Source organism: Tamandua tetradactyla, chromosome 19, assembly GCF_023851605.1.
Source record: "Tamandua tetradactyla isolate mTamTet1 chromosome 19, mTamTet1.pri, whole genome shotgun sequence".
Taxonomy (NCBI): domain Eukaryota; kingdom Metazoa; phylum Chordata; class Mammalia; order Pilosa; family Myrmecophagidae; genus Tamandua; species Tamandua tetradactyla.
This window is the reverse complement of record NC_135345.1, coordinates 44,883,320-45,171,677: the sequence shown is the minus strand read 5'-3', so window position 1 is coordinate 45,171,677 and position 288,358 is coordinate 44,883,320. Positions and strand designations below refer to the sequence as shown.

The window sequence follows — 288,358 nt, the reverse complement described above, 5'->3', positions numbered from 1 at the left end:
CAAGAACCTTCACGGCGTCAACCCCTGGTCAAGGTCTCAACTTCGCCGAGAATTCTGGGACTCTCTGGCATGGAACTTATTAAACTGTTGGGCTGTATACACTGACTAGTCCCTGAATTCTTTCCTGTGACTGAGTCAAGAAGCCTCATGGTACCAGCTCTTGGTTGAGGTCTTGATTTCTCTGAGAACTCCTGTCTGGCATCAAGAAGAACAATAAAAGAAAACTTAGGCAATAATATGAAACTATCAAGGGGTGATCTGGAAATCTATTATCTAGGAATACTGCAATGGACATTGGCCAGAACTTTTAAGATGGGACAAATTACACGTTGATTTTCATCTTTCTTCATTTAACTTCCATACAGTGTGTCCAAGTAATGCTAAAATCAGACCATCTGAAAGTATATTTTGAGTTACATATTCCAAAGAATTCAATAACAGAGTCGCACAAAGTGTTTTAAGTGGGGAGTGTGTGTGTGAGTGTGTGTACATGTGCACATGTGTGCATGGGTTTTGGATGTTTTTGCTCTCAGATCTACCCTTCTCTACCCTTCCCCCTACTTGTCTCTACTTTATATAGTGAGGGGTTGACCCCTCAGGCTGCTGTTTCCTAGGCTTGCTGTCAACTGGCTGCCAGCTGGTGTCAATCAGTGATAGGACTAGAAAGACAGTGGTTGGCTGGGGAAGGAGAAGCCTGGGTATTTCTTCCCCTCCCTCTGTGTCAGGTGATATTTCTACATCTCCAGCTCCTTAGAGCTTGCACCATACTTCCAGATTCTGCTGGGTGACTACTGACCCGGGGTTCAGGTGTCCCCACTTCCCCAGTCATAAAAGCCTAACCCTAATCTTATTAGAAAGGGAAAGAAGTGGATATAGATAAATTAATACAATGTTGTATTAGAACACCAGCTTGCAAGAGCCTATTGCTAAGTTTTCAGGAATTTTTTTTTTAACATTTGTTCTCCCTATTATTTACTTTTATTCCATATGTTCTACTCATCTGTTGACAAGGTAGATAAAAGGAGCATCAGACTCAAGGTTTTCACAATCACACAGTCACATAATTTTCAGGAATTTTAAGAGTGGTTGTTAAACATAGTCATTATTAAAATCTAAATGATATAAACTTAACTGTGCTGGTTTGAATCTGTGTGTACCCCAGAAAAGTCACGTCCTTTAATCCTCATTCAATATTGCTGGGTGGGAGCTTTTTGATTATCCATGGAGATGTGACCCACCCAATTGTGGGTGGCAAATTTGATTGGATGGTTTCCACAGTGATGTGTCTCTACCCATTCAAGGTGGGTTTGCTTGCTAGAGCCCTTTAAGAGGGAACCATTTTAGAAAAGCTTTAGAGCCCACACAGCCAGAGACCTTTGGAGATGAAGAAGGAAAATGCCCCTGGTGGGGGGAGGGGCTTCACGAAACAAGTGGCCTGGAGAGAAAGCTAGCAAATGTGGCCATGTTGGCCATGTGCCTTTCCAGTTGAGAGAGAAATCCTATACATCATCGGCCTTCCTGAACTAAGGTATCTTTCCATGAATTCCTTAGATTGGACATTTCTATAACCTTACTTTAATTTGAACATTTTCAGAACCTTAGAACATATAGTCCTGCAACCATAAATTCCCCTTTTTAAAAGCCATTCCATTTCTGGCTTATCACATTCTGGCAGCTTGCAAACTAGAAATTTACAATTAAATAACTCACATTAAATCAAAGATGATAAATAAAACTCATTACTTCTTAATTATTATATTTTACTATTCTCTATGCTCACATTTATTTACATTTACTGTATCTATACGGTGAAAATACAATATAATGATGTTCTGCTGTGCATTGCTTCCTAACTCTGCCTTCCATGATATCATGGTATTGAAAATGGACACGGTGGGAGTATTTATGCTATGGAAATTGACAAGTATTTCAAATTAGAGCACTTTTTTCCCCAAAGAGTTGATTTTTTAAACATTTACCAGCACATCATTAAACAGAGAGTTAGATAGAGATAGATAGCAATAAATAATTGATAGATGGATAATAGATATTATTATTTAGATGATAGATAATAAAACAGAGAGAGAAAGAGAGAGAGAGAGAGAGATAGGACAGAGATAAAGTTGTGAGTTGAACTGTGTTTCCCAAAAGATAGGTTCAAACCCAAACTCCTGAAACCTGTGACTAGGATGTCATTACAGATATAATAAAGCAAGAGGTCATTCAGGATTAGGGTAGGTCCTAAATCCGAAGACTGGTGTCCTTATAGTAAAGAAAGATTTGGAAATAGTGGAGATGCACAAAAGGCCATGTGAAGACAGAGGCAGAAATTGGGATTATGGTGCCATAACCCAAGAAAGAACAAGGATTGCTGGCAACCACCAGAGGTGGAGAAAAGACAAAGGTGAATACTTCCCTAGAGCCTTCAGAGGTGACACTTTGACTTCAAACTTTTAGCTTCGAGAACTGTGAAAGAATGAATTTCTGTTGTTTTAAGTCACCCAGTTGGAGGCACTTTATTGCAGTAGCCTAAGAAACTAATGTAGATAGATGTTAGATAGATAGATTAGGTGGGATAGATGAGAGATCACTGATGAACGGAAAGAAAGAGATACTGTTGTTGTATTAGAAATACTTCCGTATTTTTGTATTTCTTTAGCAAAAATTCTAATAAATTTAGTAAAACACTATTGCATATTGTATATATATATATATATATACACATATGTATGTATATATATATATGTATATATATATATATATATCCATTAGACTATAGAGCACATGGTTTCATATAAGAGCATGAAAAGTGACACTGAAGACTCTGAACCTCCTTTCACATAAACAGGCAACAAAATGGGCATGGAAATAGCAATACAAATCATATGGAACTGACACAAAATCCCTTTGAAGAGCTGGGGAAGAAATGCTGAGACTGCACAATTCCCCGGGAGCACATTTGCATATTCTAAATTGTAGACAGTCAGCATAATATTCTCCACTAGATGGACACCCTCAGAACCCTCTTCTCTAAACAAGAAAAATGACACTTTAAATTGCAATAGAGGGTAACTGATATCTACATAAAAGAGCAAGACAAGTAAATTTGAAAAATTTGTAAACTAGAAAGTTTATATAATAAAAATATGGGGATTAAAATGTAGTGACACTACAGATCAAAGGTTTTATGTGGTAACAGCTTCAGCTCAAGACCCAAAGAGCAGAGACAGCTTTGTTTTGTGTTATATTCCAGGCGGTCCATATCTTCTACAGGCATATTTAAAAATGCAAAATATGCTTTTATACAAAAGTTTAAAATATCATGTTTATAAGCATCAAAATAAATATAAGGAAGAGGAAATTTTATTCATACATTTAGAATGTTAAAATTACTATATTTATCACTAGGGATATATAACGATTATTACACAGGGCTCAGACTTGGAAATACTTGTAGTATTTTGGGGAGACACCTACCTAACCAGTTTGGAGTACAAATATGATCACAACTTTTAAGAATCCAATTGCCCCATCTTTAATTACCTAAATGCTTTCCCAATAATGAGTTGGGGACAGAGTTGCTTACTTAACTCAAGGAGAATATTCTAGTTTGCTAAAGCTGCCAGAATGCAATATACCAGAAACAGGCTGGCCTTTACAATGGGGATATATTAGCTTACAAATGTACAGTGCTAGGTCCATGAAAATGTCCAAATTAAGGCAGGAAAATAACTTCTCTGAAGAAAGTCTGCTGGCATCTGGGACATCTCTGTCATATGGGAAGGCACATGGCCACATCTGCTGGTCCTTCTCTCTTGGGTTTCATTGTTTTCACCTTCTAGTTTCAGTGGCTCCCTCTCTTTGTTTCTGTAGGTGTGTTCTCGTCTCTCAGCTTCTCTGAGCTCTCCGGGTTTCATTTCTTTACTTCTATATGTGTTTTATCCTCATAAAGGACCTTAGTAAAAGGATTAAGACCCACCTTGAATGGGTTGATTCACACCTCAATTGAAATAACCTAACCAAAAGTTCCCACCCACAGTAGCTTCACACTCACAGGAATGGACTAAAAGAAAATGCCTTTATCTAGGGTACATAACAGCCTCAAACCAACACAGAGAAGCATTTGTAGAGCACACGACAAAAGTGGAGAGTTTAATGAGGGTACTGTGAACCTCTGTTTATAATTACCGCTGCTTCATTTGCTATATCTTAGTGTCACTGTTGAAAACCAGTCCTGGCCCGTGGCTGCTGTCATGCTACTTGGACCAGATCCTCATAGAGGCTGCAATAATCCCTCATATTTAGAATTCCAAAATTTTATCTCATTTAGTTTGCACCCACAAGTCCACCTATCATTCCAGGGTGCCTGAAAGTTTCTGACCCAGACCCAAGCTATGTCAGAACCAATCAAACCCCACAAACACAACCCGCAGTGCTAGGTCACTAGTCATATTTGCCATTCTTCACTGTGACATCTCGTTCAGTGTCTCCATGAGTTTTTTCACTGGGGACCACATCAGGGCCATCTCAATCCATCAGAAAAGTAATCCCATTAAGTCTCCAAAGGAAAGAGGATGGAGTCTCACTATGTCCCTCTGGAATATTCCTTGGACTTCTCTGCAAACTTACTCTTCCCAAGAGATTCGTTCTGCATATTGAGGGGCTCTAAACGAGTGGGGGAAAGATTGTCAGGGCTGTGGGTGCAAATTCACCCTGTAATTGTACTACCAAGAAGGAATATTTAAGTTATTCTCCCAGAACTAAGAGAATCTACTGCAATGTGACATTTTTTTATCAACAAAGATAGATGGCCACATTGGTCCCCTTAAAACATCCTGTCTCATCAGATATAGTGCAACTTAAATAATTTAGAAAGTAATCCAGGCTATGATAAATGCATGCACTAATTCAATGAGAACATAGAGTATGAGTCAATTAAGTTTGACTGAATAAAAGGAGAGGATTTCCAGAGCCAAAGAATGTATGATCTGGGACTTAAAATGATTGTGAAGACAAAAGAGAGAGTGAGTTATAGGCGAAAAAGCCCAAGGATAAGGATGTGAAATATTTTAAAGTAAAGATGAGCCATTTACCTTGGTGTCAGAAACACAGGGTTCCTGGGTAACCAGGAATGATAGGAGTAGAGAAAAGAAAATGAGACGGTGAGTCATCCTCTGTTCAGCTTTGAATATCATGTTAACGAAATTGAACTCTAGTTTAGAGGCCTTAGGAAGTCACCCAAAAAGATTAGGAGAAGGAGTAATGAGTTTGAATCCGTAATTTAGAGAGATAACAGAGGATGGACACATAGAGGGTTGGAGGCAAGAACCAAAAGCTGTTCTCACTGTCCGAGGATGAGACGTCCCAGTCATAACTAGAAGCAGAGGCAGTGGCAGCTGAAGGGAGAGAACAGAGTCTAGCAACATGACAACAAAGAATTGCAAGCACAAGGGAAGATGTATATGCAGGGTGTAAATCAGAGAAAGTCGGAAATAATGCTGAGGTTTGTAGCTAGGGGACTGGATGGATGCCATTAAGGGTACTAGAAAACAACAAAGGAGGAGAATAGTAATGGGGCTAGAGATAATGGGTTTCTCTGGATTTACTGAGTTTGAAGTGCCTGCAGGATATTTGTATGGAGAGGCATTTTCCAAATTCACATTTAAAAAAAAAGAAAGAAAATGCTTTTATTTGTCTCCAGGCTCAAAATGGTGCTGTGCTATAAGAAGATCCAACTACTCCTGAAAACAAAATTTCTTATCACATACAAATATTCTGCTACAAAAAAACATTTCTGGCACCCAGAAAACAGAATAGATAGTGTGTTAGTTAGATTCAGTTGTCAACTTGGCCAGGTGAGCATACCTAGTCTTGTTGCTGCGGACATAAGCCAATGGTACCTGAACCTCATTTGTTGCTAATTACATCTGCAGTCGGCTAGGAGGCGTGTCTGCTGCAATGAGTGACGTTTAACTTAATTGGCTGGTGCTTAAATGAGAGAACGCAACGTAGCACAGCCTAAGCAGCTCGGCATTCCTCATCTCAGCACTTGCAGCTCAGCCCAGGCCTTTGGAGATGGAGAAAGAAATCACCCCAGGGAAAGTTGCTGGAACCCAAGGGCCTGGAGAGAAGACCATCAGAGACCATCCTGTGCCTTCCACGTAAGAAAGAGCCTCAGTGGAAAGTTAGTTGTCTTTCCTCTGAAGAGCTAACAAAATAAATCCCCTTTTATTAAAAGCCAGTCTGTCTCTGGTGTGTTGCATTCCGGCAGCTCGCAAACTAGAACAGATAGGTTGAAAATATTTATTACTTTTTAATTTGTGTGTTTATATAATAAGTGAAACAGAACAAAATGATGCATAAGTAAGAGATTAATAAATCACAAGAACTCACATTTGACTATTTGGAAAAAAATATGGATTAGAACCTTACCTCATACCTTAAACTGAATTAAATTCAAGTGGATTAAAGTAAAAAAATAAAAAAGAAGAAAATGAAGGTGAATATGTAACCAATCTTTGAATCTCAGGATGAGGGATATTTTCTACACTTAAAAACCATGGAAAAAATCACAAAGTTTATGATGAATACATTTGACCATGCAAGCACTTTATGTCTGTACTTCAATGAGCAATATTAACTGAATTAAAAAGACTCACAACAGTGGTTCAGTGGTAGAATCTTCGCCTTCCATGCAGAAAACTGAACCTGGGTTCAGTTCCCAGACCACACACACACACACACACACACACAAAGACTCACAACAAATGGAAATTTTTAAGAAACAAGTAAAACAAAAGAGTAGTATCATTTTATACATAAATATTTCATAATTCCTTAAGAAAATCAATATGCTCAAAGGAAAATGGCAAAAGCGAAGGAGAGAAAATAAATATTCACCCTCATTTTATTTTCCTTTCCTACAAAGTTGAAAAGTATTTTTTATTGTGGATAGTTTCATAAACAATGTTAGTGGAATCAATTTCCCTCACCTCCCATGATGAAGTCCCATTCTTACCTTATGAAAAAACTGTGTAACACCCTAAACATTTTGATATTACTCTCGTTTTAGTACCTGTGGATTTGTTTTGGCTAGATTTTCTATTTTAACCCATGTTTCTTCCCGTTCTTTCATTTTTAGCTTCTCTTTCATTTTCTCTGCTTGGACTGCTGCACGCAGTCATCACACAGTTTTTGATTCATCTCTATGAAGAGTTTCAGTGCACTACACATCAAGCCCTGGAGTGTTTTGTTCCAGTGGGTCTTTGAGTTGCGGTACAGGGAAGGAAACATGATAGGGAGAATCTTTGCTGTGTGGTCATTGATTAATCTCATAATATCCTCATTGTTCTAGTAGTACAGGGCTTGCTTGGCCACCTGGAAACGTAGACTGAAAACGCAATTGCCAACTGCCTGAAAAGAGGCTCCATGATCTTCACAAATTTCAACGGTTCAATAACATCTAAAATTTCTTCTAATTCACTTAAGAACATAAGTTCTTTTGGACTGTGAGTCTTTGGCCAGTATTTGAGAAGTGTCATTGCCACTGGCTCAGTAAGGGTGCTGTCCTTTCCTAAAAACTGCATCACCCAGGACACCAGCTGTGGGTGGTAGACACTCAGGGATTTCACTTTGTGCAGTGGTTATAAGACCTTCAATAAGAAAACTTTGTGCTTGTCTTTTACTGTAAGGCAAATCCATTAATTATACTTCCCAATATTTCCAGTAATTCTTCTATGCCATTGTGTTGTTCTTTTCATGAATAAACCTATAAAGAACATTATTTATCTGTTTTCTGATGTAAGCTCTTAAGGCTAAGAAATTTTCCATGGATTCTGTGAAGGGTAGTTTCCTTCAGAGAGGAAAATCTCTCTCTGAAGGATCTTCACTGTGAAAGAGTTCTGAAAGCTGCAATACAAACTTCTGATCAATATATTTGATTGGAATATATGAGGTTGGAAATCTGGAGACTACAAAGATCTTAAGAAAAATTCATAGACAAGCTGTAGGTGTGGCCAGGCTGCTTCTAAGGTCGGATTGTCTTCCTCCGGGTCAAACTCTGTTCCGTAGGATTGGAGGAAGGTGGTAATATTCGGAACATGTTAACTGCGAAGGTAAGGACTACTTCCAGGTAAATGGGCTCTGTGATCACATTCCAGTTGTGTGTGACATATTCTACCATTTCACTTAAAGCAGCTGTTTTTCCTCCTTCCACTTTAGGTCACTTAGCAGATCAGAAACAAAGTCAAAGTGGACATGACACTAATGTAACACCTGAATAAAAAGCATCTCTTAATCAACAGGAGGAACATCTTTTAAGGGTGGTAGTTTTTGAAGTTTTCTATGATTGCTGGCACTAACCCTGCACTAATTTCTGGTGTTTGTCTTTCCTCATGAAGGGCTGAGAGACGGGGACTTTTACTTTACTAGACACTACAGACTAGGGAAAAACAATTCTGTTTTTCCTGCTGAGAATCTGATTCTACTGTGTCTCATCCTCCTCTCTAACTTTTTCCACTTTTCCCTGCTTTTGTTCTTCTTGCTTTTATTTGGCATGGCTGGTGCGAGCTGCCCCAGCCCCTGCTGCCCCCACCTCCCGTGGTGCCCCCTCCACAGCCCCCCCCACCCACTTTTGGGCACTGCCGCAGCCACCGGATCGCTCACTCTAGCTCCCCTTTCCCAGCTCCCACAGTTCTTTATTTAAATAAAGAAAAGGTTATATATTTTTAAGCACATTATAAGAAAACCCAATGCTAGTAAGTTTGCAATAAATAGGCACTTTCACACATAACTGATAAGAATATACATTTTTTTAATTTTAAAAAAGTAATTAATATTTATCAAATCTGTTTGTCCCAATTCTGAGAACACAAACTTGAAAAAATCATTCAAAGGACAAACAGTAATTGATCAAATGCTTATATATTGTATTATCTTTAAATACATTTCATGATTTTAAATATTTCAGAATGTATATGCTGCTGTTTATAAGCATGAAAAATAACAAATAATATGAAAGTCTAATAATTAGGGATGGCTCTACAAAAAATGATACACCTGTGTAATATGCACAATTTCCAAATCCTACCAGTAGAGGGAAAGAATGTCCCTCTCTACTCCTCTCCTCCCTTTCCCACTGGGTAGAATGTTGACCTGATGGAGGATGAAGCCCCATGTTAATCATAACAGATCCAAAAGATACAGCCTGGATCCCCAACACCAAGAGTCCCCCATATCAAGCTACAACCTCATCTCATGTAGGGTGTATTCTTTCTCTCTCCCTATCTATCCATCTCTCTCTCAACATCTACCTAACATCTATCAACATCTAACAATCTATCTATCAACATCTATCTATCTATCTATCTATCTATCTATCTATCTATCCATCCATCCATCCATCCATCCATCCATCCATCCATCCATCCATCCATCCATCCATCCACCCACCCACCCACCCATCCATCCATCTGTTTTCTAGGACTACCATAACATAGTAGCACCAGTTAAGTAACTTCAAACAACAGCAAGGTATTCTCTCCCAGTATGAGGTCTAGAAATCTGAGATGAAAGTGTCACAGGTCAGGCCCTTCCTGAAGGTTGTAAGAGAAGATGCTTCCTTGCATTTTCCTACCTCTGCTGGTAGCCAGCAATTCTTAGTGTTCCTTGGTTTGAGGCAGCATAACTCAAATGTTTGCCTCTGTCTTCACGTGGTCATCATCTTCCCTCTGTGTCTCTTCTTAGAAGAGCACCAGTCATATTGGACTAAGCCCCCCCCCCCCTCACTGCAGTATGGCCTCACTTAATGTAATCTATCTACAGTGACTCTATTTCCAAATAAGGAGATATTCTGAGCTACTGGGAAGTAGGACTTTAACATATCTTTTGGGAGCACATAATTCAACCCATAAAATATATCCAAAAATCTTTGCTTATTAATCAAAATGTGGCAGCATACTTGCGAAGATTTGTGATTTATCTGTGTGCCAGGGCAGAGGGATGAGAAACATCAGCTTCTAGATTTGTGTCCCATTCTTTCTATACCGTGTAAGAAAGAAACCAGAGGCTACCTTTCTTTAAAATAGTGTCATTAGCAAAATTCACTGATCCATTCCAGGAAACAGATCAAGTTTTTAAGAATTTTGTCAATGGCTGAAAAAGTGTACAAGCTGACAATTGCCTCATGTAGTTATTGATAACAATTGTAACAGACATCACTAATTGTTCCAAATATTGATCTTCCCCTACTTCTTTGGTAATATAACCACCAGTTATTAGCTGAGTATACCATTGTCCAGAATAAAAATTTTATTTCCCGGTCTTCCTTACCGCTAGATATGGCCATGTAACTAAATTCTGCCCAATAGGCTATGGGCTCCAGTAAGTATTCTTCCTTCCTGCTGGCTGAGTGCAGATGTGAAGTTTGTATCTGGAGCAGCCATCTCGGACCCTGAGTTGGAGACAGGTGTTATGCAGACAGAACTGACAGAAAGTGTCTGAGTCCCTCACAATAGAGGGGCCTCTTTATTAGTTATAATTTATTTCTGCTTCCTGTTTATGTGAAAGAGAAATAAATTTCTACCTTTTATAAGTCCCTTCAAACCACTGTTACTATGGGCTTTCTGTCACTTGCACTCCAATCCCAAATGTTACGATTAAAAATACATAACTGTTCTACATTCCCAATAGTATCAAAAAGGGAATTTATTTTATTTTTATATTAAAATACTTTACTCTGGAAAAGTAAAATAACTAAAGGACTTTGAAATGAGAGTCAATATCACAGGTCAGCAACACTCATAAGACCTCAAAAACTTCAGTTAGTTATTTCTTTCTCTCTTTTTTTAATTTCTCCAAATTGTAAATCCTGTGATCCAAGAAAGTTCTTCAGTCGCCTCTCTGCTGACTCAATGAGAAAGCCATCTTTGTCATCTTATAAGGTACTTTGGAGAATTAACTTAGACTCCTGGATCACATAAGAAAAATTAAAAATATAGCACTTTCAAAAATCAGTTGTTAAGTTTTATAGTGACATAACAAATCTGGCAATTGGCTCAGATTACTGTGCACAGGATATTTCTTTGTAACCACAAAAGCAGGCCCCAACTGGAGGGTATGGAAAAAGAAGAAACTATTACATAAATTTCCTAGTCTCTCTAGGCCTGAGTTCTAGAAATAAATTACTAGAAAAAAAAAACAACAAACCAATTTTAAAAAGGTTAAGTTCAGTTACTCTAACAATTGTCTCAGGTGTATGATCTACCATATAAATATATCTATCTAGATATATAACTCTCTCTCTCTCTCTCTCTCTCTCTCTATATATATATATATATATATATATATATATTCTAAATTCCTTTTTAGATAATTCTGGGAACACAGAACAATTATGTTTTTGATCTTTGTAACATATATATATTAGATCAACAGACATGTTTGAAAAAAGGAAAAAGATAGAAGGGTTATGTTCAGTAAATCACCGCCATTTCCCAGAACAATTTTACCCTTAAGGGATATAAAGACAATTAACTTCAGTGCAAAATTAGAGATTGCTAAACACAGCAGCAGTTATCCTGAGAGAACAGTACTTATAATAGAAATTTATATAAAAACTCCTCAGGTAATGGTTAAAATATTGAAGTCTGATAAGGAAACAGCCTATTTAACTGTTGTTTTGACTTAGTTCCTTCCAACGGGACTAATTTTCAAAAGTTCCCAGAAAAAAAATTAAAAAACAACTGTGGGAATCAGCCACATTTATAATAAACAGCCAGCAATGAAATGAGAACAAGAAAGGAGCAATGAATGTCTCTTTTAAGAAATACATTTTTGGTTCCTCAAAAGCCACTTACTTTTCCTAACATGATTTTAGAGAGTAAAAACAGAGAACAAAAAAAATGTTTTAAATAGATGAAAACCTACCATAAATGACATTTTTAAAAGCCTTGCTTTTGAAATTCCACTATCTTTGGAGCAAAAACTAAGATTTCATTAATAATGTATTATTCATTTTGACCCCTAGAAATATTTCTTTAAACATAGACACTATTTTCATCACAAAGGAATTTGAAAGATCAGTTTCCTATTCTGGAGGGATCAGGGAAGATAAAGAATAGTAATCAATGCTTGTGCTTTTAATAAAGGAACATAGCCCTTAGACCACCACCTGTTCCTTCCCATCTCTATTCCTAATAGAGTCATGTGGGAACAGCACTTAAAGGAAAATATCTTCAGTGTGCAACGTTGTAGTTTTGGCCAGGGTTGAAGCTGGTCCACATGCGTCTTTCAGGCAAATTACAAAAAGGCACTCTTTCCTCTTGACTGTAGCCTCTTAATCCTTGTCAGGGCTCATAGCCTGACAATCAAAGTGTGATCCCCAGTTTCATCTTGGCCAGGAGTCCTAGTGCTGGGCACAACCTGGTCAATCATCTGTAGCAGATCTGGTTACACCTGAAAGCTCCAGCTGGGTTATCTCAAATTCCATTGAAGAAAAAACTGAGAAATTTCCTCCCACTAAGTGAACTGTACCAGGCAAGCCATTCTGCACGTATACAAGCTTTAATGGAAGAATCCGAGAGACAGTTAAAGAAAAAAAACAAATCCTGGGAGCCTTATTTAAACCAACAGATTTGATTTGAAGTTTTACAAATGAACTTTCAGTATCCCCCCACTTACCCAGTCACTGTTCAGAGCTTTTTTCTGAGCTTTCTAAGCATTGAGAGGATACAATTTTTAGGAGAAGCAGAAACAGCGCAACTAAAAAATCTTTATGTTCAGTTTCTTTAATTCTTCTAAATCTCCATTTTCTAGATAATCTTATATTTCCCAGTTTTTTCTTTTCCAATACATACTTTCAAAATTATACATAATATTAATTCACAAGACAGTCTAAATAATCATAAGCTGACTTTTTTAATAATTTAACTTTAAAATGGAATTTTTGCCTAATTTTAAATAATGGTTTTGAGTCCTTTTAGTATAAAGACTATAATTTATTACCCTTAATCCCAATTCATTCATTCATTCATTCATTCTACAGCGAATCAAAATCATTATTTTCTCAAAATTCATTAGGTTTTATTTCTCATGTTTTTTTTTTTTTTTACATGGGCAGGCACTGGGAACCGAACCCGGGTCCTCTGGCATGGCAGGCAAGCATTCTTGCCTGCTGAGCCACCATGGCCTGCCCTCTCATGTATTTTTAAAGTTCAGTCTCTAGTCATTGTGATCTTTTTTATTGACTTTATTCAAGAAATGAAGCAGAATTTATGAATCTTGTTATTTTATTACCCCTTCGCAATATTGAAACCTAATGGTGACTCAACTACCAGAGAAAATATGGGGATCCTTTTCACATAAAAAAATTAAGCATGTGGTTATATAAAGCATATTTCTAATGCAATGTATATACTTAGTCATGAATATATTTTTCATAGAGTTGTAAAAATCCACTAGAGATCAAGTCTATAACCCAAATTCTAAGCAGTTTTTTTCAAGAGCAGGCTACAATTACTGTAATCTGCAAAATATTCAAAACTTCTCTTCCCAGAGTACCTCAAAGAAGTTCTAAGGAGTGGTAGACTAAAAAAATAAAGAGCTGAGACATTTATCTAATCTCTTCTATTTTTTTCTGTCTGGGTGTGAGTAGTGACCATATATTTAGCAGCATTTATCACAATTTAAGATGTATTTCTGGGCAGGCCACAGTGGCTCAGCAGGCAAGAATGCTTGCCTGCCATGCCAGAGGACCCGGGTTCGATTCCCGGTGCCTGCCCATGTAAAAAAAAAAAGAAAAGAAAAGAAAAGGTGTATTTCTGCTTCAAAAAAGCAATAATAGGTTTCTTAACTTGAGCTATTTGATAAAGAGAAAATGTTAAGAAAATTTAATCAGAGTACATAATGATAATGCACACAGCAATTACATACATAATACATACATTAAACAAAATAAAAGAATGAAAAAAACCAATGGAGGAGAGGTCTTCTTTACAGAAGAATGTGAGCTAATAAATATAGAATTATTAGAATTAGAAAAATCACCACTTTGCGACTTCCATGTGATAATTGATTCAGACAGGGATCCTTAATGGATGCTAAAATCATTGAGCAAAAGATAGTTGCAAAGATCTAGCAATGTCACCTAACTAAAATGATCATCAAAATAATGGGACAAACAGACATCATGTGCCTACTAATGTGATGGAACAGGATGTACACGAATGGGAAATGAGGCATTCTACTACACAGCTAGCCTGGACTCTGAAAATGTCAGTGACATGAAAGAAGACAAAAAAGACAAAAGGACCTCTTTGGGTAAAGGACAGCAAAATGCATTTCATGACTTGTTTGGATCTTGAATTTTACAAAAAACTATATGGGACTCTTTTTGAATAACTGGGGAAATTTGAATGTTTTACTATATATTTAGTTATATTATTGAACCAAAGTTAAACTTGCCAGGTGTACTAATAGTATTGTGGTTATATAAGAGAAAGTGATTGCTCTTAAAGACACATGCTGAATTATATATAGGTAAACTGTTAAAATAACTGCAACTCATTTTCAAATGATCCATAAAAATGTGTGCATGTGTGTGTACACATACTATATACACACATACTCAATACGCACATAAACACAGGCATATATACACACAGAAAGAGGTGGAAAGAAAATAAGACAAAACATTAATAACTGGTAATTCTAGGTGAAGAATCTGGTAGTGCTTATTGGCCTATTCTTTCAACTTTTAGAACTTTAACTTTTTCATGTAAAAAGTAGAAGATAAAGAGGTAAAAAGGAAAGGAGGGAAAACTGATTGGTGTGGAAGCTCTTCCAGACAATTCAATGTAGAAGGTGGGCCTATTTTATCATTTAAATGCCACATAAGGGCAAAATAAATATATGATATGACACAATATAACATTATGATACAATAATAAATAAATTAAATAATATAGTCAACTCTGGAGAAAATGTCCAAAAATTTCAATTTAATTCATTTAATTGTTATAACTGTCTGGAAGCAGAATGGTGTGGAGACTCTGAAACAATAAAACAATGAATTTTAATCTCAATATTGCCATTTACTAGTTGTATGATCTTGGGCATAATACTTAACATTAGCTCCACATTTCTTGGATTTCTATTCTGTAAAACAAGCAAATAGTACTTAACTAATAAGGCTGAGCTGACAAATACTATAATGCTACCTAGTTCTTGAACTTTAGTTTTATCACAGTCACCTGTGATACAGGTTCTACTCCACACTCAGAGTTTCCAACTCAGTAAGTCTGAGTGGGCCCAAAAAAGTGCATTTCCAAACAACTACCCAGATGTGCTTCTGATGCTGTTGGTCTGGGGACAATATTTTGAGAACTACTGCTGTAGCTATTAAAGTTGAAAAATGTGTGTTCTTTGTGTGCAATAGAGAAAGAAAGCTGGTGTGCTACCTCACAGGGTGACATTTATTATCTTTAGAGTGCTTCCTCACGGACTAGGTTTTACCTGTACTTTTTTCTCTTCCCACTCCATCCCTGCCTGAGCCTAAACACATATAAACATTTCCTTACCCAGGAGCCAAACAAACCTGAAGCTCCACTGATTTAATTCCACCACTGTTCCTTTTTTGGAAATAGGTAAAAAAAAAAAAAAAAACAAAAACTTGAATGCCAAAGATAAAGAGAGAATTCTGAAAGCCACAAGAGAAGCATGCCACATGGATGCTTGAACATGTCACATACAAGGAAGCCTCAATGAAATTAAGTACTGATTTCTTATTGGAAACCATGGAGGCAAAGCAACAAGGGATGACATATCTAAAGTGCTAAAAGCAAAAAAATCAAAATTGCCAACCAAGAATTCCATATCTGACAGAACTGCCTTTCAAAAATGAGGGAGAAATTAAGACATTCCCAGATAAACAAAATCTAAGCAAGTTCATCACTACTAGACCTACAGAAATGCAAAAGAGTTAAGTAGGTTGAAAGCACAGGACAATAGACCATAGACTGTCATCGCATGAAGTAATACAGCTCTCCAGTGAAAAAGGTACCGACATGGGTAAATATTAATGCCAGTACTATTTTGTATTTTGGGTTTGTTAATGCCACTTTTTAAACTTCCCATAGGATGTAAAAGGCAACTACATAAAATGTAGTGATAAGCTAGTAGTTTTGAATTCATAATATATAAAGATGCAATTTGTGATGAGAATTACATAAAGACTGCAGGGATATAGGGGTATAGGAGCATAACTTATGTATACCATTGAATTTAACTTGGTGACTAAGCAAACGACAGTGTTATAGATTTAGGATATTAAATTTAAGCCTTATGGTAATGGCAAGGAAATTTCAGAAAATATGCAAGTTTATAGAGACTGAAATTAGGGTACAGTTTCCAGGGGCAGGGAGGGAACAAGGGAAATAGGGAATTTATGCATAATGGGGTGTACGGTTTCTGTGTGGGAGGTGGAAATTTTTCAGTAATGGAAGACGGTGAGGACAGCACAGTGGTGTAAATGAGCACTCCCACTGAACGGTATGTTTGGGAGTGGTTGAGATGAGAAAGTTCATGCTGTATGTATACTCCCACAGTTAAAAAAAAAAAAAACAGACAGAAAAAGAGCAATTATGAAGACAATGACATTTAAATGCAACATATAATTCTGGATGGGATCTAGCAAGGGAGAAGAAAAGACTCAAAGGGGTATTATTTGGACATATAGAAAAGTGGAATATAGACTAAGCTTATTTTCGATGTTAATTGGCTTGAACTTGATAACTGCACTAGAATGGTTATATAAGTGAAATCCTTATTCTTAGAAAATATGCAGGCACTATTAAGTGTTCAATAAGTATTATATATACAACCTGCACTCAACTATTCAGAAAATGGATAGATAGATGTATAGATGGAATGATACTGCAAATATAGCAAAATGTTAAAATTGGTAGATCTGGTTATTGAGTTGGAGATAAGAGTATATTAGAGTTCTCTGTACGGGGTTTATATTATTTTTGTCACTGTCTTGTAAGTTTGAAAGTATTTAAAAAATAAGAAGTTTTTTTAAAAAGAATAGAGAACAGAAGAATATAATACTGTATTAAAATGAGTATTTTGGAAAGTAGTATAAAATCTCATGGAAATATGCTTATGTATGGACATATCTGTAGCTCTACTTATGCCCTAAAGAACAAAAAGAAATGCTTTTAAATTTTTAAAAATACTATAATCAATTAGGTAACAAGACAGGTCACACAGCCTGATTTGAATTTTTAAAGAACATTTACAGAGTTGTGCACACTAAGCTAATAATGGTTTTTATCTCTCAGTGGTAGATTATGGATTTTCTTATATTTTGTTTTCTTTGGTTATCAATATTTTCCAATTTCTACATGTGCTTGCATGGCTTTTCTAATAGTCAACAAAACACAATATTCTGAATTCAGTTTCCCTCACTGTCTTGCATTATTTACAATTTCTCTGCCTGAAAAATAATTCATATACTATGCTCCTAATAATTTTTATAGGCAACCAGGAGAAAAACCATTCATAGTTTATTAGTTTGTCCTCCAAGAAGAACATTTGTCTTCTTCCCATTAAACACTACCCCATTCTTTTAAAAGTGCCCTATTGAGATGTTCTTAGGTTACTGTCCTTAATTGTGACTATTTCTTATAAAGAAGCAGCATGTGTTCACCCTGCCATGAAACAGTGTTGCCAGTTTCAGAGCCCAGATTCACTGTAGAGAATGACAGTAGAGCGCCTGAAAATGGATTCAAATTGTACTCTAGGTTGACTCATGACTCTGCCATTCCCAAGCTGTGCAACCTTCAGTCCTGTGGTAGTTAGGTTCAGGTGTCAGCTTGGCCAGGTGATGGTGCCTAGTTCTGTTTCTGTAGACTGAAACCATTAGCATGTGAAACTCATCTATGGCTGATTACATCTTCAGTCCTCTAAGGGGAGTGCCTTCGGCAATGAGTGAGGTTTAATTTAATTAGCTGGAGGCTTAAAAGAAGAGCTCAGTGCAGCACAGCCCCAGAAGTATACCTTATTGCAGCGATTGTAGCTCAGGCCAAACATTTGGAGATGCAGAAAGGAATCGCCCTGGGTAAAGCTGTTGGAATCCAGAAACCTGGAGACAAGAATAGCAGACATCATTCTGGGCCTTCCCATGTAAGAGAGAACCTCAGATGAAAGTTAGCTGCCTTTCATTTGAAGAACTAGACGTTTTTAACTAAATAAGTCCCCTTTTATTAATAGCCAATCCATCGCTGGTGTGTTGCATTCTGGAAGCTTTGGCAGCCTAAAACAAGCCCTTTATTCAATCTCTCATATGCTCAGCTCCTCGTGTGCAAAACTGATATATTAATACCTATCTCACAATGTTTTTTTTATTATTGCATGAGATTATATTTGTAGGGTGTGTAATTCAGTGCCTGGAAAATAATTACTATTCGGTGGAGCTTTTAAAGATTCAGTAAAATTTAACATTAATTTATTCTTTAGAAATATCCCTGTGCAATATTAATAAATAAGTTAAGCCTTTTCCAAATAACTCCAGAAACGTAGCTTTGTTCAATCCAGTTCAAAATCCAATCCTATTCCCATTCGCTTTCTTCTATTTCTGACAGCAAATAATATTTGCCATTTATTCATTTCAGCCAATTTTTCTGTTTTGATTTTATTATATCAAAATTATACATACACAATTTCTACATACACAATTGTCCAAATGAGCAATTTCTATTTCTTAGTAAAAATATTATTTCTCAGAAGGATAGTTAGAATCAAATTGTACAAACATGCAGAATTTTTTGAGCTGGGAGGATATTTAGAAGTAGTCATGTCTTTTCTATTGCGGTAGCTCCTTAAATTTATGTTTACATATTCAAAAAGCTAGTTTTTTAGTTACTAACACTGAAACAAAAAGAAACATATTGTCAATTTTAATATTCAAAAGGATGGTACAAGACCTCTTAGTGCAATTAGCTTGGTCCTCCTTAAGTTAATTAGAAAACTCCAGAGGTAGCAACTCAGTGGAGAGGTCCACTATAAAATGAGAGAAAGAATGTCAAAAGGAAAATCACAATTACCTTTAATATTCCACTTATTTACTTCTTAATTTGCTATTCTCATAAATTATTCCAATGGTGAGCATTGCTAGAAATATGCTAGCTCTGCTACTTAACAATGATGTGAATAGGCAATATTTAGCTTCTCTCTAGATGTGGTTTATGATAATATGTACACCATAGAGTTGTTGTGAGGACTAGGTGAGAAAACACACAAAGCATTTAGCAGAACCTGAATGTAGATGCTTTTTAAATGTTATATATTATCATTATTTTTATTACTGAAAAAAATATGAATGTTGACATTTACTTCTGAAGATTTATTTAAAGCAGACTTTACCAGAATAGATTAAATTCACATGAGAAGAGCAATTTATCCTGGTTCATTCTCTAAGTTTATTGATTATCAAATTAATTCCTAGCTACTGCCTTGGCTAGCTAAGGATACAACCTCTATCATCTTTGACTTCAGTTTTAATCACCATGGAAGTTACAGTCACCTGGTTGAACCCAATCCTTCCCAGAGTGTGCAATTAAGAAATGTTTTTTTTTTTCATCTTAACTAAAGAACAACTAAAATATAAAAAGAATACAGAAGACAATATGAAAGGCACTTATATTTCCATTACCAAGATGAAATGAATGTTAACATTTTGCTTCATTTATTTCAATTCTCTCTACCTGGTTTTAAAAAAATCAAAATGCTCTGCATATCTCTATATCCTCACCTGCCCATCTTTCTCCCCAGAGGTAGCCAGTGTCCTGAAGCTGTTATATATTACTTTCATGTATGTTTTTTAACTTTTATTATAGATATAGCCTCCATAAACAGTACCATTTTTAGATTTTACATAAATGGATTATACTGAAATACTCTTCACAACTTGTTTTTACTCAATTTTGTATTTTTGGGATTAGCTATGTTTATATATGTAGCTTTAGACCATTCACATTATAAATCTTGCATAGTAATTTTTGACTAAACCATGCTTTATATATCAGTTTATATATCCACTGTTAAAGTAGATTATTTCTCTGTTACAAACTTGCTCAAAGAATCTCCCTATGCACAAGTGCCTGTGTTTCTCTTGGGTAGAGAATCACAGGACTATAAATTATGTGCATCTTCAGATTTACAAGGTAGTCCCAAATTGCTATTCAAAGGGGGTGAATCAGTTCACACTCCAGTCAGTGGTCATATGATTTACATTTATCCCCCACATCCTCACTAATGCTTGGTAGGATTATACATACATTATATATATTATTATGTATACATTACTATGTATATTGAATATATTGTTGCATATATTGAATTCTGCCAATTTATTATTGCTCTATATTTTCACACCTACCTAAGCCAACCATATGCCAGGAATTTCATTAATATAATTTTCTGGAAAAAGTCTTTGTAAATATTAGGAGAAAGAATGAGTGAACACTTGATTCTAAGAATTCAGTAATTCATTGGGGATAGTTTATTAAATAAAAAGACAAGTTCAGACGGCTGAATCAACATCTGAAAATGTAAACATAAATAAAAATCATGCTCTTAAGAGGTTCTCAAAGGTAAACCAACACTAAAGAAATCTTAAAATTTGACTCCTACTCTAATGTTGAGGTTCAATTGGATTGTATTCATTTTTTTAATAGACCACAAGAACTGTATTTCCCTCTTTATATCTTTCAGAGGCAGAACAGAAGGTTGCTAAGCCCTCATAGAAATTAATAAATATTGTCTGTTGAGATATTGTTTTATATTCCATTTACCTAGCATACCAAGATTAGCTCATAATTAGTATATAAATTGAAAGTAAATTAATGAGCTCTGTGTACCAAGATGCTTTTATGTAAAGGGAATTGAGTTCAGTTCTTTCATATTGCAAATGTATTTGCTATCGAGTTTTCATAAAAATAAAAACCACAATGTCCCTCTGAATCTGAGTGTCAATATTGTTTTATATTATTGATTACTGCACACAATAATAACTATTTCATATTCTTCCCTACCAATATTGTACCCCTTGTAGCTAAAATTATTTGAAAAGTCTTTCCTTGATAAATTAAATGTAATCTGAAGATTTAAAATTTGCTTTGCTTTTGTTGTTGATCCTGTCATTTTGTCTGTTTGTGTTATTCTATTCTTATTTATCCTTTCTACCATGGAAAATTGATAATATTCACCTGTGTACCCTGTACCTTTGTCTGATCTAATCATTGTGATGCATTCTAGGTGAGCTTAACACAAAGAGCATGGAACGTCAAGAAATAATGTCTGTACAGATATGTAGAAAAATAAAGCTGATGACTGGTACTGGAATATTATTATATAAGCCAGTCATGAAGCTGCTTTTTTTTTTATCTTTGGAAGAATTGGTAGAATATTAAAAATAATCTCCTAGAGATTTATTAATTTCATATTTGAATTAAACATACTGCAATTCCTTTCATTTTCATAATTTGTTTCAAAGGGAGATTAGAAAAAAAAGTCTGCTCTGATTTATGGGCCTTTAAAAACTGATTGTGTTTGAGCACTTGGTCTTCAAGAGAGACAGTGTTTCAATTAGAGTTATATTTGCAAGTATAAAAATTATTAAGAAATGATTAAAAAGTAAAAATATGCACATCATTGATAAAGTAATGCAGTGATTTTAGGCATTCATTTTGAAAACAATATTGTAACTATGTTTCTTTTATAAATGCTATATATGAAAAAATTCATATACAAGATTGCTATGTTTTTCTTAGATGAAGTTAAATAACTGATCAAAGAAAATAGATCCAACACTATATACAATTATATTCCTGGGCCTATGCAATTCACAAGATCACAGCATAGTGCACTTTACAGCACCAGTGAGCACATTCTGTGTTACAAAAGAAAATTAGTATATGCAAAAATTTCCCAGTCATATTTTATTCTGAAGTTATTTTATGCTCAAATCTTTTACAAAATAAAACCATTCATTGGACTTCTAAATTCCTAATTATGTTTCTCATTGAGTTAGTATTCCCAATGGCTGTGAGATAGAACTGACATCAAACATATTTTGTCTAGAAAACTGATGCCTTTCATTCAACCGTCACTCACTATTGAATGATTTGTGTTCACATTCCTGGATATGCTTCACATGTCTTGTAGCTCTGTTGTTGGGCCCATGTACATTTAGTGCTTATATATCTTTTTGGTGGATTGCATTTTATCATTATATGTCCCTTGTTTCTGTTATGTTTCTTTGATTTGCTCTGAAATATACTTTATATAATATTAATATAGGCACTTGTTTTAGTTTCTGAGGCCGCTTAAGTAAAATCATGAAATGGGTCTGTTTATTTACTCATGGTTTTTGCTGAGAAAAAGTCTAAATCAAGGCATTATCAATGCTATGCTTTCTCCCCAATACTGTGGTGCTCTGGAGCTGGCTGCCAATGATTCTTGGTTCCTAGCTTGTCACCTGGCAAGTCACAAATTGACATCTCTTGGTCTTTCCCTTAACATGTTTCCCAGAACATTTCTGGGTTCCATTGATGTTCAGCTTCTTACTTCCTCTTCAGAGAAGTTTTCTCTCTGTCTGTCTGAATTTCATTCCATTTATAAAGGACTGCAGTAACAGCATTAAGACCACCTTAATTGGGCTAGGCCATACCTTAACTGAAGTAACCTCATCAAATGGTCCTACTTACAATGGGTTCACACGCATGGGAATGGATTAGATTTAAGAATATGTTTTTGTGGGACACATATAGTTTCAAACCACCACTCATTGCTCTGGACCCCCAAAAGAGATGTGTTATTTCTATATGAAAAATAATTAATTCCATCACAACACCCCCAAAACCTCAAGTTCATCCAAAAATAATGCTAACTACAAAGTCTCATCAAAATGAGTGTTCCTTAAAAAAAAAAGTGTTCCTATTTCTCCACATCTTCCCAACATTTGTTATTTTCCATTTTTGTCATGGTAGTCTTTTTTATGGATGTGAAATGGTATCGTATCTCATTATGGTTTTGATTTACACTTAATAGCTAGTGATGATGATCATCTTTTCATGTGCTTTAGCCCTTTAGTATAATTTTTTTGCAGAAATGGCTACTCAAGACTTTTGCCCATTTTTTAATTAGGCTGTTTGTCTTTTTGTTCTTGAATTGTTTTTTTATATATTATGAATATTACCTTATTGAATATGTAATTTCCATACAAATATAAATTCTCCCATTCTGTAGGCTGTAATTTTATTTTCATTATAAAGTTCTGTGATGCGCAAAGATTTCAATTTTGATGAGGTCCCATTTATCTCTTTTTTCTTTTTTTTCTTGTGCTTTGGTTATAAAGCCTAAGAAACCATTGCCCAACACACCCTGAAGATGCTTCCCTTTGTTTTCTTATAGGAGTTTTATAGTTCTGACTCTTAATATTTATGTTTTTGATTCATTTGAGTTAATTTTCATGTAGGGTATGAGGTAGAGGCCCATGTTCATTCTTTTACATGCAGACATCCAGTTTTCCCAGTACCATTTGTTCAGTCTGTTCTTTCCCAATTGAGTGGACTTGGTGCCCTTACCAAAAATCAGTCGGCCATATATGTGAAGGTTGATTTCTTCTCTCACAGTTTCATTCCATTGGTCTATATGCCTGTCCTTGTGCCAGTACCATGCTGCTTTGATTACTGTGGCTTTGTGATAAGTTACAAGATTGGGAAGTGTGATTAGTCCGACTTCAACCTTCTTTATCAAAATGGTTGTGGCTACAGAGGCTCCCATCCTTCCAAATAAGTTTGATGATTGATTTCCCATTTCTGCAAAGAAGGCTCTTGGAAATTTGATTGGAATGCCATCGACTGTAAATTCCTTTGAGTAGAATTGACATCTTAATATTTAGTCTTCTAACCCATGAACATGGAATGCCCTGCCTGTTATTTAGGTTTTCTTTGATTTCTTTTAGCAATGTTTTTCATTTTCTGTGTTCAAGTCCATTATGTCCTTGTAATTTATTCCTGGATATTTGATTCTTTTAGTTGCTCTTATGAATGTATTTTTTTCTTGATTTCTTCTTCCACTTATTCATTATGGATTAATTCAGTATGTAAACATCACTGACTTTTGTGTGTTGATCTTGTGTTCTGCCACTTTGCTGAATGTATTTATTAGCTCTAGTATATTTGTTTTGGATTTTTCAGGATTTTCTATATATGGGATCATGACATCTGAAAATAAGGAAAGTTTCACTTTTCCCTTTACAATTTGGATGTCTTTTATTTCTTTTTTTTTGCCTAATTTTTATGGCTAGCACTTTCAGTGTGATGGTGAATAACAGTGGTGACAATAGGCATCCTTGTCTTATTCCTGTTATTATAGGGAAGGTTTTCAGTCTTTCAGCATTAAGTAGGATGTTAGCAATGGATTTTTCATATAAGCTTGTTATCATGCTAAGGAAGTTTCCTTCCATTCCTCATTTTCTGAGTATTTTGATCAAGAAAGGGTGGTATATTTTGTAAATGTCTTTTCTGTATCAATTCTGATGATCATGTTTTTTTCCTTCATTCTGTGAATGTGGTATATTACATGAATTGATTTTAAGCCATCATTCCATGTCTGGGATAAATCTCATTTGCTTATGGTATATAAACTTTTTTTGTATACTGTATGGCAGGGTCATATTTCATTCATTTTCTATGTGTGTATCCCGTTATTGCGGCACCATTTATTTTTTGTTCGGTTGGTTTATTTGTTTGTTTTTGGGGGGGAAGTGCATGGGCTGGAAATCAAACCCGGGTATCCCACATGGCAGGTGAGAATTCTACCACTGAACTACCCTCACACCCTCTGGTATATAAACTTTTAAATGTGCTTTTGGATTTTATTTGTAAGTATTCTGTTCAGAATTTTTTCATCCGTTTTCATGAGAGATTAATCTGTCAGTTTCTTTTCTTGAATCATATTAATTGGTTTTGATATGAGGAGGATGTTGTCTTCATAGAATGAGTTTGTGTTCCCTCCTCTTTGATTTCATTGCTTTCCTAATATGCTTTAGTTATTTCTCTGAATTTCCCTTCATCTCTTTGAGCATATTTAAAATCATTTTTAAAAATTCTTTGTCCTATTTGTCCACAATCTTGTCTTCTCTGTTAATATGGTTTTTTTTTTGCGTTTTTATCCTATTCCTTTGGATGGGTCATCATTTCCTGTTTCCTTGTTTTATAAACTTTTGTCATATGCTGTAAATTTTAATATTTTTAAATGTTAACTCTTTGAATTAGTCCCTGTTTTTGTCTGTTTATGGGTATTCATTCAGCTAGTGTTATGACAGATTTTCTGAAGTTCCTGGAGCTAGCAAAACCAAATAAACAAACTAATGCAAAAACACTATTCACAGTCTTTATATATTGGCACTGATTTGTCCTGTGCTCTGCTTCAGAGTTCAGCTCTCCTATCAAGAAGTTTTCCCCAAGACAAATGCAAAGTACTAGGTCTTCCCTCTTTTCTGAGCCTATTTCTTGTCCTGTACTTATGCTTATTAGTGGCTTAAGGAGTTCCCCTGATTATAGAAGTTTGAATGCTTCTTTTACTCCCTAGTAAGCAGACCCTCTCCCTCTCCCAGGTGCTCCCAGTTGAAGCACCTGGGAGAGGGAGAACAGGTAAGCCGTTGCCCCACGCCACTAGACTCGATTGTTTCTTACACCATTTAGCCATCCCAATCTGCTTTTGTCAGGAGGGCAACTTCTAGGAGGGGGGAGGGGGAATGAGTTGGAGAGTTTTTCCCTAGGTCCTCTTTCTTACTGGAAGGAGGCCAGTGATTCACCGAAAGAGTGCCTGCTGGCTCCATGCTAACTAGGGAGCAGGTGAGGGAGGAGGGGCTATTAAGAGTGATGAAACTGCCACTTACCAACCCACCTTTCCACTGAAGTACCCCCTCCCCTACTGAAGTTTTCATTTCTTTTGTTTGAGCTCCGGCCTCTTCATATGTATTCAGAAGAAGCTTGCTTCATTGCAAGAAAAGTTACTGTTTCCTCTCCCTTTGCAGCACCTGCTAAGGCCAGTTCTAGCCAATTCAAGCAACTGGACCATGTGCAGTTAGGAGAAGCCTTGAACTAAAGTCACCTTTCCCTAATAATAATAGTAAAATTCACTCCAACTGATCCTGCTAAGATGCCATTTTTAAACATGTGATGCATGAATTAGAATGATTTGGAACTGAGAATGCTCCACTTTAGTCTACCTCCTACCCCATATCATCTCGCCCAATCCTGAGCCACTCCCTTAATCTTGCCTTCCTCAGATGTTTTAAAACCCCAGATCCCATTTTGCTCGTGAGACTGACCTGAGGCTTGCTTCTGGTTTCTTTCAGGTTGACTATGCAGTAAATGCTTTCTCTTCTTGAAATCCTGGTGTCACAGCATTAACTGTTTTTCACATTGAGCAATGAGCCCTCTTGGGGTGGCAATAGTGAGGCAATACTAAGGAAAACAATTAACTGTTTTCCTTAGCTTTGAAGAAAGGTACTGTCTTTAGGACTTTTGCTTTTGCCCGAGGTGGCTTGGCACATTGGATACCCTCAGAGCCTGGCAGCAATCTGAAGTAGCTAACCAACAGTAGTAATCAGCCATGAGACTGTACATCCTTGGATCTTGGATAACTAAGTCTTTATATCCCACCCTGGCACCAGTAAGATGCAGTAGGAACTGAGGTTGAGGACCATACTGCCATTTGCCCCAAGGCTGGGGGATGAGCAATGGCAGCCACTACAAGGAGAGTGAAATTCATGGGTGTTTGCCACGATTTCCCAACCTCTTCCTCCCAATCATCCCCCCTATGCACAATGTTCTACTAGACTTCTGAGTTTCAAAATTGTTGATTGAGACAGGTTCTGCCTGTTTAATCATTGTTCTTGTGGAAAGATTGATTCGTGAAGCTTCCTACTCTGGCATTCAATCCTCTTGAGGCTAAATATCATACGTCAGTTCACACAGGTAGTAAGTGGCAGACCTTGACTTTGAGCCCAAGGTTTAGCTTTTTGAAAAAATAAACTTAGGGTTAGAAATGAATTATGATACCCTGACCTTAAGTTGCCAGAAGGCAAGAGGCCCAAATGGAAGGTTGGAAGTAAAACTGGATACTCAAAGTAACTGGGGCTCTGAATGGAGCAAAAAAAAGGGCCTCTTCTTGTCCAAATACTCTGATTAAATCAAGTTATATTTGTTTTTCAGTGTTTTGGATTAAGATATTAGGCTCAGATTTAAAATTTCTTTTAAAACGTATAAAATGTGAAGGGCTAAATATGTAAATAGCCCTTTCAGAGTTGTGTTGATCTACAGTATTAAATTATTTTGTTATTACCTTGCCATCTAATAAGAGCTGAATGGTTTAAAAATAAAAATTTGTGAAAAAAGCAGAACTTTCCTCAGTTCCATAAGTAGATTCTAGTGGAAAAAGGCACATCTTATACTAAACATGGTGATATAGATATTTAAGGAAGTTATGTAGATGGCCACTGTGTTAGTTTGCAAGCTGCTGGAATGCCATATATCAGAAATGGAATGGCTTTTAAGGGGAATTTATTAAATTGCAAGTTTGCAGTTCTAAGGCTGTGAAAATGTCCAAATTAAGGCACCAATAAGAGTTACCTTCACTTAAGAAAGGCTGACGAACTTCAGGGTTTCTCTCTCAGTTGGTGGAGCACAGGGCAACATCTGCTAGCTTTCTCTCCTGGCTTCTTGTTTCATGAAACTCTTTCCGGGAACATTTTCCTTCTTCATCTCCAAAGGTTTTCTGGCTATGTGGGCTATATCAGCACTAAAGCTTTTTCTAAAATGATTCCTTCTTAAAGGGCTCCAGTAAGCAACCACACCTTGAATGGGTGGAGACCCATCTCTATGGAAACCATCTAATCAAAAGTTACCACCCACAATTGGATGGGTCACATCTCCATAGAAACAATCAAATTCCACCCAGCAATACTGAATGAGGATTAAAGAGCATGACTTTTCTGGTGTACACAGCAAACTCCGACAGGCACAGCCATCATGAACCACTAACACTGAAAAAAATTAATCTCTCTGTAAGACAAAAATTATTTTTAATTTTTCCTTGTGTGATAACTGGACTCACCATGCCCATTCATTCAAGTTGATGACTCCAAAATAAATATTCATAGCTTATTCTTGTCCATTTTGTAATTTTGCTCAGATAGGCACATCAGATTTATTCATTTTATACTTATCTGGTTCTATTTTTAAAAAATTATCTTCTAATCATTAAACTCTAGCATCCCTTTTGTTCATTCAAACATGGCTCTCATGGTTCTGAAGTTGCAAGTCTCTTCAGCCATCATTACAAATCACTGAAGCTTATGAGCTCCTGCTGGAAACAAATCTGAAGATTGAGGTAAGAATGCTCAGAGGCTCAGCCAAGCCTAATTAAGAATCATCTCAAACCTTCACCTCAAAAATAAACAATAGCAGGTGGACGACAGTAGCTCAGTGGCAGAATTCTTGCCTGCGGTGTGGGAGACCCGGGCTCGATTGCCAGAGCCTGCCCAAGCCAAAAAAAAGCTAGGAAATCATTTCATCTCAATTTCTTCTCATTCTTTGCAGCCTCTCATTTTCCTGATGCTTTTATTAATGTACCTGCCATAGAATAGCATTATTCTCCAAAAAGCTGAGGTTATTCAAGAGGCAAAGTGAAAAAAAGTCTTCTATAAGGGCTGCTTTGTAGCACATCTTAAATAATTACATTTAAAACAACAAACCTTTTCTAACCGTACCTTTATCTCTCTTATGTTAGAGTTCATGGTCCTTCACGAGACTATAAGGTTATATGACAACATTCATTTTCCAGTTAAATTAACTTGTTCAACTAAAAACTAGCTTTGTTTCTCATGGTTAGATTACTATAATATCCAGTATCACTCTAAGGACCACTTTCTTCCAAATGATCCAAGAATCCATTCAAGTGACTCAGACCAAAGATGCCAATCCTCCTTCTGTGGTAGACACTGTCGGTTTCTAACCCAACAGCCATTACTCATCTCCTCCTTTCATTCTTCAACTGATCCTTGATTTTGTTAACTGCCCTACAAATAGCCATTTCACTCAGGAAAGACAGGGCCCCTCTCCAGCCCCAGCAGGCAGCTCAATGGGGCAGAGCCAATCATGTTAGTTTTATTCCTCCTTGGCAAATGTTTGGTTTGGCATGAATATGTGACTTGATTTCTGGCCAGTGAGATATGAAGAGAAGTTTCCTGAGGAACTTTAGGAAATGTTTTCCTTCTCTTACAAAGAGAACAAAGACAGAGTTTTTTTTTTCCCTTCCTTTTGACATTGATAGGGAAGGATATGATGCTTGGAGCTGTTGCAGTCATTTAGAGGCCATGAGGTAATCTGCTATCATGCTGGGAATGGACACGAGAGAGATAACTACATCCTTGGTTTCTGATGCATTTGTTGGGCCACTGAATTAATAAACTCTGGAATAGCCCTACCTTCCAGAATTCTGATTATGTGAGAGAAACAACTAAGTTATGTATTCAATTCCAATAGAAAACTCAACTTTACAAGGATTTAAACAATTTTTTTCTCTTGCAACACAAAGTCCAAAGATAGACACAGAGTGGGCTAGGAAGATGACTGTCATAGAGTAATTTAGAAGGGGCTTAAGTTAAAGCATTTAGCAATATAGAAAGGAAAATATGGGTTTAAAATCGGAAACAAATTATGAGGGAACATGAATTAATCAGACCACAAAGTTTAGTCCTGTTTGAAAACTGGCTAGAATTTATGACTTGGGTCATGTTTAATATTGTGTTCATCTAAGTTTACTACTGAGCAGCCAAAAAAAAAGTGATGCAAATGATAAACATGAGATGAGGCAAACAAACAATTCAATATGGCTTTCCATTTCAATGCTAATTTCTCACAGAAGTTCACCCCAAATTATCTACAATTTGGTAGAGTGAGGAATCCATCATATCAGAGGAGGCCAAAATTATGAGCTTCCTGCCCTTATACCGGCAGTTTAGAAATGAGCAGCTGATACCATATTTTTTTAAATCTTGGTAGTCCTAATTTTGTGGCCTTTCCATGATTTACACAGGATTTTAGAAGTATATTTGTTATAAATAAAACAAAACAAAAGAAAAACAGAGCCAAAGTTGAAGGAATAGTTACAAAACAAGAAGGGAGATTACAAAAATGTCAGGTCCTTGGAACTAGATCTTGAGTGAAACAGGCTAAAAAGCTAGATCATAATGGCCTGCTGGATTTCTATTACACAACAATCTTTGGTGGAGTAAAGCCCTCTACATGGGAAAGGAGAGAAACGTGACATGTAAAAGAGATTTTGAATTCATTAAGCTTAGTTACTCAATGTTTTTTCTACATCAGAATGAAAAGAAACAATATGCAAGAAAATAAGTTAAATTTCTAACAGAATTGATGAAACAAATGCATCAGAGAACTGAATAGGAAGTGAAAAGAGCCTCTAAACTTTGCTTCCTCAAAGTCCATGTACTTAACACCAGAGGAAATGGACTACAGAGGATTTTAAAACAGTGGATGTGTATATACTGATTCCCAACTTCTGGCTGCACCCTGTGGCTTTTCCCCTATCTGACTTTGCCTCTGCTTATAAAGGACTCCAGCAATCCAAATTAAAGCCAACTTGATTCAATTGACCGTCAGTGATAGCACCAAGAATTGGCAAATGATGGCGGAGAGACAATAATAAACAATTGGTATTAAAAAGTCTGGAGTCATTTAGTGTAGGATAGAGTTATCAAGGTATGATCCCTGGATGAGCAGTGTCAGTATCACAGAGCAACTTAGAATGCAAGTTCTCAGGCTCCACTCCAGAGCTACTGAATCCAAACCTCTGAAGACAGAGGACAGCAGTGTGTGTTCTAACAAGCCTTCCAGGTGATGCACACTCAAGTTTGAAAACCACTGACACTGGGACAAGGAGTTCTAGCACCAGGCAATGTGGTGAAATGGCCAACAGCACCAGCCCTTGTATCTTCAAATCTTCTACTCCTAGCTGTATGAAGTTGGAAAAGAACATAAATTCGTTAATACTATTTACAACTGTACCTATCTTAGAGGTTGATTGTAGACATTAACCAGTAGTAGTTATGAGAAGAGCTTAATAAATAATATTAGCTATTGTTTCTCCATTGAGGTAGATTGAATTGTGTCCCCCAGTTTGGACATGTTTTGGTCTTAGCCCATGTTCTGGCGGGTGTGAACCTATTGTAATAAGATCTCTTCAAGATGTTACTTCAGTTAAGGTGTGGCCCTGCTGAATCAGGCTGGCTTTACTCTGGATTACTGGAGTCCTTTAAAAGAAGAGTGAAAGAGAGGGAGGAAAAGCCATGGGGAGCAGCTAGAAGCTGTTAATCAGTGGAACAGAGAAGAGAAAGAAGTTGCTGCCATGTGCATTGCCATGTAACAGTAAAGCCAAGGAACAAGGATTACCACAGGCAACCCCATAAAACCATGATTTTTGGGGAGAAAGCATTGCCTTGCTGATACCTTGATTTTGAACTTTGCCTAGTCTCAAAACCATGAGCCAATAAATTCCCGTTTAAGTCAATCCATTGTACCATATTTATTTTAGTAGCTGAGAAAACAAAACAACCATAACATCACTATAGCACTTCCTGATAATATGACTATATTATTTCTGTGTATACTAAGTCACTGAGTACGCAATGTCCAATATACTCTATAAAAGAAAACAAGAAGGTAGGTATCATTTTATAGTATGATTTGTATTCAACTCATTGAATTAATAATAATTTTTCTATTTCACTTTATGTATTTGGCATTGTTCTAAATACTTTATATTAGCTCATTGAATCCTGTTTAATCCTCATATTAACCATATAAGGCAGAGTCTACTATTAACACTCCCCAATAGATGAGGAAATTGAGATAAGAGCTGTTAAGTAAAGTACCCAAAGGTACAAAATGGTGAAGTCAGGATTCGCAACAAATCTTCCTCAGAGTTCACATGCTTAACTTTTATACTATACTATTTTTCAAAGTTAAAAATAAATTTTGACATTTGAGGAAGAGGTTCACCACTTGTATGGAATATCTCTTTCTCCAAGATATTGGAAAAATGAAACATCTCTATCCTTATTTCTGCTACCTGCTCCATAAGCATCTCTTCTGTTTGTATTATATAGACATTCAACTGATTCCAGGGACAAGCTGGTAGCCTGAAAAATGGGATGTTGTTCCCTCTAAAATGGGAAGAAGATATAGAAGCAGAAGAGGTAGTGAGAGATGCTCACAATGAGAAAATTCATTGTTTCCTGGCTTCAATTTTCTCAGTGCAAGGGCATTCCAGGATAACAGAACAAATTATTACCCCGTGGTAGCAACAGTATCTCTGCTATGTCTGAGTCATATGCTCAAACAGTTGAATGTTCTATGAGGAAATAAGAGAACAGAACTCAAGGGGAACAGACTGCATTGCTTCAAGTTGCACTCTGTGGCTGCAAGTGGCTTGGTTGTCTACATATGAATGAGGGGAAGCGGGATCCTTGACTTTGCTTGATAGATTTTACTGGACATTTGTCAGGACTTTCAAAACTTCTGAGTGTTCTAAACAAGACCATTCAAACTCCAAATTTGCTACAAAAGGAGACAGTATTTTGGACAGCAAGCTGCAGGACAGATCAATTGTACCCTTAGCTCGTTCAATCTCCAGTTTTTGAATGTCTGCCAAATTCTTTAGGCTTCTACAGGGTGACCAACCCAAATAATTCACTCACTGCTTCAACATTCTCAATTGTCAGTAGTTCTAAGAAATTCCATGTTACAATAGAAAGAAAAAAGCCCTCCTTTTATTTCCCAATACTAGAAAACAATCTAAAATAAAATTGAGAAAATGTGAGACTAGCTTTTCCTCTTAGTATTTCATGTTTTTTTTTTGTTTTGGGGGGGCAGAATGGGTTTATCAGTAAGTGTGCTACTCTACTTTATAAATTCTTCCACTCTCTAATCTATTTCCAAGGAAAAACCAGAGGAAACAAGATTTCTTTTAGGTCAGAGTAAAGTGTTACTTTTACCTATTACTGTTTATATATGCCAATATAAAGATTTTTCTAGAATAAGAAAACTCTCCCTAGCTTTCCATCAAACCTATTTGCAAAGACCACTAAAAGTAAAGCACCTTGAACTTTTACATGATCTGTAATAATATTAAGGGATTAATGTTTATTTTAAAATATGGTGATAGTATTTTTTGTTGTTTCTTGACTTTGACCTCATGCAGAAACCAAGCTTCCCAAGTATCAGAAGAGGAGTATATAAGGCCTACAAAAAAAAAAAAGTTTCATTATCTTCTGAAGCCAAGGTCTTAAGTAAATTACTCAGAAGAAAAAGTTTTTTATGTCATAAATTTTAAAACAAGCATTCTCTTTTTTTTCTGTTTCATATAATTACTCTTGGTAACCTGTGAAACCCTCACTGAAGTACATTTCATGTAGTTTTTACAGAGGTATTCTGGGAATTGAGGAGATAGGGAAGTAATGGGAATTGTGGGCTTTCCCTTATCATACTAAGGCCAGTGTGGACATGGGTGCAGACCTTCCGGACCAACAAAGACGGAGGGAATCAATGGCAGAGCTGAGAGTAGTTAAGTAGACACCACGGAGTAGATTCCGAAAAAAAAAAGAAGCAAGAACAATGAAACCTTTACTCTAAATATACAAAGTGAAATTGCAATGTAAGACGTATTAAAAATGTAGGGTGGTGCAATGGTGGCTCAGTGGCAGAATTCTTGCCTGCCATGCTGGGGACCCAGGTTCGATTCCCGAAGCCTGACCATGCAAAAAATGTAAAGTAAACACACCATCAAATACCCTGGTGGTTTTGAGCTATATGTCCCTCGGAAAACACCTTTTAAACTTACTCCATTCTAGTAGGTGTGACCCATTGTAAGTAGGACCTTTTGATGAGGCTGTTTCAGTTAAGGTATGGCTCACCACAATCAGAACGGGTCTCAATCCTATAACTGGAGTCATTTATAAGCAATATGAAATGCAGACAGAGAGAAAGAGCCACGGGAAGCAAGAAGCTGAAGGTCGTTGGAAGCTGGAGAAGGAAGAGGCCAGGAGAGGCTGCCAGATGTATTAACATGTGTTATAGTTTGCTAGCTGCCGGAATGCAATATACCAGAAATGGAATGGCTTTTAACAAGGGAAATTTAATAAGTTGCTAGTTTACAGTTCTAAGGCCAAGAAAATGTCCCTATTAAAACAAGTCTATAGAAATGTCCAATTTAAGGCATCCAGAAAAAGATACCTTGGTTCAAGAATGCTGATGACGTTCAACATTTCTCTCTCAGCTGGAAGGGCACATGGACAACATGGCAGCATCTGCTGGCTTTCACATGGCTCTACCTAAAAGGGATGCTCTCCAAAATGTTTCCTCTTTTAAAGGATTCCAGCAAGCAACTCCACCTTCAGTGCGGTGGAGACACACCTGCATGGAAATCATCTAATCAAAAGTTACCACCCACAATTGGGTGGGTCACATCTTCATGGAAACAATCCAAATACTCCCACCCAGCAATATTGAATGAGGATCAAAGGGCATGGCTTTTCTGGGGTCCACCACAGATTTAGACCGGCACACCATGTGACAGAGGAGACCAGGACCAAGGACCACCAGCGGCCAGTCCCAAAACACCACAGTCTTCAGGGGAAAGCATTGCCTTGGCGATACCTTGATTTGGGCTTTTTCCTGGCCTCAAAAGTGTGAGCATTCCCATTGTTTAAGCCACCTCTTTACATGGTATTTGTGCAGCCTAGGAAAATAAAACAGATACTATTAATCACAAGATAATAAATAGTAACCGTATAGCGGAGAAACCTAGTAATCACTACCTTAACCAAGTAACCTAATTTAATCTCCTTTAATCTGGAACGGTTTGTTCCAGATTAAAGGAGATTTAATCTGTTCCAGATTAAAGGAGATTATATAACATGACAACTGAATACAGCACATGATCTGGAGTTTTATTTTGCTATAAAGATCATTACTGGGATAAATGACAAAATCTGAATAAGGTCTGTAGGTTAGATAATAGTACTACTACTAATTTCCTGATTTTCATCATTGTCCTGTGGTTGTGGGAGAGAATGCCCTGTGTTTAGGAAGTACGTACTGAAGCATCCAGAAGAGGCATCGTGTCAGCAATTTACTCTTAAACAGTTCAGAAAAAAACAACAGGAGAAAGTGAGAGAGTAGGATAAGACAAATGTAGCAAATATAGTGAAATATTATTTGTATTGTTCTTGCAACTTTTCTCTAAGACTGAAATTATGTCAAAATAGAAAAATTCAAATGTAAAACTTTGAGATAAATATGATAGTTTAATTGTCCAAGGATAAAGCAAAAATAGGCCAGTCCTTTCATAGGGAGTCTCCTTGAGGCCATACTTCAGTTTCTAGGCTTATTTCCCTGTCCTGATGTCCGTTCCTCTTTTTGCCCACAAATGCTCAAAACCTTCTCAGCCCCAATTTCCATTCCACTTAAGGAAACTGTTACTCTTTCCTGACTAGTGGAATGCATCGATTCAATAACCTATTTCCCCAAAGACTGAATAAATTAAATGGAGGAAGGGTTATACAGTAGGTGGTGATGGCACTTTAAGAACCCACCTGCTCTGTTGTCCTTTCATCAGTGTGAGACAATGGTATGCTTCCTCATCCTTCCTTCTCAATTCAAAAATAATTATTGTATCAAACTTACCCCTTTCTCTTCTCTCTCTCTTTCACACCCAGACACACATAACAAGGAGTAATTTTCAGAGATAGTACAGAATAGATTCATATTGAGGAGGAGATGGCTCCCTAAAAATTGAAGATTCTTTGTACAGTCCCTTTTCCAGCAAGGTGACAGCACTTTTCCTTATTAATGTCCATCCCTACTTCTACCCTCAGATTTGTCCTCCAGTTTCCTAACCACACCAAGGGGCTTGGTGAAAAAGAAAAACCTGTCTTCAAAAGGAGCTATCTGCCCTTACTTGTCAACTTCTGGCCAACAAAAGACCCAAGAGAAGCTCAAAAATTACGGCTCCTCCTTTCCTTAGTCTAGATAAATATTTTTAGGCAGGCTATTCCCATAGGGGCACAGTAAGAGAACATACCATGCTCTGCCTACAAGAACCTGCCCAGGATTTGGAGTAGGGGAAGAGCATGGAGGGAGGCTTTCTAACTGTCATCCTCTGTTTCCCTTCTGGGGTCTTTGTTCAATGTAGTTTCCTCTTCCTGGAATCCATCCCCCACTTAAACCTCCACTGTCTTGGTTCTGTGAGCATGGTAGGGGCCCTCAGGCCTGGGACTCCTGTGCAAATTCCCTGGTGCAATCAGATGAACTTAAATGATGATGACATACCATGGCAGCATTAACAAGAAGATAGGAGAAATCTTGCTGCACTGAGAAGGGGCCTGAGCTTGGGGTTTCAAGGTCTATGGTCGCCATCTTGAAATTATTTTTAATAAGATTATCTTTGAATTTATGCCTTATAAGAGAAGTCCAATGGGACAGTGGAGAATGTGCAGGGACTTGGAGCCTCCACTAATGTGTAGTCTTGACTCTTGCTGCCTTCTTGCCTCCCCAGGATGGTTCTGTGCTGCTTGCACTCTCCCAAGTGCTGCTCTCAGCCTGGGACAGCAACTGGGTCACATGGGGTTGATACCTGCACTCAGTCATTGCCCTTTACCCTGGCAGGGGTTTAGATTGGCCATGGGTGGGGGAATGGTTAGATCCACACCACAGTATCTCAGTGTAGGAAAGGTGCAGGAAAAGGTAATAGCTATCTCCACCTGAAGTTGAAAGCTCCCTGGCACATATAGTGGGGGGCCTCCTGCACTCTCCCAATTCAGGTTCTGGACTCACCCTGATGTAAAGGTTCATCTGATCCCTTGGGGATCACCTATCTGCAGTAGGTTGGGGCAGTTTGTCTATGGGGAGGAAAGATCGACTTCTTTGTCCCCAGTTGAGGCCCCCATTTTCAATTTGCACTGGGCCCTACAAATTATGTAGTTAGTCCTAAGTACTACCACTTTCTGAGAGACCCCTATGAACTAAATGCAAAGCCAATGAATTTTTGCGTGTGTGAGATTTGTATGAATGGAACACTGCCTATCTGGACTGAAAGAGACAGAGAAGGGACAAATTAAAGGAAGAGTAACTTCAGGCGCAGAACCATGGTGATGGAATGAATGTATTTTCTGTGTAGAAACAGCATGGCTTTTGGGGGCCCAGGGGGTGGAGTGTGATGGTTTGGAGCAGTATGTACCACAGAAAAATATGTTCTTAAACCTAATCCCTTTCTATGGGTGTGAACCCATTATAAATAGGACCTTTTGATGAGATCACTGCAGTTAAGATGTGGCTCAACTCACCTATTACTGAAGTCCTTTATAAAAAGAATGAAATTCAAACAAACAGAGAGATAGAAAATTACAGAGGGAGCAACCAGAAGGTAAAACCAGTGGAACCCAGAGGCCAGTAGAGTCTGCTATGTGCCTTGCCATGTGACAAGCTAAGGACAAAGGATCTCCAGCTGCCAGCCCCAGAAGAACAGAGTCTTCGGGAAAAAGCATTGCCTTGATGGTACCTTGATTTGGACTTGCCTTAACCTCAAAACTATGAGCTAATAAATTCCCATTGGTTAACAATTTTACTTGCTCTGTGATGTGTATGATATGTAATTGAATGATATTTGCTTGAGCAGCCAAGGATACTAAAATAACCCCCAGGATTCTATTTTGTGTTGTCGTTGTTATTGTTGTTTCTTTGTCATCATTTTGCTTCATTCTTTCTCATTTTTATTAGGGCATTTGTAGGTTTACGGAAAAATTATGTTGAGAGTAGAGGTCTACTATGTCCCCTCACCCTAACTATAATTTTCTCTATCATAATCATTTTGATTAGTGTGCTGGTTTGAAAGTATTATGTACCCCAGAAATGCCATGTTTTAATCCTGAATCAATCTTGTGGGGGGTAGCTGTTTCTTTTAATCCTGATTCAATATCATAGTGTGGAAACGTTTGATTAGATTATCTCCACAGAGATGTGGCACGTCCAATTGTGGGTGTGACCTTTTGATTAGATGGAGACATGACTCCACCCATTCAAGGTGGGTCTTGATTAGTTTACCAGAGTCCTATACAAGGGGAAACATTTTTGGAGAAACATCAGAGATGACACTGATGCAGATGCTTTGAGAACAGTTGCTTCAGAGCTGACAGAGCCACACAAAACCCAGATGTTTGTAGATCAGGTACCAGCAGACATAAACATGTGCCTGCCCATGAGATGCTAAGCAAGCCAGAACCCAGAGTTGTGTCTAGGAGGAGCTAAGTGAAGACCGCAGAAGCCAAGTGCAGAAACTCCACAGGAATCAGAGGCTGAAAGGAATGGCATCCAGGAGGAAGGGACCAGCAGATGCCAGCCACATGCCTTCCCAGCTGACAGAGGTGTTCTGGACAGCATCAGCCTTTCTTGAGTGAAGAGAACCTCTTGTTGGTGCCTTAATTTGGATATTTTCTTGGCCCTCGAACTGTAAACTTGTAACTTTTCAAATTCCCTTTTTAAAAGCGATTTCATTTCTGGCATATTGCATTTGGACAGCTTAACAAACTAATATACCCCCTTTCAAAACTTTTTACCTAATTATTACCACTCCTTCCTTCTGAAATAGCATCTAAAGTGACATGACAAGAAAAATGAAGTAAGATTTTCTTGGGGCTTTCTTTCTTTTTTATTTCCAATATTGGCTTTCTGGCCAACATCAAGCAAATAAATTATAATAATATTATTTTATTCATAGGTTATCTTAACCACATATGAAACATTACATTGCTTTCAAGATAAAAACCACAGTATCCAGTAAAAATATGTTTAGTATATGTTTTTGGATATATTACAAAAGCTCCTATAGGCAACTCAAGTTCCAGAGATAAACTTGAAAGCCCAGAAATATTTTGGGGTATAATCAATATATACAGGTTAGACTACTTTTCCTGTAGCGTACTATATACAGTTGTGATTTTATATTTATTTATAATTATTTGATGAATGTCTGCCTTTCTGTCAAGACATAAGTTCTGTGAGTGTCCCGTCTGTTTTAGCTGACCACTCAACTTCTAGTACACAGCATAATGTCTAGAAAATGGTGAGCACTCAATATGTTGAATATATGATGAAAAATGTCTCCATTGACAGATAAGAACCATACCAAGGGACAAGAAGAAACTTTTGGAAAAGTGATGGATATATTTATTGCCTTGAGTGTAGTGATGGCTTCACAGGTGTCAGGATTCATCTAATTCTACACTACAAACATGTGTGGTTTATAACTATTGTATTTCAATAAAGCTACTTTTTAAAAATGTCAAAATCCATGACAAAACAGGCAAATTATATTATAAATTAGTTCATGAACTAATTACAACAATGCGTAAAAGAGGAACCAGCACACTGGAATGTTGTTCAGCAAATTTTGGAAAATAAACAGTACTTCTCAATTAAGTCTTAATTTTTACCTTCTGGTCTAGTAGGTAGGAAATTTTAAATGAAAAAGTCATACCATTTAACTGAACCCTTACCATCAGTTTTAAAATAATGCTATTGAATTTTAAATCTCAGCACTATCGAGATTATGATAGAGTATACTGTTTTCTCTTTTTTACCTTTTGAGTAAAAAACCCAATATATGTTTTTCCTATAGGATGGTGTGTGAACTGAATACTTATTTTAAATATATTGGAGGAATTTTTTCTTTTAAAAATATTATCAAGGGTCCTTTCATATAATACAAATCCAAATTTTAAAACTCTAGGCTCATTCAAACAGGAGCAAACTATTTTCAATTATAGTGAAGAAAAACATCATTGTACCTTTTGTTGGAAATTTCAAGTGCATGTAAAGGATAATCACGTTTAAAGACGTTATAACTTTGAATTATGATCTTGCTAAGATGTTTGAAAAGAGACTGATAATAGTCACGAAAAATGAATCACAAGCCTGAGAAAAAAGGATCATTATGAGAAAGGATTAGTGACTGGATTATTCAGTGGCAGCAGATTTAGAGCCTCGGTTTAGTCAGCTTGTTACTAAAATTTGATCACTTAATTTTTAAAAAGCCAGTATGGTACTCACATGATGTTTCTGATATCAAATCTTGAAAGAAAATTTGCTCTAAATGATTTCATGTAAATAATTCTGACAAAATTACATACCCCGATATATATGCTTATGAAGGCCATAACTTATTTCTTCAAATGGAATGCCACCTATCCTCCAACCTATTTCCATTCTCCAATATGAGGTTCCCAGAGCATTCATAGTACACACACTCTTCAGTTCATTCATTCATTCATGAGCATTTATTGATCAGGTGCTACATGACAGACAATGTTCGGTGAGGGAATTAGGGCAAAATTAGCTAGGGTGGCCTGGCTTCATTTCAGATCCACCTCAGAGGAGGTCTGAGAGGCAGGCAAGGACCAGATCACATAGAACTTTGTTTAGGACGCTAAGGAACTTGGGTTTCCTTCCAAGTGCTGTGGGAAGCCTCTGAGGGGTTTTCAGAAATGACATGAACCGACTTGTGGCTTAAAACAATAATATCTGTGGCAGCTGTGGGGTGAATGGTAGACGAAAATCTAAGCAGGGGGACCATGTAGGAGGCTATTGCAGGTGAGAGGTGATGGTGGCTTGTGCAGGTGTGGTAAAGGCGGACGTGAAGAGAAGTGGCTAGAATTGAGAACTGTTTTGGAAATAGAGCCTAAAGAACACGTTGGAAAGCTGTGTATGAGGAGGATGGTGACAGAAAGAGAGGAATTATGATGTAGAAGCCTGAGGGAAAGGACCTTATAAGTTTAATGTTTCATACTATCTTAGATACACACTATTCATGGAGTCACCAAAGCAACTACATGCTAAAGGTAATAAGCATCTACTTTTACAATAAGCAGGTAGATTTACAATTTGATATCTCAACTTCTATTTTAAGCTAAAAGTTGTAGTTATATAAAATTTCAACTTAATTTACCTGTTTATTTTGTGCTTCTGTGAAAGAACTTAACATACAGTGGCGCCCCACTGTTCGGTGCCTATATTTTATGGCAGTGCAGTAATCAACTTTCCACGCCTCTGTCTTACTCAGAAGCAGGATTTTCTGGTGTGTCTTCAATTACGTTCAGACCACAAGTGCCAAAGGATTTTTGGCTGTATTGTAAATTGGCAAGTTAGTGATCACGCCTCTTCCACCTATTTGAGGACAAGCTCTTCCTAGAAAGGACCAATTCTTATTTCTTGGGGGCCCCAAACTCAGGCAGTATCAACTATTTAGTAAGTGAAAATCTACCAGTATAGGAATTTTCCTTAATTTAGCTTTTTTTGTTAAACTTTTGGGATTGATAATTTTGCCTTAGCTGACAATATTGGAAACTTAATTTTTAAAAAATAGCTTTATTGAGATAAAATTCACTTCTAGACTGTCAAAATGCATATGTTAGAAATGGGTTGGCTTTTTTTTTTTTTTGTATGCTGTGTGGTGGGGTCACATTTCATTCTTTTTCCATGTGAGTACCCTGTCATTGTAGCACTATTTATTGAATTTTTTTGTTTGTTTGTTTTTGTTGGTTTCTTTGTTTGTTTTGGGAAGTGCATGGGCCGGGAATCGAACCAGGGTTTCCCACATGGTAGAATTCTAGCACTGAACTTACCCTCACACTCCCAAGGGTTGGCTTTTAACAATGGGGATTCATTAGTTTACAAGCTTACAGTTCTGAGGCTGTGAAAATGTCCAAATTAAGATGTTGTCAAGACAATACCTTTTTCCTAATGCTATCAGGGATCATGGACTCTTCTGTTACATGGCAGGGTACATGGTGGTGTCTGCTGGTCTCTCCCTTCTCTCCCGGGCTTTATTGCTTTCAGCGTCTCACTTCTATGGCTTTCTCTCTGTTCTGTGTCTTTTTCTCTGTGCCTGGATTTCATTCTATTATAAAGGATTCCAGTAAGAGGATTAAAACCCACCCTGAATAAGGTGGATCACATTTTAAGATACTACTCACCAAAAGATCCTACTTGGGTCCACACCCACGGAATGGGTTAGCTTTATGAACATGATTTTTGGGGGTTCATAACAGCTTCAAACCATCACATTCATATACTATAGAATACATCCATTTAAAGCGTACAATTTGCTGCCTTTACTATAGTCACAGAGCCATACATTCATTACAAAAATCAGTTTTAGAACATTTATTACCCCCCAAAGAAACCTTGTACCCATCAGCTATCATCTTTCCATCCATAGACAAACACTTTGTCTCTAAAGATTTGTCTATTCTGAAGTCACACAACATGTGGTCCTTTGTGACTGACTTTATTTCCTTAGCATAATGTTTTCAAGGTTCATCCATACTGCAGCATACATATGCTTCATTTCTTTTTATTGCTGAATGATATTCCATTATATGAATATATCATATTCTATTTACCATTCATCAATTGGTGGATATTTGGGTTGTTACTACTGTTTGGTTATTATGATTAATAGTGCAATGAACATTTATGTACAAGTTTTTGTGTGGACATCGATTTTCATTTCTCTTGGGTATATACCTAAGAGTAGAGTTGCTGGATTAAATGGTAACTCTATATTTTTGTTTTTTTTTTTAACATGAGCAGGCACCGGGAAGTGAACCCGGGTCCTCGGGCATGGCAGGCAAGCATTCTTACCTGCTGAGCCACCGTGGCCCGCCCGGTAACTCTATGTTTAACTGTTTTAGGAATTGCCAGACTATTTCCCCAAAGAGACTGCACCATTTTACATCTCTACCAGCAGTATATGAAGATTACAATCTCTCTATATGCTGATTTGAAATTATTATCCACCCCAGAAAAGCCATGTTTTAATCCTGATCCAATCTTGTGGGAGTAGCCATTTCTTTTAATCTTAATTCAATACCGTAGGGCAAAATCTTTTGATTAGATTATCTCCATGGAGATGTGACATGCCCAATTGTGGCTATAACTTTTTGATTAATGGAGATGTGGCTCCACCCATTCCAGGTGGGTCTTGATTTGTTTGCTAGAGTCTTTAAAAAGGGAAACTGAAGCCTCAAAGCTGACAGAGAGAGCAGATGTAGATGCTTAGAGAACAGTTGTTTCAGAAAATAGAAACACGGATGTTTGGAGATGCCTGGAGCCCCACAGATATCACCATGAGATGTTAAGCAAGCCAGAACCTGGAGAGAGCCAAGGGAAGCCAAGAGATGAAAGCCAGCCCCAGAGAGGCAAAGTGAGGAACCCCTACAGGAACAGAGGCTGAAGGCAATGTAATCAGGAGCAAGGATCAAGCAGATGCCAGCCACATGACTTCCCAGCTGACAGAGGTATTTCCAACCCATCGGCCTTCCTTAAATTAAGGTATATTTCCCTGGATGCCTTAGTTTTAGACATTTCTTATCGGCTTAGAACTACAAACTTGTAACTTATTAAATTCCCCTTTTAAAGCCATTCTAATTCTGGTATATCACATTCCAGCATCTTACTAACTAATACATTCTACATACTCACCAACAATTGTTATTATCTCTCTTTTTTTTTTTTTGACAGTCATCCTAGTGGCTAAGAAATAGTATCTTGTGGTTTTGATTTACATTTCCCTGATGGTTAATGATCTTGAACACCTTTTTGTGTTCTTATGGCCATTTGTATATCTTCGAAGAAATGTCTAATCAGATTTTGTCCATTTTTAAATTGGATTGTCTTTTTGTTGAGTCTTAATAGTTTCATTTTGAGTTCATTTTTGTTATGGTATGAGGTTGTAGTTCACCTTCATTATTTTGCAGGTGGCAATTCACTTTTCCAAGTACCGTCTGTTGAAAGACTATTCTTTTTCACTCTTAATGATCTTGGAATGGAGACTTGATTTCTAACTTGCTTAGCAATAATGGTGATATCGTCTCGGTCCTTTTGTTTTCTTCCTATGCAATTTAAACTACCATTCAACTGACTCGGGATACCACAGTCACCTCTGACCTGTTCGAATTTTAAATCTGGGTCTTTCTGGACAATCAAGTTCTACTGACACGTGCATCTTACCAGGACAATAGAAGAGACTGGCTGTGTTTACATGTACTTTTACTTTATTCAATTATTCAACAATACAAGCCATCCTAATTCAAAGGGAAAGCAAAGAACATATTTTCCATTAATTCCTGCATAGTGCAGGTAGATACCAAGAAAATCATGAAATACTCATTATTGCAGAGCATAATTTGGTAGAGTTGAGGGAAATTATGTAGGAAAATTTAAGGGGAAATGTATAACTATTCTTGGAAGGGGACATTCTGGGACTCTGTTCTTTTGGATGACTCATTAGAAAAATTAAAGGAAAGTACCCTCGGTACGACATTTAAGACTTCCCCAAATCTGGTACCTCTAGTCTCCATCCACAGGTTTCCAATGAAAAGCTTTGTTGTCGTCAAATTGGATTCGTTTCCCTCAAACATATGTGCAATTTTCAACATTCATTAAACCATCGTTATTGAGTGCTTACTTCATACCAGGCATTCCTCCCTGGAATGGTATCTCCTTTACACAGATTGAAGCCCTAGATCTAGCTCAACTATGTTGATCCCTCACCTCTTGGAACCTCCCTTTCTCTCAGCGTCTGTAGTTGTTACTGCTTGTCTAATTGGCGTTTAGTGACAGCCATCTCGTTGCACTGTTGGTTAACTTTCACCTCTGCGTTAGCCAGCACTCTGGCTCAGCACCTTACCCATATTATGGATTCAATGTATGATTTGTTCAGGATGATAAAACCTGGTCCTTGGAGAAACTGGTCTTGAATAGCTCTCTTCCTTCCAAGTCCATCAACAGTGTACTCATAAGACCTGAAAGTTTTAAAATGACCTTGCTGATATTGAAATTGTACTACAGATTCTGTGACAAGGTCATGTTGCTGGAACCAGAGTTCTTTGCCAGGGCTGGCACACTGGGCTTCTTAGATAATGGAAGATTTGAAAGGGCATTGAAATTGAGCAGATGCAGCATAGTGCAATACTCAACTTTAATCAGGTTTCTGAACCAATAAAAACGTGTGATTTCTAGCAACAGGCATGAGTCGTTTTTTGAAATGAGGTAGTTGGGATACTCTTGCCATCATGGATAAAATGATTGCATAATCTGGGAAAAGACACAGTAAAATGGAATATATCATGCAAAGTACTCAGTATAAAAGGCTGTTTGTGTGTGTAAAAAACACCGGGAAGGATAACAGATGTCAACTTTGCCAATGGTTGTTAACAGTAAATATATATATACATACATGCACAAGATTTCTCCATAGAAAATAGGAGGTGATCTTTGAAACTCCTTGTTAATTATTTGTAAATAAGCAGAATTGAACCTCATTTGAGGAATGATCAGGAATAACACGCTATTGCTTAATAAATCAAATACCGTCATGTGGCTGTGCATTGAGTTTGAATGAAAACTAGTGCTGGTTTTATATAAAGTTACACCTGAAATGTTAGTAGTAACAGCACTGCATTCATTTTCTCTGGTTTCTTCTAAGGTTTTTTTTTTTTTTTTTTCTTTTTTGGCATGGGCAGGCTCAGGGAATCGAACCCGGTCTCTGGCATGGCAGGCAAGAATTCTGCCACTGAGCCACCATTGCACCACCCACCCACTTCTTACTAAGTTTTTTTTTTTTCATGGGCAGGCATCAAATTTCTTTAATTTTATTTCAGATTTCTATTCATCAAGCCAGAGGAAACCTAATTTATGGAATAAAAGTGGCCAGTGATGACGGTCCTATAAAAGCTGTTTGCTCATTTTTTACTTTTAGAAGACCTTAGTTTAAATCATGCCCATCACTAAAACAGGCACACTATCTTTGAGTCCTGCTCTGTCCTGTGATGTTTTATGAACACTGGGGATACATTTTCTTTGTTCCAACCTCAGCATCTGAATCAGAGCCAAGTAGAAGAGTTCCTCATAAATATGCATTGCCCCCCTGACTGAGTATTAATGTAGGGCAGGGCTACGATTAGGAAACACTACCTGCAGGAAGCTGAGGAAATAATAGGAACTGAGATAAGACTTTTAGCAGACTTTTTTTTCCCTGAGGCTTGAGAGTAATCATTTCTCTCTCGTGTCTAACCTCTCTTGACCTTTGCCTTCAGGATGTGAAAAGATTTCACTTAAAAGGCCTCCGGCTGAGGCTCTCTTCCATTGGGTACTGGAGGAAGAGAGGAAGCAAATTGCTTCTAATTTAGTTTAGTCCTTTCTTGCCATTTTAGCAGGATTCACTAGAATCCGCAAAAAACCTTACATCCTAACTCCAAGATGAAATCAGAAATAAGAATAATAAATAATACTCTACTCGTTTTGGTAACTTGTTAGCAGAAACCTCCTTATACAAAATAAAAAGGTAATGAGGCTCTAATGGTCTCTAGGATGTGGGGCAAATTAAAGTTTAATATATTTATGGACTTGTTTCTAAAACCCCCTCTTCTTTTCAGGAAAAACGACTGCACTCAACTTTCTGCACTCTTGACCATAAAGACCCCAAACCAAGAAAAGTCCTATTTGAACCACCTGGAATAGCTAGTTGATTTTACTGCAACTCCAGGGCTTTGCCAAGCTGCAGAGCACACAGAGCCGGGATGCACCCGGCTCGCTCGCAGGCCGGCCCCAGATGCACCCAAGCTCCGCAGGCAGGGACAGGAGCACTCCGAGCCCCGAGTCTCATAGCCTGTTGCTCGTGGAAAGCAAGTGAGGCTCAAGCCACGAAGACGCATGGGCTAGAATTCCACCCGAGTAGCAGGGACGTCGTCTCTTTCCACTGCTCCCCCTGAACTTAACCCTCGGTGTCCCTGTCTCTTTCGCTTCTCTCCTGCCCACTCATACCCAACACCCCTTTCCAGGCGACGGGCCGTTCCATTGTTATTAAAGACCGAGAGGATAGCGAAAGGGGAGGACCTACGCGGGATGCAGGAACCAAAACATCCCTTCCCCTCTGGCCAAGACTTGGCCAAGTGAATTTATGGTTAGGAGAAACAGAGAGCGCCAATGCCGAGGGGCGAAGCAAGGGCGCCCTAGGAACGGGAGGCTGACACCCCACCCCCAGGAGTGGTACCGCCCCGGACGGGGAGGGGCGTCGGAAGCTTTCCGTGTCTCCCCACCCCTGTCCCGCCTTCCTCGCGGCGCCGCCGCGGGAGCTAGTGAGCGCGCGCTCGGGAGACCCTCCCCCGGCTCCAGCGCCCGAGCTCCGCCCCTCAGCAAGCAGCCCCCTTGGTGGCTGCGGGGAAATCTTGCTCAGCTCTGCGACACCGCCGCCGCCTCCCCTCCTTCCTCTTCCTCCTTGCGGGCGTGCGGGTGCAGCGCCCGGCGGCGGCGCTACCCTGGGTGGGCTACGGGGCCTGCGCGGCGGCTGAGCGCTCAGCAGTGTGCCGCGACAGGTGCAGCTCCCGGCCGAGGACCCACCTGCGGCCGTTGCAGTGATGCCTACCATGCGGAGGACGGTGTCCGAGATCCGCTCCCGCGCGGAGGGTGAGTGGCCGCCGCAGCGTGGGCTGTGCGTGGAGCGCTCGGGGACAGCTGAGGTCCGGCGGTGAGCTTGCGTGTGTGCGTGTTTCTGTTTGTATGGTGGGGGAGAGGCGCTCAGCACCACTTCACCCCACCCGCTCAGTGTGGCTGTCGCGCCCGGTCCCTGGCGAATCCCTCTTGCGTCTGCTTCCAGCGTACTCGCAGAGTCTTTCCCGGCTCCAAAGCCGCCGAATTGACGTCCTCCGCGGATACCGTAAGGCTAGCTCTTTACCGCAGCGCGTCCGTTCGGAACCTGTCACTGAGTGCTGTACTCCTGTCCACCTCTCACCAGTAGCACGCAGACCCCCATTTCCATTCAGCTTCCCCTTCCTTATGCACAGTTCTCCAGCCCCGCCGCCCACCTTTTTGCAGCTCCCACATCACAGATCCCCAGAAGGGGTTTGCTTTCCCCAGACTGCAGGCTCCTGAGCCACAGCCCCTTGCCTCTCAGAGCGCCAGGAGCCTTAATTGGGGTTGGGTGCTCAGTGGGGACCGTGCATTACAGTCTCTGCAATTCTGATTCCTGCAGCGGGGTCTTACCCACATCACACTTGAGATTTTATTTTTGTTTTTCCTTTTGGCCGAAACCGCACTTTGGCCAGCTGAGCTGAATTTCTAACAAGGTGGAACCTGTTTTCTTTGCTCCACCCAGGCCAGCTGTTGAATGGCTGGCTGTACTTGTCAGCACTGAGCAACAGATGCCCGCGGGCACAAGCTTGTAAGCTTCTGGAGACGGAGGCACTCACTCCTGTCTGAGGTGCACCCAGCACCCTACCTGTCCTATGGCAGATACTTAATAAATGTTCCTTGATTTTGTTCAGGGCAGAGCTCAGATTATACATATTTCGAGTTATTAATTTAATTTTCTATTTTTTTCACTCTCCCATAAACCCATATTTGAATCCTGTAAATGTGGAATAGCATGCCTTTGAGAACTTGTCTATCTTGCCATTTTTACTGATTCTCAACATACCTTCCAACCTTTGTTGAGGCAGGTGGTAAAGTGGTTCTAGAAAAAAGATATGGAAGTTTGGGAAATGGGATTACACAGGTTTGGGGCAGGCCATTTTATTATTTTTTCCACTCATATTCCCTATGTGAGAAATGGGGATGCTGGGCTTCAATAATATGATTTTCTGATTCCAGCTTTTAGGAAATATTAAATGAAACTTCCCTGGGGAGAAGCCCACCACATAGAAGTCAAAACTAACCTGTGTCCTACATAGGAATTTAGCACATGTTTATTGTCATTTGTAATATACCAAAAAAATTTGGACATTACAATTTTAATATAGGACATTGCAATTTAATAATATAGCACATTACAATTTTAGTGGCAAGTTGAATAAATAACAGTGTTATAAAAATCACTTGTAGCACAGTAAAAAAAAATGTATTCATACATTTTTTCACTCTGAGTGATATGAATTAATTTCCCTTATCACCATTTGGCCATACAGGTAATGAAAATATAGGAGTAATAGTTGAGCTTGTCTTTCAAATAATAGCAATCGATAAATTATATACTGTAGGAAGAAGGGAAGAAAAAAAAAAGACCAGAAAGCAATGCAAAATCTGTAATCATTGAAAGGCTGCATTGTTTTTTTTGTTTTTATTGGGGGAGGGTGCATGGTTGGAGAATCCAACCAGGGTCTCCCGCATGAAAGGCGAGCATTCTACCACTGAACCACCTGTGCACCTTTGCATTATTGTTTTTGGTTGGCATATATATTTCAAAGCACTTTGACAAGATTACTATGTGGAACTTTCCAGCACTCAAGGAAGTAGCTGAAGGTGGTTTCCCATCTGACAGATGAGGAAACTGTGGCCCAGAATGATTTAATAACTTGTCCAAAGTTGAATAGCTAGATCAGCTAGATCCACATTTGGATTAAGAGCTCCTGGAAAACTAGAACTGTTTCTTATATATCCTCAGTGCATCCAGCACAGTGTTGGGGCACAGTGCTGCTTAATGAATTACCGCTCCCTTCCATATTGGATGGTTTTAGTTTATTTTGTGCTCGGCATCTTGCTCGGAACTGTCATGGTGAAGACAGAATAATTACTCTGGACTAGTAATGTTGCTCACTGCCTGTTCTGCACAGACCGTTCTTTCCTAAGGAGTATTCTTTCATAACTCCTGCTGCGTAAAGAGCTTTGTACTGTATTACAGCCCCTTGCCCTCAGCTGATTGGATCAGGATGGTCCCCTGATCCAAGAACAGGCAATGTAGATGGCTCAGACACTTGTAACCTTGTGGTTTGGCTCAAAAGGATTCTCTGTGCTGATCTTATCTCTCCTGGGGAACATTAAGCTTAGAGAATTAGAGTGAAAATCGAAGCAGAGAAGAGCAGAGGTGAACAGGGGAAAGAATGGCTGGCTGTAATGGGTCATGTGATTGCTGATATGAGGAAGCAGAAACTAGCAGTGAGCAGACAAAGATAAGAGAGAGAATGGAATAGATGGGGAGAGAGACACAGATACTAAGAGAGGGTGGACAAACCTTGGAGCATCTTCCTTTCTTGCGTTTCTAATTCTTAGCAATAAAATAAAATATTTTCTTCCCTTGAAGTGATTGAATAGGTTTCTTTCTCCTGCATCCACATTGGCCAGATGCATCTTCCTGCCTCCGAGGTGATTACAACCAAATTGGGTCATAAGGACTTACATAAAATTGAGAATAAATAGTCTGAGTGGATCTTATTAAATGATCATTATACTTTCTCTGGGTGACACAGGTCTTGTGGAAGATCATGGTATGAGAGCACGAGGCCTGCCAAGGAACTGCTGTGTTGAGGAATGATTTGAGATGAGCACTCAAGCCGTGCTTCTCAGACTTTGAGATGTGTGTGGATCACCTAGGGTTCTTGATAAGATGCATATTCGATTCAGTAGGTCTAGAGTGGAGCTGGTGTTGTTGCATTCCTGACAAGTTCCCAGGTCATGCTGGAGGATTCTGGTCCATGGATCACACCCTGAATAGCAAGATTCGGAGGGATATTGCCATCCATTTCAGTCGTGGGAAGGCTGTTGAAGGTAGAGAGTGACCACATGAAAATCGTGAAAACGAACATGACTTATTTCAGAGTTCTTTCAGAAATTGGGTGCAGAGAGAAACTTGGAAGGAGTAGGATGTAAGTTTGGATAGGTAAGGTTCTTCTAGGTTACAGGATGTTTTGAATGCCAAGATAAATCATTTGGATAGAGAACTGTATATTTCGACAGGATCTTATACATTGGCATCAGGATTGAACTTTTCATTCAGTCATGATGCCAGTGTACAGTGTCTGACAGGGCACGTTAGGAGCCAGATCATTATAGGGAGTGACATCTCAAAAGAAGAGTCCTAGAAAGCTAAGACTGGAAGTACATTGGATGGTTTAGAGGGAATGACATCTCAGAGACACTGATTAGAAGTCTGTTGCAAAAGAGCTTAGAAAATTGTAACTAGGATAAATATTGGATTCAAGCAGTGAGAATGGTAAGGGAAGAATCTGAGAGAGGTTTCTAAGGAAATCATGCATTCATTTAACAGATATTTATCTAGGTATTTGGGGCGCATCAGTAAGTAGAAGAGAAAAATCCCTGCCCTTGTGATATTAATATTTCAGTGTGACGAGAGACAAAGCAAACACAATAAATTAATTACATACTTTGTTTTTTGGCAAGTATGGGAAAAAATAAAAGAGAAGGCAAGATGCCTATTCCTGGGTAGATTGCAATCTTAAATAGATTGGTTAGGATAGCCTTCACTGAAAAGTTACCATGAATGAGGGGCAGGAGTTAATCTGGTGGGAATCTGGGGGAAGATTGTTCCAGGCAGAGGGAATGGCCAGAGCAACAGTCCCAAGGCAGGAGAAAGTCTGGAATGTTAAAAGAACAGTGAGGGAGAGAATAGTAGGAAATGCAGTCCCAAAGATTACATGATAGGACTTAGCGGTAGACTGAATATAGGCAGGAAAGATAGGGATGAATTTTTCAAAAGGGCGGTTCTTAGGCAGTAATTTCAAATCAGAATGCTTATGAGATCTTAGTTATGTAACTAAAAATGCTCTTTCCTGGCTGGCTCATGAAGGCTCTGTTCAGTAGGTCTGGCGTGCACTGGGAATCTGCATTTTTCATAAGCATCCCAGGGTATTCTGTTGCAGGTGAGATACATTTTTAGGAACTCTGTTTTATAGTCTTAAACCTGATTGATTGGGAAAATCTATTAAAAGATAAGGAAATTGAGAAAGAATGTCAGTACAATAGAGATGATCTTAAATCATCATCTTGAAGTAATTGTAGAACATCCAAATGGATGTTTTGAAGATACTTAGAAATTTGGAAGACAGAGATGGGAAAAACTAAACTTGAGACTTTGAGTTCAGAAATAATAGTTGAAGCCCTTATAGTAGATAAACGTGCCAAGAAGCTGAAAACTGATAAAGTGTAACACTGAGAATTTTGTGTCTCTTCACTCCTACTGCAGCTAAATCAAATAGGTCCCTGAAAACAGCCGTAAGAATGCTAAAAAACTAACACTGTAATAATGGTGGCTTATACAAAATAGAGTTTTTCCTCACTCTTATTAAACTAGTATAGGAATAGGTAGCGTGCGGCTGCCATGTCTGTTAACAAAGTCATAAAAGACCCTGGCTCTTTATGCTTTTCTCTTTCCCCATCCACAGCATGTAACTTCCAGAAAGTCATAGTATGGTTGCTAAAGTTCCAGCCATCATGTAGGAGTTCCAGGCAAGGAAAAAAATGAAAAGCAAGAGAGGTAAGGATTTTCCTAGAAGTGCCTTACAAAGACTAATATTGGCTACCACCGTCAAACAAAAAGGGAGTTTTCCAGCTGAGCCTATTGCTCAGTGTTGTGTTACCAAAGGAAAAATGGAAAATGGTTTTTAGATAGGCAACTAATAGGCTAAGTCAGTTATGTACTCAACTTTCTAAGGGCTCTTACTGGAATAAAATAGGAACAGTATGTTCTAGAGTTCATATGTTACAAAATAATGTGCACTAAATGATTCAAAACTAAGGAAATGCACAAAAAACACACCTATAAAATGATTTGCACTTTCTTCTGCTGACTATTATAATTTTAAAATATAAGAGCTTTCACCTGACTATGTAAAACATGTACTAAGTTATGCGTTTAGGAGATTCTGTAGAGATTGTTTGCCTGGGCTGCTGTTTCTGTATAATAGCAACTCTAAAGTATTTGTAAATATATAGAGAGTACTATGTTTCATTCACTTAAAAGATAACAAAAGGAACAGTAAAAGTAATTTTCATAAGAATCATTAAAGGGAAAATTCTGGGAGGCTATTTCAGTTGTCCAGGTAAAAGGTGGCTAAGAATCTTTGTTTCTTTAATAAACATTTAATGTGCACCTACTGTTGGTTGGGAGACGAAAGGGTTGTAGTGAATGAAGGAGACCCCAAAGGAAAGGTTGAGATGAACCAAAGCTTTATAACTGATGTGACACTGTGAGAGAGAAGGTGTGTGAATGTAGGGTACTTCTTGTAATCAGTATTTGAGAATCGCAAAATATGTGCCATTTTATGTAATTTTGGAAATACTGAGTGCAATATAACTAAATTATTGTAGGTTTTCTAATCTGTGGTACATCATTCATTTTCTTATTATAACATTTCTAAAATACTAAGAATTGAAACCTGGGTTTAAGTTTCAGCCACAGGAAAAGTTTACACAAGTTAGAGGATGCTTTTGAAATTGGTAAGATGTTCCCTGGGTCTCTATTCACATAGTTTCATAAGATTGTCAGTGTCGTGAAGGCAACGGTTTCCTCCCTCACCCTTTGCTCTTCCCTGTTCCTCAAACCTTTCAAGGATCTTCTGATAGTCTGCTCTGTTTTGTTCGCTGATGTTTTCCTCCTCTGAGGACATTACCTGGAACATAGTTGTAGCTTGAGTATTGGTTGGATGAGTGAATGAATCCTATGACTGAGATAGGAGAATGCATTACAGTTCAATTTGTAAAATCTTCTGAGCTAAACCTGGTCCCACTTGGTAACCCTCATACTTGCTGTTCGATATTTGTCGAATGAATGAATAACTTTGAGCTTTGTTTTTGATGGAATTATTTGATGTTTTTCTTCCCTCTTGATTGTAGAAGTAATACCTGATCTTTGGAAAAACTCACACTGTGAAAAGTTTTTACAAAAGAGTAAAAATCACCTTAAACTAGCCATCCAAAGATAATTACTGTCAACGTTTTGGTGTAGATCCTTTCCAACTATTTTCTAGTGAAGGAGAAATATATTTACTTGTTAAGAAAAAGAGATCATACTCTATATTACTTTAAATCTTTTCCCCCACATAATAGTATTTCATGGACATTCTTGCCTAAAAATATAAATTTATATAAATTCCATATAAGATGGACTCCTTGTCTTTTTTTAAAATATTTTTATTGAGAAATATCCACACATGTGCAGTCCAACCATATTACACAATCAGTGGCTCACAATGTCATCAGATAGTGGTGTATTCTTCATCATATAATTTTCAGAACATTTGCATCACTCCAGAAAAAGAAATTAAAAAAAAACAAACTCACACATCCCATACCCCTTACCTCACCCTCTCATTGACCCACGCATTTCAATCTACCCCAATTTTTACCTTTTCTCTCCTCCTATTATTTATTTATTTTAAATCCTTATTTATTTAATTTATTCATTTATTACTCATCTTGGACTCCTTGTCTTTTGTCGCTATTATATTCTCTTCGATGCTGAGAACAGTGTTTGACACTTTGTTGGGGGCTCAACAATTTTTTTCCGGATGAACAGATCTGTATTATTGCTTATGGCAGCTGTCTTAGTTTGCCAGGGTGCTGTGACAAATACCACACAGTGAGTTGACTTAAACAACAGGAATTTATCCTCATGCTTTCAGAGCCTGAAAGATTAGCTTCCTCCTAGGGCCCATGGATTCTGGCTGTCTGGTTACCTTTGGGTTCCTTGGCTTTCCTGTCTCAGGGCAATAGCACCTCCTTTCTCTTCTGGGTGCCCTATGACTCTCAGCCTCTCCCTTCAGCCTTTATTTTTATAAGACTTCTAGTGATAGGATTAAAATCCATCCTGATTCAGTTGGTCACACCTTAGCTAAAAATATCATCTTCAAAAGGTCCTATTTACAATGAATTCACACTCACAGGAATAAGATTAAAAACATGATTCTTTTGGGATGCATAACTCAATCTACTGTAATGGTTTAGCATTTTTATGTCAGCATATAATAATATACTAAGGAATCTCCAAAATTACATCTCCCGTTTAGGTCATTTCAGTTTTCTTGTTTTGTCTTGTTATTTAACAAATAACTTGATAAAGCATCTTTGCTCATCTTTAAATGTGTTTCTGATTATTTCTTTGTAGAAAGTTCCTAGAAATGAGATTTCTCCATCAAAACTATGGACTTTTGATGATTTTTGACACATTTGACACATTTCTTAATTTGTGGAAAGATACCAATTTACACTATTGATAAATGGTAATGTAAGTGAACATGTGCCTATTTGTCTCTTTTCCAGCACTGGATAGTGTTATATGTCTCATGACATGCAGGCAAAAACTGAATCTTTAAAGTTATATTGTTTTGATTATTAGGTTGGAGATAGTTTGTTAAGTTTAGTGATTGTATTTTTTTCTGAATTGCTTTTTCATGTCCCTTTATGGAGTATTGTTTGTATTGAATTTAAAATTTCTTATATATTAAAGATAATAAGCTTTTCCCTGTTTATAGTTTATCTTTGAACTTCATTTATAATGCTTTCTCTTATAGATAAGTTGATTTTTAATCTTTCACTGTGTTAAAATTTCTGCTTTGGCGTCATGGTTCTCATTTCAAGGTAATGAAATATTAATGATATTGATAATAATATTTCTTCTAGTACTTTTAGGTTTCATCTTTCAAAGAGTTACATCTGCAATTCTGCAGAATTCCTTTTGGTTTGAGATATGAGATGATTTTTCCTAAATCATTATTCATCTGGCATGATAACTATATATTTAGCTCCTTCCTTACAGATTTGAGGTACTTCTTTTATTATATGATATTTACCTATATAGGTGAGTCATTTCTTGAATTTCTTTTGGTCTCTCTCCTCCTTGCTCCTCTATTTTGTATTTTGGTCTATGTCTTTTGACCCCTATTATCAAATTCTTTTATTACAGCAATAAAAACTGCCCTGCTCTCATGGCTCTTTTTTTTCTAAAATTTTCTGGTTATTTTCATATGTTTATTTTTCTACTTGAACTTGTGAATGTATCACTAAGTCAAGTTATAAAATGTGTGGTGAACTTTATTGGGATTGCATTAAGTTTATAATTTTTTATTGAGAAGATTAGCATCTTACATGCATTGAGTCATTTAAACTTAGTTTCTCTCTCCATTTATTGGTATCGTCTTCCATGTATTAGGGAGAATTTTCTTAAAATAAGTCCTACACATTTTAATGATTTTTTTCTAAATGAGCTATATTTTGTGAAAGTATTGGGAAGGGGATCCTTTTTAAAATATTTTCTTGCTTGTGATTGTTAATGCATGTAAGGAAACTATTGATTTTGAAACTGACCATTGACCTGAAGTTTTTCATTCCTTTTTTTTATTTGCTCCCTAAGTGATACTAGGGTTAGGGTTCTATTTTCTGCTGGGAATCTCTCACAGCTTTTCATTTGGGGGAAGTGTTTTGGGTAATGTTATACACAGTATGGTTTGCACAAGATTTCACTGCAGCATGGCCAGGCTGGGGGCTTCACACCCTTAATGACTTGTTAAAAATGAATCCTCCTGCACAAAGCTCCTCTTGTTCACCTGCACTTGGCCCCTTCATTTCAGTGGATCAATCTGGTAATTCTATGGCCCGGGTACAGCCGTCGCCAGAGTGGGCTCATCTCACCTTCTGTTTACACACTATCCACTGTGTTCATTTGAAAGGGCTGGACCCTTTTTCTGGTAACTTAGGACTAACCGTAGGTTTTTTGTTTTATTTTTTTTAATTAGAGAAGTTGTGGGGTCATAGCACAACCAGGCATAAAATATCGGGTTCCCGTATACCACCTGTTCTAGTTTGCTAGCTGCTGGACTGCAACACACCAGAGATGGATTAGCTTTCAATAAAAGGGGATTTATTTTGTTAACATATAGTTCTTCAGAGGAAAGACAGCTAACTTTCAACTGAGGTTCTTTCTTACGTGGGAGGGCATAGGGTGATCTCTGCTGGCCTTCTCTCCAGGCCTCTGGGTTACAACAGCTTTCCCCGAGGTGATTCCTTTCTGCATCTCCAAAGGCCTGGGCTGAGCTGCTAGTGCTGAGATGAGGTATGCTGAGCTGTTTGGGCTGTGCTGCTTTGAACTCTCTCATTTAAACACCAGCCAGTTAAATGAAACATCATTCATTGCAACAGGCACATCTCCTAGCCTACTGCAGATGTAATCAGCAACAGATGAGGTTCACATGCCATTGGCTCATGTCCACAGCAATAGAACTAGGCACCTTCACCTAGCCAAGTTAACACCTGAATCGAACTACCACACCACCCTAGTATAACACCTTGCACTGGTGTGGTACATTTCTTAAATTTTAAACTACTTTTAATTGTAGTTCATAGTTTAATTTAGATTTCACTGCTTGTGTTGTGCCATTCCATTGATTTTTTTTACATGTTATTCTTGTGCCATATATACAACTTAAAATTTCTTCTTTTATCCACATTCAAATATATAATTCAGTTCTGTTAATTACATTCACAATGTTGTACTACCATCACAACCATCATTACCAAAACTTTCCCATCATCCCAAATAGGAACTCTGTGCATTCTAAGCCTTTATCCCTTATTCCTACCTCAACCCCATCCCCTGATATTTTAGATTCTGGTCTATGAGTTTGTTCATTCCAATTATTTCATATCAGTGAGACTATATAATATTTACCCTTTTGTATCTGGCTTATTTCACTCAACACGATGTTTCAAGGTTCATCCATGTTGTTGCATGTATCAGAACCTCATTCCTGAATAATATTCCATTGTGTGTATATACCACATTTTGTTTATTTGTTAGTTGATGGACACTTGGGTTTCTTCCATCTTTCTTTTGTCATTTGTGAGTAATGCTGCTATTAACATCGGTGTGCAAATGTCTGTTTGAGTCTCTACTTTCAATTCTTTGTGAAATTATTAGGAATGGGATCCTTTTTAAAATTACATGCTTTTTTGCTTGTGATTGTTGGTGCATATAAGGAAGCTATTGATTTTGAAACTGACCATCAATCTGAATTTTTCATTCTTGATAGTTTTCAGTTAATTTTGCTTCTCTATAGTTTTTAAATCATATTGTGTGTCGTAAAAGAAAGTACTTTTAGAAGAGGTTTACAGATAACCTTGGCCAGGGACATTTGAATTAATCTATTTTTTTCAGCAAGACAGGTTCATTTTTATCTGCTGTAGTTACTCAGGTTCCACCTTACTGCTTTTAAGGTTTCATGTAGTGGCCATAATGCAATAGCCTAGATGGAACTCACTTTATTTTTCCTGTTAAGAGTAGTGGTCAGAATTCAGGCCAGTGGGATTTAACTAATGTTTCCATTGAATTTACTTATATCAAAGCAACATTCATATCTCATATCAATACTCAGAGAAATAAAACATGGGCCATAAATGCTGGACACATACGTAGTTTAAGTTCTCTAGTAGCCATATTACAAAAAGCCAAAGGAAATAGGTGAAATTAATTTCCGTAATATATATCTTTAAGCCATTTTGTCCAAAATATTATCATCTCAGCATGTTATTGATATGCAAATTAATCATGCAATATTTGCATTCATTTTTTGTGTTCTCTAAAACCAGTGTGTATTTTATACTTACTTCATTTGAACTTGCCCCATTTCAAATGTCCATTAGGCGCATGTGGCTAATAGCTACCATACTGGGCTACACAGCTGAAGATTTTACGTCTAACCTTTGCTTAGGATTTTCTACGGTTTTTCAGAGTATAAAATTTTATAACAGAAATTCATAGCTCAAAATAAGCTTATTAAAAGTGAATGTGTAGATATACTTCTCTCTTAAGTAAAGACTTAAGCCTTCAGCTTCCTTCCTTATGACAGGTTGGTCAGAAATGTCCTTATAAAACCTCAGGCAGTATTTTAGAGTTTAGATAATACTGCTTTGACATGGCTGTTGTGGCAATTTAGGGGTTTTATGTAAGTATGTTGTGGCATCTTTTGAAGCCTGTTGTTTTTTCTTCCTTCCCCCCAAAAATCTCTTTTAAAAATAGACTTGATAAGCAAAAACCATCCTGCTCTATCTTCCTCTGAGCTTTCACTAAAATGTTAACATGTAATGTGTACATAGATAGTGATTTTGAGTAGTGTCTTTACATGTACAATATCGTCATCACTTTTGTCAAACCAAAGGGATTATAGAGCTTGACTTTATTGGTTATTTACACCCTAATTGACTGGGCAAAGAGAGGTGTCAGTTTTAAATTGAGTCTCTTATTCATTATTTTGTTCAAGCCATGTTTGAAGAAGATAAAAGCTTTTGCTCCACCTGGGGCTATGTTTAATAACACCAGGTGAGACAGGTAAGATAGTTCTGGTGATAGATAATTCAGGGGCTGAGTGAGAAAGCTAAAGGCAGCCGGGGTTCTGGATCAGGAAACATTTTTGTGGACCAGGCCTATTGACAATACAAAATTGGTTTTCTTGAGTAAAGCAGGCAAAAACAGCCGTATCAGGGGTGAATCAGAGAGATGCTATACCCTGCCACCAATCTAGAACTCTTGAGCTTCTCTAATTGGCTGAGGTCCTGTGACTGATTCTGCCCCCAAAGTAAAGCCAACCTGGTGTAAAAGAACTTTCCTTCCAGCTTCTGCAGTCCATCTTTCCCCCATGACCCTGCCTGCCCCCCCCCCCATGTGATTTAGCCCTGCCACTATTCCTAAAAACTTAGGTAAGAGATTTAAGGAGCTCTTACGTAGCACTCTTGGAACATCACCCTGTCACAGCAACTTAAGAGTTCAAGGACTGGGGGCTGCTTTGTCTTGGCAGTCAGGCCCTTGGAGAAGAGACCATGGCCCCTGAACTTAGCTTGGGCTATGGGTCTCTGTACTTGTGAGCAGCTCTGATGCCAACCTGGGCTTGCCAAGATCTCTGAATATCATTGGCTTGTGCTTTCCTCACTGTTGCTCTTGGCCATCTTGAGATCCTTGGTTCTGAGTGTACCTATGTCTGTAGCCATTTCCTCTGGGTTCTTTGCTCATAGCTAGATTGTCATCCTAATGGCTGTGATTAGTTAACCCTTTTCAGTCCCCTTCTAGATTGTCTTACCCTACTTTTTTTTTTAACCCAAGGCTTTGTCGTATCTCTGAAATGAGACTTGTCTCTTTAGATCTTACCTAGATTCTATGTGCTGCACTTTACCTTAAGCTCAGCTGGATTCCAGCCATTGTCTATGCCAGAAGGTTCTGTTAAATGTTCTCAGATGGATTTAGTCAACTTTTAGTAACTTTGTTTATTTTTTCATAATTTGGTGAAGTTTTGAGAAATGGCATGAAGAGGAATGACTCTTTTTGCAGTCTTTCATGCAACATGTATCCATTTACCAATATGTTCAGGGCAGTGGGAGGCTTATATAATGTGGGTGGTTTTATAGCTACATGGTGTTTCCTTCGACTGGACCCTGGCTGGCTGCACAGGGACCCCGAACGTGGAGCTTTTAAACAATGCCAATGGCTGGGCCCATCCCATGCCAGTGGAATCAGCCAGTCTATGGAGATATCAACCAAACGTTGTTATTTAAGAAACTATCCCTAGATAATTCCAGTGTTGCAGCAGCACTGAAAAACATGGCTGTAGATTCTTGAATTAACTTGCTTGTAGAGAGAATGAGGAATCGATTGTCTAAAGCCACATAGGTTGCCAGCCAAGAAACCAAGAGTGTATCGATATTTTTGGTAAATTTTTTTTCTATCACCCTTATGAGTCTAATTATGCTCCTCTTAATTTTCCCTCTCAGAAATGGTATGCACAGCAATACTCAGTTTTGAGGTTTGAAAGGGTTTCTTTAAAATTCTGAATTAAACATTTGATTCAGTACAACCAAATGAAGAATACAACACATTGAGTTTGTTCTTACCTGGTGTTATGTCTGCTCTGTGAGCTTGTTGAATATGAGCTTTTCTGAAGTGGCATTACTATTTTTTTGCTAACTTGCTTACTTTTAGTACGCTGTTGTAATTAATCTTTTTATTCATTGTGTGTTTTTAGTCCATATATTTATTCATTTGCAACTGGAAAAAACAGAATAAACTTTTTTTTTCAAACTTAAACTTTGTAAATGTCTTGGAAACTGATGTGGCAGTTTCCAAAGGGTGTATTTTCTTTAGTCTGCAATTATCGATTTATCCTGCCGGGGTATGAAATAGCCTTTTACAAGTTAATGTACAGAAAATGAAGTGTTACCACAAGTTCCAATTTACTTGCCTTCCCTGATTGCTGAAATGAAGCTCATTTTTTGATGCCCTTAATTTAGCAAATGTGTTTTCTTTGTGACTATTGGATGGGTGTCAGGTTTAGGATGAGGACATTTTCCACTGCTGATGGTGAAGATTATTATTTCAAGCTCTGAGGACTAAAAAACAAGCACCACAGTGCCTCAGCTGGAGTGCATTGTGTCCAATCCGTATGTGATTGTTTTTGATTTTCTAATTCTTTCCTATCTGTACTTTTTTTCTGCACTTAGGCTTTCCTTTATTAGGTGACAAATAATGTGATTTGAACACTGCAGGTGAAATCATTTTTAAAATGATTAAAATTTAGAGTTTGACCTAGGAAAGGAGAGAAGGGTGTACACTTTTGGCTCAATTTGACCTCAGATGGCTATTTATTCCTTTATCTTTTTGCTTAAAGTTCATTAATAGAATCATTAGAAAAGTTGGCCTTTTGGGTGCACAGGTGGTTCAGTGGTAGAACGCTTGCCTTCCATGTGGGAGACCGGGTTTGATTGCCAAACCAAGCCCCACCCCGAAAAAAAAAAAAAGTTGGCCTTTTGTTGACTTTCAAGTGAAAATAATTAGCAAAGGAGAGAGAAATGCCTTTTTAATTTCCCCAGGTACCAATTTGAATGTCCTTTGATCTTAATAAGTGACTTTCCCTGTGCAATTTATCCTTATGGTTGGAGAAACCATTCCTATATGCTTAAATTTTAACTCAGTCTGAACTTAGTGATTTTCCTTATGTTCAGCTGGAATTCTTTTCTTTTTTAAAAATAATTCCATTGGGGCAAGCTAATAGAATCACCGTTTTTCCTGTTTATGCTTCTTGTGTTTTTAGTGTATTTGGTACCAGCCAATTTGGCATGGTAGTCACTTAACAAGTAGAGTACCTTTATTTTGTGACACAAGACTTGAAGCTATAACTCCTTTAGTTCTGTTCCCACTCTTAGTCTTCGCTAGAAGAAATCCAACCTCTTTAGCATCTTAAGCCAATGCCTTATGAAATTATTGACTTGAGGGAGAGAGAAATGAGGCACCTGGGGCCCAGATAGGCTTGGAGTCATATTTGGGTTCTGGTCCTTTCAAGCTGTGTGGTCCTGAGTAAGTCATATATCATCTCTGAGACTCTGGTTTTTCTTAGGTAAAATGGTAATGGTAAATACCTACCGGTAAATCATCTGTCTGTTGGATAGAGAGTAAACTGTAGTCCCACTAAGCCTGGCTGCATACTGGAATCTCCCAGGGATCTTCAAATATGCTAATCCATGTGTCCCATCCCCAGGGATTCTGATTTCATCTTAAAATAAGAAGCAATGGTGGCTTAAGCTAGATGGTATCAATGGAGAAAGTGAGAAGAGATTGGATTTAGGATATCTTATTTTAGGATATCATTTGAAGGTAAATATAAAAAATTTGTTGATGGGTAGGATGTGAAGTGTTAAAGAAAAAGAATAGTTAATAATGATTAAAAGTCTGGGCCCTGAGCCCAAAATGATGACACCATTTACTGAGATAGAAGACTCTGAGATGACAGACTGAAAACCTGCTTGCATCGTAGAAAACAGTGCAAGGCCACATGTGTCAAAAGGGTTTCTTTCTTTTGTTCTCTCAGAAAGAGTATTGATTTATTCTAAAGTAAGGATAAATGCAATTTATCCATCGCCTCCTTCCGCCACCTTCTTTTCTCTGAATATTCTTTAGAATTTCAGTAAACAGAACAATTATTCTTACCTGTTCCTCATTGCTGTGGATTTTGGGTATCTAGGAACTATATGGATTTAATCTAATTGCGGTTAGTAATTTTACTGCTAGGACTTTTCTTGCCATACTCATCATATCCTTTTGGCTCCTGAGGTGCTCCAGATTGTGGGGACGTTCTTCAGAGTGGAGAAATTAAATGAAGCCACTTGATATAAAGCAGGTGTTAAGCAAGTGTTACTTGAATCTATGTCTGGTGAGTGATTGGGATGAGAACAAGCTGTTCAGATTTTGGAAACTAAACTAAACACTGGAATGTTTTTCAGATCTCATGGTGTTTTCTTATGATGTATAGGCTGATTGTACCTTGCTTGACAATGGCCACAGGTATGTCAGCAGTCCAGGGGGTGGCACTGACTACCTGATTCCAGTTAGTAGTGGTAGCACCTGGAGGTACAGGCATTGCATGAGGAGATTCTTCATTCAGGGTGGTTTTTACTTATGGTGTTAGGAGGCCTTGGAAGCGTCTGTACCGTTCATCCTCTCGTTTTTCTCGTTCTGTGAATTGGGTAGGGCTGATGGTAATCTCGCACATGTGTAGGTGTCACTGCTTTAATGTCACCGAGCATGGTACTGGGTCTTTTAAGTCTTTGCAGCCCACCAGCTGTCATTCACACATCCTAGTTTAATCTTCTCAGTGGAGGTTTCTGTCTTCTTTCTTAGCCACATCCTGACAAACTGAAGGGTGCCAACCATGCTTTACTTGCCTTTGCTCAAGTGAGTTCTAGATCTTTGAACCTGTCTTGTCTAACCAGTCCAGGTGGCTTCTTTAATACTGCCCACAGTTCTGATGGCAGAGCAACCGTGCCAGAGCCAGGGTCATGCTGGGGCATGGTGGAATTCTTACATACAGGCCCATATGCAAGGTGCTCCTTTATGGAGTTCCTATAAGCCTTGTTTGATGACTTATTGAATTGTTTACATGCCAGATTGTGATAGTGCTTGTCATCAATAGGTGAAAACATCACAGCCTTATTTATTCTGGGGAAGGTGTCTGTTCTATAGAGTAAAAAGCTGTTACTGTTGCTTGTGGGCAGTGTAAGTTGCTATGTGTTCTGTGCGGCTTTAGCAAAGTCGTCTCTGGGTGTTTTATGTGATTGAGACTTTGTTAGAAAATGAAGGCAAATTACTTTTTTTTCTCTTGCAAAATCACAATGGAGGTAAGAAGCAGGTGCCAGTCAAACTCGGGTGACACACTCTGAGAATAAAACAGCAGCGACATGATGTTATTTGGGTGTTCCCGCTTCTTTTAATAAAATGTTGAAACTAAACATCTATCAGCATGTTTTACATTATAAAATGCATAAACAGCCCTAAAAATGAAAGTTGTAATAACTCACATAAATTTCACAGCTTTGTATTAATATTTACCGGTACGTTTTAAAGGGTTGGCTCATTCAAAACTGTAATTCAGTTATCTTCCTATAAACACAATGCTACTAAAGTCAGTGTGGTTAACTATCCTGCAAATATTTATATCAACTAATTCAGTAATGCTCTTTTCCTTATACAAAGCATTGAAAACTTCTTCCCTGCCCTAGCACTGTATTAATAATGGTTCTCTGATGACCTTATATTGTCTTATTTTTAAAAACTTTTTAAAAGGTAAGATCATGGAACTCTAGAGTTGAAAGGGAACTTAGAAGCCATTTAATACAGTACTGAACACAGTGTGCTAGCAATTAATTATTTCTCTTCTCTTTGAATACCTCTTAGTGATCAGCAGTGTACCCCCTTTTAAGACCATCCATTTCATTCTCAGACACCTCTAGTTCTTTTTTTTTTTTTTTTTTTTTTGCATGGGCGGGCACCGGGAATCGAACCTGGATCTCCAGCACAGCAAGTGAGAACTCTACCTGCTGAGCCACTGTGGCTTGCCCTCCTCTAGCTCTTAACAGGTTCTTTAATATGTTGAGCAAAATCATTTTCTTATATCTTCTTCTCATTGAACTTTTGAGGCCACAGAATATTTCTTCCCTGTGCCTCGTAATGGTCCTTCAAGTATTTGAAATTCTTTAATACAATCACCCTCGGCCTTCAGCATTTTCTTATATGACATGGGTAGATCCTGGATTCTCCCCTCTGAGTGTTTCATAGTTTGTTCCAGCTAAAGTCTGCTGGAATAAATAGAATATCCCAATATAGTTTGATGGTCCTTGTAGACTGGGACAGTTATCTGTCTTCCTGTTCCTGGCATTGCCTCTTACAGTGCAGCCCAATGCAGAATTAATTTTGAGGAGCAGCTGTATCATACTGCTAACATACAGGAAGCTTAGAAACAATAAAAACTTTTTCTATATAGAATAGATGTCCTCTATCTTGTTTTGCACAGTTAATTTTTTTAGGTCTTTCGTATAGGACCTTCAGTTTACTCAATTTCTCCAAATCTTCTTGAGTTCTAATTCTTCCATGTCATCTGCACTTCCATGATTTTGTTAATCCACATATGCCCTTGTAAGGTCATAACTTAAAACAAGTGTACAAGGCAGTAACAGTTTTCTGGCTCTCTAGTGTCTCCTTTTTTAATTTCCATCAATCCATTGACAAGTGTAGATGGACAATGATTTGAGTACTTTACATGATTTTTAGCATTTAATTCTTATACAGTTCCATTTTGTAGATGAAGAAACAGAGATTTAAGATTAAGTAAGGTAGTGGTAGAGCTGACATTGGAACTCAATGGTTTGACTCCAGAGCTGTCACTGAGTTGCACATTTACTTGAACTCTCCAGGGGATCTGTTGGCATCACAGCTGGGCTTCATGGGGGTTCTGTCTCTGCTGTATCTCACTCTGCCCATTGGTCCCCCTGTTTTGTCTCTCTACATCTGCTCCATCCTTCCCTTCATTCCTTTGGCATGCCTGTGGCTTCAGGATGCCATGGCCAGCCTACCCCCGTCCAGCTCTCCATGACCGCCTTCCTGTGTCTCTGAAGCTCAAGTCCACATTCCCAGAGGAACATTTGATTGACCCAGCTGTCAGGGGCCCAGTGTTGGTCCTGATGTGTAGGGCTGGGCACTAGATCAGGAAAGGGGGCATGAGCCAAGGATATGGCAAGGTAGATGCTTTCAGAGGGGTTTGCAGGGAGGGAGGAACCCAAGGATAGCTCCTTGGAGGAGCCCCTTGGTGTACATTTGTCAACTGCTTGTGAATCCACATTGTTATATAATCATAGAAGCTTGTTTTATAAGAAGAGGACCAGCTGAAAGCCTTGTTGAAATCCAGGTGGGGAGGGTTCTATTTAAATACATTTAAATAAGAAAAGGAAAGGACTTTAGTCTGGGGAGGGTTGTTGGTCCCCCAGTGGTCACTACCTTCCCTCAAGCCATCGTTTTAATAATTGGCACTAGATTTTTGACCAGGTTTGACTTCAGACCCATTAGCCAATGACAGTGTTGTTCAGACTTAGGTAATGTAAAGGACCTTTTTTAAAGGGGAAAACTCCCTTTAGCCCCTGAGAATATATCCTGTGTATGAGAAACGCTGCTTTAAAAAACAAATCTTATTCAATGTTAACTGAATTTTTACTGAAAAAGGAGAAGTGTTCGTTCTCATACTTTTGCTATAAATCATTTAAAAACTGTAAATCCCATAGTATAAATCTGTGAATTTTAAAAGCTCATCTCCAGACTTCCATTTTCATAAACAGTGGTTATTAATGCACAGGACCCATCAGTTTTCCTCTTTAGAACACTGGGAAAGTAGTCTCTTATCCTTATCTTTTGGAACCTCTCTCATTCATAACAGTTCTTCTATGATTAGTGACAGTTCATTCAACTATTCTGCAGATTCAGGTCTGTAGCTGGATTCTGGTTTGTTGTTGGTTGTTTTAAAAAAAAAATAGTCCCTACCCTTTCTTTTGCTTCAGTTCCTACAACTATCTTCCTAGTCTGAATTTAACTGTCTTTGATAGAGAATGAAGCGAAGTAGAAGTAATAACTGAGAAGTTCTGCTTTTTATTTTACTTGATATAATTGTGCCATCTATCGCAGGCAGTAGGCCTATGCCATTAATCTCTAATATTCCAAATAGAAGGAAAATGACATTTTCTTGGCCTCTAATATTTTTTTAAATACCTTTTCTCCATTTTCAGATGTGTCTGTGCATCTCTTATTTTTCACTATTGAACAAGTATCTGACCTTTCCCATGATCTTTTCATCTTCTTTTACTAGTTCAAGGACTTCCTGTGCTGCAACAGTGGTGTCTGATTATACCTCCCTTTTTCCACTTGTCAAGAACTTTTGCGGTTAGTCATTGTGTTGCTTTAGAGGGCCTTCCGGACTTCTAAAGCAACGCCAGCCCCTTTCTGGGCTTTGGTGATAGCTTGAAATTTGTGGTCCTGAGGTTTAGAGCACATCTGATTTGGCGTGGTATTCTCCTCTTTAACTGTCAAGAGCTTTTTAATACATGTTATTATATTTTTAAAAATATCATTATTACTTTACTACTTTTGTGTTAATTAGAATCCATTCCATAGTAGTAATTTCTCTTCTTGTTTCCTGTCCTTCCTCAGAGAAGAATTTGATGCCAAGGCAAGTCATTGATGCTTTTAGCTAATTGAGACTTCTAGGAGATATTTGGTAGATGGCCAGTGGTTGAAACCCCTCATGGCTATGTAATCTGATTCTGTGCCAATTTTTAAAACTATACTAGATACTATTTATTTGTTCTATCTGAGAAAGTGATCCATGGGATATTCCCAAGGTGAAATCATTAAATTCCCTCCGTCTTTCATTGCTCTTCTCCATTCTCCAGTTAAGTATGATTTGGCATTAGTAAATGTTTTCATTCCAAGCAATTCAGCTTAGATGATTATTTTTCTAGGTTAATATCCAGGACTGGAAACCCAGGAGCTTGAATTCTTTCTATGTATAATGCACAATACTAGACATACCTTAAAGTTTCTCATGTAATACTGCTTGAGAATATTGTTTCTTTTGAATGGCAGGAATCTTTTTTTTTTTTTTTTTTCAGTATCCACCACTTAGAATTCATAGTACTGCTTTTGGAGCTTGAGCAATTCAGCATGAGTTCAGGAAGTGTTAAGCCATTATTTTTTTTTCCTGTTGTAGACAAGAAATGTTGATGATGTGTTTTCACACTTGCTTATTTTTAGATGAGTTCACAACAGACACTTAAGGAAAAAATAGCATTTACCATGTATGATAATGACAAGTCCTGACAGGAAAATATAATAGTGAGCATAAGGATAGGGAATTTTAGGATGTCTGATATTAAAATTTAATAGTTAATAAGTAGCGCGGGTGATGGTGGCTCAGTGGCAGAATTCTCGCCTGCCATGCTAGAGACCCATGTTCGATTCCCAGTGCCTGCCCATGCAAAAAAAAAAAAAAAGTTAATAAGCATTTTTTGCATAGAAGGGACATCCCTGAAGTGTTATCTATGTTGTTTTTCCATATTATAGTAACACACCTGATAGATACTTAAACATGCCCTTATGCTTGTCTCGTGTTCAGTATACAAGTTATATGCATCTGTAGCATCTGTTATTATTCTCACTTTTTGTATATCTAAGTTTATGGGCCAGAATATAAGTATTGGGGGCATGGTGGCTTTAACAAATAGATTATATCCAAAACTCTATAACAATGCTTCAAGGAAAATTGATCACTGTGGGTGCTCTGATATCTAAATAGCAGCTAGAAGGCCATGGGGGGATGGGGAGAGTGGTGCTTGGACAAAATGATGTTGAGATGGAAAAGGGTCCGGAGAGAAGACATGGAGTTGGAGGGAGAGGTGAGGTGAGGTCAGGCTTAGTTGTTGAATGAATGCATAAGTACATCTACCAGTATTAGAACTTTAGAGTTGAGATGGCCCTTATTGATTTCCAGATGTTATCCTGGTTCTGGTGTGCATGGTCTCTCTCTGGTGAGCCCATCTCCATATTAGATGCAGGCTTTGCTCATCTTCATCATTTTGAGAAGAATCCTTAAAAGGAGTGAACCATTTTGTAAGATGAAAGTCAATCTACTTTTTGAAGCAAATAACCATGTTTTCCATTATAAGGGCACATAGATTTTTTTGAACATTTTGTTAGAACTCAGGTGGTCTTGAGGGTAATGAGGCAGGATCACAAATGCATAAGCATGAGGATAAAGGATATGGAAGGCTTTTTGTCTATTGTGCGGCTCCCTTGGGGAGCAACCCACAGTTGTCCTAGGGCATGCTGGACTCTGGGCTTGGTTAGTTCAGCTGTTAGAATCAGAGTAGAACTGATTTGCTTGTGGGGCTTAGGGAATGCTCCAGGCAGCCTATTGATCCCTTGAGTAGAGTGGTTGGTTACATCGTGTTCCCAGGTTATCATTCTATGCAGATTGCAGCTAGCGATTGGTAGACCGGGAACAGGATTTAGCTTTTGGAATAAACGGCTGGCCAGTTCAGGTAGAGTGTCAATGCCCAGCTATGTTGTGTGGGCATCAAGACCGGACTTTGCTTCTAGTTATTTAGGTAGTTAGAGTAGTTCCCAGAATCAAAGAAAAAGCTACCAGGCAGGTCAAGCATGATTGAAGGAAGCTCGACTAGTGGACAGTCGCTTCAGGATGCCATAGTATCGGTTCCATCAGTGTTCATTCTTTCCATCTGCCCACTGCAAAGTGACTGTGATTGGCTTATCATGAGCCATGTGCCCACCTCTAAGGCAAAGAGGGTTTGACCATCCACCTAAAACTGCCTGAAGTACGTGGAAAGGGAGTTCTTCAAGGAACCCCATAGGAGTTTCCAGGAGGAAAAGAAACTTAGCTGGAAAGAACAGTAGATGTACATTTTACAGAGCACACATCAGCACATAGTATACTGATGCAACTGAAAATTTCATTTCCCCTCTCGCTCATGTGGTCATGGTCCAGAAATTAAGTTGTGTTGCTCAACAGTTTCTGTTTAATTCTGAGGCTTTAAATGGTATTTGAGTTCTTCATTGCTGCATCTGAAAATTTAGTATGGAAGACTTAACCTTTAAAGCACCCAGGTTTTTTGTTTCCCATACTGTTCATTCCTTCCTTTTGTGCCCTGTTTGTCTGAACAGCTGCTGTCAAATTTACAATCAAACATTCGAAGTTCAGTTCCAACAATACCGTCTGTGACAACATAATCTCCTTTGTAGCTCCAGCTAGTCTCCCTATTTCTAATTATATAACAATATATATTTATAGTTTGATACCACTGAAAACAAAATAAATAAAATACAAACATCTAAAGTGTTCAGTCAGAGATGGTTTTGTTACAGAAACTTGAGGTAAAATTACTAGATGGGGGTTTTAACTTATTATTTTTCCCAGAGAACAAAAGAAAAACATATTAAACCTTTGAAAAAGCCTGTGGTTAGCACTTACGCTACAAAAGAGCACCTAACTTTAATCACATCTAAGTTCTGCAGTGTGCCTTTAATGTTCCTGGTTAGTTCTGCAGTTAATATTCTTTTATTAGCTTCTATGGCTGTTGCAAGCATGACTGTTTAATGACCTCAGTCTAGGTCGAGAAGCTTGAGCAATTAATATAGTCTCTTTCATGTCTAATATTGGAATCCATTGAGTAAAAGGATATGTAATTGGACTTTTCTGAATATGTTTAGGAGAAAATATAATAGATTTCCTGATTCCAATTACACTCTTACTTATAATTACAATGAAGTTGAGTCTGTGAAAATTTAATTGTTCTATAACCATATTACCAGGCAACAAAATGGTTTTCTATCTTGCTCTCTTGTTCCTCCTACCTACCCACCTCTGCATTTCTGTTACATCACCTCTGTACAGATGTCAAATTTGGGGAAAATGTGGACTAATGTAATGTTAATTTGCAAAATTGTAGGGAAAAATCCATTTTTTTAAATTTATTTTTTATTATCAAACCAAAACAACATACAAACATGAACATTTTTAACATACAAATGTTCCCTGCATGGTGTACAATCGATGGCTCACAATATCACCACATAGTATTATATTCATCACCGTGATCATGTTTTAGAACATTTCTCGAGAAAAAGAGATTAAAAAAAAAAAAGGAAAAACTCATACACACCATGCCCCTTACCCCTCCCTCTCATTGACCATTAGTATTTCCATCTACTCAGTATATTGTAACCTTTGTCCCCCTATTTTTTTTCTATACCCCTTGCCACTCCCTTTCATTGCTCGCTAGTATTTCAATCTATTCAATTTATGAAAAATCCATTTTTTTACTGTCTGGATTTATTCATGTTCACAACTTTAAATATTACCCAAACAAATAAGAAATGTTAATGCCTACATTAGTGTCCTTAAGACTTTTGTTTTTTTCCCAAATAAGTATTTTAGAAAGGGAAACTGACTTCATGATTTCTGAGGAGAACAGGATAATAGGAATTGAGTGATAAATATTACGCTACATTGCTAGCATAAAGTCATTTAATCCTCATGTTAACCTTATTTTTATGGATGAGGAACCTAAAGCTCATAAGATAAATAATTTTCCCAGTGTTATGTGGAAGTGTTATAATTTGAATTTGAATACAGATCTGACTTCAAAGCCTGTACTTTGTTTTTTTGGCTTTTTTCCCCCCACAACAGTTTGCCGTTTTGATTTCAATAATAGAAATAATAGCTAGAATTTTTATTTTTTATTTTTGCTTTTCTTTTCTTTTGGTCTCAAGTAGGAAGGCTTCTACCTAACCTCACTCCAGATCCTCACCACACCTGGCCTAAGCAGCTGTCACGGCCAAGGTTCCCGGCTTGGTATTGTCCCAGGCAGATGGGTATCTTTCACATGAAGGCATTGAAGTATGCAAAATTTCTCCTGACCAAATGAAAAAAAACAGACATCACCCTGGTTGCTCTCACAATACTAAGAGCAGTTGGGGAGAAATTCCTCCTTAGTGACATCAGTGGTTTAAAGATAGACAAACTTGAAGTTTCATGTGTTTTGTGGATTCAGAAACCTTGCAGTGGGCTGGACCATAGAATAATGAAAAATCTCAGGCTGCACCAAGAATGCTGTTTGCAGATGATTGATGGTCACATAAGTTGCTCAGCAGTAACATTTTTAGTATATATCAAAAATAAGCCCAACACAGCACTTGGAACTAAAATTAAGCTCCCAGGCATTGTTGACATAAAAAAAATGGGATTCCTGCTATTGAATGACTCTAACACCACATTTCTTGGTGGTGAAGTGGAGCACGTGTTGAGAAATGGGAGTTACAGAAGCTTGTCAAAACACAGTAGAAGCAATATTAGAACCGAAGGTAGAACACATCCTTTTGTGCCTTTTGGACAGATATGTGTATCTCATGTTCAAGTGGATAGCAGAGAAACAAGTTATTATGGCTGTCAAACCTACAAATGATAATGATGAATTTGTAAAGCAAAGGATTGGTGAGCAAAGAAACCAAAACGCTAGGAGGAGGTGGTGATGAGCCTAGGTAATCTCGGCATGAGTGCTAAAAAAGCAAGTGCAAGTGCTTTCTTATAATATTGGTTTGGATGTGTTCAAAAATAGGACTTATAAGTCATGAACTCAAAATTAACAGGAATGAACCAAGGAAAAATGACATCCTAAAGTTAGGTATTATTCTTGAAAAACAGAATAACCTGATTCTGCACAGATTCACCTGATTTTAAAGTCACTTTCTTAAACTGAGATCTGTGGATCACTAAGGAGTCTGTTGATGGTAATCAGGAGGTGGGATAGGGTTCCATACATTTGTATTAGATGAAAATTACATCTACATTTTCACTAACTCCTATCTGAATGTGAGTATTTCCTTCTATTATGAAATTGGGCAACAAAAGTGGTATAAACAAATACCTATGACTCTGTCATCAATAGAAATCTCAGCTATTTTAATATCACAAACCCAAATAGGAAAGTCTTACAGAAAAATCAATCAAATTTGAGGGGAAACATGAAGGTATCTATAGAGAACTGGTTGTGGAGAAAGCTCTAAAGCATATAAAACAAATAGGCTTTAGTAAAAAAAGCTTTGTGACAAGACCTTATGGATAATGGTATCACTTAGAAGCAGCATAGAATATATTTTTTAATAGCAATAAACATAAACCTCTTATGGGTCCACTTCTGGATGGTAAAAGAAAAGGCAAAGGGCAAGTAAGTCTCAAGATAAAGAGGACCTGGGAAATGCAATCCCATCAGCACCAAGCCCATTATTTGATTTTTTTGGAGTTAAATCACAGTCATAACATATTCTTCAGGATTAACGTGGATTGTCACAAACTGAGTAAAATGGAGTAAGAAATGATCAACCGAGCCATCGTCTTCATGGTGATACCAGGCAGCCAAGAAATAAAGAGCCTCCTCATTTTCAGAGCAGTCCTCAAAATGCAAAGTCAGTTTGGAAATCAGTGGATTACTTAGACACAGAGGTCCTGAAAGATCAACTTCTTCTTCAGGATCTGAAATATTGTCTGAAGGAGAGAACCAAGGGCGGTAGACTATATTCTAGATGATGAAATTAAAGGTACTTCATGTTCTTTGAGTTCTCAGCACAATGGTGGTGTTTTTAAAAAGAGAGATAGCTCTATGCAAAGCAAACCAAGAAAAGTTCCATTCCATGGAGAAGGAAAAGAAAATCCATTTCCTCAAGAATCCATAGATTATAATAATAAAAACCCAGTAAAGGGTTTGTAAGGGTACTCGCCTTCCATATGGGAGACCCAGATTCAATTCCCCGCCCATGCACTTCCCAAGCAAAACAAACAAACAAACAAAAAACCAAAAACAAACAAAAAATGGTGCTGTAGTAAGGGGATAGTCACATGGAAAATGAATGAAATGTGACCCTTGCCACACAGTATATAAACAAACACACATGGTACAAGAGAAAATCAAACAGCAAATCCTTATATTTTTATGACAGGAAACCACAAACAACAAATTATGAAGCTTTCAATTGTGTATTTTTTGAAAAAAAATTATTTAATGTAAATGTTGTTGACCAGAATCCTATTAGAACTAACATTTTCATTGTTGTCACTAATGGAGATACAGACATGGCACTGAAGGGAAGGTGAATAGGACTGAAGTCAGCAAGGCCCGTCACAGCTACACCTTGTGATGATAGAACATTTTATAATAATGGCCCAAAAGAAGATCTGGGCCAGTTAAACCAGGTAAAGTACTGGAATCAGCTCTTCCTATGGAGCGTGCAAAAACAAGGAGACCTGGAGATCAATGTTTTATGCTTTATTGGGAAGCCACCAGGTTTTACCAAGTGAAAGCTGAAAACCTCCATTCTTTGAGTATTTGACAGTTGTTGTTAAGGTCATTACTTTTGGAAAACTATGAAAGGTGCAACTAAGCAGCATCAGTCCGTAAGAGGCATGAGAAGAAGAAGGTACACTTGTGGTTTGAAGCTGTATGTACCCCAGAAAAACATGTGCTTAAATTTAATCTATGCCTGTGGATGTAAACCCATCAGTAAGGACATATTAATGAGGCTATTTCAGATAAGGTATGACCCACCTCATTCAGATTGGTCTTAAACCTATTTATTACTTGAGTCCTTTTTAAGAGAATGAAATTCAGAGAAGGAGAGAGAAAGCTATGGAAGCAAGAAGCTGAAAGCAATGAAACCCAGAAGAGAAGGGAGAGACCAGCAGATGCCACCATGTTCCTTGCCATGTGACAAAGCAGCCAAGGATCGCTGGCAGCTGGTCTTCAGAAAGAAAGCATCACCTTGATGATGCCTTGGTTTGGATATTCTCACAGCCCCAAAATGTAAGCTAATAATTTCCTACTGTGTAAAACCCATTTCGTGATATCTGCTTTGAGCAGCCTAGAAAATTAAAACATAGTTTAATCCACAACCAAATGCTTGAATTCCGCAGAGGAAGCAATGGCCAGCCAAGATGATCAATTCAGTCAAAACCCAGCAGTTTTGTCAAACTCTCTGGGCTCAGAATTAACATGAAAAGATTCTGCATGAAGAAAGGAGCCATTGACTGAAATATCTTGATCAAAACCTTTTGATAGACTTTCTGTTTCCCCTTTAGGACAAGATGTAGCCATGGTGGATGATATTATCTGAAGATAGGTAAAACAGATTTTGAAGGCAAAAGTAAAGTGTCAACCCATATAAAGAATGGGGAAAAATACTGAGTTAAATAAAATAAACATCTTTTCCAAATGAAAGAAAGATTTTCTTGTCATCAGTAAAACCAACAGTGCTAATAGATAATAAACAAATAGCTAAAATTCATTGCATATGGATGAGGAGCCAGGCACTGTCCTGAGTACTTTGCTTTATTTCTTTTAATCCCCACAAAAAAAGCTGTGAATGGAGTCTATTAAGTAGTTTTTCTAAGATAACAGCTCTTAACTGATAGTCCTTAACTGTCTTTCTCATTCCACAGCCTGTGCCCCCAGACATACTTCTGTAAAGGCTTTCTTGATTATACTCTATATTTTAAATGTTATTGATTACCATGTTATACTAAAAAAAAAGATTCCTGATATCGAAGGCTAGGATTGGTTGGCTATAAAGAAAGTTCCTTTCATTAAATTATTAATCATTTTTTGTATTTAAAATCCTAAATTTCTTTCAAGCCTTATATTTTTTGCTTCGAGTAGCATCAGAGGGTGGGCACATGTGGCATCATAAATGGTGAGATGATAATGAAAAATACGAAGAGTCTAGAAGGGTATTGCCAGCTCTGCTTCTACAAAACGTCATGTGTCTGTCACTTTTTTCATGTCTGTCACCATAACCTTACCCAGGCCCCATTGTCTTTTAATTGAATTCCACAATAGTCTCACAATGGTCTTCCTACTTAAAACTTTTCAGTAGATTCTTCGTTCATGAAAAGTAAGAATTGACGATTGTTGTTGTTTCTTCCCACCTGGCCCTGCTTTTCCTTAAGATGCTCTGCATGTTTAACTATCACTATTCCTCTTATTCCTGACACAGTGAGTTTCCTGGGTATGATGGTCAGGTTCATGTGTCAACTTGGCCAGGTGGTGGTGCCCAGTTGTCTGGTCGGGCAAGCGCTGGCCTGTCAGTTGCTGTGAGGACATTTCATGGGCTTAAATCATGACCACATTGGCTGTATCCACAGCTGATTGTATTTGCAGTCAGCTAAGGGAGTGTCTTCTGCAATGAGTGCTGCTTAATCTAATCACCAGAAGGTTTTTAAGGAGGATTCAGAAAAGACAACCACTTTTTCTGTTTCAGCCAGCCAGCCTCATTGAGGACTTCTCATTGGAGTTGCCAGCTTGTAGCCTGCCCTACAGACCTTGGACTCTTACATCCCCACAGTTGCATGAGATGCTTTTATAAATTTTATGTTTACAGACATCTCCTGCTGATTCCAGTTCTCTAGAGAATCCTAGCTAATACGCTGGGTTTGTACTATCCCTTACTCTTCCTGATATGACAGTCTGGTCTCAAGTCTGCTGTTTCCTTGGAGAAGCCTATTCCTACTATGCAGTATTAAGCAGTAGTAGTAGCAACAGCAACAGACATAACAGGGACAACAATGGAAATAGTTAACATTTATTGAGTTCTTACTTTACTATGTGCCAGGTACTGTTCTTTTATTATTATTTTTTTCAGACATCATTATTTGCATGTATTAATTTACTGGGTCCTCACAACCCCCCTTTGGGGAGGGAACTATTATTATCTCCATTTTACACATAATGAAGTTTAGGCACAGAGAGTTCTATTGATCACTTGGTACCTAGTAGGCATTTAAATATGTGGAATGAATGAACAAATGAACGAACTAATGAACAATGGCTCTTACTGTTGGATGGTGATATTTGTGATGAGAAATGAAAAATTTCAGATATGTATTTCTGCTGTAATTGTATGAGAGGATCAAAAGCCTTTTTATTTAAATAGCTGCTTAGCACTTTTTTCTCCTCTGTTACATTGTTCTGGGTTTGCATGAGCATGTGGCCAGAAGAAGAAAGACCACATGTCACCATACTCAGTAGCCCATAGTTACTTGGTCAATAGGTACCAATCAATTGTAAGCAACAGAATACGTCACTGCTTATCTTTTCAAATATGGAGATTTAGCCATCATTACAAAGTACCATTTGATTTTATGACCGAGTGCTAGGTGCAGATTAAGTAAGCCAACCATTGTATGAATGTCTCGATAAGGGATTTTTTTTAGTTTCCTAGGCTGCTCAAAGCAAATACCATGAGATGGGTTGACTTTAAACAATGGAAATTTATTAACTTACAGTTTGAGGCTGTGAGGATGTCCAAATCAAGGCATCATCAAGGTGATGCTTTCTTCCTGAAGATCAGCTTCCCTGCTATCCTTGGCTCCTCTACCACATGGCAAGGCACATGGTGGCACCTGTTGGTCTCTCCCTTCTCTTCTTGGTTTTGTTGTTTTCAGTTTTTTGCTTCTGTGGCTTTCTCTCTCTGTGTCTGAATTTCATTCTCTTATAAAGAGCTCAAGTAATAGGATTAGGACCCATCCTGAATGAGGTGGGTCACAGTTTAGCTGAAACATTCTCATCAAAAGATTCTACGTACAGTGCATTTACACCCACAAGAACAGAATTGATTTAAGAACTTGTTTTTCTGGGGTACATATAGCTTCAAACCATCACAAGGCTCAAGTAGGAAACATTGTGTATTTCATTTTGTAAGCTTCCCTGTTCAGCTGAACAAATGAGGCATTGACTTTTTTTCTGCCTGACGTCCAGCAGTTAGTAATTTCACAAGCTTTTAGAGCTGAAAGAGAATGTCAGATTATTAGCCTAGTTTCCTTATTTAACAAGGGAAGAGAATAATCCCCAGGGATCTAGTGGTTTGTACACGATCACGTAATTACTTGGTAGAAAAGCTAGAAGTCTCCGCACAGCCACTAAGTGGAGAGGGTTTAGTAATGGACCCTGTTAGGGAAGATGGATGCTTGTTCACTTTCAGGGTCGTGAATTAAGATGCTGACCCATCAGCATGCTTATTTTTTCCTGATAATGAAGCTGACACCTGTTATGGTCACCAGGATGGCGTTGCTTGTACACCCTTACTTAGTAATACTCAGAGATATCTTACTGTGGCACATTCAGTAGCTAAAAGTAATATGTGACTGTTTATTTTACTACTCCAAAATTCTCAGCCTTTCAGAGGTTGGGGATTTGGCATGCTATCATTTTATAACTAAAACTGCAGAATTTAGCCTGAGAAAATCCCTGGTTTGATGTGTACTTTAGAAATACTAGGTAATTTTATCATTAGTCAAAAAAACCACAATTCAGACAGCAAAACCATTTTTCTGCTGGGGGATAAGAATCAAGTGGGACATTACAAACCTCAAATGCAGAATTTTCAATATAGCTGTGATTCTGAATTGCTATATTATTATCATCTCTTTCATTTGGCCTGATGAAGAAAAAGTCTTCTTGTTCATTTCAAGAAAAGCTGGCCAGAATCCTTCATTTAGAGAGTCTGATTTGATTCTCGCTGGTTGTAAGATGCACAGACCTTGGAGAGAATAACGTTGAACAAAGCAAAGGTGCTTTAGAAATGTGCTTTAATAGAGTGAGAACCTTGCTCAAGTCTCTTCCTCAAAGCAATGAGTACGCGAATGTGCCTGCCTGTGTTTGCTCTTTACACCTTTGAGTTTAAGAAGAGTCAGGACACTATTAGTGGATGTCATAGGTCAGATTGAGCATCAAGGACACTGGGGTAAAAGCCTGAGTGATTCTCCAGAAGAGTCCAAGATGTGGTGAAGGTAATGTAGGAGAGTGCTTCTGTTGTCATTATCGTCCTGAATTTGTGTGCCTGTACCTGGCAGCCATGTTGAGATGCGCCCCAAGCACTTGGAAATGAGCTTGCCTTCTCATTTCCTTGTAAAATCAATACATGATATAACCAAGGTTACCTACAAGAGGGGCAGAATGGTTCCTAGATTTACAGGGTTTGACTGTAATCCCACTGAAAGATTAAATGTAACTTTGAATTAGGAGGGACGGATGAGTCATAGAGTTAGACAGGGGGAGCACTCTTCCCAGCTACATGAAGGGAAAGAGAAGTTTTATCTAACAGACTTGAAGTACTTTAGCCCCAGTGCCAGGGTTATGGAAGATATTGGTCCCTTGAATGTATCTACTCGTTATGTGGGATGAGTATATCAGGCTGTGCTAGGCTGATGCTGTTAGATTCTTATTTCACCTAACCACCAGTGGATTGCTTCAGTTCTCATCTGACATACTTTCACTTGGCCATTTGACTTTCTATGTAGGCCAACAAGGGAGAGTTGAAATGATTATGAGACTTCAATTACACTAGTTCCTATGGAGATTTTTCCTCATCATATGGTAACTTATGAGTTTGGTTAATCTCTACCTCTAAGAGAAAGATCTGCCATTGGTATTGTAAAATCTGTTTTTGCTAATTTCTTAATTCATTCATCAGACTTTCAGTATTTATTATGAGCCAGAGTTATAATACTTAGGTAGCTAAAACATGAAGGGGAAGAGATGAAATGGCAGTTACAATAGAAGTTAAAAAACTACCACTCTGAAACAGTATCCTGGCCTCCCACTTCTGTGAGGCTCAGCATATGAACTTATCTTTATCCACCAATGTTAAATATCATCGGTTACATTTATTATGTACTTAATAAATATTAGACATTTTGTTGAGTAGTCTGCATATACTTTTTCCTTTAATACCAACTATTCCAGGAGGTAGATATACTATATTTCTACTTTTCAGACTAAGAAATTGAAATTTAATGATGGTAAGTAACTTGCCTAAGGTCACATTTTACTCCTGGTTTTTGTTATTTACCAAAAACATCCATTTGACTATACTTGATATGGGGTTTGAACTCATTCCATAGTGATGCATTAGTTTCCTGTGACTGCTGTAACGAATTGCCACAAACTTGGTGCCTTAAAGCAACTTCATTCTCTCAGCATTCTGGAGGCCAAAGTCTGAAATCATTACCAGCGGGTCACAGTCAAGGTGTCATCAGGGTTGTGTTCCATCCAGGAGCACTCGGGGAGAATCCATTCCTTGGCCTCTCCTAGCTTCTGGTAGCTGCTAGCCATCCTTGATTTGTGGCTGTATCACTACAGTCTCTGCCTCCATCTTTACATGGCCTTTTCTTCTGTTGTCGTATCTCCCGTCATCTCTATTTCTCTCTCTCTTTTTTTTTTTTGACATTTGGCTGATTAAAAAAATATATTTTTATTGATAAATCTTAACACACAAACATTCCAAAAATGGTGCACAATCAGTTACTCACAATTTCATCACATGATTGTATATTCATCACCGTGATAATTTTTTAGAACATTTGTATCAGGCCAGAAAAAGAAATTAAAAAAAAAAACAAAACTCATACATAATACCCCATACTTCTCCCTCTCATTGACCAGTAATATTTCCATCTACTCAATTTATTTTAACCTTTGTCCCCCATTATGTATTTTTTATCCATATTTTTTACTCATCTGTCCATACCCTAGACAAAAGGAACATCAGATGCAAGGTTTCCACAATCACACAGTCACACTGTAAAAGCTTTATCATTATACAGTTGTCTTCAAGAATCAAGGCTACAGGAGCACTGCTCAATGGTTTCATACTTCGATCTAGCCACTCCAATACACCATAAACTAAAAAAGCAATATCTATATAATGCATAAGAATAACCTCCAGGATAACCTCTTGACTCTGTTTGAAATCTCTCAGCCACTGACACTTTATTTTGTCTCATTTCTCTCTTCCCTCTTTTGGTCAAGAAGACTTTCTCAATTCCTTGATGCCAGGTCCCGGGTCATCCTGGGGTTTCTGTCCTACATTGCTAGGGATATTTACACCCCTAGGAGTTATGCCCTACATAGGAGGGAGGGCAGTGAGTTCACTTGCCGCATTGGCTTAGAGAGGCCACATCTGCACCTCTCTCTTTTAATGGCACTTGTGATGGCATTTAGGGTGTACCTGGACAATCCAGGATGATCACTCTATGTTGTGCATAAGAAAACAGTCACTGGTTCCAGGGATTAGGACCTGGTATTTTGGGAGGGGGGAGCATTATTCAGATTATCATAGCGGGCTTTGGAGTTCTGAACCAGTGATGATGGTTCCTGAGGGGACCCAGAATCAGTCTGCCAGGTCCCTTAGTGTCCATTTCCGTTAAATGTGAGAATGTTACATGCCCTCTAGGTGCAACATTGTGTCAGGAAAAGTTTTAAGGGATCCCCAAGACCATGATTAAGATGTATTTTTTTCTCTTGAAATACTTCACATTTAGGATGATTCAAGGGCAAAGGAGGCACTAAAGGCCTGAACTTCTAGAGAGATGCAGTGAGAACTGCCACTAGTTTCCTGCCTGGCCTCACTTGCCCCGCTCACGCCATCTGTGAGGGGATGACACCATAGCACATTCAGTTCTCAGGACTCAGGAGCATTGAGATAAGTTAAGAGCTACTAGTAAATTTAATGACCTATGGAAACAAACCCTCTAAATTATTCAACGACCCTCTAAGAGGCACAGCTTCCTCCCTCAAAACAAAGGATAGGTAGAACCATGTATGGGAAGGAATGGCAGCTGAGCCTTCTTAGTTTCATCTTCTTTGGGGTTTTGGGGTGGGGTGGTGAGGGGATGCTCCCTTGCATCACCTTTGCCCATACCTTTCACTATAAATCTCTCAGTGAAGGTGTTGTCCAAGTGGAAGCACAGAGCTCTTTATGTAGTCATTACAGCTGATGCAGGTGGTGATTTGCACATAAAAGAAGTCATACATTCTGAAAGGAAGCTTTAGAGAAAGTTTTTTTTTTTTTAAATAGAAGAATAAAATAGAGTTGTCTGGTCATATGGAAAAGCTATCAAATTGAATATAGGGAATGTGTTTTCAATTCTAACCCAGAAGCAAGATGAAATCCAAACTGTTCCTCATCTCCCTCAAAGGGTTATCTCATTAGTTCAAATAGAAGAGCCTTATTTTTCTTCAATGTGGTAGGAGTGTGGATTGATAAGTTACCCGTATGTCCAGACCTAACCTGCCTTTTTTCTACAACGTGCGATAAGAGTTCTTTGAATATTCAATTTACGATCATTATAAACTCCCACTTTGCAAATTAGTAAGACTGCTGATCTTTCCCCAGGTGCCCTCACCTGAATATTCCAGAGGCCCTGAGCTTATTAAACCTGCTCGTTGCTGGCTGGGCCACCTGCCAGAAGTGACTAGGAAATCAGGTGCATACTACAAGGAGGTACCTGCAGCTGCTGGCCTTCTTACATCCCATGAGTGGGCCTTAGCTACTTACGGGATCACCGTGTCACTGCTGGTGGGGGGACCTGTGTGATCGAGTGTGCTGAAGCCCTCACAACCCTATGGAGACAGGGCAGGGTGACCTTAGGTCCCCTTGGCCAAATACCTCACTCCTTGCTTCCAGTGTACACCTCCTGTATCTTCCTCTGTGTCACACTCAGGACGTACCAGAGCCCCAGGGGTTTTGCTCCATAAATTCAGGATCAGGCACATTGTCTTCCCAAGCCTTTCCCACGGTGCTAAGGTGTCTGAGTGAAGAAGGCCTATGGCATTAGCTGTATTCTGTGCCTAGAACCATCAACCCACTTTAATGGCCCTACCCCGGAGTGAGTTTTTTTCCCCTAGGGTCCCTTATTATCTGACCTTGGTTGGGGCCCTGTCAGTCCATTAGGATTGCTTTAATTACTCTGATTCTCATTAGTGGGAAGAGGTGTGCATTTTTCCCACCAAGGTCCTTTGCCCCCTGAATACAAATTAAAAGTCCAGTCACAGAGAGCAAGTACAACCTGTAGACATCAGCTCAGAGCAGAGTGGAGAGCGGAGAGCTGGCTTCAACTGTCCAGTCCAGATGCCAGAAACAGTTCTCTGTGGTTTTTGTCTGGGCTGTGGTTAAGGACAATCTAATAAAGGGTTTTTAAGAATTTTTAAGATTGATATGCCTCTATATGACAATCAATATGTGAAATTTTGGTTATATAAAACTAGGGGGGAAAGCTTATGTTGTGTCTCCAACATGCTATAATAAAAGGTGATTAATGTGCAAGTGACCTTGGACCAAGCTGGTCAAATGGGTATAGCCATACCTAATCTGGAGCCACACGCCCTCCAGTGCAAGGAGTATAAAATGTGGTGCTCACCCTGAGCCTCTTCTGCTTGGAAAGCTTGCAGGGGCTTGCTGCCAGCTGCAGGATGAGGCCAGACGTCTTCACCACCGTAAGCCCTGTGCACTTTTTCAGCGTCCTGTCTACGCCATCCTTACCTTACCCTCTGTACTCCAGTAATGCCAACCTTGTTTGCACCCCCCACCCCTTCCACATCAAGCTGGTTCTCACACCCTTCAGTCCTTCCAGGGCGCCACTTCCCTTTCCCCCTGGTACCATTGCTCATGTTCCTCTCCTTTGTGAAAAAAGACTAAATAATTTTCTAGTTTCATGTAGTAACAGAACCCCCACAGGCGTGCTTTTCTTGTAGAATTTGTTACAACACTTGGCTGTTCTTCATGTGTTTATCAGTGGGTGGAGATGCTTTTGCTTGCCCTCAAAAAAAAAAAAAAAGATAACCACTCCTTTGTCACTTGGTCCTTATTACTTTGGCAAACATTTATGAAGTGCCTGTTCTATGTTGATACTGGTGTTAGGAAGATGAGTAACGTGCCATCTATTGCCTTAGGGAGTTCCCATTCTGGTAAGGGGAGGCAGACTCATAAACAAAGAGCAGTAGAACCTTCTGGTAAGTGCTTTACTGAGGAGGGGAAGGGTATAGTGGGCTGGGAGCACCGAGGGTTCACTGGACTTTGACCTCCGGGAAGACTTCAGAAGAGACCCCATTTGGGTGGGTCTTGTGGGAAGAGTTGGCATTGAGTACTCAGAAAGGAGAAGAAAAATGGGTGAATGCTATTGCTGTCCCTTTCTAATAAGGAATAAGGGACTGATTTAACCTAATCTCATTTAATTCTCACTAGGAAGTAAATGAGCTGTTTAAAAGTTTTCCTGTTTTCAGTACTTCTAGAACTCCATGTATTTTACTTTTTTTCGTATGCTGCATAGCGGGATCACATTTCATTATTTTTTTTCCATGTGAGTATCCCATTATTGCAGCACCATTTGTTGAATTTTTTGTTTGTTTTGCTTGTTTATTTTTTTTTGGAGGGAAAGTACAAGGCCTGGGAATTGAACCCATGTCTCCCGCATGGCAGGCAAGAATTCTACCACTGAACTACTCTTGCACCCCCTAAAACTCCATGTATTTTAAAAAGCATTGTCGATATTGCAATGAGGTGGTATTTGATTGATCTAGCATGGACCTGTGGCATTGTTAAGGTGATTGTGAGATGATTTGTAATGATGTTAAGAAATTTAAAAATACGCTTGTGAATATAAACTCTAATTGGAGGAAAAAATAGGTGATCATAGTGAGTTAGATAATTTTGGCATTTGCCTACATATATCGTAATATTTATTTTTGCTTCTGTTTTGATCCCAAAAGAAACAAAACAAACCCCGGAAAGTATTTTAAAAGGATGTTAAAATTTTGGAATATATTTGCAGTTTCCTTTGTATCATTCATAAATCTTTTCTAAAGCTATAAACCACTTTAAAATTCCTTTTTGCTTTTGGACATCTTTTATGTAATGGGAAGAAATAAGCATTGAGCATTTATGGGGGTAAGGTTAGTAAAAAATTAAGATGCATATTGTTGTTTTTGAAAATGGATCCATTTTTTACATGACTATTAAATGCTACCTTTTAAATCTAGTAGTAATGTTAGATGTGTAGATTTCCCTTTTTATTATTAAAAAAACAAGGGGAAAAGCATGTAATTTTTTAAATAGTTTAGATTCCCAGAGTTATGAAATATTTTTGCTCCTATTAATAAAATGAAACACTTCTTAAGAAAACTATCCCTTTTTAAGGTTATGAGAAGACTGATGATGTTTCTGAGAAGACTTCACTAGCTGATCAGGAGGAAGTAAGAACTATATTCATCAACCAGCCTCAGCTGACAAAATTCTGCAATAACCATGTCAGGTAGGAGCCATCACAGAATGCCTTGGGGCCAGCTCTCAGGGCAGAAGCCCATAGAGTGCTTCCAGGCTGTTTCTTTCTCCATCTTCTACCTGATTAAAGAGCTGTTAAAAGAAGCTGGAAAAGTACACAATCATACTCTACCGATTCTATATTTAGTGTCTAAATGATGAAAGCTGCTCATAGGTAAATAAGTTTGTCTTAGAACATCTTATTGGTTTTGCTTCACAGTGGTTAACATTAGGAGGAGTCTTTGTAGTTCCATGAGAACTCCTTTTGATTCATTAGTGTTTAAATACTTCCTTTTGATATTTGTGATATTTACTATGGTATTGAGGGTCAGAGGGCTGTGAGAATTACTGAGTGTCATGCATTCTTTCCAGTAATAATATAAAAAGTGTCAGCATGAGCACTGGTCACTGAGTGCTGCCTTGTGGCTTCTGGAACTAAGTGAAACATCCCCAGCACTGGTAGAGTGTTTCTCCAGTGACAGAATTCCTGTATTTGAGAAGTGCCAACTTTCAATTGATATTTACAACTTCAAATTCTGTGGTTAAACATTTTTCAGTTTGGGGAGTCTCCCATGTGTCTTCTTTAATCTCCTTTTGAGATCATAGCTACTAGTGCAACTGAAAGCTCTCTCCCTTTGATAAAGAAGGGGGATATCTGGATGTGTCCAAGATCTAAGCAGTGCTCTGTCACTGATTGTGGACATCTGGTGTGTTTTGTGTAGAGTCCCTTGAGGGGCCATGAAGAAAGATCAGGTAGCACCCCAAAAAACACCCCATTTCCTTGAAGTTATCCAGAGAAGGCATTTCTATTTATAGTCTTCTGGTCCTGCTTAAATTCCTGTTTTGTTTTGTTTGGTATTTTTTATTTTCTGTTAATGTATTATGTACACTATTTTAACTAAAGGTGCCTTCTTTGTAGCTACTTCTATTAATGTTGAATGGGTTTGCGCAAAGAAGACAAAAGATAATATGCAAAAAATAAAACCTGTGATGTTCAGTCGTCACTATTTAGCCAGTTCCTTTCACTCTTTTTCATTTAAGTTAATGACCCTTTGCAGTATTCTCCCAATTTGAAACAGAAGGTAAATATTGATCATCTAATTTTTTACGGTGGCGATAGTAGGACTTTGTAAATTTGGGTGCTAATTGCCGACTAATCTGGTTTTATGCCACTTTTCATTTTTCTTTTCCAGTACTGCAAAATACAACATAATCACATTCCTTCCACGATTTCTCTACTCTCAGTTCAGAAGAGCTGCTAATTCATTTTTTCTCTTTATTGCACTGCTTCAGGTAAGGTCACATTGTAAATCTTAGTTGATAGTCAAATGTTCAGGTATTAATAAATGTTTTTGTTAAGCCCCTGGCTAATCCTCTGAAGCTTATCTAACCGAGAAAGATAAGCTGGTTTTTGTGGTCATTTCCGGCTCCTGCTGCAAGCAGTGTCAGAATCCCCTTCCTCTTCAAGCCTATTTGATTTATTTTTGTCAGTTTAGCTTAAATATTCTCTAAATCTGATAATAGCTGGGACTATTCATAATGGGTCCATGAAGGGGCTTGGACTTTTATTTAAAATACTGATTTATTTTTATAACCATAAAAATATCAGTCCTAAGCCTTAGAATACAAGAACTTCCACTTTAAATCTTTTTTCTCTTTATATTTGAGTTTGTTGTCATCAGAAAAAAATGCTATATTCATTAAAAAGTAGCATATGTTTATTGCAAAAAAGAATTAGAACATATGACAAAGCATAAAGAAAAAAATTATAAACTTTATTCTACCACCCAGAGATAACTGCTGTTGAAATTTGAGTGTATGTACTTCTAGTCTTTTTATTTTCTCCCAAGAAGTATATTGATTCAGTTTACAAAAATGGGGTCATATAACGCACATTGTTTTGTAATCTGCTTTGTTCATGTAATAAATGGGTGGGTATTTTCCCATGTCATTCATTGTTTTCCTAAAATACCATCTCTAAAGGATGTATGGTATCTTAGCCTATGGATACACCATAATTTATTTAACAAATCCCTCATTTGTAGGTGTCAGTCCTATACCCATCTACTTATCATGAAGCTAGCTAACATGCTCTTTCAGCTACTTATTAGATGTAAGCAATTTGCCTAGCACAGTGCCAGTCTTCCAAGATAGTAAAATCACTGAGGCAGATTTTAGAAGGCAATACAATTTTGTTGTTTTAAAACCTGTTATAAACTTTCTAGTTCTCACTGGATTTCTTTCTTTTTTTTTTTTCCTTTAAATAGCAAATACCTGATGTTTCACCTACAGGTCGTTATACAACACTGGTTCCTCTCTTATTTATTTTAGCTGTGGCAGCTGTCAAAGAGATAATAGAAGATATTGTAAGTATTTAATTTTTTTCATAAATAAATATGACTTATTTTTAATATACATATTAAGAAATATTAGTTTCTGCTTAAGTTATTTAATTGTTGGCACAGGCTGTTTAAAATGCCCAACTATTGTAAAAATATATGAAATCTGTCCCCAGCATTAATCCTGTTGATTTCTATGGCATTAATATTTTTACAGTATTCTCTTATTTTTGTAGTTTGTTAATGAAAGAATGTAATTTGAATTGACTCTTTCCATGTGAACAGCCACCAGCAGTAATACTTATAACATTTATTGAGTTTCTGGGGGTCTCATGAGCTTGCTCTATGTACTCTAATTCGTTAAATCAGATATCATCCCGTTAAGGTAATATTGATATTATCCCCATTTACAAGTGAGGGAGAAGAGGCACAGAGGGGTAAGGTAACTTATCCAAGGTCACGCAGCTAATAACTGGGGCTGTCAGGATCAAACCTGATATTTTAGCTCCAGAGCCCTACTTACAAGTGCTACTCAAAAACTTTCTCTCCTATCTTTTTTTTCTTTTTCTTAGTGATGATATAAACTCTGTAACTGTGCTTCCTAGTACCTCTGTCCTTGAAAATTTATGGTAAATAAAATAGCATTGAGGAAGATTTTTTTTTTTAACAGCATCCCTATTGGCAAGATGTAGTCATGTGCTAGTATTAGAAAGCAGCTAATTGTGCAGTCCTTAAAGATGTAATGATAGTATTATGTGAGTTAGTTTTCTGGTGAAATCAGGTAGTTAGAAATTAAATAAAAATTGTCTAAAAGAATGATTTAAGAAGAAGTTTATATCAAAGCATAAAATAATAGAAATTTTGAAATACGTCCTGGAAAAGGGAGAAAAATAAAATAATAGTTCAAGGAGTTGAATAAAGAGCTATCTCTATTGATATTTATAATGCATATATATATTCATTTATTCATTCAACAAGCAAATCACTATTAAGTGCCAGGTATTCATTAGGATGTGTAATTAGAATGGGTTAAACTTTTTTTTTTTTTTTTTTTTTTTTTTTTTTTAAAGGAAAGACAGAGAGAAGGAAGGAAGGATAGAAGGAAGGAAGGAAGGAAGAAAGGGAAACATCTTTTTTAAACATTTTCTTGTTTTATTGTATTTTGTTTCTTTGTTTTTGTTACATGGGCTGGGGCCGGGAATCGAACCGAGGTCCTCCGGCATAGCAGGCAAGCACTTTGCCCGCTGAGCCACCGCGGCCCGCCCAGAATGGGTTAAACTTTTGCTGTAGTAATAATCCTGTTCCAGATGTCTGTGGTTTAAAACATGAGTTTATTTTCCACTTACTCAAAGACATTGCAGTTCTTTCTGGTGAGAGAGGTAGATCAGGAGATGCCTCTATTCCATGTAGTAACTCAGGGATTGAGCCTGACTCAAGGCTCCCTTGTGTAGAAAACTGGTGGTTATTGAGATAGAGGAAAGAAAAAAGTGGAGATCTTACTTCAATGCTCTGGCCCAGAAAGGATCCGTACATGTGTTCATGGGAGAAAAAGGTGCAAGGATGAGTCTAAGGTTCCTGTTTTGTGCAAGTAGGTGGTCTATGGCTCCATGTCAGAAATAAGGGAAAATCTTGACAGTTTAAGGTCATAGGTTACCTTTTGGATAGTTTGAGATACCTTTAGGAAGAAGCAAGAGGAAGAAGTCAAGGAGGCAGCTGAATATAGCTGTCTGGAGCACAGAAGAGAGTTATGGCTGGTATATGTTTATGTTTTGTTTATAATTGAAGTTGCAAGTATAACTGAGTTGCAGGAGGAGAGTGTTGAGCGAGAAAGGAAACAGGCGAGGGAGTAAGGCTTGAGGAATGCCGCCACAGACTGTAGGAAGTGGGCAATGAAGGCAGAGAAGAAGGGGCCAGAGTTGCAGATAGAAACTTGGGCAATGATGTAATAAGTAATGCCAAGGGAGAGAAGGATTTTCAGAAGAAGGGAGTGGTCAACTTATAGCACACTTAAGTATCTTAAAAGTTCATGGCATTTTTACTACAATGCAGTTTACTGCTGTACCATCAATCACATAGTGATAGTATGAAATAATCCACTAGTTATCAGTGATACTGGATGAATTCTGATTGCAGACTGAATGGTGGGAGGAGGTAGTGTTTGAACTCAAAAAACAAGTATAGTTTTCCTAAATCGTTAATTTTAGAAAAAAAAATGACCTCCTTCAGGATATAGAGTTGCTTTCTTTTTGTAGTCATTAGCTAAAAATCTACCTGTTGAGTTGCATTCTATGCTTACATTTAGCACAATTGTTTCGTGACAAGTGTCCTAATTTATTCTGTGGCAGGAAGGTTGAGGATAGTGATGTGCGTGTGCAGGAGTTCTCTGTAAATGGAAAGTCATGTCTACGCTCTCCTTAGGTTTCACTAAGATTAAATTTCCTTTTTGAAGTGGAATGTTTCATTAATTAGCTTTTATTTGTCTCCTTCAGTTTAAGTCTAACCATTGTCCGTCATAGATGTTCATTATTTTTGAAATATTTATGTCTTCTCAAAATATCTAAATTTATTTTAGACCATTATTTTGGGCCAGAATTTCTTTTGGATTACTTCATTTTCTTAAGATTTTTATTAACGAACAGTAAATATTTTACAGTTTAAAAAATTCTCTACTGATGCAGCAAATTTAATAGAATTGAAAAAAATCCATGTAAGAATATTTGTTGATGAAAATATGTGCTTACTTCTGGAAGCAATAAATTGCTTATCAAAAATCTGCATTATTATATTTTTACTAGTGACTATTATACTCTGAGAAACTATTCTTTTGTGTTCTGTCTATGGATGTAACAAGAATCATTGTCAACAGTTCTTCCACAGAGGCGTTTTGAATGCCTTATTTGCATTTTGTGCAGTTCTGTAGCTGATTGTTTGAGGGACAGAGTCCACCCTGCCAGGAAAATACTCTTCTCCTGAGTGTCGCTGTGTCTCGGTGGAGAGCTAATCCACAGTTCTAGGCTTTTCTCTTGGAGACTTTTCCCTGTTGTGCACTGTAATTCTAATACACATATCTTCTCAAATGGAAATTTAGGATACTTGTTTATATTTCATTTTGTCCTACCTACCTTAGAGGCAGGTCCGTGCAGGTGAATCTCACCTTAACTATATATGATAGAATCTTTGAGCACGGAGCTGTTTATACACAGCGCTTTTCTCTTTGCTAACGGAGTAGGCTGTGTTATACTCAATGCTGTAAATTTAGTTGGAAGCCATGGAAAACTTCTAGTTGAACCATATCGAGAAGGTAATTTACCCTGGCCGCTCAAATTCTCATCTTTCCTGTGACCTTTCATATCTTTTTCTTACTCCTACAAAATCTGGGCTCATAGAACTCCTCAAACTTATCTGTCTAGACTTAGACTAACTCATCTTTCTACCATTTAATTTTTTGGGGTGCTTTTGGGAGGAGGGAGAAAGTAGGATCATGTGATTCAGTGCTGGTGATTACAGAGAGCGCGAGCAAGGCTGGGGAGCAGCTGACAGAAGAGGCTTTATGCAAATATCAAGTGTATTTGGTTTTAGTCACTGTGTGATGTCAGTATATCATTAAATTATAGAGGATCTACTCAGCTTAATAAGTGAGTTTCATAAGCTGAAAATATTTCAATACTATTTTAAATGATAGTTATTAGAGATAATTCTCTTGGGTGATCTTAAGTGAGTTATTTAAGCAAAAGTCTAAATCAGCATTCAGCTCAAACTTTTCTAGTGCATTAAAATTTTAATCTTACCTATAAGCTAATTTAATATCCTTCCAAGAACCCATGCCTGTGTTCCCAGAGAAGTACTGTGTAAAAGTGCTGTGGATTGTGCTTTCATTTTTAAAATTCCTTTATATCCTCTGATATTTCTATTACCACACACCTCTGTTGATGGTTTCTTATAAGATTGATTTGGCTGTGAAAGGATTAAAAACACTGAGAAACATAAATTGAAATAAATCTCTCTTTTGGTGAGGGTGCTATTTTGTTTTACTAATTTCATTCACTTTTTCACAGTTGTTCTTTTTGTTTTTAAACTTTAGAAACGACATAAAGCTGATAATGCGGTGAACAAGAAACAGACCCAAGGTAAGAAGTTTACAATTTCATATACTTGCCAGATATACTCATAGTAATATATTAAAACCACTTCAATTAAATGTAATTCAGTTGAGCTTATGGTGGATCTCTTAAATTTTTGTTCCAAGGTATATTGTTGCTTCGTAACACTTATTCACATGACACATCACATGAGAGTGGTTTACAGGGTTAATACTTTTGAAAGGCAGCATCTTTAATATATTAAACTGCCTAGCAGCAATGTTGTACCTGGAACTGTCTGTAAAATCTACTTTTGACTCTCTTAAATTCTATAAAATGTTTGTATTTTGTTTGTGATTCATACATGTTATTCTAGGAAAGATTTATAGAAAAGAACTAGATGTAATGTTACCTAGGTAAAAGACATATTTAATCTGCTATATTGTAAATGCAAATGATTTATCCTCCAGAAATGAAGAAAATGAATAAATTTTTTTTAATTTTAAAATTTAAAATTTTAAATTGCATTTTGATTAGACTGTTCTACTGTGGGTACATTTTGACATAGCCAAAGCCAAAACATCCTTCCATACAAGCAAATAGACCATTATACGTTCAGATAAAAAAAAAAAAATACCCGGCAATGTCCAATACAGGCATCTTGTTCCATTCCTGAGCCTCACCTCATCCAGGAGTCTCATCTTTCTCTCAAGTCTCATCTTTCTCTCAAGTTCCATTCCTGAGCCTCACCTCATCTTTATGTGATGAGGATCAGCAACATCTGCCAATATTATATGGTGATTAAAAACAGTATTTTCATACTGTGCTGCTGTTATTTTTTATGGGGTCCCAGTGCAAATGCTGTGCTTCTCTTTTCACCATCAAAAGGAATTTTGATACATTTTAGGAATTTACATTTAGTAAACTATCACTTAAATTTACAACACATTTATTGACATTGCACTGTTTTTTTATGGGACATGCAAATAAGTATAAGAGGAGAACCTTACCTTGTTGAGATAAATGCATGAAAAGCCATGTGAAAGCTCAAGGTAAAAAATAGCTGCTTGGTCTTGGGTGGAAAATGAGGAGTTAGGAGCTGGACAATCTAGCTTTTTGTGGCAAATAATGGTTCCTATGTCAAATGCTATAGTAATTCCAGAGGAGAGGAAATTGTGGGGCAACTTGAGCTAGATGTTGAATTATGGGAAGTATTTGGATGAGCAGAGAGTCATGAGGAAGACATCATGTATATGTGAATTGGGAAAGAGAGAGGAGGGGTTATCGTTAAACAGAGTGGAGAAAACCGTTGGATTGCTTTGTGGGACCATTATCAGAATACCAGGTGAAGAGAAGAGGTTCATATCAGAAGGAAGCAAATGCGTGATTAGAAAGCTAGGCTGGGGGTGAGATTTTACTAGGCCTTGGATGCCATGCCAAGGTAATTCCCACTATTCTTTAATATACTGAGTAGCTGTTCAAGGTTTAAGGGCCAGAAAGAGACAGAATAAAAGTGTTAAGGTTAGAAAGCAGAATGAATTTGAGTTGGCAGTTGTTAGAAGAATAGGGACAAATTTATCCCATGGGATAACCATAGGAATTGAAAGGGGAATAAACTAGTTGCATCAGGGACTGGTATCTTTGGCCATATGCAGTTTTATTATATGCCATGTTGCTCAGAATAGTCACTAACAGCTCTGGAAACAAAAATAGAACCACCACCACCACCACCCCCAACATATAATGCATCTTACAACAGAGGGCTTCTATTTTCAGGGACTAGCAGTTGTTTATCTTCAAGTCATGGCCCTAGAAGGCAGTTAGTTGAAGAGTAATCATCATATTTATGATGATTTTAGACTACTGCCACTTTGTTAATGAGTGCTCCTATTTTCTGAGTACCTCTCTACTTCTAAGAATAATACTTCTGTTTGTTGCCAGGCAGAGAAAATATTCTTTCTTGGTTATCGTTCTTGTTTTATCCATCCCCTTCATGGATTAACAGGAATAATCCTATCACTGAAATTTGATCTCTATGAAGACAAGGCAAGTGAGAAGGAAGACTTCTATAGGCAGTATATACAATAGTCATGTCAAAATATTAGGGCTTGACAGCAATAAAACCAATTTCAGTTAGCAGATTGCTTTGGAAATCTCATATCTGAGAAATTATGACTTTTAAGTTGATAATTGAAATTATTGTTTTCTAAGAGAATAGTATCTTTATTTGCCTAGTTTGAGTATTGGTCTTCTTTTTGGTTTGGCAGTTGATAGGAGATAACAAAATGTTCGAGTAGGATATTGTTCACTGTCAGTTAACTGAAATTGCTTAATATGAATGCCATCTGTTGTCAGTAGACCAGAATGAAATTCAATTTTCTTTCCTGAATTGCGGTAGGAATGGTGTGTAGGAGTAGGAAGGAGGTATTTTTGACAGATATTTGAAGTATTAAACTTACAATTTCATTTTCCAAATGTTTACCAAAACCAATATCAGAGGACGCCTTTCTCTCATATTTAAATATTAACCCTTGTTTATTCTTAGAGAAATTAATATTCTCCCTCCTTTTCTTGCATTGAGCATTAAGGGGTGTTTTTTTTTTTTTTTTTTTTTTTTGCTGTCATTCCTTAGCAACTTTAGAAATGTTAATTCACAATTTCTCGCCAACATTTTCAACCATTTAACTGTAGACTGGTGCCTGTCTGATGCCGTATTTTCACCAGTTCATGAATTAAATTGGGTCAAACTCAGAAATGTATGTTCTGATATAGAGTCATAAGAAACTTTATGTTTTGAATGTAACATCAAAATCATTTTTGAAAAATCACACATTTCTTGCCGTGGAGATACATAGCTGGTTAAGGAGATCATTGACTGTGCTGGCAAATGCAAAATTGTCTTTTGCTCAATGGGGTCTCATTGTCCAGGAAGGGCAGACTAGATTGATGCCCACATATCTGGGGTGTGTGAGTCTTCGTGAGTTTTTGGTCTACTTCCAAACAATTGTGACTACTTCTCTTTGCTCCTGTGTTTGTTGTTATGTGATGGTTTGTGTGTACGAGATTGGAGTCTACAGAGGGCAGGTCCAACTTTTTACTCACTCTTTTTTTCCCCGTATCTCCTACTCCAAGGTCCTACCCTTAGCAGGTACTTTCTACGTGCCTGGGAAAATGACTGAATGAACTATTCCCCTACTGGACTGCAGATAAAGAAAGGAGAAAAGAGACTAGAGACTAGAAATGGAAAGGGACCTTGAAAGTTAATATTTTAGGGTGTGAGCAAGATGAGATGATAAGTAATATCTTCATACCTCTTTGTTCCAGACTATTTCATAAGCACTGGTAGAACTCTAATATGGCAGAAGTTCTTACTCCCTCTTTTACCTTCTTTATTGAAGTAATTCTATCATCACTTCACCCTTGCTTTGCTTCCTGTTCTTTTATCACTTCCATTATCATACGCCCCAGAATGTTGCCATTTTCTGAATGCCTTTGTTTTCCCACTTGCACATTTATTTTCATTTTCTTTTATTTCTTCCCTCAATATTTTAACTTAGTATTTGACATATCCACTTCCCTGTGTCTACACACAGACTAGATGCAGTCTCTCATTTTTTCCTCCCAGATTGAGTTGTTTTACTAAATTTCTCTCTACAGGTATTTTACAAACTACAGCTTTGTAATTGTCATTGTGATATGTAAATTGGAGCTGATCCCATATGATTTCATTGTGGTGATTGGGTTACTTTTCTGTTAAAATTGTGAATATATGTTTTCATTTTTACAAAATGCTATTGTAACTAGAATGCCAGTGTTTCGAGTGGACTGACCTAAAAACACAGCGTGGAGGCCTTGGAAAAGGATGGGGTTCAGGTGCAACCTAAGGTAGCTATTTTGGAAAATTAAAAATACTTCCTAATGAAATATATTTCGTTTTAAAATATCCCATGTTTAGATGTAGCCCTTGAAGCGATGATGTGTGAACATTCTGCATGTGTAGATGAAATAGCTATGACGTCAGATAGCACATGGGTCACCAGGTTCAATGCTGTAGGTCACCATTACCACACTTGGATTTTTTAATACCTTGTTTTATTATATGGTAGGTATTAGATTAAAGCGAATCTTTGCTTAATAAAGCAGTTTTGTTCTTTCAAATTAATTTTAAAAGGATAACATGAAATTCTTTTAAACCAGACACATAGCTAAAAATAGTAGGCCTACTCATCCACCTGCATCTGCTTTCCCTGATCTACACTGGTCTTTTCTGAAGTGGACTTGAGTTGCAAGTGGCTGAGAGGTACTAGCAGGGCTACTTCCCTGCAGAGCACATAGCTGCTTATCTCTCACTGGAGACCATTTCAACTTTAATGTCCTTTGTGAAGAAGGTTTTGAGTTGATGTGGGTTGAATATGTTTTATATTTTTAAATGTGAAATGACCTGTTAGCAGGTGTGATGGTTAAATTCATTTCTCAGCTTAGCCAGGTTATGGTGTCCAATTGCTCATGCAAGTACTGGCCTGATCATTACAATGAGGGTATTTTCTGGATTTAAATCATCAGTGAGTTGATTGTGTCCATGGCTGATTACATCTACAATCAACTGAGGAGACTACCTTCAGCAATGAGAGAAGGCTCAACCGATCAGTTGAAGGCATTAAAAGGAAAACTAATGATTTCAGCAGTCAGAAAGAAGAATTTCTAGCTTCGCTTTGGTCAGCCAACTTCTCCTGGGGAATTCTTCAAACCTTTCATTGTTTCCAAGTTGCAGCCTGCCCCATGGAATTCAGATTTTCCAATCCCTAGTTGCGTGAGCTACTTCCTAATCTCTTAATATTTACCTATATATATCAGTTCTTTTTCTCCGGAGAACCCTGACTGTACAGCGGGGCTGAGTCCATTTGGTTTAATTCATTCCAGTACTGCACAAAGGAGCCACAGTATTATGCTGAGTCTTAAAATAGTACCACTTCCCTGGTTATATTGAACAAGAGAATCTGCTGCCCTTTGTTCTCCCAAAAGGTTCTCTCTACATCTAATCCATCCATTGGGCCTGAACATAGACTTTGCCACCCTTATATCAATGTACCTATAAAATATATTTTGGAGAGTATTATTTCCATAATCTCAGGGCTTAAAAAAATGAGCATGTGTATGAAGAGAATATTGGCCTAAATAATTTCAGGCACCTACAAGATTGTTAATATTTTCAAAATATCACAGAGGCTTTAGGATTATATAAAATGAGCTACTTAGATATTTTCAGCAAGGGCTCTGGGTGGAGAGATAGTATTTCTTTGTGGGGAAATACAGCCCCAGATTGTTTTTCATATGTCCTATAAATAAAAGTTGTACACAGAGGAGCAAACCTCACTGAGGAACTTAGGGACACAGTTAAAATGAGAGGACAGATTTCAGGCTTTATTACTTAGCCCTTGACTGCATTTCCCACATGTGCCTCTCTCACTTTGCCTTTTATTCCTGAACTTAAACCAGGTATTCTGCTTTCCTAGGCACTTTCCTCCCATCTGTTTTTCCCAAACCCGATTTTATTGTATCTCCATATTTCCTGGGGAAATCAGGTTCTGAGTCAGAGTTAAAGAATGTTTGTTATTTCACTGCAGTAGCCTTTATTGAATATCAACCCTTTTGTAAGTCCCAGTGAAGAAAATGCAATCTTCACTTTTGCCCTACAGGAAGTAATAATCTGTCAGGAAAGAGAAAATGTTTACAGATGTTATAGAACAAACAGAAGAAATAATAAAAGCCAAGTGAAAGGATCAGAAAGAATGTGATGGGGATTCAGTAGTGGCATTTGGGAAGTTCTTGAAGGGTTAGTGAAATTTTGGTAAGCAGAAATTTCAGGGTTAGTTGTGGATGATCCTGAGGGCAGGACTAATATGAGCTTTATCGTGGAAATGGGAAAACATTTGATAAATTCTGTGAATAGGAGATTGTTTCTTTCTGTTAAAGCATAGTATACATGTCAGAAGCAATGGGGACAAAGAATAGAAAGGTAAGTTAGGGTCAGTGGCCTTCGAAAATCTGGATGAGAGGGATGGACAAAATTAATGAAGTGTGGTAATAGTTTCTTAGTTGTACTTTAAAAAGAAAAATGTGATGGCAGTATGTAGAAGGGGCCTAGGGTAGAGATTGATATTTTTCTTGTTTTTAGTAGAGAATTTGTGGTTTACAGAAAAAGCATGCATAAGTACAGAGTTCCTATATACCACCCTATTATTAGCACCTTACATTAGGGTGGCACATTTGTTACAATTCGTGAAAGAGCATTTTTATAATTGTACTAATCAGTATAGTCCATTGTTTATAATGGGGCTGACTGTCTTATACAATCAATCCTATGGGTTGTTTTTTTTTTAATTTTTATTCTAGTAACATATACAACCTAACATTGCCCTTTTTAACTGCATTCAAATATATATTTCATTGCTGTTAATTGCATCCACACCATTGTGCCACCCTCACCACCATCCATTACCAAAATGTTACGATCAAGGAGACTGATGTTTGATTAATTAGGGAGGAGAGCGAAATCAGTGGTAATAGGGGCTTGAACTAGTGGTCAAATGAGAAGGCAAGGAAAACACACAGTGAAGAGATTCAGCTGGACTTGGGAGGGGAGCAGAAACCCTGTCAAAAACCCAATGGGGCAGAGTTAAAGAAAGGCCAAGACTAAGACACCTGCTAAATCCTGTGCTTAGGAAGTCACCTAGAGAGCGGTCATAGAGTTGTGGAAACAGAAACCAGGTTGCATGGAATTGAAGAATGATTATTAGCTGGTGTGGCAATGGAGAGAGGCACTTTTTTTTTTTTAAGAATCATCAAAATTTTATTGCTTTTTGTTTAACCTTTGGTTTCCCTTGTTTAAAAAAAACTATATCAAACTTAAATATTGTTTAACTAATTATATATAATATTTTTCTACTAAGTTTTTATTTATAAAGATTAGGGAATGTTTGAAAAGCAAACATTTCCCAGGATTGATTAAGGCCATTTTTTATTGATAAACTACATGCAAACAAGCATTCTTAACACACAAACGTTCCATACATGGTGTACAATCGGTGGCTTACAATATCATCACATAGTTGTATATTCATCACCATGATCAGTTCTGAGAACATTTGAAAAAGAAAAAAGAAAAAACTCATACATACCATACCCCTTACCCTCCCTCTCACTGACCACTAGTGTTTCTATCTACCCAATATATTTTAACCTTTGTTCCCCCTATTATTTGGTTATTTTTTATCCATATTTTTTACTCATCATTTATTTATGGATAGGGATCTATCCATACCCTAGAAGTGAGCATCAGACACAAGGTTTTCACAATCACACAGTTGCATTGTAATCATTAAATCTTTATATGATCATCTTTAAGAAGCAAGGCTACTGGAGCACAGCTCTACAGTTTTAGTTAGCCACTCAGATACACCCTAAATTGGAAAGGAATATTTATATAATGCGTAAGAATTACATTTAATTAAGAAAGGAATAAAAGTAAAAAGGATTCATGACTCTGTGAGCAAGGTTGAGGGAAGTCTTTTGGGGAACAGGGGATTGTAGACCCTTGTGCTGTGTTCACAACCTCTCACCCATGTCTGTTTTTATAAGCCATTGGTTCGCAAATTTGACTGTGCATCAAAATCCCCTTGAGAGCATGTTGAAACACAATGACTGGGGCTCACTCCTAGAGTTTCTGTAGTGAGAGACCCTATAGTTTGTATTTCTGAGAAATTCCCATGACACTGATGTTGGTAAAGGACCACCTTTGAGGACCACTGTTTAAAGTTTACTGAGGGAGTAGTGCAACAGTGACTCAGTGGCAGAGTTCTTGCCTGCCATGCTGAAACCCTGGTTCGTTTCCTGGAGCTTGCCCATGGGAAAAAAAAAAAAGTTTTCTGAGTGAATTGATAGCAGTACCAATTCTTTTGGCACCATACATTTGGTGCGATTGAGAGGGGGAGTTCTGGGAGGTCCCTTTGCCTTTTGGCCAAGCAGATAATTGCTTAATTTTGACTTTATAGGCAAGTTTATTCAGGAGATGCTTGTGAAATGGTAGTTTGTGCTACAGTGTGGTTTTTGCCTTAGAATCTTCTGTGGAAGTAAGGGTATAAACAATGAAAGAATTAATGTGGATATGTTGCTTTCCTTCTTTGCCCAATTTAAAGCCATCCTCTCAGCCACACTCCAACCCTCCTTGATGCACTGAAATTATTTTTAAATGCTTACTTCTCAGATATGAATTGATGCAGATTAACTTTTCTATAGTTTTTCTGTCTTCTGTGACTTTGATAGCTCCCATTGTCCTTTTGGATGATTTACCTCGTTACCCACTTAAGTTGCACGCTGCACCCCAAGGACTCTTTCGGTAACGTCTCCATGGTAGACTGTTTCTAACTGGGGTGATGGCATGCTTCTCTTGAGAAGTGTTAGACTCTAAAGAAGTACCTGCATCTGTGCAGCATTTGATTGAGTCCTGAGAGACTGCCACTTCCTCCAGGGCCTTTGATTAGGAAATTCCCTGAATGTTTTCACTTCAAAAAAAAAAAAGAGACTCATTATAACAAAGCTGTTAACTAGTATCCTGTTAAGCAAAGACAGGTTACATTTGAAGTATTTGTTTAAAGTCTGAGAACACCCATGCATTCTGTCAGACTAATTAGGCTGTGTGGAAACTATGGCAGGTGTATTTGGGTGGAACTGGGGAGAGGAGGAGGAGTTTTACATTTTTTTAAGAATGAGATGTTAAAGCACTATATGAAGAAAAAGACAGGCCATTCTGGTAATTCTATCACAGCTTCCTTCGCATTCTCTTTCACTAGGCATCACTATCATTTCCTCCTCTGTGGCTTACTTTCTTGAGCTCCTATATCTTTGACCCAAGAAATCTAAAAGCTAAACACAAAATCCAGCATCCTTTCTTGCTTCCTCTAAATCTGGTTGTAGCTGGGTCAGAGGAGATCGTAAAAATAACAAGTTTGCTGTTTTAGTCACCAGCATAATACATGTGATCTTGTTTATTGCAGCTGTTCTAAGAGTTGGGCCTGTAGGAAGCAATTGAAGGAAAGACGACAATGAAATTTATGAATGACTTTTATCCTTGACCAAAGCTGAAGCTGTGATTTGCAAAGAAACTTTTTGCATATTGTGAGGCAGTTTTTAATTTCACCAGAATATTCTCTCTGTAACCTAAAATGGGTCTAGCCTCAAGTTTAAAGAAGCTATGCACTTGCATTCTTTATTTCTGTGTCCTGATTTTGCATGACAAGAACAAAAGGAATCTTGCAGGGAGGGGAGGAAAGGGGCTGGTGAGAGGGAAAAAAACACTGCCTCGTTTCTAATAAGCCTCCAGGTAATGCTGCTGCTGCTGCTGCTCCATATATCACATCTTGAAAACATCAAGGTTTTATGCTACTTTCAAAGCAATGTTACTCTATTTAGTCAGGATTCTAACTTGGTATAGGGACAGAAAGGTAATTTACAGTTTGATTAATCCAGACTGTTGTAGCCTTTGGCATTAAAACTAAATAGCCATCACAATGACAGAATTTAAATGATTAACAATTTGTTCTGGTCTGTGTTTATAGTCAGTGGAATTATATACATTGCTGGTGAGAATGTGAATTGCTGTATATTCTTAGGGAGGTAGTCTGGTTGTATCTGATAAAAGTAAAATCACAAATATCCTGGAGCCAGCGGTGAATGATTTTTGTTTGGTTCTCTCCTATAGGATAAAAACATATAAATATATTTCAGTGTTGTTTGGGATGGCAGAAAAAAAAGAAAGAAGTCAGAATTTCCTACCAAGAGGAGAATAGTTGAATAAATTATAATATATCCAGTATGTAAAATAGAGTAATCTCACAGCTGAACTGGGACAGCTCCATGCTCATCTACTGGATGCCTGTAAGTGTGATGCTATGCCTTGGCCAAAAAAGGAGGAGATGGACTAGCTGGTAATGTGTAATGTGTTGTGTAGCCCCTGATGGCACCATGAGTAGCTTTTCTACTTTGTTTAAGAACCTATAGATGATTGGTTTACCTGTATTAGCCAGTTACCCAGCCTGACTTGGCTAACTGATGAGGAGTTATAAAAGACCCCACTGGTTTGGTTCCTGGACACTGTACTTCCCTCCAGCAAAAAATAAAACGCCGCTGGGAACTTTTGCCTGGAATTCTCTGAAACCAAGGTTCCTGCAATGTTTCAGGAGGTTCATAATCCAAATCCTGAGTGAATGAGGAGGGACCCTGGGGAGCTGTGCCTGGAAGTCTCTCAGGCTACTTACTGATGCTTGCCTGGACTTTCTTTTCCCTGCTGAACTAGCTCCTTTTACCTTGATTAAAATCTCCTGTGACTCCATCTGAGAAGCCTTCTGAATGCTTTCAATATTCTAACCCTTTGATGCAGCCATATAATGGGCTATTATGTAGATCTTTTTCTAGAATATACCTTCTAGCCTCCAGTGTCTTGGGGCAGCTAGAAGGAAGAATCTGAAATGGTGGAATGGTAGCCCTTGACAAACTCTGGGATCTGTTCTGCAACTAGTTGTTGAAGTATGCTTTGAAAATTATTACTTTTTCTTTCTTTGCTTTGTATAAGTGTTGTATTTCACAAAAAAAGTTTTTAAAAATGACCTAAATCTTTATATTTTGTCCTGAAAGTATCTGTGATATTCAGTGGAAACGCAAGTTTCAGAGAAATGGGCTTTAAAAAGGAAAAAAGTGCATATATATTTGTTTCTCTAGAGAAAAATGTGTAAGGATGCATCGTCGATTAGTATTCATTAACTTGAATCAGTGGAGTTGAGGTGAAGAAGCTGTATAGGCTTTTACTTTGTATACACCTCTGTAGCTTGTTGCAAACACATATTGGATTTGTAGTTTACTAACAACACAGTCCTTAGTATATATTTAAAAGTTTCTTAGACATGCATATTTTTGCAGCAGGTCACATTTTTCAGCGCATCTCTTCAGTTATTAATAGAGAAACAACATTTAGGGGAGAGCAGGAAAGAGGAGAATGGGAGAAGGTACTGTTTGAGTGGAGGCAGAAATTCCCTGGGAGATAGGTGGAGGACATGTTAACTGAGAGAGAGAGGGATGTGCAGGAAGGTCTGTTAGGGAAAGGGTGTGGATAGTGTGCATTTGGGGAAAAGAAGCAGAGCAGGGATGAGAAGGAAAGGATCAGGTGTGGAGGATGGAGAAGTGAAGCAGGTCTGGGGGATCGTTTTCTGTGATTTTCCGTGGTTCTGTGGAAGTGCCACTGGCTTACACACTCACACACACACACACATGCACAGTGAAGGAAAGACTCTCTGGTGTGGTCTGAGTTATAGAGGCCTGTGGTGACACTTCTGTAATGCTGGGTGTACTGAGTAAAGTGGTTCAGGGCTATTTTTAGATGTGAACTAATAAACATCTGAGAAGTGGCAGCATGTCAAGGAAGGGCTAGTTTAGACTGCAGAGCTGGGAGGGGTAGTTCTTCTGACATCAGAGGGCAGCTCATGTTGGTGCCTCCAGTGCTTACCCAGTGCTCTCCATATGCTTGCCGTGGAAATCACTTTAGTAACTTACAAAGCTGAGGAATCTATTTTAAGTAAATGTTTAAATAGTTCATTGGTATCTTTTTAACAGCTTTTTAAAATTGAGATGTATGGTATTCATATACCATAAAACTCACCATTTTAAAGTATACAATTCAGTAGTTTCTATAAGGTTTTGCAACCATTACCTCTAATTCCAGATCATTGTTTTCACCCCCCCAAAGAAACTCCATACATGTTAGCTGTCATTACCCATTCCCCTCTCCCCCAGCCCCTGGCAACTAATAATCTACTTTCTGTCTCTATGGATTTGCTTAGTCTGGGTATTTTATGTAAAGGAATAATAAAATGTGATCTTTTGTGTCCATCTTACTTCACTTAGCATAATGTTTTCAAGATTCATCCATGTTACAGTATGTATCAGTATTTCATCCTTTTTATAGTTGAATGATGTTCCATTGTATGGATATACTACATTTTACCACATTTTATTTGTTCATTCCTCAGTGGATGGATATTTGGATTATTTCTACTTTTTGCTTATTGTGAATAATGCTGTTATGAACATTCAGGTGCAATTTTTTGCACGAATATATGTCTTCAGTTCTTTTGGGTATGTGATTATTCTTCAACTCTTTGAGGAACTGCCAAACCTTCCCTGTATAGCTATTTTTAAACGTCATGTTAATATTGTTTTAAACATGATGTCTACTAGGAAATGGGTTGTAATTTGAGTAAATCTTTGTAACTATTACTATAGTTTCATGTCATCCCAAACACATAGGAATATTAATGGATCCAGACTTCCACCCAGTAAGTACTTAGTGAGCATCTTTGTGTCGTGTTGTGATAATCCTGGGGATATGGCAGAGAGCAAAATACAGTTTGGAGGAGGACACAGCCCTTAGATAAATCCTCTCTCAAATGTGTAGAGTATTTGTGGTAGTGGTCAGAAGGAAAAGTACAGGGAGATCATTTATACTTGTGGGTAATATTGAAGGAGTGGGTGTCAACCAAAAGCTTCCCTGAAAAATTGGTGTGAAGCTGAGATCTAGAAGCTGTGTAGATGTTGTCTAAGTGAGGATGGAGAGAATGAGTGTTCTGAACATCTGAAAGATGTGAAAGCTTTGAGGTAGGAAAGGACATGGTTCTTTCACAATGGGAAGGGAGGGTGGGAGTGACAGGAGATAATGATGGGGATGGGTGAGGCTGCTATTAAAAGGCCCTGTAGGGCATCCCACAGTGGCTCAGCAGGCAGAGTTCTCACCTGCCATCCTGGAGACCTAGGTTCAATTCCCAGTGCCTGCCCATGTAAAAAAAAAAAAAAAGAAAAGAAAAAAAAAGCCCTGTAGATGATCAGCCTCATTTTGTGAGCCTAGGGAAGCCAGCTGAAAGGTTTGGAGCAAGAAAGTGACCTAATCTTGTGATGATGTTTGTGTGTGTGTGAAGATATATGAATTAAAAGTTTATGCATTTCCATATTTTATCAATGATTGATTAGAAAATGGCATAAAAATATTTGCAGTATTAAGAAGAGACCTATTAGATGTCGAAGTGTAAATCCAGTGAAAGATCTGTACACTGAAAAGAAATTAATGAAGGAGTAAATAAGTAGAGAAATAGATATGCCTTATTCTTGAATTGGAAGACTCGGTATTGCTAAGATGTCCCTTCTTCCCAAATCAAAATCTCAAGATTTTTTTTGTTTTATTTAAGAATTGACAATTTGATTCTAAATTTATATGGAAATGCAAAGAACTTAGAATTGCTAAAACAATATTGCTGAAGAACATAATTGGAGGATTTATACAAACTAATTTCGAGACATACTCTAAAATTACTATAAAGATACATACTATAAAGATCAAGATGGTGTAAAGATATACAAATAAATCCATGAAATCAGTGGATCAAGTCCAGAAATTGATTCACTGTAGTGCCATATCACTTTCATGGAGGAAAGAAAAATCTTTTAAACAGAATCTTAGATGTGTTGATTGAGACCTCAGTACAAGATTACGTATTTACTATGTATTTTCACTGTATAGGAAATTTAAGACTAATTTGCAGTGACAAGAATCTGGGGGATGGAGGAAATAGATTGTAAAAGAACATAAGGGTTCTTTCTGGAGTTCTGTATCTTATCTTGATTGGTGGATACGTAGGTGTTTAAAATTTTCAAAACTCACTGAACACATAAGGTCTGTGCATTTTGTTGTTAAGTTTCTTATCAGCACAAGCCAGACAAGTGCCCTAAATGAAGAAAGCAGAAGCAGGCTTGGTGTAAGACAATAGGGAACCATGGGAACAGTGGTGGGTTGATGAGTTTCTTAGGTACTGGTAGCCGCTGCTTTGTGCCAGTCATGGGTTGAAGTAAACAGATTGAAACTAGTGTTGCCTGAGATTCTGAGTTTTCAAGATAAACCTGAAATCTTAGATTTCACATCAAGTTTATTGATTTTAAAACATATTGGGTACTGATTAAAAAAAAGTATGTACTGCAATGTGGGGAATGAATACTGATATGAGATAGAATCATATGGCAATAAATAGATCTAGATGCTACTGAACATTTTTCTCATTTACATTAAAGCAAATTTAATAGCCAGTTAATCTTAGTTATAGTTTGTGTGAGTAGCATTTGGCTTGCTCTTTGTTGAGTACCTATTTTGTGGCACAGGGTTAAGTGCATTAAAGGGGAGACCACTCTAATTTATTCTTCCAACAACTAATTTATTTTGTTTTTATTGGGATAACATATATACTAAAAATTTTGCCATTTTATTCATTTTTAAGTATATAATTCAGTGGCATTAATTACATTTACAATGCTGTGCTACCACCGCCACCTTTCCACTACCAAAGCTTTTTCATCACCCAAATAACTCCCAATTCTCCCCTATTTCTGCCCCTGGTACCCTCTAATCTGCTTTCTGATTCTATGAATTTGCTTATGCTACATACTTCATAGAAGTGGAACATACGATATTTGTTCTTTTGTATCTGGTCTATTTTACTTTACATAATGTTTTCAAAGTTTATCCGTGTGGTAGCGTGTATCAGCACCTCATTCTTTTCATGGCTGAATGATATTGCATTGTATGCATATTCCACATTTTTGTGTCCATTCGTCTGCCAGTGAACCCTGGATTTTATTCCACTTTTGGCTGTTGTGATCTGACACCTAATTTTGAGGAAGGTACTTTTTCCTCATTTTATAGAAGAGTTTTAAGTGGTTTTTCCTGATTCACACTGCCAGGCAGTGGCAGAGATGGTAACCAAACCCATGGCTTGCTTTCTCCAAATCATATGCTCTAAATTCTTGGAATGAAGCCATACCGAGAAGCATATTTACTCCTGCAATTTATATGGGTAATCTCTGCAGGGATTAGAGTTTTGTGGATTAGGATAAAGTGATCAATTTTAGGTGCCTGTGGTTCAGATTCTTGACCCCTAATTTGACTGATTTATTTAATAACCAGTATTACACTAAAAGTAATTAGGTTTTACCTCTTCACGTTGGAATTATTATTATTCTTTAAATTAATGAAGTTGATTCACCCAAATATGTTTGCATTTATTCATTTGTTTAGCAAGCATTTGAATCTCTTATGTACCAGGAGTGCTGGGAGGGGCTAGAGATGAAAAAGAGAATAAGACATAGCTCCTGTTAGGAATTTTGAAACACAAAGCAATTATATTTAGATTAAAATAATTTATTTTGTAATATTGCTATCAAAACTTGTCAGTATGTATTCAATGTTAGATTTTCTATTTCACACTTTGGGGATTAATATCAGTGTCATTTACTTCAGTGTTCAGGCTTTGTCTCCCCTAACGTCAAAGGAAACTGAACCCAGTATTTGTGTACCTATATATTATCCATTCAACAAATGTTTCCAGGTAATATAGTGGGTAAACAAAGCAAATAGTAATGTTGCCCTTATGAAATTTGCTGTCTGAATGACTTGTTGACTGACTTGTTAACTTCTTTTTTTAAGTGCTAAGTGCTGTGCTATCTTATTTGATTCTTTTTTCCTACTTTTTGTTTTATGTTTTAGTTTCAATTGGTGTATTTGGTATTATGCTGTAGACCCCTTGTCAAGGGAAAAAGGCATACTGAGTAACTTGACTGTTAACAAAGCAATAACAGAACAGAAAGAAATGTCTACATCTCCATCACAATTTAGTAATAGCCTCCACTTTCACTTTTGCACATAGCCTCTTTTGCAGTATTATAAACCTGAGGGTACAGATTCTTTATCTGTTGGCTTTGTAAAATTTAAATTTTTATATTTTTATTCACCAGTTAGAAATCTATGTCCTTCTCATGCTCGTGATTCTTTTTTTTTTTTTTTTTGCATTATTACTATTGTGGCATATGAAAAGTTTTTTGAATTTGCCACTCCATTGTTCATATAATTTTTGTGACTTTCTCCTGAAGTCAAGCCCAGCAGTTCTTCCATGCGTTGAAGAAACTCCTTCTAACACCATTGATACTGCCTGTTCTTAGTGATGCCTATTGTGGGATATGAAATCACATTGGCTGTTTCTAATTCTTATAAGTTTACGTATAACTTGCTGTTATAATCAGTTTTTAAACCCATAAAAATGGTTACTAGTTAATTTATTTGAAAATAATCATTTCATCAGAAATAGCAGAAATAGATAGGTATGAAACTCTACTTAACCATGTCACCTTTTCTCTTTCCAGTTTTGAGAAATGGTGCTTGGGAAATTGTTCACTGGGAAAAGGTATGCATTGATTTTTGTTTTGTTCCAGGAGAAGAAATGCCTAGATACGTACTCTAGTAAATGTAACTGTTTTTATATAATATGAGCAACTGTCGAGAATTCTACTAAAATGAAAGCTATTTAATAATTTATGTTGCAAATATACACAGAGTCCTCAGGTAGTTACTTCTATTTAATTTTTCTGCAGTATCCTGGAAAGGCTATTATCTTGAAAAGTAATATTTAGAATTTTTGTTTCTTTCATAGTATACTTTTAAGTACTGTTTTCATAGATTTCATTCAACCATGAACTGTTTTGTGTTGTAATTTTTTGCTTTGATCATCCACTGTCCAAGTAAAAACAAAGTTCTCATATTTTATATTTGTATATTTAACTCAAATTCTTATATTGTGACTAATCACATTTGCACACTAATTCCTTTTAAAAATAAATCTTGCAAAATAAGCATCATCTTTTAATGAGCCAGGAGTGATCTCCATAACATCAAGAGGTTAATTTGCTTACAGGACCTCTAAAGTGGCAGTGAATGAGTTGAGTCTAATTTTGCAAATATTATCCTAGTGTTTATTCTTTTCAGACTTCACTTTCAGAAGGTAAGAAATTAGTATTTGTTCTTCTTGGTTTTGGAAGCGCATTTAACCTGTAGACATCCACAACTGAAAAGATTTGTAACTCAGTAAAAGATTTTTTTTTTTTTTTTTTTTTTTTTTTTTGTGGCCAGGGCATTTTACCTAGGACTTTGTTTCTGGGTTAGAAGAATTTTGCTGGTAAAGTAAAGGTTTTTATTTGCACTTCAGTATATCCCAACAGCTTAGAGGTCCTGCCCTGGAGTCTTTTACATGATTTTATGTTTACTATACATCACTACAAGGAATAAAAATCAACTCTAAGTTAATTACATTTTTGTTGGTTATCAAACATAAGCTAGAATAGAGATTGACATCTCCTCTTCTACATATTTGAAAACTCACATCCATCTCTCCCTTTGGTCTTTTACATAAGAGCAACAAAGAGGAAGATGCTCTGATTTTTCTTTTCTTATCTCTCTGATAGAAACCTCTTTTTCATAAGAGTAAGATAAAAACTAAAAAAGCTTGAAAACTGTTTCACAGGAAGTTTCTTTTATGCTCTTTTCTGGCACTTGGGAATTCAAACATTTTAGAGATAAGACTGGCAAGATATGATAAAGTAGATAAATTGAATTTTATTATAAATGTATTTTCTGTGTGGGGGTTGGTCAGAGTAGTTAACGTAAGTGCATAGCCTAACAAATTGGTTTGCCAGTTTCTTATCTTCTTACCCTAAACTGCTTGTTTAGAAATAAACAGTTATAAAGTCAGGAAATAATCATGTGCTACATCATTCTAAAATTAATCTGTTAAATGTCTTGATTCCTAGTAGACGATAATTAATCTGATCATTATAATTTACTTGGATTATTATGAACTCTTACATTTTCAATTTTTCTGACAAAAATTAAATCACTAGTCACAATTACCTATAATGATAGCATTTTCAGTCATTCTTTAGATTGCTACTACACCTTGCTTATACATTCCATTTTGAGATACAGAGAAACCCAGGGATGGATTTTAATATCTTGTCATAGGTCATTTAACCAAAGTGAACCAAAATTATACTAGGATATATATATATATATTTTTGGCATGGGCAGGCACCAGGAATTGAACCCAGGTCTCCAGCATGGCAGGTGAGAACTCTGCCACTGTGCCACCATTGCCCGCCCTGGGATAATTTTTAACAATGTCTTGATTAACACAATGTTCCTCCAAGGCATGGAGCAGTAAGAGTTCTACACTTGTAAAGAAGAGTTGCTCCAAATATTAGAATAAATAAGAAGTTGATTCAGTGGTGAATTCAAGGTAAATATTCAAGAATTAATAGCATTCTTATGTCAGCAATATCAAAATTTTAAATATAGTGAAAAAGAGTTCTCATTCCTGATTGCATTATGGAATGTTTACAAGTAAACTTAAAATTTGTGTATTCCCTTTTTAAAGAAAGCATCAAAACTTTATACAGAAAGCATCAAAGACTTTAATAAATAACTGCAGAGGCAAAATATTCTAAGTTTTGTTTTAGCAGAAATAGTCCTATAACTCAAGATCTATGAAATTATTATATACATTTTTAAACAAAAGCTCAACAAAAGACACCATAAATAAGTAGGCAGAGAGTGGGAAATAATTGTACCAAACATTAGGATTATTGTTATATAAATAGGAAATATGAAAAGGAACCAGTCAGTGAAATATTTAACATAATAATAAAAGTTGCAAATTAAAACAACAGAGAAGGGTCATTTGCTCTCTATTCAATAAATGGAAAGAAACTCATTTATACGTCATTATTTTTTTTCTGAAATATTTTACTTACATACTATTGTGTATTAGTACTTTGTTCATGTTGAGAGCCATAACAAGGATATTCAGGGGATTTATCCTGAGAAAAAAATCATAAGTAGGGAAAAATCCCCACCTGATAAAAATGTTTATTGTAGTATCATTTATTATAGTGAAAAATTAAAACAAAAACATGGATATCCTACAATAGAGAAAATATTCAATAAATAAATTATGGCATCCCACTGGCTGGTATATTTTGTCACAAGTAAATGTTGTAAGTTAAAATGCTGTGGCAACACGGAAAAATTTTGTTCATTTCATTCAAGAAAGATTTGTTGAATGTATGTGCCAGACACTGAGCTCATGGCAGCGAGCTCAAGGCAGCAGGCAAGACATATGAGGGTTCCTGCATCATAAAGTATAATCCTATGTCAAAAGAACAGAATTGTGTACACTAAGATTTTAGCTGTGTAAAAACAGTTTATTGAACACTAAGTGGACAGACTTGAAAGCAGACTTGTTGGAGCAGACAGACTGTGGGGCATGTCTTTTTTTTTTTTGCTTATATAATATTTGTGCAGTTAAAAATAAAATCAATAAACCTAAACCAAGAATCTGATCCACAAGCCAATACAATATGATAAACTTAAATCAAATTGACTTTAGTTCAGCATTCTTACTCTGTCTTTTTAAATGTGTGACTACTGTGGTTGCTTTTTAATGGTCTTCAGAGGACCTGCAAATTTACTTGGGGTACATCAAGTCATTCAGAGATGGGCAGACTTCAGCTCTCAAACATTTGTAGTTCATCTCTACAGTTACTGTTCTGAAGCCTTTTCTCTGTTGCAAAAGGTTAAGTTGCAGATATCCAACTTTAAAAAGAAAACATTGCAATTAAAAGTCTTGCACAAGGAACCATATCTCTGCTCTTGAAATGCAAGCAGCTGCCATCATTGCCCTCTCAACAAAGAAAAGTTTTTCAAATTAAGATTCAACTGAGACTATTCATAGGTTTTGAGATAGTTTAGGTAGATAGTTTAGGCAAAAATCTTGGAATCAACACATTTTTCTGGCTGTGTAGAGAAACCAAAAGTGGTAGGTTGTATGCACATGTAAAAGTCACTCTTTAAAGTTGCTTTACTGCATGAAATTTCCACCATGAAATACATATCTTTGGATAAATACTTGATAAAAAGCTCCTAATAAAAATATAAACATGCTGGGACCTAGAATTGGACAAAGGTTGTTTGATTTTAAATCAGTTTATTATAGTTTATTATTTTTGCTCTTTACATAATCTCACAGTTCTTAATGTCAGTGACTAGAGAAACCTCAAGATTTTACACTCGAAAGCCGTAAATATTTGTCAAGTTTCCTGATTTGGGGACTAAAATTGCTTTGTCATTGATGTCCTTCAATTGCACTTGATATTCAGAACATTTTGCTACCTTAATTTTTGCTTGTGTCTGCTCCTCTTATGCACAAACCAGGCTGGATTGGAGAATACCACATAAGGGGCCCAGAACCCAAAAGGAAAGAGAAGTCTTGGGTTTCTTTGAGAAAGTAATCTAAAATGTAGGCATCGCAAGGAGGAAGTCAGTAAAGTCTTGGCTTTCCTTACAATAATGTGAGGAGAACGACTCTAGCAAGTGAGCCTTTGATTTCTCAGGTTACCAAGCGAACTACATTATATACCATATTAATTTTCAATTTAATAATCACAAGCCCTTCTTCTGTCTTACAATGAATAAAGGTGTTGGAAAACAGTGCAATTAGGGATTTTTGTAAGTCTGTTGGACTTTAATACTATATTATCAACAAAATGTGATCATGATTTTCTGAAGCATATAATGTAGTTTAAGAGGAACCGTGAACACACAGGAGGCAATTAAGAACAATTAAATGGTCACCTGGGCTGCATCTCCTCCAAGTGCAATGACTGTGGAGAACTTCTATTTTGCTATCTTGTTTTCAGTTGGTCCTGTCAGAGCACTGTCACAGCACAGTATTTGAAAGACTGGTTCACATTAATACTTGCTATTCTCTTTTATTTTCATGGCTTGCCCTTTTTTTTTTTGAAAGAGGGAGGATTTGATTCTAAGACCCCTGGCAATTTGTGAATTTGGAAATTCCAGATTTCAGATTTAAGGTGAAATCAATGCTTTTTGAATCAAGGCATCTGGAGCTTCCCTTCACTGACAAGCAGTGTAAATACCACAGATAGGAAGGGCACCCCTCTCTCCTAACTTTGTCCTCCCCCAGGATGTGAAGTAGAACTCAATGGGTTGCCTCAACAATAATTTCTTATTGTGATTCTCACTTCCTCTGTGAAGTGTTATTTTAGGGTTCAAGGAGAAGTAAGGAGTGTGAAGAACAAGAGGGCTTTTCTTCCCTCAATTAAATATTGAAACTCATTTTGAAACTCCTTTGACTACTGAGAGAGAGGGGAGCTTTCATAATTTAATGAAAGTGGCAATCGGTATGATTTAGTCAGTTCAGTTAAGACAAGGCATTACCTATAGGGAGCTGTATTGTTTGCCAAAAGCTATATGACGAACTGGTCATTTAAATTAATTCTAACAGTTTCTGGCCATCCTGTGCCTTTCGTTTATCTTCGTGCTATGCTTAGAAAACTGCTAGCAGAATAAAGTGAGAAACAATTTAAGTTGATTATTTTTTATTTAAAATACAGTGATAGTCTTACTAAATATACTGGTGCAAGGTCAAGCTTTGCAGGCAGTCAGATGTTGGGTTTGAGTTTAAGCTTTATCACTCACTGTGATCTTGGGCCAATAACTTAATCTACAACTCACTTTTCTCATCTTTAAATTACTAATTATAACTAGTACCTGTTCCATAATGTCGTGAGGAGTACTGATCATGTATATGTGATAGCTATTTTTTCCAATTGTGTTGAGATTTACTTAAATAAGGTGGATATTTCAATTAGTAAATTTCCCTTTTTTATATGTCAAAGGAAGAGAATATGAGAAGGTGAGATGTCAATTGAGTGGATAGAATAGATAGATTTTATTAAGATAAGTGATACAGCTTTTAAAATACAAAGTTCATTTTTTTAACAGATGGCCCTATCCACTGGCCTCACTTTTAGACAGTTTTATGTCATTTTGAGAAGATCAGTGGTTCTTGTTTGCCAATACGATTTTTGCTGTATTCTGTGCTTAAAATGCAACGGATTGTATATTTGTAACTACCTTTCAATGCAGTTAATTAACCAATTCCCAGTTTTCTTTCAGGTAAATGTTGGAGATATAGTTATAATAAAAGGCAAAGAGTATATACCTGCTGACACTGTACTTCTCTCATCAAGGTAGAGATACCTACTGATGCTCAAACAGCGTAGAGGATGGTTTCTCTACCCTGCGTTGACCTTATGATTGCTCCAAGGAAATAAGGAATAAACGAAGAATTTTAAACCTCTCTAATGATCTTTAATTAAGCATTTAAAAATGTGTTAATTGGACTTAGGACTCTTTCATGTTTACTGTATAAAATAAGTGATAGGAACTATATAATTTAAAAGTTGTAAATATAATTAAGAGTCAACTTTCCTTCTGGGAAGGGTATGTGCAGATCCTTTTGTGTGGGTCATGAACTCTTTTAAGATTTCCTGTCATTTATTTTATATAATACATGGATTGTGTTCTATTGATTTTATCTTGCAATCTTTGTTCATGTTAAACTTCTTTATGATGCATTTGTATTCCCCTGCCAAGTTTCTTGATCTTTATGGTAAAGTGGTACAAGAAAGTGGAATAAAACATTTATTTTTTGTCATCATACATTTTGAAATGCCATACTTTTCCAAGAAAGAAAAAATAAACTACTTTGCTCTTTCAAGTTCTTTCAGTTACTGAAATTAAATAATATTTGTTTTACTCATATTTAAGACTAGCAATTAGTATTTACAGAGCATATGGCAATATGCCTCTTTAAAGAATTTCACTTTCAGTTGTTTTTAGGTTTAAAAATTGTAAAACTAATATAAATTTTAAAAATATTTTAATATTTTAGAGGTTGTTTATCATCATTTCCTTGGACAGTTTTATTTGTAAAACCCACATATGAATATGGATTGTGCCATTTTTCAAAATCTACTTAATCAGGTCATTATTTAAAATGGATCGATTTATGACAAACTACTAAAACCTACTGGAATAAAGAAAATTTATCCAGATAGTTAAAGAAGTTAGTCTACAGGTAGTTGAAGTAACTACAGGTAGTTATATTTCCATATTTATAGTTAGTGCCCTTGTGTGCCTTTTACCTATAAGTTTTTCCGTTCAGTGGAAATGGAGGAGACTTGGTTACAGGAAAATTTATTATGGACACTTATGATCAAACTGTCTGTTATTAATTTCCTTTGCTTATAACTATCAGGGTAAGTTTCTAAAACTGCAGCCAAGATAATGTCTGCACATGACTTTCTAGGTAGCCTCAGGTACTAGAAAGAGCTCCTGACGCTGGTGTCAGGAGACCAGTGCTGTAATCCTGGCTTGGTGCTTATGCACAAACTACATAATCTCTCTACATCTTGATTTCACATCTTTTAAAGTAAAGAAGATGAACTAATGATCAAGCTCTGATATTCTGAGCCTTCTTTTCTTTTAAATTGATAATCTTTAAATTTTAAGGGTATGTAGCTAACAGAATCGTGTGCACTTAATGGTACTGTATAATAGTTTGATAATTTTATTGAATGGTTGACCATCTGACTGTCATATTTATCTAAGAAAGTTAAACATGATAGTAAAGCCTTTCAGCAGTTTAAGAAAGTGTGGATGTTTACTAATCAAGCTCCCTCTTTTATCATAGAGAGAGCCATATGTGCTGAGCCATTAATTACATCATTTTTATATTCTCAACATTTTAAAGATAATTGAGTATCTTGCCCTGACTTTGTACTTAATTCTAAGTTGAAAATTTTTTAAATATTTGTTATCTACCTCTATCCAATCCCTGAAACTTCTCAGTAAGCTCAGTGCTTAAATTTCTTAAACTTTAAGAGTATTTTCACTAGTTTTATTTCCTAAACATTTACTGATGCTATCGATACTGGTAGATCAGAACAATTTTTGAACTTTACTACAGCATCCAAATTGGTTAGCTCCTCCAAAGATTATCTGATTCACTGCATTTTGTTATTTAGTGGATCCAAAGAAGAGTATAAAGATTGTGTTTCTATCCTAATGGCTAAATACCACTGCAAAACCAATTTCTTCTTAAAGGTTTTTTCTTAATCATCATTTTACAGAAGTAGAAATTTTGCCTTTGTCATATTTTTACCTACTGTAGCTAATGACTAGTTCAAAGTTGGAATACTTAACTCCTAATCTGTTATCTTCCTTATGCCGTGCTGTCCACTATCAAATGAATACATGGTGCTGCTCACCTGCAAGTGGGCACTAATTAGCAGCGAGAATAAACAGTAGTTTATAATATTTTAATTCCCAAGCATTTTCAGTTATTAATTACTAATAGTACATCTTTCATGAGGTAGTTTGAAATTAAAGCATGAAAATGGTCAAAAGTTACTATTTTTTTTACTTAAATTTTGAAATGAAGAAATGGAAAATTTAACATATAACAAATGAATAATACATTTGTGTATTTAGAAAGTATAAAATAGAATAAAATAATTCAAGTTATTAATTTCAAATTCACATACATTCTGGTATGTGTCTTTCATACCATTTCTAAAAAATTTACCCTAAAGTCGAGAATAAGTTTACCCTCCCCAAACAATTTATTATTAAATCATTCAAAGGACTACAGTTATACCTTCTAACTTCTTAAGATCCATGTCTCTGCACTTTTGTGTTGAAGTTAATGAGGTATTTATCTAATTAACTTTGAAAGTGTTTTCGAATGAGAAATTTTTTAGCAAAATTTTCATATTAGTGGGAGGAAACCTAGTTTAATATGCTTTGCTTTTCACAAATCTAAAAATGGCTTCCACGATTATTTCTTTCCTTCTTGGGTAGGAGGAGACATAAAGTAGGTGGCATGGGAGCAAGCAACTGGAGAAAGGAAAAGATATAATATATGTTCGCTCTCTATATAAAAGTGATTTTACTTTTGATAAGATGTTTTGAGAAAAATTTAAATATTAAGTCTTACAATAAAAATTGAAAATTGCGCTTAGTAGCAAATAAATATGTCTTAGGCGTTAAATGTCTTCTTATGCTTTTAGACCTGATCAAAGTAAGTTTTGAAAAAATTGGCATCAGACATTTTTATTAACATGTATTATTTTCTACAATAATTTCAAACTTCCTGTCTCTTTTGTCCATTTGTTTGTTTTTTTTTCTCTGTTATTCATTTTTTTTCCCGTTTTAATTATTTTAAACTGGGACATGTAGGTGGCAGTAGGGGAAATAGTGAAAGTGACCAATGGGGAGCATCTCCCAGCAGATCTCATCAGTCTGTCCTCAAGGTTAGAACCACTGAGTTGTACAGGATGCGTGTAGGTGGGTCCTCACCCTAAACCAGAGATTAGGTGCACCCAAATATGGTTGAGTTCTCTGCCTCTTCCTTTAAAACAGGAAAATTTTAATATTTCTTCATGATGGGCACATCACAGAAATTTTAAAGGCCTTTTATGAATACAGTGTTGGCTGATATTTGTCCTCATTGGGTAATTCACCTCCTATTGTTATCAATAGGAGTCTAAGAGACATGCAACTCAAGGTAGATTTTAATGTACTAATACATCATTCATATATATTCATATTTAGCAACACGCCCCAAATGCTAAAGCTTAATTTCTTACCATCCCAAGGTAATGTTTTTAACTATTAAGCTTTCATGAAGCAAATGGTTATTGAGAGACTAAGATTTTTAAGTATAATTGTTTTATTCTTACATTCGGAAATTTCTATAAATTCTATAGAATTCCTTCAGTGATTGTGACTATAATTTGGGCTTGTATAGGGTTTATAGAGGACCCCCTGCACAAAGCTGAATGTTGTACATTTTGTACTGCATGCTTTGGAAACAGTTTTTATCCCACTTGTAACTAGTGGCAAAGTGCACGATACTGTGATAAATTTCAGCTGTCTACTAGTGTCTGTATTGTGATATGCATCTTGTTTCATTTCTCCACTTACTAATCCAAAAGCTTGCTTTGCCTCTCTGACTGTAGTTTATGTTTTGGATGTCATCATAATATGCTGAAATATTTATTATCTAGCATGATGCCTTATCTGAGACTTCTTGCTACCTTTTCACAGCACTGTTAAGAACTGCTTCAGTCACAGCTATCTTAAGCATTTATATTAAAAATGTTCTGAATTTGAATGCATATTTTTTATTTGCCCTACTTCAAACTGAAGTCAGCCATTTAAATTCCTAGAAAAGTTGCTTGATAAAAAAAAAAGGTAGAATTAAAATTAGAATATTATTCTCATCCTAATGTGAGAATGACTTTGGATAAGTATATTGATCAATAAAATTTTAATGCATTTTCCTGACAGAACATGGAATCATTGTTGTTCATTTAGCATTTTTTCATCATCATGATTCTATCTTATCAGAAGATATGTTTTATAACTTTGTAAATCATTTATATTTAAGCATACATAAGCAAGTTACAAATCGGGAGTAATTGTCAAAACCAAATTACCATGTGAAAGTGATAGAAAATAAAACTTTGAATAAATAATAAAGTGATAAGGAAAATATTGAAAGATTTCTCCATTTGGGGAAAAGTAACCTTTAGGAAAGAAAATCCATCAAGTAAATTGAAGAATTGCAAAATAACTTTAAAATGAATGTAAAGTATTGATTAATGTCCAGGTGTGTAAGTCATTTTCACAAATCATCAGGCCACAAAATTAAGCTAAATTCCCATTTCTGAAACATGGAATGGTCTATTTTTGCACATGTACAGAGTGGAAGCTGATTAGAAAATTCCAGGTGTTTATGACCTGCAAATTTCTTTCTTTTTAGAGTACACCTGCTTATTGCAGATTACGTTCAGTTATTTATATGACGTTAGTAAATTAGCCTCATTATTTTGCCAGGTGCTAATAAGATGAATTAACTGAAGAATTTTTTTCTCATAATTGAGCAGATTATGCAGTTGGACTACACATTTATATACCTGTAGTTTAAGTAAAGTCTGTGTGAGAATGGACAGTATATAAGACAGTTGGGATATGGTGCCTGTGGTTAAACTGGAGAACCATAACCACTCCATTCCAGATTTTACTGAAACCTTGTGATGGGAGCCCATCAAATGCATCTTCTAGGTTCAAGTCAAGGAGAAACATGGCCAGGCTGGATTCAATTTTAGCTTTGCTGCCATGAGAATCTCCGAAGCATCTGTAAGAAATAGAGCAGGGACAGAAAAAAAATGTGAGGGAGAAAAGTACATATCCACTTTGATTATAAAATCTGCTCACAGTTTTTAGCAGCGTCCTTACAATTTTAATGTTATGATTCATATGCTCTTATGCCTGGAATAGTAGTAAATGCATGTTAGTACAAGCAACAAGCTGGAGTTTTCTAATCAGTTACTACCTGTAGCCAATTTACATGTGGACCATGAGCATGAAATCTCATTTGATATTTTTGAGCTAGAGATAAACCTGGACACAAAGCTGCTTTACATTTCAAATAAAGTCTTTGTTGTGTCTGCACAGATGAGCAAATAGATATAGTGTGACAAATCTATTCCTTTACATTATCTTGAAGACCAGCAGTAATTCTTATAAAGAAATAGCTTTTGAGTCTTCCTGGCTGAACAACTGCTTGGTAAGTTGTTCTGCATGGGTTCTACCTCATAGCATCTTGACCGAAAATCGTCAAGAAACTAGGTGACCATAGTTTTGTCTAGAATGAAAGGCTTCAGTGAGTCTGAGAATTTAAATAAGTAGTTATTATTATTATGCTATCCCTTCCCCTCTAACTCTTTGTGCATCTCTATTTTTAAACAACAGTGAGCCCCAGGCCATGTGTTACATTGAAACATCCAACTTAGACGGTGAAACAAACCTGAAAATTAGACAGGTAAGATCTCATATGGGTTTATCATAATTATTACTGTTTCATTATGTGGAATTAAGAGCTTTATTTCTCAATGTTAGTGTACCCTGCGTGCAGTTGATTCTACCCAATTGCAAATATTTTCTCATTGAACCACTTTAACTACAAGACGTTTTGTAATCAGGTGTTATTAACTATTATCAAAGACTCAGACTCACTTGCCTGATAATGTGTGGTCTATCATAAAGATACTATTTGTACTTTTAAAAAATATATTTAATATAATAGCCTAGACTAATGATAGAATAATAATAGTTCTAAGTGTTTTACATGTATTAGGGTATTTACTTTCCTCTGTTCACCTGGCCCAAATTATTATTTTGCTTTGCCAGATTGAAATGATGTCCTTTCCGTTGCTGTCACTTTAAAATTCTCACTGATCTCAAGAAATAATTTAGATTTCTTTATTTACTTTTCATACCATCCCTAGAAGAAAACAACTGTAAAGTTTTTCTTGTTGAAGTTTTAAAATGGATTTTAAAAAATGTGTTCCCCAAGAAAATTGGAATGTGGTAGAACTAAGTCATTTAAGTCATTGTAGAGTCACCTGAAGGAGGAGCCAGTCCTAGCTGGCCAGAGGGAAGAGCTGTTTTGGAGTTTCCTTATTCATTTTTCATGCCCTTTTTGAGATTTAGCACTAAATGGTGAATATTAATTTTACTTCTGGAGGCCAGCAGTTCTTTGGAGACTTACTTCAGAATATCTTTGCAGACTAGTATAGTCTCTTAAATATAGTTTATAGCTTTTCCCAAAGCTGCCCTATTCTTATGCTAAACTCCATATTCAAGTTGAGAGGATGTACCCCTTCGTTATGACTTGACAGGAAAAGTATTGGAAAAGGGGGACGAATTGCTTATAAAATAGTGGGGTCTCTTAAATCGAGATGTCTTTCTGCTCTTAGGCCTGAATGAATTCAGAAGGCTTCCACCCCCTGCCCTAGAACTTATTTAATATGCTCCTTGCTTATTTATCATTTTTTTAAACAGGGCTTACCAGCAACATCAGATATAAAAGACATTGACAGTTTGATGAGAATTTCTGGCAGAATTGAGTGTGAAAGTCCAAACAGACATCTCTATGATTTTGTTGGAAACATAAGGCTTGATGGACATAGGTATGTACAATTGTCTTCATAAAAATGCAGAATTCACTCAATGACACTGTGTTGCAAGAGTTTTTTCCCAAGCCTCTGTACATATTTTCTTGTGCTCTGACATTGATTACTCAAACTTTTTTAAAGGCTTACTTTATTCTATTCAGAGTCCAGAGCATTTGTGAAAAGGCTATATATATCTAAGTTTTTAGATATATAAGGCATAGCTAAAGACTTACTCAGGGTTCCTGCCAAACTGATAATCAGATGTTTCCAGAGATATTTATGCCCAGGCTTCAGGAATACTATAAATAAATGTGGGTAAATAACCTGTAACTTTTTATTTAGCCCAAATACTTATGTTGTTACTCTTGGTATACTTATAGGCAATCTCCATGGACTGGGTCCTTTTCCTGAGATCCCTAGAAACCTCAGACTCTACCCCTCTGGGGTTCATTGTACTGAATAATTTCTTGCCTTCTTCTCTATATAGTTCCATGTGTTCTTTACTAGTCCATGGTATCATCTTTTCTTGTTTCTTGCTTCCTGTCCTTCTCCCATCCTCCCCTTCTTTCTTGCCTCTTCCCTTATCCATCCAACCAATACTTGTTAAGCACCGCTGTGGGTAGTCTATTTCCAAGTGTTAAAGATAGAGCAACAAACAAAACAGATAAATAGCCCAGCTCTTGTGAACTTATTTTCTTGCCAGGCATCATCCCATTCAAGATCATATAATGGTATAAATGAATATCAACAACCCACCAGTAGTGGGGAGCCTTGCAGAAACCTTACAGAAGACCCACCTTGAGTCTTGTTTACAAAAAATGGGTGTTAAATTATATGGAATGGATAGCTTCAATTTGCAGGTATTTAAGAATAGTGCAGTAGTTACTTACCATCCATTTGAAATTGCTTTCAGTTATTGGAGAACTTCAATTACTACACAATGAATGTTATAGAGGTTTTAAGTACAGGGATTTGTCTCTGGAGGACAGAGATGAATCTTATTCTTCTTGAACCTTTTTAAAGAAAATGTGTATATGTGTGGGCAGGGGATCTCCTACTCTGCCAGATCCAAACATACCAGAAACCTAAGTGGCTTACCAATTCAGGAAAAGTCATAAATAGCATTGAGAATTAGCCTCTGAATTTCAAAACATTTCCTATAATTTTGCATAGTGAAGTTGTAGGAAATGGTGGGTTTAGTGTTTAAAAAGAAGCAACTTAAATGTTTCCTTCCAGCTGTTCATGTAAGAAAATTATTCTTATTGGTATGAAAATTACTTTTTTTCCAAAAATAAAGTGTAACTTGTAAGAAGGTTTATTTCATAATGAAACATATTGGAACTATATCATGGCTGCAAAATTCTTGAGCATTTTAGAAAATGTTATTTCTAATGTCAACATAATCTGTCCTAGCACTGTGCCCCTGGGAGCAGATCAGATTCTTCTACGAGGAGCTCAGTTGAGAAATACCCAGTGGGTTCATGGAATAGTTGTCTACACTGGACATGACACTAAGTTGATGCAGGTGGGATTTTTTATCTATGAAAACCTTTTGGATCTAATCTTTTGAAAATGTAGTATTTGTTTCTCTCGGTTTAGTAGTCCCTAACATAGCAGGCCATTGCTCACAGATTCCTGAGCCCCACTCCATACATCCAGAATCAGTTCTCAAGATGAGGGCCTGAAATTACCTCCCTTTCAGAAATGGCTCCCCTCACACAGGAAAGCAGAAAAGTTTCACCAGAGCACCTGATGCATTAATTCTTGATGATTTTGTAGGTTGGTCTAGTAGCATTTACTAACTATTGCAGTGATTGATGCAAGTGCTTGTCTATTTAACAATGAGTGCTCTGCATTATTTTGTCATATAATTTTTTTTTTTTTTTTTTTAAGGAAAGACAGAGAGAAGGAAGGAAGGATAGAAGGAAGGAAGGAAGGAAGAAAGGGAAACATTTTTAAACATTTTCTTGTTTTTATTGTATTCTGTTTCTCCGTTTTTGTTACATGGGCTGGGGCCGGGAATCGAACCGAGGTCCTCCGGCATAGCAGGCAAGCACTTTGCCCGCTGAGCCACCGCGGCCCGCCCTGTCATATAATTTTATTTGAATAAATGATCAAATTTTAAAATTCAATTTCATAAAATTAAAAGAAAAATTTTTAAATCAAATGTTGACCATTTTTTTCAGCATTTATATGTAAGGCCATTTTTTCAGCAGCTTTTATCCTAGCACTTACAATGTGTATGCATGCCTGCAGATACTTCTTTGCATTATAACCTAATCAGTGTTCAGCTGTCAGATGGATGTGGGAAGCTCAGTTTTAAGATAGTAAATGAAAATCTGCTCTGAGGGCTAATAACTTTGTACATTTTAAAGGCAAAAACATGTTTAACACAAGGGAACCAATATTGCTGTTAATGTTTCTACCCTTAGCCATTCTGTGAATTCTGTACATCATTTTACAAGTATGTCTTGGAGATATTGCGAGTTTGGTTCCAGACCACCTCAATAAAGCGAGTCACACAAATTTTTAGGTATCCCAGGGCATATAAAAGTTATGTTGAGCGGGCCACGGTGGCTCAGCAAGCAGAGTTCTCGCCTGCCATGCCAGAGACCTGGGTTTGAGTCCCGGTGCCTGCCCATGCAGAAAAAAAAAAAAAGTAAAAGTTATGTTTACACTATACTGTAGTCTGTTAAGTGTACAACAGCATTATGTCTAAAGAAATAGTGTACATACCTTAATTAACATAAGATCCAGAGACACAACGTGAACATATATAGACTTGCTCAATGCAGGGTTGCCATAAACCTTCAATTTGTAGAGGGAGAAAAAAGCAGTAAGGAAGCACAATCAAGTGAAGCATAATAAAGTGAGATATGCCTGTATGTTGATTATGACACGTTTAATTTTCTCTCGTATGAGATGACGTGGTTAACACAGATCTAGCATAACCATAATAATTCCCAGGTATAACTGAGGAAGCATGCCTTTTGCAATTTTTTTTTTATAGCCAGTATTGCTTGAAAATGAGAGACCCCATAAGTATTGTCTTCACACTTTGGAATTTCAAGGCCTCTTGATTGTGAGGTGCACAGGCCTGCTTTTTGAGTTGACAAGATAGCTGTGTGTACTCAACCCTCTCTTCTTAAGCTGATAAGCTAGCTACTTCTAGTCTACCCTCTTTGCTTAAATAACCAAGTAATGCATTGTTCATCCTACCTCCCATAATGCAAAAACTATGTCTACAAAAGGAATATTATTTCCTTTTCTTCTTTATTTTATTATTTTACTTCCTAAAAAAAAGCTTAGGTTGTATAGTTAAGTAACCTTAAGAAAAGAGAGGTGACTAATCACTGACAGCTTATTACATCTGATTGTTTTTTGTATAATTTTCATGTGTCTACTAATGTTCAATCTTGAATTATGATTCATTTTGTCACCCTCATAAAAATTACTAAGACCATATATATTACTAAATCATTTGCACCCATTTTTTATGTTTTTTCTTTTCACAGAATTCAACAAGTCCACCACTTAAGCTCTCAAATGTGGAACGGATTACAAATCTGCAGATTTTGATTTTATTTTGTATCTTAATTGCCATGTCTCTTGTTTGTTCTGTGGGCTCAGCCATTTGGAATCGAAGGCATTCTGGAAAGGACTGGTATCTCAATCTAAACTGTAAGCATTAAAGTACTTATAAACTTATTTTTTTTAAATTAAAGCATGTATTTATTTCACAGTTGATCTTGATTTATTCTGTGAAATTTCTTATTGTGTCTGTAAAGAACATCTTGTTGCAAAGGTAATGGATATTTAATCTTTATTTTTCAATGAGATTTCCAGTGAAAGTAAGTAAAATTTTAGAATCTCAAAAAATATTTCTTAAAAACACAGATTTTCATTAAATATGCTCATTAGCATGACATACATAAATGAAAACTGTTCTTTAAAAATATTTTTTAACATGGATAAGTAGCTATCTGGTAAGGAAAGCAGATTAAGTGTGTGTGGAAGTTGTAATAAATATATGTATATATATTTTAAGGCACCAAAAGAATACATACTTTAAAAATGTATCAATTGATTGTACTTTACAATTGATTGAACTTTGCAATGAGTTCTTTGTTAATGGACATCTTGTCCTAGGGAAACAATATTAACTAGTGTCCCTTTGGAGTTCTGTCCTTTTACTGTTATTGGATTAATGTACCATGTCTTGATATTTCTAGGAAGTGAGTTTACATTTCTGTTTGATAAATACTTAGCTAAAGGTATTTTTTATTTTGGTCAATTTAAATAAAATATAAAACTAAATGACATTCTTCCCACCTCCTCCAACAGATGGCGGTGCTAATAATTTTGGATTGAATTTTTTGACCTTCATCATCCTTTTCAACAACCTTATTCCCATCAGCTTGTTGGTCACATTAGAAGTGGTAAAATTTACCCAGGCCTATTTCATAAACTGGGTAAATATGAATTATTATTGTTGTTTGTCACCCTAAGCATGTGCTTTGTCTTGTTTCTCATTATATGGTCTTTTGATCTCCAGGGAAAAATATTAATTATGCATATCTTTTATTGATTAAAGGATGACATTTTGCAATATGACTGAGCCGCATATAACTGTAAGAAAGCCCTCTATTTAAGAATCATGCAAGTTGACAGAACAGACAGCCTGGGAACCAGTGTATAGTTCAGGAACCCTATTTTGGGCTACATAGGGGGAAAGGAGGCCCACGAGTTTTGGTCTCAAAATATGTGAATTGTAGATTTAGTTTTATTGTAGGCTAACTGTGCAAACTTTACCCAGTCTTGGACTCCTACAGGGATGACAGAACGTGCTTTACCTGCATCTCACAGTGAGTGTATGGATCAAAGAAATTTCATAACAGCAGAGAGCTTCACAAACAATCAAGCACCATACAAATAATACATCTTACAAGTAGTATTCAGTACATGTAACAACAAGTTGTCTATTATGTTTTATACATCTATGCAGTTTATTTTTCCATAGTGTAAACAATTTTCACTGTGCTTAAATATTCTTAATGCTTTTTTCTTAAATAGTTTTTTAATCTTGGAAAAGATATGCTAACATAGCTTTCCTGAATGTTTTGTTTATAAAATATATCGCCTTCCTAAAATTTTTATTTTTACTAAAGTTAAAATTAATAGATTTGTGAAAATTGAATACGGCTTCAGCCCTAATCTGTCGGGAAATTTCACTTTTCTTTTACTTTGAGAAATGTTGGCACTGTCTTTTGATGTTTCTTTCTTTTTTAATGTAATTTTAAAGTCTTTGATTTGAACAGACTTAGGATTTGTTAAAAGATAACTGATGATGATAATTTTGTAACTGCTCATTATCTTCCAGTGGTAAATGATCCACCTCAACTGTCAATCTCTTAAATTCATTGGCAAAATATCACTATAATTTAGAAATCTAAAATGAGCTGCAAGCTCAGCTCACTTCATGCAGAAGAAAGTGTGTTGCTAAAAAATTGTGTAATAAAATTTGTATAAATTCAATTAGAACTCATTGAAATGTTCCTATTTATGGAAAGAATAAGGTAACCAATTGTGAAAGTCAAATGACTGGTCTTTCACTTTATTATTTTTGATTTGGGTTTTCAGAAATAATATTTGCTTCAAGTAATTATATGATTTTAGTGTCGGATGAATCCAGCAGGCTTATTCTTTCCAACCAGCTACCTGATATATAGAAATCGTATAATATCCCTGACAGAGTAAAGACTGGTTTTCTAGTCTTCCTTTCCGAGGCAACTTCTTTGTGGATGTGAGATAAGTAGCTGCCTCCCTTTCATTCTGGTTCTGCCCAGTGGAGCAGGGAAGTACCTTATCTTCTTTCTGAATAATAGAAATTTTTTGCAAAACTTTTGAACTCAGGTATCGTGACTGTTCTTCCAGTATATCTTTTTTCTCGTCCTAATGAAACAACTCCATCTTCCATTGTTACACATTTGACGTGATTTCCAAATTAAATCCCATTCTGGTCACTGTTCTCTGAACATGACCCGGTTGGTTAATATCCCTCTTAAAATGTGGCACCTAGAACTCAACAACAGATTCCAGAAGAGGTATTACTCAGTCTAGAACATATATCTTAGATATCAGATTTTATTTAGAATTTTTTTGTCCTTTTCATTTATATGTGGAAATCAATCGGCTAACAACCTTGCCTTATCAATAAAATGAATAAAATAGAATTTTAAATACAAAATACTAATTTTTATAGGGTAATATAGCCAAGCCTCATGATTATCGAGTGCAAAGCAAGTGCAAATTGGTTTAAAAAATACATGTTTTCATCTTGGTTTAAAGAAGTATACTTGTTTTGCTTTCAAATATATACACTACAAGAAACTTGGCCAAGAAAGTAGAACTAAATAGAGTCTCTTAGGTAATTATCCAGGTTTGAAGTCCTAGTTATATGAGCAGTTGTTGTTGTTTTTAACTCACATTTCTAAGCACTTTCCGTGTATGAGAAACACTTAGGTCCTTTATCTTATTTTAACCCTTACAATAGGGCACATATCTAGTAAATGGTGGAATGATAGTAAACCTAGATTGCCAATTCCAGACACATGCACTAATTTACCACACGGTGCTGCCCTGAATGTGAAATGTGATACTCTCTATTGAATACTTTTCTGGGAAATCAACTGAAATTGTATGGATAGAGCAAGGGATGAGAGTTGTTGTATGTATGTATACATATAAAATTCATCAGTTAAACAGTGGCTTGTGAACTGTGTTTCTTTTCAATTTCACCCAACCTCTTATTACTAGCTATTCAATGATTTCTTTTATTTAAAAAAAAATAGGATCTTGACATGCACTATGAACCCACAGACACTGCCGCCATGGCCCGAACATCTAATCTGAATGAGGAACTTGGCCAGGTAAAGTCAAGTTCTTGTTGATCTGTTGAATTAGCCAGATACAGTATAATTTCTGTCTTACAGAGCAACTTTAGATGAACTGACAGCTTTTAATTTTCCATGATTTGAATATTTGGATTATATCCATTTGTTAGTGTATGATTATTCATTTTTAGTAAATAAAATTTTAAAACATCATTTAAAGCAAATTTTGTTCTCAGTACAAAGTACTGCACAATGCACAAGCCTAAGGATGTCCCACAGTATATAGTATGTAAAGTATTGCTGTTTTACTTATAAACATATTATTAGAATAGTTTATAACTTTCAGCCAGGAAGTTATTCAATGAAGTTGTATGAGCCTTAAGTATAATAGTAGTCAATAGAAATTCTAGATTTTTAACTCATATTATATATATATATATATATATATATATATATATAATTGGAGTCTATTTATATATGCTAGCTGAGAAAAATGATTTTTCTTCTTTCATATCATTGCCATTTGCCACCTCTTACTTTTCAAATAACATCCAAACCAGAGTTATCCTTTTTGTTAGCAATTCAGGTTTTCATATGAAGGTATGTTAATAAGGCAAGCTCGTGTCAATTCTACAGTCATGTTGAGAAATACTGAATGATGTTTTAGTGCTCTATAATTAAGTACCATTAGTGGCACTTTCCAATGGATATGCAAACATACAAGGCAGGTTTCTCCATGACTGCAGTTTTACTGATATCGTGATAATCTTTAGTACTCATACATGAAATGATTCATTATTAAAGTACTAAAATGGATTTGGATATATTCATTTATGAATGTGCAGAAAGTAATTAATAGCATTCATTGTACCCCTACAATGTAATAAGATTAATAAAAATTATAATTTTAAGGGCTTTTTACCTGTCTGGATAAAGACTGGCATAAAAAGACTTTTGAAATTTTAATGAGAAATTTTAAACTTTTTTTTAGGTTAAATACATATTTTCTGACAAAACTGGTACTCTGACGTGCAATGTAATGCAGTTTAAGAAGTGTACCATAGCAGGAGTTGCTTATGGGTGAGTTTTTTCCTTTTAATCAAAACATGAAATACACATTTAATTAGTGCTAAACTGTTTGGTGCATTTAGGAATTTTTTTCTTATTAGGGTTTTTTTTTTTAAGCTAGAAAGCAGCTGTTTTAATTTGCATTTTATAGCTTGGTTTTGTTTCATTTAAAATTGCAGAGGTGAAGGCTCTGCCCAATAATTTTTTCAGTGTTTAGGGTTGCTGAGGGCTCTACATGGTCCTGGTAATAAAATACAAATGTGCTTCCCTATTATAGATTATGTGTGGTAAGAATCATGCAGTCTGGCCTTTAGCAGTTTTCAAGTTAAAATATTCTTGTCTCTCAGAATCCTTTTGATTTATTTTTTTCTTCTACCATCTCACCTCTTTGCAATTCCAGAGCAATCTAAAATTCTGATGATGGGAAGGAGCTAGGGACATAAAACTGAAATCCAGGTGGTAAAAAACATCATCAAAACCTTTCAGACATTAATGCCCTTTAGCATATGTGCTTATTGTGCACCCATTTAATTTATTTCTTACTTTTAGGTATGCTTATTTCATTTTGAAATTCATTATAGGGTAATATGAGAAAACTAATGTCTTTATTTCCTAGAAAGTCATGAACAAAACATGCAACACCTTCCTGGTTGGTTGACATTGGCCTATTATCAAATTTTCCAGTTATCCTTCTCTGCAAGTGAGACTGTCAAATATCAGTCCCCTAACCAAGCTAGCATGGGCACTTGCTTTGGGGTTTTCTGGCATGCACCCATCCTTCTCCACTCACACTTTGCCTCTAAGCAGTGAGCCAGTATAAAAATAGTATATTGGATTTTTAAAATGCCTTAGAGTTATCAAAAAGTAACTATTTGATGAAAATTCTAAATGTTTATGGTTACTACCATACACAGGGTCTATAAAGATAAGTAGATCAAGGCACATATCATGGTAGCTAAAAATGATTTCAAACTATGTGTGTATATGAAGCTAAAAAAAAACAGTTATTGAATGGCTTTTTTACAGTGCAGGGACAGGCTGTTGATTTAAGATGCATTCTTACTATTTCCAAGACTGGATGCTATTTTGCATCCTTCCGCATTATCTGAAGATCTTCTAATTCTCTTAGACAAGAGAGGCTCTCCCCACTCTCTGTCTCCAGACCCCAGTTGACACAGGTCCTGTTGTTCAGTCAGCTACTGGAGCAGCTGAACTGTGTCCACACTTTTTGACATCTTGTCTGTTCTTCCCATAATTGCCCAGGGTAAAGAAAGAAAGTCCGGTTGTGATGCTAGAGTTTGTTGTATTATACTTGCTTATAGATTTAAGGTGATATTTGTTTTTATACAAATCCTGCATTCATTCATGAATGTTATTTCCAGAGTGATCTGGGAAATAATTGATCACTTCTTTACTTTTCCAATTTCTAACTAAGTTATTCAGATGGATCATATTAATTGTGAGCTTATCAGAACTAAACACTAAAATAAGATCTAACCTCTCTTTTCCTCGTGTTTTGTCAGGTTCTTGGTTATTCTTGGAATAGGTCCTTAAACACTGTAAGGCAGTCGTTCTAAAGAGCTGTATTTTTCCTGTGTCTGTTTGGTGTGTTGTTATCAACACCAGTTATAGTGGAGGGTGGGTTTAGACTGATATAAACTTAAACACTATTAAGAGTTAAGTCTGGTCAGCATTTAGATTAAGTTCTCAGTGAAACAAAATTCCTCTAGGAAAATAACATTTCTTAATATAGAGGTTCAGTTCAATAAAAAGTCATAAGTTATGAGTTCTAGTCTTGATTTTGTCAGCAATTCACCATGTGAACTACCCAATTTCTTTTCAAATTTTCCTGACTCTCTAAAATGAAGACCAAATGATCTCTAATATGTTTAGTAATAAAGAGGAGGGCTTTCTTTCAAATTTTAACTATATACTACAAAAACATAAATATGTTTCCTCTTTGGATCATATATCAGGGTTTCAAAATACGTAGGGCCATGTCCAGGGAAGCTAGTTAAACTGCTTCCAATGATCATGTATTGTTTGTGCATATGTTTTGGGGCATTCTTAACCCTGATGTAGTTTTTATCAACAGTCCCTTCCCCGAGCCTCCTGTGTCGTGGACAATTAGAATGTCAGTATTATAGAGACTCGCTGCAATGTGAAGGCTTTGAAGAAACCATGTTCGGATGTTTACAGTAGGGGACCCAGGAAAAAGGAATTACTGTCACCTGTCTTTTTGTGGAAATTTCCACCAGGCACTCTTGGGTTACAGGAGCATAGGCAGTTTAATAGCATGGTTTTGCTTTCCCACTTGCCCCATAGCTGTGTTTAACAGTTGTTTAATATTATGTGTGCGCACTCCAGCCTCAGCAGAAGAAAGCATGATGTTAGTTCCCCAGGATACAGCAAAGCAAAGGAGAGTAATGGCAACTTTAATACATTAACACTTGTCTTAGGGGTTTCAGGTAGCTGATGCTCCATCAGCATTTCTAAGAAAATAAAGCTCTTTTACCCTAGATAGAGGCAAAGGTGAGTTCTGCTGTATTTTATCAGCTAGAAGGACAAGACTCGAAGTCTCCTGATGCCATGATCTTTAGCTAGTTCTGTGTATCCCACAGGTTTGTTAGAAGATAACATTTAACACTTAATACTTCAAAAATTCAGTCTTGGTCAATTTGCACTCGTTTCACATAACCTTTGCTCCAAATTGTGTGCATGAGAGGCAACAAAATAGAGAGATTTGTCCATACTTACTGATGAGGATTATTTGATAGAGTCCAACTTTGTATCAGGAATGCACTGTGCTTAATCTTATCAGATTATTTCATTAGGTCTTTTTCTATGGGATGAATATATATAGTTAAATGTAAATGAATTGTGATATTCTTTGAAAGTTTAACTTAACATAAACTGAAAATTCTACTGCTAAACATTTGTTAAATCAGCAGATTGCTTCCTGGAGGAATAAGTCAGTTTTATCACAGCTGCTTGAATACCAGGAATAACTAATCAAGCTTTTATGTTCAGTAACTATCATTCTCTCTTTGGTGAAAATTCAGGGATATAATCCCAAGTACTATCTTTGTTGTCAATTTAGACCTTACTATCAGAAAGAAGCGATGGGCTGGCTGAGGCTTATCAATGATACAGTCTCTGAGGTTAAGAAAAAATTAAGTAAATTAAACAGTGCATTTGTTCACTGTAGGGCATTTACCAAAAACACTTCATTTACATACTCCTTTCAGTATAAAAGTGGATGTGCTAAAAACAAGATAGTACAGTATGTGAATAGCTTTACTTTGGCAGTGTTTTCTTTGGTAATATGTTTGCTGAGTAGATCAGCTTACTTTTTTAACCCCAAGAAGAGATTTGCCCAGAGAGAAACCTCAGAATTCTTCTAATACTTAGCCACAAGGTCTAGGTTATAACTAACAAGTCTGTCTTACTGCTCACCATGGATAGAAGCTGGTAAATATCACTTATTTATTCATATAAGCATCAACAACTGTTTATCAGACACCTTTTATCAATGTGGCACTTTGTTAGATGATAGGGATATAATGATCAGCAAACTTACCTGTCCTGGAGTCTATTGTCCAATTGGGGGTTAATGAATCTTAATCAAGTAGTCACGTAGAAAAACTATAAAGTTCTAACACGGTGTGCTTTGAGGGGCAGAGTTTGATCTGGGAAGGTCATGGAAAGCTTCCTGGGAAAGTGTTACTTGAGCTGAGATTTAAGGATGAGGTTAAGTGAAGAACATACCAGGAAGATGTAATAGCACTACATGCAATGGGGACAAGTAGCCAAAAAGAGATGGTGCAGACACACCAGAGGGGGGAAACTCTTACAGACAGCATCTGTGGCAGGTGTACAGGTTGCCTGCTGCTCACCATGCTCTGGATAGTGCTCAACATTCTGCCAGGGCTGGACCAGACTCTGGGAGAGGGACCCTTGGTCTCTACCCTTGGGCTCTGGAGCTTTTAAGCCGCAGGACTGTGGAAATACTGGCTCTTGTGCTGGACCGAGCTACAACAGCAGTGCAGCCTGGCAGCACCTTGGCTCAGTGTTTGTTGATTTAAAAGCACTAGGCGGATGGCATCCAAGCCCTGAGGTTGGTCAGGAGCAACTGCCTTGAGCCCTGGGCTATAGGCAGTCCCACAAAGATTTGCAGCAGATCAGCTCTTTATCAGGAGTCCAGCCCACAGGGGGCTTGATCTTCTGAAGCATATACACAAGCCCTTTGTAACAGAGTATGGTGAGTAAAAGGGACCGCCTCCTTGTGGTTGGAGTGAAGACAGTTAAACACGGCGCTGAAGGCAATTTAATGTTTTTGGAGCTGGAAGAGGTGCCTTGGAATGATGAGATCATGTTGTAGCCAGGTTGGAGAAAGGGTGAAGAGAGTGGGGTGTGGACATGTAGGGAGTGAAATGATCCCAGGAGTTCTCAACAAAGTTCGTTGCATTTTTATCAAAAATACTGACTTTACATTTGTGTGAATGCTTCATTTTTAAAACTTCATATGTATTCATATATATATATATAATAAATTTAAAGGAAAAATATCAAATGATGACAAATAATGAAAAAATGGAAAATAAGAAAGTTTGCTCTGTCATCTGTTATGAGCCACTTCCCACTAAATGCATGACTGCCTGGTTGAAATGAAATCTGAACATTGATCAGACTTTCCTCGTGCTCACAGGAGCTGATGGATGAAATTAAAATATTAATGCATGTGTGTGCTGTGTTTGTCATAATTTTTGAATATCAGTTAATTCTGTAAAATGTGGTTTCATTTAATAATAGAGATGTAACTAACTTTCACTTGAATGTGCCTGGTTAAAAAAACCATTTTCTCATGCTAGTCAAAATTACATCTGAATGTATCTGGCAAATTTTATCAGTATAATAGTTTATTCCTAACTACTAGCAAGTTTCTTTCATTAGGTCACTTTGTTCTGGTTACCCAATATATATGATTAATTTTTGTTTGGCTTTAGTATGTTACTGCTAAGATCAATATTTTCTACTGGCATTCAAAATTCTGTGTATAAAATCATAAATTTCATGGTGAAGAGGTAAGTTGAAAATCTAATTCTGCAAATCTCCTTGTTTACCACAAATTATTTTCTTCTTACTGTACTAACTGCCATTCTTTCAGAATCAACTAAAAGTTCATTTTCCATCCTTTAGTACTTCCCATATTCTAGCTTTTATGTTTCTAGCCGGTCTGTGATTATTTTTCCTCTTTCTGTCCCCTTCTTTGCTCTCTATGAAGTCATGTCCCTGAAGCTGAGGATTATGGCTGCTCTCCTGAGGAATGGTAAGCCGCATGGCCCTTCCTGTCTCTTCATTTCTTTCTTTCTTTTTTTTTTTTATTTGTATAGTGGGGTCACATTTCATTGTTTTTCCATGTGAGTATCCTGTATTGTCGCAGCATTTGTTGAATTTGTTTGTTTGTTTTGTTTGTGGGGAAGTGCATGGACCGGAATCAAATCCGGGCGTCCCGCATGGCAGGCGAGAATTCTATCCCTGAACTACCCTTGCACCGCCTTCATTTACTTCTTTAAAATACTTACATTTCATTGTTTTGTTAGACACATTTCACTACTTTTAAAAAAACATTACTGCTCAGATAGGGTAGCAATGCTCTATTGTAAGTATTTCTTGAAATCTGTGGAGTACCCTTGATTTTCTATTGAATAACCTTTACTTATTTTATATGCATTCAGTTTAGAGGTTAGGCTTGCTAGAATTTTATATTATATATCTATAATAAGGTTTGTAATTATTAACTCCAGAGTCCTTGGGCTGTGGACTACTAAAACGCTAAAACTTTTTGTTTTGTTTTTTTTTTTAGCTCAGCACTGCCACCTTCTGGTGTTATTTATTCACTCCATGCAGTTGTAAAAGGGTGCTACTGAAATATACCCCCGCAGTGGAAGTTAGTTTCCTTATCAGTTTAATAAGTCTCTTTGGGCTAGAAAATAAACATTAAAAAAAAAAGTTCTGTGGCAAATGTTGAAAAACCATACTGCCAAGTATCACCAAGGACTCACTTTATTATGGTATAGTTTATTTTAGAATTTTTGAAGACTGCATTTCATAGGCTAAATTTAAATACTTTCTGGAGGTTTTTATTTTTTCCACTTTAAAGTCCTCTCCATGGATTTACAATTTCACCTATGATATTTTAAATTCATTTTCGTATTTCCATAATTCATCTTCAGTTCTTGGCAAATGAAATTTCAGTAAACAGGTTCCTTTAAAAGCTGGTAACTTTATAAAACATTGTGGTTCTAATAATGGCTACACTTTTATTTTTCAAATTGCACATATATTTTGTAATTAAACCTCATTTCCAATATACCTTGAAGTCCAATAACTATCACATAATATTTTTTAACCTGGAATGTATTTCTGAAAAGTGGAGATTTGGTAAAAGTTTGCATTAAACCTTGTAATACCTGTGGTTAATGAAAGAGACAGCTGTTTGATTACTGTGACAACTGACGAGTCATCATATTTAAACTCTTTGCTTGGCGTATCATATACTTAGACATACCTGAATCAATTTTAGGATTTTTAATATTTCCTTAAGTGTCTTATTGTTAGTGGATAACTAAAGTTTATGGTTTAGATTTAGATATCCCTTTATGTATGTATGTGTATATATATATTTTTGTCGTTGTTGTTTGCTGTATTGCAGGACCACATTTCATTTTTTCTCCATGTGAACATCCATTTTTGCAGCACCGTTTGTTGAATTTTTTTGTTTGGTTGGTTTTTGTTTGCTTCTTTGCTTGTTTTGGGAAGTGCATGGACCGAGAATTGAACCTAGGTCTCCTGCATGGCAGGCGGGAATTCTACCACTGAGCTACTCTTGCACCCCCAATATCCCCTTATATTTAATCCTTTGAGAATGTAGTTAAAATATCTTTTATTTGTTGTTTTTCTGTTACAATATAATTCTCTTAACTTTAAGCATTGTTCATTAATATGGAATTGAAACATATTTTCTCTAAGGTAACTCAATTATTCCTACAGAGGGAATTTATCTTCATTATGTTTGTCTTAAGATTGGACAGAAATGTTAAAAATTGGTGTTTATTTACTCAGATCATTTAAAATATTCTACTTTTGATGGCTGTTGTTTCATGTCTTTTATAATGGTTGGGAAGAGAGGATGTTACTGAATCTAGTTTAATGAGTTCCTTTTTTTTTTTGGAATGGGCAGGCATCAGGAATTGAACCTGGGTCTCTGGCGTGGCAGGCAAGAACTCTGCCTGATGAGCCACTTCGGCCCACCCAATAAGTTCCTTTTTAACATGTACTGAGAAATTTGATATTTGGCATTCTAATTAATTCCAAATAAAAAATGCCAACTTTTCCATAAATTTTTGCATAATTCTGATTATAGAATTACAAATAAACTGAGATATTAATGATATTATTTTTGTTAATGATATTATTTTAAAAAAATAAACACTAGGGAAACTTTTATCTTCCCTCATAGTAAATGAAATTTATTTTAAATGTGCGTTTGAACTCTCCATCTATTAAATAGTTGTCTGTAGGTCCGCAAAGCCTACTAGCCTATGCAGTGGTTAGGACACTGGCCTTTGACTCTGACCTCCTGAGTTCAGATCCTGATCCTACTGTTGCCCTTGAACAAATTACCAAACCTTTCTACTTGGGTGTGTTCATCTAGTAGACTGGGGATAATAGTAGTAGCTACTGTTTTTAAAGTGCTTAGACTAGTGCCTGGACATATTGTGCTTGTGGTGTTAACTCTGATGTCTCTCATTTAATCCTCTTGATATATTTGAGTTATTGGCATAGCCATTTTAAAGATATGAAATCTAGGCAAAGAAGCTAATAAGTAACTTGCCCCAAATTATACATCCAGTCAACATGGAAACCAGAGTTAAAACTTTGCTCAATTTGGTTATTAAAAATGTGCTCATTACACTATACCCTATAGACTTTAAAGAACTTTAAAGAATATTTGCACTTTTAGAGCACAGGATAGCCTTGCAATTTTGAGATCATTTTACTTTTTTTTCTTGTTTTATTAAGGTAGCAAGAGCATGTACAGTTTAACCAGCTGACTTGAGGGAAGTTAGCACAGGCCACACAACTGTACTTTCATAAATCTGGCATTTGTCCAAACTCAACCAGTTGGTTTCATGTTGCCCAAGAGACCAAGATCAAAAGTGGGATCCTGGTTAATGTTGTTATTTAGCTCTGGCCACCTGACCATATCTCCATGCTTCTGGTCTTTAGAGGTAAACTAGAGAGCGTAGATGACTCTAAATTCAAAGTTACTTCAGTAAGTGCATTCCCATATGCTTTTGCAGCGGCTTCACTTTGCAATATAAAGTTTATTGAATTTCATATATAACACCCCATGGGCTTTATATATAATTTTACTGCCTTAGTTTGAATCAGCGTTTGCCACAAAAATGTCAAGTTAAAAAATCTGTAATATTTAGCATGTAAATACATATAAATTATTTGACATATTTACGTTTAGTAGACTTTGAAGGCAAATCTGTAATGTATTCACCCTCTCAAACATATCCTTTTGGTATTAAAGATAACTTGATGATGGTTGTAACTCTACTCTCTTAAAATGCTACTGATGTAGTTTACAGAAATGAAATTATTGCCCCATCCAGTAGCCACTTACCCCCAAATCAGTACCGTTCTCTTATTATTACCATGTAACCACCAGCTAATGTAGAACCTTACTGATTAATTCCTTTCTATTCAGAATCTACCACTGACACCTAAATTAAGAGTATCAATATTTTTGGAATTGAAGAAAGAATTCATTTGCTCTCAACATCCTTGTAACTTTAAGTTATGCTTATTTTCCAAAACTATTTTTTTCATCTTCTAACTTTTATTGTGGAAAATTTCAAACATAGACAGATGTGCTCATAACCTACTTTCAATAATAGGCATCCAAGGCCAATTTCAATTTCAATTCAATTTCAATTTCAATTTCAACCTTTCCCCCACTCTTATTTTGAAGCAAATCCCAGATAACATCATTTCAGTATTTCTTACCTATGTAATATAGTTCCATATTATTCTCTCTGATTTCTTTTAAAGTAAATGCTAAAGAGGGTGATTCTCAAGATTAAAGTGGTCTGTGTTTAGTCATTCAGTTTCACTGTGGTTTTTAGTCTTATCGCAATATCAATGGATTTTATTATTTTCTGGTCTTAATTTCTTTTCTCATTTCAATCTGGCCTATAGTTATGTATGGATTGAGTGGTATTTACTGTGCTGCAAAATTGAGGCTCACTAGAACGTTCTTTCAGATGTGACTATATAGTAAAGAGAGCTAACACATTCAAATTAGTGTTACTTTTCAAAGTAGTCCCTTTGGCAGGTAATTTAATTATTCCAATGATGCTGCCATTTCAAAGGATGTTTTTGGAACTCCTTTTTTGTAAATGCCTTCAGAAATACTTTGTGCCACACAGAAAACAGGGTCTTATTTCTTTGGTCAAAACCACTATCTAAACAAAGTATTATTATTGAATTCAACCACTGGTTCATATTCACTGAACTTGGCTCTGAATAACAAATTCACTTCTAAAAATTAAACCTTCCTTCAAAGGATTTCATTTGAAATCAGTAAGTCCATTCAAAAGCACAACGTGCAGAATCTTTAAAAAACAAACAAATGTGATTTGCAGTCACATAGCCTTTGTTTTCACGTGTATGCATATATGTACTGTGTATAAAATGTAAAAAGTTTGTATTTCAGGTGCTGACATAGATTTTGGTTTTTTGTTTTTAACTTTTAATTTAAATTTGATTTATTTGTTACGTTCATAATGCATTAACATATTAAAAATTCAAAAGGGGTGTATTAAGGTTCTCTAGAGAAACAGAACCAATAGGAGGTATCTGTAAATATGAGATTTTATGTAAGTGTCTCACGCAAATGTAGGATACATGAGTCCAAATTTCGTAGGGCAGGCCACTAGCTGACAGCTCCAGTGACAGTTGTTCGTGAACTCTCTAGGAGAGGCTGGCTGGCTGAAGAAATGAAAGTTCTCTCTTCTCCCTTATAAGTCTCCACCTGATTGGATTAAATCCAACTGATGGAATTCTCTCACTGCAGAAGGCACTCCCTTAGTTGGTCATGGGTGTAATCAGCCACAGATGCAATCAATGGCTGATGATTTAATAAACCAGCCTTTGGGTTTATTAACCAGCCACAAAATTCTTGCACTAACAGGCCAATGCTTGAGACAACTGGGCACCATCACCTGATCAAGTTGAGACATGAACCTAACCATCACAAGGGTAAAGAGGGAAAGGTTTTCATCCTATCCCTGATTTAGAGCCATCCATTTTTCCTCCTGAAGGCAGCCACAGTAACCACTGCTAGACGTATCCTTCCACTTCTATTCTATGCATAGACATACCTGTATTTTTTTTCTTTTCTTTTCATGGGCTGGCACCTGGAATCGAACCCGGGTCTCCAGCACATCAGGAGAGAATTCTGCCTGCTGAGCTACTGTTGCACCACCCGACATGGCTGTATTTTTTCTCACATTTTACAGAAAGTGAAGCGTGGTCTTTTGTACCAGTTTTCATTTGCGATTTTTCCAAATTTCATAAAGAGCTTCTCATTTTTTGTATAATACTGTGTTACATGAATGTACCTCAATTTATTTAAGCAGCATCCCTGATGAAATTTTTAAATATTTCTAATCTTTTGCTATTAAAAAAATGCTGCAAATAATAAATTTGCACACACAGCATTTTTAGTAGGTAATTAATGTAAATTCCTAGACCTGGGAATTGTTGGATCAAAGAATGTGTGCGTTTTACGTTTTGATAAAAATTGCACAATTGCCTATTTAGAAGTTGTACCAATTTACATTCTCACAATGATATAGGACCTTTCCCACAACCATAACAGCACAGTGTTGTCAAACTTTTTTTTCCAAATTGATGTTAGACAAATCTGTGTGTATGTTTAAATTTCATTTCTCTTATCATGAGATAGTATTGTGCATATATTCAAAACCATTTGTATTTCCTCTGCTGTGAACTGTGTGTTTATATCCTTTGACCATTTTTCTATTGTCTTTTTCTTACTGATTTTTATGAAGTCTTTTTACTTCTGGGAAATGAACCTCTTTTTGTGTGTTGGAAATATTCTCTTCCCAGTTTATTATTAGTCTTTTAACTTTGGTTACAGTAGATTTTGCTATACAGAAATGTTTTGTTTTAATTTGTTGTTCCAGTCTAATGTGTTTGTGTCCAGCCCCTGCCCATCTCCTGCATCAGTCTTTTCAGGCTCCATAGAGCTTGTGATATTGATCCTGTGTGGAAAGTCTCATGAGAACAGCCTGGCCTCTTGACATGTTTTCTTTTTCTGGTGGCTGCTTCTACTGCCCACCGTTTGTGTTGGGAGCATCTCCCACTTGCTTTTTACTTTCAGATTCAAAATCAGGAGCTCTGGAGCACCAGATACTGGCTGGGATGGAATATCTTTTCTGGATTGAGGCCAAGGCTAGTACTTTCCAAAAGTGGGAAATCCCTACTTTGATTCTGTTGGTGTTGAGGACACTCTTCCCTAAGAACATAAGCGTGGGCTTTTTCCCCTTTAGGGCAAGTAGAAGCTTTGCAGGCACACAGCTTGGGCTCCAGACCTCCCAACCTGACCTCTGGCCCTCTGTAGGCCACTTACTTCTGTGTACTTCTGAGTATTCTTAGATTATTGATTGGAGATGCCAATTGAAGTGGCTTAGGTTTGGCAGAGATGTTAGGCTTTACCTTGTTGCCTGGGAAAAGACTGGTGCAAGTGTTCAGATATTTGAAGGCTGGGAATTCTAAATGGTGGGATGCCTCCAGGTGGAATCCCCTATACCCCAGTAAAAGACCATCACCTCTTACTTGACTGTTCCATTAGGGAGTTTGGGCTCTCTTTCTTGTATAAACCAAGGAAACCATCTAGTCAGTGTGCTGGGGCCCTTGTCCTTAGGGGAGTAGGTGAACATAAGGCTTCAGTTTGTCATCTTCATGACCCAGCTTCAGCCATGATCTTTCATAAATTGCTCCAAAGTTCCTGTCTTGTATGGACTGAGAAGAGATATTCCTTGAGCAAGTTTTCATACTCTCTGGGTAGGGAAAAGGAAACATGGTCTTCTCTGCTTAGTGCCTGCTTCCACAGCTCCTGGTGTGCTATACATCAAAAGACAGGGACCCACCGACTGTGGCATGGGTAATCACTCCCAGGCTTTACACTTGGACCATGGATCCACCACAGTCTTAGTCCTCTGGGTGTTGTGGAGCAGAATAAAGGAGATTGCCACACAATCTTTATCCAATTTGTTACCAAAACTGTATTCATGACTTGAGCAAAAATATGCAACCTCAATGTTCATATCACACTCCAATTGCAGATCTTCTGCCTTTAAGACTCTATGAACACTACATTTCTAGTAACTGTATTGCACAGCAGACGCTATTGGGAGGAATTTGTCTCAGGCCTCCTTTCCTTTCATACTGCCCTGAGTCATGAGCTAATCATATGCCTCCCAAGCAGTTGCGTACTCCAGCACAAGGTACTGGGCTTTCTCACCAGCAGTGTAGGAGGGTCCCACTTTTTCTGCATTCTCACCAGCACTTTATTTCCACCTTTCTTTTCAGGGCAATAATTCTAGTACTTGTGAAGTGATATGTTATTGTGGTTTTGGTTTGCATTTCCCTAATGACTAATGATATTGAACATCTTTTCAAGTGCCTTGTGAAGTACAAATGTTTTAGTTTTGATCAAGTCCCATTTATCTACATTTTCTCTTTTTGCTTGTGGTTTTGATGTCATATCAAAATAATGTGATAAATAGTGGTAAATAGAAGGTCATAGAAAGTTATTCCTGCCTTTTATTCTAGGAGTTTTATGGACAGAGGTTTTATATTTAGTCAACAATCCATTTTGAGTCTATTTTTGGCTCATAGCATAAAGAAGGCATCTATTTTTATTCTTTTGCATGTGGAAATGCAAAAGAATGCAATTACAGTTGTTACTGTCGCATAACAATTTCTTAAAGAGACTGTTCGTTTTCCCTTTCAATGTACTCAGGACCATTTTCAAATATCAGTTATCATAAATGTTTAGGTTTATTTTTAAAATATCAATTCTATTCTTTTGCTCTATATGCATGTCCATATTCCAATATAATATTGTTCTTAAAAATATTTGTATCGACAAATCTTCACACACATACATCCCATGCATGGTGTTCAGAAATGTTTTAACTTCATCAATCAGGTGTGACTATTTGTTATGCTTTCTAAGTATGTATGACATCTAGGCCTTTTCCACTCCCAAATTAATTTTTAAATTCTCTCATCGCTTTAATCCTTTTATTAAATCTTTGACAAAATTTATTTTGTTTAAGGTGAAAGGTATGGATTCAAATTTTTTCTCCTTTTTTTTCAAACCCTTTTGATGTTTTAACAGAATATTTTAAAATATTTTATGTTCATACTGTCATATATGAAGCATAGCTAATATTAATTAAGCCATATATGTTCTAAATTTTATCCTTTTTTTTTTGCTGTGGGAATTCTTCAGTTCTGTATAATCAGGAAATAATTATTGACAATGTATTATAGATTTTAAATCAATCTGCGGGAATCCACAAATTATAGGGAGTTATGGGCTACCTGCCCACTGTTCTTATTGTACCTCTTCTATCTCTGCCTTTTAACTTCTTGCAAGGCGTTATATTTTCTTTGTCCCCTTGTGAGCAAATTGCCACTTGAAAATTTCTAGGAAAAAATTTAAAAAAACGTTGATGTTGGTTTGCACTTTTATTTGTAGTCAGTTTGCAAACTATTACTTTTACTTTTAGTGCAGTTAGATCTTATTTATAAGTGACATGAACATCCTGATTTTATCTGGTTTTTTTTTTTTTTTCAATTGTAAGTGAAGATTTTGTAAGATGTTGAGTAAAGGGGGGGGACCCCTGTGACTGCCTTATCCAGCCCAGCTCTCAGCCCAGGCTGATTAGCTAATGAGTTCTTTATAATTTTTATGACCTTGAAAAGGAGCCCACTTTCTTGGAAAAGAGTTCATTGGTGCCAGTAGAAGTATTTCTAGTCATATATTAGTATTATTTTATTATGAATATATTTGAAAGTTGTATCATGAAATTAAAGAATTATAACTGAGGTAAACATCCTACATCATTTATGGGGACATTTAATCTGGAATTCTTTGGCTAGAAAATAGACTTCTGTATACAAAATGTTACTGAGAATATTCTGTGCATTTCAATATATCTAATAAGTAGGAAAGTACACCTAAGAACTATTAATGCATATATATTAATAAAAGAAATTTCATAAAATTCCAAGTAATAAACTATATTTAAGAGATGATGCTATTTGAAGGAGAAATTTATGTTAATTTTTCTATCTGGCTTTGATAGGTCATTTAAAATTTCTTGGACTTTTCCTCCATCTTTAAAACTGTAGTAGCAGTAATACTAGTAATAACGTATTTATTCTACCTTTCAGGGATGTTTTGAGAATTCTAATCTACTACTTGTAAATAAAGAGTATTTTATTATGAACGTTTTACTTTTCTCCTTTGGTTTATGGAAGCAATGTATTTCATTGAAGATACTGTGTATCTTTTATTATTCTAGTCTATTATTTCAAGTTCTTTTGTCTTCAGTGATTTCTCCTTCCTTTAAAGCTGTTAGCTTTAAAATGGGGAACTCTTGATTTGACACATTGTAACATTTTTGTTATTCTTTCTAAAATTCTGTGTTATAGTTTATTTGGTAGTGGGCACTTCATTTTTCTCCTCAGTGAATTAATTCTGAAATTTTCTTTTCCTGAGAACAAAAGCTTTGGTATATATATATATATTTTTTTTTTAACTGAACCTTGCAAAGTATATATCCTTTGGGTTTGCCCTTCCAACTTAAATTTAACTTGTTTTTCCTTTGAATCTCAGTATTTGTATGCATTAAATTACACAACCATGAGAATAATTAGAGCTAGATTACAGAGTTAGCTCTGACCCTTTTTTTTTAAAGAACATAATGTGTTAGATGATCTGAGAAAGCCACAAACTATCCTATATACTTCTATGATCTTTTCTACTTGCATATACAGAAAAATGTGATATGTCCATAAATATTTACTCGTCTATTAGTGATAAAGTATAATGTAAATAGTTTATCATGCATGTTATTCATATTATGAGATGATCATACAATGGTTGTCACTAGAAAGATTTAGAGCTGGAATAAGAGTTTATCAATATTTATTTTTAATAATTGTTCATTAATTCTAAAACTCTTTAAAATAATGAAAAATTATGAAATTGTAAAAGTTTTTAAAAATTATGAAACTAAGAAGGGTCCAATAAAACTGTTTTAGCAGTTTTACTTCTTACACTTTCTTAACTTAATTTTTTTAACTTTATGTGACAACAATATAGTTTTACTGTAGGAAAATGAACTATGAAATACTCTTTTTTATTACATGGCAGAAGTCTGTCACATTTTAGTATCCTTAAATACAGTTCATTATTCAGTCATGAACCTGAGATATCTTATTTAGAAATGCAGACCAAATTGCATTTAATTTATTAAAGGTTTGCAAGCATAACGTTTATTTCAAAAGTAAGTTATGAATGTATCAATGTACTTATATAAATGAATCAAATTTGCTCCATTTTTTCCCCCTTTAGGCAAAGCTCACAGTTTGGTGATGAAAAAACATTTAGTGATTCATCATTGTTGGAAAATCTCCAAAATAATCATGTAAGTTACAGAAAACCATTGTCTTTTCATTAATGAATGAAAGCTAATGAGTGTTTCTTTGAAGAACTATCTTCCGTGTTTATATGTTCTTTTGTTTTTATTCATGACCGTTTCAATAACTATCAAAACTATTATCACTTCATCTATTACTGCTTAGCCAACATGAAATTCAGTTTGTTAGAAATCTAGTTCTAATATTATTGTTAATCGATTGTCTTTTCAAAATGTTTTACTTTAAATAATTATGGAATAGTTTATAGTTCATTCATTATTGATAAATTCAAAATAGCAACAGAAATGAATGACCTGCCCAGAGTCACAGTGCAGTGCCAGACCTGTAATAGGAACTCCCAACTTCTGCCACCACTGTGAACCCATTCTGCTTATGAAGTTACTAACATTTCATTCAAAATATATGGTTTCCTAGAGTTTAAATGCCAGAACTAGTTCTGTCAGCATCTGCAGTTCATTCTGTTGAAACCTGAACTCATGGTCACTGCTTAAGCACGCTGCCTCTCTAGCACAGTCAGATTTACTCTGAAGTGAATGAAACCTTAAGGCCCCTTCCCTGGCTGTGGGAGGGGCCCTGGCAATGTGTGCTTTTATATCCTTTTGTATGTTTTTTCCTTGAAGAGAGACCGCGGACTGGTCCCTGCCTAAGTCCATCCTTTCTTTGAGCCGGACTCCTTTTCACCCTGACTCTTGTGAATATGCGCTGGCCTTGTATTTGCCAAACACACGTCATTGTATGTTCCTGCGGGGTCTTTGTGGTCACTGGCCCATTCCTCTTGATGGAATATTCTTTGTTCATTTCTTCATGAGACCAAAATCTTATCAGGATAAAGAAGATAACTTGAGAACAACTATGGACTCCCCCAAATCACGTTACATGGTAGTTGCGCATTCTGTTGTTTACAGCCTTTATCACACTTTGATTAAATAATACTCTTCATGTAACTGTGGGGCTGTCTTCTCTGTAAGTCTGGGTGGTAACAGGGCCATGTCTGGTTTGTCCACTGTGCTAGCCCTAGTACAGTCTACGGAATAATGTTCGGATTTACCTTTTCTAATCACTTCACTTTCCCACACCCCCGCCCCAGACAGGAAAATGTTTGATAAAGAGCATCGGGCTTCTTTTCTCCTTTAGAGTCTAAGCTACTTGTCTCCCGCAGACCACAATAGTCTACTGTACATAAGAGTTGTATTTTTTAGTAAAATATGTATCAGATTAAAGTGGCCATTTTTGTAGAGGGTTGTGAGGGGTGGGGACAATGCATTACAGAAGAATCTTGTCATTATCCCCCCAACTCAGAGTGATGCCTAATTTTAGATGCCTAAAATTTAAATCTGGTCAGGAATTACAAACAGATAAACTTACCATTTTAGAGTCTCTCCTTTCCTCTGAGGACAGGATTCAACTATGTCTGCCTTTTTACTGTCCTATCTTAACAACACACAGTTGTTTTATAACTACTGAGAGAGTGAATGAGCGATTATAAGAATGAATGATTTCAGTTAAAATAAATTTTATTCATAAGAGATGTTGGTTATACATCCCAACTGTTTATAGCTGCTATCAACAGTGTCAAAACATTTAGTGAAAAGGACTGAAGTATGTGTTTATTTTTTGTAGCCAACTGCGCCTATAATATGTGAGTTTCTTACGATGATGGCAGTCTGTCACACAGCAGTACCAGAGCGAGAAGGTGATAAAATTATTTATCAAGCAGCATCTCCAGGTACAAATGAAACTATTGTGAAGTATTTTTCTGTGGAAAATTGTTCTGAAAATTAGGATTGTTGAGAAAAAAAAAACAATTTCGTTTGAAAACATAACATAGCCAAATTCAGTGCAGTTTTTAGGTAAAAGTTTTGTTTTCTAGTTCACAAAACCTTGCATTTCAAGATTAAATTTACGTTATGTTAAAGTATGTTATTTTATATGTAATTTTTGGCATATAAGTAAAGTTACATGAAAATTTCAGTAACAAATTTGAATAGCAAATTTTAATTAAAATGCACGATTGGAAAAATGTACTTTCTTATATACATATAGTAGTTTTTCCCTTCTTTATAGAAGCTGAGTATAAAATAATAGTCATAAACTGTTTTTGCATATAAGGAGTAAGGTAAAGGAAGATTTGTTTGCCTAAAATTAATAAACATATGATTTTATATCCCAAATTTTACTTTCCTCTTTTAACAGTGGTAGTCATGGGGCTTATTGTGTATTTATTTGGGTGAGGAGAGTTTACACATTTGAAGAGGTTTCATGATATATTTTTAGCAAAGTTATCAATATTTAATATTGAGATTTAACTTTAGACTTATTTTCAATATAAAATAAAGTATGTAGTCAATTTAATGATGGTAATATTTTAGAAAAGAAAGAACATACATTGGAGAATTTTGTTGTATGTTGTCATGGTGAATAAGTATTTTAGTGTATAGCCTAACAGTAATCTTGTAGAATATACCATAGTCCTTAAAGATATGAGAAATATTACATTTCATATTGTAGAATAAAAATCATTAGTATTTTCTTATCCCATACCTCACCCTCACCAAAGACAAGATTTGACATTTCATGGTGATGAAAGTAATGAGTATATAATATAATGAAATCCTCAATTCATTTGAATCTACTTAAATCAAATCCCCAATTCAACTTTTTAGAAGAAAAAGTTTTATGAGTTATATGACTAAAGAAAACAATTTTGTGCCGTTCTTTTTGAAAATGGTTTTCTAGAGAATACGCCGGACCAAGGAGTACATGTGAATGATCCTTTTTAGATATAGATGACTAACAATGATACTTAATATTCAGAAATGTGATCCTGGCATCTATAAGTATCTAGACATTTCTTTTATTCTGCTCATTTCTTTTGTCATTGATAAACAATTTAAAAGAAATAGATTTAAAAAACAGGGGCCAGAATAAAAATAATTTTAATGAAACAGAAAATTGTATTGCACTAGTGTATTTCTCTTGTATTTTGGATAATTTTCATCATTATGCATTTGCTTTCCCCTCTTCTCCTAACACAGATGAGGGAGCATTGGTTAGAGCAGCCAAGCAATTGAATTTCGTTTTCACTGGAAGAACACCTGACTCAGTGATTATAGATTCAGTAAGTTATTCATATTTAAGGACTTTTTAAATCAAAGTACAATATATAGACAGTTTTAGAAATAAATGAACTAAAAGGTCCATAATAGAGGTTCTCCACTCCATCTCCCTCCCCAGAAGCAACCATTTTCTATTCCTTTAGCTATTTTCTCAGGCATTTATGCATCTCATTTTTTTTAATGATTAATGATATATATATATATATATATATAAATTCTTCAATTTTAGTCATATCTACTGACTTTCTGTTCTATTATATTAAATAAGGCTCTCTCTTAGATCACCATCCCTATTTCTTTCCCTTCCCCAGTATTCAGACCCAGTTTTTAAACTGGGCAAAAATTTGAACAGATACTCCGCAAAAGGATACATAGGAATAGCCTATAAGGACGTGGAAAAAAATCAAAACAATAATGACATACCACTACCCACCCACCATGATGGCTAAACTTAAAACTATTGACAACACCAAATGTTAGTGAGAATGTGGAGAAACAATGCTAGTAGATGTGCAAAATGGTACCATCCATTTGGGGAACTGTTTAACGTTTTCTAATAAAAGTAAATATACACCTAATCCCACAAATAGACTCATAGGTATTTACCCAAAGGAATGAAAGTTTATGTCCACCAAAATATTTCTGAAAATTGAAGAGTGAGGTGTTTATAACAGCTTTTTTTGGAATAGGCAAAAACTAAAAACATCCAAATATGCATCAACAGGAGAATGAATAAACAAATTGTGATAAATTCATATATTGTTTAGAAATATCTAAACAGTAAAAAGAAATGACCTGTTGATTTATCAACAACATGGGTGAATCTCAAAAATGTTATGTTGAGCAAAAAAGTCATACACAATAGAGTGTATACTCTTTTTATGTTATTAATATGCAGTTCAAGATCAGACAAAACTGATGTATCTATGCGGATGGAACTCGGTGGTTGCATCAGGGGATGGAGGTGAGATTGATTGGCAAGGGCACAAGAGAACCTGTCGGGTGATTGGAATATTCTATTTTTTCATTGGGGTTGTTGTTATGCAGAGTATACAATTTTCATTGCAATATGCATTTAAGATCTGTGTGTTTTATTGCGTATAAATTTTGCTTCATTAAACAATCTTTAGTTTATATTATGCCAATTAAAGTATAATCATAGCTGAGCATTACCATATACAGTACTTTTTCTTTTTCAATGTTTTTTTTGTTTCCTAAAATTAATTGCCTTTTTGTAAATTGCTTAATTGTCCTTGTACTTATTACTAATCATTTCCATACCTTCTCAGTATACTTTTCTCAGTATAGTCACGCCAGGTCATCTATAAGTTTGCAGTTCTTTCCTTGAACACCCATCTTGAGGTCCCTACTCTCCTTCTGTGTGGACTGATTGCTTTCTAAGTCCTACTTCTTTAGCAGTTGGAATTACTTTCCTGTTTTGAACTTCCTGTTTCCTGAAGCTCAAATCTTCATTTTTAGTGAACTCATGTTTGATGAAGCACTTTGTGTCAGATTCCTGACCCAGCATCTAATTTGGACTAATTGTCTTCTAAGTCTGGTTCACAGTTACCATTCTGAACTTTCTTTCCCATCCTACTGAAGACTTCCTTTATTCCTCTCCTGTGTTAGAGCCTCTCTTTTCTATATCTGATGTTTTCCTCTTTCTTGGTCTAGTCTCTTGTTTTGATGCAACACACTCTTTTTTTTTTTTTTTTTACATGGGCAGGCACCGGGAATCGAACCCGGGTCATGGCAGGTGAGCATTCTTGCCTGCTGAGCCACCGTGGCCTGCCCAATGCAACACACTCTTTAGTGGCTTCCTGTGAAAAAGTACAGGGGAAGTAACTTTTTTTAGATTTTTCAAGTCTATTTTTACTCTACCATTATACTTAATTGGTAATTCAGCTGAATACAGAATACCATGATAGGAATAATTTTACTTAAGAATTTTTATGATGCTGCTCCACTATATTCTTGCTTCTAGTATACCTACTGAGAAGTCAGAAGCCACTGTTGTGAGTGCAGATCCTTTGTGACTTGTTTTTTCCTCTCTCTGGAAAGTTGTCCTGAGGGGTCTAAAATTTCTTGACAATTTAACTTAGTGGGAGTATTTTCATCCATTGCACTGAGCACAGGGTAGAGTCTTTCAGTTTGTAAATTGGTGTCCATCCATTCTGGAAAATTTTCTTGAAGTATTTTATTCATTTTCATCCCTTTTCATGAATCCTTAGACTAATGTTTTCTCTTTTCTCTTTTACTTTTTTATGTATTTGACTTTTTTATGCCACTTTTTGGAAGTTATCCTCTACTTTATCTTTTTAGCCTAATGTGTATTTTTTCATTTCTACGATCGTGTTTTGGTTTCCAAGGACTTTTTTGTTCTTTCAGTATTTCTATTTTTATAGTCTCCTGTTCTTGTTTCATGAATGCTGTATTTATGTTGTCTCTGGGAATAATGATAGTCTTTTGAAATTTTATTCTTGAATTCTGCTTCCCCCAAGTTGCTTTAATCTGTTATTTGGGTTGTCTGTTTCCCTGTTCAAGACTTTCCTCAGATATCTGTCAATCCTTTCTTTTCTTCTGGTTAAGAGTGGGGAGCTTGAAGGCTGATTTGGAAATTCTAAACATAGGAGCAGTTGGGTGAACATCACCCTTCACTGTAGGTTGGTCTGGATGGGACTCATCTGGGACGTCCTGGCTTCTGTATCTTTAGGTCTTTTCTTGGACTGGTTGAATTCCTTAGAAATCTCCAAATTTCTTTTGGGATAGATCTGGCTGCCAGAATGTAGGGAGCTAAGTGGAATGGAGGATTGGAGTACCTCCAGCATTTAGTATGAACGTGATCATAAGGCCACTATCTTCAACCGTGCTTACTAACTGAGGAGTGAGAGATCCTCTGTTTTACCCCCTATAGAGAAAAGCCTGCAGTCTTCATTCAGTGAGCAGGAAGCCCACTGCTGAGAGCTGCTTTCCAAGTAGCTCTTAGCTCTGATGTGGTCCTCCCTATTTTAGACCTCTGTTTTACCCCATGATTCCAAATCTTTATTCCAAATCAAATTCACTTCTTTAAGCCTTTTGAGAATTATGTGGTACAAATTGGGTTGGTGCTCAGCTTTTTAATGTTGATGTATAATTTGGCTTTGTTGGCTCTAAGTCACCTACCACTCACTGATCTGTTTCTACCTTCTAAATGTTTGTTGTTATTCTTTTTTTTTCTCTGTAGTTGTTTCTGCTTCACTCCCTGCCTTCCATCTTTTCACTGTAGTTTTATTGGGGCTCTGGGAAGGACAAAAATTAGATGCAATATATTCAATCTTCCATCTTAACCTGGAAGTTAGTATGTTCAATTAAGATGATATATTTCAGAAGGAAAAGTTTGTGCATGATAGTATTTTGTGCTTTAAAGCTTCAAGACTAAGGATTTTTCAAAAAGCCTAAAATAAAAATTCTGACTTGATGTAATACTGCATTGCTTTTCTTTTCAATAGCTGGGGCAGGAAGAAAGATATGAATTGCTCAATGTCCTGGAATTCACTAGGTAAAACATCTGCTCTGTGATTTGTATGTGTAGATAAATTGCTGCCCATTTTAATTTTTTTTCCTGTTTGAATAACTAGAAGGTATGTTTTGTTTTTATTTAACTATGTTTATTTAAATAACAGATTAAAGTCTTCAATACAAATTTTAACTGACATATCTGTCTTCTGAGTGTTGCAACAAATGATTTGTGGGTGCAGTTTAAAAATATGTCTGAAATGTAATAGTCTGCATCACAGCTTTAGATATAGGACCCAGGAGTCTTATGCCTAGTGATCTAGAAACATTATACTTACAGGTGCTAAGATTCATCAGAGAAAGGAATCCACCCTTGTAATATCTAATTGTCCTTGGGGTTTCAGAAACCATATCCATGTCTCTATTAGGTATAAAACCAATACCCAGGGTACATGGGTGATTCATTGATAGAATGCCTGCCTGCCATGCAGGAGACCTGGGTTCACTTTCTGGCCCATGAACTCAAAAAACAAACAAAAAAAGTCAACAAGTGGTGCTATGATAACTGGATATTCTCATAGAAAAAGGATGGAGTGTGATTCTTGCTCACACAGCATTCCAAAAAAAAAAAAGGCAAAAGAACAGACAGCACAGTGATTCTTCTGCTGACTCTACTGACTTCGTTTCTTGAGGCTGTTGATAGAAGCCTTCAATTATAATCAGTGATGTCTCTTTTGAGTTTTTGGCTTATTTTTCCTGCATGACTATGTAGTTTCCCAACTAACTTATGTTCTTTTTCTTTTTAATTAAAGAAGTTGCGGGTTTACTGAACAATCATGCATAAAACATAGGATCCCCATATACCACCCTGTCACTAACACCTTGCATTGGTGTGGTACATTCGTTACAACTGATGGAAGCACATTTTTATATTCGTACTATTAACTGTAGTCCATCATTAAAGGCGTCACTCACTGTTTATGTAATGCAGTTCCATAGCTGTTTTATTTTTTTTTAGCTTTTAGTTTTGTCCTATTTATCGTGTATACAGCCTAACATTTCCTTTTCACTGCATTCAGATATATTTTGAGGGCACTGCTTTCTTAGATTCAGGGTTTATACACATGGAAATTCCTCGTTTTGATTCAGAGTCTATATGCATGGTAACTTCTTGCCCCTATGTTTTTGGGGCAGATAGGCCTCAGCTATAGGCAAGAGGGTCTTTAAAGATTGCATCACCTTTCACAGGACACTTTAAAGTATCTTCATGATTGTGATGAAAAAATAGTATTGTTGCCCAAGGAAATAAGTGTCCACCTTTTCTCTTGACCTCTCTCCCACAGAGGACAGACTGGTACACTGACTAGGAGTGGCATTTCCTTTTCTATGCCAACTTTGATTGCTGTGGTTAATATGCCAATGGTTAATGACAAAAGTAATGGGGTGTGTTCAACTTTTTATTTAAAAACTTTTTTTTTTAACTTATATACTGAGAGGCCCAAGTGAAGACGAATAAGAGGAAACTGGAATCAAGTAAACTCAAAGTGCCTCCCTGTCACTTTTCATGTTAAAGTGACTATTTTATTTAAGCCTACTTGTATTATACCTGCCACTTTGCAGTACAGTCATTGGCATTTGGAAATGTGTTTATTAAACACACACTTAGAAGTCACTGTGCTAGGTGATAAGTGCCACGAAGAAATATGAAACAAGATTAGGAGTTTTAAGTTCTTTTAGGATGCTATGAGGAGAGTAGGCTTAAAAGTGGAAGTAAGAAAAGTGCTAAGATTCTGTTAAATTAGTCTCTATAAGAGGAGTTAGTGGCTTAGGCTAGGATGATGGTATAAAACAAAGAGAAGTGAATAGAATCCAGATTCATTTTTGAGGGATGTCAGTGGAGGCTTTTCATGGATTGAATGTGGAGGGTGAAAAGAGGGAGGAGTTAGGTCTCCAGTATGAACAACTGGGTAGACAGAGGTTTATACAGATGGAAGAGCCAAAATAGAAGCAAATTTGGAGGATGAGATATTTGGAATCATTGCCTTTTTTTTTTTTTTTGCATGGGCAGGCACCACCGGAAATCGAACCCGGGTCTCCAGCATGGCAGGCGAGAACTCTGCCACTGCGCCACCATTGCCCGCCCTGGAATCATTACATTTTAGTTGTCTGTAAGACATACAATTGGAGATGACATTGTATGTAAGGGTCTAAAACATAATAAGTCTATGCCTAAAATAGAAATTCGGTAGTCATTGGCCTATAAATAGTATTTAAAGCTATAAAAATGAGTTGGATCTCCTGGAGATAAATACAGAGTGAGAAGAAGAAGGCTGAGGACTGAGCCATAAATCACTCCAACTTTTAAGGGTTAGTTAGAAAACAAGGCATCAACAAAAGAAACTGTTTTATGCCTAAAGAAGTAGAGGATAGATAGTAGCCCAGAGCCAAGAGGAGAGAGGCTTTCAAGAAATCGTCATCTATGCAAGGGCTGCAACTAGGTTAGGTAAATTGAAACCTGATAATATGTGTTGGATTTAGCTGTTCATTGGAATGGTGGGGAGAGAAGCAAGAGGAAAATGGCCTGGAAAATGAAGACAAGAAAACTGGAGACAGTGTATAACGATTGTTTTGAGAAGTTGCGCAGTGTAGTGGAATACAGAGGGTTAAAAGTGGGTGTGGAATTGGCAGGTGATGGGGGTCGGTGATTGGGGCCATATTGTAGGGGAGGTTTTACAGCAGCGTGTTTAAATGCTGATGAGAAATATCCATTACATAAGAAGTCACAAGCTCTGGAGAAAGTGAGGTAATCTTTGGAGTGAAATTAACTGAAAGAGGATGAGAGAAGGTTCACAGCATGTGTGAAAGGAAGGCCTCTGATAGGAAGAGAACTGTTTCCTCCATTGTATCTGGGAAAAAGATGTAGGTGGAGGGACACGTGTAGATGCAGGTATAGGTTTTGGGGCAGAAAGGAATTTTCCTATCTTCAGGCTTCCAGCCAAGTTAACTTGTGAAAATTCAAAGGGTTTTTGGTGATAAGGGAGCATTTAAAATTTGGATAGTGAAGAAGATATGCAGTGGCCATGCAGAGAGAAAGAACAAGCTTACTAGAGAAATGTGGTGGACTGCTGGCCAGTATGGAGCATCCAGTGGCTGCTGAATATCACATGTTTCCTAATCTCTGAGGCTGGGTGACTTTTCAACACTTACTCTGCTTTAGCCACAGAAAGGGTACCCATCGACCTAGGATTTGGGGATTTCGCCAGGAGGAGAGATGAGCAGAGAAGTTGAGAAATTTGGGACCATGTTAACAAAGCTGGTTTAAGGGTAGCTTAAATCCAGCAAAGCTAAGGTAGAGAACATATAGGCCTCTTTGTAAATGAGGCCCGATTAAATATGTTAATAAAGCGCAGGGATGTAGATTGGAGGTGGTGATACAATGGGGATTATAGATAATGATGAAATTTAAATATTTCTTGACATCAGTAGTAGAAACTCCTGAGTCTATGTTATGCTCTCATACCTGACTGCTACTCTGTGTTGGACTTATCTCTGTTTTTTAACATCCAAAGTCATAAAGTAACACAAATTGATATACACACTTGAGAAGTCCCTCTTGCCCCTCAGTTCTGGAGACAATGTTTATACACACACAATTATGAATGAGACTTGATACTGTTAAATGCTATTATGTCATTTGGTCTTTCAGTGTCTTTGCTGTCTCTTTGCTAATGCATTAGAAATGTTTTATGTTTGACAGTTTTTATTAGACTATTTATATTGACAGCCACAATGTTAAAATGTCTGTTCTTTATTTTGCTAGTATAAATTAAATTATTGCCTAATGCCAGAGGTTTTCTAACAGTCATTGAAAATCAACAGTTGTGAATGTGTAAGTTGCTTTCTAAAGTTTTTGCCTTTATGTGCAATGAGGTATGTACTTAAAAGTTAGTTAGGATTTCTGTTTTATCTAAGAGCTATAACATGATTCATCTTTAAGATAATGGCTTAATTATTTTTTCAAATCTGAAAACATTGAACCAGAACTAGTCTCTACCCTGGTGGGTATTAATTCTTGCAGGTTTCAAGGGAGTCATTTTGTGAATTATTCTTCCAGGGCAGTAGATGTTATCCTGGTGCCTTAAATAATGTAATGTAACATTCAAAGGTGCCCACTGTACACCTAGTGGATAGTTTACGTGGAGGAGAGGGCTCATAATTCGGTGAAATTTATTTTTTCACTGTGAATATTAAAATATGTGAGGCATGGCAAACGTATATATGCACATTCCCAGTAAGAAGACACATTATGGGAAAATCTCTTTCTTTCAGCTCTAGAAAAAGAATGTCAGTGATTGTTCGTACCCCATCCGGGAAGTTACGGCTTTACTGCAAAGGAGCTGTAAGTTTTACTTTTCTCTTTTACGGTTTTGATTTATGATGATTCTTAATGTATCTGTTACCATTCTGCTATGGAAATGTAACCCAGATGTGTAACATGAAGTTGATGACATCCACTTTTGTTGGTGTTTTATAGTAATAGAGTTCAGCCACTTCTGATGAAATGTGGAATTCCTCCTGGGTGAATTTGCTGCTTTGGTTATCTCTGTAATTCAGTTTTTGATATATAATATTTGAGGCTTACAGTATATAAACTATGTTAGAAAACATTAAAATATATTTTAAATTATATTACAAAGTAGTTATCCACACCAATTGGAGAATAATTTTCTAAAGACCATAGAAATAAAAAAGGATCAAAAGTACTGCAACAGTTTTTTTATAGTGATTATTATTTATCTTGTGTTGCTTTACTTATAATGGAATATTTTTTTGAGAAAGCTAATTTAAATTTTTTATTCTAATAACAAATATACAACCTAAAACTCCCTTTACCATATTCCCATATATAATTCAGTGGTGTTAATTACATTTGCAATGTTGGGCCACCATCTCCACCATCCAAAACTTTTCCATCACCCCAAATGGAAACCCTGTACCAATTAAGTATTAACTCTCCACTTGCTACCCTTTACACCAGCCCCTTGTAACCTGTGTTATAGTTTCTGACTCTATGTATTTAATTATTCTCATTTAATGAATTCATACATTATTTGTCTTTTTTGTGTCTGGCTTATTTCACTCAACATGGTGTCTTCAGAACTTCATTACCTTTTATAGCTGAATAATATTCTTTTGTGGGTATATACAGCATGATGTTTATCCGTTTATCTGGGTTGGTTGCAACAGTTGGGTTGCTTCTATCTTTTCATAACTGTGAATAATGCCATTAAGAACATCAGTCTGAAAATATCTGTTTAAGTCCCTGCTTTTAGTTAGTTTGAACATATACCTAGAAATGGAATTCCCAGGTCATATGGTAATTCTATACTTACCTTTTTGAGGAACCGCCATTTTACATTTCTGACCAACAATGAATGAGGCTTCCTATTTCTCTACATCTTCTCTAACACCTGTTATTTTTCTGTTTTTTAATAGTAGCCATTCTGATGGTTGTGAAATGGTATCTTATTGTGGTTTTGACTTACATTTCCCTGATGTCTAATGATACTGAGCATCTTTTCGTGTGATTATTGGTCACTCGTATATCTTCTTGGAGTAATATCTATTCAACTATTTTGCCCATTTTTTAATTGCATTGTTTGTCTTTTTGCAATGTGTTGTAGGATTTCTTTATACATTCTGGATAGTAAATCCTTACCAGACATGTGGTTTTCAAATATTTTCTCTCATTGTGTAGGTCATCTTTTTATTTCTTGATGAAGTCCTTTGCACCAAAGTTTTAATTTTGATGAGGTCTCTTCTATATACTTTTTTTTCTGTGGCTTATGCTCTTGGTGTAAAAGTCCTGGAGATGCTACCCTATGTTTTCCTTCTAGGAGCTTTATGTTTGGGTTCTTATATTTAAGTCTTTGACCCCATTTTTGAGTTAAATTTTATATTCAGTATGAGGTAAGTGTCCATCTTCATTCTTTTGCATATGGAGATCCAGTTTTCCCAGCACCATTTGTTGAAAAAACTATTTTTTCCCAATTGAGTGGACTTGCCCCCCATATCCAAATTCAGTTGGCTATAGATTTGAGGGTTTATTTCTAAACTCCGATTCCGTTGATATATAACTCTGTGCTTGTGCCAGTACTATGCTGTTTTAATTACTGTACCTTTGTAATAGTTGTATAATCAAGAAGTGTAAATCTTCAGCTTCATAAATTGCTTTGGGTAGAATTGACATCTTAACAATATTTAATCAGTGCTGGGGAGGGCATGGAGGAGGGGCCAGCAAGGGTGCCATGAACTTCTTCTCCATTTTTAAAGCTGTGTTTTCTTGATTTGGCACTCATCCGGTGACTGCAATCATTTAACCAGGGTTTTGAAGAATATGGCTCTGCCAGTTTTTCTAGTGTTCAAAGATTCTGTCAGGGAACAGCACCCTGAACAGTCTTATGCTACATCTTGATTGACCAGAAACCATAACTAAATTTTCAACAATTGGTTGGTTTTTGTATATTGGCAGGTTGTATTGACAGTAATACAACTTGTATTAATCTAATGGAATTTTCCTAATGAAAATATGTTTTAAATCTTGGAAAAATGAGAGACTGTGGACCAAGACCTTTTTTGTTATTATGAGATCAGTTTCCTTCTTGAATTATCTTTTCTGGAAACCTAGTTTGTGAACTTCCTAACTGGAACTTACCAATTTTAAATAGAATCAGTGACCTTGCTTTATACATGTAAACTTGGAAACTGAATTTATTAAAAATATTAAGCCAATTTTTAAAAATTTCTACTGAAATGTTTGTTGATGCCTTGATTTAAAAAGCTTTAGATGCAATTCTGGAATGCCTTGGTTTTAAAGCCTTTTGGTGGAATTATTTCATGATGTTGCCTGAATTTGGTTTTAGAACTACCTTGGTTTTATGTCCTCATTGATTCAAACATCTAATTTTACTGTGTACATTATTTCTACCAGACTTTGAATTGGGTTTTGGAGACACAAAGATAAGTAAGATCCAAGACTTGTCAGGAGCTTGAGATGAGTCAGAGAAATATATGTAAAGAAAGCCCATTAAGATAAGTAAGCCCATATCTGAGGGATACTGTACAGATTTTCCACATACCAAAGTGAATTATAAGACATACTCATAAAGAGTAAACAGTCTGCAAACTGTAACATTTAGTGATAAAGGAATAAGGAGAACCTTTAAGAACGCTCATTTTATATAGCTGATATCTATCCAGTTTACTACAACTAACTCACGTACTTTCTTTTTTAGTTTTTAGTACTATTTTACCTAAAAACTTTGTTGAGTTATTGAAGAAAGAATAAAAGAATTTAACCTCCTTATTGAATAGCCATGGGGATGGTTTACAAATACTAACTTGTTTATTACATTGTTTCCTCCCACCCCCAAATGGGCTATGAAATGTGGTTAGGTAATAAAATTGCATAAACTTGTAAAACAGCATGGAGCTGGGAAAAAAAAAACAGCATGGAATGTTTGAGAACTACTTGTAGCTTGGCAGGACATAGCTGAACAGTAGGCTGGCAAGGTAGGCATGGGTTAGTTTGAACTTTTTTTTTTTCATACTCAAGAACTTGTATTTTTTTTCCTGATCATTCTGATACCACTTAAGAAGATGATTTAGTGCTGACAAGAGATGAATGCAGAGCTGCCAGCTGAGGCTATTGAAAAGGCAAGAGTCGATTAGGATCCAAACCAATACAGTTGCAAGAAGTTGGAGGAGGGAGATATAGGACTTAGTATTTGATTGCATGTGGATGATGAGGGAAAAGATTATCGAGGATTATTACCAGACCTTTGCTTGGCTGACTGAGTATGATTAAATGCTGCCACTAATCAACACAGAGAATTGGGAGGTACCTCTGGGCCATCAAGGCAGAGATAACTGGATTTCAAGGGGAAGAAATCTGGGGTTCGGATATGTATTTAGAAATTAAAAAGGTGTAGCTGAAAAGTAAAAGCAGTACTTTGATAAAATCTTATATAAAGAAGATATTACATGAAAAGAGAAGAGGGCTATTGAAGGAGCAGTTTGAAAGACCAGACTAAAAAGGGATACGGAGTTAAAGAAGAAAAAGTAAAAAGCTGTAGACCACTTCTCTAAGTTTGATATTTGGGAGAAGATTTATTAACCAATTAAATAACAAATATTTATTAACCTATTAATAACAAAAGTTGCAAAATAAAACAGCTAAGGAGTAATTTTGAATTTGCAAAATTAGCAAAAATAAATAAGAATTATAAATCCCAGTGTGGCAAAACTAGGGTTTATATTTTACTCCCTTGCTTAAAATCCAACAGCTTTGGTAGGAGTGTGGAGTATTGCAGCTGCTGTGTGTGGTGGTGGGGCTGGGGGCATAGTTGGGTGGTTACTTGAAAGGTAACCATATTGCTGCTGTGTTACCCTTTGATCCCATTTATGGATGTATTCTCAGGGGAGTTGAAAGCAAGGACTTCAAACAGATATTTGACCCCAGTGTTCATGGCAGCATTATTCATGTCAGCCAAAGGGTTGAGGCAGCCTCAGTGTCCATTGATGAGTGAGTAGATGGAAAGAAAGCAGTATGTCCATGCATTGGAGTATAATTTGGCCATGATAGGGAGTGTTACAGCATAGGCAAGCCTTCATGTTGAGTGAAATAGTGTGGAGAGAGTTCTTATACAGTGAGTTATGGGAATACAGGCCCAAGCAGAACAGAGACCTTCAGCAAATGACTGCTTTATTACTTAAACAGAACAAAGGGTCCAAAGGGGCAAGGGAAGAGATCCCATTGTGGCCAGTCCCCAGGGAGACCAGCTCCACATACCCTACTTTATGTCGGAGATGAAGTGCACTTATGCCACCCAAGTATTGGGTTCTTATATACCTCAGATGGAGGAGGGCCTTGCAGTGAACAGAAGCATTCATCAAGGGCTCACCTTTGTTCACTGGCAAGCAGCTGGGGCTGCTGGATTTCACATCTCCTGTTGGGTTGCTTGCAGTCTCTTGCAAAATGGAAACATTTCAGACACCTGCAGGCAAACAAGAAAAAATGGAAATACACTGAGCACCTGTGTGCATACACACACTAGGGGGAAAGGAAGGGTGGGCAAGGGCTGGTAGATGACTGCTGAGTGTGTCCATGACTTTCTAAATAGGCCAGACACAGAGACAGATGTAGTGCAAGTTCACCTGCATGAAATGCCTAGGATATGTGAATTCACAGAGGCAGAAAGTCAAGTGTAGTTTTCCAAGGGCAGGGGAAGAGGAATGGGATGTTAAAGCATATGGGTTCAGGATTTCTGTTTGGGATAATAGAAAAGTTTTGGTGATGGTAGCACATCATGAGTGTGATTAATCCCACTGTATTGTATGGTTGGAAGTGGTTGAGATGGGAAATTTTAAGTTGTATTTATATGTAATCACAATCTTAAAAAAGAGAGACTAAAGAGGCAATGACAATGCAATACATGATCCTGGACTGGATCCAATAATGGAGGAGAAAATACCCAAAAGGACATTATTGAGACAATTGAAAAAAATATATATTTTATGACAGTGTTAAATTTCTTGAACTTGGTAACTATACTTAGTGCAGTTACATAATAAATGTTCTTGTTCTTTGGAAATGTACATGGAAGTTATCGAGTGTTAAAGTAGCAGGATGTATGCATTCTACTCTTACATGTTTAGAATAGGTAGGTGGATAGAATGAATGACATAGCAAACATGGCAAAACATTAAAAGTTGGTAAATCTGGGTATCTGGGTGGGGGTATATCAGAGTTCTCTATATTGTTTTTGTATTATTGTTGCAACTTTGCTGTGAGTTTAAAATTATCTCAAAATAAAAAGCTTTTAATAAAAAGAGAGAGAGGAGGGCTAAAGGTGCAAAGTATAAGATCCAAGAAGGGAATCTGCAATTACGAAAGTCTTGGGGACCTGTTGATTCCTTAGAAGGAATAATCAAATGACAAGTGCCACAGAAAACCTACGTAATATAAGAAAATTAAATTGACAGAGTTTTTGTACATAGAAGATAGGCTTTAGCAAATGAATATGAATGCTGAATCATTAAATTGATATCTCTTTTAGTCTCTAGTATTTTAGAGCAGCTAGAAGTAAAAACCTAAAATTGTGAGTTGTAACCCATGTCAAAGTCTGAAATATGTTCTACAATTAATTGTGCTGTGCCTTGAAATTTACAGCTTTTTTGTATATATGTTATTTTTTACAAAAAGGAAAATAAGTTGATTGTGATAAGTATTTATAATCATAATTATTAAAATTTTTTATTTATTATAAATAAATCTAGCCTCCTAAATTCTGAAGCACCTAGAAGGAAAAATACAAGAGGATCATATGGAAGCCTATGACAAACTCTGAGTCTGTCCTATAACCACTTGCTAAAGAGTGCTTTGAAAACTATTGCTTTTTTATTTCTTTATTTTGTATATATGTTATACTATACAATACAAAAGTTAAAAAAGAAGCAATTGGCAGTATTTTCCAGTGAACGTAACGCAATATGTTCGTACTCTGATGTATCTCTTCTATTCCAATATTATAACAATAAAGGGCATAGCATGAAGAGAAAATAGAAAGACAAAGTCAGACCCAAAAACAAGATATATGTCCTTGTAGACCAAAATACAGGTCTCAGACTCTGGGTTCAGAAGTGAAGCAATAGCTGGGAGTTTGTCTTCTGTAGAGCAATGGAGACAGTCAGTAATTTAAGTAAAATGTAGATGGGAACCAGCATCCCTGCTCTGAAACCTAAGACACTGGTAAGATTTCCCAGTCATAAGAAGTGACTGAGGAAAGGTCATGCCAACCTCAGGGCAGGCAGCTGCGGGGCTAGAGAGGTGGAAAGAAAGATTCTGATGCTGTATTGGATAAGTAATACCAGTAGTGTTTTTCAGTTCGCCTTTGAAGACTGGGTTCTAAATAGGAAGCAAAGAAGAAACAACTTTAAAACTACTAGATTGGGGTTCATGCAAAAAGGGAGCGTGGGAGCGAAAGTTGGAGACACATGAGGAAACTCAGGGCAAGAAAAAGAAAAAGCAGCATGAGCAACTGGACTGTGAATTCACTCCAGGTTATATCAACTATATAGACCAGTCTGACAAGGAGTATGTAGAGCTCAACGTAATATAGGAATTACAACCGTTTCGAAACCATAAAAAGTCAGTAAACAAGGATATAAGTAAAATAAATAGAAACTGTAAATGTATTTAAGGAAAAATTCAGTAAATAGAGCAAACTCTGGATTAGACGTAGTTGAAGGGATCACGGTGCTGTTCGTGAACTGGAAGATGATACTGAAGAGTTAATCCAGAAAACAGCACCAAGAGAGGCTGACTGTGTGTGTGTGTGTGTGTGTGTGTGTGTGTGTGTGTGTGTGTGTGTGTGTGTGTACTTGGATAATTTTCTTTTCCTGTTCTTTCCCAGATATTCTGCAATGAATAAAAGCAAGAAAATGTCTTGCTTTATTAATTTTCAAATGATAAAAAAAGGGAAAATGCAAAATTTCTATCTATAATAGTAGCTCATTTAGGACAAGTTACATTTGTACAAATAAAAGTTTAGTTTATTCAAGGAGAATAAAAATCTTGCCCCAAGATTTATATGCCGAAGGAAATTAGAAACTTGGCAAATAAACTTAGCGCCTTGGAGGCTTTAAAGTGATTGAAGGAATGTTTGGAAAATTCAAAGTAAGTGTCCTTTTAATATATTCCTGTGTCATATACAAAAAATACCACATCTGAAAGTAGTTGTTTTTAGTGGCTCAAATCACTGCATTAGAGGCAAAGGATAAAGGATTCTGAATAGCATGTATAAACACAGGAAATGTTTGTCTGTCTTTAAATATGTTTGTCTTTAGTAAACATTCTACTTCATAGGGATCCACACTTCATGCTGCAGGTCAGCACTGCCTCACCATGTAACCTGACAGTGAGAGCAGATTCCTGGATGATAACTGGCTGATTTATAGCAAGATTATATTGATAACTTCTGTATAAATAGCATGCTTAAATAAGGAACTATGTAGGACCTCTTTTTTACAGCTTCCTTCTTGTGCTGTCCTTGTTTATTTGGCAATATTATATGATGTGGCATGGATGTAAATAAAATGTCAGAATGATTGAGGATCACATCAAGCATTTTATTCATTTAACAAATATTTACTGAATATTTACAAGTCACTGCAGGTGATAAGGCTAGAGTAGTGTTTGAACTTCAGTCTAAAAGATAATTAGGAAAACAAGTTTTTTTAATGAAAAGTTACCTAAAATGAATTGCTAACTGTAGATTTTAACTTTCCTTGAAGCCCTAGGCTCTTTACATAAGTGACCAGTTTGTGCTGTGCCTTTCCAATAACATCCCCTCATCATAATTTTCCATTTTTGTGTTGCTAAGGGTCAGAACTCTAGATAATTAAATCCAGTTAAAGTTTTCAACAACATAGACTCAGTAGGTTCTAAGTCTGGTCCTGGGGGGGGGGTGGGGGGGTGGAGGGGGAAGCGGGTTGCATATGCTTTAGTATCTGCAAAGAAGCCTTTTCAGTTCCTAGAAATATACCAAACAGTTGATATAGCCCTCTGAACACATGAGCATTACTATGAGTCGAAAAGTGTCTATATATCTTTATTTTTATTTTTCACATGTAAGCATGGCCAATTGTGATTTTTGTTTTAAAAACATACCGTATGTTTAATGCAAATAGCCACTGCCTTTCCAGATACTGAAAATAAAGTCGAAAATTAATTTATTCTATTCTGAACATCAGTTTCTTCCATTAGAATGTATACATTGCAGAATGTAACGTTCCTGAACTTTTTACCTATCGCTGTTATTTGCATGATTTTAATTTTTTCTTGAGGATTTTTATGACTATGTAATGGATTATTTTAATTTGATTGAAACTTTCATTAGCTTCTGGAAAAAGCAGAGTTTGTAAGTTATACGTTGGATTCTCAGGAAGGAGCCATGAGAGGAAATTATCTTTCCTTTTGCTTCGTCCCCCTTCCCATTCCACCACTAAAAAATAAGAGAAATTCATAATTGGGACCTGGAATATTCCATCTGTTCTGAGGTTGCTAGGTTCTATTGCTCTCAGGGGTTCTAAATCATACTCTATTAGTCTGCTTCCAAGTCTCAGACCTGAGACTGGGAACCGAAAATAGTAGGTAATACCACTGAGAAAGTAATTGCAGGTAAATGATTTATTTTTTCCTGATCTAATAAAACCATGAAGGCTGAACATTAAAATTCTTAAAACATTAAACCAAAGCAAAAGGATAACTAGAGAATCAATAGGCACTTTATAAAAGGAGGGAAAATTGGATGAACAGAAGTGGCACCTAAGGTGAAAGCTGAAAAGGACTTTAAAGATAAACCAGTAATTGCATTTTACAGATTAAGTAAATCAAATCTCAGAGCCTTGAGTGATTCAGTCAGAAATATACAGTTTGTCCAAGGTTCTTTCCTCTTATGCCCCACTGGCCTTCTCACTAGATTTAGCTCAGTTTTTCTCAACATCTTTTCCTCTGTAAGCACTGACCTGTATGTGAGTGTTATGAGATATTGTTAGAATATGAGATTTTAAACATTGAAGTAACTAGGGATTTATTCAGTAAGAAGAAAGATGGAAAATGCAGTGCTAGAACCTTAACTTTATTAGGAAAAAAATATTTTAGACTTTCATATTATTGCTAAAGGTAATTGGTTGTCTTTATACTGATTTGCTACTAATAGCGTTGCTGGCATCCACTTCATTAAATTCGTAAGGCTTAATTAAGCTTAATTGCCATCTGTTTACTTTCCAGGACACTGTAATTTATGATCGACTGGCTGAGACTTCAAAATACAAAGAAATTACCCTAAAACATTTGGAGCAGTTTGCTACAGAAGGTGAGTGTAATATGGCAATAAAGTATGATTAAAATAAAAAGAAATCCTATGCTCTTGATATCTTGCATAATCATTATTATTTTACTTAGAGATTTTTAAAAGTAGGGTATTTATTATTGATTATTGTTTAGATTATAGTGGATTATGCAATCTGCTCATCCTAGCCAGTATTTTCATTTTACTTTATATCAAACTGAATTAAAATGTTGAGAGATTTTGTCCCCATGCTTTGTGGGGTAGGGCATGGAAACATGTTTCACTCTTTACAATGAATACTATTTACTATTTAAATATATATAAATTCTCAAGCAATTCATTAGGAGATAGAAGTAAGAGTCAAGCAATGATATTTCTAATCCCCCTGAGAAAGAGAAGAAATCAATAAAATTAGCAACTATCAAGCAGTTGTTCAATTTGGTTTCAACTCAAGACTTTGTAAAGCCCGTTTCACATGCCAGACTTGGTGTGAGGCCTTGAATCACGGTGAACAAGATTAACATGGTCTTTGTCCTCCTGAAACAATATGACCTAGAAGACAAAAGAGGACACAGTCAAGTGGGTTGATCTAGACTAGATGAAAGGTAAGTGAGGATAGTGAGGTATAATGATTATTTCCTCCAAGAACTTGTACAGTCATCTCTAAACGTAACCACAGTTGTCAGAACTGCACCTGAATCTTCTATCTTAAGTTTTCACCCTTTTGCTTCAATTAGAACTGTTGCCCCTGGCACCAAATCTGACCTCTGATCAAATCTTTTTTCCCCTTAATCCAAACTATAAAAAGATAGGAATGTTTTTGAAAGTGCTGGGCTTTTGAAAGCTCACAATTCTTCTCCAAAATGCAAGAGCATGGAAACACATATGTCCATGGAGTTCACATTCCTTAAGCCACAACCTAAGATAGACCTAATACCCTACCCACCATACAGCACAGGTTGTTTTGGGAGAACAAGGGAGAACTGTCTTTCTCCTCTCTGGGTGGATGATAAACAAAGATTATCCAACTCCTAGATAAATTTGAATTGGCTTAGTCTGTACCTCCACCCCATTCTCTCTGGCCCTTGGCTGAATGACACTTCTACTCCATGGCTAGCCTAAGTGAGTTTTTCAGCCAAGTTTCCAAAAGAGAAAAGCATTTTCCAATATGGCCTCAGAGATTTAAGTTCTATACTCAGTGATCTGGCAATAGGCAGGGAACCCTGCTCCTTGTTTAGAAGGTATAATCCTCTGGGTGCCATATGCACCTTTGCTTCTTGCTTCTGACCTAGTCCCCTAGCCATGTTTTATTGGCTCATGATCTTTAGGGCATGCATCTGGTCAACCCTAAGAGTTAAATGACTGTGAGTGAGGATGTCTTCTTCGGAACCTAGATAACTGCTTCCTTCTGTGGCTGACAAATGCTTTTTCCTCCTAACTGTTCCAGTTCATCTCCTTTTTCATTGCTGAGAATAGCCTCCAATTAAATTTTGAAATCAATTACACTGGGGGTAGGTGACATCAGACATCATCTTTGACTGTTTTCCCCAGGCATTTCTGATAAGCTGTTCTTTTTTGCCACTATCCCTCAACTATACCTAAACTCTTTGTACTACACATTTACAATGGTAAAGAGCAATGCTAAATACAGTCATATATTGCAGTAAGAGGAAGGTGGCTCTCTAGTAGATTCCCATTAAGGTCCCTCCTTTCCTTCCTTCATAAACATCTATGAAGTCACTATGGCTAGCCGTCTACTTAAGAACCAGGGCAAGGTACTGGAGTTATAGGTATGAAGAAATCAAGGTTACCCCACAGGAGCTTTTATCAAGTACAAGAGACCACAAGAAAAACAGCATGAAGGGCGGGCCACGGTGGCTCAGCAGGCAAGAACACTCGCCTGCCATGCCAGAGGACCCGGGTTCGTTTCCCGGTGCCTGCCCATGTGAAAAAAAAAAGAAAAATAGCATGAAGCTCACTATGTAGGAGTATTTTGGGATTTCAGCCTGTGGGGTCTGGTAGGGAGGAGTGGCTTCAATGAGATGATTAGTAAACTAAATCTTAGAGTAGATGCAAGGCAGGATTGGAAGGAGTGGGCGAGTAAGGAGAACGCGTGACCAGTATATGCAAAGCAGGGTGCTTAAGACCATTGATATGTAGGAAGTGAGTGCAGAGAATGGGGTTGCAGGCAGTTGATAAAATGAACATGAGCCATACTTTGGGGTTTGGACTTCATCCTGGAGAACCATTCGAAGATTTCAACCAAAGGAATAACCTGTTAGCATTGAGACTCTAGTCACTTCAGATCTGAAGGATGGATTGAAACGGCTGGAAATGAAAGCAGGGTGCCAACTGTAAAGGCTAGGGAATCCTTAGTATGAATTGTAGAGGACTTTGTCATAATTGAATTGAATTTCAGCCTATTTGAATGTTATCATCTTTCCAAAATGAAACTCTTAATTAATTATGGAAACTTCCGACTTCTGAATGCAATCTTACTTGGTGCTGGCGGTGGTGTTTGCTCCCTTTTTCAGGGTTAAGAACATTATGTTTTGCTGTGGCTGAGATTTCAGAGAGTGACTTTCAGGAATGGCGAGCAGTGTACCAGCGTGCCTCAACATCTGTGCAGAACAGGCTGCTCAAACTTGAGGAGAGTTACGAGTTAATCGAAAAGGTAGGTACAAGACTGTTTTGCTCATTGTATGGAAAAATTGGTTTCTGAAAATTTTCTATCTCTATTCAAGGGACCAAAGGAATAAAAACCAGAATTGCTTGACATACCACTTACTACTGAATCTCTTCTCATTGTCTGTTTAACCACTGACAAATTTTAGTACAAGTTAATGTTTTTGCTGAAAAGTCTTTGGACTTTAGCATTGATGTGTATAGATCGCCGCTGTTTTTACAATTTTTAGATCAAGGTTAGGTTACTAATTTTCTTGCCAACATGTTCCATTACTCTGCATTACTGAGAATACGGAGTTTGCCTACACACACACACACACACACACACACGCGCATATATACATACATGCAAATACACAGACATACACATGAATGCATATATACAAACATAATATTACTTGCACATGCTTACATATGCAGTTTAAAAATGTGTATATTATATATAACATAAAATAATTAAAGGTAGAGCTGAAGATACAATATAACTAGTAATAAACAATAGATATGAGTAATTGAGTGCTTATATTTGACCTGTCACTGTATTTAAACTTAAATATATATCATTTCTGTGTATAAATATAAATATCTTCATTTTACCAATAAAGAAACTAAAGCTATTCAGCCAGAGAGTGATGTATGCCCTGTGATTGGTAATTTATAAATAGCAAAATATCTTCCTTAAATAAGATTAGTAAACATTTTTATGTATTACTTACTATGTGCCAAGTGCCCTTCAAAGCCCATTCATCTATTAACCTGTTTAATCCTCGCAACATCCCTTTGAGGTGGGATTCTCCCTATTTTAAAGATGAAGAAATCAAGGCCAACAGAGACATTAGGTAACTTGGCCAAGATTCCACAACTAATAAGAGCATGAGCCATATTTCTTACTATGACTCCCGAGTGCATGCCCTAAATCACTCACATATCTTCATTATAACCTTCAGCTTCCCTTTCATTAACTTCCCAGTTACCTAATTCCTTCAGCTCTACCCAAGCTGGCCTATTAGCCACACTGTTGACTTGATCTTGTGTCCAGGTAAGTATAGGTGCCAATTTTTTCCTCCTTCTTCAAAACCATGGTACTTACTATCTTGAAAGGTAGCTGGCACTGTGGACGCCTCCCTGGAATATCGCCCCTCTCCTTCGCCACATACCCTTCCCCTGTAAACCACTGGAAATGCCATGCTCCAACTGTAGGTGGTTTCTCTGTTGTGTACAATTGCTACTTGTTTCTCTAGATATTGTTTTCTTGTGTCCTCAGTAGATTGTGATCGTTTTTAAAAGCCATTTGTTTCTCATACTTCCTCATACTTGGATTTAATTTTGCATCCTGCATATTTCCAAGGAGGTATGTGATAGCTTGTAGGGTACCTAATGACTTGGTGCTCTCCCTTCCCTGTTATATAGGTGTACACAGCAGGGGGCTTATAATTGCTCAACTAATTGAATCTTTTTTATTTTTAATTGTTTTGCCACTTCTTAACATACTTCCATATGATTTATCTCTTAAGGGTATTGTGTGGCAAAAATGATCTGAGGCCATGACCGTAATCTCCCTAAAACCTTTTAACAAAAGGCACATATTGCCATAAAGCACTCATGTAATGACCTTCAAACTTTTGCTTTCTTTACTTTTTCAAGAAGTAAATATAATCACCCTGTTTGGAAATGACTTTTGTCTTCATTTATACCCAATCTGAATATAATATAGCATTTCTTCCTTCATGCTAATGAGATAGAATTAATGTATAGTAAATGTCAATAAAAACTTATTTGAAAATATATTCTAAATACATTAAATTACACTGGAAGCGCACTGTTTTGATTTGCCAATACTGCTGGAATGCAATATACCAGAAATGGGTCGGCTTTTATAAATAGAATTTATTAAGTTGCAAGTTTACAGTTCTAAGCCTGTAAAAAGGTTCAAACGAAGGCATCCAGATAAAGATACCTTGTCTCAAGAAAGGCCGATGGGTCTAAGAGTAGCTCTGTCAGCTGGAAAGGCATGTGGCTGGTTTCAGCTGGGGTCTTTCACATCTGGTTTCGAACAGCTCCCCCCTGAGGCATATACTTTCTGCATCTCCAAACATCTGGGTCTCATGTTGGCTAGAAGCAACTGCATCTGAGGTTTCTCCAAAATGTTTCCCCTTTTAAAGGACTTCAGTAAACCAATCAAGGCCCACCTTGAATGAGTGGCATCACATCTCCATCTAATCAAAAGGCCACACCCACACTTGGGAGTTCCATGGAAGTAATCTAATCAAAAGTAATGCCCACAGCTAGGTGTGTCACATCTCCATGGAAACAATCCAGAGTTTCCCACCCTAAGCAATAGGTCTGGCCCCAAAAATTTGGATCAGGATTAAAACCTGGCTATTCTGGGCCACATAATAGTTTCAAAACAGCATACACACTGCAAAAGAATCTTAGAGGTATTGAATGTATGGTATGTTTGGCATTCTTAATCTGAATATTTAAAGGGTTTATAGATTGCATTTTCTACATTTAGCAGGGTGGGTTTTGTTTTGTTTTGTTTTTTGTATCTGTGAAGTTTTTTTAACTTCCTATACCCAAAGTAGATGTTCAACTTTTTTCCAGCAGATGGTAGTGGTGAGTCACAATGAAATGTAAATCGCCATACATGGAAAGTATTTGTGTATTTTTTAGGTTACAGATACAGAAGCTTCCTTTATGATTGCCTCTTGCCTAAAATAAATGAAAAGAGATTGTATAGTTAATACTTCTTTACTTTGTAATAGGCCATGCTCTAGTGCAATAGGCCATAGCTCTTACAGTTCTGGAGGCTAGAATTCCAAATTCAAGGTGTGGGCGAAATTGGCTCAGAGGGATGAACTCTGCCTTGTCTCTCTCCTGGCTCCTGGTGCTTGCTGTCAGTCCTCCATGTTCCTTGGCTTGTAGGTTATGGCTCCAGTCTCTGCTTCCATTGTCATATGGTGTCCTCCCTCTGTGTCTCTGTCCCTGAGTCTCCACATGGCCTTCTTATAAGGACACTCGTCACCGGATTTAGGGCTCACCCTAAGCCACTTTGACTGCGTCTTAACTTGAGTGTATCTGCAAAGCCTATATTTCCAAAAAGCATCAACACATCTTTTGGGGGAATGCAGTTCAACCCACAACGCCATCCGTACCTCTGAAACTGGAGTTTCATTCAGTTACTCATTTAATAGGCTTTTGTTCTTTGTTTTTTTCTCATTTATTTTTATTAATTGGCTTTATAGGCTAAAGTGCATAGTAAAGACAAAAATGCATTTCCTAGTATGCATTTCTAGGAAAGGGACAAAAAAAGAAGTATTTTTTTCACCAACGTTAGAAAGGACCTGAGATGCTTACATGCATGTTCTGGGGAAGACTGGGCTGAGGGATGCGCATACAGGCAACAGGCCTGGAGGGCTGGCTTCTGGTGTGGGTGTGGAGCCTATAGAAGCTTCTGGCATGCTAACCCAGCCCAGGCAAAAGCCAGAGTATGGTGTCTGGATGAAATGAGATACTTTGCATAGGTACTTCCAGAACCGAATGTGAGCTTGGTTCCATCCAGGACCCAGGAGGAGCAGTACTGCTGCTGAACCTCCCCACAGGCAACGCAGCCTCCATCAACCCAAAACCAAGTCAAAGGAAAGGTTAAAGGGATCACTTCTTAGGTAGCCTGGGCCTGCTACATGAGCCCCCCAACCTGAGTGGTTCCACTTTTCCTACTGTAAGTGAACATGCAATTGGGTCAGGGCTAGGGCAGGAGGAATGCTTGTGCTCCTTGAAAGGACATGTATATCATAAACAATTCTGGGTCTGTGTTAGAATGAAAGTTAGTCTTCAAGGAGACTGGCAAGGAGAATCGGTTTAAACTGAGCTCATATTCTGTGCCCTGGCAGCACACAGACAGAAAACACTTCTGACCAAATCAGGACCTGGAGATACTACTAGGCAGCTCGAAGTGGAAGCCCCAGACAGGCTCCAGCGAGTCTGTGTTCATTAACTTGCAAAAGAGAAAAAGGACAAATCTGTTCACTTTGTTCTCAGTTCTGGAGGTAATGTGCTTGCTCTAGTGCAGGGGTAAATTTAGAAACAAATGTGGACAAGCCCTAAAAGTGGATCCTTAAATAGGTGCTTAGACTAATGGTCAATAATAAAAAGCAAACAAATTTGGTTCAGCCAAAAGGGAGCTGACCCCAGTCTTGTGGTGGCCAGGGAAAAGGGCAGTGGTGTGCCCTCTTCCTACATCATCCTCCAGATCTCCTCAGACTTTATCAGTTTGTTGACCTCAGACCAGGCAGCATGCTACGCTCCATCCAGCTCAGAAGCAAGCTGGTTGCTCCTTTCCAGAGGATGCTTTATGCCTCCATTCACAACCTTACAGTCAGAACACGTACCCTCTCTGCATGGCTCCCTCTGCAATTACTAATCACATAGATGGGTGGCCATTGGGACACTTGAACCAGTGGCCAGGAGGAAAACCCATAGTGTTAACAATCTGTACTCGCTCTTCCTCAGAGATGCACAGGCCAGAGGAGGGAAGGGTGGCTTTCAGAGCTTCCATCTTTTCCTACACAAGCAGTTCATCCTCCTTGGTGAACTTACATGTTCTCTCAAAGATCTTCTGGACACTGTTGACCTCTTCTGCTATGCTACCTCTCACCATCTCCTCTGCCATTTTACACTGGGCCAGGAGGTTCACCAGGTACATGAGCCTCTGGATTTCGCTTTGGAGTTCACCTAATTCCTGGCTGGTGAAGTACAGACACTTCTTTGCTAGCCAGTCAAGGATCTGGTTTAGTTGAGACCTCACTGTTTTATTCTAGGATGCGCACCTTTTTGGCCAGGTGGTCATAGAAGCTGATGTAATTCTCAACAAGATCCAGGTCCTTTGCTGACAGAAAAAGGCAAGGAGGAGGCTTTGCTGATAGAGATCACAGAGGAGGCTGACCTGATTCAAGCAAACTGGGTGACTAAGAAGGAAGTGGTAGTGAGTCCCTGGTGGAGGAAGAAGGAAGAGAATGGGTAGTCCAGGAGTTGGCTAAAGTGCTTCTGGCCATGAGACTGAACACATATGGCCTTGGGAGAGCAGCTGGTCTGGAGCATGCTACCAGAGAGTGGGAGCCCCAGTGCAGCCAGAAAAAGAAAATGAAGAAGAAAGTGATGATTGAGCCTCACATACAACACCATGACTGAGGCCAAGACCAAATAAATCCAAGACGTGTGGCAGCTGGACCTGAATTCTTGCTGGCAGCTTTATAGGCTCTGGCTACAGATGTACCTGGCTGACACCTGCTGGAAGTTCTCAACTATGAATGCCAGTACCACACATCAGCAGAATGGCTGAGCTGAGGATCCAAGAACACCTGCATATACTTTAAGATGCCCAGGCTGTGGGGATGACAGTCACAGATGCTGCCACATAACATCAGATCCTGCAGAAGGTGGAACCTCAGATCATTGTGGAAGAGGGTGCTGGAGTCCTTGAAGCTCACATAATTGCCATACTGAGCAGAGCTTACCAGTACCTCATTCTGATTAGAGATCACCAGCAGCTGCACCCCAGTGCCACCATGTATGATCTGGCCAAGAACTTCAACCTTGAGGTGTCCCTCTTTGAAGGACTAGTGAAAATAAACATTCCTTTTGTCTATTTGAATCACCAGCACCACATGCACCCTGAAATTGCCTGACTTTTTAACCCCCCACATATATAGCAGAGAACCATCCCTCTGGAGAATCATCCCTCTGTTCTCAAGTGTGAGAATATTAAAGGAGTCTCTTCCAGCCTTTTCTTTGTAGAACACTACTTCCCTGAACAGAAAACCCAAAAAGGCAGTAGCCACCAGAATCAGCGTGAGGCTCGCTTTGTGGTGAAGCTGTGCAAGTAAAGTACTTCCTGTGCCAGGAATACCTGCCTTCCCAGGTCACCATCCTCACACCTATACCGGGCTGCTCTTCTACTTGTGCAAACTCATGCCTGCCAAGACATTGACTGGTGTCATGGTCCACATTGTGGACAAATATCAAGGGGAAGAGAATGACCTCATCCCCTCTCATTAGTGCAAAGCAACCAAGAAGGCAAGGAGGGGTTTCCCCAGATTTCCAGCCACATCTATGTGGTCTTATCTCAGGCCAAAAAGGGGATGTACTGCATCAGCAACATACACATGTTGGCCAAAGTGCCCTTGGGAGCAAGATCATCCACACCCTTCAAAGGACAATAAGGTAGGCCCCATGCTCTGACTGTGATTCCAGAACCACCCTGATAGCCACACCTTGGTATCCAAAGCTTCTGACTTCCAAAAAGTGTCTGAAGGAGGCTGCAGCCTGCCTTGTGTGTTTTGACTGGCCTATGGGCATGTCTGCACCCATACCTGCCACCCCTGACTCCTCACACAAGGAGTTCCAGTACATAAAACTATGCCAAAAGGTCATCTGTGGAGATGGGCACCAATGCCCCCTTCTTTGCTTCCAGCAGTGTCAGCCTTGTCAGGTTACAGTGCCCAAAACTATTCCTTGGTGTGACTATGAACATATGATCCCTTGCCCAATGCCTGAGTCAGATTTCTGGTTCTGAGAACCTTGACCCAAGCTCTTGAAATGTGGGCACAGATGCAGCCATCTATGTGGTAAGGACTGTGTATGGCTGTGTTCCAAAATAGTCCCAATGAAACTCAAGTGCGTGCATAACCAATAAGTAAAGTGTGGTAGTGTAGAGGATCTCAAGTATGATCTACCAGTCATGTGCACCATAGAGTGTCCACTGTCTTCGACTCTGGGCATCTTTGCCCTAGCTCCTGCCACAGTTGCTTTGAAAGGCATTTCCATGAGCACTTTCAGCAACCCTGCAAGCACCTGCTCATGTGCTCACACAAGTTCCATGAGCCATCCATTGGTGAGTGCCTGCCCTGCCAGTGGACCTATCAGAATCACTGCATCCATAGCCAATGCAAGAAGTATGGGGAGTTGTGCAGCCCTTGTGTGGAACCCTGTGTCTGGTGCTGCCAGCACTACCAGTGCACCAAAGGGTGCTTTGAGCCCTGCAGTCTACCCCGATGCTATTGTTCCTTGTACTAAGATGTTGGCTTGTGGCCACCCCTGCATTGGTCTGTGCGGAGAGCCATGCCCCAAGAAATGCTATGTCTGCCACCAGGATGAGGTTACCCAAATCTTTTGTTTTGAGGATGAGCCTGATGCCTGCTTTATGCAGCTAGAAGACTGCAGCCACATCTTTGAGGCGCAAGCCCTAGCTAAGTGATTGAGCAGGAGGATGATGATGTTGCCATCAGGTTGAAGGTCTGCCCGATACTCATACACAAAAGCTTGAGGTAAGGAACCAGCATGAAACAGTGGCTGGAAGAGATTGAAATAGACAAGGAAAAGATCCAGGGCTTAGCAGGAGAAATCACAACAGCCAAGAAGGACTTACAGCCTGCTGGAGAGAAGAGCCGCCTCCACCAGGTGCTTCCTGAAGACTTCTGGATGCTAAAAGAGAAGCTGACTCAGAAAAATCTGCCATTTTATAAGCTTTTATTGAGTCATTTTATATGATAGTGATTGGGGATGCACAACCAAATAAGGGCTACTGGGTGTCATAGGTCTAAACAGCGCGGTAAGTGAGGAAACCTGAAGGACCCGTGAACTTGGCCCTAAGGAAGTTTTTAGAGAACTGATAACTTTTGAAATGGGCCTCAAAAGATTATTTCACCAGGTAGAACAGAACAGAAGGTCTTTTTAGGAAGAAGAATTGGGCAATGATGGCACAGTGATCTCTGAGAGTGAGAGCAGTTTTCCTGAAAGCACTTCTTCCAGCCTGATTATTTGAGGACTTCAGAAGTTTTCAATATATCTACAGTCAGGGTGATATCACTTCTTTCTAGGTCTGAGCTTCTGGTTCTTTTGTTGTTGAAATCAACTGGTATTGGTGCTAAATAGAAGTCATAGGTTACTGCCATTAAAACCTACATGGTGAGGCTATCACTGTAAAGCTTCTCAAGGCCCCAGATCCCAGGCCCAGATGAGGGTCCTGTATCACCCTGTATCACCTTTCAGTTTAGCTGCCACAGTCCTAGGGTTCAGCCATTTCTGATTTTTACTTGGCTACTTTAACTTAGACATATTCATTATGTGATCTACTTTTTTATGTGGTTGGAATAAATTTTTTAGTGTAGATGGTAATATTGGACTTGGCATATAAGATGGTGAATTTTTAAACTAAGAGTGGTTTTCAAGTCTAGTATAATTTGTTAGAGCAGAGCGCGTTTTCCAAACAAAGTTTTGCCTGAACCGTAATATGTAACTGATAAAAGCAGAGCTGCCCTGGTTAGAGTAGAGGGGGTGGCCCCTAATCAGCTCTGCCTGCCGCCCCTGCCTTGCTCTACGATGGCAGTCTGTGAGGGGCTCTGCACAACTCTGGGCTTCACTGAGCACAGTTTGAAAACCATATACTATCACACATGTGTGTGAACACTTTAGAAAATGTATGTTTCATTATGACTATTGGCATTTACCCTCACTTGTCAACAAATAATCAGAATGTCATTGTGGTCACATGCAAGATGTTTCTGAACATTTGAATTAATGATACAAAATACCCTTGACACATTAACATGTAAGACTGGATTATATTAAAGAGATTCAAAATTTGAAAGATCTGTAGAGCTTTTCCTGAAAACAAGAATGTTTTTAATACATTACAAAGCGAATGAAAATTTTACGGTACAATTAAGGTTGTATTTTTAAACCCTGCTCTCTATCTTATCCCTTCAATGTTTGATCCAACCTATAATTCTGTTTTTAAGATTTAGCTAAAGCATTATTCATTTGGGAGCCATAACTCCTGGTATAAGCTGAAAAAAGTGTCTAAATATGCTAAGAACTTCCAAGAAGATATTGACATCTGTCCCTTGATGCAGTGCTTTGTTACTTTTCTACCCAGCACATCTGACGTGGAGAATGTGCTGCCTTCACCCACAGGGGCACAGTAAAGGAGAGAGAACCTGGAGTATCGCTATCCTCATTAACAGTCATTGTTAGATGAGAGGATTTGGACTTTTTAATTCATCTGTAAGATACAATCACTACCTCTACTACAAAATTGTATTTGTGGATTCAGTCAGTCAGTCTTACGGTAAACCTTTCAGGATATTAGAATATATAATGCTATGAGTAGGTTCAAGGATCAGTTACTGAAGCATCTTTATTCTTTTACTAAACATAAGCTAAGAGCTGACATTTATTACTAGGAGTGCCAAAGTTGTTCAGGAACAAAAAAGTTCCCATAAACACAAAAGGGTTATTAGAATCATACAGATTCTTCAGTTATTTTGACCCAGTTTAAGGAGGAAAATTGCAGCTTTGCCTTGGGTATTGTGGACAATAACACCTCTTACTCTCTCTTCATTACCACTTGAGAGAATTTACAGTTGTCTCATTCTTTCAGATGACAAACTGCTTGACCTGTTTTACCTTCTTAACCCTCATTCTTTTCAAAGACAATATATTTGGCCTCGTGATTTTAGATTATGAAACCGCTGAGAGTGTTGGTCTATATCTTTTACAAATCAGGTTACTTTTTAAATAAAATTTTATAAATTTTTTTGTATTTGGACAGGAAAAAATGAAATATGTAACAGTGATAACGAAGCTTTATTGTCTCATTAGCAGTGGCTTCACTGAAATTTGTCACCTTTTAAATCTGCTACTTTACTTTTATTCTAATGTATTTCTAAGACATGTAAGTTATTTTTTTTGCATTATGTTCATTCCATGCTGTTGAATTCCTTTGAAAATTAATAAAATACAGATGGCTGAGATCATAACTAATGGAAGGTTTTATAATTAAACAACTGGTTAAAGTATGAAGTTTTTTCTTGGTTAGTAAATGTGGTTTTTTAAAAATTGTTCATTTCATTTGCTTTAATAGAAAAATACAATTATATCTTTAGTGCTATGTAGATTACCTATAAATAGGCTCTAATGTTTACAAAGGGAAATTACCTTAGGTATTACAGACAACAGGAAACAATGTGAGGTATAATACATATCCAGATTGGGCAATGATTGAAGTAGTATTTCCCTGATGATAAGATTGTTCTTTTCCTTTTCTTGGGGTAGGACATAATTGGTAAGTAATTTTTTTTAATAAAACTTACCCAGTGCTTTATCAAAATGCTTTTTATAGATTATGGGTCATAGAGGAACATTTCTAGACTTAAGAGTAATCAGAAAGACCTGGTTTTGTCATCTAGCTTTCCTTCAGATCACATAGCCATATTTTGACATGAATCTGTAATGTGTGATTAATGTATATCCTCAAGTGGATAAAATCTTCGTGAAAGTAGAGGCTGTGTTTATCATTCATCACTGTATCACTAGTGCCCAACTGTCTAACCCATGTGAGTAACTCAATAAATATTTAATGAATAACTGATTGGCTCGCATAATTTATTCAGGTGCTGGAGCTTGGTAAGTACTCACTTAATGAAAGCCTGGTCCCTGTTACTGATATAGTTCATGCTTTCTGCACATCGAGAGCACCAACATCAAAAGTGTTGTCACTATGGAAGTCCTTTAGGGACAGGTTAGAAAAGGAGCTAATAAGTTTACAGAATAAATTCTTTAGAAGTTTAGACTCATCCATTTTTAAACCTGTCTTCAAAGTTACTTACTATGTAAATGTGAGATGGATATGGTTGGAAATCCTCAGCAGCACATGTTGGGCACTATTGCATGGCAGGCTCTGTTCTGGGACCCAGGACACAGCAGCGAAAAAGGAGAGAAAAATCCCTGCCCTTGTGTTAGTAGTGGAAGATAGGCAGTAAACTTGTAAACAAGAAATGTAATTCCAGGCAGTGTTTAGTACCCTGGGCATGAGATAAAGCACTGAGTTACAGCAGTAGAGCAGTGACTGGAAAGGAATGGGCACTGCTCTTTTACTAGGGAGCTCAGAGGAGTCAACGTTTGAGCTGAGACTTCAATAAGGAGGGGAAAGAAGAGCAGACCAAGCCTAGCTCATGATGTGCAAAAGCCCTGAGGCCAGAATAAGTGAGGAAGGGTGGAAAGGCAGCTGGAGCCTTGAGGAGGTCAGAATGGAGTGGGCAAGAATGCAAGTCTGTCCCTCCACACTGCCTCTTCTTAATGTGTACTGCCTTTCTTATTCTTCTAGAAACAAACATGATCCCTGCATGTTTCTGCTTTTAACCTCTGGGGGTGGGGACTCTATCAGCTCCAGAGATGACATTCAGGGCCTTGAAATCTAATCCCAGTCATATTTTTCCCACTTCCTTATTTCCCAATCAACCTCTAGTCTTTCTAACTCCCTTTTTAACCCTCAGAATTTTCATCATCCTCTGATTGTTTAATGAAAATGAGCCTTTGAATTTGCTGCTTCCTGAATCTGGAATCGCCTTCTCTCCCATTTCTTTATAGCAAGCCCTGCTGAAGTGCAGCTTTTCTGGGTCCCAGAGATGAAATCCTCCGTCACTTCTATAGGAAGAAGGAACACCCTTTGTGTCCCACTGGCACCTGCCAGGCGCATTATAGTTTATCCATTTCCATATTTGTCTCTCCTACTAGACTAAGGGCTCCTAATGGCAATCTGACTTAATGGGAAAAGCCATGGGCTTTGGAGAGAGGGAGACATGGGTTAATGTCCCTACTCCTGAAATTCACTCTATAACCTTGGACAAGTAATTTAAATTCTGAAATTGTTTTCGTATCTACAAAATGGAAGTAATAGTACCTAGGTCACAGGATTAGTAGGAATAGTAAAAATGATAGCATGTCTCAGGAAATTTATGTGGAAGTATTAAGTGTTCAGGGAGCACGATGCATACAGCCTACTCTCGCTATTAAGCAAATAGAGAGATTAGAAAGGAAGAATGGCACAGATATGGCAAAATGTTGAAAGTTGGTAGAGCAGGATATCCAAATGGGGGGTATGTTGGGGCTCACCATGGGTTTTCTGTTACTTTTAAAATTATCTTGTAAGTTTGAAATTATTTAAAAATTAAAAGTTTAAAATATATTATTATAGTAAAAAGTTTGAAAAAATGATAGCATTAAATGCATAGCATGGATCATGGCATGCATGTTTGTTGAATGAGCACCTTTTGGCACCTTAAACTCTTATAAGAGCACAAAATTCGTATTTCCTGGTAGGGCACAACATTGATTGGATTCATGCAAAATGCATACTTAGTACTGACTTAAACACACCTTGTGCATTGAAATCATAAAGTATCTAAACTGAGTCACTTGGAAATTTTTTTAATTCTGAAAGGGCCTAGAGTAAATGCTAGCTAGTTTGTAGGTACATATATGGTGCTAATTGGCTTAATAACCTTTTTTATTAACCAAGAATTTTAAGAGCATCTTTTTAAAATATTATTTCGTCTACTCCTCCTCAAAATATGGTTGACATTTCTGAAATTTTTAGACTGCCTTGATGTGGCATAATATAGGTCAACCATTATACTCAGTGTGACTAAATACAACTGTTTTGCTCTCTTTGCAACATGTGGCAACAAGGTTTAGGAGATTCCTAGAGAAATATAAAACTTAATGGAAAGCAGGACTTTTCTTGAACATTTATGACTGCCAAGTTCACAGTAACTTCTGTATTAGAATAGAAGGCTTTTTCAGATAAAACTACAACTTCTATTCTTAGTAGCTGTAAATATCATTCATTTGTACTAAAGACTAAATGAAAATTTACATGATCCTTTTTTTATTTTGTGGTTAAAATTTCAGTAGTTTCCTGTTATACTACTTGCTTAAGAACATTTGCCATTATTCAGCTCATCTGCTAATAAAATGTGCCACTTTTGGAGCATTTAATAAGTTCCAAACCCTTTACCCTTATTATTTAGTCCAGGGGACTCTAAAGTGAGATATACAAGACGATCCATTGGAATGGGGAAAAAATATTAGAACTTTTGTTTCTATTTATGTTCTGCAAAATTATAACTGCTATAGGATTCACATTTCCTTGAAATGTGAATCATTGGGACTTGCAGGTAGAAATAGGAGAATGAGTATATCTGGCAGGAATGGCTCATGGTCAAGGCTAAATTATTCATAGAAATAAAGTGTTATTAAAGACTGAAGGATAGAGACGGATTAAAAACCTGATGATCCGAAGACATTTAACTTTCATTTAACTCCACTCTTCTTTCTGTTTGCTTCCTTTTGGTTTTTATTGATTCTTAATACCTTGTTCTTGTCATCATAGCTCAGCTCTACCTTTATTTGACCTTGGTCGATTTACTTTACCTCCCCAAAGCTCTTAACTTAATTAATAAATATAAAGCATTTAGCAGTGTCAGGTGTCCTGTGCATAGGAAATATTAACTGCTTCTTCATCTTCATCCTCCTGGACACAATTTTATTTCATACTGAAATTAAGTTTACTGTATGTTGCTGATATTTCATCCTTATTTATTCCAGAGGGAAAATTTCACTTTATTTATCTTTAAAGAAACTTATGCCAAGTAGCCCATGTTGTACTCTGAAGCCAGCTTGCTATGAATTTGATTATTATATATTTTTTCTCACTTAGGAACATATTACAATTTTTAAAAAAAATAAAAGCTAATCTGAGACTGACAAATATTTGCTAATATGGAAATAGATCATTTTTGAGTCTCTGATATTTACAGAAAATTCCTGTATTGGGAAAAACATAATTTCTAAGCCTGTCGTGGCATATTTTACCATACAGAGGTTGAATAGTCTCCATGAAGCTTTTATCTTCACTAGGGTAGAAATTTTACACCTATTGTGCAGTTTTAAAAATTCTGCCAGCATTGTGAATATCTGAAAGAGAAAACAAGATTATTGGGGACTTCACTGAATGAATAAATGTTATTTCATGATTTTTCAGTGACAACTAAATCTATATTATGTCAAAAAGCTGTCAAACCTGAAATCTTCGTAACTTTTGGCATGGTGACATTTTGAAAATAAAGTTAGCATTTGGGTTTTTTTTTTTTTAATTGCATAAATACCATGGGAATTTTATCATGTTTCAGCACTTGCTGAATATGTGATTCCCATAGTGCCCGTTAGCGGCCATCTGTGTAAGGTATACATATTTGGGACAAAATCGATTATGGTCTAAACACTCTTGGGTCATGATAAGTGAAAGTCTGCAGAGTCAAATCTTTTTTTTTCTTTTCCTAATGCTCACTCTGGAATTATAAACTGTAGCCAAAGATATTACTTTCCAGAAACAGAACAGCCTATCACTCAAGATCCTAATCTCACAACAAATGATACCAGGGCAAAAGGAGAAGGAGATGGTAGAGGCTTCAGTAAGTGCTATGCCTGAGGAGCATTTATGATAAAGGGAAAATTAACAGACTTTTGGTGCACAGCATTTCCTTAATAGGAATCAAAGTAGACTCACTATAATTTTGCTTAATATTCAGAAATGTTTTTTCACCCTTAGAAATTCCCTGTTGTCATAACCACCAACACACTCCAGGTAAAACTGCTTGTAACTTTTCTTAGCATAGGCCTTGCTGACTTTACCTCTGTGGTTCTTTATATTATTTTTCTCTGGTTTGAAGTTTATTTCCCTTTACCTGTGTCTTTCCTTCTTTCAAATGTATTTTCAACATGATCTCCCACTTATGTCGTTTTATTTGTATTAGATTTATGCGTGGTATTGCATACGTGTATACTTTCTGAGTTCATTTCTTCCCTTAGAGTAGTGCTGCCAACTACATAGATATGTTTACTTATATATTTCTAATAAATATATTCAAGTCTCGGCTCTCACAATGTCCTAGTTACCTGAGTGTCTTGTGAAGCATGTTACGTAGAATTTTTTTTAATTTAGAAAATTAAGAACTTATGTTACTGAATGGATTTTCCCCATGATCATTAAAGAACTGTATCATGACTTCTGTATAATACTTAATATTTGAACACAGCTACATGCTGATCTTAACTGGGTTGTAAGCCAGAATGATTTAGTTGCAAATGCCCTAAAAGTAGCTGAACGAATTAGAGGATCATTTTCTAATTGTTGAAATACAGAAATTGTGATGTTGGCATATCAGTGCTGAACTGTTCTTCCTTTTTATCCTTAATGATAATGATTCATCAGGTTATGATAAATTTCAAATCTCCTTCTCATTAATGATAGTAAAGTAATACTATCTCCTTAAAGAAGGAAATTTTATATTTTCTATGCTAAGCTGGCATGCATCAAATGTATTTAATAGCTATACAGTATATTTGGAATATATTGAAAAGAAAATTGTCTAGATTGCAGCATTATTTTATAACATTTGAATTAACTTTTTTGTGTGTGTGTTAGTTTACTCAGCAAACATTCTGAATGTTGACCATCAATGCTCTAGAGATATAAAGATAGATACATCATGGTCCCTAGTCTCGAGCAAATCTGCTAGAGCCAGGCATTTAAACAACTAATCTTAATATGATAAACACTAAGATGTGTAAAGATGAGCAAAGTTCTGGTGGAGCACAGCAGGAGAGAAACAGGTTTTAAGGAGTAAGAGAAAGCTTCAAAGAAGCAATAACTTTTGAGTTTGGCCTTAAAGGATGACTGAGTTTCATTGGGCAAGGCAGTAGGTGATATGTGCATGTCCATTTGTATGTAATCATTGTTACATTGTATATAATCACTGTTAGTGGCTAATTCAATACCCATTTCCAACCCCCATTTCCCTTACCATGTCCATTATAGAAACTGGAAAAGCTAAATAGTCACTGTGAGGGTGACAGGCTGGTCAATTGGCCATATTGAGAAATATACTGGAGACTTTTGCAAACACTTTTGCTTTCTAAATAAGAGACATAAATAGTCTTATTATCCTCTTCTTCTTGCTTAAACTTGGCTGTTATAACTATAATAGTGACAGCCATCTTGAGACATTGAGAAAGACCAGGAAAATGTGTTGAGATATAGTTGAGCCATGGGCCCAAGCTGCCAACTTAAGTTTTATTTATGTGAGGAAAACCAATGACTTTGTTTGTCATTGTTAGTCAGATTTTTCTATTACATGCAGTCAAAAGCATCCCTAATCATTGCACATAAAAATTACACTCACAGGCACACATACACACTTGTGAATGTTTGTATACATATTTAACTTTATTCTCCATGTTTTCTGTGTTATACCAACCCTGGCACCATCCTGAGCACTTAATTTCTGTTGCATCTGCATCTAGCCTCTCCTTATATATTTTTAAATGTTTTTATTGTATAATATAACATATATACAAAGCAAAGAAAAAAGCAATAATTTTCAAAGCACACTTCAACAAATAGTTACAGAATTGGTTCCAGAATTTGTCATGGACTACCATTCCATCATCTCAGATTTTTCCTTCTAGCTGCTCCAAAACACTGGAAGGAGTATTAATATAGTAATTCAGCAGCCAAATGCATTTGTTAAATCCCATTTTCTCTGTTATGCGTCCTCCTTCTCCTTTAATCCTCCTCTCAATCTATAGGAATCTTTGGGCAATGTCTGTTCTGACTTTTTCATGTTGAGGAGGGGTGTCAACACCAAAGGATAGGGGGATGTGATTAATTGATAATCCTGGAGAGGCTGGTCCCTCTGACTTTCAGAATTTATCTGACCTAGGAACCCTCTGGAATTGTATACTCCAGGAAGGCAAACCTAGTGCATGAAACCTTTATAGAGTCTCAGTTCAAGCCCTAGGTGTCCTTAAGAGAAGTGATGTTGATTGGGGTTTAACAAACCATGGCAGTTAGCACTATCTAACTAAAGCTTGCATAAGAGTAGCCTCCAGAATAGCCTCTTGACTCCATTTGATCTCTTCTTAGCCACTTATGCCTTATTTACACTTCTTTTCCACTTTTTGGTCAGGAAGGCATTGTTGATCCCATGGTGCCAGGAACAGACTCATCCCTGGGAGTCATGCCCCACACTGGCATGGAGACTTTCACCCCTGAATGTCTTCTACCACATAGGGGGGACAGCAACAGTCCTACTTGTAGAGATGAGCTTAGAGAGAGAGAGAGAGAGAGAGAGAGAGACCACATCTGAGCAATAAGGAGGCTTCCTGGAAGCAACTCTTAGGCCATGTTATGGGTAGTCTTAGCCTTCCCCCTACAGAAAAAGTTTCATAAAGACAAGCCTCAAAATCCAGGGATTGGCCCATTTTCTTGGGAGTCCCCAGTGGTTGGAAGACGTTCTGGTTTGAAAGGATGTATGTCCCCTAGAAAAGCTATGTTTTAATCTAAATCCCATTTCGTAAAGGCACGATAATCCCTATTCAATACTGTATGTTTGAATCTGTAATTAGATAATCTCCCTGGAGATGTGATGTAATCAAGAGTGGTTGTTAAACTGGATTAGGTAGAGGCATGTCTCCACCCATCTGGGTGGGTCTTGAGTCATTTGTGAAGTCCTATAAAAAAGGAAACATTTTGGAGAATGGGAGATTCAGAGAGAGCAGAGAATGCTGCAGTACCATGAAGCAGAGAGTCCACGAGCCAGCGACCTTTGGAGGTGAAGAAGGAAAATACCTCCTGAGGAGCTTCATGAAACAGGGAGCCAGGAGAAGAAGCTAGCAGATGATGCTGTGTCTGTCATGTGCCCTTCCAGATGAGAGAAGAACCCTGACCATGTTCACCGTGTGCCTTTCCGGATGCAAGAGAAATTGTGACTGTGTTTACCATGTACCTTCTCACTTGAGAGAGAAACCCTGAACTGCATCAGCTTTCTTGAACCAAGGTATCTTTCTCTGGATGCCTTGATTGGACATTTCTATAGACTTGTTTTAAATTGGAACATTTTCTCAGCCTTAGAACTGTAAAGTAGCAACTTATTAAATTACCCTTTTAAAGAAGCCATTCTGCTTCTGGTATATTGCGTTCTGGCAGCTAGCAAACTAGAACAGAAAGGTACATAGTGTTTCCCAGATTGGAGTTTAATAGTTCCATATATACATTCCCCTCTTCAGATCCTCAAGGGACTCTAACCATACTTGTATAATTATCAGTCCACCATAGTCTGAGATGTTTCCTGGTGTAATATTAAGCTGTAGAGAATCACAAGGCCCTGTTCCCATTCTGGATTCTAGGAGTTTGGGTTGTTTAAATGAGCTATATAGAGAGGTTGATTGTATATTACAGAAAATTTAGGTTCTAGACATAATAAACCTCTCTGCCTTTGATCTCAGATAATAACTGAAGGTCTAGAGTATATACACTGTCATTTAATGCATTTTAATTTACCAGAGATCCAGCCAGATTGGCTTTGTTTTAAACCCTAATTAAGACCTGATCACTTTTTCTGTTACTTTAACAGTTATATGTTTATAGCTATGCTAACTTTCAGGGCTGCAGGACTCCATATTTCTATGTCTTAGGTGTCACGGAGCTACTCAGAGTTCCAGGGAAATACCATCTGATCTACATAGAGCTCAGTGTCTCAGAACCCAGAAATACATCTACAACTTCAGACCAGATGTGTCTGCTACAAAGGTCCACAATCTAAGCTCTCATATTCTTATAAGTATTTTCTGAGAGAGACCTAGCATATTTGTTCTTTTCTTTCTGGCTTATTTTGCACAACATTGTCCCCCAGGTTTATTTAGTTCATTATGTGTCCCTCGATATCCCTCCTTTTTTGTAGTCATACCACGTTCCATCATATAAATGTATCACCATTCACCATTGTGCTTCTCAGTCATTGTATCCTTCGGCTCCCTCCATTTATTGGACATCATTGATAATGTCCAAGAAGAACAAACCTCTTCTTACAGTATCTTTGTTTGGTTGTACAATCAGTGGCACTCTCAATTTTAGGCAATTTTCATTGGTCCATTATGACAAAGAACCAGCAAATACAACATCACCAACTACTGAATCAAAAGTACTCCTTATCCCTCCCTCCCCCCAGTCAGTTGCCCCTAGTGGTGCTGTGGGACTGTTGATGTCTCCTGTTAACTATTGACCATAACATGCTCTACTATTGACTCTTTGTCCATTATCGAACCATGGAAATAGTTCATGTTGAGAACTTATTTTATAAGAGTAAATTTAATCTGTGGGATACATGGCAGTACACACCCCCTTTCAATCATATTCATCTTCAATATGGCAATGTTACTTATAAACCTGCTAATTAGTTACCATCACTTCTATTCTTTCTCTTGAATTTAGATTCAATCTCTTTGGTAGCCTTTCCTCTGTCTCTAACTTCTGTACACCTCCAGCTGTACTATATTCTACAATGTAACCTCAGAGATTACCTTTACCAGAGCCATAAGAGCAAATTCATACAGTTTCTGTCCTTTGTGTCTGACTTACTTCACTCAGGCTCTGTCCTCAATGTTCATCCATGTTGTCATATGTTTTGGGACATGATTTTGTCTTACAGCTGCATGATACTCCATTGTGTGTGTATACCACATTTTGTTTATCCACTCATCTGTTGAAAAGGACTTTGTTTCCATCTTTTGGCAACTGTGAATAGTGCCACTATGAACATTGGTGTGCAAATATCTGTTTGTGTCACTGTCCTCAGCTCTTCTGGATATATACCAAGTATTGGTATTGCCGGGTCATAGAGTAACATAGAGGAATCGCTGAACTGTCTTTCACAGCAGATGTACCATTAAACATCCCACCAACAGTGACAACAGTAACTAAGTGTTCCTATTTCTCCACATCCTCTCCGACATTTGTAGTTGTGTGTTTGCTTAATAGCAGCCATTCTTATAGGTGTGAAGTGATATATCATTGTCATCTTAATTTGCATTTCCCTTAAAGCTGATGAAAATGAGTGTTACTTTATGTGCTTTTTAGCCACCTGTATTTGCTCTTCAGAAAAGTGTCTATTCATATCTCTGCCCATTTTATAATTGGGTTATTTGTTCTTTTGTTCTTGAGCTGTATAATTTCTTTATGTACACAGAATATCAAGCCTTTATCCAATATGTGGTTTCCAAATATTTTCTCCCATTGAGTTGGCTTCCTCTTTACCTTTTTAACAAAGTGCTTCGAGGTATAGAAGCTCTTGATCTTAAGAAGTTCCCATTTGTCTATTTTTTTTCTTTTGCTGTTTGTGCTTTAGGTGTAAAGTTTAAGAAGCTACCTTCTATTACTAGATCTTGAAGATGTTTCCCTGCATTTTCTTCTAGAAGTTTTATGTCTTTAATTTAGGTCTTTAATCCATTTCGAATTAATTTTTGTGTAGGGTGTAAGCTAGGGGTCCTCTGTCATTCTTTTGGCTATTGATATCCAATTCTCCCATGCCCATTTATTGGAAAGATGATTCTGTCCCGATCAGTGGATTTGGGGGCCTTATCAGAGATCAGTTGTCTGTAGATTTGGTGATTTATCTCTGCACTCTCAAGTCTATACCATTGGTCGGTAATTCTATCTTTGTGTCATATCATGATGTTTTGACCACTGTGGCTTTATAGTAAGCTTTAAAGTCAGGATGTGATAGTCTTCCCACTTCATTCTTCTTTTGTAGGATGTCTTTAGCTATTCAGGGTCTCTTTTCCAAATCAATTTGATAAGCAACTTTTCCAAGTCTTCAAAGTAGATTGTTGGGATTTTGATTGGTATTGCATTGAATCAGTAGATCAGTTTGGGTAAAATCAACCTCTTACTAACATTCAGCCTTCCTAACCATGAGCACAGAATGTCTTTCCATCTATTTCGGTCATTTTTTATTTTTTATTTTTTTAGCAGTTTTTTATAATTTTCTGTGTTCAAGTCCGTGACATCCCAGGTTAGCCTGAGTCCTAGAAACCTGATTCTTTTGGTTGCTATTTTAAGTGGATTTTTTTCCTTAATTGTCTCTGCTGATAGGTCACTGCTTGTATATAGAAACATTTCTTATTTTTGTACATTAATCTTGAAGCACACCAGTTTGCCGAATTTATTAGCTCAAGCAGCTTTACCATAGATTTCTCAGGCTTTTCTAAGTATAGGATCATTTCATCTGCAAATAATGAAAGTTTTACTTCTTCCTTTCCTATTTGGATACCTTTTATTTCTTTATACTGTCTAATTGATCCAACTAGGACTTCCAGCACAATGTTGAATAATATTGGTGATAATGGACATCCTTGTCTTGTTCCTGATCTTAGGGAGAAAGTTTTCAGTCTCTCACCGTTAAGTATGATGCTGGCTATGGGTTTTTCATATACGTCCTTCCTGAATTGAGAAAGTTTCCTTTGCTTCCTAACTTTTGAAATGCTTTTGTCAGGAAAGGATGCTGGATTTTTGTTGAATGCTTTTTCAGCATCTATCGATAATGATCATGTGATTTTTCACTTCTGATTTACTACTAGGCTTTTTTACGTTGATTGATTTTTCTCATGTTGAACTACCTTTGCATTCTTGGTGAAAACCCCACTTGGCCATGATGTATAATTCTTTTCACGTATGCTTGCATTTGATTTGCTAGTCTTTTGTTAAGAATTTTTGCATCTATGCTCATTAGGGAGATGTCTGTAGTTTTCCCTTCTTGTAGCATCTTTACCTGGTTTTGGTATTAGAGTGATGTTAGCTTCGTAAATAAAATGAGTTAGGTAGCATTGCTTTCTTCTCAATTTTTTGTAAGCATTTGAGCAAGATTGGTATTAGTTTTTTTTGGAATGTTTGATAAAATTCAACTATGAGGCTGTCTGGCCCTTGGCTTTTCTTTATGGGAAGATTTATGATAACTGATTGAATCTCTTTACTTGTAAATTGGTTTATTGAGATCTTCTATTCCTTCTTCAGTCAGTATAGGTAATTCATATGTTTCTAGGAATTTGTCCATTTCATCTAAATTGTCTAATTTGTTGGCAAATAGTGGTTCATAGTATTCTCTTATGATCTTTTTAATTTCTTCATGATCTATGGTAATAACCTCCCTCTCATTTCTGATTTTATTTGTGTCCTCTCTCTTTTTGTCTGTGTTAGTCTAGCTAAGGGCCCATCAATTTTATTTGTTTCCTCAAAGAACCAAGTTTTGGTTTTGTCAATTCTTTCTATTGTTTTGTTGTTCTCCAGTTTGTTTATTTCTTCTTTAATCTTTGTTATTCTTCTTTTATTTGCTTTGGAATTAGTTCGCTGTTCTTTCTCTAAATTCTCCAGGTGAGCAGCTAAATCCTCAAGTTTTGTTCATCCTTGTTTTTTAAATTTCCCTCTCAGCACCACCTTTGTCATATCCCATAAGTCTTGATATGTTTCATTCTCATTATCATTCATCTCCAGATATTTACTGATTTCTCTAGCAATTTCTCCCTTTAGCCACTGATTATTTAAGGGTATGGTTTTTAGTCTCCGTATATTTGAGAGAGCTCAGGTTCTTTGTAATTATTAATTTCCAGCTTCATTCCATTGTGGTTAGGGAAAATGCTTTGGATAAGTTCAATCTTATTAAATTTATAAAGTCTCAGTTTGTATCCCATATATGATCTGTCCTGGAGAACATTCCATGTGTGTTAAGAGAAGAATGTATTTCCTGGTGTTTGGGGGGTGTAATGATCCATATATATATGTCTATCAGGTCTAATTCATTTACCCCATTATTTAGGATGTCTATTTCCTTGTTGATTCTCTGTCTAGTTGTCAATCTATAGTGTAGAGTGGTGTATCAGCATCTCCCACTGTTGAAAAGTCTGTAGCTCCCTTCAGTTTTGCCAGTGTTTGCCTCTTGTACTTTGGAGCTCTTTGATTGGAGGCAAAAACATATATGATTGTTATTTACTCTTGGTGAATTGTTCCTTTTATTAATATGTAGTGTCCTTCTTTGTCTTTTATGACTTCTTTACATTTAAAGTCTATTTTTTCTGATATTAGTATAACTACAGGAGTAGCTGTTCTTTTAATTACAGCTTGCTTAGAAGGTCTTTTTCCACTCTTTCACCTTCAATCAAAGTGTGTCCTGGAGTCTAAGCTGTGTCCCTTGTAAACAGCATATAGATGATTGTTTTTTAATCCATTCCGCCAGTCTGTATTTTGGTTGATGAATTTAGTCCATTAACATTCAAAGTAATTACTGTAAAAGTAGTTCTTGGCTCTACCATCTTACTCTTTAGTTTTTGTCAGATCTGTGTATTGTTTTCCTTCTCTCTCTTTTTATTCTTTAAATTACCATTACTTTTATATTCTTCAATTCTGTGTTTTCCTCCAGACCTCCCTCGCCTGTCTTTTTTTTTTCAGCTGATAGGACTCCCTTTAATATTTCTTGTAGGACAGGTCTCTTGTTGACGAGTTCTCTCAATCTTTGTTTGTCTTTGAAGATTTTTAATCTCTTCCTCAGTTTTGAAGGATAACATGGCTAGATAAAGAATCCTTGGCAGAAAGCCTTTCTCATTTGGGATCTTAAATATATCATACCACTGCCTTCTTGCTTCTATGGTGCCTGTTGAGTAATCTGAAGTCAGTCTTATGTGTTTCCCCTTGTGTGTAGTAGATTGCATTTCTCATGCTGCTTTCAGAACTTTCTGTTTCTGTTCACATTTGACAGTTTGATTAGTATGTGTCTTGGAGTAGGCCGATTCAGATTTATTCTATTTGGAGTTCATTGGGACTCTATCACTTGTATATTTATATCTTACATAAGGGTTGGGAAGTTTTCCCTGATTATAGCTTCCACTACTTTTCCCAGGCCTTTCCTTTTCTTTTCTCCTCTGGGACACCAAAGAGTCTTATATTTGCATGCTTCTTGTTGTCTATCATTTCTCTTAAGATTCAGTTGCATTTTTCCATCTTTCTTACCATTTGTTCTTTTGTGCATTCTAGTTCAATTGTCCTGTCTTGTAGCTCATGTATTCTTCCTTCTGCTTCTTCAAATTTGCTACCGTGTGTCTCTAGTATACTTCTAAATTGGTCTACTGTATCTTTAAATTCTGTGAGAGCTACCATTTTTCTATTTAATCTTTCAAATTCTTCTTTATGCTCTTCTTGTATGATATCCTTTATTTCTTTATAAATATCCTTGAGTACTTGTTCCATATTCTGTATCCCCTCTGGAGTTTTGATTTGGTCATTTGGCTGGCCCATTTCTACCTGGATCTTCACATGCTTTGTGATTTTCTGTTGTGTTCAGGGCATTTGATTATCTTAATATGGTTATTTTGCAAGTTGGTTTTCTTCGCTCATCTAAAGTTTTGTATTTACTTCGTTTTACATTGAAGGTTTCCTTTTACACTTGGCTTGTCAGTTATTCTCCACCGACCTAAGGTCTGGATCTCATGTAGGGAATACAAATCTACTTGAGGGTCTATTAAAAGCTAGGTCGGGGCTGCAAGGGTAGTTTAGTGCTAGAATTCTTCCCTGCCATGCGGGAAACCTGGGTTCAACTTCTGATCCATGCACTTCCAAAAAAACCAACAAACAAGTAAAACAAACAAAACAAAATTCAACAAATGATGCTACAGTAGTGAGATACTAAATGGAAAAATAATGAAATGTAACCTCACCATAGAGCATACAAAAAGAAAAAGAAAGAAAAAAAAAGACTAGGCCTAGTAGTAGAACGGCCTCCCACCATGCAGGATACTCAGGCTCAACTCCCAGCCCATGCACCCAAAAAAGTAAGAAAATAATACTAACAATCATAAAAATATGAAAAACAACAAGAACAACAGCAAAACACACCTCAACAGTAGTAGGCCTCCAAGTCAGAAGGAGATGCCCCATTGGGAGTGAGCTCAGACTGGTGCCAACCAAAGAAAGAGAAAATTTAAGAAAAAAAAAAGAAATAAAATAAAATAGAATAAAAAAATAATATATGGAAAAAGAAATTAAAAAAAGAATCAATAAAAAATATAAAGCATATATAAATAAAAAACAATTATACTACTAATAAAATATTTATGGAAAATATATTTTTTTAAAAAAAGAAAAAGAAAAAAGAACATTAGGAAAAAAATAAAAACCTAGGCAGAGAGAGATTAACCCTTTAAGTGCCTGCACTTAGCCCTTTGTCTAGCAGGTTGCCATCCCCAGGCACTACCTCCATTCAGGCTCCCCGTCCCTGATGACAGCAGCCGGCCTGCACTTATCACTTTCCACCAGCAAGTGGCGCACCTGAGGCTCTTCCTCCCTCAGGCCCGCTCCTCCTCCTGACTGCAGCAAGTCGAAAATGGTGTTGAAAGTCGGGGGGACTGCACCCTGCCCCCGGCAGCAGGACTGCCTGTCCAAACCCTTAGGACGGGGCAGCCAACCAGTGCCTGGCGCCCTGCAGGTCCACCAGATACCACGCCTGCAAGGCCAGCTACTCCCGGCACCTGGCCCCTCTTCCCAGAGGGTATGTGTCTACTTCCGGGCTCCCCATGGACACTGTCAGCTATGGCCCTGTGCAGAGAGGTTTCCCCAGCCGGCACCTGGGACAGGCTGGAGCAGAGGTTCAGTCAGTTCCCTCCAATCGCACCTCCCCTCACACCAGAGCCCGCCCCAACCCCCAACCCCCGCCTTGGGTTTCATGGTCAATTGACCCACCCTGCTTTCCCCATTCAAATCCCCCACCACTCTCCTCCCCAAAATACCCTAGAGATCCTGTTTGATTACTCACACCCCGGACCACAGTCCCAATGATTTTCTCCCATCCCCTATTTTGTTCCTTCGAGCAGGAGTGACCTCATTCTGCTCCACCATCTTCCCGGAAGTCCCAAACTCCTTGTATATTATTTTAAATAAAAGTGAAAACAGAGGGAGAGGAAGAAGAGAGATTGAGTAGTCTTGTTGGAGATTAGATTATGAGGCAGACTGGGGTAAGATTGAGAATCAATCGGTAATGGCTCTCCAGAGCACTGCTGGGAATGGTTTCCAGCTAGTGTCAGGACCTGTTCACATGATAAGGAGAGGTTTGAATCTTAGTCCATCACTGTGCATTCCTCTGTAACAGAACCAGGAGATCACCATTAACTGTGTCTTTTTGGCAAGCTAGGTTTCTCCAACAGCCAAGAGATTGCTGTTGTTGTATTTATTCAGGAAGATGAGAATAGAAACCTTTCAGGTCAGCTCTTGTTTGAAAGATATCATCTAGTGAACAAGAAGTCTTTAATGAGGTTTGAGCTTCTACCACCCAAATGTGGAATAATGTGAAACCACTATGCTTTTTTTTTTTTTTTTTTACAAAAGCACATGCTATCATTTTGTTCATTGTTCGCTTCCTCATAACTGATCATGTGCATCATTTTTTAACACTGTATCAAATTACAATTTAATAGTATCAACATACATTCTTACTGTTTTTCAAACAGGTCACCAAAGTTGCATCTTCCTGTGCTGATCTTCCTTCCGCAGTTTTGGGTTTGCGTTTTGGTATTTATAACTGCCTGCTCCTTTTTAACTGACTTCCATTTTCCCCTCTTCTATATGGGTATTTCAGAATCAGTTCCTGACCTTAGAGAGAAATAAGATAAGACAGTGGCTTTAGGGAGCCCCAGTCTAATGCCAAAGTACTGGATGCTTAAGAGGGAAACTTCAATGATATGGTTGAATTTTACACCAAAGTCTGTGAAGTACTAGTCTTATTTAAAAACATTTACACACTTTGATTTTTTTGTTCTTAACAAGAATCTAAACTGGTTTTGCTCTTCAATTCTTTATCACTCAAATACAGTCAACAGAATGGAGGAAAATATTTGGAAACGATGTATCTCTAAGTGTTTAATATCTAGAATATATAAAGAACTACAACTCAACAACAAAATGACAAACAATTCAATTTAAAAATGGGCAAAGGAATTGACATTTCTCCAAAGAATATATACAGATGACCAATAAACACAGGAAAAGATGTTCAGCATCATTAGCCATCAGGGAAATGCAAATCAAAACCACAAGTTACCACCTCATATCCACTTGAATGAGTATTATTAAAAAATAGAGAATAACAAGCGCTAGTGAAGATATGGAGAAATGGGAACCTTAGTACAAAATTAGTGGGAATATAAAGTAGTTCAGCCACTCTGGAAGACATTTTGGCACTTACTAAAAAAAATGAAACATAGAACTACCATATCCATCCTACTTAGAATGGTGGTGAGGGTAGCTCAACACTGTGAATACGATTAGTCCCGCTGAATGATATGCTTGGGGTGGTTGAAGGGGAAAGTTTATGTTGTACATGTATTTCCTCAATTGGAAGAAGAGAGAGAGACTAAAGAGACAATGAAAATTAAATGCAATGATTTATCACACAATAAATGATCCTGGACAATCTAATAATGGAGGAGAAAAGGCTCAAAAGATCATTTTTGGTACATATGGAAAAACTAGAATATAGACTATAAACTTTATAGTAATGTTAAATTTCTTGAACTTTTATCTATATTTAATTTAAAGTGATTACATAAGTGTTACCTCATTTTTAGGAAATGTATATGGAAGAATTAAGTGTTCACAGAGCATGATCTGTACAACCTACTCTCTAATGTTTAGAAAATAGACGGGTGGACAGATAGATGGATGATGGAAGTGATATAGCAAATGTGGCAACACGTTAAAAGTTGATGGATCTGGTTATCTGGGGGAGGGGGTATGATGGAGTTCTCTGTTTGGGTTTTTGTATTATCTTTGCAACTTGCCCGAAACTATGAAATTATTTCTAAATAAAAAATTAGAAAAAAATGTTATCACTGATTTTTCCCCAGAATCTTCAGCTACTTGGAGCTACAGCCATTGAGGATAAATTACAAGATCAAGTACCTGAAACCATAGAAACTCTAATGAAAGCAGACATTAAAATCTGGATCCTTACAGGAGACAAGCAAGAAACTGCCATTAACATTGGTAATTCACCTAATTGAAGCTTTAAATCTTGATGCTTTTAACAGGTTGACATATTTTAGAAGATCGATTTGAAATATATCAGGATTGAAATTGTTTGTAATGTGATTGAAAGAGTTGTAATGTGATTGAGCTTATCTATTAACTTAAGAACCTAATGCCCCTTTAAAATTGCAGTGGTTGTAGTGCTTGTAACCATGTAATACCCTCTCTCACCTGAGCATCTCTGCCTACCTCATCTCCCATCTGCACTTGTTTATAAAACTTGGTTAACTGGGCTTATGGCAGGCTTGATCTTCATACATGTATATTCCATATGCATGTGTCAGGTTTTATGGCATTAAGAATCACCATTACAATCTCTTTCCATATCTGTTTGTGAAGACAGCCTTAAAATGCTACTGTTGCTCTTGTAGCATATCCTTCCCGTAATGTGCTACAAGAGCAACATCTAGCATGTTTACAACCTGTAAACCTGGAAAACTGCCAACTCTCCACTCCTATTTTAGTTTGCCAAAGTGGTAGAAATGCAGTACACCAAAAATGGGTTGGCTTTTACAATGGAAATTTATTAAGTTATAAGCTTACAGTTCTGAGGCCATGAAAATGTCCAAATCAGAACATCAACAGGCAATGCTTTCTCCCTAAAGAGTGGCTACCTGCAATCCTCAAGGCATCTGGTGATGACTGCTGGTCTCTTCCTTCTTTCCCAGGTTTTGTTTTGCCTCCAGCTTCCAGCTTCTGGCTTCAGTGCCTTCCTCTCTGTATCTGTAGTTTCTCTCTGTTTTCTGTGTGTCTTTCTCTCTCAGTGTCACTGCCTTTTCTCTTTTAGCTTCTCTATGTGCTTCTCTGAATTTCTTATAAAGGACTCCAGGAAGAGGATTAAGGCTCACTTTGGGCATTCCTCAACCGAAATAACCTAATCAAAAGATCCCACCCACAGCAGATCTATACCCACAGGAATGGACTAGCTTTAAAAGCATGATCTTCTCTGGTGTCCATAAAAACCTCCAAACCATCATAACTCCTGATAAAAAGCTTTAGATATTTTGGAAGTATTATTACTTTAACTTCATTTCTTCTCTCCAAAAAAAATTAATACATCAATTCATTTATTGTCTTTTTGTGCATAGGACACTCCTGCAAACTTCTGAAGAAGAACATGGGAATGATTGTTATAAATGAAGGCTCTCTTGATGTAAGTAAATTGCTATAATAATTTAATCATCTTATACGGCTTTATCTTATATTCAGATAGTTGTAGAAATGTGTTACTGTCCTGAGGTTAAACGATGCCTTACAGAATTGGGATGAGTGCAACCTGCTCTCAGTTCCAATTTCTTGGGTGTTCTTCCAGAGATGTTATGCCATATTTAAAGGACGTATGTATATGTCCATACCCTTTGTTATTAAGTATAAATTATAGCACATTCTATGTACTGCTTTATACTTTGTTTTTCTCACTTAATATGATGTATCTTAGAGATTGCTCTGTAATAGTATATATAAAGCTGCATTATTCTTTCTTAATGGTAGCATAGTGTTTCTGCAGTACCTGTAAAGAAATGACAAAGTTAAAGCCATAAAGGGAGTCTCAGGTCCAATGGTGGAAGACTGAGCCAGGTTTGAGAATTTACCTTCATAGTCAGGAGGAGCAACTTTCATCAGATTTGTGCTTGAACAGATATGACATGTAGAAGCAATTATATATATAGGCAAGTTTGGAAGAATAAGGAGGCACAGAGCACAGGCAGGAACCCAGGATGAGGGTCAGATAAGGGAACATGGTTGCATCCATGCCAGTGATATAGTGCAAGAGAAATTTTTTGTTGTTATTGTTCAACATAACATAAAAACACAAGCTTTCTTACCATATGATCATTCCATTCTTGATATGTAATCAATAACTCACAATATCATCACATAGTTGGATATTCATCATCATGATCATTTCTTAGAACATTTGCATCAATTCAGAAAAAGAAAAACAGAAAAAAATTCACACATACCATACCCCTTACCCCTCCCTTTCATTGATCTACTAAATTTATTTTAACATTTGTTCCCCCTATTATTTGTTTATTTTTAACCCATATGTTTTACTTCTCTGTCAATAAGGTAGATAAAAGGAGCATCAGGCACAAGGTTTTCACAATCACAGTCATCTTGTGAAAGCTATATCATTATACAATCATCTTCAAGAAACGTGGCTACTGGAACACAGCTCAACATTTTCAGGCAGTTCCCTCCAGCCTCTCCATTATATCTTGACTAACAAGGTGATATCTATTTAATGCGTAAGAATAACCTCTGGGTTAACCTCTTGACTCTGTTTGGAATCTCTCAGCCATTGACACTTTATTTTGTCTCATTTCACTCTTCCCCCTTTTGGTCAAGAAGATTTTCTCATCCCTTGATGCTGATTCCCAGCTCATTCTAGGATTTTTTGTCCCATGTTGCCAGGAAGGTCCACACCCCTGGGAGACATGTTCCATATAGAGAGGGGGAGGGCAGTGAGTTTGCTTGTCATGTTGGCTGAGAGAGAGAGGCCACATCTGAGCCACAAAAGAGGTCCTCTGGGGGTGACTCTTAGGCCTAATTTTAAGTAGGCTTAGCCTGTCCTTTGCAGGGTTAAGTTTCATATGAACAAACCCCCAGATTGAGGGCTCAGCCTATTGTTTTGGTTGTCCCCACCGCTGGTGAGAATATCAAGAATTCTCCACTTGGGGAATTTGAGTTTTCCCCCTTTCTTTCCATTCCCTGAAGGAGGCTTGTGCAAAAGAAATTTAAAGCACATTCTCCAACGTGGTTTCTGGAAAAGAAGCCATCAAAGGTGATTCCAGAGCTGGGCTAACGTTGTCCAGAGCATTGTGAAAACTGAAATGAAAGCGTTCCCATAGTCCCTGTAGAAGTTTATCCCTTTTGTCAGTAACATGGGTGACACATGGTGTACATTGTTTCTTACACATGAAAATCAGAAGTAGGGCCTCTGATGTTGAAATAAAAGCATGAGAAGCTGTGTTTTATGTCACGTGTGTTTCCTTTTTGTCTAGGTTTAGACTTTCACCTTATCTAGAATATGATATCATTGCTGCTTTTTTTTTTTTAATGTTTCATCATTTTTTCCAGCTCTTGGATAAATGCATGTTCTTCAAGTATCCAGTAGTGGAAGTGGTAATCTCAAGAAAAAAGTGAAAAAGCAAAATTATTTAACATAGTACATCAGAGTAGTGTTAAGGCATTTATTTTTATTTCTAGTTTTTCAAGGTGGCAGTTAGAAATTAATAAATACTTCGGAGGTACTCATAGTGCCAATTATAACCAGAGCAGACATAGCTAGGACTCTAAAGTGAATTTTTTATTTTAATGAAAGCAGAGAGACTGTGTGTGTTTTAGTTTACTTTTCTCTTTCAGTGCTCTGCAAATTACCTAACACATAGTAAGCATTCCATAAATATTTGAGAAGTCTCTGAGTCAATTTAAATTAAAAGCTTCCCTTTTAAAAAATATCATTTATCAGTTTTAAACTTGCTAGTAATTTATCGTATCCGATATTTTTAAACTAAGATGGTTGAAATCTCCTTTGCAAGTCAAGTAGCAGTTTGGTGTGGAATATGACAGGCGAACTCGACAGCTAAAAGGATTAACACTGATTTGTTCAGCTCTGGACTGACAAACATTCTGGCATGGCTGCCTGGGGAAGGTTTTTCTTCCAGGGAGTTAAGTGGTGACTTTACAAATCTAGCTGTTTGGGGTCAGACCTGCTGTGGTGCACTCATTTGTTTCTCAGCAGGAAGGAAACATCACTTTGCATAGCTACTTCGGATCTTATGTCATAAAATCCATGGCTGAGTTCAGGCAAATCATGAGTTGTGTTAGAATGCCTGTAGGTAAATTGTTACTTTTCTTTCATTGCCGTGGAGAAGAAAAGTGTCCTATCTCTGTTCACTTTGTACTAATAGCAAAGAATAAGAAATAGGGTTGTCATTCCATCAGCCCCAAAATAATTAACATCAAAGTAATAAATTTAGGAACATATGTCTGGGGAAATTATATAAGAGGAAACAAATGTAACTGTGTGCTTATGTGCGTGTTTTGTAGGTGATAGTTTTAATGTGGATTCAAATTATTCTGTGAAGCAGCACAGAGATTAAGAGCACAGTTCTGCCCTCACCTGACTGTGTTACCCTGGGCAAATTAAAATTAGGTAATCTCTCCGAGCCACAATTTTGCCACCTAAAAAGTAAGGATTATGTTTCCCTTAGCAAGGGATAGGTCTGATGAGCACAGGTAAAAAAGGAGATGTTATGATATTTTAAAAAAACACTGGTATTTTAATAGTTTGCAAGTTGCTTTGCATAATGATCTCTTTATTATTTAAAAAAGTACATTATGTTTCCATCTTTCCATATTTTAATAACGTAGCAAGTTATAAATATAGGTACTCGTCTGCAGAAGTGATGTACATTGTTATGAACTGTACAGATTTTCCACCAAAATATTATTCCTAGCAGTGTTAAAATTGAAAAACTCAATCTCTTTTCCTTGTGTTGCCTTTTTATAAATAAAATCTCATATTTGAAGCTTTCAAAATGTAAAATAGACAAACCTTTCTCCTGGTGGCGTCTTTTGATGATCCAAATCATCTCAAAAAAATAAAAAAGAGGCCATTTAGCTTTCTAATTTTCTCTTTTTGACTTTCAATATGATTGTCTTACTGGAACATTAAGAGCTCGTCAGCATTTTTTAAGTCCTTTAGATAAACATGTAAAACCAAGCTACAGTTGGAAATACGCACGAATGAAGGAAGTCTGGTTCCACGGGCCGAATATGGAACCCAGCGCGGTTTCCTGCTTCTGCTCGTTCCCGGCGCCCTCCGTACGTGAGCAGCACCCTCTGAGAATGACACCCAAGAGCACAGCTAATAGTTCTCACCCAGCTACCTGCCCGCTTACATCAAATATTCACAGTGTCAACAAAAGCATTTCTTAAGCAGGAGGCTTGATAGAAAAAAAATTTTTTTTTTCATTTAGAAAGTGAGAATTTCATGGATAAACATTTAGAATCATCTGAATTTGAGTCACAACCTGACTACCAGGTATTTGCAAAAAACATTTGTATAATTTTCTCTGTCATGCTACATTGAACTACTTTATTAGGAATTCTGATTATATTCTGGATGGAAGACATTTCCTGAAGGGTCTGGAGAGGCAGGAATTTTGAGTTACTGAGTTGAAGGGTATTTGTACATATGTCCTAACTCTACACAGCAGCATCCAACATCCAAGAAATATTCCACAAATTTCTTAGTGACCCCTTCCACGTGATGACCTCCCCAAGATTCTTTTTGCAGCAATTCTATAGTTTTAGTTTGTCATAAGATATTTATTCAAAGTTTGTTAAAACTGGATACATCTAAAATGTTAGCTAAGAACCAGGGAATCTCACACTGTAACCTATCTTTAAATCTCAGTTTCTAATTAAGGTCTTTCAAAATGTACTAAAACAGTTCTGGAAGGGTTGGGTTTATCTTATATTCAGGAGTGTGGTTTCATATTGTTCAAATCCCTTATAACATCCCACTTTGTGAATCTCTGGAAATACTGTCAAGCAATTCAAAATATTTTTTTTTAATCTATATGGTTTTAAGTTTCTTCTAGAAGGTAGAAAAATTTTTGAAGACTTGTTTTGTTAAGTTAGCTCAGGATTTCACCACTATTTCATCTGTCGAGGCCAGGGTAGGTGAGAGGGACCATAATTTCTCAAATCATTAACAGTGCTGCTTAACAAAACGGATGTCTTCTAGGTGCCCAAACTATCTTCCTTGAGTCCCACATGGTAATATCCTTGGCCTGTTTTGCCTTCCTCCAGCATCTTTATACGGGGAGTCGTAGAGATCAATCTCAAATCCATTCTTGGTTTTCCCTTCCTCCTTTCTACTGCATGACTTACTTAGGAAATGAAAAAGTGCGGGGAAGGAGATTCACTGTATATTTATTAAACCAGCAAGAATGATGACTTAAGTACGTACATAACTTGAAGAAGCTTCCAGTGTTCCCAAGTTTAATTCCTGAGAAGCCCTGCCCTCCTCTCTTTCTGATTTCCTAGTTTGTCTCTGCTGCTCTCGACATTTACGTTCTGCCTGATCCCAGACCGCCGCCGTAATGTGTGGAGAAAGGCTTGGGAAGCGGCGTATCTACCGCAAAATGCGACTTCTAACTTTCAGTGAGAGTGGGCATTCAGAGACCCCTACAAGGCTTCTCAGCTTTGCTGCTAAACGCATAACAAAAACAATAGCTTACGTTTATTAAGCGCTTACTATGGTGTAGTAGGGACTGAACTAAGAACTTTTTCGGAAACGGTCACATTTACATCTGAAAACGTTAGTAGATAAGTAGTATTATCACCGTTTTACAGACAGTAGAGCTAAGCCATACTGGAAGAGATTTCTAAGCCATTTGATTCCGGAATCTAAGCAAATGAGTTTTTCTGGGCCTCAGTTGCCACATTGAAAAAAAACAAAACATAAAGCTAAAATACCCATCCCATGGAGTGTTGTGAGAACTAAGCAAAACGATACCTCTTAAATACTTAAAAACAATGCCCGACATGTAGGAACTATTCAACAAACACTGGCCATTATCAAGATCTTCATTATTACTATTTCTATTAACTTATTTTTCCTGAAGGAGGAAAGTTCCTCATTCCTAGCTGCTATAAGAGGTGGTTTTAAACAGCCTCCCTGCTCACTATTTAAATTTCTCCGCTTAATTTGGGAATGTGACCCCCAAACCAGCTGTAGGTTTCATTATATACACTAAAGTTTCCCTTCACTGATATATTTTGCAGAAAATGGATGGTAACCACATTTGATATTAGATTAGCAAGCACAAGAATATATATTTTTCAACACCATGGTAAAAGAAAGCCCTTTATGGAATTGCTAATTTTTGTAGCTGAATTTGATTTCCTAACACCATGTTAGAAAATTGAACTTATTGGACATTCAGGACGTAAACGGTGAAGTTGTCATCTGCGCCCTTTTAAGCTCGGCATATATGGGCTATGCAGACAAACCTCACTGTTTTGGGAGTCTGCCACTGTTGAATGGCTCTTGAAAGAAATCCAGAATAAGCAAGTTATTGACTTGACTCCAGAAAAGGAAGGAGAAAAAGAATGTGGGCTACCTCAGGTTTTGTTTTGATGTGTCCCATGAGTCTAATACAATACATTTTGTATTGCTTTAAAAAATAGTTTAGGCAGGTTTTAAACCACATGGAGTTTTCCTCCACTGCCAAAGCTGGCGCTTCAGTATCATGAATTTTTCTTTTACCGTTAACAAAACTGTTTTAGTATTTTGGCCTAGAAGTTTTGGTTAAGACCTTAGTTTAACTTTTAATGTGCTAATGTTATGCTTATCAGAAGCAAAGATACTTTATTTACTGTCCCATTGTAAGAAGATTGCTCAAGTCCTGTCTGGCAAGTAGCTTGCTCTAAGTAGCTCTCAGTGAAGAAAGCCAACTTTGTTACATTTGTAAGAAATGGGCTAGTAAAAAATGTAAACATTGCCCACAGAAATGAAAATAGCATATGAACAAATAATCTATTTTCCTTTCCCCTGATTTAAGACTGTGTCTGCTGGAAGCCAAAGTATGTGGTTGAAAAAGTGCCATCAACCCATTATTTGGTCTCATAAAAACTAAATGTGTCCCTTTTTTAAAAACAAAATGCGGTAAGTCTGGCTCATGTGCAGAAACCGAAGTGAAGTCATTCACAAATTTATAGTGTTTCTGTTTTGAGAAATTCTTCCTCCACCCAAGCCTGAATATTCTTTATCTCCTTTTCGGTTAAATGTCAGAACTCTTCCAAGAACTCTCTGAGACCTAGAATTACAGATAAATGCTTTTTAACCAGTCACCCCCCTTGCTACTCTGCCCATAGCTTGACATTTCTGAGGGACACGAGCTGCACCTGTAACTTCTTTTCATCTCTGTCACCCCATATCTTTTGCTAAGTCAGCGCAAGCAGGGGAAAATGACAGTTTATAGGAAATCTGCTGCTCATCATGTATGTCTGAATACATTATTCTCTATTCCTATGACTGGCATTGCTTGTCTCAATTACAAATAGGAGCTTTGTGTTCTCATAGCTACTGAGTTGAGGACCCTGAATTTAAACCTAGATTTTTCCGAGTCCAAAACTTTTAAATAATAATAATCATAACCATACCTTTACAACCTTCCTATCCTCTAAAATTTCTGACTTGTTTCCTTAATTCCCTTTACCCTCATATTTCACCCCCTACCTCCTCGCCCACTCACCACTAGGACTTCAGAGCACCTGAACAAGAGATACCTTTAGGGACTTCCATAAAGGCCTTCATTGAATTTTACTAATACAGCAATTGTACTTAAATATTCTTTTAATAATTGTCCATATGTAATAATGGGAAGAAATGGTACATGCATTTGGGATTTGCCCTGATAAAATATAGCAGATAATGATTCTTTTGTATTCGTAAATTAATTGGTTCATGTTATTTAGAAAACTGGGCTCAACATTAGTTTTCTCTATTTTTCTACAGATACATGAATGTGGTTCTGGGTAATACTTTTCACAGGCCCCATTTGTTATCATCTCCAAACTGTTGATTGGGTAATTTGCTCATTATTTTCAGAAAACTGATTTTACTCAGTATTCTGAGCAGCCTCTTCCTGACTGAATTGAAGGGAATAGTAAGAATCTGGATGACTGCCGACCCTGTTCCTCCCAGAATGCTTCATTCTGCATTTGAATCGCTGCCGCCATGGAAAGGATTTAATACAAGCTCAAACTAAGTGCTTAGGAGACTTTCAGTAGTGGTTTGAAATAATTGCCATGAGAGCTTTGGTAAAAGCTTCCATCCACAAAACTACTTAAATTATATAATTATATCCCCTACATCACTCTTCCTTCCTTTCCCTGGGTTTGTCTTTCTTTGCTGTGTGCCCCAACCCTATTAATGCTTAAAACACAGATGCACACAGATTCAGCACATCTCTGCCCCTCTCTCTAGTGTATCCTAAGTGAGACTACATGCCTCACAAGGAGTTATTTTCCTGATGGAACCTGTCATAATCCCAAACCCCAAACCTCGGCTGAGAGGCCAGGAGCAATTTATCCAGCTCTGCAACTTCCTCTTCTTACCTGCTTCCATTTTGTGCCCCTTGACCTTTTTCAGATGGCATAGCCTTACAGGGAGATTGGACCATTTCCTCAATTATAGTGTTTTATATCTAACCCTGTCCTGGAAATCCAATATCCGTGTATCAGCAAAGCGTGGAAATCTTTCTTGTCTGCTTCCCTCTCCATTATCTTTACCAATATATATTGATTGAATGCATTTGCTTGGCTGCCTTCCACTAACTGTTTTGGAGGACCTCTTTGACCATATGTTTCTAATGACTTTACCTTGTGTCTACCCTTACCCATTTTGTAAAAATTACTTAGTATTGATTTGATTCTACGTGAATATATTTCTAAAGGATATATCCTGGTGTAGGCTAGAGGTTTAGAAACATCAAACCTTTTCAATCAAAAGCTCCATTATAGACAGTGTGTGATTCTGATTGGGAAGAAGGCTAAATGGACCAGTTGGTTGTATATAAATGCAGTTTCTCTCAACTCTCAAGCATCTGTTCCTGAAAAGTGTTCTTACAGCAGTAGCTGGAAGAGTAGTTGATATATGCATTGTGTAGGAGTATATGGAATGTTCAGTGTTCCAATGAATCAATAGCATGTTGTAGAAAAATAAGTAATACCCCAGTGGTTTATCCATGTGGCTGTTTTTGCAGTCATAACTCACTCTTTAAGAATGTGCTAATATTGTCCATATTTGAAATGGTCATTATGTATTATTGAGAGTATACTTGGAATGTCCCATGAATTTGTAATTTTAGGGTGTGAACATTTGGAGAGTATAAAAGTAGAGAAAGAATGAAACATTATTTGGCCATAAATTCATGCATTATGTCTTAAAAGATGACATGGGGTCACAAACCACCAAAATAGCTAATCAAATATGTGTTTATGTAAGATTCTTATATACAGATCCTCTTCCTTAAAATTCTAAATTAGTTTGTAGTAGTTTTTAAAATGTAGGCCTTTAGCACACCAGACTAATTTGTTTTCCCCATTGACTATTTATTTCTCTGCTCTTAAAAAACAATTGGTACCCAGGGGTTTAAAGTTGATGGCTTTCTCTGAAGTGCACCAGCAAAACAATCTCTGTATATTTTCTTTATCATTAATTATTTTATGCCAAGTATTTATAAAGCTCTCATTTGCATGTAGTGCTATTTTTATGTAATTTTACATATATATTTATATATAAAGGATTTTATCTTCTATATAGGAACTTAAAGTCTGATTTATGTATTGATGTGATCTATACAAAAAAAAGAAAAATGCATACTGATAGTAAAAGAGAAACACCAAATCAATTTGTAACTTTGCAAGTTTTTTTTAGCTTGAGAATTGTTGTATCAAGTTGGAGACAAAAAGATAAGAGATGAGTAGAAACACTCTAAATTAGTTGTTTAAAAATATTTGTCCTATCAAGTACCAAAAGTTGTATGCCATTTGAGAGGAGATTGTGTCATCTCTTCTAGAACTGAAAGGAAGACAGATTTCTAGATTATTTTTATGTAATAGAAGGAGAAGCTGGGAGAGTTGAGTGTTAGCAATCAAAAGGTAGATTTGAAATAAAATTACCATCAGGGGATTTCAGAAGACAACTTAAAAGTATCTCAATTCATCATTTGGATAGTACTAATGGTATGCAGTGTTTGACAGTTGGCCATTCTTTCTTCATCATATATATGGATTCCTCTGTTCGACCTGATATTAGAGGAAGGGAAGGAACTAGTCTTTCTTGGATTTCAACTCACCTATAAAGGAGTATGCTGGTTTGAAAGGATGTTTGTCCCCTAGAAAAGCCATGTTTTAATCAAAATCCTATTTCGTAGAGGTAGAATAATCTCTATTCAGTACTGTATGTGATTAGATCATCTCCCTGGAGATTTAACCCAATCAAGAGTGTTTGTTAAACTGGATTAGGGGAGATGTGTCTCTTCCTGTTTGGGTGGTTCTTGACTGGTTTACTGGAGTCCTATAAAAGAAGAAACATTTTGGAGAATGAGAGTGATTCAGAGAGAGCAGAGCAGGATGACATAGCCACGAGAAGCAGAGTCCACTAGCCAGTGGCCTTTGGAGATGAAAAAGGAAAATGTCTCCAGGGGAGCTTCATGAATCAGGAAGCCAGGAGAAGGAACTAGCAGATGATGCCGTGTCTGCCATGTGCCCTTCCAGATGAGAGAGGAACCCTGACCGTGTTCACCATGTGCCTTTCCAGATGAGAGAGAAACTCTGTGTTCGCCATGTGCCATTCCAATTGGGAGAGAAACCCTGAACTTCATCGGCCTTCTTGAACCAAGGTATCTTTCCTTGGATTCCTTAGATTGGACTTTTTTATAGACTTGTTTTAATTGGAACATTTTCTCGGCCTTAGAACTGTAAACTAGAAACTTATTAAATTCCCCTTTTTAAAAGCCACTCTGTTTCTGGTATATTACATTCTGACAGCTACCAAGCTAGAACAAAGAGTTAGCACATTTACTTTATTTATTTTTAAAGGAGTCACCACACTCCCCTACAAAACAGACATTAACCCACTGTTATGAAGGAGAGAACTATGATTCAGAGAAGTTAAGTAACTTACCTGAGGAAAGGTAGCTCATAAGTGGTAGGGCTAGGATTCAACACAAGCCTTTCTGATACCATATGCCTTTTAGAGTTAGTCAAATGTAAATATAAAATAAAACAACAAAATAAAATATCACATCACACCACGTCCCGTCAATATAACATAACATCATAACATAGATTGGATTACGTGCATGCTACATGTATGCTACATGCAGAAAAGTTTATCAGTAGACCACAAGTGAAGTGAACTCACACATGACACTTTTTCATATAATATGTGATATAATCCTTTCCAGAACATTAATGTCCCATATGTAGCCACCTGATCCAAAAAGGATTTGGAGATCTTGGTGTTTTTACTTAAGTTAAACAGTTGAAACCATTCATTATTTCTCATTTAATTTTTCCCTTTCACTTCATTAAGGAAAATTTTCAAACTCCTTTTTTTTTTTTCCTATTCAAGGAAGGTAAAAAAATTTGATTGGCTTATATTTAACTGATACTCTGCATCCACCTGCGTATGAAATTGAGGAAAGCCTTGATTCTGACACTGAGTATGTTTTCTGCTTCTAGAACTTTAGTTCTTTACAATTTGGCATCATTTGGTTTCAGATATTATCAGGATCCTGGCGCGTCCTGTGCACCCTCACAGATCAGCCTCAGCTTTCTCCTGTCCCACTTTTATATAGCTGCTCATTTGCATATTAAACCATGATGAGAAGCTGCTTTCTCTAAGCTGATCAGTGCTTCTGCACATCAGCTGACAAGTGCTGAAGAGTCCAGCCATTTATGTTGTTTCACCAGAGTGGCTCTTTCTGCTCAGGAGGATTCCAGCAGGATTTTTGTAACATTGTGTTGCATTTTGCCCTTTCTAGGGAAAGTAAATGAAAACAGAAACTTTTGAGGCTGATACTATAGTAGGAAGTTATAGACTTCATAAACTCGTGTCCATTCTGACAACGGTATAAAGTTGTGTGGTCTGACAGAAGTGATTCATCATTAGCCACAGTTGTATGTTCATGGAACATAACTGGTGGTAAGCTCTACAGTTGTAAAAAAAAAAAAGAACAAATCAAAGAACAGTGATGTTCATTGTTAAATACTGTGTCTGAAAGTTAAAGTATAATTTAGAATTTGATCCATTTTTTCCTCTTCCTAGAAACAGAATATCCCTTATAAGTTTATCATTTGACCTGTAGACATTTAACTCGTTCCCAGGTAGAAATATAAATATCAGAGACATACAGATCCAAACACCGAAATATAGGCTGACTAAATAAATACAGGCAGTCTTTTTTTATTTAACTTTTGCTCTTTAGGATGAGCATTGCTGATGATGCCCTTTGGGGTATTTTGAGTGATGACATTACTTACTGTCACTACAAGTAAATCGCCACCTCTCCAGAGCAAGGTATTAGGTGTTACATGTTGGACTGTTTATTGACAATCTTCACCTCGTCTCTGATCCATGAACCCTTGGTTAGCCAGTCTTCTAACTGAAGGCTAGAGACTTTACTTTGCCTTTCCTTAGGGATATTGTCACATTCTCTCCTAAGGTGTTCCTTGGACTTGTTCCTAAATAAAACTGTCCCCTGTAAACCTCTGAAAGAATCAGGAAAAAAGAAAAAATATTAGACATTGAAAAGCATTGTTTGCATGCAGGTGCTTTCAACAAAATTACATTTTGGGTCATTAAAAGCAGAATTCTTACGTGGCCTAAAATGTTCTTTGTACATCTCTGTGTTCTTTAGACTGTTCCAAGTGGAGTTTTGCCAAAATTAAAATGACAACTTGTACGCCTTGATACTTCCCAAGCAAACCGGGAATTTCTGTTTCTTTCACTATAAAATTGTGTCAGATTTCATTGTCTAGGGCCCTCTCTGTGATCTTATCATGTGTTTCCTCACTAAAGGTCATATTGAAAGTAATAAAAAAGATTACCATAAAGCTGCCAGTCTAATTTCTTAAAGATTGCTGTTGTTTTATTTTATTGACGGGTGCTCTGGGAACATGGTGGTTATTTTAGCAGGCTGTTCCCTAAGATTCAACAGAAACTTCATTGATGCCTTCTATTCACAGTTATCGTTAGTGAGGAATTATAGTTGGCTAATTAGCTGCCAAGTATTTTCCTTTCTCTCTTTTTTTTTTGTTCCAAATATGTACCATAGAAACCAGATGAATATTAGCAGCTTTATGACTAAGTAGCTAGCGTAGGTATTTGTTCCATTATGTTCATTAGAAAATTTACATTAATTATTTGAGGCAGAAGTAGATGTTGTATCATAACTACCTCTTTGTTCTTCTTATCCTCTGTAATAAGATCATCTTCTTATTAACATCTTCTTTATTATTCCAGTTCAGTGTCTACAAAGTTATAAAGGCATTTTATAGGTAGCTGAAAAGCAATCCTCAAAATGGTCAGAAAGTAAAACCATTTTAACTTCCACAAGATATTTTCCAGTTAATAATAATTTTGCTGCTTTTTCAGTTACCAAGCTTTTATTCATTTTATTTCATCTTTTCATCAAAGTCTTCAGTCTTAAAGAGTAGGTAGAGAGATAAACAGATAACCTAGTATACATCCTGCTACCTTGCACAGGTATGTATAAAATATTTGGGGAACCTGAGAAGATGGAAATATTCATGCCACCTGCAGAAGTCATGGAAAGTAGAGTCAAGGGAAAGCTTCTTAATTTAATGATTTAATCCTAGTTTTTAGAATTAGAAAATCATGACCTTGTATGTAGACCTAAAGGAAAAGAAATGGTGACAATGGAGATAATAGAGATTCAAAAAAGTGGAAAGAATGTAAGTAGAGAAAAGAAGATAGATCTTTCCCCTGAATCAAGAAAGCGGGTGTAGGGGAGAAGGGTGTGTTGGTAAAGGAAAGTTTTGAAGTTAGGGGAGAGAAATTGAGTCCTTTCTGGTATAAATTTCCTCAGTAAAGCAAATGGATGTTTTTGAAGTGATGGGGATCAAATCTGATATGATTTGGAAGACAGACAAAAAGGTCTAGGGTAGCATTAGAGAAAAATGGAATCCACTAGACACAGATAAAAGTATAGATCAGCAGTAATGGCACCCATATATGAAAAGAGAACTGTAGCAGAGCCTGTCAAAGTGGTGAAATGTCTTTTTTTCCTCTGTTGTCTAAGACCCAAGGAGAAGTGTTGGTTATGGCTTCAGTTGGGAATTGGAAAATGGTAAAGCACAGAAGGAGGTCGGGTTGAAGGGCTGTGTGTCATGCTTTGGGCGTAGGGAGAGAAGAGTTGAATGGTTGACTAGAGTGACCAGATGGACTGCTGGTTGGGGAGATACAAGCAAATCCCATTTCCCCAGCAGCTCTCTCCCTTACCTGGCTGACTGCCTAGATGCTGTCCTTGTTCTTTCCCCCTTGCCTACCTATCTCCGCACGTTGGCTTTACCTCATAATGTCCCTGATGTGAGCAGGAACAGATGTTCCTTTTCTTTTAGCCCACAAATAGAAATGTGTAGAACAGGGACATGCAGACCTTTAATTTGGCATATTATGTGAGATCGTTTATCCTTTTTCTAATTTAGCTTCTCATTTATATATTTTCATTTTCACAAGTCACTAAGTTTAAGTGTTTAAACATTTCCCCCTCCAGTAGCTGAAAAAGAAACCAAAGCAACAGCTAATATTGTAATAAATTTATTTCTGGCTATAGGAGATAAGCTTCAATGCAATATGGCCTTAAAGAATGGCTCCCAAGCTTAGAGGGGGAGCAATAAACTTCCATAAATAAAAGAATGTTAAAATACTCCTAGCAGTAAATAAGTATAAAATATAACTTGTAACTGGTAAAACACAGCCAACAACAGAGCTGCTTATAAAATAGAACTATTATCTAAAATAAGAAAGAATTTTGCACCTTCTTTTGTTGGGTTACCTTGCACCCTAGGTGGGTTGGCAAAAAAATTCACTGTGGGAAATTTTGACTCACCTTGTGAAATGTCATCTCTGTTACATCTTCTGACACCTTTTGATTTGGTTGTGAACTGTAATAATCACCAAGGAAACCCAGGGACACTGATGCCAGAAATAAGAGAGTTTTCAACAAATGTGAAGGTGTTAAAGAACATCGTAGGAAGGAGTAGGAAGCACAGTACTGTGTCCGACAGGTTGGTTAAGGAGGTCTTCATATGGTTCTAGAATTTACTTGACTTTCCATCTTGCTTTATAGTTCATCTTTAAAGAAATTTGAAGTTCTCCTGAGGTCCATCAGGTCTCATTTCAAGTTTTAGCTCAGGAGTCACTTGAGCAATAGCTTAAAAAAATTAAAGAGACATTTTAATGAGTGTTCTACCTTGCTAGCTGCTGGAATGTGATACACCAGAAATGGAATGGCATTTAAAAAGGGGAATTTATTAAGTTGCAAGTTTACAGTTCTAAGTCCGTGAAATGTCCCAATTAAAGCAAGTCTTTGTCCAAATTAACGCAGCATCAAGAGGTTACCTTCACAGAAGAAAGGCTGATGGAGTTCAGGGTTTCTCTCTCAACTGGAAAAGCACATGGTAAACATGGTAATGTCTGCTAGCTCTCTTTCTAGGCTTCTTGTTTCATGACGCTCATCCAGGGGTATTTTCCTTCTTCCTCTCCAAAGGTCTCTGGCTGTGTGGGCTCTTACAGGTCTCATGGCTCTCTCACCCTCTGAAGCGTTTTCCAAAATGGTTTCCTCTTAAAAGGATTCCAGTAAAGTAATCAAGACCCACCTGGAATGGGTGGAGTCACATCTCCCTCTAATCAAAGGTTAATACCCAAATTGGGTGTGTCATATCTCCATGGAGACAATCTAATCAAGTTTCCAACCTACCATACCGAATAGGGGCCAAAAGAAACAGCTGCCTCCATAAGATGGAACAAGATTAAAGCATAATCCTTTCAAACAAGCATGGTAAACAACACCTAGTTTGAAAGACTGTTGAAGTTATGAATTATTTATTCTCTGGAAAATCAGAGAGCAAAGACAGGATTTTTTTTCTCTCTCTTCAAAATCCAAAGTGATGATTGTGGGTTATCAGATTTGGGGCCTGTTATAAAGGGTCCCAGATAATAAGCTTTTACAGCAGTCACATATATTCAGAAGTTGTAACTGTTATTTTTAAATTCTGACTTACTGAGCTATTTGTGTATAACCTGGTCATTCCCAGAAACTTTGGGTATTTATTGTGACACCTGAGACTCTGAGTTAGAGCACTGAACCTATGAAAGTGAGCATTACTCCATATAGCAACTTTTAAGAAGTTGAAAAAGGAATCAAGCTACAACAAGAGATATGGTGAAGCAATCTGGATAGGATTAAGGTAAATCAGAATACAGAATAAAGGATGATATGGGGTTCATATTTTAAAACGTCAAGCTCTAGGTGAGACCAAAGGGAGAGATATTTATTTGATGTAAAATTTATATTTTGGGTAACACATTATCTAATTTAACTTGTATGGTCAGTTTATTGGAACACTATCATTGCATGGAATCTTGACTAGCATGTGAGACTGTGTTGGTTTATACAGGGTAGTGTAATGCCTCCATATATCCCCAGAGCAATTTGGGCAGACAATAAAAAACTATTTGCAAAGTCCCTTTGGTGGACTTGGAAGAAAGGAGGAAAAATTCCTTATCTGGGGAATTCTGATATTCTTCCAGACGATAGGGACAACTAATTTAATAGGCTGAACTCTTGAAATTGACATTTGCCTATATGAAACTTACTCCCACAGAGCAAAAGCTAAGACTACTGATAATTATGCTTACGAGTCACCCACAGAAAACTTCTTTTGTTGCTCAGGTGTGGCCTCTCCCTCTAAGCCAAGTTGGCAGGTGAACTTACTGCCCTCCCCCCTACATGGACATGACTCCCAGTGGCATAAATCTTCCTGGCAATGTGGGACAGGACTCCTGGGATATGCTGGAATATAATGGGATTGAGAAAGCCTTCTTGACCAAAAGGAGAAAGGGAGAAATGAGACAAAATAAAGTTTCAGTGGCTGAGAAGTTTCAAACAGAGTTGAGACATTATCCTGGAGGTTATTCTTATACATTATATAGATATCCCTTTTTAGTTTATGGTATATTGGAGTGGCTGGAGAGAAGTACCTGAAACTGTTGAGCTGTGTTCAGTAGCCTTGATTCTTGAAGATGATTGTATAAAGGTATAACATTTACAATGTGACAGTGGGATTGTGAAAACCTTACATCTGATACTCTGTTTATCCAGGGTATGGACAGCTGAGTAAAAGAGTAAGGATAAAAAATAAATTAAAAATAGGGAGAGATAGGGAGTGCAAGGGTAGTTTAGTGGTAGAATTCTTTCCTGCCATGCAGGAGACCCAGGTTCAATTTCTGGCCCATGCACTTCCCCAAAAAACAAACAAACAAAAAAACAAAACAAATCAAAATTCAAGAAATGATGCTGCAATAACAGGATACTCACATGGAAAAAGAAGGAAATGTGACCCCTGCCATACAGCATACAAAAAATAAATATTAAGGGGACATAAAGGGCAAAAAACTGGATAGATTGAAATACTAGTGGCCAATGAGAGGGAGAACTAAGGGGTACTAGATGTATGAATTTTTTATTTTTATTTCTTTTTTGAGAGTGATGCAAACATTCTAAAAATGATCATGGTGATGAATACACAACTATGTGATGATGCTGTGAGCCATTGATTGTACACCATGTATGGACTGTGTGTGGGGGGGGTGAAGATTTGTCAATAAAAATGTTTAAGGAAAAAAAACAGAAGTTATGATAGGTGGCAATGGTGGTGATAAAGTGCTGCTGACAGGATGAAATCAGAATTTTTCAGTGCTGTCATTCAATAAATATGTATTTCCCAAGCATCTGTAACGTGAAGGCACTGCATTCATTGCTGGGGAAAGGTTAGACTTAGACTTGGTCTCTCCCCTCAAAGAACTAAGGACTTTGCTAGCAGAGAGGAAATTGGTAGCCATGGAATGCGCCTCAGAGGGCTTGGTAGGGTAAGCCGGGTTTTAGAAAGCGGATGGACTGTCCTTGGGTGAGAAGGGCATTCTAGAGAAAGGAGTCAGGATTGCAGAGTGCATGCATACAGGTGGGAAGATGAGGAGAAAGACAATGTGATGTAAAGTCAGGTTGGGTGAGATGGTAGAAGGTTGTAGCTGCCATTTTCAGGAGTTCAGACTTTGGTTGGCAGTGAGAAGCCATAGCAAGATTTTAAAGCAAGAAGTGACATGATTTTTGTTTTAAATTTGTTTTATAGAGGGACTTCTCTGCTGGCGGTAAAAGACAAGATGAGAGACAGATGATGAGGACTCTGGGGAAACATGAGGAAATGGGGTGGGCATTTTATTTATAACTTGTTATGCCTGGCACTGTCTAAAGTTTGATTTGTTTGCTGAATTAGATAAAGATAGCACAATTAATTCCAGATTTGATTTCACTTCTTAGTGGCCATGTATTCTTGGTAAGGACCTTAAAATCTCTACTCATCTTCCCTACCTGCAGAATGGGGATAACGGTGGTGCCTCCAGCATAGGGTTGTGGCAAGTTTTAAAATGTTGTATCTGTGTACGTGTAGCCTTTGGAGAAGTGTCTGGTATGTAGTACGTGCTAAATTAAGGTTGCCTGCTCTTTTTTTATTTTTTTTTCATCAGTTCATTGATTTGCTTATTTATTTGTTCATTCAGTCAATGTAAATTTGCTTTTAAAACAATCCAGGATAATCTGTAGATTGTCATTTGTAAGTTTTGCAGAATTTTACTGATATATTCACCTCCCTGTCTTAAATCCTCTAGGGCCAGAAACTTCTAGAGGAAATAGGAAAGTTAGGCCTATAAATAAAAACAGTTACTTCCTCCCTGATGTAAAGTGTGAACTGAAAATTTTGCAAAGAATGTTGCTGTATGTTGGTCCTTTGGGTCACTTGGGGGGAAACGGAAAGTATAAATGAATTTTCAGTATGGGAGAAGTTGGGCATTCTGACCTTACAGCACAAACATGCTTTTATTGTTTTGATTACAGATTCTGAAATTCCCGAACATAGTTTGAGCCACATTTCAATACAAATGCAAATAAACACCTTCAAAAATGCCCACTATAAAAATCTAATTACATAATTACATATGCCTTTACTTCCCTCTTTGTGAAAATTATTTACTGCAAAATAATTGTGCTGCATTCTCAACTTGGAGCAATAATTATATTTCCTATGAACGTAATAAAAATTATCTAATTATATTTTTATTATATTTGTGTATTTATTATATAAATATATATTTCTATATTATCTAACTCTATAACTGCAGGCTCAGATATTGGCACTTAGAACACTGATCTAATAAGAAAGAAATTGTTCCTTATATTTCCTTGTACAGGGCCAGTGTTTTGATTCTTCGTGATGTTAGGGATCTTATGAAATGGAAAGCAGCCTCCATTAGATTATAGGAAGGGTCTATAGGATTTGGGGGGAAAAATGAACATCTTGTTACTTTTTCCCTTTGTAGAGCTGGGAAAGCAGTTCTTGATAGAGAGAGACAAATGCATCTCCTCTGGATAGTTGAGATAAACAAAGCTTTCCTTGACACCAAAGGTTTTTATTGTACCAGAACGCGAACTCTTCATTGATAGAACAGATCCTTTTATATGATCCATCAAGATTAGCAAGCCAGATGTCACCATCCCCAATTAAAATACGGCATCATGAAATCACAGTTAAATTATTGAAGCCCAATCCATGAAGTGGCAAGAAATTACAGATACTTCATTTCCTCTTCTCTGTCACTGGGAATTGCATTTCAGTAGCATTGAGTAGTTTTGAAAGAATACCCATAAATTATTTAAATTACACTCTATAACTTTTGCCTTGATTCATGGCTAAGCAATTTTGACTAGTTAATAAATTAAGACAATGCTGTTTTTTTAATGAGATAATTTACTGAAAATATTTTTGCAGTATTGTGACTATGTGGTTAGAATAAAGAGCTAAGAAAGTGGGAGACAAATGAGGAATGGGTGACTTATAGTCTGGTCCCAACCCTGCCAGGAACAGATATGTGACTTCAAGTGAATAACTTACTTTTTCTGATAACATGTATCCAATCTCCTTTGAGGCACTTTTGTGAGCATCAGGTGAGCAGAGGTAAGTGAAAGCAATTTGAAGCATATAGAGCACTCAAAATAAATACAACTATCAAGCATCCTTAAATCATCTTAATAGACTGAAACAAACTCCGAAATGTTGAGGGACATGTTTTGTTTGTTTAATTTTACAGGGGACAAGGGAAACTCTCAGTCATCACTGCACTACCCTTGGTGATGCTCTTCGGAAGGAGAATGATTTTGCTCTTATAATTGATGGGAAAACCCTCAAGTATGCCTTAACCTTCGGAGTACGACAGTATTTCCTTGACTTAGCCTTGTCGTGCAAAGCTGTCATTTGCTGCAGGTAAGTCAACTTTCCTTGATATTCTCAGACTTCAGTAAAGAGTGACTTAATCTTAATTTTTTAAGTTCTTTGAACTTACTCTCTGCATAGAATTTGTAAGTGCTGGGTTATTGATTAATTCATTCACTCAAGATCAAGGTTCATAAACTGAAATAGAATTTGTTAGCAGAGTTTTTGAAAGTCCGCCAATTTCTTTGACAATTATTATACATAGGTTTTATACATAATTTGACTTGATAGTCTTGTAACCAGTTGCAAGTGTGTCAATTGGGTTGTTTAGCTGAATGTCCAGCCAGGCACATTTACTAAGGGTTCTATTTTCTACACTTAAATCTTTAATTCTGCTGTTTGCACTTATTTTGGGGAAGGGCATGATGGGAGACTCTAACTCAGTCATTTTTCATATAGCAGAACGTTTTTCTAAAGACTATTTTTTGACTCTGTTGTCCTTCACCCTTTAATTTATAATATTGCTGATATCCTAAGTTAAAATCTGCTTCGAGTTATCAAGGGTCAATGCACAGAATTGGATTTTTGTAAACAATTTAGCTCCAGTCCTCTCTGAGTTTCTTGAAAGGGAAACTTCCCCCATTTCTTTGTCTCTAAATTGTTTAAACTATGTCTTTCTATAATATCAAGTGTGTGCCTGACTCTGCCCTCTTTCTCCTTCTCTTCTGGTCACCATGAAATCTAAAGGACTTTTGTCCTTGTTATTCACTTACTAAATCTCACCAGCTCTTCAGATTAGATCCAAGGTAGCAGTTTCTCCAAATGTTTTCTCTTCTTGGGAGATGAAATGTTAGCAGAACTTCTTAGAAATGTGAAAACAGTATTTTAAAAAGTATTCTATTTAACTGTATTATTTTCTTTAGAAAGATTTCATAATAAAGGAATGATAGGTTTTTAACTCTTTTTTGTAAGAGCTTATTTACTTAAATATCCTGTATATAATGTTTGCTTCAAACTTACAAGCCACACCTTATAGGTAGTTTCTAAATTTAAATTTAAATATTCTTTTTTAATATAATTTAAATCATACTCAATAAATATCCTCTCTAAGCATCATTTTGGCCTACAAAATGATATCCAAGGGAGGATTGAGTTCCTTATTATTCCCAAGAGTCTAATTATTTTAGTAATATAAGCTCTTTTTTCTTTCCTATGGCATCATTAATAAATAATCTCCCTATAAAGCTCTTGGCCAATATATTGCACAGATGTTTAATATTAGTAATTGTTGGGGACTAAATCACATCCCCACAAAAAGCATGTTCAGGTCCCAACCTCTGGTCCTATGGGTGTAAACCCATTTGTGAATAGGACCTTTGAAGATGTTCTTAGTTAAGGTGTGTCCAAAGTGAATGAGGGGGGACCTTAATCCAATATGACTAAAGTCCTTATAAGCAAAGGAAATTTGGCATTGAGATAGAAGCCACGGGGAGCAAGCAGAAGCTGGAAGTCAGCAGAACCTGGAAGAGAAAGAGAAGATGCCACCATGAGCATCGCCATTTCATAGAAAAGCCCAGGAACCGCAAAGATTGCTGGCTAGCCAAATGATACCAAACCCAGGATGAAGCAGGACTTGTAGCCTCTGAAACTGTGAGCACATAACTTCCTGTTGTTAAGCCAGTCCATTGAATGATATTTTTTAGCAGTCAGGAAACCGAAACAGTAATAATCAGGCTTTTTGCTTAAACGTGATAAACAGTTGGAAATTATTTCATCTTGGCTGTTGCATCTGCACTTTGTTATCCTTGTGTCTTTTAAAATCTACTTTTGCTATGACTTTTCATGGTTCCTTCCTTTATTAAACTCTTGATAAAGGTGTAGTAATGTTTAGCTCTGACTATTGCATCAGGAAAATTCTGTGCCAGATTTCCTTTCCTTGTCACTCTCACTAATAAAGATCAACAAAAGATTGCTCAAATGCACAAAGACTGTTGGTTTCTATTAGGAAACAGAACACAGTGCTCTTTAGATAAAATGACCGGTTCTATTTAGTTGACTTGTATTTTGTGCCTAATGTGTGCTGAGCATAAGTGCTGCACATACAGCGATGAACATAAGACTTGCTGCCTGCTCCCTATGTATCTTTCTGAATTTGTGTCAAATCGTAATTGGTTTGAAAGATGTGGGCGGCCCATTTTCAGTCGTCACAGCTGAGCCTCATTCTTAGAGCATTGCTTAACATAGGAACTCCCACCATTCTTCAAAAAGTTGAACCACAAAATTAAACCACAGCAGAGGGTGAGAAAAACTAGAAAGCAGAGTCAAGAGAGAAAAATGTGTTCCATGTCTGTGAAATTCTTCCCGAGATCCTTGTTCTGGATGTTCACAAGTCACATGGAGCTGGGGGCTCCTTCAGGCGCCAGACCCCTGGGAGGGAATCACTCGGCTGTGCACGTGCAGCTCAGCTCTGCAACTGAGCTTATAAAGATGTGTGTGGCCCCTTCCTCCCTTCGGCCCTGTTTTATGCATGCTTGAGGACCAGGAAGGTCCCTATGCAGACCGTGAGTTTTATTTAGAGTTTTAGGGTTTGTGTGTATGTGTGTATGTAAGTAAAATGTCTTTCCTCAGTTTTTTGTTTTTTTTTTTCTAATTACCTTCATACTTTCTTCCCATAAGGACTGTGGTTCAGCTTCCGGCCTGGCTTTGAGAATCGGTCTAAGCCTATAATTACATCAGTGCCACTGCTGGAATTTATGTCTGTGCACCTTCTTGGCACTAAAAGCCTTGGCCTTGTGCCTCTTGGCATTCAGACTATTGGCACAGACCATCTTCTTGGTCATTTGCTTTCTGACCTCTAAGTATAATTTCCATGTTAATGCTTCCACCACTGAATAGGAATTGGTAGGTGACCCTGTATGTCATTTTTCTGTATAATTAAACAAAAGTGCCACTCCACTTTTTCAGGTGATTAAAATCCCCAGCCTCAGGAAATTCTCTGTTTTACCCCGTTATACGACAGATGCTCCAGATAAATACTGAATATTATTTCAGAACACAGTATGGTATTGTTTCCCAAATCCGTTTATGTTCATCCTGGCTTTATGGGTTTCCTCCTCAAACTTATATTTATGTTCCAATCTAGTTTGAGTCCCTGCACACGTGAATGTAATTCAGAATCCAGTTTTCCCCTGCAGTCTTCTCTTTAACTATAGCTAGAGTGGAAGTGACGGGGAAAGACTTCCCATAATAACTAAGGAGGCTCGCAGTAGTAGTTCCGTCTTCAGGGTTGCATCAGCCACTTTCTTCCCTGGCATTATCAACATAAAGGGCAGGAGGCAATTTTTAGCGTTTACCTAAGAGCTACAAAGATGAGCGTTTTCCCTGAAGAGCCTACAGTTGAATTGAAAGAAACTGTTGTGCTCAGTCAGTCGTCATTATATCTTTCACTCAGCACCATTTTCTGAAAGGAATATTCAGAGGCAGAAATAATTCCCTGCCCCTAAATTATTCAGGGCTTCAGAGTCCTGGTTTTGGTTTACAAAGTGAAGATTACATGTTATGCCTCAAATAATTTTTTAAGTATGTAAAACCAAGAAGTATAATGAAATCGATTTTCATCCATCTAACTAGTACTGTATTTTCGTAGCTACTCTACAGCTTTTAGGTTCTTACCATAGTGCCCACTGACCTGTGTGACCTGAGTAGGTTAATAGGAAATGTGCATCTAGGTTTTGGGGTAGTTTCTGATAAGTTTTCCTGGTTATGGGCATAAAGTACTCCTTTGCATTCTTTCTTCCCTTCTGTACCCGTGCACAGGCCCACTGATTCTTTTCATTTGGGGTGGTCACAGATACTTTTGAAGAACAAGCGAAAGCTGTGGACTTTCTCCAGGAAAAATACACATACAAACCAACACGCATCAAAGTTACATGCACCTCTTTAGGGGTTTCAGACTCCCTGAAACTCCTTGGATACCAGGTAGAGAGGCAAAAAAAAGCATGCTCTAAAACTCATATGGAAGTTTTGTGCATGCAACAAAAATAAAGAGCTATCTTGGGAAGTAATTGTCCCACATAAATCATTCCTGACCTCAATTACAGGTGCTTTATGTCTGAAGCTCTTGCAGGTTGTATAATTGGTATAAAGGCATTTGGGAATTCATGAAATGCTTGTTCTAACTCTACCCATATAGCACTTTGAATGCTTATGTAATCTCTGTGGTTTTGGTTTTGTGAACCCTAAAATAAAGAGATTGGAGCATAGCAAGGATTCAAATCCTACAGCAGTCCTGGCTATATATAAAGCAGTTAAGAGTGGAGTTTCTCTGGCATAGGAAGTTGGAAAAGACACGTGCACAAATGCATGCACCCTGCCTAGGTTAACTCCTTCCAATTTGGAAGCTTTAGAATCAGTGGACCTCTCATACCCTATCAGGTTTTGGATGAACCCTACTTCTGTTGAGCCACTGTGTTCTGAGAATAGGCTTTCTACTGCTTGGATCAGCATAATTTGGGGAAGCATCTGTTCTACCTCTTTTACTATTCCCTCAAGAAGAGAATGGGAATGTTGCAGTAAAGTATCGCTGTGTGTTAAATAGCATGTAGTTTCTAAGGTCCTAGTCAGTTCACATAACCCAGCCTTTCAAAGAATTTTATATTTTTTCTGTAGTTGTCAGTTTAGTTTAAACATATTTTGAAACTTACATTCTGTGACAGTTGGTTGAAAATTGGCTTAGAGTCTCCAGCTTTTAGACTGTCTGGTAATCACCGTTCCTCCCCATAATTTATGTGTTCATGTCTTCTCAAAAGCAGAAGTCAGACTGAAGTAAGCATTTTTCCTTACTTTGCAACACTTCTAATCAAAGTTTAACCCCCTTTTAGGCCATTTCCCCCATAGTGTATAAAAAACGCTTGACTTTGGTGAATGTTGTCATTCGGGGGTGGCATTCCAGGCAAAACCTTTCACCTTAGCCTGATCAAAGGGTCCTCCAGGAAGAAGCCTGAAGGGACACTTTGAATACTTCTCTTCTTAGCATGAGTGCATTAAATAAAGGCAGATCTAGTTTTTTAAATCTTTTGGGATTGTCTTTAAGAATGTCTCTCAGTAAATATTCTACTTAAAAGGGAAGTCAGAAAGCACAAATGAAGCTAATAAATGCTCAACAGACATTCCTTTAAAGAAAAAAGATTGTGAACACCATTGGATGCCAAGCAGATGTTTGGCTTTGAGAAGACTTACAAACTGTTAATGAATGTCGACCCTATATTTGTGTCCAAGAAAATATGAATAAATGTTGGAAATGTTGAAAGAGTATTTCTTTCATACATGTATGGCTAAAAGAGAACACTGAGTAAGTTTTATAACTTCATAAATTGCCCATATTTTGCCTTAATATAATAATCATCTGTTCAACCTTGTCCATCTCATTTAGCTCTACTGAATAATGTTAAAGGAACTGCATGGCTGTGTTATAGCCCATAGTCACTTATGTTGTATGCTGCCAGCAAAGTCCAAATTTGACTATAGCACTCTAAAAACACATGAGAAATCTAGATGCTGTCGAATCCCATTGTAACTGAACATGGAGTTTTAGATATCAGTCAAATTAGTTAAACCACCATCGCCACCACCTCCACTGTCACCAGCCCTCTCCCTGCCCCCCACCCCCACCCCGATATACACACACACACATACACACACACACACACACACACACGCAAATCACAGTGGCAGATTATGTAGTTCTGAAAGAATAGTTAGCCTGTATTGGAAAGTAAAAATAAAGCATATGTGTACAGCTCAGTGAATGATCACAAAGGGAACATTCCTGTGTGTACAGCACCCAAAAATGACCATCACCCCCAGAAGGCCCCTTCTGCTCCCTTCAGTTATTACCTGCCCAATGGAAATTTCTATATTTCTTTCCATCACCTTCCCTCTTAAATTATTTCTTTTTTTACTTTAGTCTTTTTCCTTAACCTGTAGATATTACAAAATCCTAATTCTCATCTCTAAATTATCTTTATTTTGCATTTTACTAACTTTGAATAAGCATCTCTTCCATAACTACATCCAAAGTTTTGATGATCCTTTTCTGCTCAGCAATTTTAAGTGCAAAGCTCTGCAGAATTTCATAAGGTCCTCCCTATAGCTTCACATAAACTGATAAATCAGCACTCCAGTATATTCTTCAGCCGAATACAAATCTGCCTAATAGATGGATTCTGTTCTTCCCCAGTGCTGCAGTGACAGAATGAAAGCACCTTGCCTTCCAATTTGCTAAGGCCATGCTAAATGGAACCTACCAAAATTTTTTGATCTGTTAGTCTAATGGCATTATCGTACAGAAAGAGAAAGCAGACTTAACTTTCATGACTGGTTTTCCTCCGATGGTTTCCAATAATTACCTCCTTTTTAATAAGCATGTCTGAACCATCCCCACATGGTCCTGGAAATATACCCTGGCTCAGAACTTGGAGCAAGTTAAAGGTCCTAAGTTTTGAACTAGGGTGTATTTCCAGGAGTCAAGACCAGGTAGGAGAGTAGAGCATGGACCATAGAGAAAGGAGAGACAGCATCCTAGAGGAAAGTTTGTCTTTTCAAACTTTCATGAGGAAACCAAAAGTACATCCTGAAGGGAACAAGCAGACTAAAACTGAACACAAAACAAAGGGTCTGTAAGTTGAGGCATGACAGAGGAGGTCGTTCAAGACAGCATCCCCTAGAGGGAAGGAATATTTTGTAGAACAGGGGGCTGGCAGAATTTTTCTGTAAAGAGCCAGTATCTGTGGCTCATGAGTAAACAGGGAGAGAGTCAATTCTGGCAGTACTTTCTTATAACCCTGGTGGAGGTCATACCAAATTCCCTAATCTGAATTTTCCATACCTTCCTTTTCTCCTCTTGAAAACTGAAATATTTCCCTATGTCTATTCACCTGACATGAACATCTTTCTCCGTGATTCATCAAAAATGATCGACACTCTTTCTGTGGTGATAGCTACACAATGTAATGGTCCCATTAAATTTCCTTGTGCCCTTAGGTCAAAGAAAACCCTTTGAAATGTTGATATTTCCAGAGGTAGATTTGTTTTAAAGTGAGGTGTCAATAGGTGTTTATATATCTCAGCAAGAAGAATATAGGAACCCAGGACTATAGCCATTTAACCCTGCTCTGTCATCACAGTGCCTTCCCTCTGTCATTTATGTCAGCAAATAAATCAGGCAGAGAGATATGCAGGCCTTCTACCTAAGCTGGAAGCATCCTTGAGTCCTGATGGTATTTACTTTGGTTTTTGCCCTTTATCCCCATTCCCATTCTCTTTACTCCACCTTAGAAAAGCATTCTCACGTATTTAATATATGATCGTATCCACCTGCCATACTTTGTTTGCATATATATGTATCAAAGAAAAATGTATAATATTATATGTGTGTTGAGAGACAGGTAAACATGGATAATAGCATTCCGGTATAAAATGTTTCTGATGTTTATTTTTCTACGTCTTTGAAATCTACCCATGTTACCATGTCTAATGCAAGTTTATTTCTTCTGATCACTGCTCAGTAGAATACTGTATCCTTATGTGTTCGTTTATTTATCCATTCCCATAGTGTTGGCCATCTAGATTGACTTTAAACTTTGCTACCACCAATAATATCCTTGCTGTGTACCCATGTAAGAGTTTTTCTAGGATATATACCCAATAATAGTAATACTTGCAGTGTGGGAATTCTTTATTTCAATCAGAGCTGCCAGATTGCTCCAAAACAGCTGCTCTAGTGTATATTCCTGTGATCTGTGCAGGAGGGTTGCTGTTTTCTTTGTCACCAACATTTGACATTCCTGAATTTATAACTTTCCAATTTGAATTTATATCTTTCCAATTTGATGTTGTAAAATAGCACCTCACTGTTTTGATTTTCATTTCACTGATCATTAGGCTGTTTGAGCATCTCTTCATATACCTTTTTACCTTTCTAGGTTACTGCTTTTGAAATTCATTCATCTATTCACTCATTCACTCACTCAACAAAATTTTTGAGCACCTAGTATGTGCCAGGTATTTTTATAGATGCTATAAATAAAGCAGTGAACAACAGGAAGAAGTAATTACTGCCTTTACATTATAGCTATTCTACAATAAAATATATAAATATACATGCATATATATTCAAAAGGTAATAATTCTATATATATAAAGTCATTGGAAATAATTACTATAAAGAAAGACAATACATTGAAGAGGGATAGAGATGCTAAAATCTTAGTTGAGTTTCCTTCTTCCTCAAGTAAAGGAATTTTTTGTATGTTCTGGATATCTATTCATTATTGTTTATATATGTGACAAATAGTTTCTGGTGTAGCTGCCTTCTTCCTGTCTTCTTCCTTGAACAAGAATCATTCATCTGACATGGTCAAATTCCATTAATTTTCCCTGTATGTTTTGTGCTTTTCGGATATTACTTAAGAGCTTTCCACCCACAAAGATATTCTCTAACATTTTCAAAAGTGTCTTTACAGTTTTTTGTTTTCCATGTAATTTTTTAATCCATATGGAGATTTTTTGTGGGTTTTATTTTGTATATAGTCAAAAGGAAGAAGAATCCAGTGTTATTAATTTCTACACAGTGGTCAAATTCTCCCATTACTGCTTACTAAACAGTCCACACTTTCCTCTCTGCTTTGTAAGGCCGTATAGTATAGCACATAGGCTCTGGAACCAGACTCCTTCGAGTCCAAGCCCAGCCTCCACCACATAGTAATTGAGAGTCCCATATAAATTACTTAAATTCCCTTACTTCACTTTTTTCATCTTTGAAATGGAGATAAAAATAACAATTGCTCTCATAGAATTGTGAAGAATAAGTGTTAAATTGTGTATTGTGTATATACATGTAAGCTATTATTGAATTTTTTTTGATCTTACAAATGTTATCTAATTATCTTGTATATTGCCTAATCGATTACTTCCGAAGAGAGAACTACTGTCATATGTAAGATCCCTCTCTGACCACTGTGGCCTTTTCTGTGTCTTAAAATCTATTTTATATGATCTTAAAATTGCTACCGTGGCTTTCCTTTGTTTCATGTATACCTTCTCTTTTTTCCTAAACCCTATTTTCAAACTTTTGTATATTTGTATAATACAATGGCTAAGAATGCTGTCTCTGAATCCACATTGCTTAGGCTTGAATCTTGGCTTCACCACTTACTTGCTATGTTACCTTAAATAAGCTCCAAAGCCTCTCTGTGCCTTGGTTTCTTCATTTGTAAAACGGCAAAAATAGGGACTAATCTCATAGGGTTCTTCTGAGGATTGAAGGAGTTAAAACAAGTGAAGAGTTTAAAATATAGTAAGCACAAACAAGAGGTATCTAATATTAGCTGTTTTTATAAAGACTGTCTTTCTTAGAGACCATAGTGCTGAATCTTTTTGTTTTAATCAAACCTGAGGATCTCTTGTTTTGAAATCAATGAATTTAACTTATTTATATTTGTTGTAATTGTTTCCCTGATAGGTCTCATTTCTGCAATCATATTTTTATGTTTTCCATTTATTGTGTTTTGTTTCTTCCTTTTCTCCTAACTTCAACTGTCTAGATCAAATTTTCTTCTGCTTGTTTGAAAGTTTTACACTTTGAAAGTTTTACACTCTGTGTTTATTCTGTCTGGTTATTTCTAAAGTTTTCATAATCATACTTGTGCTTGTTTTGCTCTTTAAATGTCTATGTGTATTAGTATGTCTTCCTTCCCTAATATACACCCTTAAATAAATAGATAAAACTGAAGATATTTAGTATGTTTTTGTTCCTTTGTAAGTAATTTGCTTTTTCTCTAGAAGCTTTAGAAAATTTCAGTAATCTTAATAATACCACAATGTATCTAGTTTTAGGTGTCTTTTTTTGTGTATCTTTTTAATACTCTATGAGCCTATTCAATCCAAGAGCATGTGGCTTCTTTAATTCTGGAAAATTATTAATCATTATTTTTTATTTTATTTTTATTTTTATTCTCATCTAGGACTTATATTACATATGTGTTATCACCATGTCCTCTATTTCTTTTCATTTTTCTCTCAGTCTCCAAAAAAAAAAAAAAAAAAAAAGAAAGAAAGAAGAGAGAGAAAGAGAGCTCACTTTCTTTCAGCCTAAAGCAGGTCCAGCCATTCCTTACCTATCCAGGCTCATGGGATGAAGCTGGGGCTCATGTGGGTTCCAGCCAAATACTGTGACTGGAAAAAGATGGAGGTCATAGGTCTTACACTCTGAGAACAAGGTCATGAAAACACAAAGCAAGAAGAGGAAAGGACTCCAGGCAAAGGTCTCACTTGAGTGGAGAAGTTTCCTGCTAGAGAGTACAACAGTCCCATAGGCAGGACTCCTCAGAAGAAAGAGGTGGCTGGACCTTGTCCCATGTAGGAGCCACTTCCTGCTCTCCCTACCACTGCTGTCTCCTTGGAGCCAGAGACCATAGTGAGGCCACTGTTAAAAAGGCTCTGAATGTTTAACCCTCCAGACAGTTGCTAATGAAAATCCTTAAATTAAAAACTGCTAGTAGCAGAAGGAAGGTTCTGAAGCTTTCTGTTTTCTTATACTTCTATTCTTCCATAGAAATGTCATTCCATATTAAAGGATCAATAAATACTTGATAAATGAATGACACCCAATTGCACATTCCCAGCTCTGCATTCTTTCTAAGTTGTGTTCCAAGTTGTCAGTCAGCCTTACTTAATGATTCCACTTGGATGTCCCACTATTCTCTGAATTTCAGAGTGTCTAGAGCTTACCTGGTCACTTTCCTCTGAAAATCTTACTCTGGCCTTTTCTATGTATGTTTAGACCATCTTTCTCTCAGTCACCCAAATCTGAATCCTCAGGGTCATCTTTGAATTCATGTTCATTCAAATCCACCACACACACACACACTTCCATATATTTTCATTTTCATTGCCCTTATTCTAGATAAGTTTAAGATAAATATAAATCTAACACTTATTGACCAATCCAAATCAATATTTCTAAGAATCTTCTTCTACCATGTTCTTTTTTGGCTTAAAGCTTCTAGCATGTCATTGTTTAGAGTTTGCTGTCATGTGGAAACTTTCTTATTGTGACATGTGGAAGCACCCTATCATCTCTCTCAAATCCACTCTGAGTAAGTCCACTTTCCCTCGAAGAAATAGTATATCCCCTTCTACCCCTAGTAATTTTTTACCTGTGTTTCCCACCCATGTAGGAAACTGTTAGAGAATCTAATATCCTTTATAGAGTACTCTTATACTCTAGGAATAGAAAGCAGATTAAACAGATTTTTCCTCCTAACAGTGAACAATTAAAAATGAATGATTTACAATGTTAGTATCATGGGATGATGATACGAATTTCTGTATTCTTGTAAAATTTCCATTTGTTCAGTCCTCCAATATTTTTACATCTGCTGTGTTCCAAGTACAGTGCTAGATCCAAGATAGATATTTGTTTAAAAAATGAAAATGAGGGTTGCATTGTAGACAAAAAGTTTCTACTAGGAGTAGTTTTCTTTTTACGAGGTATATTTGCCAGTTAGTTTGGGGTGCCCTAGACCATGCACACACACATACCCTCAAATGTATACTAATCAGTATGAACAGTCCCTATTTAAATATTATCAGAACCAGGCAGTGAGATGGTGGCTCAGCAGGCAGAATTTTCACCTGCCATGCCAGAGACCTGGGTTCCATTCCTGGTGCCTTCTCATGTAAAAAAAAAAAAAAATATATATATATATATATATATATATATATATATATATATATCAGAACCGTTGAACTGAAGGTAGTGTAATTTACTATAACAATATAAAATTCCACAAAAAAGAGGTTTTATATTTAAAATGCATTACAAGACGGAATCTTTTTAAAAGTTGGTTTCTTTTTTGTCCTGTGGAAAGACTATCAGTATTTTCTTTCTGTTAGACTAAAACCCTATTTCGTAAGGTCTCCCTGATGCTAGTGACTGAATAGTATATCAGCAGATGTTGGTTTTGGAAGCTAAGAAAGCGCTCACTCATCACTCATTTGAATAGCACAGTTTTCTTACCTAGAAGTGGTTGAATGTATCATTATATATACCACATACCAAGTGTCATTTTTAGGACTTGCTGTGCAAGTCCTAAAAATTTCAAGTTTTCATTGTTTGCTGATTTCATTTCAGTAATAAATTGGTGGTAAATTTCTAGAAGAGTTATAATATTTATGCAATTTTCATGCATATAACCCAGATTTTAGCCACATTTTAATTTCTTTTTGCCACCTTTTAATTTCTTCTTAACATAACACTTTATAAATAAACCTAACAAATTTTAGTTCAGAGAAGACTTGAGGAAGATTGCATGAGTTAGGTTTTTCTCCCTTTTTATAATTTCTTTTGTTGGTCAGCCAAGTGTAACTCAATAGGGAAGAGACTAATATTTATAAGGAGAAACCTGTGGAAGTTTGTTGTGAGGGGAAGTGCAGTAGATTCCCTATGAACTATCCTGACATCTGGGGCAGACCACAAACTGCGTAAATATAGGTACTCAGTCACTATATAAAACATTCCAGATAATTAAGAAATACTGTTTCTCTTCATTTTGTTCTTAAACATTTTGCTAGGTATACCTCTTAAGTTCAAATCACTGGTAACATTTAAATTTACAAGGATGTCTTTGACAAAATACCACATTATCAATATGCTTTTTTATGTATCTACTAGAATTTTTTAGGTTAATACTCCCAAAACACAATCCTATAGGATAAAAAATTTTACTCCTTTTGATTACCTATAAAAAGTGCCTTGAAAATATTTTTTATTACATGTCTCTGTGTATACATGGGCATATAATCTTTGTATGTTCCACCCAAAAGATGATTCATTTGGCTAATTCTATTAAAAGAGTGCAAATTGAGAGTTATATAGGATGGACCACACTGTATACTTCTTAGCTTAAATGGTAAAAATTTCCAGTGCTCTAATCTCATGTTCACAGCACAGTGAGAGTTTCTACATAGTAAATATGAAAAATAATGAATAACATGTGCAGAAACTTTAGCCAAAATAATATCTGAAAGCATATTGCGCTGAGTGCACTTGCAGGTTGTTTTGCAAAAGACCACCCTCTATTTGTGGAGCCATGGGGAAGAAAACGGGACCTTTACACTGTATGCTGGATAAGTAGTCTTTTTCCACCGAGGCGCTTACTTCTCCCAAAGAAGAAAGAGCAACAGTGAAAGAAAAGAGAACTGTGAATAATTTAAGCTCTGATGGAGACCCTTGGGTGGTAAAAATGTCTAGAGGAGAAGAGAGGGAGCTTTTATGATTCAGAAGTATGCATTGGGTCATTTATTGCTGTTTGTAAAATTTGAATTTTGGATATCCTCAGCCATGAATATGTTGTTTTTGAAAGATGTTTGGAAGAATTCACGTGTGTGGTAAGGTTGTCCTAGACTTAAGAAAATTGTACAAATATAAAAGCAAGTACAAAAATAAAGAAAGTAAATAAACCCTAATGAGTGAAGTGAGTGACTTTTAAGAGGTGAAAACACAGCAGTAGAAAAAGAATATAGTCTGGAGAATTTTGAATATGAAGTTAAAAGAGTTTAATATGTGCTATTTCTTATCCCTGAAAATTGAGAGCTCTCCTATCGTGTTCCAGGTCAAGTCAAATTCTAACTCGTCAGAGAAGCCTCTTTCAGCCCAGGCTGATTTCTGTATCCTCTGAAATTATTAAGTACTGGCAATCATATCCAACAGCTTTATGCTGCACTTATTATTTTATGTCTTATCATTTCGTTTCGCTAAACTGTAAGCTGCTTGTAGCAAGGAACGATTTTAAATGGAGACTTATATAAACAGTATTTTTACTGACTTCAGCTTAACTAATCTGAATAGCCTCAAACCACATTCCTGCCATAAGACATTCTGACAGGTGCTCACTGCCTGCTAGGCTCAGAGCTGGGATGACATTCTTTGATGGGAACTCACACTTTTGCTCCCGTGACTTAACTTAGTTGCTTATCAGAAATCAATGGTACTGGTTCCCTAATCTATTTATTCCTGTTGTACTTTTTAAAGTAATCATCATTTAATTACATATTTCATAAATCGTTGAAATGACTTAATAAAAGCTGCTGTTGCGAAGAAAAGCAAGTTTGGTGCTCTAGAAAGACTTTGAGTTGCAAAACAATTTGCTGTTGAACTTGGCGTGGGTAAAATAGCTTTAATCAAGGTGTAGGGAATCATTACATTCTAGTCTCCACTTTAATGAAAGAAACCATGAATGCCTTATTAGTGAGGTTCCTGTAACCAAGACAGACAAATTTCAAACAGCCTACCCCGGTAGAAAGCAGCAGTTTTTGCTCTACAGTTTATGCATTTACATTTTGTTAAAATTTTTAAGTATGCATATTTTATTTTTTTTATGAATCCCCATTTTAATCTGACATCTTTGTCTGGCAACCATCTTCTATTTCATACTCATCAGATACAGGGGCATCTACTGTTTCTTGAATATTGTTCCAAACCAGTTATCTTCTTTTGACTTTGTCAAGGAAGCGCATGCCCTCCCGAGTAACAGCTACAGTGTAATTTTGGGTTATGTCTCACTACATTATCTTTTTGTGTAAATATATATACAAACTGGTCACCTCTCCAGGGAGGATTCTTGCCAAGGGCACTCGTACTCTGTTTCTAACACCTGAGTTAACCAGACCCATGAAGTTAGGTGAAAATCCTAGTGCAGATTTTAATTTGAGGTATTGAAAATTGCACTGTCAAGCAGAGAAATCCATAGGTGGTTGTACTAGCTATGATGAAAGAAAACAAAGTATAGTCCAGTACTTATCTGATGCTTCTTTCAATCCGTAATATTAGCTCACCATGCAAAGAGTTCCCGTTTACCATAATTCAGCTCATAAAAAAGCATAATGTTCCCTGCTCCACTGATCTTATGGTGTGACTTCATAATGTATTTACATTGTGAACCTGTTAAATTGTGAAGGGAACTTGATAAATGTTTTTAAATGCTTCTCTCTTTTCATGCTCATTTCCCATTTGCTTTTTAGATCGCTTTTTGGTGAACATTCTCTCTTGACATTTTATTAAATGTCAGCTGTTTTCCATGTTTGGAATATGGGCCTAGAGCCAGTGGGCTTACCAATTTATATTAGCCTGTTAAGAAAAATTAAATAAAATGTGAAAATGAAATGAAAATTGCTTTGAAGAGAAATGGGGGCTAACAGTGAAATCACCCATTAATGGCCTGGTATCATTCATTCCCCTGCTGAATTCCCAGTTGTGTCAGTTTGTGCCTTTGCCAGACTCCGAAAGGAAACCCAAAGAGAAAATTAAAAATAATTCTTTCGTATAGCAAACATTTATCACACACCTACTCTGGATTGGGCATGAGGCATACTGAGATGAGGAGACTTATTCCTTCTGCTAGCAACTCACAATCTGATGCAATGATTCTCAAACTTGAAATAAAAACCAGAGCTGCTCTGGACACGGTCTTTCAGGGGACAGTGGGCCTCTAGAAGGCACATACTTGCACAGGTTATCCACTACTAGAAATTTTTCCTAGAGAAATAATCAGATGTATAGACTTTTTCAGAGTAAAGATCTTCATTTGTAAATAGAATAATGAATGATTTACCAGATGTTCCAGCAGATCTGTAATAGACCCCCTACTCCACTTAACCTTTTTAAAGAATATAGTTCTGAAATATTTTTCTTGCCCACTAACATAATGTGCTAGTTGTTTCTTACTGTTTAATTGCTATCTTAATATTTTACTAGGCAGTTCTTTCTTTATTCTTCCTTTCTCTAAATCTCCAATTACATATGGGCACTATATTAATTTAATTATGCTAATGATTCATTTTGTCTTTCTGCCCTTCTCTTATTGTCTTGAATTTACTTCTTTTCTTAAATGATCTTTTTAAAGTCTAAGTTGCTCCAAAATTAACACCAAATTTGAGTTAGTATGGATGCTGGCATTTTCTGTTTCTGACCCACATTTGTATAAAAAGTTGCTCGATTTCTGCTTTGCCAATGGTAACTCTGGAAGAAAATGAAACACATGAATTGTAATCAAGTGTTTTGTACTTACTTAGGTGAGATTCCCCAGTTCTTCATGGTATCTGAGACCAGGGATTAGCCAATTCCCTACTGTTGATTTAAATAGAATTTTAAGCTTGTAGTGCATTATCTAAGGCCAGCTTGCAGCAACTCAAAACTTTTATTTTCCAACTATTTAACAGCCTTTGAGACTTTTTAAAATTTATTAATTCAAAAAATTAACAACAAACAAAAATATTAACATATCATTCCATTCTACATATATAATCAGTAATTCTTAATATCATCACATAGTTGCATATTCATCATTTCTGAGAACATTTGCATCAATTTAGAAAAAGAAATAAAAGACAACAGAAAAAGAAATAAAACAATAACAGAAAAAAAAAGATTATACATACCATACCCCTTACCCCTCACTTTCATTTATCACTAGCATTTCAAACTAAATTTATTTTAACATTTGTTCCCCCTATTATTTATTTTTATTCCATATGTTCTACTCGTCTGTTGATATGGTAGCTAAAAGGAGCATCAGACGCAAGGTTTTCACATTCACAGAGTCTCATTGTGAAAGTTATATCATTGTTCAATCATCATCAAGAAACATGGCTACTGGAACACAGCTCTACATTTTCAGGCAGTTCCCTCCAGCCTCTCCACTACTTCTTGAACAACAAGGTGATATCTACTTAATGTGTAAGAATAACCTCCAGGATAACCTCTCGACTCTGTTTGGAATCTCACAGCCATTGACAATTAGTCTCATTTCACCCTTCCCCCTTTTGGTCGAGAAGGTTCTCTCAATCCCTTGATGTTAATTCTCAGGTCATTCTAGGGCTTTTCTCAGTCCCTTGATGCTGAGTCTCAGCTCATTCCAGGATCTCTGTCCCACGTTGCCAGGAAGGTCCACACCCCTGGAAGTCATGTCCCACGCAGAAAGGGGGAGGGTGGTGAGACTGCTCGTTGTTTTGGCTGGAGAGAGAGGCCACATCTGAGCAACAAAAGAGGCTCTCTTGGGGGTGACTATTAGGCCTAGATTTTAAGTAGACTTGACCTATCCTTTGTGTGGTTAAGTTTTATATGAATAAACCCCAAGACTGGGGGCTCAGCCTATAGCTTTGGTTGTCCACACTGCTTGTGAGAATATCAAGAATTCAACTTGGGGAAGTTGAATTTCTCCCCAATCTCACCATTCCCCGAAGGGGGCTTTGCATATACTTTTCCACTCACTGATTGAATCACTCTGGGATTCATTGGGGCATCACTCTGGACAAACCAACAAAATCTCGTGTCCTACCTGAGATTCCAAGTACTTATGGCGTTCAATCAAACTATCTGCATAAGTTGTATTAGGAAATGCACTAGTCAAAATATAAATTTTGTAACAAACATTTTTTTTAATCAAAAGTGATAGAAATTCTCATATTATTTGTTAGAATTTAGGTGAATTTCTGAACTGAAATATTATTAATTCAACAAATTAATGCAAGCATCCTGATAAGGGAGCACTTAAGCAGGCATCCTAGCTTCTACCTCCCATCTAGCAATTTGCTTCTAAGACTCATTTTTTTTCTAAGTCTCCTTTTACATGGCAACCAACTTAACAGAGAACTAAACAGTTGCAAACAGAAGATTTTCCATAATGGTTCTTCAGAGAACTATTCGTTTGGCTTTTGGCTTTTCTATAACTTTTATCTTTTTGAAACAGTAACATTTCAAAATTCCTTTTTTTTTTTTCTTCCAGGAAACAGAGTAATTGATCATTTGTTTTAATTTAAGGGTTTCTCCTCTTCAAAAATCTGAAGTGGTTGAGATGGTTAAAAAACAAGTTAAAGTCATAACACTTGCAATTGGCGATGGAGCAAATGACGTCAGCATGATTCAAACAGCACATGTCGGTGTTGGGATAAGTGGCAATGAAGGTCTCCAGGCAGCTAATTCTTCTGATTACTCCATAGCTCAGGTAAAACATCGTTTCTGCGAAATGCACCATTCATTTCAGTCAACCGACACCAGGAAGAGGAAAATATTAATTTTTTTCAATCTTATTTTAGTTCAAGTATTTGAAGAATTTATTGATGGTTCACGGTGCCTGGAACTATAACAGAGTCTCCAAGTGCATCCTGTACTGTTTCTACAAGAATATTGTCCTGTATATTATTGAGGTAATAAAATCTTAAGTTTAAAGTCTTTGTTGCTTACAGATATATTTAAGGGAAGAGAATATTTTCTCATTGTTTTACTTAATACTTCATTTGTTCAGTTACTTTTTATAACTTCTAAAGGTGTTAAGACACAAAGGTCATCAGCCAAAGGAAATAATTGATGTTTAAATTCTAGCTAAAAATGTTATCTTGCTTTAGTAAGAAAAGAAATGTTGAATTAGAATTGCTAAATGAAATAGCCTTTTCAGTTTTAAAAAAATTACAAATTGTACTGCTTTCTTTTTATAAAGCTCAAGATCATACAACCTAAAAGAGTACACTGTCTAAAGATATTGCACATATGGAAAACTGTATTAAATAAGAGTAAGCAAATGATAAACACAAACAGAAGAGTCGTTCTATATCTGGGGGAGGCAGTGGGGTAGAATCAGGAAGTACTCATGGATGGCTTTGCTAGTTCTTGCTGTATTTCAAAACTTAGCTGTATGTTATATAACAAATATCCCTTTTTATTCATAACTGTCTTAGTTTCTGAGTTTGATTAGTAGCAAGAGTTCGGATGATGAGGATTTCATCTAAAAATTATCCGCATATTCAGATCCTGTATCTGCATAGCAAGGGATTCTATATTCCTTTTCATGTATCAAATATGACATCATTTTTTAAACGAAAACTTAACATGAGTCAGTTATGTGTTTTATTTTGCAAAAGTATGTGTTTTATTTTACAGAAATGTATTAAGCGTATATTGGGTACCACACACCACATTTTGTCCAGGGTCTACACAATGATACATCAACCTTGGTGCCTGTTCTCTAGGAACTTGCCAATAGAAATACAATGCAAGAGCATGTATAATTTCGCTAATGCACATTTTTGCTAATGCATTAGCGAAAATGTAAAAAGTAAACATCAAATTAAAATTTAATAAAATATTTGCTTTAATCCAATATATTCAGAACGTTATCATTTTAACATATGATCTATATACAAAATTTGGGTATTTAGTCACGTTTCACATACTCAGGAGCCACATATGACCACTGGCTACCTTATTAGATGGTGTAACATTATGGATAAAATAAATGAGCTGAATGGTTAATCAATTAGGACGTGATAAATATGCCATTACCTTTTATGAAAAAAACATATGGCCTTTTTATCCTCAGAGACTATATTTGTAATCCCTAACTATAAGTGTGATCAGTTTCATACTCCTCCTCCACCTCTGCAGACATGGCAGTAAGCTCTCCATAACTTATTAATACCTCCCCCCCAATCTGCACTATTGTCAGGGGACCTGCCCTCATCCTCTTAAATCTGGGGGGATCTCCCATGCAGATGTTTGTCCTCTAATCTATTGACTGTTCTACACATCTATCAGATGAAGCACAGCCTAATCATTTCTATATGGAAATAACGTTCCATACTTCACAGCAGAGAAAAGTCATCAGTAAATTCCATATTGACCCTACTGACACTGTGGTTGGAGATTACTGTATTGTTTCTCATCTGTTCTTTTGCCTCTGCTTGTCTCCACATTAAAATGATGACTGAGCATAGTCATTAGTGTGAGTCAGGCTAAGAAAATCGAAAGTTAGTTTTGAAGTATCCAAGCGGTTTCTGTTCCCTGTTACTAAAAATCTATAATTAAATTACTTCCCATTAGATAACATAATCAAGCAAATACGGCAAACATAGTCTAAGAATCTTCATGAATGTCACTGTACATCACTACTCTATCTGGTCTGGATCTGTTTGCGTTTTGAAGCAAAATGCACTTCCAAAATTGCTTATGATTTTTTTTTTAATTGTAATTATTTTCTTAAATAACTGGTTTCGTTCCCAATATCCTCTATAGTTCTAGCTTTTCAGATTATATTTACTTCTCATCTCCAAAAATTGATATTCAAAAAAATAATTTATGTGGTTTATCTAAACAGACTTCTGGAGATAGCAGGAGTTTAAAGCCACTGCCAGCAATAAAACGTTTGTAAAAATTGTATTTTGTAAAATGAAATAAGAGTATTCAACTGACCACTTTTTAAATCTGCATTATTTGACAGTCAACAGGGAAATGAACAAAATTTAAGCACATATGGGAGAAATAAAATAAGTTAAATGAAAAAGTAAATCTGAATACTGTATTTCAAATCAACTTTTGTGATTTGTGGTTGATTAGCCCTAAATTTCGCTTAACTTTTAATTTAAAGTCTCTTCATGAGATATTTAACACTGATCAAGTTCTTTACAGTTTGAAAAAGAAGTAAATTCTATACTATACTGGAAATCCCATTTTTAAGTTATTTTTCTCTCAGCGCTTTATGGTAATGTATTTTGAATATAATTCAACTAACTTGGAAAGGAATTGACCTTTTAAATCAATTCCCAGATACCCAACCTTTGCCAGCTTAAACAAGTTCTGCAGATGTTAATGGCTCATGTCAATACTGTGAATGAATAGACAGAAAACACATCACTGAATGTCTCTAGTGAGGACAACTGCCAGTCTTGAGTCTTTCCTTTCAGTTTTTTGTGCTGATCAGGCGTGGGAGCCGAGGACTCATTGACTATTTGTAAGCTGCTGTTTAATATGCAGAAATGCTCCATCAGGAAAATGTCTGTGAAGCTTTAGCTGCCACGCCTCTGCTGGGACGTGGAACTTAGAAAATAATACCAGTAGAGGAAGGTCTGAAGTTTCTTTGCTAATAAAGAATAGTCTTATACACTATGGGTTTCATAGTTTATCTGCAAAAACTGCTTTTCCCATTGCTGTATTTTCAGCATGTCACCATCTATTTACTCCGTTGCCTTAAATTGTAGCCAAACAAATGAATATAGATCTGATACAGTCATATAGACCACTTACTTACAGTAGCACCCAGCAACTCCTCTAGGTGTTCGTTTCAATTTTTGGCTCTTTCTAAAGAAAATTTTCTTTCTTTGAATGACTGACTCCTTCCTAACAAAATAAGGCCTTTTCTTTAAAATGATTGGTCGCATGCAGGTTTTCCTTCCTGTAAGTTCCTAAAACAGTGTAAGGCTTCTAATCTTCAGAAGCCTTGATTAAAGTTGATAAAGTGATGCTTTCCCAGTCAGTTATGTTGGAAGATGGATTCCTTTTGTGTCTAAATTGTCTGGATACCTCTCCAGAGCGGCAGTGTTTTCTGTCTACATCTGTGGTTTTAGCTGAGTTTAAGGAGAGACTTTTAAGTGTTTTTGTAATTGTTTAGGTGTTTATTTAGCATGAGATATATTTCTAATATGTCTTTTAACTACAAATCTCAGACTAACCTTAAATTAGTCTTCTAGTAGGCTTCTTCATTGTTAAAAATCTTTTTTCCTTCCTTTAAAATATGTGAACTTGAGTGACAAAATAGTTATGTGAAGGTGTTCATACTATATTGAAAAGTTCTGTTCTTATCTAATTTTTTCTCCCTCCTTTTTGAAATAAAAAATTAAAATAAAATATTTACTTTTAAAAACACAGGAAGATTCCCGAAACCTGCCCATGCCAAAAAATAAAAAATAAACACATAGGAAGAGAATTTCTAAAAGCATGCTCATATATTTTTCCATAGGGGAAACAAAAAGTTTAAAAATGTGTTGATAGTATAGCACTCAAAACTTTCTGCATTTCTTTTGTAAAGCACTTAATTTATGCATCACAAAATTTGAATCTAGACATGTCAGTTTATTTGCAAATTATTTTAACTTGAAACTTCCCTTAAAAATTCATTGATTTGAGGGAGGGTCTTAAATTTCAATCTCATACTAGTCTTTGAATCAGCACCAAATGTTATGTACAAAGAAGCTAAGGGACCATTCACCATTCACATTTACAAATATTTATCTACACACAGATTAACCCATAAATTTTTCATATTATACAGTATTGAAGATTGCTGATGCATTCGTAACTACAGGCTTTGATCCAAATCATGTCCATTAACTGAATTTGGGATGCATAGAGCCTCAGCTTTCTTCAGACAAAAATTGGACCATATCATGATGTACTGGAAAGACCATAGCTGAAAGTTTGGTTTAAAAACTCCCTGTATTTCATTAAACCCTGAGAAATCTGAAGGAGCTTCTTAATATATATTACTACAGTGGATCACAGTCACCCTCAGAGAGGATATTGCCTTCTCCCTGAATATCCCAGATATGTATTTACATAATCCACATCTCAAACAAGCCAAATGCGAAAACACAATAGAGAGCATTAAGTCTGTTTTGTCAACGTGCGCATACTTAAGCTTTAAAAAAAAAAGTTTAAACTGGTTCCCCAGTTTAAGGCAAATGTCCACATTTTTTTTCTGTAAATGCATGTGAATTTGAACAATTTGAACTTATTTTTTACGTGCTATTGCAGCTTTGTTTTCTTTTCCATCTCATGAAGGAGACATTCTTTTTTTTTTTTTTTTTTTTTTTTTTTTTTTTAAAGGAAAGACAGAGAGAAGGAAGGAAGAAGGAAGAAAGGGAAACATTTTTAAACATTTTCTTGTTTTATTGTATTCTGTTTCTCCGTTTTTGTTACATGGGCTGGGGCCGGGAATCGAACCGAGGTCCTCCGGCATAGCAGGCAAGCACTTTGCCCGCTGAGCCACCGCGGCCCGCCCTTTTTTATATATGTTTAATCATTGCTTTCCACTATAAAAAGGAAGAAGATAAGTGTAAATACAGGAACTGTTAATAGGGAGCCCAGCCTGGGTACATATTGATAAATGGTGACTTTGTAGCAATTCATACTTCCATAATTAGGTTAAATGAAACCTGAAGTATAGTAAAGTCCCTGCAACTCAGATTCAAAAATTCACTTGATGGGCATGTCGAGACTGCTTCACTGTAACAGTTTTTGTTTTTATCATTGTTATATTTTACTTTTGCGTTTGTGTTTGTTTTGTGTCATTGCTGGGCCAGCCTGTTCACTTTTCCAGGTCAACTTGATTTTTAATAATGTTTTAGGCCTTCCTTTTCAAAAATAATGCATGTCTTATTGATTTACTAATATTCATTGTAACTTCCCATTTTGTTTTAAGAATGTTGGAGAAAAACTCATCTAAGATGCCCTTTTATTTTTATTTATTTTTTTGGGGGGTGCATGGTCAGGGAATCGAACCCAAGTCTCCTGCTGAAAGGCGAGTATTCTACCACTGAACCACTGTACACCCCCAGTGCCCTTTTATTTTTGTACCCATAGTTGAGGTTTCTGTTTTTAAGGCAGTTATAAAATATATACAAATATTATGCTCTTATAGTTAAAATTTGTATTTTATCAGAACATGCAATTTAAGTTGTAATTATTTTTCATATTTAAATTCAATTTTAGCAGTCTGATGGCAGTAATTATCAAGAACTACAAAAAGGCTCTCATATTTTGACCCGTTAATCCTACTTCCAAAAATCTTAGAGATGTGTAGGATGTAGGATTACTGTACAAGAATTTTCTGTTCAAAATTATTTATATTAGCAAAAACTGGAGGTGAGCTAAATGTTCAAAACTAAAATTGTTCTATTCATACTGTAAAGACTGTACGTTTATTAATACAATTGTGAAGAATATGCAACAACTTAAGAAAATGCATGTTATATAACATTGAGCTGAGGAGCAGGATATGACACTATACAAGTAAGTTTCCAGAAGGGTAAATGTGTGACTGTATATAACTGAATCGTATGAATACTGTCAATACAGAAGAAAATAGTGATTATCTTATTAAAGGAAGTTATTTTTTAGTTCCGGTAAATTTTAAATAAGCTAGTGTTGCATATAACAACAACAACAACAAAAAACAATCTTAACTATATCCTAATAGATATTTTTAAAGGGAATTAAAGCTCTCAAACTTTAACAACATTTAAGTATATTCCCTAAAGTACCTAAATATTGTATTTAATTTTTTAAAACCTATAATTGCATGTTCACAGTTATTTTTTTATTCAAGTGCAATAAATTCTGACATAAATAACAAATGCCTTTTTAAAATCCCCTTAAACTAAAAGATAAAGCAAGGAAATGCCATTTCTAAGAGAGCTGTAAAATTAGTATGTCAGTACAGTTGTGAGATGATGGTTGATTATACAACAGATTTCAAGTGATGCATTTATGTTTTTACGTTCTAATTTTGAGGGTTCGGGGTTGTTTTCTCCTAGATCTGGTTTGCCTTTGTTAATGGCTTTTCTGGACAGATCCTCTTTGAAAGATGGTGTATAGGTCTCTATAATGTGGTAAGTTTGAGACATTTGATTATTGAATACTTTGAGATAAAGATTCCCTCTGCATTTGGCTACTTGGCATAATGACCAGTTTGTGGATCTTAGATGTTTACAGCAATGCCTCCCTTAACTCTCGGGATATTTGAGAGATCATGCAGAAAAGAGAATATGCTCAAGTACCCTGAATTATACAAGACGTCTCAGAACGCCCGGGACTTCAATACCAAGGTAGGACACAGTGCCCTGGCGTGCACCTGGTGGGTTTTACTGTTCTGATTATCTGTGGGACGTCTGATCTTCCAAAGCCAAGGCGACTTTCGCCTGAAATAACTCCAAGTTGCCAACCATGCCAAACGTCCTTTTTGCTTAAGGGTCTACTATGACCTGAGAAGGTTTTGTTTGTTTGTTTGGAGTTTTTTTGCTGTTGTTCTTATTTTCTAGATAAAATTAAAATGCAACCACAACTCATTGAAGTTTGCCAGGCAGTAATAAAGCTGACATGATTGTCATAGAGAAATGTTCATTTTTCATGGGGCTCAGTAACCCAGGACTGACAAAGTATATCTTTACTTTTGGAAAGGTGTAAGGGATGTTACAGCATTCTTTTATTAATTTTCTGTTTTATGAAATAACATTGGTTCCTACTGGATTTTTAGGTTGTAGCAGGCATTAAAATTATAGGTGCTGGAAAGTAACTTAGTTATGTTACTCAGTATTTCTAAGCCCTGAGGTTAAAAATACAATTTAAAATATCCAGCATTTTATCAGCAAATAGATCTGAGTTTATATTCTACATAACTTCCTGTGGGCTATCTCTTGATAATAATGTTACATCCCTTATATTTATTCATCCCAGAAACAAAAATACCTCATTTTCTGAGTAGTTCACTTTCCTGCAAGAATATATTCTAAACTGTCTCTACTGGTGTTTGTTAAGAATTCAGTTATCTGTTTAGCGTGAGTGAAGTAAAATATAAAAAATTTTAAAGCAGTCAATGTAGATACCATTTTCAAACTTTAAAATCTGTCTGTGTTTTTGTCAGTATTATAAAAGCAACAAATAAATATATCTTCACAAAATTGTTTCCCATTTAATATAGTGCCTGTTTACTATCATGCTATTAATACTTAGATTAGCATGCTACTAATACTAATACTTAATACATTAGATGTTGATAATACTTAGATGTAGCCTAAATTCCACGTCTTGACTTCAGGTCAGTTAATGTAGGATATTTTTATATTTATTAATTCATTAAGCTTTTCAATGGCATTTATTCTCAGTATGCCAAGGATATAAAGGAAAGCAGGTGTTTTGGTGCCTCTGACCTTATGCTGTAAATGATAATGCTACGTCTATAGCCCAAAGGTTATTCTTCTAAAACAGGGTCTTACAAAATGTGCTGTGCACGCGTGCCCGGTGTGCAGGCACACAACATGATGACTTTATTTTAAGTAACTAAATGTGGTCAATTAATAAAACAAACTGAAGAGTTCTTAGACTTATTGCATTAGTTCTGAAAAGTATTTTTTTAGTCATCTCTTTTAGTCTTTGTAATGTGACATGCCTATGCTCTTCTTTTTAGAGTTTTTATTTTTTAATTTATTTATGATGACCAGTTTGTATTAAATTCCGCCACTTGGCTGTAATGTTTTTCATTGCCTCTAGTGGGGGTTTTCAATAGACGGAAAACCACAATTGGGTCAGATACAATGAATTATAAGTGCTTGTTTCACTGAAAAAGCAACTTGGGAGCTAGGAATGTTCCAGGCCTACTGTTATATTAACATTAATTCTCACCAGCCGAGACAGTTGCATCAACCTCAGCCTCAGGTCCCAATCTACTATAGCTCAGTCTCCAGGAGGCTGTGTTGGGGGTTAGCTTCCCAGCCACAAACTTGACTGTTTGTCACTCTTGCTTAAAAACATAAATTACCCTCACAGGATTACCTAAAACTGTTTCTGGAAAGCCACACCCTTTCATGCCTGGTTTTGCAGCCAGGAAAAGGGCATAAGTAGGTATTATAGAGTTTTAAAATGAGAGCATCGTTCCTTGTATCCTTTGCTACTCTTTTGTTATTTCAAAAGTATGCAATTATCTGTTAAACCCATGCATTTAGAAAATCATCAGATCAACCAAAATAGGTTATATAATTTCCCTATCCATTTGACTACCCTATTTATATGTACAAGTTGCTAACCATGTTTTAGAGGGTTTGTGGATTGTTCTAATAATTCCTATGAAAATTCTTTGATTAAATCCCATAAAAGTGTTTTAAAATTCAAGGACAAGTGGCTACAAAATGCATAGTTGTATACACAGCAGTTGCTGTGGGTCCCAAGTATAGAAGCATTGTTGCCCAGAATAATGATGCTTACGTTTGTTATGGTAAAAAGGGTCAGGGGTTCTGAGGTCGTGACAGGGGTTAAAGGATTAGCATGTGACAATAAGTATCGCTCAGGAAAATGGAAAAGTAGAACTAATTTTTCTTGCACCCACCTGTGCTTTCTGTCAAATAAAAACTTGTGGTAATGACATAGTGAGGAGAAGAGACAAAGGTTAATGAGTAACACAAGTTCAAATGTGTAATGTATTGGAGCGTAAATTGGATCATACAATCCAGTGTGGCTGTGTGAACTAACAAAGGCGATTGAAATCACAGTGGAAAATTTTTGGAGGCAGGCAACTTAATTTCTGTTGTTTGAACAGCTTAAAACTATTAATACATGCCAATTTTATTTAGCATAAGTTTTGTTCGCAAGAAGCACTTTTAAATGACAAAACTACAACTGTTCAGAGGGTCATAAAAATTCTAAACAGTTTTTTTCTGTATCTTAATCTTTAACATCCAGATTTACAAAGAAAAGGAGCAGTGATACTTGCTCTCTTGTTCTTAAAATACAACCGATATGAGAAAGTAATAACTATTACATGATGTTAGAATTATATGGAACTCGGTATTGACAGGTGTTAAAAATTTGTCAGAGCCTTTTATAAATATTGTCAGTTGCAATGCTTTATTTTAAGGCTTACCCACTTTAAATGTTATACTTGATGTTTTAGTCCATAATATGTGCATACCTAGGGAGAGATAGTGCATTACATTCTGACCACCGAAAAGTTTACACTTTTTATCGCACAAGGGAAGGAGGAAGTAGAGGTTCTTCCAAAGTACAGTGTTTCCAAAAGCCCATTCTTCTGGAATAATGAGAATAGTCCCGCTTAAGGAGTTTAATGACCTGCATTTATATTAGTTTCTGTTTCAGGCAGAAATTTTAACTTTTAAGACTTGGTTTTTTGAAAGTAGGAAAATTTAAAGTGAAGCTGAAAAAACATTTTGAGAAGCATAAAAATAAATAAATGACCCATGAAGGTCTAAGAGGCAGAAAGTGTCTGTCAGTTCTATTAATTCACAGTGTGGCCCGACAGAAACACATTTTGTGAATCTAGCTCACAGATAAAAAGAAAGGTCAGAGTTCACAGAGCTAGTTTATCGCAAATGGTTCTCATGGATTTTTGTTTTCCCTCAGGTTTTCTGGGTTCATTGTTTAAATGGCCTCTTCCACTCAGTTATTCTGTTTTGGTTTCCACTAAAAGCCCTTCAGTATGGTAAGTAGAAAGGATATGAATGCTAAGAGATGACTTTTCTACTTTTTTAAGAAAAAGATCTCATTGCCAATATGTGTTAAGAATTACAGCAGTGTTTTATCTTACGGTATTTTCCTTAACTAAAATGCATGCATCCAAAAGTTGTACACAAGATTTGTATTCCTTTGAGAGCAAAGTGATTTAATATATGCAAAGCCTTTCTTTGCTTCTCAAGTTTTCCAAACTTTAAGAGGGTTACATTTTAGGGTTCTTTTCCCCTCTGTTGACGTACACACTGAAGGCAATAAGTGCTAATATTTTATGTAGACTATTTATTATACCTATGAGGCTTGTCTTCAAACTCTTTATACTAAAGTTAATCAGACATGGTAGTACTTTCAAATATATTTGAACCGATGTTTTGAATAAGATTTTAATATATTTTTATGCTCATCTTGGAGGGTAAGCTTTTTCTCCGCTCATTTTGAGGAAGTGAATTCTGTCCATTTTGAGAGAGAGGATCATGGTGTATTTCCTATGCACATAAAAGTGATTAAGTAGCCACTTTCAAAAAGAGATCCCAGTGATGCTTAAACAGGTACTGCTGTTTCCCGGATCAGAGCTTGCCTTGAGATAGGGGTGAAGACAGCCGACCACTCAGTACCTCTGCTCCAACTACAATAATTAAAAACACGATATAGACTCCACCCAAGGATATGCCAACCCTTTATAAATGCCGGCCATGCCTCACTGTCTGAGTTAATGATTGCCAACAGAAGAGCGTGCAGTCTGCTCCTGCCCACCTACAGTCTGCTCTCCACAGGCAGCCAGAGTGATCCTTGTAAAACATACATCAGGCCAGGTGCTTCCCTCTACAAAGACTTCTGTCACATTCAGAACACAATGCACAGCCCTGACCTTGCTTGGCTAACTCCCCAACCTGAGCTTTCTTCCCTGTTTCCTCCTCGCAGTGCTCCTGTCCGCTGACCTCCGTGCTGCCCTCTCACTCCTCCTCAGTTATGCAGGTGGCTCCCTCCCTCCCTTCCCTGGGGCTCTGCTCAAGGAGGCATTTCTGTTTCCTGAATGCTGAAACAAATACCCTGCAATGGGTGGCTTATACAATGGGAATTTCTTAGCTCCTGGTGTTGAGGCTAGGAGAAGTCCCAAACCGAGGTGTCCTGAGGGGGAAGCTTTCTCCCGGAAGACTGTGGCGGTCAGGGCTGGCTGCTGGTGAGCCTTGGCTTTGGCTTTTCTGTCACCTGGCAGTGCACATGGCAGCCTCTCCTGGCCTGTCTCTTCTCTCCCAGGATCTTTCAGCTTTTGGCAACTCCCTCTGGCTTTCTCTGTTTCTCTGACCTTCCCTACAAGATCTTCAGGAACAGGACCCATCCTGTTCAGTAAGACCCATCCTGATTCAGCCAGTTCACACCTTAACTGAAGAAACCTCATCAGAGGGCCTGTTTGCAAGAGTTCAAACCCACAGAAACAGGTTAAGAACAAGTTTTTCTGGGGTACATGGCTCCAGGCCACCACAGAGGCCTTCCCAGATATCCCCATCTGAAAGTGCGAACAGTACTTTCCCTCTGCCACTAGTACTCTAGCCCCTTGCCATCATTCATTTTTCTTTATAATACTTACCTAACAAGGTATAATATGTTTTTATTATTATTATTATTATTGCTATCTTTTTTCCTCTATTAGAATGGAAACTCCAGATGAGTAAGAAGTTGTCAGTTTAGTTCACTGTTTTATTCACACTGCTTAGAATAATGCCTAGCTCACTATAGGCACTCAATAAATGGTCAGTGAACTAATGACAGCATATGGTGTGAGTGAGGTAAGTGAGTATTAAAGAGAAGGCAGTGGCCTCATGTCCTGGATTGGTACTTTAAACTCAGCTCTTTATTAATTGTTCTACCAGTGCAAGAATAAATAAATACTGCTCAATATCTAAGCCATGGAAATGAGTGTGATAAGCAAATCTCATTAAGGTATAGAATATTGATCTAGGAGTCTAACAGAATAGCAGTGGGATGTATTATTTTGGAGATATAATTCACAGACCATAAAACTTCCCCTTTTAAAGTGTACATACAATTCAGTGGGCTTTAGTATATTGGCAAAATTGCACAACCATCACCATCATGTAATTTTAAAACATTTTCATCACCCCCCCAATAAAACCCTATACTCATTGGCAGTCACTCGTCCCTCCCTCTTCCCAGCCCCTGGCAATCACTAATCTACTTTCTGCCCTATAGATTTGCCTGTTCTGGGTATTTCATATAAATAGAATCAAACAATATGTTGCCTTTTATGTGTGGCTTCTTTCACTTAGCACAGTGTTTTCAAGGTTCATCCATTTTGCAATATGAATCAGCACTTCATTCCTTTTTATGCCTGAATAATAGTTCATTGTATGGGTATATCACATTCCAGTCATTCATCAGTTATTGGACATTTGGTTTCTATTTTTTGGAAGCGATAGGATTTAAAGTCTAGGGTACAATTCAAGATATGCTGATCTTTGATTAATTCTCCAGGTAAGGTTTATTTTCAAGAGTCAAAATCAAGATGGATATGAAAGACTAGGCATGTCTATCTATTAAACTGCTATTGCAACATTCTAAATTAGAAAAAAGAAATCTAATATCCAAAGTAGCTCAGACCAAATAGGATCCAGAACACCTTAGCAATGACAGGGTTTGAAAGGAATTCCCAAGTAATTTCAACTCCTGAAAAGCAGATCCTAGGTTTCCATTTGCGTTTGAGAAACTAGCTAAGCCATCCAGCTTCAGGAGAGGTAGTTCACAGGGGATACTGCCAGCGGACACCAACTGTAGAGGAGTTCAAAGAATTCTTGCTTTCTTTTTAAAAGAAATGGATTCTTAAGATAAATTTTGGTTTACTATTCTGATATTGAGGGTTTTGTAGTTGTTGTTTTGCTTCGTTTTTCATTCTTAAATAAGGTTTAATTTTTAGTTTTTGTGTAATGTATAGCTAAATATTCAGTTACTCACTTGCCTCACTGGTTCCAAAATCGCGATCCTCAGACCACTGAGAAATATCCAAGACCTTTTAAAATCTATGAGATCAAATTTTCGTAGTTTCAAAATTGTCGTTATATTACTAAAATATCGTTTGTCCTTTTCACTGATGATGCAACAGCAGTTGTGGGTAAAACTGCTAGTAGCTTAGCACAAACAGTGGTAACACTGTCCTAGTAGTCATTTTATCCTTCACCACCATGCACTCACATTTAAAGTAAAACCAACCTCACTTGAGAATGTCCTTGACAAAGCAGTAGAAACTAATAATTTTACAAACCTCAAGCATTGGTTCAAAGTTGTTAATATTCTGTGTGACAGAATGGGAAGTACGCAGAAAGCACTTCTGCATACTGAAGCATTTTGGTTGAATTGTGAGATGAATCAGCTGCTTTTTCACGGATCACCATTTTATTTTCACTTGAAAGAATGACAGGCAACCTTGATTGTTCAGACTTGGGCATTTGGCAGACATTTTTCCAGAAATGAATGAAGTAAGCCTGTCACTTCAAGGAAAACAACTAAGGGTGTTTGTTTCCAATGATAAAATTTGGGTTTTAAAGCAAAAATTAGAATTTTGGAAAACTTGCAGCCAATGCCATAAATTTCACAGCTTCATAATACTTAAGGATTTTTCTAAGATCATGATATTTTGATATTATATAATGACATGCGTCAACAGATGGACAATGTGCATAATTCAGTGAACTGATATTTTTCAAAAGGCAACAGTAGGTGTCACAGAATCAAGCATGGTTAAAAATGATCCATTTAAAGTACAAGCTAAACCAATGGATTTTAATGTAACAGAATATAAAATGTTCATTGATATAGTTTCAGATTCCATATTATAGCTAGCCTTAAAGAAGCTACAAGTTTCAAGTTTTTATGTAGAATCAAAGAATATCCACAATTATTGGAAAAAATTACTGCGATACTACTCTTTATAACTTCACATGACTGGATTTTCCTCATATATTTCAATCAAAACAACATATGAGAATCCACCTGCCTTCTATTAAGCCCCAGTCATTAAAGAAAATATTGCAGTATAAAACATACTGATTTTCTCACTAATTTTATTGTTTTAGAAAATAGTTATTTTTCATAAAATTTCTTGTTTATATTACCTTTGGTGGTTTATCACTTATTTTTAGATGAATCAATGTATATTTTTAATTTTTTTGTTTTAAAGTCTAATTTGATTAATATTGATATATATAAACCTACATTAGCAAAAGCTTTGGGGGATACTCAATAACTTTGAAGAGTGTAAAGGAGTCCAGAGACCAAAAATTATGTGAACCATCCAAATCATTTTCTAGGCAGTTCAGCTGGACTCAAGTATGACCATGTTGATAGCTTGAATGCATTGTTCAAGGGACCTTACCAGTATGCCCCATAGCAGAATCATGCAAGGCAAGAAGTAATCATAAGGTGATTTCAGATATTTTGTGAATTTCTGACTTTGTAAATTCAGTTCTCTGGAAATTCACAGATTAATTGCAAGCATTCAGTTATAAGTTGCACACAGTGTACCCAGAAGATGTGTAGGTATTGTATCTTTAATCGTGGAACACCCCCAACAGAAAAAGGTTTCCAGTCTGCAGCATGGACCAGCCCTTAAGCAGCCCTTCCTGGCTACTTTCAATCAAATACTTTAGAGAGGGTAGGGTATCACTTTTATAGAACATCTGACTATGTTTCTCTTCATAGCAGTACCACTTGCCTTGCCTCATCTCATCCTTTATTCTAACACACTTTGACCTTACATATTAGGCTTCGAATAAATATCTCTGAATATACAATTAAATAAAATATTGTGATTAACATACCTTGGGTTTTTTAATTTTCATCAGTGTCAAGGATTTAGTTATTCAGTTATTTTTATTTTTATTTGATTTTTTTTTATCAGTAATAGTAATTTTTGGTTTGTAAGCTGCCACTCCCATTATCTAAAGCCATGTTTTTTGTCATCATTGGAATAACAAAATACTTTAAAATAGATACCTGAATTCAGCCAGACCCTCAAAGAGCTGTTTACCTAGAATCATATTGTTGCTTCCCAGCTCACTGTAAATTGTTTTTATGAATCCCTTCTGGTCCAATTCCAACAACTTTATTAAGAGATAGTAAGAAAGCTCCCTAAGACCCTTATCTAAACTGTTAACAAAGTTCTTTATTAGGGCTTAGAGTGCCCTTTGCTTGAGCAATTAGTTTTGTTTTTGTTTTTTATCTTGTGTACTCTTGAAAATTGGTTAATTTTGGTTAACATGCCAGAGTTTCTTTCATTATGTTGGCTATGAAACACTGTTTTTAATTTGTGGCTCATCTTTATCTTTGAAAAGATTCTGAAAGAACCAATTTCTTTTCTTTCCTAACAACCTCCCTTCTTATCGTACAGGTACTGCATTTGGAAATGGGAAAACTTCTGATTACCTATTGCTGGGAAACTTTGTTTACACTGTAAGTGCAGGACATTTGTCTGGTTTGCATGAAAATGAATCTTTTCACGTGCGCTCTTTCTTTTTTCAAATTTGAATGTGTGCATTTCTAGATTTAAGGGTTATTTTACACCCTAGTTGTCTTGACTTTTAGGAGATCATTTTATATAAGGTGTTAAAATATCATTTAGATTCACAGACTCAGTAGGACTTCACTTGCTATTGTTTTCAATATTCTCTCTTTACTCTTACTGCCTGTTTTCACTTTCTTTCTTTTTCTTGTCCCTTTTCCTCAGTTTCATTTTACCCCCATACTTAATATTCTTGCTTTTGTGAAGTTATAGCAAATATTATAGAACTATTCTTGGGCCTGATAACTAAAATAGCGAAATTTGGAAACAATTTTGGAGAAAGTTTGGAGACATTGAACCCTTAATGACTGTCTGTATGAGAGTCACTAAGGGGAGCACTCGTGGCAGATACACAGACAGATGGGAGCTCATTCTGCTATCAATGAATGGAAATGCTTTTAAACCATTTTTCCCTTAAAAGTCAAGAGCACTACTACTTGAATATGAATGCCTGAGATCACACAATTCGTGTCTGGTGAAAGTTTACTCCACCTTTCCACCCTGAATTTTCCATCCAGTGCTCTTTTCTCTGTACTCCTGTGCCCTACTCTGTGTTAAAGCTTCTTCTCTATGGGAGGGCAACATCCTGTTCTAAATGCTGAATAGCTATCAGTATGGCTGACTCAGTTGGCAGAAAGACTATAATACAGTGTTCAAGTATCGTGTATAAATATAACTGAATGATAGGGAGTTAATTTTGGTAGACAACAGAGGGATTAAAGGTTTTTGCATCTCTAGGGGTGTCATTTCCGTTGACATCAATCATTAAAGTAGTAAGAAAAGCAGAAATATGTTTAGGGGTCTAGCAGTTTGTTCTTTTACAACATGAGGGCAAAAACATAAATACAAAAATATTTGATGGAGTAGGTTAGAAATTAATCAGAGTATTTATCATGGATGTCTCCTGAGGATACTTTAAAATACACAGGTCCCAGGAGGGTATTTTTCTTTAATTTTATTTTTGAGCCTTTTTTATAGCTTCAGTGAATTAATATTTATATTTTAATACCAGTTTTTTCATAGAAATTAACTTAAATTACCTTTAGATCTCTCGCTGAGAAAGCCCAACTGTCTCACTTCAACCTAACTTTACAACCCCACTGAGAAATTCTAAGCAAATGCTATGAAACAAACCCCTAAGTGCCTGAAAGTATGAGTAGACACTTCAAACATTTATTAATCACCAGTGCTAAGCAAACCTCACACTCCCAGCAACACCAGCTATTGAAAAGTACCCAAAGTTCACTTGATAGTTACTAACAATACTTTGTTTTATTATTACACTAATAATAATGTTATTATTATTACTATATGCCTATTATAATTACAATAATAATTGTATTTTTTTCCAGTGCCAGGCACTGTTCTAAGTGTTTTACATTTAGTGTTTTATACTCAAAGGAACTCTGTAAGGTAGATATACTTTATTAGTCCCAGTTTGCAAATGACAGAGCTGAGGCACAGAGAGATTAAGTAACTTGCCTTGTTAGTTAACCCAAACAACTAATAAGTGATGGAGTCTCACACACAGATAGTCTGCCTCCAGCACATGTGCATTTAATCATCATTCTATACTGTAGAAAACAGAGCAGTTAATTAAACCCTTGTTCCCTTATCTCAGAATTAGTGGCATAATTACCACCAAGGGGTGTACATGTATATCATGGAGGGAGTAACAGGTTATTATATTCCACTTTGCACTCATTTATGTAAGTAAAGTTAGAGTGTTTAGGTTTCTAAATATCCATTTATTTTACTTTTATAATCCATCTGTAAAATCCAGAAAGCTGAATTTTTTACATATTAAAGATGGCATAAAATAAAGTCAAAGCAATTCGAAAACCTTTGTTAGCATAGATGTGTACTCTCCATTGCTGTTTGTGAATTGTACAAAAAATTCAGGGACCCATACTCAGGAGCCTCATGGATGGAGGGACCCTACAGCTGCAAAGGCCAGGAAAGGCGGGGAAACGCGGTAGGTGTGCGAGGCCACCAGGGGTCAGTTCTGAGTGATGAGGACAGTAATTGTCGGTTCTTTGCTTGTTGGAGACACAAAGGAAGCTATGACTAGTCTACCAGTCCCGTGGTCTGATTCAAAGATATCAAGTCTCACTTTCAGTCATTCGATGAACTGTCATGTTTATATGAAATAACATTTCCCTTCTGTTCTAGTTTGTGGTGATAACTGTGTGTTTGAAAGCCGGTTTAGAGACTTCATACTGGACATGGGTAAGAGTCTCTCTACTCCAAGCAAGAAATGTCACATTTACGTAGGCATGATCTCCATTTTTTTTGCTTGTTTTTCATGCTAACTTCATGTGTCCCTTTATCCTAGTTCTACAGGTTCTTAATTGTGAGAGTCAGGTTGGGGACAAAAAGTGGAGAGAAGGGAAACTGGGCATTCTAGTTTAGAAACACTGATTTGAACAAATGCGAACAATTTTATTTATCACAAGATGTCGTAGAGTCTTTAATATATTATTGCATAATGTGAATATCCCAAAGGCAGAAGGTGTTCAAACTTACTTGACAAGGAGTCCTTTTTTAATAGAACATGCCATAAGACTGGCGTTCTGCAGAAAACCCATTAGAAAATTATTCTGAAGACCAATAATATTAGTGAAAGATTTGTCTTCAGACTTTTATAAATATTCAATCTGGATAAAATAACTTACATTTTATAAGTGTTAGTTTTTTAAAGTATTTTCAGCACATCCATGTAGAGAGACCCAGTAAGCAAAAAGAAATTAAAATATGATGCTCAAGGGAAAGATTGGGACAAGAAATTTAGATATGACAGTCTTCAGCATATTCTAACAGGTCTATTAACATCTCTCCGTGCATCTTGCAGGGCAAAACTAAAGGAGGCTTGGAGATGGTAGGGAATACGGAAAGATAAGAAGAGGAGAGAACTACTAAAGGAGAGAGAGAAGGAATAGTCTTAAAAGTAGTTAGAGGCCCCAGAGAGGAATGCATCTTAGTAGTCTACATAAGGGGAGTGTTTTACAAAATGCAAGGTCAGGAAGATGTCAAGAGTTAAAGAGAAGTCTTGAAAAAAAAAAAAAAAAGCATTGTTTAAAGGAAATATTTAACCCATTGATGAGATATTCATGTCTTTATCCCCAGAAAAAGTTTCATTTAATTTTAGGATCATTTTCTTACCTCAAAAGCTAATTTTCTAAATAGTATTTTATAAATTTCCAGGCACTCAGTCCCTTTAAAACTGCCTTTTTAAACTCTGTGTCAATGCTCTTTTCACTCCAAGAAAATCTCCTCCAGCCCTCCATTTTCCTCCTATGAAAGCATCACTCTTTTTCAGGAGAAAAGGGCTGTAGGTTCTTGAAGAAGAGCCACAGCCATTTGGAAAGAGAGCTTAAGACTGATAGTGTTAGTGTTGGGAGGAGTCAGTGACAAGTGAGGTGGGGCAGGGTGACTCTCCTTGAAGGCCCCTAAATTAATACAAACATAAGACAATGAGCTAGCTGCAGAAGTAGCAAATGCCGATGTTGTGGAGGTAAAAACAGTGCTCGTTGTGAGGGAGTGGGTATGAAATAGAGAGGGAAAATAAAGGTAGTTCCCGATTCAAGAACCTGGGACAGTCTTTAAAGGCAGAGAAAATGAAATGGAGCCCTCTGCCTCATTGACTCAAAAACAGACACAAACATGCACCACACAGAGACGTGCACACGAGTTCCCACTTGGCAGTGGTCTCTTAATCCAGTGTGGACTTATGTGAAATGACATTTTTTCCTTTGTCATTTACTACACAAAATGAAGTTTTTCAATTAGTCCTAAATTCCAGTACCCCAAACATCACAATTGTGGAAGAGATTAGCACTTTAATAGAAGACTAAGGTAAGGAACATTTAAGTAGTCCTGTAGAACATATTTTTAGGTATATGAGAAATTAACAAAGGACTCCATAAAAGCGTGAGTTGTGTTTGTTTCCATAGTCTACCTAATATTTCTTTTACTTGGATTTCCTTCTTCACAGTTCAGCCACATAGCAATATGGGGCAGCATCGCACTCTGGGTGGTGTTCTTTGGAATCTACTCATCTCTGTGGCCTGCTATTCCGATGGCCCCTGATATGTCAGGAGAGGTAATGTGTGCTAATAATTCATGATCCGACAGAACCTTAAAAATCAGCATCATCAGTGGACCTTAGTCATTTGGGTTTGACTTTCCGTTTTGTTGATTTATATCGAGGTATTATTTGACCATTTAGAAGCTATTCTTAAATTCCACAGTTGTGGGTGGTAAATCTTTAGAGAATATTTTAAACTTGTACATTTTACTTAAACCTGACTTATCCTTTCATAAACATAGCTGGAACAATAAAATATGGTTGTAAGGAACTTGAATCATGTTAAGAATATCTATAATAGAATATGCCATTTTAAAATTAGACCATAAATCCACAAATACATTTTGGATAGCAGATTTGGGGAAACGGTAAGTTTGTATCTTTGGTACAGTCAGTCATTTCCTCTGTTATCTCATGTTCTAAAGAAAAGTCTGCTGTCACTAGATTACAAGCACCTCTAGAGTTGTCTTGCTGACATCAGTTTGGTTTTCAGTTTGAAAGACTTAGGGCATCTGCCATTTCAGCCTTATCAAAGTCCATTTTCAATTTCGTCTTTCAGTCTTTTGTTACACTGGTAGGTATTGAGTTATTAGGTGTTCATGGGGGAGTGTCAGAAGATCTCCTTTCCTTCAGAAGAGGTTCTGGCAGTAGGAGGGTTTATGATTTCAATTGCAGGAAATTTGACATAAAATATATAAAAGAAAATGTGGAAAACATTTCAGGATTTCCTGTGACCTCACAGTAACTTGCAAATCAAGGTAATGTGAGCTCCGTTACAGTACATTGTTTTACCGCAGTCACAGGAAACCCTTCCCGTGGTTTCTGTGTATTGGTTGCCCCTAAGTACAGCCTGAGTACCTTTCACTTTTGACAGTCTGGTTTACAGATCATTTTCCTGAAATTTTATCTGACAGCATCCTGCTTTTTATAAATTAGCAGAATGCAGGCACATTAAAAAAATGTGTGGTTAAATTTATTAGAGAGAGGCATTATATACTATTACAGTGAATTGAAACATCTCTAGGAGCATGAACTTCCTTCCACCAAAAGTGAAGCCTTCTTTTGAAATGAGCCCTGTGAACCCTAGAAAATTTACAGCATGTATTTTGAAATTTACAGCCGAAAGAAAGCTGTGAATGTATCTCCTCCTTGCCTTGGTTTTTGAGTCCTTTTTCTGAAGAAAGAAAATCAGAGTAGCTATCTGATGATGCCACTTGGAAAATCTGAGTCTATTCTTCGTTATTTGATGTGCTCTTTCTGACTGGGTCTTTTTCCCCCACAGAGGTCGATTCTGACTTAATATCTTTTTCGCTAGACCTAATGGTCTTTGCACTATTTTATCTCACTCCCAAAATTTATTTTATCTTGAAAAGGAGTAACATATAAGATTTCAAGATCCAGATAGTTTAAGCAACTAAGGCCAACAGCTTTGATGACAGGAGTTGAGTTTTGACCACCTACTTTTAGCACAAGTGTGATCTTTGACTGGCTTGTTGCCAACCAAATATAATTCTCCCCTTGCCTATAGAATTCCAGTATTACTCAAACACAAAACTTAATATCATCTCTTGAGACTTGCGGTAATGCTGTGTTTAATTCAAAGTGAAATGAATGTCAGTACTCCATCACATTTCTGTTCACTTCGTATGTAGTGGGAAGTGTTAATAGGAGGTTCTTTTTCTTATTGTTTTGTTACTACTGGTATTTTGAATATAACGTTTAAATAGCTGGAACTCCATTGAAATTTTGAAGAAATGTGGATTAATTCAACTCTGGATTTTACTAGCTTGTCCAAAATGTAAATCAGTTTAATATATTCAAAAAGAAAAGAATAATATTTTAAGTGTATGTGGTATTTTAGTGCTTGCAACACAGTTTAATGTATATATATTGGGAGGAGGGAGTGAGGGGAGGGGGATGCAGCCTCAGGACAACTCCAGAGCAGGAAAATAACAAGAATGCCATGCAAATTCCAAGAACCAGTTGTCTAAGTGTACTGTTTTCTGGGCACTAGGAAAATAGGTCCCCAAAACTGTTGTAGCTATACTTAAGTTTTAAACATTTTTATTATAGGTACAGAGTCACTAATTCTGTTACATTCAGTTAATTTTAGAAAAAATTTCTACCCTTAAGGTCCCATTTTTTCTAACCTTCTTTAAAATCGGTATTCCAATTAAGAGTATAGCCAATTGTGTGCATGTATGTGTGTATGTGTGCGTATGAGAAATCCTTTTGTGTCAATACTTCTATCTTGTATGTAGAGATGTAAAATTGACCTACCATCTTGAATTAAATTCATTTATTCATCTTTACTTTTCATAGCAATCTAGTGTTATTTGGAGGAAAATCCTGGTGTAAACAGTGTGTAGACTCTATATAAGTAACATCAAGAGAAGTATAAATATTAACATTTGCTGATTTGATATATTTTATGTTCCCCACAGAATGAAGCAGTCCAGGGCAGCCCCCAGAATCTGAGGTTACTGTAGGATTTCTGGGGTGTGGGTAACATTTCTGTCACCGCCACTAATAGGGTCACAAGTGTTTCCTCCAAAGACTGTACCCCAAGGATCCCAGTCCTTCCCTTGGTTTTGATTTGGCAGCAGTTCCTTACAAAAATAAGTAAATCTATACATATATATATACACATACGCACAAACACATTTCAGTTGCCTGAAAGTTTGCTGAGGGCTTCCCGGGTGTTGCAGCAGAGGTGGAGGAGCAGACTGAAAATAGCAGGCCTGTTCCACTCTTTGTGGGATCAGGTGGTGGCCAGAGGGTAGGAGACTATGGTTTTGAAGAGGCACTGACACAGTAGAGGAGTTCTTCAAAAAGGCAGCCAAGATCTAGGAAGAATAAAAGCACCAATAATAACTGATACATACTGGACACTTATCAAACCCCAGCTATGCTCCAAATACTTTCCATACATTCAACTGATTCAGTGACTCTTGACTGAGACCCTTCTATGTGAACTGTTCTAGGCGCTGGGGTTTCAGTAGTGAATAAGATAGAAGTCCCTGGACTCTTGTGGCTCATTTTTTCTAGTAGAAGGAGACAGAAAATTAATTAATTAATTAATTAGTGAAATAGCAGGTGGATATAAGTGCTGTAGAAAAGAATACAGCAGGAAAGGGGAACCCAGAGCCAGGTTTTCAGTTTTGTGCCCTGAAGAGAGTTCTGTCTTTTACTCATGGTCAGATGGAAAGTCATTGGAGGGGTTTGAGAGAGACTCATGACCTGGCTTATGTTTACACAGCAGGACTCCTACTGTTAGCTTGCTAAGCACTTAGGAAGCTATTGCAATAAACCGGATGAGAAATCATGGTAGCTAGGGCCAGGAGGGCAGCTGGTGAAAAGTGGTCAGATTCTGAATATATTTTGAAGGTAGAGTGAATACAGTGTGCTATCAGATTGAATGTGAGGAGTGAGAGAGAAAGAAGTACTCCTGTGCGTTTGTCTTGAGCATTGTGAGGTTGTGCTTGTTACCTTAGCTGACCCTCACAGCAAATTCGTTGTTACAACTTTTTTACAGATGAGGAATTGGAGGCACAGAGAAATTAAGAACCTCATCTGAAGTTCTGACTACCACACTATTGTTGTCAGAGATGAGATTTTGACTTAGATGTCTGGCTCCAGAGCCTGCTACCTTAAACGCTGCTCTGTACTGCTTCTCTGATGACAGTTATTGAGAAGAAGTCATGATATTTAATCTAGAAATTAGGCATCTAAAGGGACTATTACTCTTTGCAGGTCCTTCATGGATATGTGTAGAAGAGAAAATCTCTGCTTTCTCTATTGCTGACAGCATTACCTGCTCTACATTTCTTCTCTCTGCCCATTCCTCTCTACTGGCCTTGCACTGGTCTTGTTTTCCCTCAGTCCATCCTCTACATCAATGCCGAAGTAACCTTTCCAGAATGCTTAAATTCCTGATGGAGTTTCCACTACATCTTCATGTCTTCACTCATTCACTCAGACATAATGCCCAATAAATGATGGTTAAATAACTTTTAATTGTGCATTTGTTTTGAAAAAACAAATGAGAAACAGTGGGTAGAAGTGACAGAGAGTCAGATTTCACTCAAATAAGAAAGTCTTTCCAACATGTAGAGAGTTCCAACAGCAGAACACAATGCCCATCCCACTTAACCAACCCTTCCCCTGCCAGTCAGCAATGAGCCCTCAGCCGCTAGTGATACTTAGGCAGAGCTTTATCCATGGTAGGCCTCTGAGGTTGCCTTCCAACTCCTAAAATTGACATAACCTCTTGTGTGCCTCTCATGACTCTCTTTCCAGAGAAACATCATAAACATTTAAAGGGGACAGACTGTTTTGCTCTATTTAGCAGGATCTCAGGGTGCAAATTAGATACGAATTAGGCAGCTTACAAGTACAGGTCTCCTGCTTCTATATTCAGCTTGATGCAGAGTCACGCAAAGATCAGGACTTTATAGGCATTTCCAGTTTACATTCCTGATTCACCTTTGCACCCTCCATGCAAAGACAGAGCCAGTTCTCTCAACGCTTTGAAAGAAAATCTTTGCTCACCAAGATCAAGGGGAGAGAGCCAATGTTTACTGTGTACCCACTGTTCTCCAGGCACTCTACTTGATGCCAGGCACTCCTTGTTTTGTTTAAATCCATATCACAGACCTTTGTGATAAGCAAAGTAATATTAAATGACCCAGAGAATTCAACCCACATCTATCTTTTCAAATCCCGTTGCCTTTCTTCTAACATGATAAGGAACTAAGTATCTTCTCTTTGGGGCCTATTGAAGTTCTTGTTCTTGTTGGGAACTCTTTCATTTCTTTCCACAACCATCTTCCTTGCATTCTATTGATTTCTTTGATTTGTCTGCTATTGCTTAATTTCACTGATTTACCTGCTATTTCCCAGGATCAGTTCTCCTCAGTTAGCCAGATATTAAAGTGCTCCCACCTCTTTTAAAAAGTGACCAGATTTTTAATCCTGTCTTTCTAATACCCATCTAACTCTCTCAATCCCCAACCCCATTTGTAGAAATTCCATCTCATAGCCTAGCTTTTCATCTCTTTTTACCAGCAGTATGTGCATAAACAATACTCACCATATTAAAAAGAAAAAAAAACAATATTAAATTGAAAATCCCAGTTATACCACATCATCAGGAAATGTACAGTTGTTTCTCAGCTTTAATAAAGCCTCATTTACTGAAGTACTTAATGCTGTTGTAAGTACTTTACATGTGTTACCTCATTTAGTGTGAAGGAGGTCCTATTGTATATTTTTCATAGACACAGAGTGATTAAATAACTTTCTCAAGGTCACACAGCCAGTAAGTGTCTGAGTTGTGATTTGAAACCAGCCAGAATCTGCCCTTAACCACCATCCACACTGCTATCTGTTCCTTTTACGTTTCTGTTCTTGCCTTTTCTTTCCTCTCCACTGTGACTCTTTTCCCAGCCTCATCAACTATAAGGGTTTGAGGGCCTTATCATGGCATTGTCATGGATCAAAGTACTTACTTCCATCTGGTTGGTAAACTAAGCAATCCATTGTCTGCATATAATATTTCTGTCTTCAACTTTATTCAGCTACCTTTATCACTGATCATTTCACACCATCAGATGGTCCCCACCCCCCTTACTACAGCATATTCTGCATTCTTGAAGTTACCAGAAAGCTGTTCCCCAAATATCTCAGTTTAGTACATACTTCAGTAACTCCAGCCATGGCAAAGAGTGGGCCATTCTCAGTTTGTCAGTTGGTGGGCAGGGTGTTCCCATTTGGGAAGCATTCCTTCGTAAAGTTTTGTGCTTTGTTTCCATTGCTATGACTATGCATCTGCCCATAATATAGATTCACATGACAATGATTAGCAAGTATCTCCATTACCACAAATTACTGAAATATTTCCCTCATAAAAAGAAATGATGGGGTGGGCAACAGTGGCTCAGTGGCAGAGTTCTTGCCTGCCATGCTGGCAACCCGCATTCAATTCCCGGTGCCTGCCCATGTAAAAGAAGAAATGATGACAAAAAGCAAAAAAAAAAAAAAAGGATTATATATAAGTAGACAATTGGAAAATCCAACAAAAGATTATTTTGGAAAGGAAAAAAAATGAGAAAATAATGTGACAAGCTTAGCTGTGACTTTAAATATGTCACTGTCTTCCTGTGCTCTCACAAATATGGTTTGATTTAAGAGAAGAACTTTTTTTTTTGTCAGTCCTTACTTGTGTTTTTTCACACCAGTACAACAATTTATGGGGCAAGGTAGGCCCTGGGGAAAAGTGCTATGTTATATAAACATATGCTGGCCTGCTTTTCTGGCTTATGTAAATGATGTTACTGGGTATTTTTTGAATTTCCAGAAGAAAATGTTTTAACCAATGTGATTAGTAAACCAGATTAAAAAAGGAAAAAACAAGCTGCATCAAGGATCATTTCATATCAGGGTTAATGCCAGAAGCTTAGTATTGGCAAAACTTTTAAATTTATGGTGGCATTACAGACAGACCCTGTAAAGCCCTCCTGGGCACCATCTGTTTCTGCTCTCCCCGGCCTAAGGGATCTATAAAACTACTGAAGGAAATTGAAGTTAAGGAACGAGCATGTGTTTTACACAATTTCAGATCTCTTGATTGAGGTTTGCAGAGTCTCTCTGAAAAAAACAATAAAAATCTTTGTTGAACTCTTTGGTGTCACCCCTGTAGGAAAAGCATTAATAAACTACATTAGTGATGTGATTTTCTTAAATTGTGCTTTTGCTGGTTTCATCCAGCATAATAAATTACTTTTCATATGAAGAATTTCCTGGTTAAAACAGTCCTTCTTCATCTATCAGCTTTTAATGACTAGATAGCATATAATAATTTATTGGCCATAAGGTCAGCCAGTGTTGATGGGGTGGGATAGTGTTCGAATATGGTGGAGATTCATCCAAGACTGCTGTGTTTAGCCAAATAGCCTGGAGGGAACAATACCCTGAACTCTTGTCAGATATTCATCAATGAGCCAGCAATTGTGAGCCTATTGGTCAGTCCTCATGCCCCTGACAGTGAATGGGACAGGCAGAACTTCACATTGCCTAAGGCAGCTGCCTGCATTGGCACTTCTGAGCCCAGTTAGTAAAAAGAAGTAAGGAGAAGCCCATACAGAAACACTAAGAAGGAAAGGGAGGCATAGATATGACACATGTCATCATGAATCAGGACATGTGCACACACTTGAAAGTTAGAGCTCTCTTTAGAGTCATTATGAGAATTGGCACTGCTTTTTATAGGCTTAGCATCTCTTCCTATGATATTGAACAAATGTAGATTGAGCATCTAATGTATGGCAGGCTCTGCATTTGGCATTGGAGGATGCTGAGATTAGGGCCTTGCCCTTAAGGATCATTGTCAGCAGTGGGGCATCAATGTCATAGATGTGAGATGCTCAGTGCTATGGCAGTGAGCAAGGCATGCCAAGCTGAATGAAGCCTGCTCTTGATATGGATAGCTTTAGTTATTCTCCTTTAGAGTCATTCATTCTCACATTCATTCATTCCATAAAAATCTGTTGAGTTTTTAATCCATGCCAGGTCTTGTTCCCAGGACAAGGGTTTATTAGGCAGGATTCTTGTTGGCATTTGGGTCAAGGAGGACAGAGAATAGGAGGAAGAAACAGCCACTTAATTTCAGTTAACAAATGACTAAATGAGGAATAACTAAAGATAACTTCACAAACTGGTAAGTGAAAACAGTAGAGCAGGGTGATAGAATCAGGGACAGGACTCTAATGGGTGTTCCAGAAAGAGCTCTTTGAAGAAGGAACAATTAAGCTGAGCCCCAAATGATGCAGAGATACCTTCTGTGTGAAGAGCAGCCTTTCAGGCTGAAGGAACAGCAGGTACCAGTGCTCTAGGGCAGGAGCCCTACTGGTACAAGGAGCAGAAAGTCGAGGTGGGTTACTTTCAGGTAACGTAGAAAAAGCACAAGGAGACGGGCTCATTGTGATGGGCAGAGTGAAAGTCACCCCTTAGCCCCAGTATTCTAACTCAGAAGACCAATACAGTTCATATTTCTGTTACATGCCAGGGAGTCTATCAAAATGCTCATAAAAGGAGTCTTGGATGTCACTGACTGCTTCAATAAAGCATAATGGACACAATTCTTGTATTCCATAGTATAATAAGATAAAGAGTTCATCAGTGAGTCGTCAAAAGCTTCTTTGTTCTACATTATCACTTAGGCTCCTGAGTATGTATCACCCAAAGCAAGTTATTTTATGACATATTTTTCAGTATTTTTAAAAAGTGGTAGCTGGGGATTGAACAGTACAGAAATATCTTTCTCTCTCTTTAAAAGAAGTCAGGTCGGAGGTAGGCAGTCCAGGCGTGGTATGACAGCTGTACCAAGTTTCTTCTGTCTTGCTACATTGCCAACATTAGTGCTACATTGCTCACTCATGGTCCAAAATGGATGCATAAGATTGTCTTTTCTCTTTAAGTTTCTGTTTTAGTCTCCTGGGCTGCTGAAGCAAATACCATGAAATGCATCAACTTAAACAATGGGAATTTATTAGCTTACCATTTTGAGGCCAGGAAAATGTCCAAATCAAGGCAATGCTTCCTGAAGACCAGCTGCCAGTGATCCTTGGTTCCTCTTATCACGTGGCAAGCACATGGCAGTGCCCCCTGGTTTCTCCCTTCTCTTCCTGGCTTCGTTGATTTCTGCTTCTTGCTTCTATGGATTTCTCTTTCTGGATCCAAATTTCATTCTCTTACAGAGGATTCCAGTAAGAGGATTAATGCCCATTCTGATTGAGTTGGACCTAGTCTTAATTGAAGTAACCTCATCAAGGCCCTCCCTACAATGGATTCACACCACAGGAATGGATTAGATTTAAGAACACATGTTTTTGTGGTACAAACAACTTCTAGACCACAACAAGCTCCTTCTTGAACACTGCATTTCCATACTGGCCAAAAGTTAATGATGTGACCACACCTGAGTCTAAGGAGAGACCCAGAAGGATTTTGTAGCGAGGAAGGAGACAGTGTTTCCATTCAAGAATCAGAGTAACTGCATCTAAGGAATAAAGGAAGAGGGGATATATTGGGAAGCATCTAGATGCATGACAATGATTTTTCTTCTTTGATTCAAATTTTTGTTTGTTGAACTACACCTGCTCTCCCTTTCCTTTACTGACTTTTGTTTTTATTTTTTAAATCATTTCCAGAAACATTCACAGTAGAGGTATACATACTATTAATGCAGAGTACATTTACCATATAAGCCATATATCAGCTTTTGTGTCTTTTTATAGCTGGGTGCTTTGCGAAGTTTTGAGTTTTCAAAAATAATTTTGTACATTCTTAATATATAAAGCATTCTCTTTTTCAGACTGTATTACTAGTAATGAAACAATTGATGATTTATGAGATGCTTTTAAAAAATATATACAGAACCATCACAAAATTATGGAGATCTGTAAGAATGATATAATAACTAAAACCATTGAGCACTGAGTAATGTACCCTATCTTACACAACCTTATCGAGTAACATGATAACTTTTTACAATTGTAGTTGTCATAATAATAAGTATTTTGTTACTAATTCTGTTCTCATTTTTCTGTTACTCTTAAGGTTTTTAAATAACACAATAAAGGAAAGGAAAATAAAACAAAACAAATTCTGTTCTTAATTATTTTTACTATTCTGGGAACTACATTCCTAGAAAACAAATTTCCATAACCTCACATTTCCTAGTGCTCATGACTTCTCTTCACAAAGTCTGTTTCCTTTTGAGTGTTCATTTCTCAGTATATATTGATGTATAGTCAGATTTTTTCTTTTTGTGGAAAAATTAGTTTCTGATTAATGCAGGTCTCAACTAGCTATCCTACTTTTCCTCAGGATGCCTTTCTAATCATATCTTGCATATGCATTGGTTCTGAGTCCCGCTGGCTTATTATTGGGATGATATCCCCTCACCACCACTAGCACCATGCCCTCCCAGAAACTTCCAAGGTGAAAAAAGCATATAAATGCTATGAGCTGGTATCAGATTTGCATATTTTCTAAGATTTTCTTTGTTTGGAACAATTTGTATATTTTTTGAAATTTTTGTTTGGAGTAATTCAAGCAAGGATTTTCTTTGTCTCAGAGTAATCAAGACCTGTGGGGAATAATTGTAAACATATTGGGATTTATCCAAAACACCCTTCTCTTTAGTTATTTTCTGGGTGTTCTGCTCTCTCTAGTTTTATAGGGAAAGTAATAATTCATGCTCTCTAATTTTCCAATTCAGCTCAGTTCAGCTGAGATCTATGGAGTGCCTTTATGTTAGAGCCTACAGTGGGTGTTGGTGGATTAACATTTGGAAAAGTGAGTCCACTCTGAGGAGGTGGAGTCTCATGGAGTAAAAATACAGATGAGCAGACAATTAGAATGTGAGGTGCTTCTAATTATCATGTTTGGGATGTACTGAGGCTAACAGAAGACACTTGCCTCCCAACCAGTAGTTTGGAAAGGTTTATTGGTACTGCTATTACCTGAGCTATCCAAGAAGGCAAGTGTAAGCAGGATTTTCCAGGTGGAGAACAGCTCAGGCAAAGAAGGAGCTTGGGGTTGCTAAGGTAGGAAGCAGAAAATGGCTGGAGCTGAAACTGGGAAGTTAAGCAAAAACCAAGTCACAAAAAGTTACATGGATGTCGTTAATGTGAATGCTTTTTTGTTAGGAGTTACACAGTCTTCTAGAGAGTACCTGAAGCCATACAATAAGCATTTGGAGCAGAGGAAGTGATAAGTAAATGCTAGTGATAAACTAGATGTCATGAAGAACTTTTTAAATATTTTTACATCGGTGTGTGTGTGTATATATATATATTATATAATATAGTTGAAAATGTAAAAGAATTCTTTTCAGCTAAATAAGACATGTTGAAGACATTTCTCAACAGTAAACCCCAGGATGTAGAACTTTGCATTTGCATTGCTTTTTCTTTAGGTTTTATCAGAGGGAAATTTTGAGCCAATTACCTAAGATGTGGGGCCACTGAAAGAATCCAGGTCTTTGTGCCACAGTTCACATGAGCTTGGAATTTGTCTTTGGCTAAAGTGCAAAGGAGCCAATTCGCCACTTATGCTGACTGTGATGCTTGTACACTACCATATTTAATTCCATCCCCAGGTGCCATAATGAATTCAGACAGGCCCATGCCTCTGAGAAAGGATCAAACAATGTAGTGATCCTTTCCAGTGTCACATCATGGTGTTTCACAGGCCTGAACACAAAGGCATTGTCAAAAATGTTTGTAAGTTTAAATTCAAATGGCACAGTATTCAGTGTCTGAAATCAGGGTTGATTTTTGATGAGCTGATGTGAAGTTCCCCTACATTGGTAGTAGTGGTTCCACGAAAGGTCACATTTTGATAGTCACATTTTATTTATACAAAATTCGTGTTTTTCCAGAAAAATGTAAATGTCACAGTTGTGGATTTCAGCTTTCAAGGTACTAAAGGATCTCAGTATGTCTCAGTTTCAGTAAATCAGCTCTTGCATCCTAGTTCCACTGAGGTAAGGAATTCAAGGAGAAAAGACGTGTTGGATGTCTCGAGGTTGGGTCAGATGGGATTTATATTGGAATATAGCAACACAGAGTATATCTTTTCCAAAGAAATATCTAGCTGACAGAGTACAGAGAAAGCATTGAGGGGCAGAAGGAGAAAACGACCTACACTTTGAGAAGATACTGAAACTTTTTATGAAATAAATGATACTTGCAACCCTGCAGTTGAATATTGAAGATTTTTTTTCATGGTTTCATGAAAATGCTAAGCAGATTTTCCTAAGGAGACCAGAAGGATGAACTGAGATATAGGAAAATACAAGACAAGTTCATTGATCCTGTAACAGGATAGATAACTTTAAAAAAGAGAAAAGTGGGAGTTATACATTTGGGAGATCATTATACCATAGTGTAAACCATCTCTGAAGCATTAGCCCTACCAAGATGTCTCAAAGGAGCTATAGCGAGAGAGAATTATCTGACCTGACACAATACCTGACCAAAGGATGAGAAATGCATAATGGATGATTTCTGCACCTTTGCAGCCTTTTTCCCTAGCAAGTTATTTATTCTTTTGGAAAAGCCCTAAATATTCAAACACAAAATAGGCCCCTAGATGAAGAAAAGGAATGGTTCCACTCACAGCAACAGCACAGAGAAACCTTAGCCAGAAATGTGTATGGTCAATGGAAAGAAAACTAGAAAATTTGACAAAAAAATGAGAGAAATATGCGAGATATATTAGTGTATTGTCAGTCTTTTCCTACCCTTAATGTGTGTATTTATCTTAAACAATTTATTCTTTCAATAAATATAGGGCAAAGCATTATTCTAGGTGGTAGGGTAACACAGTGAAAAAAGAGAAGAAAATCCTGCCCTCGGAGAGCTTCTATTCTTGAGAAGAAAGGCAGAAAAGCCAACAGATAAAAGTGTATTGTAGAAGTCCCCAATAGTTAAGAGGACCTGGAGTTTCCCAGATGTGACTACTTGTTGAAGTGTACTTTGAAAATTATTGCTCTTCCTTTCTTTTCTTTGTATGTATGTTATATTTCACAATAAGAATTTTTTTAAAAAAAAAGGATATCATACTGCATAGCAAGTGGTGGAGTTATAACACAGGGAAGGGGAGAGGAAATACTGAAGTGGAGTGGCACTGAAAAGACTACCTGTCAGCAGAAACCTCAAGTTGTGTGAGCAGGGCGGGTGGCCGGCTGGAGAAGGAGAATTCAAGGCTGGGAAGCGCACAAGTGCCAAGACCCTTAGGAAGCCAGTGTGGCTGAAGCAGGATGAGGGAGGGAGAGAGGAATAAAGATGGTTAAAGGGGTGGGCCTGTGGAGGCAGATCATCCGGGCCTGGCAGACAAGTGTAAAGACTCTCACTTTTATGCTGAGTGGGGTGGGAAGTCCCTGAGAGTTGAGTGGAGGAATTGTGATCTGACTTAAGTGATCTGTCTGCTCTGCTAAGAATAGACTGTAGCAGGGACAGGGAAAAGGCAGAGAGACCCCACAGAGGGCTCTTGTAGTGATCCAAGCAAGAGATGATAGGTGCTTGGGTAAGGGCAGAGGGAGTATGAATGGATGTATTCTGGAAATGTTTTTAAAATAGAGCAAATAGGATTTGCTGAAGGATTAAATGTGTAGTATGAGAGAAAGGAGGGAAGCAGAGATGACTCCTAAGTTTTGGACCTGAGCAGTGGGAAATCTAAAATTTGTATCTGACAATAAAGAAGATTGTATGATTTTATATTCTGCTTCTTTTTATTTACTGTAGTTAAGTCTTCATTAATGCTAGTAACAGATCACCCTTCTCTTCCTGCCCATTCAACACTGCCCAACACCACCATTATTTCCAGGTAACATACCTTCCCTGGATTCATGAAATATTTCTGATTCATATTGAAAAAAAAAAAATAGCATAACATATTTAGCTTTTAATAATATTGCTCAGCTTTTTTAACAGAAAAGACAACATAGATCGGAAAGAGATGGTTAAGGAAGCCAGATCAATTACTCCCTCTCTCTAGTCACACAAATGTCTTGCTGTAGAACCACCCTGAATAAATCCATGCCAAAGTACAAGAAAAACAAACTGTAACCACTGTATTTCAGACACCTAGTCCCAATGTGCTGGTATTGTTAACGTCTAATCTCTCTCAACACTAGGTTGTAAGAACTTAAATATTGAACAGTTGTTTTTTTAAGCAGCCACCGGATGGTTAAGCACTTGGGTTATAAGAATTAAGATATATTTCCTTCTCTTACATAAATCATAATAAAGGAGCAACTAGAAAATGGGAAAGAGATGGCGCCATAATGGAAGCACAAAGTAGGGTCAGCTAACCCAGTGGAAGGAAGGAAGTGATAGTAGCATCTGATATGAAAATTGAGGGGCAAGTGGGAGTCATAAATGCAAGGGCCCAGGGATAAGAGTAAGCATAGGGACATTCCAAGAACTGAAACACATACATGTGGCTGGATGCGGGGGCTGGCTTGAGAGATGGATGATATTGGGGAGGTAATCAAGTCATATAGGAAATGTCTTGAAACCATATTAAAGATTTCATACTCTATCCTGAGGGCAGTGAAACCGTTGAAAAGGTTTGATCTAGTAACTGCTAAAATCTAATTTGTACTTTAGAAATATCCCTCTGGCTGTAGTATAGAGAATGGCTAGAAAGTAGAAGAAGACTGGAGTCAGGTAGTCCAATTACAAGCTATTGCAGCATGACAGACAGGATATTTGGACTGGCATCATAGCAGCAGGGTTGGCAAGACGTGGGGAGGTATAAAGATACAGCAGTGTACACATAACAGAACTTAGTGATATATTTTATGTGGTGTAGAGACAATTCAAAAATGGAGCCCAGATTTCTGTCTTAAGTTTGTGATGGTGCTGTTTTCTGAATAGGGAGGATAAAAGGCTTTTAGGGGAAGACAATGTCTGTTCAGTTTAGGATGTGTCAGATTTGAGGTGCCTGGACAGCATTCAAGTTCAAAGCTGGAGAGTATTCTTGAAGTACAGGTGAGAGATCTTGGCCACAGGATTTGTGGGTGGTTCCCATTAGATGATGAAGGAACTTGCCAGACATCCCAGAGAGGTTTAACATGATGACAAACAGAAGGCTCCAGAGAGTATACCAGGAGTATTTACCTTTTTCTTTACTCAGGTCTCTTCGTAACCATCAATTTTCTAATAATTGCATTTTGTGAACATCTTTGACATCTTTAATATTTTCATATGGATGTGCAGTTATTGATCCAGCCACACACTATCATATTAGTTTTCTCTAATGTTTTCCTATTTAAAAGAACCCACAGTGAACCTTTGCCCATATTAATCCTTTGATTGTTAGGAAGCAGCATGTGGGGAAGAGGATTCCATGGTCAACAAATACATTTGGGAAACCTTGGTTTAAAAAAAACTATCAAATATGGTTCTTTATTCTGACTTCTCAAAATCTTAACTCTGCTACTCAGCACTGAGGTCTTCTATAAGGAACCTACCGTGATTCACACTTTTAACTAAACCTTGGGCTCAGGGGCCCATTTTGGGGAGAACTTTTCAAGACTTATGTACACAGATAGTCCAATTAGATACTAATCTATATGCAAAAGCTGTATCAAATTTCAACACTGCTTTAGTTTCCCAGCTACTAAAAAAAATACTATATAATGAATTGGCTGAACATCAGAACTTGATTGGCTCACAGTTTGAGAGGCTACAAGACTTGTTTCCTCCCAAGGTCGGTGTCTTCAGGCTGATCACCAGTCATTGGGTTCCTTGGCTTTTCCATCTCACGGCAATGTAGATGGCAGCATCTTCTCCTTTTTCTTCTGGGTTCTGTTGACTTCTGGCTTCTGTCTGCTTCTGTGGCCTTCTCTATAGAGACTCCAGTGATAGAAGTCTATCACTCCAAGCCACCACAAATGCCTTCTTCCAAATTGGATTGAATTTTTTAATCCAATCTAGTTTGGTAGCGTTTCTCTGAATACAGAGAGACTCGGTGCTTTTCAGTGTTACTGATTATATGTGTATTTTGTGAATACCTTCTCGGGTCTGTTGCCTGTCTTTTCAGATCTTAGCTATTCTTTTGATGATAAATGGACTGTTTTTATAATCAGATTTTAACCCAGAATTTCGCATATTTGTGGCAATCATTCTCCTAGTTTCTGGTTTATCATTTACTTTTAAGTTAACTTCTTGAATATGCAGAAGCTTGAGTCATTTCCTTAAAACACTTCCTTTGGTAGTTTATTCACTGTTTTTAAGCTTAAAAAGCCATTATGTAAAGCTTTATCCTGACACTTAGTAAAAATTACTTCTTGGTTTTGTTTTATTTTTTTTTCATTGTTGTTGTTAATATTAATTCTTTAACTCTTGTGGAATTTATATTACTTTATCTTACTGCCCGCCCCCAGAAAAATAATTAGCCAAGCTTTGACACACTATTTTCTGAAAAATATTCTCTTCCCAAATTAATATTATGTTCATGCAGTCTTTAATAATTTACCTCCATTTCCTAAACTAGCAAACTAAAATGAATGTTAATTTATTAGTTATCAATTACCTTGGCCTACATTTCAGTATTGTTTTTCAAAATATTAGCTGAGACAAGCATGTATTATGATATTATTGTGATGAAAACTGAAATTTATAAACTGACTTACATTTAATATGATATTATGATAAATATTTTCTTCCTTGAAATTTATGGTTTGAGAGATGGCTAGAAAGATCACTGGAAAGATAAAAGACTAGGGTGCTTAAAGATATTTGAAAATTAAATGAAGAAGTGAGAGTTTGTTAATAATCAGTTAGTAATAAAAGCAGCCACTTACGAGCATTCTCTGCTTGAATTCTAATAATCCTTCAGGTGGGGAGGGACATGTATAATTAACTCCATCTTACAGCCAAGGAAATAGGCTCAGAAATTACTTCTGCAAAGTGTGATAGCCAGGAAGGGCCAAGTCAAGTGCCACCAGAGCAGTTTACCACCAAACCCACTCAAATTGGAGTCCATGGATATAGCCCCAAGAGTTCCCCAAGGGGCGGCTCTTTTAGAAGGTTTCTGTGTATTACCCAAGAGGAAGAGTCACAGTGCTCATCCCTGACATTTGTCACATAGAAGTAGAAGTAGACTTTAAAAACCACATCACCAAAGGCTTATTGGCAGGTATCGCATTTAAATGATCTCCTGTACAAGATTGAACATGGAAACACTAAATGGTGAAGAAATGTTTCTCCCCTTGGTGTGGGAACATGGGTTGCTCACGGTTCACCCCATTTGTCAGAAGGTAAGCCCCTCTTGTCTGGTCAAGCCCCCGGCTTGGCTAAATGCACATGAGCTCATGCTTTCGCAAACATTCTTTCTCTGAAAGTTCGCATGGAGATTTCAGAACAATTCCTCTGCCAAAACTTGCATTTTCAGGCAGCGTTGGTTTATTTTTGAAGCCCGGGTGGTGCCAGCGTCCTTCTGTAGAGACAAGCGGTTGTTTGTTCCCCCACGGAGGGCCTGTGCCCCCCAGTTTACCAGCTTTGCAGCGCTCTCGGCTGATCCTTTCTCAAGTCCCCCTGGGAGCCACTTTTGTGGCGGATTCCATTTGGTTTCACAGGGCCTCCAGGAGGGGCGGTGGGGGCCACTTGGCATGGCCCACAGATCCCCCCACGCTAGGAGCAATTTGCAAACCGCTCTTGGAGGGAGCCTGAGCCCAACCCCAAACAAGCGCTCCTGTTACTGCCATTGTCTGCGGGGATCCGTTCGCCTTTTCCCAGATGACCTGCCTGTGAGGGGGGAGATGTGAAAAGTTAGAGACAAAAATGGTTTCTACAGAGTGAGGGCGAGCTTTCTGGTCCAGAAAGGAAGGAAATACCTCTGTGGGATTTTATTTTTACCCCCTCTTCATCCAAAAAATACAAAGAGACTCTCTGTCTTTAATGCGAATGTCGGCTTTAAATCTTTTTAGGTTTGGATTAACTCCGCACAAGAAAAAAAATCTGACAGGCTTTCAGATATGATGCAGAAGAACTTTTTTACCCTCAATTCACGTTGTTCATTTGTAAAGCCAAAGACTGGGTGGACTGAATAGTGGGTGCCAGTTGTTCCTCCATTCACAGTTAGCATCACAATAGTCAGAATTAACAGCCTGCAGGCTCTACCACCACTTCTGCCTTTTCCACCAGGGGACCTTTAATACACGATGGCAAAGGCAAGAATAAATCTTTCTTCTCTTGCCCACAAATTAAAATACATTAAAATTAAGCCAAGTAAAAGTGCTTTTTTTTCAGTTACGTAACTTAGAATCTTATTCTACCTTTTCCACCCAGAAGGAGAAAGAAATACGTTTTTTTGTGTTTTTTTTTTTACAGTTGTTACCTTCCTAGAAAGCTTCCTTCAATCTAAACAAAACCCACTGACTTGATAGACACTTCCTATTACATAGTTATTGTGGGTTTTCCCTATTGAGGATGTCAGCAAACATGTCAGAGATCATGTTTTGCTTATAAAATAATGTGACTTTTATGTGAATATATTTCATTTAGAATATGGGTGCCCTTCCATTGAATCCACGTGGCAAAATATGTTTTCTGAGATTTTTTGTAATGGTATGTTATATTTCTATTTAGAAAATAAGGATGCAGAGCTATTTGATGCTATCTGGGGGAAAAAATTAGCATCTTTGAACCAGGAGTCTCTATCATTAGCCTGTGTCAATGTAGAAAAACATTTAAACAGCAATTCCTCGTTCTCAGTTGAGAGTCCAAATGAATAGGTAATCTGAAAAATAATTTGAAATTAGAAATCTTTATATTTGATAATAATTGATTGATAAGACTGTTTATGTGCAATTGTGAAACTGCCTGTAAAAGAATTAGACTCTAGATCACTCTTAATTCCTGAACCATACCTGCTAAAACAAAATTTGCCTGTGTGATTTCTAGTAGATTGTAAATGTGCATCCATTTGATGGCTACTTATTAAAGAAATTATAGCAATTAATTTAAATAGGTATTGCAAATTTACTTTTGATAAACAGTCTTAAAGAAGTGAACCAAATATTTGTTTTATTGTATGACCCTATTACTTTTTAGATTACTAGCCCTGTGTGATCTACCTAAAAAGAGATTTTTTTATTGTAATTGTAAGCAACTAATAGATTTGATTAATTTTTCATCACAGAATCAATTCCTTTGCAACCCAAAAGGCTGATTAAGCAATGTGAAATTTAATACAAAGGAAGGATTAAGGTTACTTTAGTATTTAAATTATTCCTACCTAATATCAGTCAAAAATAATCAAATTATTTCATATCAGAGATAATTTGATTATACTACTTTCATGGTTTATCTGAATGATTTTTTAGATAATATTTTACAAAAATAAAGTTGATTTTCATTTGCCAGGAATGGTAAACTTGTTTCACCATAGGATTTATTTTGTGTGTTGCATTATAAGGGTTTTTAATCCGGAGTATGTTTGAAGCTGGCTCAAAACACTGATTTTGATATTCTAAGTTATATAAGAGGGTCAAGGTTTATCACTCCATGCAGTGGCCACAATAATAAGAATTTCACTTTAAAATATGAAAAGATTTGGCACATAATAAATCTTTGCTATATTAGCTACTGGGGGGGAGAGGTAATAAATGCATGTTTTGACACATTTCACAAATTTGAATTTAGAGTTATTCTTCTTTCAGAGTAATATTCTTAGAGTGATTTCTTAAATCATATAAAAACCAAATGTGACTGATATTTTTCTTAGTTTTTAAAGTAATGTTTCTGATGATTTTCATAGGCAGCCATGCTGTTTAGTTCTGGAGTCTTTTGGATGGGCCTGTTATTTATCCCTGTGGCATCTTTGCTTCTCGATGTGGTCTATAAGGTGTAAGTATAATTCTCAGTTGTGTATGTAAAAATATAGATGCATATCAATCCTCAGGCTTCTCTCTTTTAACATCAACTTAAGAATGTAGAATTTGCAGAATAGGAACTAGATATATGAATTCATTCTAAATAAATAAGCTAATAAAAAAGGAGTCATTGAGGAACTAGAAAACTAAACTAGAGAACTAAATTTAAAAGAGTGAACGAGAAGTAAAGCAGGTGGATCCAGTTAACATTAGGAAGAAGTACATAGGAGAGAATTACATTAGAGAGTTGTTTGTTTGTTTCGAAATTAACCTGAAAACCCATACAAGGTAGACGAAAGAGTTTGCTTATCTCCAAAGATACTATTTTTTTCTTAGCAGATAATTCTTGTGAAAGGAAATGTTTTAGTTGCCTGACTCAAAGCAAGTGTAAAATACAGAATATTAAAAACAAAAACCTTACTAATTTTTCTTGTGTTATGCTTTAAAATGTTAATTCCTAACACAAAAGTTATTAAAGCTAATTATATGATGTTTATTCAATATTTATGAGTTTTAATATTATGAACCTAAACCAATTATTTAGACTATTATTTCTCTAATTATATAGTGTCCAAAAGTGACTTACTTTTTAGATTCTATTGAAAAACTACTGCTTGTACTGTGGTTACTGTCAAACTTATCAACAGCCGACAATAAACCACATATCTAATTTTGTAAAGTTTTAAGTCTTCACAAGAGTATTTTCATGGAAATATTTTTTTCTTTTTTTTTTTTTTGCAGTGTCAAGAGGACTGCTTTTAAAACATTAGTAGATGAAGTTCAGGAGCTAGAGGCAAAATCTCAAGATCCAGGAGCAGTTGTGCTTGGAAAAAGGTAAAATGTACATTGAATATGTTCTTTTCCAGTGAACTTTAAATCTTAATAGTGGCTGGATATAGTGGTAAATCTGTATTTATCAGTTAACATGTAACATGGAGCTTATTTTAGAATCTGAGAGATGTAGATCCAAAATCAAACCTTTCACTTACTAAGCTGTGTGACCTTAGCCTAGTTGCTCAGGGTTACTAAGCTTCAATTCTCTCACCTATAAAATGGGGGTGAGAATACCTACCTCATGACTAGTTGTGAAAATGGAGTAAAATACTGTAGATAAAGCACATAGGGTAATGCCTGGAGCTTAATGACCATTGAATGAATGGTAGATACCAATCCTACTATGTTATAAAACTAAAAGGGGAGAGGATTGCAAGTAGTTCAGTGGTAGAATTCTCACCTGCCATGTGGGAGACCTGGGTTTGATTCCCGGCCCATGCACTTGCCAAACAAACAAGAATTCAACAAATTGTGCTGTAATAATGGGATACTCAAATGGAAAAAGAATGAAATGTGATCCCCGCCGTACAGCATACAAAAAAAAACCTAAAAGGGGAAAAGAAGATTTTCAGCCCGAAACAGTATCCAAGATAAATAGCATGTACTCAAAAGCAGAGCTTGACAGTAGGGCAGTCTGCTTTACAGTTGCATTTGTGGTTGAATCTGTTACTAGGAACTGACCTAGACATATATATGAAGCAAGTTATATCATCAAAATCCTCTTCCTCACTCTGCTTCACCCCTCCAAAACGTAAGGTTAGAAAGCTACTCAAATTCATTAAATACGCAAACTATTATAAAAAAAAGAAGTTAAAATTCGTTGAAAACAGACAATAATAAAATATGACTGTGAAGATAGCAGCAGGAAATTTGTTTTATTTTTTATCTCTGCCATCATGCTAGAGTGAGCCAGCCTGGTTTTGTCTAAACCATAGCAAATGTTTTGCCTCAGTATATGTCACCTTCATCAGGGTTCACTGTGGTTACTCAATGTGACACATGGAGTAAGTGTCAGACTAGGAATTCAAACTGGTACCTTCAGTTCCAGCTCCCACTCCCTCTCACTAAGCCTCCAGGGCCCTTCACACATTTTAAAAATAACAGCACTAGCATTTGTTGAATGCTTACTTCATACCAGGCTCTGTGGTTAACATTTCACATGTGCTGTCTCATTTAATCCTCATAACAGGCCATGTTTCCCAGATAAGGAAACTGGAGCATAAAGCAACTAAGTTCCCGGAGTCCATGTATCTTTTGATTCCAGAGCCCTCGCTTCTACCCATTCACTATTCTGCCTCTTTCTGCTGCTGTTTCAGAAATGGAGTCAGTGAAGCACTTAGCCTCTTTAAATCAGTTTCCCTGTGTGTATGATGGGAATAGTCATACCTCCCTTTGAGATTGTATTATGGGTTCCGCAACATGAGACATATAAATGCCTAGACAGTCCATAAGACAGAGTGAGGACTCAGAAAATGTTAGCATTCACCTCCTGCCTCCGTCCTCCTTTCATCCCCGTGCTTTCATCTGAAACCTACATCACGGGGTTTGTAGGAAAACATCTTTCCTATTGCCTGGTACAAATAGCCCCTCAGTAAATGTTTCTCCCTGTCTCACTTGAAAATGGATGTAGGTAAGGTTGTAGCTCACAAAACTGTGAATAAAATCATTCATTAACAATTATTAGGTAATAATAATACTATCAGTGTTACTGTCCTTAGGAATAAATCTCTCAAAGTTAAAAGTATATTAATAAAACTTGCCCCTCCACGTGGTATTTAGTTTGTGTAGTGTATCAGTGACTTCGAACAACTCATGAATCAGGCTGAGGGTCTGATGTGATGACCTCTTCCTCTAAGTCCTAAAGATTCTGTGAGTCTTTCGTGTACAAAGGCCCTCCCACTAAGTAAAATAAGTCAGAGGAACTAAAAGAGAAAGAAGTGGATTTGACCCTAAATCACCACCTTCTCCTAAGAAAATGTATCAGATAAATTTCCTGCTACTACCCTCCTCAGTTGACTAAAATAGCTATTCATATTTTCATCAAGAATGTGGAAATGTTAGCTGTTAGCTGAACACCGCAGGCCTGGTATAACATGAACTTCACGTTGTCTTTGCTGCCCATTGGTAATCAGGAAGAACGGTGGTGGTCGGGGAAAGCATAGTCCCTACCAGCTACATGATATCTAGGAAAGGGGGAGCGGGGAGAAAAAATCTATGAAAAGAAAAAAATAGCAACTGATGGTAAAGTTTTCATGCTAAGCCATTCTAGGTCATTAAAGAATCTTCAGATCTAATTTTACTGCCAAGAATCTTGGAGAATGAGACTGATGCTAAATTTCAAAAAGTTAGCAAAAGGGGAGAAGTTGTGATTTCTGTACATTCTAGCAGTATCAGATTTCCTTTAGTTCCAAGACCTATGCTATTTTATACCCCCAAGCCTTCACATACACTAAGAGGCCACACCCCTCCCTAAAGTCTGGGCACTTTAGTTCTCAGCTTTCAAACACAGTTCAGATGCAATTTCCTCCACTCTCTGCAGATAAAATTAATTAATTCCTATTCTGCTATCTCTGTACTTTGTATAAACTTCCATTGTTACATTGTATTATGACACATTTGTTTACATATATTCTTCTACTGGTTTGAGCTCCTTGAGGGAGAGACCCATGTCTTATCATTGCTGTAACTTAGTGGCACCTAACTTAGTAGAACTGGATAAGTATTTGTTGAGTGAATGAATGATTGAACAAATGAATGGTTAAGTGAACATAGGAAGCAGTAAATGAATAAATGAATGAAAGAGTGAGTAGTTGGATGGAAATAGTGTCGGTGGGTATGTGGATGGTTGAGGGGTGGATGGTTGAGTGGGGGTGGTGAATGAATAATTGAGTGCTGGATGGGTGAACCAATCAGTCCTGGTGTCTGAGTTGACACCAATTATACATTGGTTTTATTAACTAGCAATTAATTAAATATGAAAATGTAGGCACTATATAACTGTGTTGATAGTCTTAACAATTAATATAAGATGAAGTAATAGTTACTCTTTGAGGTCCTCCTAAAGTCCATTATGTGATTTTAAGTTCAAAATGAAAACTAATCATGAAGCAGTGTTTTATAAAATTAAACAAATAGATATGTTTTGCCTCCAAGTAGTTTCTAATTTAAGTGATAATAGTACACCTCTAGCCAAAGTAGTTCATAAATATTCTGAGACCTTTGGCAAACTTCTTACCTACCTTATCCTGTATCTGAGTTATGGCAGTCTTCAGGAAAAGCCCTTGGCCCCCTGCATTTTATGACTTGGTTCCATTCTTTCCACTACATGAATTTGAAGTAAATTAATCTTTTTTGAAAAGATTCAATATTTTATCTAATATCCATATGCTGGCTGATGGTGTTGACCTTCTACATGAAGCTTTGAGATTGAAGAATGTTTGTTTTAATGATTCTATGAATTTAAGACCATTTAGAGCATTTTATTTTTCTACTTAATGTAAATATTTACTAACATTTTACATCAGAAATATTAATTTTTTTGGAATATGAACCCCCATCCCTCAGTTGGGTGTCTTATATTTCTAGGATCATGTAACATCTTGCCTTTTTAAAACCAAAAAAGAACAAAAAAAGTAGTAAATTTCAAAAGCACAAAGGTATAAAATGAGAGACTGTAGGCACTATGGGTTCATTGGGAAAAGATCCGTTAGTTTTTAATATCTTCCTTGTGACATTGAAGTTAGACATCTTAGAGATAGGAAAATATGATAATGAAACTAGTAATTTTTATTTCTAACTGTAGACAGTAGCCTGCATCTCATCATCAGCCATTACTAAACCGAATGTTGGCACAAGATCATCAGGTGAAGGTTCATTAACTGAGTCCACACCATTGTTTGGCCCATAGCCTTAGCTTTAAAGAAGAGAGTGGGAAAATATGGGGTGTCAGACAATTTGGTCATGGATATGATGGTGGTCTCTACAGATCTTTTTCTCTATTGTCTATCTTAAGGAAAAGCAATTTCAACATTGCCCCAGAACTAATAAGAAAAAAGAATGCTTCTCAGTTTTTACACTGAATTTTGCCTACGTATTACCTGAATATCTTGTTGGGAATTGAGATTAGAGAGATGTATCAAATGCCTTCCTCCAGCCTACTCTCATCACTATAGTAATGGTTCTGTCCCACATTTATAAACAAAAGTGACAGAACAATGAAATGTCATGTCCTCCAGAGCAGGTTTTAGGCCTGTTATATTCATCATCCATCTCCCTGACAACACTCCCTAATATGGGACAGCTATCACATGATACATATTAAAGCATTCTTGGAATGTATGTTTATTGACTTTCTGGAGACCTATTTTAATGAGTCAACAAAAATAGCTTGCCAACCCAAATAAGTACAAATGCAAATTTACCACTCTTTAAAGATGACCACAAGTTCCAGAACAGTAAATGGCTTCTTATTTTTTATATGCCGTGTGGGGAAGGTCACATTTTGTCCTTTTTCCATGTGACTATCCCATTGTTGGAGCACTATTTGTTGAATTTTTTTTGGGGGGGGGGTGAGGGAAAGTGCACGGGCGGGGAATCGAATCCAGGTCTCTTGCATGGCAGGCAAGAATTCTACCACTGAACTACGCTTGCATCCCAGTAAATGGCTTTTTATCCACACTAACTTTTGTACTGTTTCTAAATAAAATGTTATTTTTAAATATTTTTATACCTCGACTCCACCAAACATCTAAGTTGCAATATTTTAGTAAGTTTGGAAGTAAGGTAACAGTAGTTTAATGGCAATTGTATAATTGCATTAAACAGATTCATGATTTGCACACTTGGCATATAAATGAAAGGCTATATAGGATTGAGCAAAACCACAAGCCAAATCTTTTCCTTAAGTTTGTGGTTTTTCCATAGATATGTGAATAAGATGTGGTTTTAGTGAGAAGGTATCCTTGGGTCTAGTGAAAATATTTCTTTTCCCACTGTTTTCCCACTTTGTCCAACAAAAGCCAAATTTTTAATATATCTTTCAATGTTATGTTGTATTTTATAATATGACTTGATAGTAATATTGGTACCCATAAGCATCGATCGCATAGAACTGCATATTTTTAAATGATAAATAGTTCCCTAAAGGTAGAATAAGACTAAAGAAATACAGCTCATCATCACTTATTGTTTATTAAGCGTCCTCCCATGAATGGCATTTATATTCTGTAGGAGGGACTCTGCTTGACAAGGACTAAAACAAGAAGTTCAGAATAGCTAAGGCAAAAAATAAAATAAAAATCATATTTATTTTCCTGTTAAAGACAAGTGGGGACGTTATAAATTAAAACTCATGTGTGGCAATAGATATCTCATGTTGACCTGAGGTAGAATATAAAGCAAAGCATCAAAAATGATCCTCACAAAATGTCTTTTGTTTTATGATTATCTCTGTTCTATCTGATTTTTTTAAACAATAAATTCCCTGGGATTTGAGGGAGGGAGTTAGAGAGGAAGGGACTAGTATTTGTTGAGTGCTTCCTAAGTACCACTCTGGGTGCTGTGCATAACTCCCCTAATCCTCCCAGTCTGCCTGGGTTAAGTATTTGTCCTCCTGTTATATATGAAATGACTGAGAAAAAGGATTCCCAAGAAAGAGACTTTGTTATTTCTGTTTTTATTTTTGAACGCTGGGCATTAAGGAGATGTAGCAGCTGAGTGAGAGTATAGCATTATGTGAACAAAACAAAACTGCTTTATCTTAAATGTTTAGGTTGCCATAATATGTAAAATAAAATTGTCACATCTGCCTCCTTACCACTTTAGTGTTTTGCTATTAAGTATTATGCGTTTAGGAAAGCCAGCATGAAACCTGGAAAATGTATTTAGGGAAGAAGAAGCTGCATAATGATACATTGCCATCCTCTAGCCTTCTGTGGTTATTTCAGTTTTAAACGCCAGAGACTTCCCAGCACCTCATCCGCAGTGTTCTGCTAACAAAATCAGACCACCTGCTGCTAAAGCTGCCGACTTCCTCAAAGCAGTTACACATTTTAGTATCCCTCAGGGTACCAGGGTCTGTAATGTTAGATCATTTAAAGAGTAGAGTAGGAAAAGCGACTCCGTAAAAATGACCCCTTCACGTTCCCCTTATCTGTTTATTTCACTAGCAAAAGTAAGTTTTACAACTATTTGCAGAACCACTGGAGTTTTAGATTAATTAGCTTCCTTGCCTAATGTAGCTAATTCCCAATGACAAAAAAAGTATGTCTAATAAGAAGTGCCAGTTAACATCCCTAGACTTTAATAAGTATGCAAGGATTACTACAAATGTCAACGTTTCTAAATATTTTTCCTTCGATTTTTGCCTAAATGTTTATGTAATTATGAGTTCTTTTTGCAGAGAATCCTCCTTTTTGTATATGAAAAAGAATGTTCCAGTGTCTTAAAAAAAATGTTGGCAAAATACAGAGCTAACATAATTTACAGTGACTTAAACTAAAGCTTTTAATTGTGGGGAAAATACAAGACAGAAAATTTTCAACTGAGTCTGTTCCAGTGATTAAAACAAAATTGCATAAACATTTGCTGCAAAGCATGTGGATTACTTATTTGCTCTTCATACTTATGTCTTTTGATGGCAAAGTAAAGTTTTATAAATCAACCAATGAAGAGATGGCATGATTGAAAAGACTGATAATGCTTATAACTGCATTTCAGAATTATCACTCAAGTTCATTTATTTAACAAATATTTGAGCTCCCACTGTGTTAGCCTCTGTTCTTCGTGCAGTGGAAAGAAACAGATGTCTTATTTCTTGCAATGTGCTTTTAGAAATTAATAATTATGTGGATATGTATCTGCAGAAAAGATTATTTTAAAAAATTGTTGAAAAATAAATATCTTCTCTTGTCATTTTCCCTAGTAGAGTTATTTTCTGAAAATAGTTTATTTTAAAATGAAATTAAGGAACACATTTCATACCATATTAGAGTGATAACAGAATTTTTCTGATTAAAAAATCTAGATGAAATTTCTTCTTTGCATAACTCTTAGGGATTCTTTAACATAACTAAAGTATATTTTGCACCAAAATATGTGCAAAGTATGGCAAATACATGGTAATAAATAAGTTTTTTATTCGAAAAATTACCATGCTTACTATATATATAATAAGTCAGAAGCTAATAACACAACTGGAAGATTTTGTGTTTTTTTTATTAATTGTGTTGTGCAGGTTTAATACCTCCATTTGACTTAAATATAAGTGGGAGCTGGAAAAATCTTACTTTTGATTGGAGTATTGGGAATAAAATACCTAATCTTTAGCTCTGGGGAAAAAAATAGCTTCAACAGTGTCTGTCTAAATACACTTGTGAAATCTGATTTGCTATCTGGGAAAATGGGGTCAAAAGAGTTGCTAGAAGACAGATTCCTCAAGCAGTCTTTTGTTTAAGTCCACCCTCTGTTTGGTGGCCCTGTGGGCACGCTGGGGTCTCAGCCGAGCTGATAATTCACTTCGCACATTTTCACCTGCCCTGCAGCCTCACCGAGCGGGCGCAACTGCTCAAGAATGTCTTTAAGAAGAATCACGTGAACTTGTACAGGTCTGAATCCCTCCAACAAAACCTGCTTCGTAAGTATTTGAGTTCTTATTTTTTTCAATAGATTCTCTGGCATTAGTCCATCGTACCATTTATCAGAGCAGTTTGTTGGTGGTGGCGGTTTTGTTTTTTCGGGATATTTAACTCGTTAAAATGAACATCTAAATAGAATAGTCAGAGAATCCTTTGAACACAGCCATCTAACTTTTAGGGGAAAACATGGAGCATTTTAAAGTCTTAGTTTCACCAAAAAAAAAAAAAAAGACTAATATTTCCACTTACCCCTTGCTCCCTTAATTCTTAGAAAGAACCAGTAAAATAGTAAAATAACTCGTAAAAGTTGCTTTTGTATTGTTACCTTTGCTACTTAAATAACTTTGCAAGGGCTTTTCAGCTTTCGTATAGCACAATGAAATAATTTTTCCTTGTGAAAATATTTGTGAATATTTAGAGTTGTAAAAAATTTTTAGGTATATTTCTTACATTTCAAGGATCTAAAAAGAAATAAAATATATAAAGCCCTGTAGTAAGTTTGTGTTAGTAATACATCTTTTGTTTCACATTATTTCCACATATAATTTATTTTGGTTTATACATACTCATGTTTAATGCTTTTGTTCTTTTAACTTCAAATGGCCCTCTCTAACTATGTAATCCAGAGACTAGAGAAATCCATGAATAACACTCCCCTTGGGGGTCATTTCTTATCCCCACGCCTCCCCAACCATGTGGGGGCATCGGCGGGTTTATCTGTAGACACTGAGTGCAAAGGGAAAATGTCATCTGAAGGAAGGACCCCTCTTTAACCACTTGCGTTCATATGTGTTTCTCTCCTTCTCACTGTTATTTCTCGCTCTCGCTTCACCTGGCACATATGGAAATACACGTGCCTGCTTGAATAGACCCAGTCACTTCCTCGAGTAGGAGGGAAGTAAAAATTAAATGGGTTAGACTTGAGGTACTAACAAAGAATTAAGGGGGCTTGAGGGTGTCTGCTTACTCTGCCGGAAAGCATTCACAGCATAATTCCCAAGAATTGCTTGACAGCGTTAGGTCATTCCACTCTCCACTGTGTAGTTGAGCCTATATCTTTTCCAGATACTGAAAATGAATGCCTTCTTGCTTCTAAGAGTGGAAAGTAAGCATTTGTTCCCCAAATTAGAAAACTAAATATTCAAAATGCAGAATAATGGATTTCCAGTGGCTTCCTGTCAATAATTTCTGTTTTATCATTAACTTACAGATGGGTATGCTTTCTCTCAAGATGAAAATGGAATTGTTTCTCAGTCTGAAGTGATTCGAGCGTACGATACCACAAAACAGAGACCTGAGGAATGGTGATGGAGAATGGCTGAGAAGCAGACTCTGCTACGTCTCTAAGAACAGCTTCCAGGTCTTCACTGGAATCTGCTGACCCTCCAGTCTGGTTCACATAGGGAAAGGTGGATCGGAGCTCATCTCGTTGATTGACATTCAGATTCATGTATAGTTACAAACATAAGCACTGTGCAGCTCCACTGTAACACCATCTCTTTCAGATTTTAAAAAGTATTTGCTAAGTCTTTGTAAACAAAAATTGAAATGACCTTGAATCTGGCCAGAGTGCTTTCTTAATTGAGGAGAAGTCAGATTCTTATGCCTTTATTCTAGGCTGTAACTGACTATCAATTTATTGGACATACCATAAGGTGACCAACCATTTAAAGACTCTTTGATAGTATTAAGTTAAAGGGACTCTTGATACCCAAAATTCAGATTTCACATTTCAGGATATGCTGAAAAAAAAATACAGCATTCTTAAGAAACTGACTCACCTTACTGAGCAAAATTTCTAAACAAGGCATTAATAAGTGTTGTGTCAAAAATTGTTTGCCAAAGAAGTTAATAAGTGTATTCCTCAGTAGTCATTTGCCCAGAAAGTTATAAGAAAGTTTACTTCCAGTTCTGCTGTGAGATCTGCATGCTTGACTTTTCAAATGTAAGAGTGATTTGCAAAAATGAATATTTCAAGGCATTTGCTACTAAAATCTGTGATGTTGCACCTTTGGCCTTACAAATGCTTCTTTCTTGTTTGTCTTGTTAATTCATCAAATTTAGAGGATACACTTGTTAATGTGACTCTGTTGTTTTGTTTCAGTACTGGTTTTTAAAATTGTATTTATGTCTCTTGGTCATTCTTGATAAGGTTTCATCATCATCAAGATTTTTCTAAAAATCTGGCTTCTGCTCTAGATTGACTTATGAAAATTACGCTTACATATTTATTTGGGATCTCCAAAGCTTCTGCCAAGTGTTTGGAATCACATTGGATAAATGCATGGGCTTTTGTAATGTACCTAGGCTCAGCATTTGTAATGTATTTCAGTTATCCCTATTTATCCCCACTAAAGATGACTGCTGTCTTGGGTAGCACACCCTGTGTTACTTATAGTGACTGCTGTAAGCTTAAGACTGAGAATTGTTTCACAGTTCCCTTGTCAAGGAGTTCCCAAAACTAGTCACATGCTGCTAATTGGGACAAAAAATATACGTTTCCTCATTTTAAAAACTCACCTATTTTACTCAAGGCTATAACTTTACAGTCAAAGAGCATTTTTCATTATGAATAGGTTTCATTAACATGTTTAAAAATATAGTTTGGGTTTAATTATTTTCAGCATTTCCAAAACATCTGAAAATGCCTGTTTTGCTAACAACTATAAATGATGAGGGGATTGTTTTAAAAACCACAGCCGGTTTTCTACACTATTTTTAACATACTGCTTTCATTTTTTTTAAAAAAAGGAATTTTAGTTTTCAGATACACTTCCGAGATCGAAGCAAATATTTTGCCTTTTATTCAAAAGCCTGTTTGCCTTTAAGTGGATTTACCAACAAAATGGGCAGAACTTCCTTTAAAGCAAAAAATGGCAACTAGAGTTGTAAAGAGAGGTGATTTTCTGGCTCACCCCTTGAGTTTAATAGTGTCAGATCCATTTTTTCTTAATCTAGATTTAAAATTAGTATATACATCATTTCCTTCACTGTATCTTCAGCTATTGAGTTACCAGTGCACCTCCCCCATTTTCTACAAATTACAACACATGCATAATTCTAATCTAAAGGGAGCAATACGTTTACATGCTTCACTTCCTAGACTCGTCTCATTTGATGTTCAGAATAAGAGAATTATGAATCAAAACATCTAGCAAGGCCAAAGGTGTAAGGATCTAATGTATCTTCAAAATTCTAGTCTCAGACTTTGTCTACCAATTGGATATTCAGAGCAGCTTTTCCTGGCCCTCACAGTCGTGATAGGTAAGGTCAAGCCACAAAAATTAAAAAACAGAAATGAGGTACATCCCTTAAGAAAAAACACCATCGTAGCAGTTACAGAGAAGAGCTGCTTTCAATGCCCTCACCTCATCAGTGGCAGCCTTCTCAAAAATGTAGCGTCAATACATTATGAATACAATAGAACTGAATTTTCAAGAAATCTAAATGTATTCTTTTTTTCTAGAAACATGACACTCATGGCTAATAATTGAATGTATAAGATCATGATACGAAGTGTGACTAATTTATGCCTTTTTGTCCCATAATGCTATTTTTGAATTATCAATATTAAGTAATTTTTTGCATCTTCTTGGGGTGGGAGGGTGAGAGTATAAGCTCCTTGGTGAAACTTAAAGCATAGCAATTGCAGTGACTTTGCAGTGTTGATTTAAAATACAGAAAACTTCTAATTTTTTTAACCTTGGTAATAGGGGAAACAATAACACAATTTTACAAGGACTAAACACTTGAAGGACATGTACTCTTCAATTTTAAACTCCCTTGTAGGGACTCTGGCAAATGCTGATATGGTTGCTTTACAATGTTTACAACTCAGAAGATATGACTTGTTATAGAAGCTCCTCATTTATTTAGTATTGAAAAGCTGGGAGCTGCTTCTTTAATATTGAATAGTAACACAGTGATATGGAGCATGGACTTTTAAAATGTTTTATATATATACAGATAAAAATACATTGGCGGGCAGTGCGACAGTGGCTCAGTGGCAGAATTCTCGCCTGCCATGCTGGAGACCCGGGTTCGATTCTGTGCAAAAATAAAAAATAAAAAAACATATATTGGTGACTCACACCCAGCAAAATGCTATGTGGCAGAAATTATGAGCAGGAAAATGGTGTTTCTCAGGAAGTAAATTTGAAATGATGTTCATGGCTTCTGCCCTCCCACACTCACTCTGCATTCTAAGGTGAGACTGCTTCAGCAGTGTTGCTAACTTAATGGAAAACTTTTTCTAATCAAGTCAGGTGTATATGTATTCTGCTACATACTATTAGCCAGCTACATGCGTTGTATGGTCATTAAGTAAAATCAGTGTTTTCTAGTAATTTCCAGGGAAAATGAATTACAGAAATCAATACATGTTTATTCTGATAATTAAATTTTATATTTTAATTTTGCAATTCAGCATTCTAACATCCAAAATGAAAGTCACATGATAATTTGTGACACTGTACAACACTTAAGTGTCATTTCAGGTGTTCTTTCAGGAAATGAATGCTAGTCTGAAAGTAATAGGTTGTATATTCACAGTTTTTTAAATTATTTATAACAGTCATAATTATTACAAAGCTAAATGATCATTAGCATTTATTTTTGTGTGGTTGCCCTTTGATTGTTCCTGATTTTAAAAACTATTTCATCAAATAAATCTTAAATCTTATAAATAATCAGTGTCTACAAAATTTATCAAGAAAAATGCCAACCTTGTTCACACCAATGGACTAGTTCTATGGAATTCTTTTTTAAAATTACTTAATGTGACACCATGCAATTTGGTGCCTAATAAATGCTTTCTAATGATGAACATTTCTATAATGCCTCTTAAAAATACTATAGCTGATTTTTCACACATTAAAATAATGTCATTTGTGAAACTTAGTCATACTTTGCTGCATTTTAATTAACCTTCAACAGCTATTAAAGTGGAATGTAAGTTAAATTTTGAAGGAAAGGAAATGAATGTTCTCCATTTTTCGTCTTGATTTATTTTCTGTATGAGAGCAGCTGTGTTTTTGATGGGTTTATGGTTTGCATGAATTAATATTTAAAAGTGATCTAGGCCAATGCATGGCTATTGCTATAAATCTTGATGTTGATTTCTGCCTTATAAAGTTCTATCATAGCCTACCTGCAATTTAATATTCAGTGGGCAAATTAATTGGTCCTCTGCACAACTTTTTTTCATAAGTAAATTATTTTACAAGTGAATTTGAACAAATTTAATGGAAACTTTTGTTTAGTCTGCCTCCTAAGAAATTTCTGTAAAAAGGCTCACTAAATTTCTTAGCAAATAAATCTCCCTTAAATAGGAAAAAAAAAACTAGATTTCATATTTGCTTACTTTGAGTTAACAGCAACTTTCCATAGGTTAATCTGCTCTTGCAAAGATGTGAGCAAAATATTAAAATATGCATATATTTTTTTATGTTTTAGAATAGAAGCCATAAATGCAGTAAATACTGTTTGTTCAACTACTTCAAGCTTCATTTTTTACATTTTGAAGTTTATTAGGATTAGAAAAGAAAAAAAAGGCAGCCACAGAAGGGAACTATGGAAAACTAGTTTGCATTAAAGATGAAGTAGTATTTTCAACTCCATGAAAAACCATTCCTGATGAAACTGTTGTAGAAATTGTGACGCTGCATGAGTGGAGAATTTTAAATCTGTGATTATAGTAGTTTTCTCAGGTTTGTTTATCTCGATGTTAAATGCACAGTGTTTTATAAATAGTTATTAAAGTTGAGTGGCATTCAATTCTATACAGTGTTACATGTCATTGGCCTTTTGTGAATGTGCATGTTTTAAATTGCAAATTTTAAATATTTTGTCCTCTAATTGCTATTAAAAATAAAATAAACTTTACCATTACATAAAGAAAATTGTTGAAGTTTTGACTGCTAGTTTTAAAAACTACATTGCTTTATAAAACCATAGCCTACTTTGACTGCAGTCTGAGAAGTTGTATCTATTTAATAACTTTTTAACCTATTTTGTTTGCAACTCTAGTGATACATAAAATATCCCCTCATTTTAATCCAACCAAATGAACCGTGAAATGATGTATATTAACTCTAATTTGGGACTAGGAGTAGTTTTGATAATTAAGTTCTAAAAAAGGATTTTCAATCAAAATATTCTATTTTGATTCTTCGGTCAGAAATGCCTCCTAGGATTGTCCCCATTACATATTAAATCAGCTTGCAAGTAAACAGCTCATTCATGCTTTATCCTTATCCTTTCATATAGGGTGAATTTAAGTTTTCTAAACCTACTAATTTTTAAGTTCATGAGAAAGTGGTAAGGGTTAGCCAATAACATTTGAAGGTACTAATCTAAAATAATAAAATTGAACATATAAAAATCACAGGACACATCAGAAATCAGTACAAAAATAAGTGCTCTTTGGTTAAAAAAAAAAAAAAAAGAAGAAGAAATGACTGAAG

General features: G+C 36.8%; 1 protein-coding gene and 5 pseudogenes across 6 annotated transcripts; 5 read left to right on the top strand and 1 right to left on the bottom strand.

Moving 5' to 3' along the window:
* Positions 1–6,991: 6,991 nt before the first annotated feature.
* On the bottom strand, positions 6,992–8,556 carry LOC143663583 (serine/threonine-protein phosphatase 2A 56 kDa regulatory subunit gamma isoform pseudogene; annotated as a pseudogene).
* Positions 8,557–47,328: 38,772 nt separating this feature from the next.
* Positions 47,329–287,786, top strand: ATP8A1 (ATPase phospholipid transporting 8A1). Of its 6 annotated transcripts, XM_077136767.1 has the most exons (37): positions 83,546–83,699; positions 84,883–84,997; positions 86,199–86,298; positions 87,273–87,371; positions 91,426–91,471; positions 107,708–107,748; positions 116,499–116,572; positions 119,079–119,148; positions 120,171–120,298; positions 121,697–121,808; positions 123,799–123,964; positions 124,628–124,755; positions 127,135–127,212; positions 128,168–128,256; positions 133,529–133,573; positions 143,999–144,071; positions 145,705–145,810; positions 147,120–147,202; positions 150,689–150,738; positions 155,025–155,094; positions 164,548–164,632; positions 167,143–167,282; positions 194,912–195,050; positions 196,181–196,245; positions 216,070–216,242; positions 234,070–234,253; positions 234,345–234,455; positions 240,612–240,686; positions 240,780–240,902; positions 244,207–244,285; positions 249,716–249,777; positions 252,059–252,115; positions 253,881–253,988; positions 273,312–273,400; positions 274,168–274,260; positions 281,802–281,893; positions 283,105–287,786. In XM_077136767.1, the coding sequence occupies exons 1-37, from the start codon at positions 83,573–83,575 to the stop codon at positions 283,200–283,202; spliced, it is 3,573 nt and encodes a 1,190-aa protein (XP_076992882.1). In that variant the 5' UTR covers positions 83,546–83,572; the 3' UTR covers positions 283,203–287,786. The 6 variants fall into 6 exon arrangements, with proteins under 6 accessions (XP_076992879.1, XP_076992880.1, XP_076992882.1 ...); XM_077136764.1 differs by lacking the exons at positions 83,546–83,699; positions 116,499–116,572; positions 133,529–133,573 and adding exons at positions 47,329–47,675; positions 113,373–113,446; XM_077136763.1 differs by lacking the exon at positions 133,529–133,573.
* On the top strand, positions 68,663–72,850 carry LOC143663732 (tudor domain-containing protein 3 pseudogene; annotated as a pseudogene).
* LOC143663731 (tudor domain-containing protein 3 pseudogene) lies at positions 72,414–73,628 on the top strand (annotated as a pseudogene).
* Positions 73,764–82,284, top strand: LOC143663730 (tudor domain-containing protein 3 pseudogene; annotated as a pseudogene).
* LOC143663729 (NFX1-type zinc finger-containing protein 1 pseudogene) lies at positions 172,152–188,940 on the top strand (annotated as a pseudogene).
* Positions 287,787–288,358: the final 572 nt, after the last annotated feature.

Bases quoted from the DNA above. Each gene is read 5' to 3' on its own strand.
- ATP8A1 (XM_077136767.1), top strand. From the start codon at position 83,573: ATGAAGTGCCTGTTCTATGTTGATACTGGTGTTAGGAAGATGAGTAAC. The intron at 128,257-133,528 runs GTGAGTTTTTTC...CTCTCTATGAAG, and splicing joins ATAGCAGGAGTTGCTTATGG to TCATGTCCCTGAAGCTGAGG. The intron at 150,739-155,024 runs GTAAAACATCTG...TCTTTCTTTCAG, and splicing joins AATGTCCTGGAATTCACTAG to CTCTAGAAAAAGAATGTCAG.